This window comes from Pipra filicauda, unplaced genomic scaffold (assembly GCF_003945595.2).
Source record: "Pipra filicauda isolate LSUMZ 115617 unplaced genomic scaffold, ASM394559v2 scaffold558_size305803_pilon, whole genome shotgun sequence".
Lineage (NCBI taxonomy): Eukaryota > Metazoa > Chordata > Aves > Passeriformes > Pipridae > Pipra > Pipra filicauda.
The window spans coordinates 11,381-299,738 of record NW_024104707.1 but is presented as its reverse complement, the minus strand read 5'-3'; the positions used below and the strand labels follow the sequence as shown (position 1 = coordinate 299,738).

At 38.7% G+C, this 288,358-nt stretch overlaps 3 protein-coding genes and 2 long non-coding RNA genes across 11 annotated transcripts; 3 read left to right on the top strand and 2 right to left on the bottom strand.

Moving 5' to 3' along the window:
* The first annotated feature begins 24,328 nt into the window (after positions 1–24,328).
* On the top strand, positions 24,329–25,720 carry LOC114001972. The gene is made up of 2 exons (XR_003545717.2): positions 24,329–24,861; positions 25,310–25,720. It is a non-coding gene; the product is annotated as an uncharacterized LOC114001972 (long non-coding RNA).
* Positions 25,721–26,886: 1,166 nt separating this feature from the next.
* Positions 26,887–29,094, top strand: ID2 (inhibitor of DNA binding 2). The gene is made up of 3 exons (XM_027747572.2): positions 26,887–27,331; positions 27,556–27,620; positions 28,290–29,094. Exons 1-2 carry the CDS (start codon positions 26,984–26,986, stop codon positions 27,610–27,612), a joined length of 405 nt encoding a protein of 134 aa, XP_027603373.1. The 5' UTR covers positions 26,887–26,983; the 3' UTR covers positions 27,613–27,620; positions 28,290–29,094.
* A 19,768-nt stretch (positions 29,095–48,862) lies between these two features.
* Positions 48,863–126,924, bottom strand: KIDINS220 (kinase D interacting substrate 220). 7 transcript variants are annotated; one of them, XM_027747578.2, is made up of 31 exons: positions 126,790–126,924; positions 119,023–119,172; positions 113,255–113,353; positions 111,720–111,818; positions 110,185–110,283; positions 109,181–109,282; positions 108,657–108,755; positions 107,553–107,750; positions 105,256–105,354; positions 102,851–102,949; positions 102,112–102,210; positions 100,953–101,130; positions 100,275–100,439; positions 98,222–98,401; positions 97,688–97,853; positions 96,632–96,783; positions 93,991–94,280; positions 91,650–91,790; positions 90,783–91,026; positions 90,526–90,614; positions 89,402–89,546; positions 87,647–87,809; positions 71,770–71,948; positions 67,904–68,130; positions 63,810–63,920; positions 62,890–62,946; positions 59,421–59,453; positions 56,413–56,553; positions 54,549–54,647; positions 53,208–53,456; positions 48,863–51,280 (listed from the first exon to the last, which is right to left on the bottom strand). In XM_027747578.2, exons 2-31 carry the CDS (start codon positions 119,128–119,130, stop codon positions 50,009–50,011), a joined length of 5,382 nt encoding a protein of 1,793 aa, XP_027603379.1. In that variant the 5' UTR covers positions 119,131–119,172; positions 126,790–126,924; the 3' UTR covers positions 48,863–50,008. The 7 variants fall into 7 exon arrangements, with proteins under 7 accessions (XP_027603379.1, XP_027603375.1, XP_039243305.1 ...); XM_027747574.2 differs by lacking the exon at positions 59,421–59,453; XM_039387371.1 differs by lacking the exon at positions 62,890–62,946 and having other exon boundaries at positions 50,009–51,280.
* A 3,977-nt stretch (positions 126,925–130,901) lies between these two features.
* MBOAT2 (membrane bound O-acyltransferase domain containing 2) lies at positions 130,902–229,453 on the bottom strand. The gene is made up of 13 exons (XM_027747579.2): positions 229,304–229,453; positions 214,088–214,233; positions 210,646–210,723; positions 170,366–170,461; positions 166,394–166,449; positions 156,217–156,271; positions 155,242–155,425; positions 149,191–149,383; positions 146,102–146,205; positions 145,691–145,755; positions 140,689–140,821; positions 138,096–138,247; positions 130,902–137,537 (listed from the first exon to the last, which is right to left on the bottom strand). Exons 1-13 carry the CDS (start codon positions 229,373–229,375, stop codon positions 137,315–137,317), a joined length of 1,557 nt encoding a protein of 518 aa, XP_027603380.1. The 5' UTR covers positions 229,376–229,453; the 3' UTR covers positions 130,902–137,314.
* On the top strand, positions 147,038–148,487 carry LOC120324489. The gene is made up of 2 exons (XR_005565844.1): positions 147,038–147,222; positions 148,365–148,487. It is a non-coding gene; the product is annotated as an uncharacterized LOC120324489 (long non-coding RNA).
* Positions 229,454–288,358: the final 58,905 nt, after the last annotated feature.

Below are 288,358 nucleotides of genomic sequence, written 5' to 3'. Positions count from 1 at the left end.
TTTAGAATAACTTCAAATGCAGTGAAGTTACTCAGGACCAGAGGAAGTGAGAACAAAATTTGGTAAGGACTGTACAGGGAAGTAGTCAGTTACCATTTAATCCTTGACGAAAATCTTCAAGGTGGAGAGTCCATACAAAGAATTTACACTGGTTTAAAAAACAGCTTATCTGAAAACCCTTTCATGGATATATTTCAGACTGCCATACAGCATCTTAGCTCATAATTTAGCAACAGAAACTGTAGATTTCCAGCCGAGTTGAAATCTATTCATTTGAACTTTTGCAAAGTCTTGAAACCATTTTAAGCATAATACTCCTGAAAAAAAAAAACAAAAACAAACCACACTGAAACTTTACAGGTAGATACAAGTCTTATATAAGATACATCTTAAGTATATTTCTGCTCAAATGGCTTTACTTTGTCAGTGCTCTTAAGACAAGGGGTTTGTAGGGTTTTTGTTTTGTTTTGTTGACACAGCTCAGCGCTCCTCATCAAAATTTTTCCCAAGGATAGTCTTCATCCTTACAGGACAGTGAGGTCAAAGTCATTAGTCCCTTACAAAAGCCTTTGCAGGTCCCACTAAACACTCTCAGTAGGATTTTTTGTTGTTGTTGTTGCTTGTTATTTTGAATGAACAGTCCCTCCTCCTTGAAAACTGGTATTTTCAGTTAATCTGGCCACACTCACAGGAGCAGCGAGGTCTTGTGTTCTGCAGCAGAGGTGGTGGAGACCCTTTGGGACAGGGCTGCAGGCACTTGGGACCCCTCTGAAATGCAGCTTTTATGAAATCAGAAGTTTAACTGTAAAGTTGAAAGGAAAATGGAAACTGGGAAAAACTCTATACATCAAAACGTAGAGAACAGATAAACCTTTTGTACAAGTAGCCAGAGATAGCCACGGTCATTTCATTTATAGACCATTTCCAATGCCACAGGCACTTTTGACTTCAAAGTTGTTCTCATAGGTTTGTTTTTACCTGCTTGTCCATTACAGAATTTCCTACTGCTGAAACAGCTCCTCAGTGATAGAATCAGTGATGTTTCATTTGGGTTTCTTTCACATAAGCTCCCCATCCCCTCTTATCCCACTTCCTTATTTCCTGTTGGCTTTACCAAATTTGTATCAGACAAAGCTATGAATAAATAAACATTCCCATTTTAAAATTTACTACATATATTATGTTATCCCATAACTACACAATGTTCACCTCAAACACCTTTCATGAATTATAAAAATGTATTTTTATTTATTTTTACTATCTACTTACTACCATAATTTAAAAAACTGCACAATAGAAATTAAAGTACAATAATCTATGGCAATGTAAAATGTTAAGTATCTGCTTTAGATATACAGAGGCAAAGAAATTAAAAGAGGCTTAAACTCTGAGCTAATGCTTCATCCCTAATTCATTCTCTTGTGCCCATATATTGAAGTCTCAGTACAATGAATCTGTGAAAGGACACATTAATGTGTTGTGGAACTGGTGTACAATAAATTGATAGGGAATTTAATGTAACTCTGATCAGAGATTGGGTCAGAGATTTCAGTGATGAGTAATGCCAGGCAAAGAATTTACATTTTAGTTCAGGCTTCCCTTAATTTTTTTGTTTTAATTTAACCCTAACCGTAACCCCAAATACTTTTGGGGAAGAAAGCTTCTGTTGAGGCATCCTATACAAGGCAATGAACGTCTGACAGCAGTCAGTACTTTGTGATTTAACTGCATTGGTATTCCTTAAAAGTAAGAAGTCATATGTCACAAACCAATGCCAGGGTCTGGACCTCTTCTCTGGGAGATTACTAAAAATTATTAAGTCCCGTTTGCAACAGAAGGAGCTTACTAGTCCTACTATTGCAGAATATGTTTGTAATTACAACAGGTTCACAATATCTCATGATCCTATATTCTAACAAAGTAAAAATATCTTACATGGTATTAACACCAAATGGAATAGAAACTTGTGCTCCGTAATAGATTTTTCATGAAGAAAAGCTTGATTTTCAAAGTTCTTTCTGCCCCAAGCTTGCTTTTTGGATTTGCTATGAAATGAAACAAGATTTTTAATGAGTGGAGGTTTGGAAAAAATACAGAAACGGTGTAATCTTTCCACTGTAAATACCCATGCTGAAACGACAAAGGAAAGTAGAAGGTGTATGCAAAATCACTGCAAATAAATTGCTACATGTGCCGTATCTCATAGAGCTGCTGAACAGTTTTTATTACATTTTTGTTCATTGGAGATTGCTATAGAGATCTCTGCATTGCAAGTAGCCACACCATTTTAGTGCTTTGCTGTTTCAGAAGAGCAGATTTTCTTGATTAATAACAAAAGGTTTTGTTGGGATCAGAGCTGTTTCCCACCATCTCTATGCAAACCCGGCAACACAAACTGTGTACATTAGCATTTCAAGGAGCCTCCTATTAATGATGGCAAGAAAAGCTCCTCTCGGTGGGTAAAATCCATTTTGTCCTCTCTTGTGACATCTGTTCTAACTTTTAAAGCCAGAAAGGAAACTAGATAATGCCAGAGAGTCTTTTGATTTACTGTATTGGCACTTGTGATGATGCTTCAGACTATAAAAGCATGTAACCCTAGTGGACATACATGACTGTGTAAATGTGAACATCTGCATATTCCCACAACACAGGGTGAATTGAACAAGTAATTCCGAAGTTCTTTGTTAAACTTTTAACTAGTTTTTTTTTTCTCAAGATTTCATAATTATGCTTTCAATTACTTCTATACCATACACAATTCAACATTTTAAATTGTATTTTTATGTAAATGTTTACTGCTACATATGTTTTTTGAATTAATTTCATTTCCCGAAAGCTTTTCTTTTTCCTACATTTTTTGAGTAAAGACAATTAAGCAAATAGAGTTGGAGAAACTGAAACATGGTTAAAAAAATAAAACGCCAAACAGTGTAGAATAAGAAAACGTAAACTAAACCTTGCAGATTTCTTACCTCTTTACACCATCTGTGCAGTATTGCTCTTAGGCCTTTTACATTGGTCATCCTGGGAACAAAGCTGAAGGCAGATTCCAGCAGTTTTTCCATTCACTATTCATTCAGAGGTTCATCAGCTCCATATGGATCCAGCCAACTGCTGTGTTAAATCAGAGCCTTTTCCCAGAATTGACATGGTAATGAAGTCATGGTATTGCTCACAGAAAAGGCCTCCATAGGTATTTTCCTCTCTAACAAATCCAGCCTTTTCACCCCATTCACTCCCTAAAATTATCTCATAACATTACAACATCTGTGAACTGGGTTTTTGCCTTTTAATGTCTAGCATGTTTTATTACATGACTATGCATTACATACTGGTTAACAAGACTCCTACACAACCAAGGAAATAAAATAAACTTGCGCTCTTCTCTTTCCAGCTCAGATTGTTTCGTTCCCTTTTAATTTATATCTACTATATTTATTTTTCTCCAGATACAGCTGTCCAAAGTAGTGATGTACAAGATGAACTTCTTTTTTTCTTATTTCTATCAGAAAGTGGTTATAGAATTATTCCAGAATGAAAAATTGTTTAACCACAAAATGGTAAATCTATCAATACAAAAAATTGCTCAAGACAGTCCGTGTTAATGGCAATTAGGTTCTAACACTTTCATTCAGTTCATCATATGTATGAGCTTTGCTTTAACAGCAATGGTTCAAGATTTGTTAAAGAATAAATATGAGAAAGTTTATTTCTGCAATATGCCATCTGCAATAAATATGTAGATACTGTCTTGATATGAGAACACAAAGTATCTTTATTGGAAACCTATGTCTTTCTTGTAGTAATAACGTACTTGAACAAATCTGATCTACGAAAATAGGTATCATTGCAGATGTGTATGTATGTCCAAGTTTAGCCATATGCTGACTGGGATAGTTTGTTACTTACAGTTAGTGCAGATTTTTCAGATGGTCTGTCCATGTATGTTCCATTTCTGGTCTGTATGTATCCTGATACTTTTTTTTGTATGAGTTAACACTGTGTCCTGGTAGAATCTGTCATTTTGGACTAGAAAGCAGAAAGATATATCACACACAGTCTCCCTTCTTCACCACAGCATAACATCCACCCAACGCCACCACCGAGAGGGAAGCAGTATGGCTTACAAATGGACAACAGCTCAGGATCAGAGTTACAGTGGGTTCATGGGGCAAGTGACTAAAGATTCTGCTTAGAGAAACTGCCTGTGGTATCCCTCTCAAATCCTGACTATGCTTCACAGTGCTGGTCTCAGCACCTCAAGGCAGGTGCAGTAGAGTCGCTGTATGTACAGACAAGGGCAACTAAAACAGAGTTGTTTTAATAGAACAGTTGCTCAAAGAAGTAACAAGTGACTAAAAAAGATTGGGAAGTCCAATTTGAAGAGGAGATACCTGAGAGAGGAAATAAAAGTAAGGTTTCTAGAATCATAAAGGTGGTAGAAAAGCTGGTAGCAGAACTCTTCCAGAACTTTTGTAATTCTAGGGTCACTTGATGAAATCAGTAAGAGGTCAATTTAAAAGAGTACTTCCTCACAAAGCACCTAGTGAACTTGTGGAACCTGCTGATGCAGAAGGCTGAGGAGGGAAACTGCAGCTGTAGGATCATAAAAAAATGAGATAATTTGATGGACCAAGAGTCCATAAGCAGATGCTAAAAGGGCTAAGCAGGGCTACACTAACGTCCCTAATGCAACTGCTCCAGGTGAGGGAGGGAAGTCAAAGGGAATGAATTGCAGAAAGTGGCCAGGCTAGTATGGTCTCCCTAAATAACATCTGTTTCTGTTTTTGGAGACAGAACACCTGGGCAGCTGAACATTGGTCTCACCCAAATAGCATAATTACCAAGTTCTTTTTTACATCCTGAGAATGTCACTCCACCACCACCCAGATCCTAGAGCTCAGCGTTCATTCTACTTTACCAATGACTGCAAGACTCTGCCAAAACCAGCATCAACCATAGATCTGCTATTCAAAGTAAAGCCATCTAAAGGCACATGGAGCACAAGACCAAGTCATAGAGAATCAAGAACTGCTTTGAAGCAGAAATTGAGAGATTTCTTATTCTCATCTGACACAAATATTTCATAGTGTCTCCAGTATCAGAAGACACAGTTTTTATTACTGTGTGACAATTAACGGTTGTCTTATGGGGGAGCTCCAACTGGATAAGACTGGAACCACTATAGTCACTGACAGTATGTGTGCTGGATTATTTCCTGGGCTAAAGTATTATTGTCTGTGCTTAGTGCAGTAAGGTGTGCTGCCATGATTTTTGAGATATATGTTTCTCCTTTGGAAAAGGAGCAACAAAAAATACTGGTAGGACACTTATGCTGCTCATGGGTGAATTAACTCATAATTAGTGAGACCTGCCAAAAATATATGTCTTTAATCCTGAGATCTTTAAATCTATCATGTTTAAGGATACAAAGGTCCACATGTGAGGATATTCCTTTTAGACTTATCATTCCGGAGGGACAGACAGCTGTAAGGTACAGTGAGAGCTCTACTAGCACAGTGACTCAGAAACACTACCCAGGGATGCCCTGGGATAAATGACAACAGCCCCATGAAGAGTAAAGTAGCACTTGATGAACATGAACAACATCTCCTTAAAATACTCACAGAAATACAGGAAAAAAAACTTTTTGCTTGTATAAAAATAGAAAGAAATGCAAGAATAAAAAACATCTGCAAAGAAACACTGCAAAGAAAAAACATATGGAACTTTTATAGTAGATTATGCAAAAGAATACCCTTCACACAATAAATTTGTTTTACCTACCCATGAAAACCAGCTGCTGAGTCAGAGTCAGCCCACTCCATTTGTCCACACTTTGGCTTTCAAGTTAACTAAAGTTTCTATCACCAGCACAACATTAACTGCTCGAGCAGGACATACAGAGCAAAGACAAATACCATGCTACCTCTCTGGTCCCTCCAAATTCAGACAGGACCCCATCTTGTGAAGTGATACTGGGCCCTGATGCAACAACTGTGGCAAAAATGTGGAACCGAGAGCAAAGCCCAGGAGAGTTTCAAGTCCTGGTTAGTAAATCCCCCTGCGGCAACCTTGCACACCAAAAGGATGGTTTCTACCACAGGTTTCTGGGGCCCTTTGGCATCAGGCAGTTATGAAGAGGAAATGTTATCAAGAAATCACACATACTTTCTCCACGGCACAGTCTCCTCCTTTCCAGGCAGCAGTTTCCAAGTTGGTTAAAGACAAGTTGTCCTGCATAGCAGAGAGCTGAGATGTTGACTGGCCCCTTGGAGAGCAGTGTAGGGTAGGGGGGGAGGGACATAAATCCTCAGTGAGAGATAGGAAGATGCAGTTGCTCAGAATCTCTGAGGGCAAATGTTAAAGAAGTTGGCCATTCTCTGTGTATGGGACACTTACTGACAACTGATCTCATCCATTCCTGGAAAGAGCTTTTTAACTATTCAATGCACTTTAGACCTCTTTATTCAGGAATAGCTGTTTAAATGCAGCCTGGGGTGTGGATGTATGGCATTGTGTTGCAACTGCCTCCCCAATATTTGCAAAGGGATTGCTTACCTATTATCTCCCCTGCTTGCTTCTTCCTAGAGGCTACTATGAAGAACAATGCAATTGTGCTTGAAAGTCTTTTAACCCAGTATACAAACATTCAGATTTCTGAACAGCTCCCACAATGTATTTACAAAATGACTACACCTAATATTCTGAGATTGCGATGTAGTATCTTCCTGTCTGCCCTCACCTACAAACTCATGGAGATGTATGCCAAAGGTAATGCTGATGGTTTGAAATGGGACGCTAGCACCTCCTCATAATGGTGTTCATGCCTTGGTCAGAGCTGCTCAGTCCTGCTCTCTATTACTCTAATAGCCAGAAGATAAGGAGGAACTAAAGAGGTAAGTAAATCTGCCTCCTTAGACAAGAAGACCTATACTTGCAGGTGTAAAAACCTGTATTCCAGCTCCTTCTTGCACTCCTGTAAGTAACAATGCTTTCCACTGCAATTTCTCTATGGCTATGGGCTGTTTGATTTAGTGACACTATGTGAGACAGGAAAAAATTTCCCTTCCTCCTCTCCCAGGAGTTAGACACACTTTGCTCCTCAATTACACTTATTAGAGTTGTAATGAATGAAAGCAAATAAAAACACAATTTTGATTGGAATAAGAACCACAGAGTAAAGGAAGGCAGAATCCTTTACAGCCTTGCTCAATGCATCCCACCTTGGGTGAAATGGCATCTACTTCACATCCACTTGGGGATTTGATGCAGCAAGATAATCATTTCATTCCAGTTTTACTAATGAGCTGGAAAAAAATCTCCAACACGAAGAACAGCTTAGCCCCTCAGAAGAGGGGCTGCCTTAACCTAGAGGTTTGCTGCCAACCCAGGGGCCCATGTTTGGGATGTCACAGAGGCCACCAAGCCTGGCAAAAGTTGAGGACTGGCATCTGCTCCTACACTTTTCATGTAGGATCGACTGCAGCTGCGACAAAGAGATTCCGAAATATCAGAAGGGACTTCATGTCCCTCAGAAAGATGTTGAAAGGACCTGGAGCACAGGGGACTGGGACCCAGGCAGAGTGAAAGAAGTGGATAGAGTGAATGACTGGCTACGAGACTGGTGCCATGGTCAGGGTTTCGGGTTCTATGATTTGGGATGTGCCTTCAACAGAGTGATGTCAATGGCAGATGGGGCACATCTGACCAAGTGCGGTATGAGTGTTTTGGGGAGAAAACTGGTGGGACTTATCAGCAGGGCTTTAAACCAGATTTGGCAGGGGAAGGGGATACTCTACCGAGTGGCAGTAAGGAATCAGAAAACAACAGCACTTTAGAGAACAGAAGGGAAACACCTGCAAATCATCCCAAAAGAATGAGAGAGGGCTCCTCCCAAGAGATGAAGAGGTCAACTACCCAGCTGAAGTGCATCTACACCTATGTACACAGCCTGGGTAACAAGCAGGAGTTGGAAACCGTGGTGCAACTAGAAAGATACAACCTAATTGCTATCACAGAAACATGGTGGGACGAGTTACATGGCTGAAGCACTGCAATTGAGGGGTACAAGCCCTTCAGAAGAGACAGGCTTGGCGGGAGGGGCAGGGGTATTGTGGTCCATGTTAGAGAAGGGATAGATTGTGAAGAACTGCTTATGAATAACAGCCATGTACAGGTTGAGAGCCTGTGGGTAAAAATTAAAGACAGGACTAACAAAGGACACCTGTACACAACACCCTTATCTGCAAACTGGAGAGACACGGATTTGATGGATGGACTATTTAGTGGTTAAGGAATTAGCTGGATGGACGCAGCCAGAAAGTTGTGGTCAGTGGCTCTATGTCAAGGTGGAGGCTGGTGACAAGTGGTGTCTCAGGGCTATGTCTTGGGACCAGTGTTCTTCAATATCTTCATCAATTACATAGACAGTGGGATCGAGTGCACCCTCAGCAAAGTTGCAGATGACACAAAGCTGAGCAGTGCAGTTGACACACCTGAAGAATAGGAAGTCATCCAGAGGAACCTGGACAAACTTGAGAAGTGGGCCCACAAGAAACTCATGAAGTTCAACAAGTCCAAGTGCAAGGTGCTTCACCTGGGTCAGGGCAATCACAGATACAAGTGAAGCCTCAGAGAAGAAGTCTGTGAGAGTGGCAAAGCACTGCAACAGGTTGCCAGAGAAGTTGTGGATGCCCCATCTCTAGAAGTGTTCAAGGCGAGGCTGGGTAGGGCTCTGGGCAATCTGATCTAGTGAAAGGTGTCCCTGCCCACAATAGGGGGGCTTGAACTAGGTGATCTTTAAGATCCATTCCAATCCACACCATTCTATGATTCTAGGAGGGCATGAGGTAGCAGACATAGAGGCTAGAAGATTTTTCCAGATAGAAGTAGCTGGGGGTTGAGGCACAAAAGCACAGAGCATGGAGAAGACTATGCTGCTGTTTCCAGTGAAGGAATGAGGAAAGACATTGCAGGGTCTTCAGTCCTCAAAATTTTCCTAAGTATAAACACTCAATCACATGTGTAAATCTAGGACCACAACATGATAAAAGCACTGACTCTTTTTTCCCCCCATAGATCACAGAGTTCAACTCTGTTCTGATGAACCCAGCAGAAATTTTTGCTGTTTTCTTTCAAAGGGCAAACATGTTCTTTTACTCTCCCCTTAAAGGGACCTTTGACTTTTCATCTCCCTTGCTTTTAGTTCAGCTTCCAACAACAATCGCTTAGGGATTCTTGGAAATTAGCAGTAAGTGTACAGTATTTCTAATTTTTATCTCACTTTTTTCAATCCTTCCAGCCTACTGCTGGTGGGGTTTGTTTTTTTTTCATTTCTAAGGCAAGTGTTTTTAGCTTCCGCTCATCTGTGTCATTCTAGAATTGTTGCTGTCCTTGCCACTTCTTTACAGTCTTGTTTTCCACTTGACGTTTGTGTTTAGGTACACTTCATCTACATCATTGTTTCCAATCGACCTGCCACTTTGGTTTGCATGACCAACAGCTCCCTAATAACTGCTGCCTCTACATTTAATCCATCACAAGCCACAGGAGATGCGTGAAATGAAGATTGCAGATAATTTGTAGAATTATAAACAAGAGATACCTAAATCAATACAGAAATTCTGTTCAATTAATGAGTACCCCCACCTTCCAAACTAAAAAAAAAAAAAACAAAATAGTAAAATATTTCACTAGTTACTTCAGCACTTATCTTCTAGGTGTCTTTTTTGGCCCTCCATAAGAGCACAAACAGTTCAGATAAGCATTAGCGCACAGAAAAAGAACACATCCATAAAATAAGGTACTCATTAACAGTAAATTTCAGCGTCCAGATTCCTTACCAACATGCCAAGACAATCAAGATGAAGGACTGGCAGGAATTTCAGGCCTGCTGCATATATTCTTTTGTAATTTCTTTAAAGATGAGGTGGGAGCAAAAGTGCTTAGTTGTTTGCAAGACTCTTCAGAAAGAAGCGAAGTTTGCTTTGAAGTTCACACAAACTTGCGAATATTTTAGCTCATGGCTGTTATATTGAACTGCTTGTTAAGTGCAGCAGGAACAATCTGGTGCACTATTAATTTAAGAGATGTATATACCCGCACTACTAATGATGCTGTCATTAAAAGAAGAGGGAGTGCAACCTTCATAAAGACTCGATCCTGCAGTGAACTTCACATTGGCAGGTTATGCATCAGTCTGTAACTCACAGCTGGACCAGGTACCAAGTTCCTACTTCCTCTTCTCTACAGTTTGTTTACAGCTTTTGCAGCTTGCTTAATTTCACATCAACTTACAAACTTTAGTTAGTCACCAACTGATCGTGCAGCTCAGTCAGAGGTGTGTTAACAACAAGACACTTGAGTTCACTTGCATTTAGCTGATTTAGCCACATTAACTGCAGCCAAAGCAGAGCCAGGGTACCCGTGCCAGGGTTGCTTACTAATGGCAGCAACACCAGAAGCAAATAAACAGACAAAAAGTTTCAAATAAGCAAAGCATCTGAGAACCAGCAGGGTGTCACAAGGCACTGGAGTGGGTGAACAGTTGGGTATGCATTGGCCTGTCTCCCTGTGCTGCGTGCGCAGGCCATTCCAAAAAGGCATAATATAGCAAAAAAATTACATATAGGGTGGAAATTAGGTCCTGGGATAAGAGAAACATTTTTAGCATCTATCTGTAGGTGTCAATTTGTAAGTTAGTGGCCAAAGACTACAGAGCCGTGCAGCTGACTCAAATGCAGACATGCACATTTGGGCAACTGGTTAGACACTCCCTGGAGACTGATGAGATGTTCACTGACTACAGTTGGTGTCATTTGAGGTGCAATTGGATGTCCACAAAATCCATGTGGGCCTGGCAAGGATGGCACACCACCTATTGGACTTCTTTCCAATACAGAGCAGCAGCTGGAGTTCAGATGGAAGACTTCAGCAGTTCAAATAGACTCCTACATGTGGACAACTAAACCAAGAACCAGAGCTTTGCTGTCTTAATCTGTGAGATTAATCCCACACTTACTTACAATAAAGTTGCACAAAAATATACAAGAAGATTTTAGGGCACATCTCTTTAAAGTCTCATGGGACCAGCAGACCTCTGAGAGACAACAAAAGGGTAACCATAGTTTTTGTGGATTTGAGGGGGGTGAATTCCCAATGCACAACCAACTTTCATAATTGTTTTATATTTTCAAGGGTTATCTTATTAGAAAAATGGACTGGAAATACATATTTAAAATAATCTGGAGAGCCTAAACACTTCAAGAACCACACAAACACAAGGAGTCAACACATCTGAAGTGTCAGCCTCGAGAGATGACTGAGAGGGTATCTCATTAATGTGTATAAATATCTAAAGGGGGGATGCCAATAGGATGGAGCCAGGCTCTTCTTGGTGATGCCAACCACTAGGACACAAGGCAATGGGCAGAAACTGATGCACAGGAAGTTCCACCTGAACATGAGGAAGAACTTTACTGTGCAGGTGACTGTGCACTGGAACAGACTGTCCAGAGAGGTTGCGGAGTCTCCCTCATCTGGACGCAATCCTATGCAATGTACTCTAGGACAACTCTGCTTAAGCAGGGGGGTTGGACCAGATGATCCACTGTGGTCCCCTCCAACCTGACCCATTCTGTGATTCTGTGAAGTGTCTCGTCTGAATTCCAAAAATACTGCTTCTGAACAAGTAACTCTGGAGGACTCCATTATAGTCATTTGGACTTTGTGAGACTGAAATATAAAAACATACTTGCTACCACTGACAAGAGATGCCCTGTGTGATTGTATTGCAAGGGGTATTGCTACAGAAGGTCTTATGGATATTTACAGAGAACAGAAAGGTGCATTCTGGAAAAGCAGACAAAAACTGCAAAACGAATTTGCTGGGCTGTAAAGCCTACAACCCTGTCAGAGATATTCAGAAGCATAGGCAGCCTTTGAACTGTGTTATATGCAGCAGGTCATTGCTGGTGAGCCTCAAATGGGAAAGCAGTGACAGATCAGGCAGCTTCTCTTCTAGTTAGAAAGGTACCTCAACTGTTTTTAGACAAAAGAGCTCCCCAGTTCTGTTTCTCATTGGAATTGATTCCTCACAATTAAGGCTAATCCTTAATTTGATGTTTACTCAGTTTACTGCCTTTCTGCATTCTGCATTGTCCACATCTGGCATTACACTTTGTATTTATTCTAGTCAATATACATTTATTCATCAGTTGTGTTTGTTCTAGTCATGGTTGAGATAGCAATTTCATTCTAAGTCTTTGCATACACTGATGGATACATTACCTTTCCAGCTGAACTTTCTCATGCTTGTTCTCAGGCCTGAACTTGCAATTTTTTCTGAAAGTTAGAAGTAAAGATATGCTCCTCCTCAAACCTCTCATATTTAGATGTAAGAATACAACATTTTAACAAAAATGCTTTTGATACAAAGTGCTTTTTATTTCTCTTTTCGAGTCCTTCAATTTTAACGTAACTCTGAAATTATAGGAACATTCTTCAAATGTTATCATAAATGTGAGGCATAAGACTGTTTAGGAAAAGTAAGGTTTGTAAGGAGAAGGAACACTACCACTCCCTTTTGTGCACGAACTCCAATGGGAGGGTGAAGCATGTGAGTGTGAGAATGTTTGAGTCACATTTGCATACAAATAGTTACAGAGCACTCAAATGAGTCATGAAAATTCACAGCTTCTAAAAATGAGTGGAAATGTTAATGCAATGGTAAGGCTGAGATTTCAATTGACGATAAGCAAAAATATTTACTGTTCTGATTTCAAAAGGGACTTTAACTTCTGCCCATTATTCCTACCTACTACAACAGTTTATGCAACACTTGTTAAATTCAGATCTTGCCAGTATTTATCTATATAGATTTTTTAATTATTTGGTGTCTTTATTAAGGGAGGGTGGATTTTTTTTGTGCAGTACAATATTGTTTTTCTTACATTAATGGTGAACTGCATTACACCACAAGGGGTAATAGCGATATCTTATCAACAAATCATAAATAAACTTAAATTCTGTGTCCTGGTAAAAACAGGCACTGGGGTTAACACGGTCTAAAGTGCTGCTCAGGAAAGTAAGGAAGGTGTCAGAGCTGGGCTTTGTGCAAAGAGAAAGATGGGAAGAAAAAAGAGCTACCATTTCTCAGAACAAGGCTTGGGTGCTCACTTGCAGAACTGTATGAGGAAATATTAGAGGATGGAAAGTCAGTTAGGATGAGTACAGTCTTCCGTTGCTATAATGACAACAAAATTAAAAAAATCAAAAAAACTTGAGTGCTGTTCACATCCAGGACCCAGGAGACAAAGCAGCAAGCTTAGCACAGCTTGAAGAGCTCATTCTCCGTTACCAGCGTTTACAATAGCCTAGGTAATGTAACAAACAGCAGAAAGTACAAAGAATTTTTCTTTCTCTGGTACTAAGTGAAGCAACAGAACAATTTAGACAGATGACTCTCACTGATAACTCTGCTCCCATACCAGCTATCATAAGCACCTATCCACACCACGAGTAACACTTCTATTGCTCTAGGAGAACACATCACGTGAGGATTACAGGAACAAAGTACTGCCTGACTTTTGCATCTGTCATCCTCGCAAGCTGCCTGGTTTTAAAACATTAGCAAAAATGGCAAGGTAACAGCTTGTGTTTGTTCTGTCATCCCCCCACTTCAAGACCCCTTATGCACTGAGAGACAGACTGCGGGTCAGGTTCTGTTCTGCCCCATTCTTTCTGTCGTTATTTACACCTGAAAAAACTGAGTGGAAAACATGCAAAATGGTACCATTTTGTTTTGATAGTGTTTTACCCTCACTTCACAGGGGTGAGAATGAATAGACAGGGTGCAAGGCAGTGGAGAATCAGGGATTCTGTATATTAAAAAACAGTGCAGACAGCCACAGAAAGTGTCAAACACCATACAAAAGGACTGTTCATGCATTCACGCTCAGCATCTGTGATCTGGACAGTATAAACAGAAGTAACTGTCTTTGAGCTATGCGGATTTTACAGGGTTTTGTTTATATAATTTAAAAATCAGCAGACCTGCAAGGCTGAATGTTGCAGGATGCTTTGCAAGCTGCAATCTCACCCATTTCAGAAGGCTTCGGAGCATACGCTGAGGAATTCCCTTATTGTTGATGGATGGTGAAGGCTATTGTCAGATGACTGATACTGGCTCTCTGCCATACGATGCTGGAGCTTACAGTATTAATTAAAAACCCTAAAACAATTTGAAGAATTGCCTGTCTGAAGCTCTGATTAGCTAGGATGCCTGCCCCTTCCATATGAAGTTGGGCAAGTAATAACAACTGGGAGGGAAGCCTTTCTGCCATGCTGAAAGGTTAAGATCTGTGGCTCCATATGTAAGAAAGCCACTCCCCCAAACCGACCTTTGATGCTTGAAGCCAAAATGCGCTCACATAGTCTGAAAGGGTGGACTCTGCGTCAGTCCCTCAGCCAGGCATGGGAGCTGAATTCACAGATATGCAAGAGTCAGGAAGGATGAAAGCAGCATGGTGGCTAAAAGCAAACTGGTAGAGTTGTGAGTGAAGGAGAGGGAAGGTAACAACCAGCAGAGCCAAAAGCTGCTCCTGTCTATGTCAGCTTCCAATGACAGCTGGTGATTACTAAAACAGCATCATGGCCTTGTCCTCCCCAGCAGGAAAGGGGTTGACAGCAGATCTGCAGCAGAAATAACACGAGCATGTTTTCACACAGGCTGCCTAGAAAACAATTTAACTTTTACTCTGCCCAGCTATTATCAGCAATGCCCCACAGGCATCAAGGGTGAAGTGCATCTTAAGGAGTGATTTGAAGGAGAATGACTGGAAAGAATTTTCCAGACCTTTGTTCCACACATACAGGACAGGATACAGGAAAACATGAAGGTATCTGTGTGGTAAAAGGACTAACGCACAGTACAGGCCAGCATTGCTAGCAGAGCAAAGGTCATATTCAACTATGCACTAAGTTAATAGAGCTGGAAAGAATGGATAAAGAGTCCAAAAAAAGAGCAAGGGTTTTTTTGCCTGGAGCACAGGGGATGTTATGTGAGTTTAGTGGTTTTAGGTGCAGGTTTTCTTCTTTAACTATCTGGTTTGTGAATTGATGGTGTTTTTTGTTGTCTAGAAGAAAATCTCACATATCCTGGGATTTTGTTTTGGTCTCCCTCATACTGTAAGTATACTTCAGAGCTATTAAGTTCAACAGCCACTAGTTAAGCAGTTAAAGATAAGCTCTGACAAGTTTCCCAAGCTGCTTCTAAAATGTATTTGGCAAATAAATTCCTCCTCATCTGCTAATTTCAGACTTTTAAAATAATTTATCTCTCAAGTACATAACATAATGTTATTATCTTGTTCTTTACAGTCTGAGGGCAGAATCTATTTAGAACGTGAGCAGGCTGGCTATGTGCAAGTGTAAAGCTTTAGATAAAATTCACTTGCCAACCCAGAGCAGTGAAACAAATTCCCTCTCTGCTCTCACAGGCACCTGTTATACTAGCCAAAAAACAGCCACATCCTTCACACACATTCACAAAAACACCTGAAGCTGGATCCAAAGCTGTGAACTGACAGGGAGAGTCTTCCTGGGTTTCACCGGATTTGCATCAGGCCCCATATGTGTAAAGCATCAAGACTACTGAGTCTCCATCAAAGGAGTTTCCACAGCCTGTTTCATGTCTTACCCACAGCCACCCCCATAACAGCTGATCCACACAGACAGCCTGCTTATTCTATACAGGAATGTACATTTGCAGCTTATATACATGTGCTTAACTCCACAAAACACTACCAAAATAGCAGAAAAGAGAGAAATTGGCACACTCCAGATTGCTTCTTAAAACAATTCTTCAAGGTATGTTGCTGCTCTCAGCACAGAGCAGAGAGTAGCACGTCCCCAGATGGCGATGCCTCTACCAGGTTTAAAAAAGAAGCATCTGCATTACAACAAAAAACACCCAGTCAATAAAAAATTACTTAAAACTTTCCCATGACATTTTTTTCCCTTGATAGAATCTATAAAAACACTACTGAAAACAAAGCAGAAGCTCACATTAAAAAAAAAAAAAAAAAAAAAAAAAAAAAAAAAAAAAATAATACAATCATGCTTCAGAAGAAAACCAAGGTTATTCTCCTGAACATTTTCTCAGGAAATTCTCAAAGAAATGGTCTGATGCTTACAAGGTCTGTCAAAAAACAAGGCTTCATATCTCATTCTTCCCAGGTCAGACTGCAACTTAGAATTTCCATTGCACCAGATGAATGTCCCAAATGACCACTTCTAGAGTGTCTCTTCTGTGAGGGTTATAAGGATTTCACTGGATCAACTGTGAACCTATGTCTTTCATAAGCTAGGAAATTTACTTAGCTAGGGTTAAAATCACCACAGTTAACCTCACAAGTGGCCCTAACAGGAGACAGAAATACAGGAAACTTCTTCAGAAGCATTCACTTTCTGGATAGTGTTGCTTATTTTAGCTTGTCATTTCAAACGAAAGAAACCCAAACTGATGAACAGAGATCTGAAACTTGAATTCTCCCTCTCTCCTGTTCCCCCCTTTAATCCTTAGACTTCCTCGTTGCTGTTCCAAATCTTCATCCAGCTGTGACTGGTACTTTTTGAGACTGATCCTTGGTGGTCACGTTACTGGCACTGCACCACTTTGGGAGTTCCCAAATGGAGAGCAGGAGCTGGAATCACTCTATGGGCCATGAAAAGCTTACTGGAAAGGACACCAGAATGCTCCTTGTTACAATTATTGCTTCTGCCATCCCAGAATCTCTTCCCACACTTACTAGACTATACTCTGTCCTACCATCAAAAGGTTCTCTTTTCAGGAAAAAAAAAGAAATAATTATAAGCTGTTATCTTTAAACCAATGGTCATTTGTGAAGCATCTGTCCAGAAAATGTACTGGTTCTGACTGCCAAATTTGTGATTGATGGGACCCTGTTACTTCAGAGTGGCATTTTCATCACATTTTACGTATTTAAGAAAAATTCGCATTGACTTCTCATGTGGTAAACAGTCTCCTGACAAATGTCTGCTTTAAATGACTTGTCCATCATCCCTTGCTACACATCACCTCACAAAAAAAAACTTCGTTGCAGAGGCATGGATTCAGTTAAGCCCTCCACAGCAGAATTCAGCTGTTTTAAGAGAGCGTCTTGCTTCTTTCAGAACCCTTTGTGTACCTTCTACAACAACTGAGGTACAACTTCCAGAGAAAGTACCTCCCTCACTATTTAACTCACATCTCATGGCTAGGCTTCGCGAAGGAAGATTTGGGAACTCACATCTATGCCCCAAAGAATACCCAGTCCTGCTAGCAAAGATTACCACAGTTAACGACAGGCTGAACGATGGTGCAGAAATGCACAAAGCGTACGGCTATGAGCATCTAGCCTAGAGGTTACACACTGTGGATTGTAAATCCCCAGTACTTCACAAGACCACAGCCAGAAAGACTTACTGGTGAAAGTATATTAGTCACTGCTCATTTTTCTCACTGCTGCCAGATGTGTCAAGTCACAAAAAAAAAAAGGTGTAAAATTACCAAGAAAGTCTGAGAACCAGCCCTGACATAGGCCATCCATATCAAGACCTGGATGTCTAGTTAAACCATAAGCTGGCTGGGCTAAGGACAGCTGGACTCAGAAATCAAGAGAGTATCGAGTAGAGTTAGGCTTTAAGACTTCTGCATTAGGTAGAAATAAGTCATCACAGAAGCAACGATTTTCTAAATTATCTGTAAACTGCGTCTTGAAAGACAGGCTTAGATGTAGACATCAATCAGACACACGCTGTAAGTCAAGTGAGGTGAATCCCATCTCCAGAGCCAAGAGACCTGTAGAGCTGTGAAAGGGAATAAGGAACACAAAACTATTGCTAATGAAGTGAAAACAAGCCGAGTGATAAGGCAGGAAACTAAGAAGCCGCTAAAAGTCTAAATTCTGATTGTTCAATAGAGAACTGAGATCCTCAGCTAGGTATCAACTGTTTTGTTTTGGCTCAAAATATTCTAACAAGTTTGTCCATCCTTTTAATGTTTTCAGACCTCTGGTCTCAGCTGTAAACAATAGCTCGAAGCCTTAAGTAATTTAATTCCCAATTGCTTTCCCAATGCCAAATTTAAACATATATCCTCAGTATTTTGATAGAAGAGGTAGAAGGGTTTCTCAACCAAGAGTTTTGGAATAGTTTAAGGCATTCAGCCTTACGGAGTGATTGACATGAACAATGTGGTGGCATCATCTTCAACTGTATTTGTAGCTAGAAACACATCAGGAGAACATATTACTGTAATTTTGCCAAACTGGACACTGATTTTCCACCATTGCTTCTACAATCTAAAATTGTAGAAGCAGTCATTTTGCATGACTGTACATAAGCCTTTGGTGATCTTTAACAAATATTAAATTATAAAAACACATAGCTTGTCTTTTTCTGAAATTATCCATTTGCAAAGAATATATGTGCACCAAACTTAGACCAGCACAAAAAACACTTGCACTCCAGTAATCTGATAAGAAGGCTGAGTGACCTTTTGCTGATCTCTGATGAAACAATGAGGTACATAGTTGGGATTTATCCTGTAGTACACCACAGCACTACTCCATATTATCAAAAATGAAAAACTATAGCTTTTTGAAACTGAAAATTACAGGCTCATCTCTTCAGGGCTAGGATTAAACATGGTATTTTTAAAGGCATCCAACCTCCAGGTTTAGAAGTTAGAGACAAATTTTTCTGGGTATTCAAGTGCATAAAATGCAGTATGCACTTAGTCCATTTTCCATAGTGCTTCAGTTTCTTTGATTTAAATAAGAAGCCTTTCAGTTTTTTGAAATTCCCAACTGTAACTTTGTAGCATCTTCAGATATTTTTATGCATATTTTATGTAACTAACTCCTCTCTTAAAAGCAGTATATAGTGCCTCTAGTCACTTAGACTATCCACAAAAGTAGTTCGCACAATTACATTTAATAGTTCCACACTTAAATTTGAGACATCCAGCACCAGGATTCACAAGTGCAAACTAGGGGCATACATGGCTTTTAGGATCTACAGGTTCAGCAAAATATACTTCATCCCAAGACATTTCACCACAGCCACCCATGTCCAGCCTCCCGCTAGAAGGAATGAGCATGGTACAGAGACAGAACTCAAACAACTAACTTTGATTACATACCCAAATTTTAAAGGCTAAATTCAGGTATGATGAATCAGAAAAATTAGTCATCCACAGTGGAATCCACCTCACTTGTCATCTATAAGGCAGGCTTCAGGTTGAAATTGATTGTCTATCTTCTGCCGAGAACTGATGGAGAGCAACAACCCCCAGTGAGGAGATTTGTTCCATCCTGAGAGAGGTGTTGGATGGGCACAGAATGAATCACTCTCTGCAGGTGTCTCTTGTTCTCTCATCCCACTGACTGTAGAGAGATTAGACACAAAACCTCTAAATAGCTAAGATAAGGTGAGATGAACCTCACCCTCAATAATGGGTGAGTTTGCCAGGCCAGGCCCAGCATTCAGGCTTCTTGCCATCCAGGAGATGCCTCTACCCCTGAGCTACAGTGTCAGGCTCCCTCTTGTTTATAATCCCTCTGGCCCTTTGAAATTTGCATCTGTTTCTTTACTGTGGCAAGCTTGAACAGGATGGGTGGGTGTCCTCCACCTTAGCCTTATCTCTGGTCGTTAGGGTTGCTTTGCAAGCAGGAGGGAGCTTATATCACCTCCGATGAGGAGAACATTGAATCTGAATCTCTCACTTCCAGGACAAGTGCTCTCATGAGAAAAACTGCTTATGAGAAAGTAGCAGTTCTTTTCCTTCTTTGCCCCTGAACTTTCCGGCAGCTCCAGCTGCTGTGCTTTGTGCTAAGCTCCATGCTGTCATTGTGCATTTAACCATGATCTTGAGCACACCTCCTGGACCAGGCCTCTCCAGAGATCTAGACACATACGTATTTTGTGATTCCCAAGTGGGTTTATGCAGGAGACAGTCACTGAGAAAGCTTAACCTAGATAATGCTCAGTCTGGGCCTATAAAGAAGCAAAGTTATAACAGCCTGGGAAACTGGAACTCACAATGCTTCAGCAGGACTCGTGAGGGTGCACATGCATTTGGGATGCAGTGCACACATTTTGCTAAGCTGCACTTCCACTACCCAAACCCTGAGTGGAGTTGGGCTTTCCTGATCATAGAAAATTTTGGTCTATACATTAGTTTAAAAGGACTGAGAATGCTATGGGTCTTGTCTTGACACAACCTGTAACGATAGCTTTGGTAAAGCACAAAATTAGTACCACCTGCTTAATACTACAAAGCTTTCCACCATGGAACTGAGGTTTTCTTCCTGAAGCCAACAGGAAGGCAAGATTATAGACTGACCAACAACTAGTCACTAGTCACTACTACCAGTCGCAGTACAGACTCAATTTCTTCTCTGTGCTGATGAAACATTATTACTTAGCAAAACCAAAACACACAGAACACACTACACAAACACATCTGTATTTGAAATTACCATAACTTTATATTTTGGGGGGGGTGGCCTTAAAAACATACCTGGAACAGATTTTCAAAATCTTCTCCCACCAATTCAATTCCCAATCCCTCCATTTTTTTCAGTGAAATTATGCCAAGGATTTTGTCATCTTATTGCCATAGGCCTATACCTAAAAATCACAATCGGGCCACAATGGGAGACTGAGGGAAGCTGGACCAGCCAGCCAGATAATTAACAAATGAAAGAACTTTTAAATAAAGGCCATTAGGCCATTTTTATTCCTTGGTTTATTCCTTACTGTATGTGAGGTACTGTCAGTAAACTCTTGCCTGGCCCCTCTCTCTTTTCTATCCTGAATAGATTTTCCAGAGAATTGGTGGGGAGTGCAAAATCTGCAGCATTTTAGACTTACATTAATTTAAAGGTATCACTAGAAAAGCTACGCTAGATGAAAACCATCTGCTACATAAGGCATGTGCTAATAAGTGAACTTGCTTGATCCCAGATTTTAGCACAACTGTGTTAAGTTAGAGAGCCACCTAACTGGTTCACTATAAACACTTCTAGAGGACAATGTGTAACTTAATTAAAATATAGATATTGCATTAATAAAGATTTTTAAAAATACAGGAAATGTATTTGGCTTTGATTACAAACATAATAGTTAATGCACAGATCTAATACACCTTGTACCAATAATACTTACTCTGATAGACAGATGCAGGTCTCAGAAAAATTTCATGGCACTGTTCTTCAGGTAGGATCAGGTAAGCAACAGCCCCCTTACAGGTGACAGTTCATGTAGAAATGCCTTCAGGGCACCAGTCCTACTTGCAGAAATGAGAAATCCTAGAAAACAGAAGAAAACATTAGAATTGAAGTGTCTGAATTTGGATTAGATATAAATGCAGCAAACCCATGCAATTCACATTGAAACACCTCTCTTTCCAAGATGGTGATAGAAAGTAGTTTAAGGCATTTTACTCCAAAACAGTACTTTAGAAATCTGATCATAAAATGATACCAATGTCAAAACAGGATCTGAACAAAAGCCTGCCCATCCTATAGTCCAACACCTCTAGTGAAAATGGAAATGTCTCAAAAGAATGAAAACACATTTATGTTTTGCTACAATATATCCCAAGCCTCCAACAACATGCGGTTTGGGATTAACAGCAGCAGATTGGGGACGCTTAAAAGTGGGGATGAAGGGAATGATACCGTACAAAAGCAACATTATTCAAAAGCATAGTGGGGGGAGAGGAAAAGAGATCTTAAAGTTGGCAGATCCGTGGCATTTGCAAATACGGCCCAGAAAAGAATGGAGTTTGGAAATGGGATTCAGAGAAGGTGCATCCATCTGTTACTTGAAGCAGAACACAGAGGGGCTCAGAGTGGGGTGGAAGCAGTGGGTATTCTCTTGGCCAGTGAAGGTACCTGAAGTGAGAGACAGCAGTGATGCCCAGCCCTACCGCCCTGAGAGCCGGTGTCGGGAAGCAGGACTCAATGCTCCCATGTTTGTTATTCACAAACAGCCCCGGGAGCAGGGGGATGTCACCCAGGGGTCCCGCTCCCCAGCCGGTGGTGCACGGCAGCAGCGGTGTCCCGGGGCTGAGGGACACCGGCTGCGGTCGCACACGGCAGCACACGCGGGACACGCGCGTGGCGGAGGGACAGTGGCCGCGGCCGCGCCCCTGCCAGCCGGGTCTGCAGCGCCGGGGACGGGGGCAGGGGGAGGGCTGCTGCCGGCGTGGCAAGGAGCGAGCAATGAGGTAGGGAAAAGTAGAAATAAAATTTAAAAAAAAAAAAGTCCCTTCCCCCAAGGCAGCTGTGGAGTGCGCTGAAACCCCCTTTTAGGCACAATCAGCCCCGAGCATCTGGGCAAGGATGAGGTGGGTGCAAAGTGCACGGGGAGGAAATGTGTCAGCTGCAGCATCCGAGAGCAGCGGAGCAAGCTCAGACGGGAAATGAGCTTGCGAAGTGCACCCGACAAGATGATCGCGGGGATAAGTTGCTTCTATGGAAACTGCAGCCCGATGAACCAAAAAACAGTTTGATGGCAAAGTTTTAGCAGGAGCCGGCTCATGCCTGGTTTCAGCTACATTCCCCACCCCCTGAAGAAAAAAAGAATAAAAAGCTGCACAATGTGTTTCTTGTTATGAAAAAAAAAAAAAAGAAAAAGAAAAAAAAAGGAAAAAAAAAAGGAAAAAATGGGGACACAGGTTTTTTCCTGTATGGGCTACATCATATTAAGCTGTAAGTTTAGTTCTGGACAAACAATCTCTTGTTGCATCTCTGCGATGGAGGTTAATGAATTCCCACAGATGATGTTGGCCAAACAGTGGTCGGCTTGTGACTTGATTTCCAGCATCATGATGTGAGGGGATCAGTATAGAAAAGCACTTTGAAGGGAAGAGGCTGCCTACAGCAGGATTGTTTCTACAAGCTAATTGTACTGAGTGCAGCTGCACAAAGCTGGATCAACAGTAATAGAAGGCGGCGCAGACTTCCTGACGCCAGCCCCGCAGAGCTCCCACCAACAGCCTGGCAATTCCAGATTGTTTTCCAGACCTTATCTCTCCCCCAAGTTTTTTTTTTTTTTCTTTAGTCCTTTTTTTTTTTTTTAATTTTGTGACCGGAACAAAAGTAACAGGAAAATCCTTTGTGAAAGTAGAAAATGCTGTTACAGATCGGTGCCTTTTGCAGAAGTTGTAACTAAATATTTTGCATGCATTACTCTCCCTCCCGCTCAAAAGAAAGAAAGAAAAAAGCCAACCCCCAAACTTCTAAAACTTTTCTTTGAATGAATTGGAAATGTGAGGCAAACAAAAGGGAGAGGGTAGTTAAAAACGGCCGGATTTAGCGAGATATTTTACCTGGTACACTGAAAACTCCTGTATCAAAACTTATTTGGACACCCCACTTGGACAGGTTGGATGGTGTCAATGACTTGGAAATGGGCCAATTTTAACAGATTTTTTTTTTTTTTTTTTTAGTCTGGTTTGATGGCTTAAGTACTCGGCAATTAAAGCCATTTACATTATTACTGAATGTTTTAGATAGATTTCATTAGAGGCGAGGGACACTGCCGCGGAGGAACTCGCAGCTCGCCCAGCCCCGCGGGCTCTGCCCGCAGCCCCTCGCCCCGCACACGTCCCAGAGGGGGACCTCGGGCTGAGAAGACCTTAAAAGGCGAAAGGACAGGCAGCCTTCAAAAAACCCCGGGACTTTTCCTCGTAGAAAATACTTTTTTTTGAGGGGGGGGGGGGTGTTAGGGAGTGAGGGGATGGTGCTGGTGTGGCAGGACCGAACCGCACCGCAGCCCGGGAAGCTCAACCCGCTCTTTCCCTCCCGGGTCGCCCCTGCCCGAGGGACTTTTCCCGCGGACGCGCCCCCCTCGTCCCTCCGCGATTTTTTCCCGGTTTATTCTTTCCTTTCTGCAGGCTCCCCCCCTTCCCACATTCCCTCTTCCCCCCCCCGCAGCATGGCGGGGCGTCCGGCGGCGGCCCCCGCTGCAGGTGCGCCCGGGAGGGGGAAGCGGGGCCGGGCGGCCGCCGCGGGCGCAGCCCCGGTCGCCATGGCAGCCGCCTGAGCGGCGCCGCCGGGCCCGGGCGGCGCGGGCGGGGGGGGCGGCGGCGAGGGGCTGATGTCACGGGGCTGGCGCCGCGCAGTCCGGGCCGGCCCCGGGCGCGGGGCGGGGCGCGGGGGTTGCGGGAGGGGACACGGCGCCCCCGGGGCGGCCGCGCTCCCGCCGCCGCTGCCGCGCACCCGGAGCCGCCCCGGGCTTGGCGCCGGGCGGGCCGGGGCCCCCCGAGCCCGCGGCGCGCAGCCCCGCGCTTGTGATTTTGAGGAGAAAGCGGCGCTTTGTGCGCGGCTCTGGGCGGCCGCGGGTCCTGCCAGATGTTTGCAGCGGCGGCGTTTCGGAGGTTGGGAGCCGGCTATGAAAATCCCGGCTGAAAACTATTAAGAGGCGAACGCGCGGCTCCCGAGGCACCCGGAGCTGCCTGGGACGGGCCGTGGGGAAAAGCCCCCGAGGAGCAGCTCGCAGCCCCGATGGTTTCGGGGGCCCCCCCGGGGTTCCCCCCGCGGGCAGCGGCAGAGACGCGGCTGCCGGGACCGCGCGTGGAACCTGCGTCGGAGCGCAGGAGCTTCCAGAGCTTGCGAGCCCCTGCCAAAGCTGTCAGGGCTAAAAGATCAGAATTGTGGGAATTAAATGTTAGCAAAAAAGCCAGTTCAGCCGCTCGCTTGGGGGAAGCGCAGCCTGCTCGCGGACTACTTTGCGTGCAGAAAGCGCACATGACAATCATTAGATGACAGAGAAAATTGCCAGGTTAGCCTCTCCACAAAACTTCCCGGTGTTCTAAAAGCCCTCGGTGTAGAAAACCGAAAGCATTAGCACAGGGTCCTCTGCAGCCCTGGCCGGCCGGTCCTGCCGCGCTGCTGCGCTGTCCAAGCACGACAGTGATCGGAGAAGCATGAACATATTTACGTTGGCTATTATTACACTAAAAACATGGTCAAAATTTCTTCCACTGGTGCCTTCATTAGACAGAAAGGCAAGCATGTTGCAAGACTAAAACCTGTGGCCTCAGGTCAAGTACTACCACCAATTGATAGTTTAGCAATGTAAAGGATTGAAGTCGCTCTAAGTGGAGATTTTAATCGAGTCGTTAATTGGTAGCATTACTGTAACTAATAATAATAACAGTAACAATAACAAGTTATTACTATTTACTTTCTGTAACTGCACTTGAACAGTGTATTTGTCTTCCTATCAGATTGAACGTCGAGATTCACTTTCACCCTTCGCTTCTCAAAACGCGTTGAATTGTGTTCCTGTCAGCCTCGGCACCGCCTCCAGTCCACCCCCGGAAAACATCCCCGGGGCAAACACCCTGGTGTGACAGTCACCAAAGTGTCCTGCTAGAGAATAGCCAACCACCAGCTCAGGAATGCCACGTTAATTGGAAAAAACACTGATGCGGCTCTTCTCAGCTTTGTCTCCAAATGTCCGTAATGTTCCACCCCCGCAGCTCCGACTGCCTTCGTGTAGCTACGCAACAACTGTGCAGATATATCCAATATTTGCCTGCTTTTAATAGTTATGATTGACAGCACAATCCTCACTGATTTTATGGATGTGTGCCGTTACTACGGTTTTGTTTGCAATGAACACTAATGTACTTTAAGTATCCGTGTGGTTATTAGAGAATTGCTGCAATTTATGCAGAATTTAATTTGTATTAATTGTATATATATGTTCACACTTTCGTGAGTTGAACTTTCCTCAGGTAGAATGTGAAATGGGGGGGTGGAGGCTGTGTCAGTTTGTTACACAGCCGGTAGTATAAGCAAAATACAGGAAAATACAGTGGAGCTAAACTTAAAAATAAAATCAAAGTCACTTCAGCTAAACAACAACAACAAAATAAATTAACTTTTTCCTCTGGAATGTTTCTGGAAGATGTTTCAGTGGCTGCAGCCAAAAGCTGCTAAAAGTACAGCGTGTAGTAAGTATTTGCATTTGTCACCAGAAACAATCTATGCATAATTAATGGCAGTACTGTGTCACGAGCACTGATAGGGCGCAGATGAGCAGCCTTTCAAGGGTAATACATGTAAATGCACTTCCAATATGCACATTTGCTTAATGATCTCCAATTAATAGTATCATCTGAAGTAGTCCCGTTCTCGGGAAGCAGGGCGCTGGAAGCGGCGCCTGCCTGCCTGCCTGTTGGGGTGCTTAGTGTCCCGTTCTCATCACGGCAGAAAGCTGCAGTGGGCTCTATAGGTTTATTTAATCTTGATTTATCTCATTCCCGCTTACACCTGCAGCCTACAGTGCTGGGCTGCTGACCCGGCCGGTGATTTACGGCACCGTGTGCTGAGTGGGTTCATAGAAACACCGACGGGATGCTCCAATTCACGACGACTTGGAGAAAGCTTAGCCTGCACCACCGCTCACTGCAGCGGGGTCTGCGCGTCCCGCACCGCCAGCCCCGCACACTGCAGCGTGTCTGTGCGGAGGGCAGCGTGGGATGCGGACCAGTGCGGGACTATGTGGGGGGGGGGGGGGGGGGGGGGGGGGGGGGGGGGGGGGGGCAGTGTAGGGTACAGGACAGACAAGGACAAGAACACCCCACCGCTGCCCCGCGCTGCCCGCACTATTTACTGCCTCAGCTGTGCGGCACGACCACGCCCCCCGCCGCGATTGGCTGCGCGGGCGGAAGGCCCCACCAGTGAGGGCGCCGCGGGGTGATGGACGTGCCGGCGGCGGCCAATGGCAGCGAGCGCGGGCCGGGCCCGGCCGTGGCCGCTATATAAGAGCGGGCGCGCAGCCCCGCATCTCAGAGCGAGCTCCGGCAGCGCCCCAGTGGGACGGCAGCGCCCGCGCCCCGCAGGCTTCAGTTCGCCCGCTGGAATCGCGCTCGCCCGCCCGCCCGCCTGCCAACATGAAAGCCTTCAGCCCGGTGCGGTCCGTCAGGAAAACCGGCCTCTCGGAGCACAACCTGGGTATCTCCCGGAGCAAGACCCCCGTGGATGACCCCATGAGCCTGCTGTACAACATGAACGACTGCTACTCCAAGCTGAAGGAGCTTGTCCCCAGCATCCCGCAGAACAAGAAGGTGAGCAAGATGGAAATCCTGCAGCACGTCATCGACTACATCCTCGACCTGCAGATCGCCTTGGACTCGCACCCCAGCATCGTCAGCCTCCACCACCAGAGACCCGGGCAGAACCCTTCCTCCAGAACTCCTCTGACCACCCTTAACACAGACATCAGCATCCTCTCGCTACAGGTACGTGGCTCCCCCGCGCTCCGGCTCGCCGCTGACCTGGATCGGGGAGCTCGGGTAGCATTAACGATGTCCCCAACGCGGGTGGCGCGGGCCGTGTCCCCGCGGCGCGGATGTATCCAGACGTGCCATGGGGGAAGCGCTGCGGCACCCGGGACACTCCCGCTCCCGGCTCCCTGAGTGCTCGGCCACCTCGCCCTTACCCTGCTCTTCTTTTCTCGTCGCAGGCGTCCGAGTTCCCCTCAGAGCTCATGTCAGGCGACAGCAAAGCACTTTGTGGCTGAACCGAACGGTGAGTACAGTGGATCTTATTTCTAAACTTCGCGTAAAAAGTGCCTCCCCGGGGAACGGGAGCGGTGATGGCTAGTGCTAAAAGTCTGTCTTAAAAGTTTGTTACGAGATGCCTTTGTAATTACTAAGAAATAAGGCTAATAACTGGGTCGTAAGGTCCTAAGTGTGTGTGTCACTGAGGTTCACCCAGCAGCACAAGCTGCTCTGATCTTGCTCGCTGCTTAATGCAAGTTCTTATCTGTTCTTGGAGTCTTAACTTCCCGGGCAAAAGTGACTGATTAAGTTGGGAATCTTGGCACAATTCCTTAAATTCTGTGATGTGGGATTGTCTGCGCTATCAGTTAAATAAATGACTGCTTTTAATCAAATAATTGCTCTAAGAGGCAGACTGGCGCCTCTGAGCATTGCGTTTACAGAGATCTAAATAAAGATTGGACTGAGAATCCTCTTTCTACCCTCTCCCTGGAGTGTATGTTATTTTAATGTTCAATCTGTGTTTCTGAGAGAGAGTGTGTGAGCGTGTATGTGTTGCATCTGGACGCCAGGGTTTGCCCAATCTCTGAGTGTTTGGTTAAATGTTCAAACTGTGGCTTCCTCTCTGGCGCCAGTCTGTCCGGATCTCTGCCCTGTTAGCATTCTCCTAAATATGCCTCTCTTCAATCTCTTGCAGGTGTTCCACTGATGACTTTTTTTTTTTTTTTGCACAAGAAAATGTCTACAGAATTTTTTTCTGAGGTGCTGAATTTATTTTTCAGCTGTATCTGGAGGGGAAGATCCACGTTCAACTAAAAGGACCTTTTAAAATTAATAAAGAAGAAAAAAATCAAGATTGATCTTTATCCCCACCCCACTTTTCAACTTGGACTGAACCTAGTTATTTATGAAGAGACTCTTAAATACCCTTTCCCTAGTTGGAAGGCTTCCTTTATATACTATTCCCAACGTGGGGAGCGAAACAAAAATCTCACAAGGAGTTGCCCATTTTAAAGCAGACTTTGCCTTTTTTTCCAAAGGTGGAGCGTGAGTACCAGAAGGATCCAGTTTTCAGTTTTTTAGGAAAGTCTGTGGTCAGAAATTACCTTTCTGACACAAACCTAGGACTGAATGCTGTGTATATATTTATATATAAATATATATATATGAGTGAAACCTTGTGAACTCTTTAATTAGAGTTTTCTTGTATAGTGGCAGAAATAATACATTTCTGCAAAAAGTGTAATGATGTACTTAATCATGCTAAACTTTTTATAAAAGTTTAGTTGTAATCTTAACCCTTTTTATACAAAATAAATCAAGTGTGTTTATTGAACTGATTGCTTGCTTTATTCTTTGGGGACCAACTGTTTGCTGGCTTTGATTTGTGTTGTGTTTTTGTTGTTTTTTTTTTTTAATACTTATACATTCTGTTATGACTTTTATCAAGTAAAAATTAAAATATGTAGAGATTATAAAAGAATAAAATTACCTGAAGTGAATAATTCTTGTAACTTGGAAAATCTTATTTGAGTGTATATTGTAAACTTCTAAGTGATCTGCCTGTAAGCAGTGTGAAAGGAACTAGGTGAGGAATTTATTACACAGGGGATGCTATTGACAAAGTGTTTGGAAATGTACAAAAGCAGTTAATCCTGAGACATTCCCATGGAGTATTGCCTTTTTTCTTCCCTCCCACCCCTATGAATGATTCAGTTTGGGGTAGTAATGGCCCAGATCTGTTAATTTGTGTTTAGAATAATCACTCAGAATTCAGGGTTGTGGGTGGTTATTAGTCCCCCAATGATTAAATTTCTCTAAAAAGGCTTTGAATGTGAGAGTTGGTGATGCGTTAACATGGGATCTAGAATGATGAAGTGACTGTTGCCTTTCCACACTGGAATTTTCAAGCTTCCATGCAATATTTCAATGAAATGGGGTTTCTAATCAGTTGCAGCAGCTTCTCCATATGACTAAGATACTGGGAATTGAGCTAAATCGCTGTTGTGTTACTGATTAAACTTTGGCTGCTCCTACAGGGACTCTCTCCATAAGAATTAAATTAAGTTTGAAATAGGAGTCTAAATTCCTGAAAGCCAGCAACGGTTTGTTTCTTCTTTTCTCTTTTGCCCTCGGAAGATATGCTATAATATCCCTTATTCAAGGGACACTTACTGTACCCTATGGAACTACTGTCCATTAGATATGTTTAGTTGTCATAAGACAGTGCCTTATCAGATGACATTCTAATTTAAGATCACTCATAAACTTCACTGAAATGGGAAGTTAAGCTGGGTCCTGCTTAGGAATGGAAGAATCACTTGTAATTGGAACAAAAGAAACTTCACTGCTGGTTCAGGTAAGTACAGCTCTCTGGCAGGCACTACCCTTTGGGCCTGAGGGAGCATGTTCAGCGTTCCTGTGCTCTGAGGACTCTTAGCGTGAAAGGCAGGAGCCTCACCTGGGGCCAGTAACACTTTCACCAGCGAACAGGTGGGTGGGTGGTGCTCTGGGGCAGCAGCAGCTGCCTTCCTTGCCCTTGACACCAAATCCATTCACGTAGGCTGGGAGAAAGCCAGCTCTGATCTCTTAATACTGACGCTGCCCTGCCCAAGCAGAAGCGTGCCCTCTCAGAGGATCAATGCAATCAGAAGACAAGAAGGGTTAGCAAAAGCTGGGACGGGGCGGGGGGTGGAGAAGGACACGGCCCAGAGCTGATCTGCATCTCACCATGCCCAGCCCCGCAGGGATTAGGGAAATCTCTCCCTGTAGCATACACCGGCTGTGCCTCCTGTGGCCAGCCCTCGCTACTGTCTCAGCGCCCGGAGAGCACGGCTTGTTCCAGCTTCGTGCAATCAACATTTAACCCTGACAGCCCAATAGTGAAATACTTCAGTGCCGCAACTCAGCATGCCTCAGTCCCTTTTATATACTCCTTTTCCTGTGTATTTTACTTAACCCTGAACAGTATCACATTCGGGATTGTAATCACAGTATTGAGATCTCTGTCATTCCAAACTACTAACAATCTAATGCAATTGCCACCAACCTCACTGTAAAAACTAATTTTTCACCCTACTGCTCATTTTAGGGTGAGACCACAGTAAGTGTCACTTTAAACTTACAGTTCAGTTTATTAAATGAAAGAGCTGCAATGGTCAGATCACTGTAATTATTTTAAGATCAACCCCTTTAGAAACTAAGGCATTTACACTTTGATATTTTTAAACTATGAGATGATTAACACACTTGTAGAATGAAACCGATTTCCTTGTCATGCATAGCCAAAAGAGAAATTCACAATTTACAAGGCGTGGGGAGCTGAGCAGGAAAACAAACAAACATGTTTTAAAAAATGTAAATTAAGAAAGGAAAAAAATTTTCCTCTTTCAGGATTAACTAATTCCTCATCTTGACAATGCATTCCTACTCCTACGAACAGAACTAGGGGCTTAAGCTAGGTGTTCATTTAGAGATTCAGTCTTTTGTTTTGTTCTGAAGAAAGATTTTATCATTCAAAGATCAATGGCAAGGTCAAAACTGAGTACCCAAAAGCCTTAACATTTATTCTTAAAGTTTCCTTAGAGATGTGGGATTTCTTTATTCTGTAGCATTATCATTGTCCCTCTAGAATGCATTAGAAAAATCTGTGATATTTTCACCACTTTCCCTGGCCCATTTACTGTCTCTGGACATGGCTGTTGCCAACAGCCCTGTTAACTGAGTAGCTGAACATAGTAGATCAGGACCTGCAGTCAACGATGTTATAGCAAAATATTTTGGGCAACAATCATATTTAAATTCTGCAAAATCTTTTTGAGTAGGCCATGTATGAAAATTGCAAATGCACCTATAGGCAATTTTTTCCCATGGGGGAAAAAAAACAGAAATGCAACAAGAGGACTCTTCATCTAGAAGAGAGGTTTCCTAACCTGGCTTTTCTCGTGTATTGCCCTTAACAACATATGGCTTAGCTCCCAATGTCATCCCAGACAGAAATCGAAGGGCTCACTCACACCCACGGGTGTCCCTCCAGCCCATCTCCGGGTAAGGGAACGCAGAGAGCAGGCTGAGGTTTGTTTACTCACTCTCGGGAAAACAGCACTGCGCCTATTCACCAAAACCATTCAGAAGCCACTTTGCAAAAATAGTGCCAATATTTTGACAAAAAGCACGACCGAGAGCGCTGACTCCGAGCAAAGGCAGCACCTTTGAGCTGTCTGCGCTCCGCGCCGGCTCGGTCCCGCCGCGCGGGGCGGGCGGTGCGTGGAGGTCCAGTGCCACCCTCCGGGCCGGCCGAGCACCGCAGCGACACCGGCCCGCACAGCGACACCGGCCCGCACAGCGACACCCGCCCCGCACAGGGACACCCGCCCCGCACAGCGACACCGCCCCGCACAGGGACACCGCCCCGCACAGGGACACTCGCCCCACACAGCGACACCCGCCCCGCACAGCGACACCGCCCGCACAGGGACACTCGCCCCGCACAGGGACACTCGCCCCACACAGGGACACCCGCCCGCACAGCGACAACCGCCCCGCACAGGGACACCCGCCCCGCACAGCGACACCCGCCCCGCACAGGGACACTCGCCCCGCACAGGGACACTCGCCCCACACAGGGACACTCGCCCCACACAGCGACACCGGCCCGCACAGTGACACCCGCCCCGCACAGGGACACCGGCCCGCACAGTGACACCCGCCCCGCACAGTGACACCCAGCCCGCACAGCGCACACCGGCCCGCACAGCGACACCGGCCCGCACAGGGACACCCGCCCCGCACAGTGACACCCGCCCTGCACGGGCTGCCATTAGCGCCCAGGTCTCCCGTCATTATTTAAAACCCCGTTTTGTACTTGCTTCTGCGAAACGATGCTTTAACAAATTCAGCTCTGTTGGCCGGGAAGTTCGTTCCTAAGAAGTGACAACGGTTCGTAAAAGCGTGAAGAAAAAGCTGCTTTGAAATAATAAATGCTTTGCTTGTACCATCATGGGGAAAAGCACTAATTTGATTAGCACTAATTTGTATTTGATTCTGGAAAGTAAAACACATTCTCTAAACAATCTGGTATGTGTAAATGATTCTTCCATACAACAGTTTGCAGTCTGGATCAATTCACACAGTGTGGGAAAGAGATAAAATTATAATTTACTAATGAGAATTATCATACTTGTGATTAAGCATCTCTTCCTGTTTACCACTGCCCTTGCTTACTTACAACAAAAAATGATTTACACAGCTTTTACTGGAAGCTGTAAGGAAGAGGGGTAGCAGAATGCAACTGTCGCATGACAAAAGATTCAGTAAACTACACAAATGCTGGTATTCAATTTTGTTCAGAAAAAGATTTTTAAAAATGTACTCTTTAAAACTACAGTTTTGTAAAAGGATCAGTATTTCCTGATTCTACAGATAAATGAAAATGTTGATCTTTGAAATCAAATTTGTTTTATCCACATTACCACAATTCCTCTCTAGAACAGTCATATAAGTTATCATAATTTGAAAATGTAGGAGCCAAATGCAAACACTATCTCAATAAAAAAAAACTGATATTGCACAGCAACAGTCACTGATTGTATGAGCCATTCGCTAAAGTAAATTGAAGGAAAAAAACAAAGGACAAAACTAACAAATGCAATTTTGGAGTCAATCCTAGTAACTGAGAGGAATTAATATTTCAGATGGTTACTTGATTTGAAAAAAAAATTCAAAAAGGGGGACCCTAGGCAAAAACTATAAATAGGGCCAAACTGAGAAAAAATAATTGCACAGGAAGTGCTGCAGTGGACTCTGCTGCTAGCTGCCCTAGAAGACAGTCCTTTAGTTGCTATTTCACAAGAGCATGATGAATGGATAGATAAAATGACATTATATGAAGCTACAAGACCTATCCAGATTTGAAACAATTAAAGTAACTACATTCGTTTCCAAAAAGAATAAGTTTTTATAATTTCTTGTAAATATCACCACAAATTACACAATGTCTGTGGTGAACAGTTTTATGAATACATTAGGTATTTCTACTTAAAACTAACAGCCTGAAACAGCTCTTAATTTTACTACTGATGGCAGAACTTCAAAAGCTCATACAGAGTTGGGTTTTTTTTCTTTTTTTTTAATAACTGGATTGTATTTTTGATGAATTTCTCTTTCATTTGGAAGAGAACAAATTATTTGGGTACTTACCATCTTGCATTTGAGCAGACACAGGACCAGCAGTATTGCCTCACTGAAGCCCATCTCGTGCAGCCCTCTTGCTAACAGCTGCAGTAACTGATGCTTGCGGATGAGCACAAGATCAGCTTTGGGTGGTACTTCCTCCATGTATTCTCAGCATCTCATGTTCTCCTAGAACGGCTTTCCTCATATTTTTGGCATGTAGATTCACTTTGATGTAGTTTGTCAATACAGAACTTGAATATCCTACTGGATTTATACCTGTCATCTTATTTTTTCCTCACCCTGAGAAGAGATGTAGAGCTCTAAAAGGGGAGAGAGAGGCAGGAAGAAAAAGGGAGGACAGAGATAATGTAAGACTAAACATTTACTGCATATTAGACTGGAAAAGATCAAAGCAGCATGTCTGGCCTTGAAAAGGCAATGAAGTTGGAGTTGTGTTTTCAGTCTTGTGCAAGTTTCTTTCACCTGGAGCAGAGAGCCCAGCTTCCAAACCAGACAGACCATGTCACTCAAGGACACATACAGAACTGAGCTGGGTTGGCTATGTCTGATACCAACACCCCAGGGAAATGCAATGTCTTAAAAAAACTCCAGCAGTGTCCTTCTGTTATATTTTCTGCAAACCTCATTGCTTATCCACAAGCTCTATGTGGATAGAAATCTGTGCAGTACTTGAAGAGAAGGAATGTGATTACGGTCTACTGTAAACCAATGTAGAGATCAGAGAACACAGGAGAGCTTGTGCTCACAACAGATGCTGCTGCTGAGATATCTCCCATGCTCAGACCCAGCAGTAACATATTAGTGCCCTCTAGAAAAGACATACTCTCATACAGCATCAGAAAGACACAGACTTACCTCAGTGGAAATGAGAGAAAACGTTTCTCATGAACATCATTATGCAGGAGGTTAACTACAAGAGATGTGGCAGTCATAAGATACTCATCTTCCATTGATTAAGGGTAGGAAAGATTTGCCCCCAGAGCAAGAGTATGCAAAAAAAAAAAAAAAAAAAAAAAAGGCTATTTCAGAAAAACTGGTTAAGCCATGTTTCATAACCTCTTGGGAAAGTATCTCCTTTCTGCTTTTATATTTCTCCTCATAAGTATATGAGAACACAGTGCCACTGGTAGGGGTTTGCCTTTTTTAATTAAAAAGTTTGTGTAAAACGCATCAAGTAAACCTCCCATTAGTACTTTTCAAAAGATATAACAGTTAGAAAGCTGAGTAAATCACATGCCGAGTCTATAAACTCAGTCTAGCTATTCTTAAAAAGCTGTTTTACAGCAGATATATATTTCCACCCAATAGATATGAAGGTGTTATAAATGTGGACACATTCTCTTTACTAATCCTTACTGATTCCCATTTTGTTCAGATTATCCCACTGTCGCTCTTACCACTCTTACAGGAAAAGCTGGAAGTGGTGGTTGGGCCTCATCCTGTAACTATCAAGACATCACAGTACCTATGAAACTAAATTCTAAATTCCACCGTAAATCTGCTTCTTCAGTCATTCAGAAATGTTAAAAGTTCTTGGAGGTTGAATTTTTTGATTGAATTATTTTAATTCATGCACCTACCTAAGTCTGAAAGTCTAATATAGAAAAAAGAGCTATGCTTAGAGGAAAAAGGATTACTTACTTAGAAGTCTGGACCTTTGTAGTAAACATATACATAAAAACTGTATGTTATGTACACACAACATCCAACAAGCAACTAGTAGTTTATTGACAGCATGAAAAAAATTCTCATAATCTGAAAATCTGAAACAGAGTGTCACTAATATTGAATGGTATGTTATTTTTTGGCAGCTTTGAATACTTACTATTATTTTATTACTACTTTAGAAAGGGATTTTGAGGTCAGCAGTATTTTTGAAAAATATAAAAGAAAGATGGATGAACAGTACTTCCTAGGGGAACGAAGCACTTATGGAGAGATATCCAAAGGCAGAAACATACCGGGACTATGGCAGTTCTGGAGGGGAGCAGATTTGTTAGTTATGAGCTCAAAAATAACCACAACTTTTCAAATGGAAAAAGAAACTCAGAAGCCAGGCATCAAAGTGAGAAAATGAAGCAAGTACTTCCAGTAAATACTACAGGATTTATTGGACTTCCACTGAAAAATGTGAAGTGACAGCACCCTGTCACAAAACAATGGAAATGTGACTACACGTAGAAGAATGAGACAAGAGGGATACACAGGACAGAAAGAATAAGTGGTATCATGTACACACAGACACACACACACATAGAAGTAAAGCCTGAAGGAAATTATTCTGCCAGGGAAGGGAAGAAAAGCAGGTTTTATGCAAAGAATTACAGGTAATGAAAACATGGAAAATACAATGAATGAGGTAAAGAAGAACTGTCCGGGTAAGAAAGAGGCAGAACACAAAAAAGTATATTTACAATGTAGAAAGTAAGTGCAGTCACAAATTCTATGAGAAAAAAAGCAAAGCTATTAGACCAGAAGCCTGTAAAATTTAACGTGTTCTGTTAACTCAGGAAAGGGATGGACAGATTTATCCTTCAGCATCACTGAAGAGTTTTAACAGTGTCAAAAAACCCTCTTGTAATTCCACAGTATTTACAAACATAAAATGCTAGTTTCAGCTGGCCTTGCACCTCAATCAGAATATAAATGATTTCTTTTTTTCCATTTTGTAAATTATTCACAAATAAACTAGGGTTTTAGCTCTTGATTCCTATACCTGCCACAATAGATCAAATTTAACATTTTCTAAGGAAAATAAGAGAATTACCTGTAAAAGTATTTCATAAAAACTTCCTTTTGCAGGTTCATTTGCTAGGAAAATTATGAATGAATCATCTTCAGTAACACAATTCCTGCCAAGCATGCAGTAATAACAAAATATTATCATAAGAAGCATGTAATTCACTTAAAGCAAGGAGAAGAAAAAAAATAGGCCAACTTTGGCAACTTATTTTTTTGAGATTTCATACTAAAGTTTTTTAGTGTTATTTCTGATTAAATCTTTTGTATTTATAACATCATGACCTCACATACAATTTCAGAGGGTTACCAATAAATGTGTAAATAAATAAGTAATCAGGAGGATTTTTTTTTGTTGGTTACATAAGGAATAAAAAGTGGGGTTTTCTCCTTCAGAACTATATGCAGCAAAGGATAAAAAGGACTATGATTATGTCAGAAATAACAGAAATGATGAGCAGAGTTCAGTAAATGACAGAGGAAAGGAGGACTAATGCTAAAACCAAGAGTTCTGTGATCTAAATTTCTCTATCAATCAGATTTGCCGATGAAAGTCATTCACTAAGAAACAATAACAGCAGGTTCTTTTGATATAAAAATTTCAGACTTACAATGGAAAACCAGCTCTATAAGTGCTGTTTTGGGGGCATTAATTCATACGGTAACCCAAAGGTTAGAGGGAGTGGATGTGAAAATCCAGCATTTTTCCAATCCTGAAAAAGGATACCTCTGCATACAAGTACAAGGGAAGCATGACTGCAGTATGTAAAGACGAGCCTGGAAAGATGAGCCTAAGCAAACTGTCATTCTGCTAGGCTAGGTACCAACATCAAAGAAGATTGTCCAGTACAGACCTTAATGTAGGAGACAGCCATGGAAAATACACAAGGCTGTACTGACAGCCTTGTACTGACAATCTTTGCAACCTGACTGCTCTTGATGCTTCAGACAACTTTTTCAGTCCTACTCATCCGCATGAGCTGATCTAATGCCACCAGACTGCAGCATAGACATGCCCAAAAGCAAATGCCTAAGGCCTGCAGTGGAGGAATACTTGGAACTAATACTTGACACAACTAGTTACTGATTATCTGTCCTTATCTTTCAGACAGTGTCACATTGAAACATAGGACCTAAAGGTAAGTATAAGGTAACTGTGTGGCAATTTGATGTGAATCATTACAGAAAAAGTTCTCAAAAGAAGCACACTTCCAAGAAGACCTTCAGATAGAGATGCCTCTTTGAGTAACTGAATGTTTCACTGAGGACACGTTCATAGACATTATTCTGATTCCTGGAGAGGAAAAAAAAAGTGCTTTATAAATGTAATCAATTTCAAGTTTTAGAAGTACTAGTTTACTATCTCTTAGTCTCTGAACTATTGCTGAAATACATATTTTAATTTTATTTTATGAACTAATGGCTTCCACAGATTTCTTAAGTACATAATTACATGTCAGGAAAGAAAGTTAATTTAATTCAATTTCTATAGAGTTGGTGAATGATTTAAGGTGTCTATGAAAACACTTAAAAGCCACAAAAACTTCTTACCTTTCCCTTCAAAGTTCTGGAATTTAAGCAGCTCAAACCAGTAATTTATCAGCTGTTGAAGGTGATGAAACAGGGCTTCACTGATGTGGGGGGAAATAACGATCTTGTGGTTAAGACTTTGAACTGGGAGCTACAAGACGTAGCTCTTAGCCCAAATTTCCTACAGATTTTGTATGTGACCTCTGCAAGTCATTTCACTCCTTCATGTTTCTGTGCATCTGTAAAAATGAGAAATTTTGTTCTCTCTCTCTCTCAGGAATTCTTATGAACCAGCATGTCTGATATGGCATGGTACTGGGCTACCTTTGTAATACTATAAACGGGAACACCTTAGGCACTAAAATTCGTCATTTATCATGTGAAATTGTACTTGCCACACATACAAACAGTTGCCAGTTGTGACCTGGGAGTTACACGGCCTACAAGCCCTTCCAGGATAGCATTATGTTTTACAGAGAGAATATCAATAACAATAGGAGAGATTCCATTGTAATGGGCCAAAGAATGGTCCTTATCCTGTTGGAAGCATTAATGTTCAATCTGTGGTTTTCCTTATGTCACCAAGTAAAAAAAGATCAGGTAACATGATTTTATGTTGATTGCATTTTGCTTAAATAAGCACATTAGATACTCTCTCTCTCCTTTCTTACCATACTATAATAACAATGATTTAAATTTAGCAGAATTTTGAGGAATTAAAACAGCATCATGTAAACAGTGAGGAGACAATTAAAATGAGCCTGGATGATACTGTGACTAAGGAGAGACAGGGCACTGAAGTGCACAATTTCTTAAGAAGTTAAAAGTAAACAGCAAACCATTTTAATTTAATTCTTCCAAGATAGATACATTTAATTATCAGTGTTAATAACATTGTAACATGAAAGCAAACACTCAACATGACGATAGGCAGGGTGTAAGGTCACTGTGCAAAATACAGAAATCACACTTGTGACTGGAAGCCTGGCCATCAAGGGCATGAACAAGAAGCTATTAATGCAAAATACACTGGTTTGCCCCTCTGTTTCAATTGACAGCCACTGTATCCCATACAACTGGAACAGTCTGGGGTTATTGTTGCCACTGCCTCTTTGTCACCTGGCACTTTCTATTTCATAGTATAAAGTGGGACATTTTGCATTTGAACTTCTGCTTCTGCTGCTCTGAGGGGGAATTTTGCAACGTTTCCTCTTTTGTGGGTATTTACACCCAGGCCTACTCCATCGGTGAATTTTCCAGGAACATAAATGGTTTGGCACAGGTTGTTTTTCCTTTGGGAATCCCATCCAAGGTGAATGAAGTGACAGCAGATGTTTGAAACAAATTTCTGTGCATCTTGCCATGTAAAACCAAAAAGTGCAAACCAGGGTGGCAGAAGGTCATGTTATGATTTGTTCACTTATAGTACTCTCAGGCACTCCCAGTGAATGAAATTCCACAACCTGGCTAAGTATCACTGATACTGCTTTATTAGAAAGCTTTTATTTTCAGACTACCAGGGTTTTTTTCCACTCCAAATTAGAAGCTGATTATTTTATGCTCCACTGGTAGAGCTTCTCATCTTTCTGTAACAATATTTTACATAGGAAGAAATTATGTCCATTCAGCCTTCCTCCAAATCCAACTCTTACAATATTACATACCTGTAAGTCATGTTTTCTGTATGTTTTTGCTGTTCTCCTCCAGTTGCTTTAAAGTTGCTCAGGTTTGGACACACCTTCAGTAGCAGGACATACCTCTCCTGGATTGGATGATACTCTATTAATTCACCCATCAGAGATTTCCTTTTTGCCCCTCTATCTTTCACAGTATCACTTGTTAGCTTAGTACTGGTTTACTAGTCACACTAAAATCCCTTTGTCTTCTGCAGTATTTCAGTGGGCTATAATCCATTTTATATTTGTGCATTTGATTTCACTTCTGTAAGTGCAATACTTTATACTTGCCTTTAGTGAATGACATCATGTTTATTTACAGTCCTCTATGTATCAAGCAATTCTGTCCTTTGAGATAAGGCAGGTTCAGACAATAGTAAACTGAAATTCCACCAACAGGGTTGCAATTAAAGTACTGAACAAGAATGGACCCAACAGACCCCCATGTGACCCTACTTTGACATGAGATAACTGATAATCACTCCAAGTTTACCTTTTGAAGCAGTCTGCTTTTACTCCATTGCATGATTTGCTTAAGCTTTAATGATAAAAGTCTTAGTGCAATCAAACATCTCATCTGCTGTATCCATCTTCTGCAGGCTGGTTACTCAGTCAAAGGAGGAAATTGGAGCAATTTCATAAGGATCATTCCTGAAAACTTAAAATTTACTTTCATACTTGAAGTTTAAATACTTGATGAAGTTCTTGCAGATGTCAAAGTAAAGATAATTCCCCAGGGCCTCCCTTTTTGCCTTGAATGTGGTTCCAGGTGATCCCCTCCTATCTTCTGATAGCTATATCTCCACGACATAGCTGTCTCTCCCTTTCTCCAAGACAACTGATCATGGTTCATAGATTCTTTTGACTGGATCCTTAACTTCAGTAGCTTAACAGATTTGCCATATTGACTTGAGGCAGTCACTGAAAGAAAAATAAGTATGCTTAAATAACTATCTGGACAAAAACGTGTTGGTATGCTGGACAGGTCTAAGTGTTCAGAACCTCCCATTTCTGATCTCAGAGGTTTTCTTTTTTAAATAATTATTAATTTTTTAGGATTACAGAATTGTCCTGCTAATTTAGCTTTGTAAGATAAACAGAGGAAAGAAAAAAATATAAGCCAAACAGTTATGTGGAATCAACTTATCTTGAATTATTTTTCTGTTTCTGCCCGGTTTTCTTCAGAAAGTGTTAAAAAGAAATACGATACAATACAATAGCTAAGCATGAATGAATTTTGATGATGTTTTCTTAAGATTTTTCAAATCCAAATAATTCTAAGATATCTGAATAAAATTTCAGTGCTACATAGCATCAACTTGGAAGACTTTAATAACTACCTTCAGTAATTTTGTTTCTGAAATGTCTTTTCTTTAGCAATGATTTACTTTCTTATGTGTTGTTCATTTACATATTTATATTGTAATTGCACATGTTCCCAGGCAGTTAAGAATTTTCAACCTTTGCACTACCCACAGCATGTGTTCACACCACATCTTCACACATACTTCAGATACAGGTGCTGTGTCATCTCAGTCCTGGCTCCACTACAGAATTCCAGAGTTCTCAGAAAGACTTACCCTTCAGTGCAACTTATGAATATTTTTTTTTTCTCCATTTTTAAATGTGTGTTTAAACATCTCCATGCATCACTCTCAGTGACCTGGAAAGGGGTGTCACAGTCCTCATACTAAGACTTACAGATAATCTTACAAGTTTAGCAACAACTCCTTGATGTGTGTGTGATGCCATAAGTCTTGCTGAATGTCGGCTCCAAGTCTCTTGGCTCTGCTCTGAGCAGAGAAGAGCTTCACAATTATCTACAGTGGGCACTCTCCTCAAGGGTTGCCAGAGTTCTGACAAAGTGTGACACTGAGCAGGTTCTTCCATAGACATGTCATACGTATATCATTATCCTGTTTAGCAGCCTTTTCAGCTACAGTTGCTTTGCTATTAACATGATCCTGACTTGATCTTCTGAAGACAAAAACACTCCCTCCTAGCATCCTGGTAATGAAAGAATGGCCTAGGTATGGAAGGCTACATAAAATTACACTCCCTAGTTAAAACAGAATTGCTTTGGAAGAGGGGAAGCTCTAGGACTTCATGGATGCTTATCCAAAGAAGACCATCCTAAGTGTGGATTTCACCTGCTCTCCTGAACAATGCTACAATCTGAAAAGAGACATAATCATGAATGGCAATGCTGTAAACTCCACCAAGGTTCTGTCCTGCAGTCCTAATCCTGATCATTACCTGGTTTGTTCCCATTGGTCTTCCACACTGCAAACAATTTAATTAAACCTAAAGAGCCTTTGAGAATACTGAATGAACATGTGTGGCTGGTGCACCAAGATAATGCTGCAAATTGAATGTGGAGCAGACTATGGGATGGTTGAGCTCCTTTAGCTCAAACAGAAAGTCTGGACCTTCAGCCAAGAGAGAATAAGCAGAAGGTTATTTGGAGAACTCTCTCATAGAGCCCTTCATGGGCTCTATCTTGATAAGGATTTCTCCCATAGCATAGGAACATCAGTACTCTAACGCTGACAGATGTCCAGTACTCACATTGAAATAGGAAGGTTGAGTGGACTAGAATATGTAAAGAATTTTTAATCAGCTCAGAGATCAGATAGAGATGTTAGTTCAAGATTTGTTATTGACAGATGTAGATAAATATAAAAACACGAACCAAATCAAACCTAAGATTATTTTTCCAGAAAGACTAGAAAGGGGCTCATCATAGTAGGAGGATGAATATCTAAGTATCCAACTTTTCACAGCCTGAAAAGATTCCTGAAGAGAAAAAGCTCTGATTGATAGATTTCTGCCCTCCCTTGAATTTTAGGGACTATTTAATGCAGATGATTTTGTTTTGTTTTGTGGGTTTTTTGTGGGGTTCGTTTGTTTGTTTGTTTACTGGCCCTGAAATTAAAACAAATAAAATTGAAGAACCATAAGGTGGTTGATAGAATCTGAGCAAAGTGATCTTATGTTTTAGAAGCTAGTTATTCAGGCAAAAAAGCTGTGGTCCATCTCAGATGAGCTATCAGCACTGTCAGGCCTCTGCTAAAAGACGACAAGTCCAAACAAAAGTAATTTGCATTTTTTTCTGAAAGTCCAAATATTTTCAAGGATGTGATTAAAATAACAGTCCCTTCCTGTACTGGAAAATTACAGAAGTGGGACTATTTTCCTGAATTTGAATTTTAAGCATAAATGCTTTCTCTTGCAAATCTAGGATGAATCACCATTGTACTTTCTGCTTGGGAGTAAAGTGTGTACTGTAAACGCAGATAAATTAGTTCTATGAATCTCAGTTTTCCAAAGTACCACCAAGTGCTTAAAGAAATTATTATACAGAGAGACTGAAAGTTGATGTGAAGACAAAAAATAAAAAATAAAAATTACTGAACACCGTAGTCATGGACAACAAAATTAAAGACTCCAGTTCATATTAGCATATAAAAAGGTCTGATGAAGCTGAGCTAGTCTCTCATCAGATGGAGGAGAGGCAGAAGGTAGCACAGATGGTGAAAACAGAGGAAATTATTCATGGTTCCTCGTCACACCTTGAAAGAAGCTACTGAGAAGATGATGTTGAAAATTAAGACCAGAAGGCATCCCGGAACAACAAAACCTCTAAACCCTCCTTTATATTCCAAAGGTGTAAATATGTCCTGAGGTTAAATAGGCTTATGGTTTGAGGATTTGTCTTTTATAGAAAATAAAAAAATCAAGATTTCTTTTTATCTTTCAGAGTAAAAATACCTGAACACCAAAAGTTGACTCTTGAGTCTTTAAACAAATGTAGAATCTTGTTTTCTTCAGATTACTTGAAAGCAACAGCTAAAATGTCCTGTACATTACATTACTTGCAATGTCACTCAGACCTGCAGCATCAAACATAACTTAGAGAGCCATGGGGAAAATTAACTTTTCCTTAATGCAACCTCAAAATTCTTTTAGGATCTTAACAGACTACTTACAACACAGATGAGCTGACAACTGTGCTTATCCTACAATCAAGCATTGTCTGATTATTTACCAGGAATAGCTGCAAGGAAAGCAAGAAGCAGATTTTCCCAACAGAATAAAGTTTGAAGGTTCCTTCCACCAGCAAATATCAATTAGTGCACTTTTTTTAGATGTGTCCACAATACTGTCCACGACAAAGATAACAGATAAAATGTATTTTAAAACCAGCTTTATGGACTGTGGATGTGTATATTCTGTGAATTTTCCAGAGGAAGGGGATGGAGAGAAGTGAGGAAAAAGTGTATTGTAGAACCTAGAGCCTACCTAAGTTGTAAAACCTTCCTAAGGTAAACCCCCTCACCAAATAAATATCCCCATCCAGGCAAAAACACCCACCATCACTGCAGCACAACACCATTTTCTGCCATCGCTGAAGTGGGAAAAAATTGCAGAGTACAGCAGTTCTTAGGTTATCATGAAAAAGTCGAAGAGAAGGCAAGTCACACTGCCAGGAACCAGAGCCCCAACCACCAGTCAGGTGGTGAGGCAGAACTGAAACAGCTCCAAGTACACGAAGTACTTATGCACCAAACATGGTGAGTGGGGGCAAGACAGGACATAAGCATGTACAGTAAGAACAAGGGAAAGCAAATACACTTAGTCCAAAACGACTGGCAGGCCAAAGACATTCAAAGTTAGAATCTTTAACTTTTTGCAAAACGGGGAAGACCACAAACACGCTGCAAGGTTTATAGTCAAATAGGAAACATAAAGAGGATGGAAAACAAAAAATGCTGAGTAATGAGAGAAAGTTAATAGGACTCTTCAGTTTAGATTTTAGGACTTCTTGTGGTTTAAATGAACATAAAATAAAGTGGGTCTTTGATATCAACAAAAGTCCAATTTGACCAGCAGGTGAAAGCTCAGGACTCAATTCCTGACTCTCCTAAAAAATACACAAAATTCTATATTCTACCCCTGCTGAGGTGGAAAAGGATTTTTTCTGGGGTTCAAAATGAAGTTAGTAAAATTTTGCCACCTCTCCAAAGTACTATAACAAATTAAGAAGATTTGATGGTGCCGTAATATGTAAACATATTCAAGAATATGTATTGCTTTTAGCCAAGCACAAACCATCACATTATTTCAGAACAGAGAAATACTCAAAACCAAAAATGTTAAATCTCTGCTGATTGCTTCCCTGTGGTTTAATTAGTGAGGAAAGGCAGAAAGGCATCACAAAATTTCCATTTTAGTTTTACTGTTCCCCACAGCCAATATTTTATGCCTTTGTTTTTATTTCTAGGTTCCAGGGACACATACAAAACATTCAAACTTTTCCTTTTGTTTTCTACCATTAGAAATTCTGGACACAAATAAAATCTTATAAGGGACCACTAGCATTCCTTTCTTCCCCTTCTCTTTCATAAACAATAAACTTATTGTATGCCAGTAACAATATACAGACACTCTGGTTTACTTATAAAGATAATTCTGCAATCCAGGGTACTTCTGTAAGAAGCAATAAGGATATGAAATGTCAGTACTCAGAAAGGAGATCTCAAACATGAAAGAACCTTGAACACTGTGCTGTGTCGTGGCAACACTAATTCACATAACAAAAAGAATGGTCTGTTGCTAGAATCTCATCTTAAAAAGAAATATACCTTAACTCTCAATTATAAGCTTTTGTTATATAAAACCTCTCACAGCTTTTCATCAGTTTTAAATTGCATTCTGACTTCTATAACCTGCTTCCATTTGTTAACCAAAGGGCAGAACATGCTGCATGCTCAGCTTGCACGACAGACATCTTTAATGAAAAAGTTAGCTGGATGTTATATAGCTAAAATCATATTTTTAACAGCTTGATTGGTCTCCATGTGTCAATTAGTCTTTAGAAAACTCTTGTTCTGTTGGAAACATGATTTGATATTATTTATACTTTATATTATTAATTTTTTTGAGCATCCATTTTCCCATTTTTCATTCATTTTTGTTAAAATTCAGAAACCTGTGAGAATATGTCTTACTCACAAAACTGTTCCATATTCCCATAGAGAAAAACTGTAAGTAAAATTTTCCCCACCCTGCCCTTATACCGATGAAATGGGCCTTAATAAAGATAACAGAAATCTAGAAAATACAATGCACAAGGCTGACAGAAAACAGCGTGTAAGGTTAGCACAGTCCTTCCAGTCTCCTCTGCTTAACTGGAATTGGAATTTTGCTCTAAGTTCTCCCCACTGCAGCTACTATGTGGCACAGAAATGACCAAAATCCCAACAGCAAATTCACGACCTGGTATGAACACTACTGTGGCTTTCATGTAAGAGACCTCAAATATCCAGGTATTATTTTCTTTGGCAATTTCTTACAAATGTGTTTAGAAACTTAAATGAACTTGTAACAGATGATAAAGCTGATCAAAATTATCAGGGCCACAGAGTGCAACATGCTGGACTATGGATAAAAGATGCTATTGGGATCCTTTGCTTGTGTGTCTTGTGGCCATACATAGAACTTCCCATATGGTTAATGTGAGGTCCAGAAAGCTTCCTGCTATAGTTGAAAATGTGAAAAAGACTTTGAGGATTCGGTTGACAGAAGTGAACAGTTGAACCCCGGACAAGAGAAACCACTTATTTTCAGCATGCTGTATAAATCCATCATAAGTGTGTCTCAGGAAAGTTTCCCAAAGATTATATAAAGAAAAAAATTAGGGAAGAAACAAAAAAATTAACAGTATTTAAAAAGAAAACTGAAGACAGCTAAAGACTGAAAACTTACCAACGTCACATATATATTCTACTGCATGGGCTAAATCACACAGGGTGATCAGACACCCCAGAGTGACCAGGACAGGCACAAAATGGAAACTTTTTTCCAGAATCTCCAAGAATTTTACCAGATCGTTATTTTGTTGCAAGTTTTATGAGTGGGATGTAAAAACTACCCTCTGCCCCTTCTTCTTAAACTGCCACCCTGGAAAAGGCTGGAAAATAGCCATAAGACTTTCATATAAAACCTGAAATGTTACTTGCATCCAATTTTTCCTTCCAAAACTGATTTATTTTCACCCTACCATGCAAACATGTCCAGGCACCACAACAAGAGGACAAGCCAAACTGTTCTTGTAAGATTCAGTTCGGCAAAGCAGTCATGGTTTCAAGTTCCCCTATTCAGCCATCCGAACTTAGAGTGGATACATAAACTATCATTATAAGAGTTTTGGAAAGTGGTGAATACCAGAAATAGTTTGCAGTTGTCTTATTGTTTTATACTCTTCATTCATTTCCATTTTCTATGGAACTCTTGGTTCCATGATTCCCACAAGTCACACAGTTAACATTTAATATTTCAACACTGGAAATTGTTTATGGTTTTTTAACTCCAAGAATTGTGCAACAAACTAAGCAAGCAAGTAACCATAGAAACTGTGGTAGAGAAAGAACTAATTTCAGCTAGGAAACTGCAGGGTATTTTTAATTCTTGCAAATGTTATTCTGTCATATTCTACATGTGAAAAAATCATTTAACATTTGCAGTAACTCACATATACTTGTTATGTACTAAAAGACACTTCTTACTACTGTGCTGTAGTAAGTATTCCATTTCTCTCTTCTTTCTTTTCTCCTCTCTCCCTCTATCACAGTACAACATTTTCTTCTGATAGCTTACGAACACCTGTATAAAAGAAATTTTACAAGGGTCTTCAGTGGAGAAGAAAAATGCACCCTGTGTAGTTATTTTTAAGCAAGTAGACTCTAAGAGTCAGTTAGATTTACTGTCCTGTTAAAAACCAGCTTTCGTGGCATATTATCTTTAAATTGGCTAGGAAGGATTCATATTTTCCTTATTCTAGGAACTTTGCTAGGCAGGCATTAAATAACAAGTCCATGAACACATCTAATGATATAAACTACAGCCTGCATGATATATGATGCAACTGAAGCAGTTCAATGAAACAGGATCAAACTGCTGTTTGGAATCAAAATGATTTTAGGTACCCACATCCCATACGTGACATGGATCTTCATACCCAAAAGGAGTATTACATTATGTCCTGTGCCATCTTACAGACACTTTGCTTATAACTATTGTTTCTTAATGATGGTAAAGAACTACACTGGTATTAGTGAACATAAGATAAAACGTTGAGGTTTTCTACTCAACTGCCTATTTTATCCCAATGTTGGTTTTTTATGAAGAGTCGAAAACTTCCAGGAAGAAAAAGACCTCAAAACTATCTGGAAATTTGTAATTCATCCATTTGGATTACTTGAGGACTTAAACAAAAATATTTGAAATAGTTAGTATCTTTCATAAAAACTGAATATGTCTAAACGAAGAAGGCTACACTTGTCTTCTCTTGCAAAACAATGCTTATAAGTATCTTTCCGTAAAAAGCATCCCAAAAATTTCTGAAAGCAGAGTAATGTACTTTTATTTTTAATAGCAAGAACCCAACCCAAAAAAATGTTCCCAAAGATTCAGCAAAATACCATGAAGCTATGCAGGCTTTGTGGACTTTGTTTTGGGAGGCATTTCGGTTGAATTGTCAATCTAATAGATAGAGATATGTGCATATAAATTTCCAGTACTTCTGTAGCACTCTGATGAGTAAATTTTAATTCAATCAAACAACACACCAATTCAACAGAATGCAAAACCGTACAGATCACATCTCCAGTCCTGTAAGTACAAGTACGTGGAATGAAAAAACAGAGAGCCTGGATAAAAAGCCAGTTCTTCTGTTGACTCTGGCATGGAAATGCATCCTCTTGATTTGGATAACAAAGGCCAAGACCACATGGTCCCTCGGGAAGCAACTGGTTGGAGATACAGTGGGACATAAACAAAGCTTCACACAGCTACTAGCACATGTTAACTGCCACAAACAGCAGGGTTACTGCTTTGGACTAGTGGGAGGTGGCCACTTCTCTGCAGCTCACAGCACTTCATTTAGAAACATCTGCTCTGCCAATTTCATTAATCAAATGTATTTTTATACCTAATGATTATATGTATTATTAATGATATTGTTTTAATGCATTTTTAAAAATTAAATCTGTAAAGTACTTTAACCAAAACACTATGGATTTAACATTTTTATCAAGTAAAGAAACAAAATACCGCAAATAAGAAGAAATTTGGACACAAGCCCAATGTGCCAATTTATTTTTTATTCTCTTTCTACTAGCAGACTCTAGTTTGAACAATTCTTCCTCAAAACCATGCAGATTTCACTGGACAGTACAAGCATTTGCTACAACATCATTCAGGTACATTACTTAAGATGATAAAAAAATCTTCAAACACTGTACTTCAGAAGTAAAGAAGCTGGCGTACAGCTTTGACAAGATTCCAAAAAGTATGTATTAGTTTTAGAACGGCAAACACTGCTTATTTTTCTTTCCATGACCAAATGATAAACACCGTACCAAGGAAAAACCACACACAGCTACAAATGCTTCCTAAATTCAGACATCATATTCATACCTTATCCTTACAATATTTTAACGTAGCTCAGCTGGTTGCATCTATTGAGACCATCTATTTAGTGACTGCAAAATTACGTACGTACAATAAATAACAGATCCACTAAGTCAGTGATAACGTATTACCTTATAAATAACTGCCAATTCCAGTGACACATCAAGACAATGTTCCTTTCAAACCTTACCACCACTTTACCCAACGATCACAAAGTCAACTGCAATTACTGAACATACAAAGAGTAAAAGCACACATATAGCCAAAGAAGTATCTTAACACTCAAATTTCAACATATGCAATATATGTTGCACACATCAATCCATAAATCAACGCAAAATTTGATAAGGGTGTCACGGGTTGTGATATTAATATTCTGGCATCTCATACATCAAATGGCAAGGATGGACAGTATTAACTTTACTTGCAAGTATGCAGAACTAACTGGAATGTTTAGGTGGGATAAGTAATACACATCCCAACAGAAATCACATCATAATTTTCATAATTAAACCATACTTACTCTGTAACATCTGCCCCTGACCAAACCTTTGCACAGTGTCTTAAAAAAGAACTGGTTTTCCATGCTGACAAGTACGGCTTTTATAAGTGGGGAAGGTCTGAAGTAGTTTGCTTTTTGTAAAAACTACTCCTTCTCTCCAAGAAAATGACTGAAAATAATCTAGACCATCTATTACAATACTGAAAGCTTGAACTAAAAAGCTTAATGTAACCACAGACTGACACAGAATTCCAAGTAAGCTACAATTCACGGGCAAACTCTTTTTAACCTGGCTGCTTTTTACAGGATGCTCTCTCTCTCTTCTCCAAAACCAGCCCCCTCTGAGCCTGCAACGGTGTGAAGCTCTGATGAATCTTTTGAAAGCCTGCTGTAACTTGAACGCTGGCTCCGCTTGTGAGCAACCGTCTTCAGGTTCTCATTCTGAACCGCAGTTGGATTGGAACCTGAGCCAGGGTGCAGGATGATTTGAGATGGATCTCTGATACCTTGTATTTCTTCAAAATTTTGATTAGCTCGATTGCTTGGAGCACTGTTGTTATTTAAGGTGACTGTACTAGGGGTTCTGTTTAAATTATAGACTTTCTGGCAAGCTGGCCAGTTCTCTTCAGGGCTACTTGCTATCAGGCTGCTTTCAGAAGGGCTTTTCTTATCTTCTGAGCAAATAGACATGCGAACCACAGCTGGATCTTGAAGGCCACTAAGGCTGTGTGGAATTCCTCTCTTTGCACTGTGAGTGTCATCTTCAAGCTCAATGAGATTTGCCTTTTCAAGCTGAGAATCATCTGCTCCTTCATTATGGAGGGAATGATTTGGAGAACTTTCATTGGATCTTACACCAGAGTCAGATGAATCTTTCTTATCCAAAAGGGCATCTGTCAAGTACTCCTTTGCTTTGATGAAGGTTCTAATAGGTTCAGAACCATGTTCTGGAGATTTGGGCTGCTTCTCTATTTTGATATCTGTTTTCTTATCTTTACCTTCCTTAAGGAGAGGAGTATTATCTGATTCCTCAGTTCCGGACTCATCTTCATCACTGGGAAGTTTCTGATACCGGAGAGTAACTCCCTTAAGCTTTAAATCTGCAGCCTGGAATATACTTGTTCTTTCTGAAGACTTCTTTCCTGGGAGAAGCTTGGAACCAGACTGATCAGATTTTTCATCTTCTTCAGTAATAGGATCCAAAGGAGATGCATCACTAGTAGAAACACCTGAAGTACTGTAGTCAACAACATCATTTCTCTTCAGCAAGAAGGACTTCCTTCCATCATCTTGTTTCTGTTCACCATCTTTTCCTTTTTCCTGCTCTGCACTGGAGTGCAAGGAACCCCCTGATGTGCTCTGCCCCATATAGAAAGCACTTGAGCTATGAGGGGAGGACCTCCCACTCACTGTAGTAGAATTGGCACCTCCTTCTAACTGTGACATCTGAGCAATATACTCTCTATATGCATCTCTGTACTCTGCCTGCACCTTGTCAGTAAGCTTTGATATTTCAATACTAGAATCTTGAGAGTTAAGACTTGAAAGACTTGGAGTTCTTCGAGTTTGTGACTGAAAACAAAAGAAAGAAGAGAGAGAGAGAGATAACAGTTAAATGAACTATTTTTACTTTTACTGATCTTAAATAAACTAACTCAGACCGTTAAGTATGTGCTTAAATTATTCTTTTTGTTGCTGCAAATTGTCAATGCTATAATTAAAATATGTTTACTATAATCATACATATGCAATCACACACACATTCACTAAACTTACAAAGTATTCTTATTGTTGGTCCCCATAACAGAAAATTTCCACAAAACAAGTATTTTATCCAGTGCATTTGAGGCTAACTTCTGAGTATATAATTATAAGAATTGAATTTGTATGTCAAGATGGGCTTTTCTAATACATTTTTGTACATCTACAAAATTAGCATTTTATATTAGACAGGAAGAATTCATCTAAATGTTGAACATCTCTCAAAAACGTTTTTAAAAGACCCCCACTCTACCCCCACCCTACCTCCACCTGTTTTAAAAGACCCCACCCCGTACTTCAATACACCCTGGCAAAATGCCATTGCATGTAGCTGATTTCAGAAAAGTTGGTTTTCTGGCAAACATATTTCTCTTTGCCCCCTCCTCTGCTTTTAGAATTGTCGTTATTTTTCTATACCCTACTCTGATTTGATTGGTAATTAATTAAACTAACTTTCCCAAGTGGAGTCTCTTTTGCTCATGACAGTCACTGGTGAGTGATCTCTCCCTGCCCTTATCTCGACCCAGGAGCCTCTCATTGTATTTTCTCTCCCTGAGCCGGCTGAGGGCAGTGACAGTGCAGCTTTGGTGGGCATCTGGTGTCCAGGCAGGGTCAACCCACCGCAGCAGAGAAGCAGCAATATTATTTTTTAATCAGTATTGATTTAAAAAATTCCAACAGGTCAATTCTAATGTTTTCTTAAGGACAAACTACCTTTCTCATTCCTTTGATTCAACTTCAGATAACTGGGCATCAGAAGTACTATTTATTTAAATATAACAACTTTGAGTAATGCCAGTTTTGGTTTGGAAAAACATACACTAATAGTCTGTTGCTGGAAATGGGCAGTAAGGGTAATCAGGACCCTACAAATACACACAAACATGCATGCACACATTCAGAGGTATCTGGGATAGACATCTATCTCTGGGATATATATCCCAAACCTATTTTCATGGACAGTTTTCATTATTAAAAATATCATCTATAGTTAGTAACTTGTGGTGTCTTTTTATTTTCATGAACCTTCAAGATTTTTTAATTTACTTCCAGAGATGAAAAAACTGCTAAAATGTTTGGGTTTGGTGGGTTTTTTTGTTTGCTTTTTTTTTTAATTCTAACCACTATTTAGTTACCAACTGATTTGTCTTATTTCATAAAGACAAATGAAAATCCCACACTTCAGGTGATTTCATAAGTTACAGAAAAGAAATGACCACAACCTATAGCAGAAATTAGAGATAGAGAAGGATGTCAGCTCTGGAGTCTATGAATAGGTTATGCATTGTCAGGACAAGGTTCTGATGTCATGGAGAACTGTAGCTGTCTGTTTTAAAAAACCTAACAAATATATCTGTAATCCTTTGAACAGCATAGCACCTAGCTAGCACTTAGCTGAAATATTTCATACACAAAACCTGAATACTATGATAAACAGAAGTCTTGCATGACACTACCCTAAGCTAGATGAGAAAAGCAAGACAGCTTTCGTTTTTTTTTCATGAAGAGTGATTATGGAACAGATGAAAAGTTTTCAGATAGTAAAGACTAAAGACCTTGATTCACAGAGTATGGTTAGAGTTTACATCTCTGCAGAACTAGTCTTTATCAAAATGGAGAACTGAAAGTATCTGAACCATCCCAGCAGACATATTTCTTGACCTGTCTTTATGAAAGAATGGAAAAAACCTTTTTTCCATACGGATAAGCAAGCAGAATACATTTCTCTACTAAATACCTGCCAACTTAAGTTACTATGGCGGGGAGGAGCTTCATCAAGACCAATTGTGTTGAGTTCTTCAAAGCTGAAGTTAAGTGTGTAGGGAGCTTGACCGGCAAGACCTGTCAGCTCAGTGTGAGGCAACTCAGTGTTATGCCCAGGACGGCGAGTAAGTTCACTGTGAGGAATCGCAGTTGTAACGTGCTCAGTTGCTCCACGAGGATCTTCCTGAACAGCCTGATTTTCAGAATTTCTCATTTCAAGTATCTTAACGCACAAAAAGAAACAGAAATAGTTCCCAAAATTGACAAACAAGAATTCTATTAAAAAGAGGAATGAGGAATTCACAACTGTAAAAATATACCTGCGTATGTGGTTGTGACCATGGAAAAGTGCAAAGAAAAATCTGTTCACAGACCTAGTGCATTCATTGTCTTTACTGCAAATCACAGTTTAATATTTAATAATTCTTTGTATTTAAAAATTATTATTACTGCTCAGACCCTTGAAAGAATTCATATCACAAAAACACTTAAAGTCTTGTTAAACTAGTGAAAAACTATAAATTTAAAAGCAAAACCAAACACTACTTATCTAACAATAAATCTCATTGTGTAATTCTCAGTGTTTTCAAGACTGACTTAGCAGTTGAGAGATAAACTGTTATTTTCAGAAAGAAAACTGGCAATAGTCTAAAAATACTTAAGAGAAAACACAGTTCTCTGTGATGTGTAACTCTTCCTGTAACACTGTCATTTACTTTCAAACTGGGAGGAAGGAAATGGGGGATATTAAAAATCTATACATATGCTTCAGTAACAGCATGCAGCATTCTTATATTATACAAGTATGTGTCAATTGAATACTGTACATTTATCTTATTGGCTTGATTTTCAGCTTAAGTTCCTTTAAAAATCAGGCTTATTCAACTGTGGGCCACACACCTCTAACAGCCTGGCTGTCTAAGTCCTTGCACATATTATTACACATACTTCGAATTCTCTGAGTAGTTTTTAACAGAAGGACAGAGGCTTCAAAAAGAGTTAAGTTCTGACCATTTCATTAAAAAAGATAAATTTGAAAGGGGAACCCATAAAGGAAAAAAACAGATCCTACAAAAAGAGGAGGCAAAACTTCAGAGTTTACAATCAATTAAGACGCAAATCCATAGGGAAGCAGTTATTCATTAGTGCTCAAGACAAAAAGACAAAGTAACAAAATAAGAGATGTATGCATGTTTTAAGACAATACTTAGAAACTTAAAGGTGATGACAAAAAGAAAACAACCAGGGAGAAAAAAATATTCATATTGAAAAAGACTAATTTATGATGACCTGAATACTGAACAGAAAGTCTTACCATGCTCCTGAAGAGGTGCCAGTCACCAAAATTCATATTCATTTCTTTTTTCAGTTCGTCAATATTGCACTGAGCCAAGACACGACCATTTATATTTGCCTGAAACAATAAAACTAAACAATGTAAATTACAGATACGAGATTTATGGCATGGCAGTAACAGACTAAAAAGGTAATTAAAATTGGATGCGGACTACTAGTGAAACTCCCCAACACCACTCTTTAAGTCCAATTTTATAAAACCACATTATATAGAAGTACATTTATTGATGATTGCTGATGGATAAGAGCCACCTATGTGTCATGGGAAAAAAAGGAAATATTAAATAATAATATAAATATACATTAAAAATGTGTATATGAAAGGCAATATGATTGCATTCTATAAACCGACATAAGGAAACAACACATTATTGGTAGAAAATTCCAGGGACAATAAACCACATTAATCTGCCTAAATTTCTCTGACTCAGAACAATTGGACTGTAGATGCCCGAGCATCTGAAGACAATCAGACAATGAAGTCCCAGGCATCATCCGACCCCTGGCTTAAGGCATCTAAGATCAAGTACTACCTCCATCAAGTTTCCTGTCTGCATAATACAGGCTTACATTCCTCCCATCATCAGAAATACCCAGGGATAGAAGACTAGATTTCTTTCTAAAGAAAGTGCCTAAACAACATATATATTCCAGAAAGGTGACTCCTTACATTAGGCATGTTTATATAGTGCTTAACTTTCAAAGGCACCAAATTCAATACAAAACCATTTCAACTGCATAACAATGAGAGGTATTTCTCTTTATACCACATATCAGTGGATGGACAGAATGTAAAAGAGGAACCATGTCTTAGGAGAGCAGTCAGAAAATGGAAGACCCAAGCTGAGAGCTATGCTTATGCTGAGGGATCTCAATGGTTTTGTTCCCATATCCCAGCAGATGGTCTTAAATCAAACCAGGAAAGAGACCAGGCTGAGCCATTTTCATCCCTCTTTTTTACAGTAAGAAATGCAAGAATATAAATAAGAGGAATCTCGTTAGAGATAACTGATGAGCACATTCTTTTCACACTCTAGGGCAACGGAAGCAACTGAAATTTTTTGCAGCTACGCTTAATGACCTGCAATCTAACATTCTATTTCTTGCTTTAAGCAACTTAAACCTGTCTCTTAATCTTTGAATCAACATCCTTCCTGTATTTGTTAAGATATGATAGGTTCCAGGACAAAGCGAGCTCAGCAAAAACACTCACTAATGACAACCTTTGTATTTTTCCCTTCTTTCTTTGTAAAAGGTGAAAAAAAAACGTTCACACAGAACGGTGAAAAAAAAATTAATAAAGGAGAAAATTATTCTGTTCGAATGTATCTATCAGAGAAAAGAACAGTAGCAGAAAAATGTACAGTGGCCTTTTTCTGAAGCAAATAGATATGGACTGTGATAAAGAAATGGAACCATCTTCACCACTCATTTACAACAGAAGAGATGTGCCAATTTTTCACAGTGAAAAAAAGGGATGTTGCTACCTGGAGATAGAACACATTTGCAACCTTTTTTATCTATTTATTATACATGGCAATTTTGAAAACGTTTTTCTCGCTTCTATTCTCAAAATAACCAGTCTCATCAGCATTTATATTTCTGACTGTTTTTCCCTTTTGCCAGAGCACATTTTCTTGCAAAAATAAATGCTTGTATTAAAAATGTCCTCCAAACTTGGCATGCACAAAAGTTAGGATGTTGTTTTGACATTTGATGTGTTTCAGTAAACATTTTCAAGAAGAGAGGCAACTAAGTATTTCCTTTTCCTTGTGTAGCTCCACATTTAGGTACTAAATACATTAATGAAATTCCACTGATACCTTTTTTATTGTTGCAGAGTACTGAGGTAACATGCTCTGGTCCAGACCATCTATCTGCTTTAGCTTCTCACACACAGCTTCCACGCTCATTGTGCTCAGAGACACATGTGATCCTCCTGTGGTTGATCCTGGTCCTGTTCCCTGTAAGGTGAGAAAACGTGCACGTAAGACTTGTTCGAGTACTCAGTACACCTAGAATTTCACAATACACACTAACACAAATCAAGCTGTGTTCAACTACATTTTAAAATTAAGAGATGAGAATAAGAATGCACAGGCATTTTTAATTGCTATCAGAATATCTATATATTGGGAAACCTTTATTATAGGTATTTATACAAGAAAAAATCCCAGTATCTTGTGTCTTGCCTCTATGACAAAATAACTCTCCTAAATTATGTTAAGAAAAGAAATATAAAAATCAGAAATATTAAGTAAGGGTTAATCAATTTAAAATGCACTTTCACTCACAAGTTTCCCCCTGATTTTAGTGGTTAGTTTAGTTCTGGGATGTTTGGTTTTTTCAAATAATGCAGATACAACTCAGATCTTCCTGTTTTAAAAACTCCTGGTTTAGTATGAGACAAAGGTAACCTAAAACATAACTCCTCAATGACTTGGATTCTTTGGGTAATTTTAGCAACATCTGTCCATTTTCCAGATGTTCCTTCAGCTCCATTTATGCAAGATCAGCCCAGGGGCTGTGTACCACAGTACAGAAACACTCATCAGCACTGCAACTGCCCTCCAAGATACTATGAGCATGCTTCATACATCTCAAACTTTGGCAAGATTTAGGTAGAAAATATTTATCATTCAGCTTTGAAAACACAGGAGTTGTCCTGTTAATGTTGCCAACTTCTGGGAATTTCAAAGAAAGGGTGGAAAACCAAACCAAATGCATCTGCATGTAGTCAGTACACTAAGACAGTATGTTCTCAAAAAACCCCCACATATTCCTTGGATGGGGACCTGTGCAGTTACACCAGTGATTCCAAACATCTAAAAGCAAAATCAGAACCCGTTCTATCAGCTATAAAATACTCCCTATGTAGGTACAGAGTACACTCTCCTCCTGGGAGGGAGGCTGCACCATTGCTTTTTCCTGAAGTTTTGGTTTCAGCACTGTAGACCATGCACCAAACAGCTCATTTCAGGAGGATGCAAAAGAGCTTCTAAAGCTTCAGAGCTCATCATCACATGCATAAACACTGGGATGTAAACATGCACTTTGACTATCCACAGTTCAGTTAATCAAATCACCAATGAAGACTGGTTGTATAATTGCAATACTTTCCCCCCATTTTTATTTAATTACTTCAAAGTTGTTTAATCTTTTAGAATTAATATAAATTAATAGATCTAAATATATTGCTTATGAAAACCAAGGATCGTCATAGAGAATGCCATTAACAATATCTGAATTATCTAAACTAGGATATTTACAATTAATTTATTCAAATAGTAATTCCAAGGCAGCAATCCAAACCTCCATTATCTACTGTCATTTAACCTCAGAGTAATTTCTGACATACTGTTGTTAAAGATGTCCTGATCTGGGGAGGTAGGCATTCTCCCCAGCTAAGCTTCTCACAGTTTCAAAGTTTAGATGATATTACATGTAATTCCCACAAGTTCTCTGCCAGATGTGCTTGAAATGGACTTAAAAATAGCTGTTAACTCCTTTTGGGAACACTACAGGAGGTTGTTGGGAATTTAAGTCTGGTAGTTCACACACTTGCCTAGAAACAGCTGGGGCACTAATCTTTGTTCCTGTGACCATTTATAATTTTTTTTTAGTGTGATGTCCACCGGATACTACACAAACAAAAGATATACCCCATTTTCTGGGAAGGCAGTCTACCTAAATTATTGCATTAATTAGACATCATAATTCCAGTCCAGTCTAGGCTCTTAGGCAAGGGCTTGGTATTCCTTCTGAGGACAAGACAGCTACTTTTCAGATTCTGCAATGTATCCCTAATTAGGTGCCTACAATACCTAATTAGTTATCATACAGGCATCTAAAGGACAAATTTTATGTCTTAATTTAGTCTGACTTTTAGCACATCTAAAATCTACATCACGTTAAGGATACAAGCCAACCATCAAACTGATGAAGATGACAGAACCCATAAACTATTTATCATATACTTTTATGAACATCTTTATTTTTCCCTTTTAAAAAATCATTTTTTTTTTATTTTCAGCTTTTCTTCAGAATATTGGTTTTGTCCATTATTTCCCCACAAACACACTATTTACTATTGGCACGAGTTAGATAAAACATCAATGAAGACAAGATAATTTAAATCTTAATTATTTTTTGAAAAAAAGCTTATCAATTAAAACAAAGGAAACCATTGTAGCCAAAATTACATTGCAGCACTACTAAAATAAATGATCCCTAAGCAATGTATGCAAGCAATTGCCTTTGTTCTTGGAATCTATTGAATACATTTATGATATATCTAGAAATAAATGAAGTTTTAAACACTTCTAATTTAACAGTTCTCCTTCAGATCAAAATGTTTTTTTTAGCAATCAAGAACAAGCTATTCTTTCTGCATGCATGAAGACTTAGTTTAGAAACTTTGCTTTCTGTGTATAAAAAGAAATACATAAAAGAGCTAAAATATTTAGACTATTTTTGTTAAAGTGTGAACTGTTTGAAATAGATGCACATTAATCCAAATCATTCTTTATGAAAAGAACTCTCTGAAGAATAAGTAATGTAATAGCTTTAGGGATATTGTCATCATGTAAGTGAATTAAAACTGTACTTAAACTGACACATTTTTCAGCCTTAGTGGTTTTGTGAGAGATGCTTAGAGAACATTAGTCTGAAAAGTATTTGCCATGCAAAAGCTAAAAGCAGCTTGTCAAAACAAACCTCAAGGCTAGTAATGAGCATTAGTTTACAGACAGCCCAGCAAGAAGCGCCAGTATGAGAGCTTCTGAAATGACTCCGAAACAAGTGAATGATAATTCACAGAAAGTGGCTGTACCTGTCTGTTTTTGTTTAACCCAGATTCACACAGCTTTCAGAAAAGGACAAAACAGAATTAAAAGAAACAACAGCTTAAAGCGACATCACAAAGGTTGAACATACAGACGACATGCTTTAAAGTAAACAGAGGGAATCAGTGTTAGGACACAAATGGGATATTTTCATACTGTGATGAAACTTCTAAGACAGATCTTCACAATATACATTGAGGATATGCTATACAAGTACTATTTTCCTATGAGCAGACTACTGTGGTTTGCACTCATAAAAAACCCAACACTTGCTATATTTTCTTTTGCATAAAAGTTTTATATAATGTTTCTGATGGAAAATCCTGCTTTTAATAAAACATCCTCTGGTCATTTCAAGATCACATTATACCACTGATGTATCTCGAATAGCTTTTAAAACTTCTGTATAACTGAACCTGCCCACTACCCTTGCCACCAGCCAAAAAAAAAGCAAACCAGCACCACCCACAGAACTGAAAAGTTATTTGTTATGAAAACAAATATTCAAAGCACAAAAATGCTACATAAAAGCACTGGAAAATCTGTAAGAAAACTCCCATGCCATACATTTTCATTCCTGCTCAAAACTTTGCAAATTACTTCCAGTTTCTCAGAGTGCTGGATATTTATCTATCTATACTATATGCTCTGGGCCACATTAGTTCTCATTCAAAGCACACATATTAACTACATCTTAAGGGATTATATATTCAGTGCACTATGAAAAAATGTATTTAAACAAACAAAGTAATTATATCACAACAAGCTGCACCCTAACTAGTCACAATTAACAATGCAAACTAAAGCATAAAATCGAGTTTATTACAGATTAGCACTGCTAATGCTGGTTTGATTTCTAACATAATAGAGGATTCTGTGAGCCATTCTGTGTTACCATTCCATGTCTGGTAACACTGCATTCCACCTACAAACTCCTCAAAAGAGCACTCAAAAGTTATTCAGAAATAAGCATTTGTACAGTAAAACCAGCAGAAAAGCATGTTTGCCTCCATCCCAGATGTCAAAGGCTGTCAAAGATATCTTAAGACTATTTCCATTAGTGATTTAAGCCAATAGCCTAAAATTTGCAATGCAGTTTCATGCCAATACAACTAAATAGATGGTATTTGGTAAACTTACCAGTTTGACACCTATGTTTTGATCCATTCAGCAAAGAACAGTTAACTACAGTCTGAGATAGATAAGTTTTATCATCAACAACAGAATCCAAATATAGACGAATAGAAATATAGAAACATAGAAAGTGGTAGAAGGTGTATCAAATTCTCGATACGGGATGACTGTTCCCAAAATATTCCTCATTTCTACTAAGCTAATGTAGACTTACGCTGATATTATGGGACTAATGATTAGGATCTGAAATTTCAGAACTTGGCCAACCAACTCCAATGTCAGACTGACAACAACACTGAAGCCTTAACTAGATCACATAATAGCCTCAACACAACTCTGTCAACTCAGGCAATAAGCAGCAATGATGATCTGTATATAGAAAAAATTATACTCCTGACTAATCCTTTTTTTTTGCCCTGTTACGACTCAAACATCCAAAATAATGGTTATTTTCTATTTTACACAGAAGTAAAATTGCAACATTTCTGGCTCCTTGCCAGTTGTGCATGAAAGACAATTTCGATTCTACATGCTCCTCTTGTTTTCAATCACCAAATCAATTACACATCTTGGTTTTCATTAACTACTTTGTGCAGTTTTTTTAGTTTATTTAATTACTTTGCATGCACCAATCCATTTAATAAGTAAAGTTGTATCACTTATACAGCAGCAACGACCCATCAATTAAGAGCTACCTAAATAGGTGGATGAAATTATTGTACCCATCATCTACAGGTAATTGTAGTAAATAACACAAGTATAATACTGTTTCTTTTCACAGAAAATTCAATAAAGTTGACAAAAGAAGTTGTTTTAGAATAGGTGAAACCCTGACAAGGCATCACACAAAATATCATATCCTGACTAACAAATATTCCTGTCAAGTACCTAGAGACTTCAAAAAAAATTCAAAGTTTTAGATTTACACCATAGGTTAAATATTACTAAGTCTTAGAAAAGTACATGATCTGATGTGCTGCACTACACAGATTCACAGTAGTATAAGTTAAACTCAAAATTAGATCTAATAAAATCCTGCATTATCATAATTTCACAGAGTTTCTTTTTAATGTTTTAACTCCTGTATTTTCTTCCTTACTTACAGGTAATAGATTCCATAACTTACAGGAATCTTTTAAATTGCTGTTTGAAGCTGCAGCCTGGGCGTGCTTTAAGATACACACTCAGCAGCAAGCTGAAGAGCAACCAGGTCCAGCCCTGCTGCTGGAACTCATTCACTACTTTACCCTGAGACTAAATCCCACTTTTCCAGGCTTGTGTCCCTTTTCACACTCATGGATACACACACACTTCAGGCATCACTCTAATACTTTTGAGAAAGTTCTTTTTTGAGAAATTTCAATGGTCTGGGAAAAGAATGGGATACTGAGATAAGGAATCAAACACAGGGAAGACTTCAGCATCTTCAAAAATATACTACAAGGAAAATTACTCCCTTCACAGAAGGTAGCTAATAATGTGGGAGAGAGAACTTCAGGGTACATTTTCCATTGCATCACCCATACATGGTTGCTCAGTGAAAGTTACATGTAGTTAAATACAGTTTGGAGTTTGTGGTTTTTTTTTTTTTCATTGCATAACAACAGAAAGACATTTTTGCAATGATCTACTAAAAGAAAAAATAACTGAGATTAAACTATATCTATTGCCAAGAACCATCGGCAGCAAACATTAAGAGAATCATGACAGTCATGTGAACCTCTTTGTTTCAGTAACAAATCATGATCACAATTAATTAGAGTTAAAACTTATATCATAAAGATGACTTCTTTGTGTGAATACTCAGGATAAAACAAACAGAAATCATGGAGAAGGTAGTTGTTAGTATTCTGACTCAAGAATAAGCTTATGGCCAGCAATTTCTTTTTTTCCCATTTCTATCCAAAGTTGCTTTATACAGTGTTACCTTCAATAGCTTTATGTCACCAAATAAAGAAGTAGGGTTCGGGCAAGAGAGTTGACTGAAGCAGAAAAACACAGTTACTTCTAAAATTTAAGCACTGAATGACCAGCTGTCATTCTTCACTCTGTTTAGCTACCACAACACTCTTTACTGAAAGCTCACCACAGCTACTGAGAAAGGCAAGGGGAAAACTACAGGGGAAAATAGAATACATCTTAAAAGTGACATATTAGCTCTTAAATTCATTCACGAACTACATTAGTTTTCAACTACTCTATTTGCCCACCAAAGCCACTGATGCAGTGTTAGTGAACTGCAGTTATGATTAATGCAGACTCATTACTGCTGAAAAAGCAATGAGATGCTAAAATTTCCACACCACAAGACTACTCATTTACCATTGAGGGGTCTGTGGGTGAAGGAAGCCCCTCATCAGCATCCTCCTTGATAACATCCTAACAACAACAAAATATTATGGTTTGGGTAAAATGATCAAGGGCTCAACAAAAATTATGAAGTAAACAGTGAATGAGAATGATCTCATAATAATACATAATTCAACAGAAACACATTTGTTTTCTTTAAGTGATTAAAGCTTTTACAACCTTTTAACAACTTTGCTCATTGTATCAATATCCTAGAATTAAAGTGATGGACAAGTGAGGCTTTTACGTTTTTATCTTTCCTTAGTTCATAATTCCATTTGAACAGCCATCTGTCAGTAAAATAAATACTGTTAAAAAGGAAATTAATTATTCTATAGGAAGGTAGAAACGTCTGCTCATTTCTCCTTTTCAATGGGTAAAGTTGAATTATATGTTCTTGCAAAAACATTTAGGATAAAATGTATTTTGTTTTACATTTCTTTTAACATTTTAATTTGACCTTCCAGTTTCTAGTATTTGTTACAACATTAAAGGATGCAATTTTATCTTCTACAGATACGTCAAAGAATTCATGACATATTATTAAAAAAAATGGAACAAGTTTACAAGTAGCACTCATTTTCTTACAATATTACACTACATCAATTTCAGTATTATAGTACAATTGGCATTTTCATTAAAATATTTTTTGCCAGTATTACTCCTTAAATCTTGATATATGGATGTTAGAATTTGTTTTCCTCTGTACTGAATTTCTAAAGTTAAAACAAAATACATTTTACATTACATGTTAATAATACCTTTGCTTAAAATATTTATAATATAAAGCTTATACTTGTCTAATAGAGAATCATCATTAATAACCTTCATTTTCATTACTCACTATATTTATTGTCTAGGTTAGTATTTGAATTACCCTTCAAAATACTTACTAGGCCATTGTTCTGATCTCTGGACAAACTCGTTTTTAGTGGTGGACGTGAGATGAGATGAGAACTGCCAGGGTAATACCTTGGCATGTAAAGATATGGGGCAAAGAATGGCTATGGAAAAAAAAAAATGTAACAAAAAAGGGACAAACAATTACACAAATCAAAATGTAATAATAAAATAAAAATCATTTCAACAAAACACATCCTCTAGTTGAATTTAATAAAGTGAAAAGAGAAATAACTAATAGCTTTCTTTACTTTTTGCATTGAACAGAATTCAGTCAAAAGCTCTGTAGTGAGTTATTCAAAATCCCTCAGCAATTGACACCCTTTCATTCTCCTCAGAGCCAACAGGTGCTCTGGCATGGTTTTCTGGAGGAACAGAGCTGGAATGGTTTTTCTGGTAGCTACACTCTAACATGTGTTTTGAGTATGGCAAAAGGATAATTTAAGGATAATTCTGACAATTTCACTCTCTGACCTTCTAAACTCAAAATCAGATGCTCAGTAAAACCTGCAATCATTAATAATAGCCAAGACAATTGTATCAAACAAACAAAAACTGTGACACATAATAGTATCACTAGAACTTCCCATATCTGTGGTACCCAATCTGAGGGTTTCCACAAATGCTAGATTTTATAAATTTATAAATAGATTCTTATAGCTGACAGTATTTGAGCTTTGTTTTGTTGGAAATATATTAATGCATGTTGTTCAATACAAATATCATTTTAAAGGACAATGTTAATTTAGACTTTAGAAAAAGCAGAATTATAGCACTCATTGCTTTCAACTCATTACCTAGTTCTTAATAAAACCCCCAAAACAAACAAATAAACAAACAAACAAAAATCACAAAAACCTAAAAAAGTCTCAAAACAATGGCTGTATTACAGATTTCTGTAGATTTCTATATATAGCATTTCCAAAATTGTATTATCCAGCTATTTAACAAGAGACTATATTATTTGGTTTGTGTTTCTGCACATGACAAGATTCTAATTAATCTACTGCAGCAAATTCAGTAAAAAGTAAATAATTGTATAACTCAAGGGCCAATCTATGAGGGCAGAGTAAAATTTGTTGAAATATTTCACTTTAGATTTGTCAATAAGGACAAAAAACCTTCTGTATTCAGAAGGAGCCCTATATGAATTAAGAAATTTAAGTTTAATGTCTGAAGGTATCACTTATGTAGATGGCATATGCTAAAACTTCAAGCTCTTTATGGAAAATAAAAATGGTCCCATATTCTTAGCTGCTAGAGGGAGACTCTGAACACTTTCACGCAATAACTACAGAAATTTCATATGCTCTTCCAACGTACGAAGTTACACGATATGCACTGTAACCAACAGTCTAAAAGGGGAAGTTTGGTTTGGTTTAAATATGTAGAACCAATACCTAGCCTTTGCCTTACATTAACTGGTTAGTATAGAAAGAATCTAATGCATCAGTTTTCCACTAAAAGTTTTAAACCACATGGAAAACCCCCAAGCATGAAATGCTCAATGATCATACTGCAATGCAAGTGCCCAGCTCTCACTGCAGTGCCTGGTCTCTGAAATACACACCAAGCACCCACTTGCTGGTTGCAAGACATCAAACTACAAAGCAATGGAAAAAAATTTGTCCACTAAAGCAATTATCTCACAGTTCTTCCATAATTTCTAATCAAGTCTTGAACCCACTTCAGCTACTCCACTGCTTCCCAACTGTGGGATTAATTTTCAATTATAGGTTTGAACACTACAGACTCAATCTTCATTTGAAGTATAATACAGGTATCATAAAAACATGATATCAATATAAGTACATATTGGGTATAAATCAGTGTAGAGTTGCTCTTCAAGTCTGCACATAGCCTACAAAACACAGGAGTGGTTATTATTTTTTCAAGACATCAGAGAATTTTCTCCTTTTTTTAAAAAAAAAAGTACTCACATACCATTAATTCTAGCTCCCACCCAGGAAATCCCAATTAGACTTGCTTACTGCTATGACCTTCCATATAAGAAAAATGATCTTCACAATGATCGATGAGAGCTGCAGTTCTTAGAACATGAACTTGAATTCAGCTTGCAGCCAGGCCATTAGACAGTGGTCAACTGTACATTTTAGACAGTCCTATACTGATAGCCAGAGTGCTAAGTTTGAAGACCTGATAAATAGGACTGTTATTTTTCCTTTCCAGCTACTCAGAGGGAGAATGGGATTTTAAACCAAAAATTAATAGATTATGTCACTGCAAGTTCAAGGTCTATAACGCAGAAGAATCTAAAGAACAAAGATGAAACATACATAATAAAAAAGTGTATTTCCTAAAAATAAACAGAGTGTTTTCCCCAACAGCTCAAAGGTTTCTTTGTTAAGCACAAATGAATGCTTAAAGACAACAGGGCAGGAACCATTCACTGGTCAGAATGTGGCACATATCCCCAGAACTCAGAGTGGTTTTGAATAAAATTCAGTCATTTCCACAGAAGCATTTGAATCCATTGTGTTGTGTCATACCAGTATTCAAGACTTCTCTTGGAAACTTCCACTGGGGAGAGCCTATTCTTCCATTGCTATCCTTTTTTTTAAACACCATTCTTACAAATACCTGAGAAGTGAAATATGATTGAAAATGCTGAAGGAAACAGTCTTTCAGGATGAATTTCCTACTCTTAAAAGGTTCTCATCACTTATCTCAGTATGTGGTGTTCATGACAGTACTTTCATGAGTCTAAAGTAATGAATTCAGCTCTCTTGACAATATGTGTAAGTGAAACACCAAAAACAATTATACTTTAGAAGGGTAGTATAAAATTCCAGAGAGAAAGGCCAAAACTGAAGCATTTTAGTCTTCAGCAGGCAAAAAAGTAAGCATACCTCTAAGCCTGTGTATGTACTTCACTTGTAAGAACAGCTGATGACTCACGAATAATTGTTTCTGTAATGCTTATTAGAGCCAAAAAAACCCATACAGGTTTCAACGGTATATCACCCCGACTTTAAACCTTGTCATGTACAGCAACACAAAACAGGGCAAAACAGACACAAAAACAGGGCTTCCAATGAAACACCTATTTTAACGAAGCTGAGTTAGTATCAGCACAAATACTCATGTGACAAGTGTTTATCAGTGTTGGACCACTTCAAAGTATACGTCATTTTACATTATTTTCAGCGAAACAGTATGTCACTGTATTGAAGGTATATAAGGATAATTTTAGAATAGATAACTTAAAAACTTCTATGCTACATGTACTCTTTTTTTTTTTTGCTTTGGTTAGTAAACACTGATTTAGGAATAAGTCAATATACTTTTCAGCTTACTAGTTTATACATTTACCTACAATCAAATCTACTTAAAATTGAGGCTATTTCCTGTAGATAGAAGTAAGCTATGACTTATATCAGCTCTCTATGTTTTTTTTTTTACGATAGTACTAAAAAAAAAATTTAAAAATAAAGTTTAAAAATACTGAATACATCCTACAAAATCAGAAAGTTTAGACTCGATTTGACTATATAGTAAAGCACTTCATTTCATTTTCAGGTGAGCCATTCCCAGGATTACGTTTTCTGAGGCCCACAAATAGCTCAAAAATATATTTTTTATGCAATTTATGTTAATTCCTTTAAATTAGTGCAACACCGGATTAGGAAAAAGATCACAGAATAACTTTAAAAAGAGACAAAAGGGAAGACAGACATACATTCTTGTAATGTAGCTCCCCACTTGAGTTTCTGTATGTTTTAACAAAAGTCACCAAGAAAAAGCTGGGATCCCTTTCAATATCTGTGAGTACGCGAACAATTGAGTAAAGTTTACCCTCCCACCCCTCCCCCAAAAAAAGCCCTGCAATATCCTACAACTGAGCAGTGTCAAAATGATTTGACCTTTTTTCCCTTTGTTAATTTGTTTTTTACCACATTTCTCTCCCAGACAACAGTGACTGAACGTTACTGTTGGATTTGTCAACTCTTGGACTTTTCTGAACTCCTAAATAAAACTTGCATGGGTATTTCACTATTTTATAGATGACATCTGCAGTACTACCAGATTAAATCAGAAGAATGTTAATTGGATCTGGATTATTTACCCGATTGTAAAAGGGATGCTGAGGTCCTGTCATACCACTATAGTAACTGCTATGAGGTTGTGGGGATAAAACTCCGCTGTTGAAAGGTCCATTGAAGGAGGTTGTAGAAGAGCAAGCTGATGAGGGCTGACTGAACAGAGATGTTGCTCTTGCAGGTGCCTCATGTAAAGGCAACGTGGGATAAGGAAGTCCTCCAATATTCATCTGGTCTCTTGCAGCACGAACATCTGAAAAATAAATAGGTAAGATTTTGCCTGAGGTATCTGGAAAAGTTTTCATTTGTTTGCCAATTCATTACAGTACATTTTTGTGTATTTAACTCCCATCACAATTCACCAAGCAGAATGTCAAATTTCAGCTGCATTCAGTTGATTTCTCCTGATGATCACATCTACATAGGAGTCTTTTAAGAAAGTCAGGACAATTCATTGCATAAATTTAAGTAGCATACTAAATGCCTCTAAACATTCAGAGTTTTTTTTTAAACATGGCATAAAGGAACCTGTCACTCTCCAAGAGAAGCTGCTCCAAGGCTGGTCTGTTCCATGGCAGAGCAACAGATCCCTCCACAAAGTGGCTTTTTCTGACCTGCCAGGAGCTGTCAATATTCTCACAGGAGGTGCTAATGAAACTGAGGTTCCCAACATGCCTCAGCCCAGGCAGCGGGAGCGACCAGGAGCGCAACAACGCAGTTTGCACAGCCAGGTGCACAGGAAGGGTGTAGTCACCCCACCAACTCAAGAGGTGAGCTTCACTGGTGGTCATCACCCTCTGGGAAGGAGCTCAGATATGGTATCCACAAGGCAGAAAGTTATGTCCTCTGCACTTGCCAGGAAGGGTGTGACAACCCAGACAGAGCTCCCATCCAGGTCTCAGGCTGCAGGGAGGGCCAGAGCCAGTCACCAGTATTGGACAGCAGTAGAGACAACAGCTGTGTGGGGTGTGACCAGGCAGACGATCCTGGTCCAGCCTGGTGGCACAGCTAAGTGAGGAAGCAGAAAGGTTAAGGAGCATGACAGAGTCCAAGCAGAGAAACTATTGCAATCATGCTCTGGCCTCTCTGAGACAGAACAGTCACCAGAAAAAAAACAGGATCCAGGGGGTCCTGTATCCTCCCCCCAGCAGGCAGAAGGCAGCTGCGCCAGGGGAGGTTCAGGTTGGACATCAGGACGAATTTCTTTGCTGAAGAGGTGGTTAAGCATTAGAAGGGCTGCCCAGGGAGGTGGTTGAGTCACTATCCCTGGAAGCATTCAAGAAACAACTGGATGTGGCATTTAGTGCTGTAGTTAAGTTGATGTGATGGTGTTTGGTCAAAGGTTGAACTCGATAATCTTGGAGGTTTTTCCCAGCCTTAATGATTCTAAGATTCTAAGACAGTATCTCAAAAAGGAGTGAATGGAGGGAAGTCCTCACTCAGGGCAGCAGACACCCCACCCCCCCACCCCCAATCTCACAGGTGCCTCTGTACGATAGGTATGAGGCTCTGGATGTGAAAGGCCAGTCAATGGATGATGACAAAGACAGTCCATTACACCAGAGGTATTCCAAGGGTCTGAAAGGCCTACACCTCATATCAAGACCAGTTTCACAAGGAAGAGAAGACGGATTGCAGTTGTAGGTGATTCCCTTCTAAGGGAAACCGAGGGTCCAATATGCTGTCCCCTTCAGAAGCCTGCTGCATCCCTGGAGCCTGGGTTAAGGACACCACCAGGAAAGGCCCTACCCTGATATGGTCCTTGGACTACTATCCATTACTGGTCTTCCATGTGGGAGGCAATGAAGTTGAAAGGCATAGTCCAAGTGCAACCAAAGAGACTTGAGGACCATGGGACAATTGGTGAGGGAATCTGGAGCACAACTTATTTTCCCTCTATCCTTGCAGGCAGTGCAAGAAGAAATATATAGACCCACTATACAGACCATGGTTGGTGTCGCCACCAACATTTTGTCAGTTTTGATAACAGGAAGGCCTACAGGGCACCAGGCATCAGACAGGATTCACCTTTCTCAAAATGGGAGAGCCTTTGCCTGAGAGCCAGCATGGCTAATTCACAGAGCTTTAAACTAGACATGACAGGGGAGGGGCATAATATTAGGCTTGCCTATGACAAGCTGTGCGATGACATATCAAGGTTAGAGGGACGCACTGCTAGTGAGGGCCCTCAGCCAGCGGCTCTGTGCTGGAGCACTCTTGAACTCTTATGGAGATCAACCAGGGGCTCCTGAGGTAACGGAAGCCAACAGGGAAACACCAGTGAAAGGGACATTCCTCTAAGAAGGTGACATGGCCAACAACCCAGCTGAGGTGCCTCTACATCAGTGCACACAGCATAGGCAACAAACAGGAGGAGCTGGAAGACACCATGCTGTTAGAAAAACATGACCTAGTTGCCATTCTGGAAACCTGGTGGGAATGAATCCCAAGACTGGAATGTGACTATTGATGGCTACAGGCTGTTAAGAAGGGACAGGGGAGGAAGGAGGGGAGGAGAGGTTGCCCTCTGCATCAGGAGATGGATAAATTGCAAATTTTTAAAAATAGTAGAAAGGAGAACCCCAGGAACTACTGGCCCATCAGACTCACCTCTGTGCCTGAGAAGATCATGGAACAGATCATCCAAGACACATGGAGGATGGGGAGGTGATCCAAGACAGTCAGCACAGCTTCACCAAGGGTAAGTCCTGCCTGACCAACCCAGTGGCCTCCTATGGTGGGGTGACCATGCCAGTTGACAAGAGAAGGGCTATAGATGTCATTTATCTGGACTTCTGTAAAGTCTTAGACATGGTCCCCCATGACATGCTTCTCTTTAAACTGGAGAGAAATGGACTGGATGGTTGGACTTTTAGATGGATAAGAAATCAGGTGGACACTCACATCCAGAGGGTAGTGGTCAATGGCTCAGAGTCACAAAGGACATCAGTGATGAGTCGTGTCCCTCAGGGGTCCATATTGGGACCAGTGTTATTTAATATCTTCATTAATGGACAAAGGGATTGAGTGCACCCACAGCAAGTTTGCAGATGACACCAAGCTGAGTGGTGCTGTTAACACACCTGAGGGATGGGATGTCATCCAGAGGGACCTGGACAAACTCAAGAAGTAGATCTATGGGAATCCCATGAAGTTTAATAAGACCTCATGCAAGGCGCTGCACTTGAGTCAGGGTAACCCCCAATATCAATACAGGCTGGAGGATGAACAGATCAAGAGTAGCCCTGTCAAGAAAGACTTGGGGGTGCTGGTGGATGAGAGGCTGGACATGAGCTGGCAATATGAGCTTGCAGCCCAGAAAGCCAAACATATCCTGGTAAAACCCCCCCTGGAGTTCTGCATCCAGCTCTGGGGTCTCCAGCACAGGAAGAACATCGACCTGTTGGAGTGAGTCCAGAATAGGCCACCAAGATGATCAGAGGGCTAGAGCACCTCTCCTGTGAGGAAAGGCTGAGAGAATTTGGTTTGTTCAGCCTGGAAAAGAGAAGGTTTTGGGTGGATGTAACTGCAGCCTTCCAGCACCTGATAGGAGCCCACAAGAAAGATGGAGACTATTTATAAGGACATGTAGTGACAGGACAAGAGGGAATGGCTTTCCTCCATCTGCTAAAGCAGTCTCCAAAGCAAGAACAGAAGATTCTCCCCTCCAAAACAGAGGCTTTAATCTAGTATGATCTGGCCATTACAGCAAAGCTACTAAGTGAAACAGAATGCCGTCAAATCAGTGATGCTAAATCAGTGAAGTCAAATCAGACAATCTGAAGGTCCGATTTGATGAACAAATCAGTATTCTGGGTAACGTGCAAAGTAGCTGTACTTAAAATGAAAATAAATAATAGAATTGTCATTTTCCATTTCTTTGAAAACATACCTGCAATGATTTCGCGCAGTTTGGGATCCAAGTTCACAGTACAAGGCAAAAAGGTTCGTACATCACGTGCAACAAGAACAGGTGTTCGTGAGGATAAAAATACTTCAAAGTTCCGTATGTCTGCATCAATTTCAAGTAGAGGTTCAACATCTTTAGTTGTAGGAATATTCTTTGAAATTCTGGGAGGGTGAAATTAGATACATCATAAGCCATATTTATTAGAGTATGACTTCTGTTTACATAGTGATATTCTAGGGTGAAATACTAGTACACTTGCATCCATTCTCCCTGTTCTCTGTAAAATAAGAGAACCCATAAAGAACTGCACTGTCTGCAGAAGGTTTAATGTAACATTTTCTGATATGCAAAAAACCTCAAACTGCTAAACAATCTGATCTAATTGTATTCTTCAGAGAAATGTCAAAGAAGCCATACAGAAGATAAAAATCAGATCCAGAATTTACAGATCAGTAAAAACAAATCCAAAGTCAGGGGAAGTTAACATTAGTCAATGTTAACCTCAAACATCCATTCAAATTCCTATACCCAAATCAGAAAGTCCATTGTTAAAAAAATCTCATGTTTAAACTAACACCTTTTGTCACAGAACACTCAGGCATCTTTAATGTTGATCAAAATCCAGCTGTGCATCCATGGTAAAAAGTGGGAAAACAACCACCTGCTTTCAAGTAATTCACCTTCTAAGAAAGGAAGCCACAAAGGATAACAACAAAACCGTGAGACATGATCAAAGTAAGGGACTGTTCATGCATTATGACTATTGTCAAGCAACAGTGGGGGTTTTGTAAGCACTTGTGTAAAGGGGAGTTTCTGTAAAGGAAGGAACAAGGAGAAGGATTAAATGTTAGTCTTGTGGAAGTTTATCAGAAGCTCCTACCAAATGCAATCAGGTGACAGTGGGTCAGATGGACCTATCTTATTTGGTATCTTATCTCATAGTACCAAGATCTCATCTAATATCAAATGAGAAATGATAATCTAAAGATTACTAAGATGCAAAAATGTTTCTCACCCCCAGTATAATAAAAATGGAAACAGTGAAAGAATGCACTGAGAATGGTGAACACAGTTACAGTAATGGCTATAAAGTGACTGTGACAGCACTCTACGTGGATACTAGTGAAGTAACCACATTGTAGGTAAAGGAAAAACAGAAAAAGTTGTGAGAAAAAACACATAAAGATAAAAAACCTTATACAAATACAAAACGAATTATGCATCTCAGTAGTTAGTGGCTTCTTCCAAAGACATATTATGACTACAGTGCCGTGAAAAAGGGTGACAGCATAGATATGTTGACTGTTCTATGAGCTGCTGTAACTTGTCGAAAAGAAGTTGGCATAGCACAAAGAAAGTGTAAGAGTTTTCTCTGATTACAGGACAGTTAAAGCAGCTAAGGCAACTACCAGTGCTGTCATGGGGGAGTGCACTGATGCATGGATGGGAAGGGAGGAGCCCTCGTGCATACCCAGTAACCTATCAGTACAACCAGAAATCTCTTACATTAAATAAATTCACATTTATGTCTATGAAGAGAAAAAAATGCAACACTTAAAAGAACTGCCCAACTAGTTGTAATTGAATTGTATTTTTAATAGACCTAATGAACTAAGTCTATAATTAGCTGAACAATCTTACCTTATTTCACAATTTAATTGCTTTTTAAAAGCAACAATCTTTTTATCTTTATTTTTAGAACCTCCATAAAAGGTAAATTTTATGTACCATGGGATTTTTCCAGAGACAACAGTGGCTGATTTACACAGAACACTTAGCACTTAATGTTAAGAGAAATAAAAGAATTGAGGATCAATGCTAGATGCTTGAAGTGCAACCTCTTTCACATTAAAAAATGTATTTCAACTGTGTGTTAATTTTTCAGTCTGATCTTTCAGGATAGTCTTGCTATATACTAAAAGTAGAATTAACAAATTCCTATAAATTTTACCAGAAAACAACTGAATGGACCACATACCTAACAGATGGAGGATACTGCCATACCATGCTGTCATAAACAGTGTCTGTGAATAACTTCATTCATAGTGAGAAGTTACTTCTACAGCACAGGAAAAATGTAACAAATATAAAGCATAAAAGCAAGTGTAGCCTATTCTAACAAAGGTTCTGATCCTTTAAATCATTATGAGATGTTGTCCGGATGGCAGTGGGATTATCCACTTTGGGGAATTTCAATGCATGTAAGGCTTCACAGGCTCCAGCCTTCAGAGGATAAAAGGTGGTTTTATAAGAAGCCAAACGTGACATCCAGAAGTAGGTTACAGTTTCAAATAATGGGAACAGTTCATTCTGTGGCAGTGTTTAAAGAAATCTAGTAGAAGCTAAAAGTAGTCCTAACCTCAAGGAGTGAATGGTTAAAAGGAAAAAATAAGAACATTGGCAGTATCAAAGTAAAACTTGTACACTCCACAGAATCTGAGAAGTGAATATTTTACACTAATTTTTAGCTACTACCTTAGGTTTTTCTATTTTGCCTTACATAAAACTATAACTACACTGACTGAACACGTGTATGTTTTCAATCTCAGAAACGTAAAAAAAGCAAAATCACTAATGTATGCTTTATTTATATACATTAGTTACATAGATTTACTGTGAGTATTCTAGATAAGAGTTCAGCACTGGCAAAGTAAAAATTAAGTCACTTTTTAAGTCAGGGACTGAAGAGTTAAAGAGTGGCCTACTTCAACACTTAAATCTACAAAATAAAAAGCCAAAAGAGAATGTGACATAGATTTAAATAAAACACACAGCTGATGAATCACATGAAACAAATTAGCTGAATTTTAATGCCAGCTCTACTTAAGTCTGAATGCGAACAGTGTTCCGAATACGATGAACAAAGCTACTGTTCAGAAGGCAATAGCCCACTGCTGGTGTGCAGATTGAAGTCTCTATTCTAACCTCCTGAGCTCCATGTCTTAAACTACGCCTTTGAAAGAAATATTTATGTAAATGATAATCTTTTGGCAAAGAGCCACAAAAACCATACGTGCCTGTACTTCTCAGATAAAAAATAAAAGGTTAGCATGTAAAGCACTTTAGGAGTTACTTTTTCTAAAACACAAGCATGCAGATCTAAAAATAAAGCACTGTGAACACCCTATTCTCATTTTTGGGCTAGATTCCGGAGGCAAAAGAATTACTTTTTAAATCAGAAACATCAAAAACTGTCAGTGTTACAGAGTGTCTGTTTCCAAAGAAACTACTTGAACTTAAAAGGAATTAGGCCAAAACAGAGCATTACATTGACAGAAGTGAACCTTAAAAATTCATTCCCCTATTCTGCATTTCTTAAATTAAAAACTGCTTTCATTGTGGATTAAGTTATATTCCAACAATGATGGATTATTTCTGGCTTTTTCCTCATATACAGATAATTTACTATAAGTACACAGAGGTACATAACCCTATCTTCTGTTCAAGAGACTGTAAATTTGAATCAAATTTTTTCTAGTTATATTCATCTTGCACTTCCATGACTGACTTGGAGAATAACCACCATGGTCCAACAGTGTGTCCAGCACTGAATGTTGCCAGCATAGCATGGGCTACACATGACATTGCCCATCTATTCACCAGCTACTTCACGACCCAACCAGGTAGTTGGTAAAATGGCAACAGCATCAACTACCTCCATCTGCCCACACTGCCTGTGCCATCGGTCATTCCAGGCCCTGGCATGTGCCAACAGGCTCTACCATCTCTTCCCCCCAGCCAGGGGTTCTGGGGCCTGTGCTCAAGGCGGGCTCTGACACAGTGCAGCCGAGTGACCTGGGATCTGGCTGTGGTAACACGAGCTGCGAGAAACTTCACTGGAGGGCTCCCTTGCCTGAGTTAAGAACAGCTTTAAAGCTCAGGCCTTTGCCCTTGGTCCTCGCCTGAGCTAATCTATGTACCTTCGGTCTCAGCCTTGACCCACTGACCTAAATTCCTGCCTTGGCCTAAAATGTGCCTTGTGGCTAACAGACCAGCTGGGCTGTTTGCTGTCTCTGGTTACTGTCACTGAACTTGCTCTGATTTTCCTGTTTGGCTACTGTGGGACTGCACTCCTTGATCATGAGGACAATGCCCTGCCTGCCCTGCTGTTCTCCTCAGCTCCCAGCTCGCCTTCTCTCATGGAGAAGCCTGCCCTCCTGTTCCCAGACAGGTAGAAGGTTGACTTCACTGCAAGTGAGAAGAGTCATTTAACTTTTTAACTCCATAAAAAGCAACAGACTTAATTAATTGCTATTAAATAATAGATAGAGGAACAGAACACATATGCATGAAGGTATAGCATGTTTTATCTATCATGTGTTTTTAAAATTTTTCTCTCAATACAGTGTAAAACGTTGCTTAAAATAATGAAATAATTTCTCATTAAAAATTACAAAACCCCACTTTTTCTAGAGGTTTGATACAGAGAAATACAATAAATAAACAAATGCTACTAATATAATGCTTTGCTCTGAAGTTATTTATCCTATTCTTCTCATATTTGGTCAGTACAGTGACAGTGTTAAAAGCTCTCACACAAAACACTCCAGGAACTTTGCAGTACTATCAACATATCAAGAGCAGTGCTGTAAACATTCCTTCAAACTGAAATTTGCAACAGGTCATTTGGACACCAAAGAAGAACATTCACTTATAAGCACACTTGTATAAAGACAGGAATAAAAAGTCACAACACACTCAATACTAAAACAAAAGGGAATAAATGCTTTATCTTAATAAAGATCAAAAAAAGAGAAAGCTATAGTTTGATATATCTATCTAGACAAAAATTCAAACCCCCTCAGAGCATATTAAGCAGAAGAGACTTCAGTGAACAGATGCAATAGCTATTTAAAAACTCCTATTACCATAGGTATTCAGGAAAGCTTGCTTTGCAAAAGTGACTCTATCCAATTCAAATACCAGCAGATAAAGCACCCCTCCTCAGTGTTGCTTTTAATCATTTCAGAGAGAAAAAAACAATTTCATCCTTAAAAGATTGATATTTACTAAACTAATCTCCCACACTCAGAATCATGCACTGTCACTGAGCCACATTAAAAAGCTCTATTTTTAATGCAACTTTCCAGAACACACCCTACACTGGCATTCTATAATTAAAAAAAGTGTTCACGAAGTTACAAATGCCCAGATTCATTCACAGCTTTGCAGTGCTATTTGAATTACAAAAGGCAAAATAATTAAAAAAAAATTATTATACTTATTACAGAGATGGAAAAGCAGTGAAACACGGTAGCACAGAAGAATCTAAGATTGCTCAAAGCTGGTCTGTAACCAAAGAAGTAATTTTGTATCACTAACTGACAAGTCCAACAAGATCACTCACACAGGTGAATTACAAGAATATTGTTTTAATCTGGTTTTGGTATTTTCATCACTGAACGTCAGCTACAAAGCTACCATATGGCTTTATGCAGGGATTCTTTTAGTCAGTACCCTCACCTGTAGGAATTCAGAAATCCAGCAAATGTTTGCAGGTCCTCTAGCATCAGAAATGGCCATGATTTACCCCAGTCTCTTTTCTGGGGCTACACCATGGGATACGGTTAAACCTCAGGCAAAAGAACACTCCTCCTCCAAAAGTCCACAGCAAAAACTTCACTCACAGAAGCATGAGTTCCACTTCTCAAAGTCAAAGACTGATTTATCAGTCTGTTACAAATGCTATTCGGAAATGAAAGGCAAAAAAGTACAACTGCTAAACTACATTAACTTTAAGGTTAATAACCAAGATCTAAGTCAAACAGAACCACAGGCACACTACATCCTTTATACAGCATTTGGATTACCTGATCTACTCCTTATCTTGCCCTTGCATTTCCAGCTAATCATCTTACCTCACAATGTTTTCCCAAGTCATCAGGTTTTGAATAAACCTTCTGCTTGATAAAAATGTTTGGCAGGCACAAAAGGCCATCATCTCCAATTTTATTTCCCAATGTGATCGATTCCCCCAAAAGTAAAGAAGTCTCAGGAACTGACTTCATGGCTTGACTTCGCGAACGAAGATTTGGGAAGGGCTCTACCCACGTTTGTTGCAAGCACGTTGGGAACTGACTTACACGGGTTTAAAATAAAAGTTTTCTTCCCTGACATAATGTTGTTAAAATTAAACCTTCTGTATTCTACCGTAAACAAGGATCAACCAGTGGTGCTTGGAGGGATTCAAAATATAGAGAGGAACATTTCTGACAGATGCCATTAATGCACATTAACTATTCTGGCAGCATCTAAACTTATCTGGAAAGTATTTTTAAAATAAGACTTATTATTTTATATTACACAGGTAAATAAAAAAAGGTAAAAATATTCCCCTTTCTTGTTTTTATCAGCTTTTGTTCCAATCCTTTTTCTCCCCCTACTACCTTCTCATCTGAACTTCCATGTCCTTCTTCCACAACTACTTGTCATGTCCTCTAGTACTTTCTTTACTTCTTTTAGCCCTGCCTCATATAAGCCTATTTAGGAGACAGTTTGGGCATCAACCACCTACTACTCAACTGGTACATTGACTTTTAACAGAGTCTACACTATTAGCACAGTAAGAAACATAATAACTTCCATGTGCCCTGCTTTTTAAGTAGGAGGCAATAAAAGGAAACAGAAGAACAAAAAGCAGGTTAAATATTTTACAAGTAATGCCTCACTGTGAGGTCCACAAGAATACTAAATTGTCTGCTTAAAGGAAGTGATTTATTTAAACCTGGCCTGGGCAAAGATGATTGCAGAGAATATTATAATCAGAGTGATGAATGTGGCACCTTTCATAGTTTTTTTCATTTTTAATTTCTATAATCACTAAATAGCTACACTTCTTAAATTAATACATCAATAGGCATTAAGCAACTCACAAATCCCTCAAAAGTTCATTTCACCCTTTTTATTAAAAGGCATTTAAACAGTGTCAAAACTGGAATTAACATAATAACCTTCCAGAAAAGTTACATTTCAAATGATCTTGCTCAATTTTAACATTGCTAGAGATGTGCTGAAAACATGTAACACACTTTTCTAAAAGAATAATTCAATAGATACTTGTCTAAGGCACTGTAATGAAAAAGTAGACAGATAATGCTTATCTTTGGTTTTTATTTTACTTCTTTTCTTACTTATGTATATTAACAAAAAAACCCTCAAATGATTTAAACAAAAGCTTTTAGCTCAACACATAATTGCAACAAAATTACAATAATTGTACCAATTAAAATAATCCTGAATGAACAGTTTGTCATCTTAATGTTCCAATGGTTTATAGAAGGATCTACTTAATTAGCTGAAATTGCTTTCCAATGTTAGTATCAAATGTCATTTGTTAAAAGTTGAGCGATTTCGAAAATAATTTAACAAAGCAATTTTACAAAACACCAAGAACCAACATTTTCTTTTCAGCTAAATAAAGCAAGCAGATGTGTCATCAAATTGCTATAAAAATAAATGAGCCTTTATATGGAGAAAAATAAATTTTACTACTAGTGCTACAGAATACTACTTTTTTTATGAAATCAATTTCTTTAATAAAATAATTTTATATCATTTATATCTTGGTGGTATTTCTAGTACACTGTAAATATATTTTCTTAAATTGAAGCAGTAAACAATGAAGTAGGAATATCCCACTGTATGTGAAACAGTTTTAACCTAAGTGATTTCTTAATTTGATTCACACAGGTGTATCACACAAGAGATCTGAACCTGTAACACCAATGAAACTCCGCTATAGAACTCCCAATCTCCACAGTAATCAAGTGCTGTTTCACCTATACCTAAGTTAGTTTTTACCAGTTTAAGAAAGAAGGAAAAAAGAAAAATGGGGAAAAAAAAAAAAGAAAAGAAAAACAGAGGATGAGTTATCTAGTAACCTGAAATTAAGTATTTCTCTGGTTACCATTACTAGAGAGAACTTTTTCTGTGATTGATTTCAAAAAGGGGTAACTTAAGTAAAGACTGGAAAAAAACCCCAAGAAAAATCATATACCAGTGCTGAAACTGGACTAGAACTTAAGAAACTAAAATACAATACTTTCCACTACTGATAAAGGAGACAGAGCAGATGTCTTCCACAAATTATCCCTTGCAATGGTGTAAGAGTTGCAAAAGCATTAAAAAAACTAAGATATGAGCTATGGCTGACTTAGATCCCTTAGTTCTCCCACCCCACCCTCCTCCACCCCCCCCTCCAAAAAAAAAAAACCAACAAGAATCCTGAATAAAAAAAAGCTGCTATGCTATTCTTCTAAATTTGGTATGTTCTGCCTTGGCACATCGTATTGCCATCCAATTTGCCATCCATCATAGGTAGGCATGCATACATATGTGCACAAAGACTTTATCTCAGAGGTTAATTTAAGCCCAAGTGATGGATGAATTATATGTTGCTAAATTTTAAATAATGGTTAGTTACAATTCTGAGAAAAGTATAACCATTTTCTCATCCTGGAAAATCTCTTTTTTTCAAAATCAAAAAGTTAAGATTCTTGATTTTCATAGTTTGCTTCAGCTTCCCAAAAGGCATATTTTCAAGGAGATTAAGTAAGGGTGGAGATCCTAATCTGAACAGATGGCTCTTGAGAGTTTCTTCTATCCTGAGCCAAGCTCTTCTGTTCTAATATTTTTAATAAATATGTAAGAATAGTCACAGAAATTCAGGGACCAGCAGCTATTTGCAATATCCTCACAAAGAATTGATAAGCCCTGTCTTAATATCCCAGTTTCGTCAAAGCGTGGGCAAAGAATGACAGGTAGGACTGTCGCTCGTGACATCAAGCCCAACAAGTAGACTAACATCAAAAGCAGCCAGTAGGAAGTACCTGAATAGAGGTTGTGTGAATACCTGAATTATGTATCATTAAACAAATTATAAATTCAGTTCTGGGGATAAGCATCCACTCCTCCCCAGCAACTTTAAAGAGTGAGACAGTGCATCATGGTCTCTCTTAGGACTATTTCCTTAGCTATACCAGCCTTACATTTCATCACCAGTTTCAGCAGGTGATAGCTAGAATTATATTCAGAAAGATACAGAATCTAGATCCTAACCCCACGAGAGAGAGGACAATAATTACCATAGATCCACCTAATTCCTGGGTGACTGTTCTACCTACGTCTCATACCCACATATGACCATGAGAAAATTCTCATGGATTATTATCAACTTCATACTGACTTTTTTCTTTCCAAGGGGCCCTCCATAACAGGTAGGTCATTTAATTGCTCTGGTAACCTCCAGTGTGTTCCTTGCCATTTTCTTTTCAAAGCTCAACTGGAACTTTCCTACAGTGCCCTTGTCTGTCTGGACAACACATTACGTTCACCAGGACCAGAAGGTTCCTGCAATTTGCCAAACAACCTGCCTCAGCACTTGGTTTAACTAATTTAAACACGTTTCTCTTCCAATTAAAGTAGCCTTTGCTGCTGTGCTTTATGCTGAATCTGATTTTTATCTCCTGCTGCAAACGTGCTCAAACCACATTTATTTGCCCAGGCTTTTTAAGGGTGTCAGCTACTGACTCTCATGTGCCTGAATAGGCTCTAGATGCAAGATAACCTATAGCAATTCTGGGCATTCACACAAGCAGAACTGCTGATGTTGCAGGAACTTCAGGGGTAAAAACTCAGCCCATCCATAGTCTTTCAAGTGCTTACGAATTTAGCCAGTCACATTCTGAAATGCATTCCTGAACTCAAGAGGCACACAAGGTTTCACTTTCAGCTGTATAAACCTTACAGTTCAGCTACTAACAGCCCTAAGAAGTGACCAACTGGTAAATCTGTCATATTTAAAGAGCACTGGTTAGCTCATAGATGCAGAAACTCTCCCTAATATCTCCAGATTTCAGAAGTAAAAAAAGACTACAGGTAACAGGGTTACAGAATCAGTTTAGTGATTTCTAGGAACATCTTTCAATTGACAAAGTACTGCAGAATTTGATTTCTGCTATGCTAAGAGGGATACAAAGAGATAAAATGTGTTCAGCAGATTATCTTACTTAGTGAGTCAACTTAATATGGAAAGGGACTGAGAAGACATTCCTTCCCATAAAATCAGCTTTAATAGCATGGTTTTTAATCAACAAGGTGGCAATATCAAATCCCTGACATCTTCAGCCTTAAGCAGTAGAAAATATCAAGAAACAAAGATGACCAAAACTCAGAGTCTCAAACTGAAGTGAAAAACTAAGGCTTTTGGGGAAAAGAAATGAATTAGTCAAATGTCGTAGACTGAGGGAGACTTGAGAAGAAAGGAGAAAGTATTCAAGCAAAACTAGGACTTGTCACTGCATAGGAAATAGGACAGTGATGATATTCACAGCAAAATCTGATGTGAGACTAGAGCTTTCCTCAGTCTCTTAAATATCTTTTCTACTTTGGTACAACCTTTTTAAAATGTGATGACTAGAAACTCTGGTGCTTGAAATTTAGAAAAATCACAGACTTGTATAATACAACACATTCCTTCTTTCCACTGCTTTGCTAGGAACTCCTAAAGACTGTGTCATTTTCTGAGTGTTGAGAGGTACTGAACATTTTTCAGAGAAATCAGTAACAATTCATGAATTCCTTTCCTCAGTGCAGATTTACAGCCCCTTACTGCGTTAGCAGATTATAGATGAGAATATTTTCTCCAGTATGTTATGATACCTAAATCAACAATGACTTTGATCTGCAACTTACTGATAACTACTTCCACAACTCTATGTGAAACAGTCATCCTGGTTATATCCCCCCACTGTATCTCCCTCCTGTCAGATCATTTACAGGTATGTCCAAGAACACAAGACTTATCTTTGGAAACTTTACCTGTAAGTTTCTCACAAGACACATACTCCTATCTTTTGCTTCCTTCTTTTGTTTTCCTGAGGCAATCTTACCAAGTACTGTCTTAAATCTTAATACATTTAGATGTTCTTAGATCAAGATCTTGCTTAAAATTTCTTAAATTTCAAAATATTTCATTGCTTTCTTCATATGTTCATTGACTGTTGAGAATTCAGTTTCTTGAAACATATCTTCCTTCTACAAAAGCCACAGGGATTTTTCCCAGGATATAATTTATTTATATCGGGCACTGTCATTTATTCTGGTGTTATGGATGTTTCATTTGTCTTCACAAGAGAGCACATTCCCATGGCTGGCTAATATACAAGTCTGAGAAATCTCAGTTGCACACATTCAACAGAAACTTGCTTTAATCTGACAACTTAATTCTCTTATAAAGTCATTTGCAGAAAGCCCATTATTTTATTCCACTTCAGAGCTCTAAAAATTTGCCTTTTGCAACTTCTGCAGACCACTTTGGTTTAACTGACATTAGGAAGACTCTGTACAGCAACATGGAGGAGCACAACATAAACATAGAGGAATATTAATTATATGTCACAACTATAAATAAAATGGTAAAGATAATTAAACCAGACCAGGATGGAGAGGTTGGTAATGACAGTAGTGGGCTCAACCACAAGGGAACCTAAACACAAAAGGGGAAGGAGAACACAACAGACAAACTCAGAATTTAGAGCTTAACCTGGTAAGGAAGAGACTATATGAAAATCCTAATGACGAGAGATGACCAGAGGAATAAATACTGGTACTAATAAGTGTACCAGCTGGAAAACTAGACCAAGGAAAGATCCAGACCAGCAGAGAGAGGGAAAGGCTGGAGGTGGGAGGACAGAAGTGAGATGACATGGCAAGTCTGCTTAAGGAAGTAAAAAGAGTAAAGGCATTCTTTTTGAGAATACAGACTGAAAGCCAACAATGCAGCTTCAATATTGTTTTAATTTCAAAATTTGTCACAGATACAAAGCATGGGATTGTTCCCCTCTATGAAAGAATTACAGCATAGCAACATTCTACTTTTTAGTATAAGAGAAGTTAAGTGACTCCAATTCATAAAGATTCATAAAGGTATGCCTGTGCCAAAAATCCAAGTCTAATTTTCTTTGGGGTATTGTTTTGGTAGTCTTTTTTATATTTTTTAAAAACCCAGGGGAAAAGTTGCCAGTGTAACATTCAGTAGGTTTTTCCACATCTGCATAGTATGATACAGTGAAGATACACTTCTCCTGACAGAACTGTTTTCATACTCATCAATATTCACATTCTTCACAGCATCTCCAGAAAACCATAAATTTATTTTCCCCAACAATTTTTCATAATAAGAATATAATAGTTAGCTTTTCCCTTAAAGACAAATTGAAGCACTGAGATATAGTTGTATGTGGTTAGTTACCAAACTGAGATATCCATTTTTTTCAGAGTACTCCACCAACTGAAAACAGAGCTCCCAGTAGCTCCAAAAATAGCTCTGAACCCTGAGCGCTTAATATCAGCCTACAGAACCATACGCTGTATGCCATCTCCCCACAGAGGCACAAGTACTGTCCAAGCGAAATGTACTATACAGGTGACTAGTCCAGCATCGCACAAACTCTGACAAACAGTTGTAGAGCAGCTTTCAGTTGTCTTAGTTTAGTTTTCCTATTGCATTCTTTGCAACTACAACAGCTAGCACTGAGATGTGACAGCAAATGGCCCTCCCCTTTATTACGGTTTGCAAATACAGTCTGCAGAATTCAATTCTGGAGCTGAAGGGGAGCGCGGGATGCGCGGGGCGGGCCGGGAGCGGCGGGGCCGGGGCTCGGCGGGCGCTCCGCCAGCGCCACCTGCCGGCACCGCCCCGCGCCGCAGGCGGGGAACGCGCCCCGCTCAGCCGCAGCTCCGACGGCGCCAGCGGCGCTGGGAGGGGAGCCGGGCACAACCTGGGACACAGCAGGGACACAACGCGGGGTTCATTACCTGCCAGTCATACCCTCAGTGCACACATGAATTATCTACTGTAACTCTTCAGCCCAAGGGAGCTGTAACAGACCAGCCCGCTGTGCCAACCCTCTGCCCCACACAGTCAGCAGCAGAGAGTTCTCACTGCAAGGTAACACTGGTGATTCAAAAGCTTAACACAGGATATTTTAAAAGTTGGAAAAGCAACTATAATATCAAAGCATTTTCCGTATACAGAGAATGTGATCAAGTGTGAAACTCCTACACTTAACACAGAACCTACAAGATTCCTTTCATCCAAGGGAGACGCTGAAGTGGCAAAACCAAAGACTTTGCTCTGTCACAATAAAAAGTAGTTTAATACAAACTATTCAGTTTTAGGAAAATTACACTCTTGCTCCTGCCCTAAAGTATCAAAATATTAAAAAAACCAAAAACCTTGCAGATGAAAAGGCATGAAAGAAGTAACACAAACTCAGCACAGGAACAAGCTGCAAAATTATCAAAATCTGGTATCTAATCATGAGACTCCAAATGGGAAAACTGCTCTATAAACTAGTAAAAGTTAGAAAACAGACACTGAAGTTTTAAAAGAGGAACTAACTTTAAAATTATATGGAAACAGATATTTTAGCCAAGGCATTTCAAACAGTTGTAGATAAAAACAATAACAATGACACAGAAAGGATTATTTTGGATAAAATAATTTTTAGAGCTCTAGATAATTCCAGAGTTCACAGACCTTTTCATATTCAGTATACGGTAAAGATGATCACCCAAATCACCAGACAGATGAGATCTCAGCTTTGTTAATACTTTAGTAGAGTTATATCTTTAGTTCCTTACAAAGGTTAAATAGAAGTGGCTGAGACATCAATTCTCCTCCTGAGCACACAGCAACATTATTATTAGGAAACTTTTTTTTAACTGTTAAGTAGTCCAAGAAAGTAGGTCTTGTAGCTTTATCATTTTAATATCAAATAATCCTGCTGGTATTTTTTGCTAAAGAGAGAATCCAGAATATTGGTCCTATTTTCTTTTTCCTTGTTTTCCTGGCATTCTAGGTAGAATACAAACAGCTTTACTTAGAAGATCACCACCTTCCCTTTTCCAACATATGGTACAGGGTTCTTCACTGTTTCTTCACATTATGTATTCTAGTTTTATATACTAAAAATTATCTATACACTTATAACTGTCAGTTATGACCTGTCAGTCTACTCAAGTGGCTGTATTACTTCCAAACACAACCTGCACAGCAAGAGGCACAACAACATAGCCGGAGTGTTGAACATCCTCCACACCTGAACTAATAAACCATGATATGCCCCAGCTGGCACCCAGTATCAACAGCTCAAGGGCCTGTACTAACAACAAACAATAGAGAACCCAAAGAAGTCACTCACATTCAGTTGTGACTGTCCTTTCTTTTTTCATGTTCGTTTACTACAGATTTAACATCAGTTAATATTGGATTTATTAGTACTCGTTTATGGCTACAAAGCAGGTCTCTAATATCTCCTTTGGTTTATCAGAAAATATAAACATTGTTATGTCTTGAAGACAGCTTTGGACTTTTATCATTCCAAAGTGATTTACTACTGTAGATGCTAATAATCAAAAAGCTGTAATAAGTTTGTTGGATATAAAAATATAAAATTGTGAAACATGCCACACAGCAAATCTAAATAAAGAAAAGAATGAAAAGCATGACAGGAGAGGGGATCCCTGATGATTCTGAATTATTGTACTTGGTTGATCAAGTAAATGTTTGCAACACTAGTCGTGTGAACCCACAATGCAAAGATGGGTTCCCATTACTTCATATTTGGTTTCACAGGTACATTACACTCACAGAGGAAATGCAAAATCCAGAAACTGGATCCATTCTCTAGAGGAAAGTGTTTTCTAATCATGCACTTATTTGCCTCTGAAATGTGGTATTTCAGAAACAATCTCCCAGCTAGAAGATACTCCAGTCTACTACCTGCCCTCTTAGTCTGTCTTCAATCTTTAGCCTCATCACATCCAGTCCACTCTTGTCTTACCTTCTGGGCTGTCTGTGTCCAGATCTTAACCTCGCTTCAACTTTCCTTTCCTAATACAACTCATTCAGTCATTTTTGCCATCCAATCCTAATTCCGTTCTCGACACTTCAACCATTTCCAGCCCACCCCAGACCCTCATCCAGTTCATCTTCTCCTATTCCTTGACTTCCAGTGCAGGGCACGCTTCCAAAATTTTCTCTCCAAGTTCATTCCCCTGGACCCTGCAAAGTCTCTAGATTTTCTGGTAACTTGTTCAATCAGTCACAGTCTTCCCTCTTTACCTCAGCTGTTCTTTTCCTCTGATCTCAATTATTTCTTACCCTTCTTTCTTCTCACTGACTTTCATTCTCAGATTCTGTTTTTCTCCTATAGGCCCAACTCTCAGTCACATTCTTTTTTTCCATTCCTCCCACTGTCATCAGGTCACAAACCCACAAGTACCTTCATACAAGCACACACGTGTCCTGTACTCACTGGCAACACAGGGACCATTTGTTCTCAGTTGCAATACCTAGACAGCTCTGTTGGATAGCAACTTGTACCAGAAATGGAGAAAGTCATGCTTCATTTTTCCACTCCTTAACTGCAGCATATGGCACTGCCATAGCTCCAGGCACACTTGCACGAAACCTTCAGAGATTTTGATCAGTAAGGGCAGTTTCTGCAGAACTTACTTCAGACTAACAACGGGAAAAAAACCCCAACTTCTAGCTTGGCCAAGGTAAAGATGAAAATTTTGATATCAAGAGACAGAAGCGCAGTTAGCTACCTGTGAAAGAATTCCAGTATAGTTCTCTTTGTTTTAAATACAAAGCATTCATTTATATATGGTTCATTCAACAGCAATGAAAGCCACCTAGAAGATTTCAGAAGTTAGCAGAAGAGAGTAAGACTGTGGAAATTTTAGATTACAACGTGATAGCTGTTTGAAAGCCGTGTTATTCTAATCATCATTAATAATGATCACTATTTTAATCCCTGAAAGTGCATACTATTACCAGAATAATGCCTACCTCTCATAGATAGTTTTTAAAGTCAGCTGATCTGGAACACCTTCAGTCTCTTCAAGATGCAGGATGAGCCATGATGTTCTGTATGGCCACTGCTCTGTGAGATTGATCCAACTAGCCAGTCTATCCCAATTGAATGTGATCTGATTAGCTCTCAATAAACGACCTAATAAAACAGGAAAGGAGGGAAGAAAACACAGAGGATTTTTTTCCCTTTTGAAAGATACCTCTTTTTTCCTCAAAGTAACAGCTATGTAAGTACTTTAATCTGATCTGTGAACTTTCTGCTATTATATTTTTAGCTCAGTAAATTCAAAATCATCTCAAGTCACATCTAAAAATATCATTTTACAACCCAATAAAAATTCCTGCAATACTGGTCAGAATATGAGACTCTCCAAAACCATCAGCTTAAACACTAATTATCATCATCCTGTTACAGGTGAAGTTTAACTTACTTCAACAAAACTCAATAAGGAATTTCACACAGCATTAATTTCTCAATCTAAACACAGAAATTCATGTGAATACTCTGACAGATTTTCTACACACTCACATATGAAATGTGGTCAAAACAAGTTAAGCATACAACTGCCAACTTCAATAGCCAATACAGTAAAATTCAGAGCTATAAAGAAAGGACTGTTTTATATTAATAAGGTAAGGTATAAATTACAAAAAAGGTTATTTAAAAAAACTCAGAAAAAGTTAAGGCTACAGTTTATGCATTTGAAGTTTAGCAAATTTTCTAGAACTGCTTTATCAATACTGGTAATGACACGTAACTTGCAGCCTGAAGGCTCTGCTCATGAAGCTGTTCATGAAATCATCCTGTGTAACCACAGATTATACTGCATTAAAAGTGTTCTTGCAAGGTTTCTTTTTCATTTAATTTTACAATTAACAGTTTGTGATTTTGTTATAGTTTTATATCTGTACTACAATTTGTCAAAACAAGACATTTCGTACTACAAATTGCAATGACAAAGCCAGGACAGCGCACACTTATTTAAAAGATTATCTCAGAATTTTAGATCTGTTGCAGATTTATGCTCTTAACTATAAACAATGCAAAAAGTAACTCAATTTGTTTTTTTCTGAACCAGTTAGCTGTAGGGTTACTCAATGCCTTTTAGTGTCTGTAATAGAAAAGACAGTAAATAATCATTCCCTATTCACTTACTACATAAAACATGATTTTATTAAACCTCCATAAATCCTTTTCCAGTTATTTCCAGTTTCTAAACCTCAGAGAGGTTTAGAAAATACAAGTCCTGATTGTATTTTGTTGAAGAAAAACAGGTCCGAAAATGCTTTCATCAGCCCCACACAATCATTTAGAGAAAAATTACTCCAAATATCCATAGCAAAAATGAACAGGATACATACCTGGTTTTCCCTCAGAGCTTACTTTTTCAGATATCATCACTACAAGCTTTGTTCACACCAAAGTGTTATGAAAATGAAAAATGTATTTTTCTTACCCCACTTCAAAATTTAAAAATACAAAACTTTCTAAAAATGTAGACTAGAATCATTTTCCTCCCAACTGAAGTCAATATTCTGTAAGTTCTTCACAGACATAGAATGGTCTACAAGCTTTCCTCACACTCTAGAAGAGTTTGCTTCAGGAAGACTTTCAAAATCAACACGTGGACTGACTTGTTAGATTTAGTTTACACACTAAAAAGTCTGAGTGTAACTACAAGCAGCCAAAACACAACACTGGTTCACTGTACACAACCATGTCACACTTACCTGTCACTGAAACAATATTTAGCAATCTTCTCATGGTCTGGGGGCTGATATCACTGAACCAATCCTCTGTAACCAACAGCTTGGTCAAATCAAAAGACATCTGGCGGGTAATGGTACGCTGCATCTGGCGTCTTCGGTAAGTATCCTGATAATGACACAAAAAAGCAAAGAATATTGATTGGTATCAAAATGTTTTGTGTATTTGAAATACTTCAGTTTTACCTGATTATAAAGTTAGAGCTTTTGTGTCCGTGAGGCTGACATGAAATATCAAATGTATTTATCAGAACTTAATTCTGATTCAGCTGTGTAACAGCTGAACGTGATCTCCACAGAAGCCAAGAAGTGGTAAGAGTTACACGTTTTACTTCCACATCAATTCTGAGAGGGTAAAATAGATTGACACAGAACTATTTTGTAAAAAGTTTACTAATTTCAGTATTGCCATCATCTTTTCCTACTGTGCCTCTAAACTAACTGCATTTTAAAATTAAAGTGACTATCAGGTTTCTCTGCTACATAACTCCACAAGTCTCTACCTATGGAAGCTCAAAAACCTCAGAATCCTCAGACTCTGATTTTTTTTGGTTTTTTGTTTGTTTGTTTGTTTTTTCCCCACAATTTTTGAGATCCCTTTTATTCAACCACCTTCTGATTTTATGCAAAGATGTGAAAACAGAGCAGAAAGCAGGAAAAAAGCATGGTGGACATGTTGCAGTACAAATCTAGTACTTATTATTTGAAATTCCACAATTACTGCCCCTTGTTGCAACATCCTGCAATAAAGTGATACCAGGCTTACACAAAAAATATCCAAAATATACATACATACATAGATCATAGCTACTACCAGATGTGCCATATCATCTCAGCATTCACAGAGAGCTGAATTTAATTTTTGTGGAAATGAACACTTTGGTGAGCAAGCAGGCTTCTTCCTCTTTGACAAAACATCAGTCTACTACTTTATGAATGTCCTTTTCCTATATGGATCATTTACAGAAGTTTCATAAGAACCATTTGGTAAGTCTTTCATGTTGGTATCATTGAAAATGTGAAAGGAAAAAAAAGAAAAGAAAAAGGGTTTTACCAATATCTCTATGTAGTCTAAAAATCTTTCTCACCCGCCTATTGAGAGCAGTTTTGCTACCAAGCTTGGTCATGTCTCCAAGACTGTTCTGAGAAACTCTCCTGTCAACCTCTTCATGCAATCCTATGGAAGGGAAAGAACAGGTGGGCATTTTCTCCATTCGTATACATTTGACTGATCTATCAAAATAACACTAATGACCTGTCAATTATTTAAACAGTTTGTTCCAAACCCTAGATTCTTGGATCATTGGTTTTGTAACTCTTATATCATCCTCTTGCATAACCTTACCTGCATTATCTGTATAAGGAATGTCCCCATTGGTTGTTGAAGCCACCATCAGTTTTTTTGCATTACTAAGCCCTCGGCTATTCAGAAAAACAGGTAAATGGACAATGTTTCGCATGTAATCATGTCCATTTATGTTTGAATCACGGAGAACACTGTTGAGATTCTGGTTAATAGCCTTTATAATAATGTGTGGGTCACTTGCAAAAATAGCAATAAATGGGCCTTTTGAAAACAAGACTCGCACCTGTAAAAAAGTAGATATTACAGCTTGTTAACAATAATTAACTGTAACTGTGGATCTTTTGAACATCTGATTCAATATTTTATATTCATTCTGTTCAAGTTATAAACCTGAGAGGCCAAGAGATGTATAGAGATGTCACCTTCTTCAATACGAGATACCTAATGTTAGGAACTTATCCACAATTTGAAATAAGCATATTTGACAATTTAGCCATAGTAGTTATGGTGGAAGTCATCACCAAAGAGATATCATGCAGAGGTCTCATGTCCCAGCCCTCACAAATATTGAGTATCTAAGCAGTTTTCATCTAATGGATAACTACGAAAAACCCTCCAAACATTGTAAGTTTGTTTCAACAGGATAAATACTTTCAATAGTTTACAACCGATTATTTCAAAACTTTTCAAAAGTACTAACGTGATTTAATTGTCAACTTTTCAAACTCACCACTCTTAGCATTATATTTATGCCAGTGTGCACAAAGTGGCACAATGCACACATAAACCTACAACATAGCCTTCTTTTTACAGAAAACACACAATAACTGCACGTATCCCAGCTCATCTATGGAAGAGATCATTCATACGATCCAGAGATTATCCTTAAAAAATGACCCAACTCACAGTATCAAGCATCTGTAAAACTTTGTCCTGTTCACAAGCATCCAATCCATCAATAATTACAACAAGCCTCGTCTGGTTCTGAGTGAAGCTGTCAATGGTTTTTGCCATTTTGGCCATCAGTTCCACTTCACATTTCAAAACCTATAAAAAGGAAAAGCAAAGAAGAAAAATACATCTCTATAATACTTTAACTCATAAAAATATATAATTCTTTTTGCAGATTGCTACTTCTCCCAAAAATGCTTCAATAAGATTACAAGAATAAATTTACAAATACTCAAAGTGAAAGGTCCTAAGATATCACTTCCAACATTTTAATTTCTTATTTGAACAAAAATGTACAGCTTAAACACATATTTCACTTTGAAGTAACAAACTATCCTTATTTAAATTCCATTACAATGTTATTTAAGAAACTAATATTCACACATTGTAAAACAGTATTTCAAAAGTAAATAAAAGAGTATTTGTAGCTTCAGCGAGTCCTCAAAAATTGCTTGGCATAAAATGTACACTAAAATTTTCCATCTGCCTTCCAGCCAAGCACATTATGCTATTACTCTAATGCTCAGTCATTCCAATTCAAGATATGCAATGCAATTTGTTAAGCTTTTCAACATTGTTGCACATTTAACACCCACCCTTAAGAGAGAAACAAAGATGGAATTCGCCTGCCCTAATTTCACCAATTAACAGGTAGACATTAGAATCTGACTTATTCATCACTAGATTCATCTTGAATGTGCACATTAAGATGACATAAAACAGATGAACAACTCTCTGGAAATACCCATTTTTCTTCTTTGACATCAAAGGGTGAACTTAATTCCTAAAAGGCTGAAGTTACGTCAGATAAATACCACTCAAAAAACAACTGTCAAGAAACACAGTACCAATACTGTTTTCTGTGCTGCAAAAACACGGCACCAGGCATGCTGGCATCAGGCAGGGTTCACCCTTCTCAAAACGGGAGAGTCTTTGCCCAGGAGCGAGCAGGACTAAGTCACAGAGCCTTAAACTAGACATGACAGGGCAGGGGCATAATATTGGGCTTGCCCATGTCAAGCTGTGCGATGACACGCCAAGGTTAGTGGGACACACTGCTAGTGAGGGCCCTCTCTGCTGGAGCACTGGAGCACTCTTGAAGTCTTATGGCAGCATGGCCAGTAGGTCCAGGGAGGTGATTCTGCCACTCCACTCTGGTGAGACCCCACCTGGAGCGCTACAACCAGCTCTGGGGGCCTCAGCACAAGAAGGACATCAATGTATTGGAAAGAGTTCAGAGGAGGCCACAAAAATGATTACGGGGCTTGAGCACCTCACCTATGAGGAAAGGCTGAGAGAATTGGCACTGTTCAGTCTGGAAAAGACTCTGTGGAAACCTTTATTGTGGCCTTCCAGTACCTAAAGAGGGCCTATAAGAAAGATGAGGACAAACATTTTGGCAGGGCCTGTTGCGAGAGGACAATGGGAAATGGTTTTGAAAACTGAAGGAAGGTCGATTTAGATCAGATATAAGGAAGTTTTTTTATTATGAGGGCGGTAAAACTCTGGCACAGGTCCCAGAGAAGTTGTGGATGCCCCATCCTTGGAAACATTCAAGGTCCAAGCAACCTGATCTCATTGAAGATGTCCCTGCTTGTTGAAGGGAAATTGGACTACTTGACCTTTAAAAGGCCCCTTTCAACTCAAATTGCTTTATCATCAATGAAAAATATTTGCACATATATTTACAATATATTAGCTGTAATCTACAGAGGTAACCACCATGATGCTAAATTTTACTTTCAAATAGGAGCATATAGGAGATTTGATGACAGCCTGATGGGTATAGTTTTTATCAGTTTATAGATATAATCCAGCAAAACAATAGTATTTTCTAAAATTTTTCATTTAATATGTGGACTGTCTTGGAATGTTCTTTCAGTGCTAAAATTCCTTTCTTAATAAAGAGGTCTTGCAGACAGACAAAGTTGGGCTTCTTCACCTGCAGAAGATTCACAAAGTTATTCTTTCTAGTCTTATGATCTAGAGTAAACTCTTACTAAATACTAATAGTTTAGAACAATTGTTTTCCTAGTACCTTCCTCCCAGCAAAAAGAAAATCAGAAAACTGAAAACTTAATCCAAATTGAACACTCCTGATTGAGCAGACAGGTCTCATACACTAAGCACAATTACCACTGGCACAGAAGTGTTCCCATCAGTAAAAACTCACCAAGTCTCATTCTCCAGTTGTGAGACTTGGCCTGATTAAATAAATGGTATCCCATCTTAAGAATGCTCCATGTTTGGGGGTTTGTTTCAATTATTTTACTGGTCAATTCACATAAATGCTTACCTTCATGAACCCCTCACTTTTCAACTTGTGAAGCTTGGAGGCAGCATTGTGAAGGCGCTTTCTCTGAGAATTCAAAACTGAATCCATCACTTGCCACCACGTGCGGCAATTCAAGAAAAAGGCCAAACCAACAATGCAGGTCACTGTTATAAGAATAACATTCACTGTCATGTTGGCTGACTCCACATTAAAAATCGCCAGCAGGGCAATCGCAGAAACAACGCAAGACAAGATAAACAGGAAAATCACAAAGGATGGGAGGCAGCACGTTTTCTTCCATTTCTTTTTACCTAGGAAGCAAGTATTTGCTGTTAGAATGAATATACAGCACAGTGACAGTTGAGTACAAAATTAACTTGCATACTTCTCATAAAACACTAACTTGTAAAAGCTTACTGCAGTATTACCACCCAGCCACAAACCTATGGAAAAAAATTATCTACTATTTGCCACAATTCTTGGAAATTATGAAGCGGAGATATTCCTTGAATCTTCAGTTTATTTCCATTGTTTCAGGAAACCCAGAATGGATGGAAATGACAATCATTAAATAGATTTCATATCAGTGTTATCGCTCCTTTTGTGGCATCTCTCTGTAAAGTCTATTTACATAAATAAATCCTGGGAAAACAGTACAGTAACTACTCAGTTTTAAACTGGAACCTGGTACTTACATAATCTAATAGTAATGGTGCCATTGGAGAACTAAAACAAAATTGCAAGCTGCAGCCTGAGACCATCCCTTCTTGCACACCAAAACATACACAAATGGGAGGACAAATGGTTTGGACAGGGCCTCAGAAGAGAACACAGACCTCCTGACTTCAAGTGGATTGATAAGGAAGAGACAAAGAAATACTGCAGTTGGAGCCTAGCACAGCTAAATCAGTGATCAAAGAAACAGCATTTTCCAAAGCAGCAGCCTCTGCCTTTAGGGCCTGTACACATCCAGTGGTGTACACACCTAGAAGATTGCTACCTTCTGTACACAGTTGTTGACAACAAAGAACAGATCACAGAATGACCTGAAGCAAAATGCTGACAGCTAAAAACCAGCATTTGAACTGGAATGGAAAAATCAAATTCCAAATATGCTACATTGAAAGAGTATCCAAGGTTTATACATGGCCTATGTATGATACTCTACTGGGGCATGAGCTGGAAAGGTCTTTCACATCCCTCACATACGTGACACATAGGATTGTGCTGCAGGATAAAGAAACAGAAATGCATAATGACAGGAGTGAGGGGCAAGAAATAAAGAATAACAGCTCAGTTATAATTACATTCAGTTCTAGACATACTGAAGCAGGAATGAAACCTTCCTCTTGCTAGAAAGAGACACACTTGGATTAGAGAGACACATAAGAATCAACAATGAAATGACAATTGAACAGGTTTGCCTGCGAGTTTACAGATGTAACAAAAATTTAAGATATAGAAGACTAAAAATAAGCCTACATGGAATTTCTATGAACATTTAGAGACAATAAACTATGACCCTGCACCTGAAAACGAGAAAAAAGGAGATGATGTGCAAAATCACCAAATAGATAAAATAAATTTTAAAAATCAATTAAATAATTAGAAATAACATGGAAAGGCAACAGAGTCAAGGAATGCAAGAGAAACATAAGATTAAAAATGAAAGGGAAGACATGATTACTGCACTTAATCACAAGAAGCCAGCACTACGGTGCCATTCCCAAGACAACTTTGGCAGAAATCACAGCATCATGAAAGCCATTTCACTGAGGTTAAGGAGAAGAACTGCAGAATGCCTAACATGGAAAAAAAGGGTGAAAAATTGCACACGTCCCTTTCATAAAGAATATGCAGTTAATTTCAGAAAGAACAATGAAGAGTAAGTTGTGTTCAGCACATAGCTGAGCATAGCAAACACAGCATGTTTTTCCCACCCTCTGCAAGACAGAAGAGTCTAAACATTTCACTTTGTGAGAGGAGACAGCATCTAACAGAGTCCTAAATTTGTGGACAAGGGAAAAATTAAACAAGAAATAACTGACTGAAACTGAACTCAAAGTACAAGTAAGTCCTCAATTAATTGAAAGTTACCATCTAGAAACTCTTTCTTCATCACTCTGCCTATTTTTTTTTCCAGAAATCTACATATGGGACAGAAGAAAGCTTGTTCCATTTGGATCAAGCAGGAATATTTCTTCCCATCTTACCACAACTGATAATAGCAATTCATATCTTTGGACCAACATAGTCTACACATTCATTATTTCCTAGAATAAGTAGTGGTCACTCATAAAAGCTCTAAATTAAAATCTAATAAACTAAACCAACTTCTCTTAGCAATACACAAAAGCATACTTTTCCCTTTACCTGACTCAGACACAATGAGTTAATTGCTATGGAAATATGCTGCATCTACAAGGATGTAATGTGAATATACATTTCCATAGGCACTTCTAAAAACAATACTTCATAGAAGATATTCCTTTATTATATCAATAAAATCAAGATTAGCAGAGAAAATGGGGTATTTTTCTCTCCAAAAATTTCTGCATGGCTACAACAATTTCTAAAAAGAGATTATATAGCAAAAAACAGAACCCCTGGTAACAGTGCACTGAAATGGAATAATCGGAAATGTCATTCAGGTAAAAAAAACCTTGTGTATCTTCTGTCTTGAAAACTCGAAATAGCCTTGTTGCTAAGAAACCAAATTCCCTTTCACATGCATCAGAGAGGGTAGCAATCATCTCAGCCAATGAAGTTTCTCCACCTACACTGGACAGTCTATTGTAGTCGGTAAACAAAAATCTGAAAGAGAAAACACATGTATTTTGTATACTTTAGAAAGCTTAAAGTATTTTCTGGCAACCAAAAAAAAATCTTGTTGCATCTCTGCAGCCAGAAGTTTTTTTCAAGTGGTACAAAATGTAAAATACTTGAATATTTAATTTTTTAGAACTCTACATGGAATTTAAGTGTTTCTTCTCCATTTATCAACTTCTTCTTTGCCCCCCTTCCTATTCTAAAACTTGATTTCTTAAGAAGATAAAAACGATCACATCACTAATGGCACCTCAGATGACAATAAAAACATAAAAATATCTTTTTGATGCCAAAATATAATATTGACAAGTATTTTTAAAATTGCATTCTCATCTATTTTTAAATATTTATAGAAGATTAAAAAAAATGTCAGAAGCACAAGATCACATAGAAGCACCAGGAGGCTAAAACAGAAGTCTCTAAACAAGAAGTAAATGAAATGATAAAACACATGGCATAAATTTTCTTGCTTTCAGGTAAACTAGAAGCTTTGAGCAGTCTGATGCTCTACTTACAGAAAAAAAAAAGGACAAAAAAAAAAGACAACAGAAGCAATCAGTAAAACAAGCATTAAACATAATATGCAATAAGCTATATCAGAAAATTCTTATTTTGTCTGGTACAAATTTTTATTAGTCCGATAGTCAAAACCCCTAATTCCAAAAAGCAGTAACTTTCAACAACATAAGCAGATTGTTTTTCTTGAAAACACTATCTTCTTCACATTGAAAAGTTTAACTTCATGATCTTCTAGGGCTACTATTTTTCAAACATGAATCTCAACAGCTTCTCATATGAAGATAAACATGCACATTACAATACACAGTTTGAGGAGTATCAGAGTGAATCTGAATGAGTCATTCATGAGTAAAGAAATGAAATAACTAACCTGACAGGTAAAGCTTTAGTGGTTTGCTCTGGTAATTCTGGTGGGTTCACAAACATGAGTTTGAGAAGCAACTCTAAATATCCAACATGTCTTGCCAACCTTGTACTTAACACCCAGGCCCAGTTCCATCTCTCTCCTTCTCTTCGGCCACCAAAGTAAATTACAGCTAAAATATTAAAAATTAAGATGTTATAGCTTCACTTCAGTCAACATTCACAGCTGAAAGAACCATGAAGTTTGAACACATGAAGCATGGAGTTCTGTAAAAAAGGTTAATGACTTTTAGCAGTTATGGCTAAAAATGAGAATGGTAAAATTAACCCAATGAAATTAACATTCAAAATTCTTCTTTGTTTTCCAGAATGCCTTCTCACAAATTATATGCAAAACACAAGGAAAGGGTCCAAAGGGGTCTTATTTTCTACAAAACCATTTAGTAATTTTTTTCTGAATCACAAAGCAGATCTATGAAACAATATTTAATTCAAAAAATAGTTAAAAACCTTCACAAACTTCATATAAAATAGGACTTACTAAAGAAAATGTAAAGAACTGCTAATAAGCTGAGTGACACTGCTATTCCAAGCTTTGCATCCACTGTGAAAGCAAGCAATAAACCCAGACCTCCACACAGCAGAAGTGTGAGGAATACAATAAGCCAGGAGAACTGAAACAGAGGTTCAATCTGCTGTCCTGCAAAAGTCTTCATTTCATCTAAAACAAAAAGACAAAGACCAGTTAACATGTGAAATAACTCTAGAACGGATCATATTTGAAAAGAAATACTTTTTCAGTAGATTGTATAACTTATCCCTATTACTGATCCAAAGAAATACAATGGATGCTTAAATTCTTCTTCACACATTAGTGCAAAACCCAAAATTTTTATCCATGCAACAAATGAAAACCTTTAAATACACACTACTCACACTCTTTGCTGCAGATTTTCTACTTTAAAAAGCATATTGAAAGTCATGTCATTTCCTATCCTACTTCAAAAGTGTAAAACACGTTTTCTGACATCAAGAAAAATAAATCCACCACATCTGTTGAAAAAAACCCACTCAACCTCCAAAATCTCCACCATTGAAACATGCACTACATTCCTCAAATAGTCAGATATAACAGTACAGTTGAAGGCTTCAGCATTTATTTCTGTTTGGCGATTCCTATTTAGTAACACAAAAATTCATGAAGAAACTTATTTAGGTTCTATTGAATAAGAAACATCAGATACACAATCCAGAATAAAAAACATGAATGAGGAAGAAAACACTGAAAAAGTGTTTTAAACATGTAAGAGCTCACCTGCAATAAACATCACAGTCAAAATCAACATGTTTTCTGTTTATAACATGGGGCATGAGGCAAACAGAATGAATGCAGAGCTCCCATTTTGGCTAATATAGAAGTTTTTAAAAACAGAGAAATCACAGAAAATAAGAAACAACAAGACAGGTAAAGGTATTCTCAATTACTGTGTCCAGTTCTGGGCCCCTCAGTTCAGGAAGGATATTGAGGTACTGGAGGAGGTCCAGAGAAGAACAAGGCTGGTGAAGGGACTCAAACACAAATGCTATGAGGAGAGGCTGAGGGAACTGGGGTTGTTCAGCCTGGAGAAGAGGAGGCTCAGGGGAGACCTCATCTCTCTCTACAACTCCCTGAAAGGAGGTTGTAGCCGGGGGAGGTTGGTCTTTTCTCCCAGCCAGCTATCAGTAAGACAAGAGGGCATGGTCTTTAACTCTGCCAGGGGAGGTTTAGGTTGGATATTTGGAAGAAATTCTTTACAGAGAGGGTAATCAGGCATTGGAATGGGCTGCCCAGGGAAGTGGTGGATTCTCCATCCCTGGAGGTTTTTAAGATGAGACTGGATGTGGCACTTAGTGCCATGGTCTAGTAACCACAGTGGTGTTGGATCAAGGGTTGGACTTCATGATCTCAGAGGTCTCTTCCAACTCAGCTGATTCTATGATTCTACATTGAAATATCTCAGAAAAGCATCCTTTGTTAGAAAAAGCTAAAACTGTAAATAAGTTGCCTATTTCCACTGGGGAAAATATTGACTCACTTCATATACTGTATTTGCTTCCCTCTGTCATTTCAGATCAAAAAGCTTCAAGCAAATAAGGGGAAGAAAACTAGATGCAAAGCAATTATGCTACAGAGAATAAAATATGAATAGCCTGAAATTGTTTAAACTTAAAAAAAAAAAAAAAGGCACATAGGTTGCACAACAAATAAATACTGCAGCAGAAGAGGCCTGAATCTGATTTGACACTCAAAGAGGCCCTGCAAGGCATATTTTGGCAGCCAGACTTTCAGTTATACTTAAAGGATAGATTCACTGCTGCAGGAAACTCACAGGGTAATAGACAGCAACACTTAAAAGACTGTCTTGACATTGTATAAATGAACAAAGTAGTCTATGGAAGAACTAACCACAGCAGAATTTAAATCCTTTCATCACAGAAACAGAGACCAGATACAACATTACACAGACCAACAATTCTCGCAAAAACTAATTACTCCCATGTAATGCTTTCTATAGACAGACTGGAACCTACAAAAAGGCTAAATCAAGTTTTACCTTCCAGTTTCTTGAGCAGGAATGATTTTCCACTTCCCCACTGTGCATATAAGCCTACACAGATAGGTGGCTGCATGGTTGGTTCACTAAGAATATCAGCCAGAGCACTGCTGTACAGATCATAACCCAGCATGTCACCATCAGATTCCGTGGGAGACAAGTGTCCTGCAATACAAACACTATATTACACAACTCTGCTTTAAGAAAGCTCTTTCAATATGACAATTTTCAAACAGAAAGTCACAACAGGTTCACCCATATTTGTATACATACTTCTCCCATATAACAGCTGTTATTATTGGTACATTCCTGTTCACAGGAATTTTAAATCATTCACATAAGTTACATAATTATCACGACTATTAAAGCTTACAAGACTCAAAATCCAAAATTACAGAAAGACAAAGAAAGTAATTCCTACACAAGCAAGGTCCAAATAAAAACAAAGTGATCAACAGAAGTTGTAAAGTATCTCGTGTCAAAAATCAAAAATAAAAGGCATGTTTGACCTTTGTTAGGCTTTCAGAATGTAGAATTTTTTTTGCCAACTGATTATTTTTAAAGCTTTCCCATTAGTTGCAACGTTAAAAAGATCTGTTACCACTTTTCAATAGAGAATTGAATAAACTGTATTCTCAATATATGAGTGATTAAAAAAAACCAAACGCTTACACTTACTGGCACCAAATATCTGTGTTAAAATACTCTTCTGGTGGCTACAGTCAATATTGTAAGGTGTTTCTCCTGTTTTGTTGGGTCTATACAGCAACCGACCATCTTTCGGATTTCTTAAGAGTAATTCAGCAAGTTTACGGCTTCTTCCACGAATAGCAATATGAAGTGGAGTATCTCCTTTCTGCAATTAAGTGAAAAACTAGTAATATCTAACATGATTATTGACAAGATTATTGACAGACCATATGGTCCATATAATTTCAGATGTATTATTTCCTTGAAATACATCTTAAAGCACTCAAAAAAGCATCAATGTCTTACAGCAAACATTTTCCCCCTCAAAAAAGCATTACAAATGTTTCAGAAAAGACACATGAAAAAGCAGTTCTTAGAATGCTAAATCTAAGATACTGTCTACTTTTTTAAATGTTTATATTAATGTATCTTAAGGTTCACAAAAATATCTTAAGGTTCATAAAAACTAGTCTCTATTTAGAAACCAGTGTCTACTAGGAAATTCAGAGACTTGTTCAGAACAAGAAATAATGCTTGTTAGAGTTGTTTCAATGTCTGCTCAGAATTCTCAAAAAAACTTTCCAGTAAAAGCTTTTTTATTACATCAACATTAATACTTATATGCCTTAAACATAACACTAGGAGATTAAAAAAACTATCAAATAAATGTTTCTGTAACTAAAAGGCTAACAGTCAGAGTAGGTGATGCATAAGGAGACAGCAACAACCACTTGTATTTGTCCTTGGCATTGCTAAGTTTAATGTCTATTAATCAAAAACTAACATTAGTGACAAATAACATCTCTTTATGATCTTTTTCAAGTGCATTAAGAATTAATTTATCTGTGAAATTTTTATTCCTGGCCTGCATTTTTTTCTTTTCAACTTATTAAGAGCACTCTAATACCAAAGAACCTCCAAACAATAGAACAATAATATATTAATAGTGGAAACGGATTTACATTTAAGTATTCTGATTTATTTAATTATTAAACACATGGGAGACTAAGCATTTAAGTATTATGGTCTATTTAATTATTAACATATGGGAAGCTCTCTTTCTGTAGCCTCAACAGCTCTCTACAAAATCTTGCTGCAAATCTAGAATGATTAAATATACTAAAGTAAACAAATTAATATTCTTTACCTTGTCTACAGCTGAGACCTTAGCTCCTTTGTCCAGAAGAAGCTCTACTATTTCAATATTCCTCATCTTGGTTGCCTTTATAAGCGGTGTTTCTCCGTCCTAAAATGGAAAAGTAGGCCTAATACAAAAATCCCTATATACTCAAAACCAAGACAAAAATAGTGATTGGGTAAGAAATTAAATCCAAAACTTTTAAGACAATTTTTATTTAAATATGTTACTCTGCAAGTAACAACACTTCAGCACTTATGTTTGTGAAAAAGTACCCCAGACCTAGTATTTGATTAGAATCAAAGAACAAAATACTAATAGAGAAAGACAAAATCCAGATATAATACAAGGTATTTGAATAGACCTCGATGCTGTGCATACTACTTCCTCTTTTTTTTTTTATTGCTGCACATGCAATAGACAGTGGCCCAAGGTCATGTTTAGTAATATTAGAAGCCTTTTTCCCCAGTTTCTAGTAGCACCTGCTCTCTAGTTCTTATTGCTGGTTATGTGAATGATGCTGAGGTAAAGAATCCACATGTTCCCTGCTATCACAGATTTAATAGGAATTCATATTTATGGGGATATCACTAGTGCTAAAAATCCGTATTTTAGAAAAAGATTTTTTTTTTTTTTACAGCGTGCAAGGTACCAACACTTCCCAAAAACTGAATTTAATATAATCTTAACATCACACAGGAGCTGAGAAAATATGTTAAACAAAGCAATTCAATTAAAATTCTGTTACCTTGGTACATGTTTCAGTATCAGGATTGCATTGCAAGATATCCCTCACCATTGTAGCATTTCCTTTCTCAACTGCCCAATATAAGGCAGTTTTATTATCCTGAAAAAAAAAAAAAGATTATTAAATGCTAACAGTATTTTCATTCAGTTGGATAAATTTCATAAAATGCAAATAAGGTACAGCCATAATATATTGAAAATAGCATATAATACAGCAAATTTTAGCACAGCTCAGGGCAAAGGGAAAGGCCACCAAATCCAATTGGCACAACAGTATAATTTGCAGGGAGGATGAAAATCTAGCAAGAGAATACAAATCTATTTTAAAAACCCTTGTGCAATGTATTAAGAGGCTTTAACAATCCTAGCAGATTTAACCTGTCTTGAAACAGTTTCAAAAACTACATATAAGTATTCAGTTTTAACTCAAATATAAAAGTTTTTTAATAAAATAAAATAACTTTTTTTCATAGGCCATGCAAGTTGGAAGGCTGTAAAAGTAGAGGGACATGAAAGTCAACACAAAGTACCAGAATGCTGATCAGCCAGACATTGTATCACCAAACCAGGGAGAATGGTTCAGAGCTGCAAACCTGCTTGTGTCATTAATTTTTTCCTCCAGTCATGTGTGTTGTCCCAGAAAGTCTCTGTGCCTGCAATTTTTAGCCTAGCAACTGCACATGACTCTTTCTGTTTGAGGCATACTTGTGTAGAGACATTTAAGAAAAGCCTCTGAACACACACGTGCTTCTAAGCAGGAATGTCAAAGTACCCCTTGCAGCCTTCTACTTGCTTGCTTCTTTCATTTGCAGCTCTTCCTCTTTCACTCATGGGCTTCACAGCAAACTGAGTTTAAAGCCTTTCTCAGCAGTTTAATAAGCCTGGTCACTAAGATTTCTTTCCTCTCTGATCACTTGTGTTTCATCTTCTCTATTCTTCTGTCAGCTGGTTTCCAACAAGACACAACCCTGAGGTACTCAACTTCTCAATAGCAACATCAGCTACACAGCCAGGCATGGGTTTGCCAGATGCTCCCAGCTGGGCCCTTCCCCTTACCAGACAGGCTGAGGAGAACATCACCTGAGCCCTCCACTGCCCCAACACTCACTCTTGAGCCCTATGTTTTATTTGCTGAAGGTACCCACCAGCTAGTGACCATATGAATGAATCATCAGCAAGGAACACAGTTGCTGGAAGGCTGGACAAGACTCAGCAACTTTTCTGGACCATCACAAATGTGGGCAGTTAACACTTCTCCCCAGAACAAGTCTGGCTGGCAGGCAGCTGCCGCAATGCCAAACAGCAGAGGAGTTGCTAAACACTAGTGCTCATCTCTGATTCTGAAACTGCTGGTCCTAAACGAAGATCTGAAATGCACACCCAGAACCTTCCTCTGATGGCACTGACTCCTGCTGTGCCAATAAGGCCACAAAAGTATTCTCTAGATCAACCACTGTAAATGGCTATTCAGGCAATTTTACACTGCCAGAAGCCACAAGCTTCCCTGCCACCAAAGAAGCTGGGTGCTCTTGCTATTTCTGTATTTCCTCAGTCCTATCAAGATGTTGAAAAGCTTCAGATTTTCGGACCCATGTCAGCCAGAAGCTGAGATACACAGGTTTCCAATGGCAGGTTAGAGGAAGACATCCAAACACTACTTTTTCTCCAAAAAGCTTCCTGGCTTCTCACAGATGCTCTGCATCAAGAGCAGGCACTGAACCTTTGCAGCTCTCAGTGACCAGCTAGTTTTGTGTTCAAACTTGGCAGAACATGTGTGCCTAAAAGTAGAGCGATTTGAATAGCTTCAAGCAAACGAAAGCAAGTTGAATGTAACAACTACCATGCCGAACAAGGGAGCTTCCAACAGAAGAATAAAGATAATACCTTAATGAAAGGACAAAAAAAGAAAGAAGGGGTAGGTAGAAAACATGGAAATCACCGACAACAGTGTTTAACGTAATAGAGACAGTTGGTGGAGACAAAAACCAACCAAGCACAGGGACAGAACTGAACTGACAACAGATATAATCTAAGGTGCATCACATTTTATTGATATTAAATTTAAAATATTATCAAAATAATGATGCTAAGGGGTTTTTTAAGTATGCCACTATTTTAAATCTGTTCAGTAGTGCAGATGAAACAAGTTGAATTTGTCTTTTTCTTTTCAACCATTATATAAATTAAGTGAAGAAAATGCTGCTTAACGAGTCATTACAACTACATATATCTTAAAAATTGCATAGCAACATGATGCATTTTTCCTGTTTGATGGAACCTGAGTTTCCTACAGAGTAGACAGAGCAAGTTTTAAAGCCCTGTTTTCAGAAACACAGTATAACTGTTTGGTATTTCAATTCACATCCTATTTTAGAACTACTATAACACTTACTTTGCGGTACTTACCTGACCTCTGATATCTATATCAGCATATTTATGGAGCAGGGCCCTCACAATTTCAACATGACCACCTCTAACAGCCCCAATCAACACTGTATCTCCGCTCTAGAAAAATTGTGAAAGAACACTGAACATTAATTAATACTATTTAGGAAAAAGAAATGTAACAGAATAAATTATAGCCTCAAAACATGCATTATTCCTATTTACATTAAGAAATCTCCACTTGTTTTTAAAAAAGATACAAAAATAGTTCTATCTCTAAAAAAATGGGTATACAAAATAAAAAATTCTGGAGTTTTTTATTTTTCAAAGAAATTAAATTGCTATGGAAAAATAAGCACTCCAAAAATAGGTCTAGCTTAAACTGCTATCCTAAAAAATAACATCATAAACTATAATGAATATGAAAAAAAATTTGTACTCTAGTTTATAGGAAGACCAACCACTCACAGTAATAACCTCCTTAAAATCGGACAATAATGTTGACTGTCTCCTTTAGATGTTTCAAAGCTGAAAGAAGATCTTCAAGAATTTTAAACAATTTTATACCTTTTTTTGGTGCAGATTTGCCTGTTATCTTGCTTACACACACTATGCTATTATAAAGAAAAAAGCAAAAGGCTGATTTTATACCCAACTGATCAAAAGGAAGAATATTTTGGCGTGGTAAATGGAGCTGTCTACTCATAAAACAAAGTTACAATTGTGCCTAAGGCTTCTGATTTTAACATACTTAAGCATATATCAGAATTTCAGAATATGAAACCCTGAAACTACCTAATACTCTTTTTACTACGACACAGGAAAAATAAATAAAAGTATAGCAAAATCACAGGTGTGGAACTCAAGAGAGCTCAGTAGTAGTAAATCCCCCATCAATCACAGTCATTACCCACCTGGCTGCAAACCAAGAAATTTTCTTTATCAAAATCTACTCTAGCATCTGAAACTAAGAGTACTCATTGTTTTGTGTATTTTTGGAATACAGTCAGCTGTACTGATAGCTGTAATTTATCCTTCCTAAAAGCACAGGAATGCAGACCTTGTAGAACATTGTGGAAGAAGAGGTGGGGAGATTGCAATGCATTTTCTTAAATATTTAAAATTTTGCTTTGATATGTGCCCAAGATCAAATTTGTTGTCACATGCAACACTGCAGCTCAGTACATAACAATCTAACAAATGCACTGACATTTGAAATATAGGAAATGCATCCAAAAATCCTTTTAAATTTATGAGGCAAATAATTAGGAAGTTTTCCTCTATTCTCTGCAACTCCAAGCAATCCAACTTAGAAACTGGCAATGCAGCCTCAAAAACATATAACTGCTCTGAACTAAATCACTGACCTCAACAGAGGCATCTAAGTTTAGGTATTTAACCACCTATAGCCCCAAGGCTGCAGTGCTTGGCCTGACACTTCAGAAAAACCTGACTATGAAGAGGACAATGCAGTCCAAAGCCCCTGTATAAGCACCCAAACAAAACCCTGAGCAAGCAGATTCACACTCAGGGCACTGTCCGTGCTGCACACCTCTACTGAGCAATGCACTTACAGCTCAGGCACACAGAACAGCTCAGGTAAACAGTGTTCCATTTACATGTCTTAACCCAGAGATGAAGTCTTCCTCTAATATATGCAAGTGTTCTAGTAAAAAGTTTCATCATAGAAGATAAAGGTCCATGCTGAATTAAATGCATACTTTTTTATAAAATGCATTGGTTTGCAATTTTAACAACACTACCACGTGCATTAATACACAAACTCCCCACCCCAAAACCTACAGGTTAGTTCAGTATTAGTCTTAATTCTCATTTAAAGAAACACGATTTGACTTAAATGAAAACCTAAGAGCTGATGAATAGGAGTTCTACCAAAGCAACAAGGTAGTTATCTCTTCACGTTTCACTTGAATTCACTTTTTTACCCTTTTTTTAAAAAAAAGAAACAAACCAAAAAAGATCAGCAGCGAATATTACCCTGAGGAAGGGAGCAACTGCCTGCACTTTAATTTTTGGTTTTTAATATGTTACAGATATGACAAATGATCTAAGGAAACTCTCAATTCAAGAATCTCAAAGAAAAAGAGTAGTTTCTATAGTTTATCCTTTACCTTCACACAGCAATATTTACCACTTAACACACTTGTAAAATAGCAATACATAAAAATACCCCTAGGTGGCAGAAAAATCAGAAAGCCAGAAAAATCACATATTTACAAATCTGCATACACTGGTATTTAAACATACGTTATTATGGCATATATATAAAACAATAATTATGATGAAAATTTACTCACTCGATCAGGAATGTTCACATAAGTTCCAGCATCAAGAAGATCCTGCACAATTTCAGTATGTCCCTCCTTTGATGCAATCATCAAAGCTGTATTTCCATCTTTATCTGTCAGGTTTACATTTGGGTTCCTTTTCAGTATTTCTTTTACCGAGTCAGTATAGCCGCCCTTCACTGCTACAATAAGTGCAGTCATAGAATTCTTTAAACAAAACCAACAGATTTTATTGTACAGTGGATCATCATTATATCAGCAGTTTAAGTAACAAAAGATTAGTCAGACGTTACTCTCTTCACCATCCAAATGCTACTTCAGTTTTGTGTTTTAAAGTGCACCTGTAATGCTTTTTTTAAAAAAAGAAACAAACTAAGTACAATAGTAGAGTACACTTCAAATGCAAACAGTAAAGCTCAGACCAGTTTATTCTAACTCCTGAATGTCACACACATGATAAAATAATTTTCTTGTCGCATGGGAACATAGTATTATCAGAGCACCCAGGTTTACCAATACTGTTCACAAAGAGGTTTTTTGAAGAACTTCAGAAATAATAATATGAAGACCAGAAGTTTTTCCAATTTTCCACCTTTAACTGATTTTTTTTATTTTGATAAGCAACTTAAATGTAATCTGTTTTATTTAAAAACAATATGCAGCTGAAAAGTCCTGATAAAATTTCAGCTTCTGAAAAGGCCCAGTCACCATTACTATTTCCAAAAGATACTTTGTGTTTGATTTACTTTTCAAATAGCACTGAGGAAAAAGATATTTGACATAGGGGGCTTGGATACAGATTGAATTTTGATAGTGTTAACCTTCAGATTACAATTACCTAAATTCATTATGGTCACTAAAACTTACACTTAACATACTAGTGTGCCCACTGTCATTACAACTCCCTAGTTACATTATATTTTTATTAAAAGGCACAAAGAAGTTTCAATAATTTGTACATGAAGTCTTCAAATAGCTGGAAAGTAACACACTCAAAGTAACACTAACATTTCATCATTTCATGTATTTCTTGATATTTGGATTATAAAATAAAACAGGCCACATGGAGGTATATACCCACATCTCATCACTGGAAAATTAACAGTTACTTACAGCTCCTTCTTGATCAACATCAGCTCCCATCTGCAGCAAGTATTTCACACACTCCAAATGACCTTTCCTCGCTGCCCAAACCAGGGGGGTGGTTCCATACTGAAAAAACATTTACAACATTATATCATGTTACTCTCTGAATTTTGTATCCTCTACAATCTAGTATTTATCCTATACTTTACAAAGATAATCCTATACTTTACAAAGATAGAATTTGGTCTTGTGACTTAACACAAACATTTGAAAAGTCATTTCAACTTTTCTTTTGTAGATGATAGTTGTAAGAATTACTTTTCTCTACAACCTAGGATAGCAAGGTTTCCAATAGCTCAAAAAATAGAAGTGTGCTCCACTGAAATAAACATTAACAACCATACTATGGCAAAACCTCTTTCAAGCATAACAACTAATTCTCATTTCATGGCCAAAATATAACAGCAAATGTTTTTCCAATCAAAACCTCGTATTTTACAAGAAATTTATCAAGCACTACAGAAATTAAATGTTATTTAGATATAACTTACTTTGTCAGAGCAGTTCACTTTAGCTCCATGTTGCAGTAAGAGATGTACTATATCTGCGTGGCCCCGTCCTGCTGCCCAAATAATTGGATAAACACTGTATTGCTTAGAATTAAAAAAACAAATAAATAATTATAGTCTGAATTATTTATTTTCCACAAACAAAACAATGCTCCAAGAGAAGTTAAACCCATAGAAGAATGAATATACAGAAAAAAATGTAGCTACATATCAATAATTGTTACCGAGTACATTGTCTAGATGGTATCTAGAAAAATGTACACTTGAATCTATTTTGTTTTAAAACTCCTTAAGCAAGGTTTATAAATTCACATCCTCATCTTAATACGAACATTTGTACTGCAGGAAGGAAGCAAGAGACAGCTATGCAATATCCCTAAGCAATCAGGACTGCAGTGGAGTCACACCATGCAAACCAGAAATCAACCATCAGAAAGGTTGTTCTGGCCACTGATGCTCTTCCTTGATTGCTCACTGTTGCCTCAAACACCAGAGAACTGAGAGTATAAACAAATTGTTCAGTCAAGCTTCAACATGCCTATGCTTTTATAGAATGTGCTTATAAAATTAACTAAATCTCAAAGTATTTGGATTTTTTAATTCTTTAGCAAGTATAGTACACATTTATATAATCTAAGCATCTAAATTGCACACATTAGTTATTCAATTAACTTCTAGAGACGCAGAAAAATGACAGTTGTTATACAAGTAGTATTAGATACACTACATATCTTTTCTATTATTTCCTGTCCTGATAATCTGAATTTTATTATGAGCTATACACTCATTTGCTTCAACTAATAAAATTCAAAATTAATAGAAAACCAAGTGGCTATCACATAGATTATTAAAACAACTTTATGAAGTACAGTGATTAATGTCATATTGCAAAAAAATGCAAAATGTTTAATCAAGATAATAAGACGAGCGTACAATTCAGGACTTTAAACATTTGGGAGGAGGGATCATTTAAGACTAAAACTTACCATTCCTGTGATGTTTGGATTTGCTCCTTTCTCAAGCAGCAGTTTAGCTACTTCAGTGCGGCCCTTGTATGATGCCCACATCAGGGCAGTCCATCCTCCCTGGCAAGCACAAATCAAAGAAATGTAAAAACTGGAAAATAATGTAAGTAATTACTTTTATTTCATTTTCTATTTGTCCTAAGACTGTTTTGCAAATCTAAACCATAGTAAGGATTGACTACACAATATTGGAATCCTCCTATTTATGTACAATAAGCAATAAGTACATCTGTGAAAGGACTAATTTCCTGCTGCATGCAAAACTCCAGAAAACATCATGTTCTCCATGATGTTTAACACTGAATTCAGATTTCAAATGCACATAAATCCCACCACTGTATTAAAAAACAAACAAACAAACAAACAAGAAACACACCACTAAGTTAAAACAAAAGTATAGAATCCAAATCAATTAACATGAAAAGTTTATTTTTGATTGCTGTAACAGGCAATAATAAAAGCAATTAATTAATTTCAAAGTGCATCGATGTGTTTATTTACCTTTGTAAACTAGCAGACAATGAGGTTTCACTGCCTAAGGCATTTGACAGGTCAGGTAATCAAAATTAATTTTAAAATAACAGTACGCCTCTGATAACTGTAACCACAATTTTTATTTATTTCTTTAGAATAAACTTCTGGGGAGGTTAAAAGATCCCTCTGACTGATACAGGCCTAAAAATCAAGCACTGGCCATGTGAATGTGCTTAACGTTAAATGAAAAAGCTGGATTAGTGAAGATGCCTCAGCCTTCAGACAGAGTGGAACTTCAATTAAAGGAAGCACTTGAACTCTCCTCTAGTGGTTTTCCACACTCTAACTTAAGCAGAGCAAAATTAGTCCTTGCAGGTACTAATTCCATATTCTGTCAGTGGAGACAGTTTTAGCTCTTCAGAGGCATCTAACCTGAGAATCACATAAGCAGCTTTTGCAATTCTTTAGGTGGACTGGACTGTAGCACCCACTTTCCTATACAAAAATTTGGCGAGATGAATGAACAGAAACGTCAAGATATTGAAAACAAGGACTGTTGTATGAACAATCACAGCTGTCCAGAGAAAAAGTAATTACTTTTCCCAGGCATCCTCTGGGAAAGATGACATTTATCTTACCAGAATACTTTTTAAAAAAAGCCACTATGACCAAAAAAACAGACAAAAAAACCCCAACAAAATGCCACAATCCTGCAAAAATCTTGCCCACACAAAACACACCCAAAAATCAAACTGTTCTTCAGTTTAGCTTTTTTCCAAAGCAAATTAAGAGGAAAAAAGCAGACCTAGAAAACCAGTTGACTTTATTGACACTAAAGCAACTACTTTACAATGGTAAAAAACAATATTTAACTATAGATTCTTTTTCACTTCAGCAGCACTGAGTACATAATTTAAGAATGAAAGAACATTCCTTTGTTTTCCGGAACTGAAAATCTCCAACTCACGAAATTGTTCTTCTTACTAAAAACTATTTTATTTTTACCATAGGACAACACATACCAAATCCCGATGCTCCAAACTGACATTATAATTGAGTAGCTCTGCTACAATAGCTGTATGCCCTTCTTTAGCTGCTGAAATAAGAGCTGTCCAGTTATCCTACAAAAAATAAAAAAACCATTTTGAAGTAATATTCAGTATTTCAATACAATTAAACTTGTTTTTCAAATGTTTAATCCACAACAGGAAATACACAAGACCTTAAAATAACTGGTTTGTTAAAAAAAAAAGTACTAATAAACTCATGGTGTACCAGTGTATGTACCATATACATATGGAAATACAGAACAACTACTCCAAACCTCCCCCCCAGTTATCTGCTCTCCTACCCAATATCCACCCCTTTCCATTCCTCAGTTCACTGTAGGTTATCTTAATAATTTTGTAGAGGAAGCAACACCTAAAAAATATTAGAGAATGAGGTCAAGACTTTGAAAACTGCTGAGAGGGGATGAGATGGTAACCAAGACCACAGAAAACGTTGGCGGTCTGTCTGTGATGCGACAGCACCCAAGGGACTAACATGAAGGAGAATCTGGACCACAGCTTTTTAGATTTATGACCACTTAAGGAGATACATTTCCTCTTGCATTACACTAATTTTCCACCTAATACTCCAACCACATACAGGGGTGGACTACTGTTTTATATGCTTATAATTATAGCAACAGTTTATAAGGTAGATGTTCTTCTTAGAACTATAGAAACTGTGACATTTATAGCAATTGTAATAAAATGTCTCAAAAAAGAGAGACTGGTTTTTTTGGTTTATTTTTGTTGTTTCCTTTTTATTTTATTTTAAATGACAGATTTCATACCAGACCCTTCCTGGATGGTCACACTGCTATAAGTAAACTAAGTGCAGAACTGAAAAAACACAAACAATATCCTTTTTGTGTTTATCAGTCTTCATTGGAATATACAGACCTTCCAAAACTTTTTAACATCTTTGTCCTATTCACCCCTTTTGGGCATCTTTCATCTACAGTCAACCTCTTTCTCAAAGGCATGAAGACAATTCATAAATTTGAAACCCTTCTGTGCCACCATTCTGGCTTTCACCTGAAATAATCCTTTAACCTAAATTCTCCTTCAGTATTTACTGAAAAAACCACCAAAACCAAGAAAAAAAATTCCAAACAAACAGAAAACCCCCAAACCCACTGACACACCTCAACATCACTGAGATGAGCAAAATCACTTGGACCTCATCTTTGATGCTATATTTTTCTACTCTGCCTAACCTATTATATTATAGCTTCCCAGTACTAATTTCCCAGAAGAAACAGCAGCAGCATTCAGCAGAGATCCTCAGACATTTACAACAACTTGAATATCCCTACTCTTTATGAGGACCCAGAGGAATACAAAAGCCAAGGAATTTTGGATAAAATTTCTCTTATATGTCATCCTTTTCCACCTGTTACCCTTCTTCCTGCCCCCAACACTAACCCAAATTCCCTTTCTTTGCCTGCCTCTTGAAATTTCTTGTTCCTCCACTGTTACATTCCACCATAGAAAGCACTAATACTTACTGCATCTTCCAAGTTGCAATTAGCTCCTTTCTTGAGAAGCTCCTGGACAATTTCTAAATTGCCTTGCTCAGCAGCCAACATGAGTGGAGTCTGGCCATTCTGAAATCAAAGTGACAGGAAAAATGATGCACTGGAAAGTGATACAAATGACACACATACACACACAATAAAAAAAACCAGAAACTACAGAGGAATGTTGTTTCCAGTTTTTAATTGCCAGTGAGACGTAGTAAGAAAGGCTGGTTTTCAAATCATGCAGTAAACTCACAATAAAGATGGAAAACATGGTATTAAACCCTGTCACATAGGCAACTTAAAAAAAAAAAACAAAAAACCCCAAATCCAAAAAATCAACCAACCAAAAAAAACACAGACAAAAACAAAGCCCCTCACATATTTCAGACAGTAAAAATGGCTACCAAAAGAAAAAAGTTACGTTACTGAACATCTGCCTTTCTGAATTATTTGCTCACTGAAGACATCTCTAATACAGTCTGTTATATCTTTACAACTTGAAGTAACTCAGTCAAATTGTTAAGAAATTAATAAATAAACCCACCATAGGAACCACAATGGCCATTAAAACATGCACACTGATTCAGAGGAACAGCTGCTGAAGCATTGGAAAAAGTAGCCAAGTTATATACCCCACTCCTGTCTGACTATACAAAATACAGACATCATTTCTGTCCTGTGCAACACAGGTTCTTAACAGTCTCATCTCAGGGAAGATGAAAGACAGAAAATCCTATTTATTTGCCTTCAGAGGTGTTTTAAAAGTCAGTTACAATCTGTCATCCTTCCATCAGCCTACTTCTGTGTCAGCAAACTTCTGAGATACTTTTCATCATGCAGAGCAACTGTAAAACTTGCTAAATTTTACAGTAAATTTGTTAATTTCAACAAGTTTAATAAATGAAGATAATTTTTCCTGGCCTGTCTTCTGTTTTCTCCCTCTAACATAGAGAAAACTCCAATTATCTGGTCTCTAAATAATGTAAAACCTACATGTTAGGAGTTATATACCAGCAATTTCCCTGAAAAGAATAAAAATCAATGGAGAATCAGAATATAGTAATATCACTAATCTTCACTATTGAAACAGTTAACAGTATGATTAATAAAGATATTTGATGACTCTTTCTACTCTTTACACACACAAAATCACAGAAACACATGGCATCTTTGAAAAAAGCTTTCTGGTCCATCAGCTATTCCCTAGTCTTCACAGAATCTTCCCTGTGACATTACAGATAACCAACAGTATTAATCATGACAGGATATAATGCAGTATCTAACACAGCAATTTTTCACAGAGAAAAATTAAGCTCTCATGTAAGTTTATGCTGTTATAACTATTTTGCATATATCATTGCTTCTAGATCCTAAAGTACATGTATCAAACAAGCAGTGGGTTTTAGGTCTGACCATAAAAAAAATAAAATCCTAAAAAAAAAAAAATCAAGAGGAAGGCAAATACTACTTTTTAGAAAAGAACAGCTCTCTCTGGAGGAGAGAACAGTCATAACTTTTGTTCTTTAAGATGAGTTCTTATTATGAAGTTAATATTTTGGGAATACACATTCCAAGTGATTTCAGAAATCATGCCTGACCACTCTGAATGCCTTCTGTGATGACATCACTGGTCAGTGAATGAAGAGCTGAGGCACTGCTTATGACACATCTAGCAAGGATTTAGACACTGTCTCCCATAACATCCACCCAGGGTAATGAAATACGGCCTAGATAAATGGACAGTGAGGTGGACTGAAACTGGCTGAACTGCTGAGCTCAGAGCATTGGAATCAGAGGTACAAAGTCCAGCTGCAGGCCAGGCACTAGTGAGGGGATCAATACTGGAATCCTGTTTAGCCCCTTCATTAAGGACCTGGGCAGTGGGACAGAATGCACCTGCACCTTCACAGCCTATACAAAGTTGGGAAGAGTGGCTGATGCTTGTGCTGCCATCCAGAGGGACCTTGACATGCTGGGCAGACAGGAACCTTACTGTACTGAGTAGGTGTCAGGTTTTGGTATCCACAGAGGAATACCAGGTTTTGATACCCAGAGGGAGCTCAGAATCTCTGTAAAGAGAGCCTGGGATTGCCCTGTACCAAACAGCCAATTCCAGCTGGCTCCAACCAACCCACCTCAGGACACAGGACTAGACAATCTCCAGGGATCCCTTCCAAGCAGTGCTTTAGCACACAAAAATCCCTATTGTAGCATGACCATTCTTCTCACCTCCTTCTGAATTGTTACTGTTGTTATCACTCTGATTGTCTTCTACGGGTGGATAAAACAAAAGAATAATATAAACTGAAGAAAAGTATGTCTGGGCAAGAGGAGGCTGTGGATGGGAAAATTATTCTCTCCTGTAAGAAGTGTCACACAGCTGCAGACTGGCTTTGGTTTTCTAAGATAGATGTAAAACTTTTCTGAAGGGTTCTGAAAACATCCTTCCCTTTTCGTTAGAAGACTCTCAAATAAAAGTATAATGTTTTAGCAACCATCATGAAGATTTTATCAACAGAGAAACAAAACATAATTACTACACCTGTGACATCCAGATTAATTCCCAAAAGTTGCCCAAGAGTTTAGACATTCCACAAAAACTAAATACCCATATTTCTCACAAGCACACCAAGTACTATTTGTATATCACAGCTCAGTCTAAGTATTGGAATAACCAAATTATAAAGGGACACACCTGTATCTTTTTAGGGAAATCAATTAGTGGTGTTACCTTACAGATTAGTGCTCTCTCACAGTTTGTGAGAGAACAGAAGACTCAGAATTGAACATGCAGAAGGTACTTCATTATCAAGAGCAGAAAGAAAGGCACATCAAAGGAAAGTGGAGGCTGTTAGGATCAAAGTGTATCACACCAGGCAAGCATCTATCATTAGCTGTTAAGTAATCCATGTATCTGGTATGAAAGGAAAGAAATCACACGAGGGAAAAGGATGTGCAGGGAAAAGGCAGAGAGACAGACTTGCTCCACTTAACTGAAACTGCTGGTGTTAATACAAACAAACTCATCCACACACAAACTGACTGGGACATCCTAGTTTTTCTGGCAACCGACCACATCAAGATAAAAAGGGTTGGCAAGAATGTGAGTGATCCTACCATTGGACAAGTCACTGCAGCCTGGGAGGTCCTGGCACTAGCAAAACTTGTCTCACCAGCAACCTTTTTAGACCTCCAATGGCACTCCCGTTTCGGTATTTTCTTTTTACCCAAGAAGAAAAGATGCCTTGGCAGATCCAAAACTGGAAAGAGAATTGCACTCAAAGCCACTGAATTCCAAGGAAGAGCTAACGCTTAAACAAAACTCCTGTCATTGATACATAGGAACAGTCCTCTCCAGTGGGTTTAAAACTGATGCAAACCACCAATGCCTGTCTCCAGAAATCACCTTCTCCAATGCAACATACTAGAAGACTGAAAACATTAGGTATCAGGGGAAATGACCTCTGCAAAAAAGGCAGTTATTGAAAGCCAGGACAAATTTAGTCCCCCTAAGAAGAGAAAAAAATTTAGAAAAGAAGGTGAAGGCAGTGACACTTGATAAAATCAACACAATCTGTCTAATTTCAGCCATGTTGTTGAAAAGAATTACCAGCAGAGGGAACAGACTACTCCCCTTCTCAGACACACTGCATGCCAGGTGGTGAGGTTCATGTGTATGCTCTGAAACTTAAAAATTCTCCCATCTCAAATACCTCAGCATATGTGCATCCACAACATGGAATGAATGTGCCAATAATGAAAGAAAACCCTCTTAATTGAAACCAGATCTAATAACTACAGTAAGGTTAAATTCTGTACACTGTTTTCACATTTGCATGATGCTTTTTAGTTTGACTAATATATGCTATTAGACTTCTTTTCAAAAAATATTCTTTCCACCTTATGCAGATTTGACAAAATAATGCAAGAGAAGATGCATTTTACAAGACTTATTTATTAAAAACATTAAAAAGTTGGAAAGCCAGTTTTCCGTACAGTACTAGGTGAGAAAAAAGTACCTGGCCTGTCAGACCCAATGTCAGAGCCAACTGCTCACAGTAACTGGTGCTCTTTTGAGAGGGCTTGATTAAGGGCTAACGTTGTCAGATCTTCTTCAACCCCCAGCACCATGAAACAGAAAACAACTCTATGCACTGCTCCAAGCTATAGAGAACAGCTGATATGCCAGAGGGTGGGGATGTTGCTCAGAGGAAGTTCAACAGGCTGGAAAAATGGGCTGATGACCTCCCTGCAGTGCAACAAAGGCAAATTCAGAGATTGGAACAGACTGACCCCATGGAACAGCACTGGCTGGGGACTGCCTGCCTGGGGAGCTGCCTGCAGAACCAGGCATGGGGTCCCGATGGACAAGAGGACCATGACCCTGCTCTGCACCCTGTCAGCAACACGGGCAAATCAAACACTGGGCTATATTACCAACAGCACAGTTGGCCCTCCACTCAACACTGGTGAGGCTGAATCCAGAATACAGTGCTCTCTCCCAACAGACAGTCTCCCAAAAACAGAGAGACTGACAAACTGCCAAGTCCAGCAATGGGGTCACCCAGTTATGAGACTGGAGCACAAGACATGCAAGCGGGAACTGAGAGCTAGATTTGTTCAGTCTGGAAAAACAGAAAAGAAAGGGGGCATCAACATCAGTCTTACACCACCTAGACAGAAGGGAAATCTTTGAAAACAAAGGCAGATTCTCCTAAGAGACTCACAACAAGGAGAAAAGAAGTAACAGTCTCAAGATGCAGCAAAGGAGAGTCAATAAAACATAAGGAAAATGTTTTCAAACAGAGTGGTTAAGCACTGGAGCATTGCTCAGAGATGCTACAGGTTCTCCATCCTTTCGAGAACTTTCAAATTTTGCTTGTAAAGTCCCTGAGGAAGCTAACCCAATGTAACAATGAAGTTAGTCCTGCAATTAAGAGACTGAGCCCAAGGATCTCCAAAGACCACATCTATCCTGAATTTTTCTATGAATCCAATTCTCTGAATACAGTACATAAGTCAACCATGTTCCAGTTCTACAACACTACTTAGGAAATCAGAACTAAAATAAAAATTGATAATACAAGCTATACATCCAGATGAAAGTCCAGATGCTTAGAAACCAAAAATTCTACTACGGAAGATGAAATAACATGCAGAAAACTTAATAGCATGTCAAGATAACAGATTATGAGTAATCCACATATAAACTCCCTCCTGTGCATCAAGACTTCCTGTGTCCTCCTGGTAAAGTCATTTAATCCTACTGGTTACCTCTAGACTTATGTTTCGGATACATATAATTTCATCTAGATGAGCATCTGCTCAGATTAAGTTGCAATATATGATCCCATTTAGACTGTATAACAAAGTATCTCTTGGCTGAAAATCAGGATGTAGGGGAAGGTTTATCATCATCCCAGATTTCACCCCAAAATGAACAGGGCAAGAATGCATATGCAGTTGGATCTGTGAACTAAGAAACAATTCCTAGCTGCAGAAATACAGGTATAAACTTGGCTGACAAAGGAGGGAGCCGTGTTTTCCAGCTGAGAAGAACACTCAGAAAACATAAAGATGCTGAGGTGCTGACAAAGACTGAACACACAGCACTTAGGCTATGTAAAGGTAAGCAATCACTTGAAAAAACCCTGAAATGTATATGTTAAATAACCACTGTGATCTCACTAATTATTCATTCTTTAACTAATAAGCTGCCATATGAAACTAATGTTTTAAAAAAATCATCTTACCTCATTTCTCTCATCAACATCCCTGCATTTCTCAAGAAGCGCTTTCAGAGCAGGAACATTTCCTTCTTCTACATAGGTCAATAGACTCTGACTCATCAGACTTGCCATCTTCACAGGGTATTTAAAATGCTTCTATGTAGCAAAGCTTATCTGTATTTCAAGAAAGGAAAAAAACCAGAAAAGAATAAATAACATCTCTGACATTTGACATGAAAAAGCACAAACTCTATATGCCAGTAAGTTACTGGCTGGGCACAAATACCTGCCATTCTCCTCAACAAAACGCTGTGGAGACACGGGCATTAAAATGCACTACGTTACCATGAAAAGTCTTAATCTTTGTAGTTCTTAGAAAATTACAGAAATTATTCTAACTTCAAAGAATCACAGAATATGCCAACTTGTAAGGAATCCATCAGGATCATCGAATCCAACACTTACTCCTGCACAGAACCATCCCCAAGAGCCACACCATGTGCCTCAGAGTATCATCCAAATGCTTCTTGAGCTCTGTCAGGCTTGGTGCTGTGACCACTGCCCTGGGGAGCCTGTTCGGTGCATAACAACCCACTGGGGGAAGAACCTTTCTCTAATATCAAACCTAAACCTCCCCTGACACTGTACTGTCTAAATATTTTGAAGGTAATGCATAGTAGTCTTTCATTTGCACAAATGTTTCTGCATTATAGGAATACCTGAATATATTACATACTTTATATATACTAGTTATTTACAATATAACCCTTATCCTTTATGTACATAAGCAAAAACATTGAGACTAATCAGCATTATAAAATACAGTGATTCTATCTAAATTGTAGCCATATGGAACTCTGAGAAACACCATTTACTAAATCAGTGATCATCAACTTTATCCAGACATGCCTGCATGTGATGGCATGTTGTTAACTTGCTAGTGAAACTTAACATGGCTTCTGTTGGCTGATTGTGTTTTTAACCTCTAATATTCAAAACAGGAGAGGTTTTTCTTGGTTAAGGCAGACCATTAAGAACCATTTCAGACTTTCTAAAAACCTGTGTGCTAATGAGTTCAGAGCACCAGTAGTATTACTGTGCCAAATTTATACACATACGGCTGCAGAAGCTGAATCACGCACTGCACCTAAATTAAGTTTCGTTGGATGCAGAACAGGCTGTGGGGCTGAACACAAGACCACCGCCCCCCACACCTTTCTCCTCACCAGTCGCTGACATGATCGCTCTCTCTGGCTTTTTCTTGTATGACAGCAGTGTAACAGGAGAGGAAAAACTCCACTTCAGTGTTAGCTAAAGCCTACTGCTTAGGCTATTCTCTACCAGGCAGAAGCCAAAGTGGCTTTCTCGGACAAATGTTCTTACTTTTACTCTCACATCAAAGCAGCCAATGAGTTTGTCTGCACTTCCAACTGCAGTGGAACAAAAAGAGACACGAGGAAGCCAGCAGGAACTTCACCATCCTTAGCACCATGAGTTCAGATTTAGAGATTTAAAACACATAATCTAGCTCCTCTTTAAACTGCTTACATAGTCTGTAACAGTATCACACCATCCTTTCTGCTTTACCAAGTAAGTATGTATAGTCAAACACAATGTTGTCAGGGATATGTTAGATACAACCTGAGCTCCCTACAGCACTGCAGCCATCAGATGACCTATATACAGAAATGCCTTGTTCATAAAAATGCCAGTTAACACCTCAGCTGAGATGACAGCAGCTCTGGATACGTGCAAATGAAATTCAGGCACATATGAATGTCTAGTGACAAAAGAAAGTACAAACTATATGAAACTATAATTCAGACATTATTTAAAACAGACACCTAAAACCAGTAAAAAAAATAAACCTAGATCTAAATCTAGATGTGAAGCCCAGCAGCAGTTTTCCCAGGCACTGACCAAACAGCCAGTCTCTCCCACAAGAAAGCTATAAATAAACTAAGACCACAAAAGGTCTGTCACATTTACCATACAGTTAAACTACCATCAAAGGGTAGGCAGCACAACAGTGGTGTCATATACTTGTCTTCATTCTTTTTCAGCAGAAGGAAGAGCCAATTGAGAGGTTGGAAACTTACAACAAAAAAACCACTAAAGTACACCAAAAATGAAAGCTTTGAAAAGAAACACTACTTTTAGTGACTCATTGCAGGCACACTGGCTCCTACTGCCATTTCAGACAAAAATAGCAGGAAAGTCAGCATCTTGCCTGGCATCCAGCTGCCATCCAGAACAGCCCACCTCCCTTGTGGCCTGCAGCAGCATCATACAGCCCTATGCAGGTGTCTCAGATCTTCTCAAGCACCTAAAATGACATTAGATATTGACATACAGCTGTATTCCTCCCATCATTTTTTACATTTGACAACAGAAATTCAGGAAATTTGACTTGCCATAGCTCCACTGCCATCACAGCCATTTTCTGATTTTCCTGTGCAGTGTCACAGCTTCTTTCCTGTAGCTGTACCTTAAATTCCTATGCTAGTTTCCACATCAAATACTCAACTGAAAACTGTACTAAAAAACATCCACAAAACATGACTACAAATGTCTCAGCAAGTGAATTATACTCTGCAGTTGCTATCAAAATGTCACCAATTACTTTTTAGCTAGTGTGAAAAGTAAAAGAGTATTCAGCATTGCTTCTTCCTCAAAGTAAGATTCGTCCCTTGATGTTCCCTTTGGACATATTTCCAAAAGGCAAAGGCAGCCCTGCTGCACTGCAGATAAGCATCCTGCTCCAGAAATCCCAGTTAGCAACAGTGCAGCTTCTGCCTTTATGCAGAGCTCAATCCCTAGAGGCAACTTAAATCTTTGACTAACAGCAAAACACCTGATGCCAATAAATACATCTAGAGATGTGTTTACAAGCTCCACGTCAATATTACTTCTATAAAATGAAAACAGATTTGCAGGGGTGAACTCTCTCTGACAATATTAGTATTCCTTATCCCCTATGCTTCGCTGTCATATAATATCCCCTTCTTAGAATTAATAAGTCTATTTTATAAAAACAAGAATCACAAAATCAAATACTATAATTGTGAATTTTATATCATATATTTGCTTTTTATTTGCCCCTTTTCAGGTAAGCTTCTTAGAGCACCCAAAAGATCAACATCACTGGAGAGCTTTATGAAAGAATGGTTTAGGGACAACCACCATCATCCAAAACCACAAACCCCCCCCCCCCCCAATCCAGAAACAAAGATAAGTAAAAGAGGGTGGTGTTATGATTTTTGGAAACTTTGCTTTATTTCTTCCCCTCAAGAACACAGAATACACCTGAAATTAGGCTGAAGTTTGTTCACGATACTTTCACTCGTGACAGCAAGTCAACGTAAATTGAGCACAGCTGCAATACACCTTTTTATTAAATAAAATTTATGTTATCATATTATGCAAATTAAGCACTGTACTCAAAGTCCATATATGTGGTGGTCACCAATGTGTGATTTCTTCCAATGCTTCAGATTTCTTTTAAATGATCATAAGGACTTTGAACCAAGACTCTGAGGTACAGTCTCTAGCAAGAGAAGTAACTCTATTCTGGCCCCTCCCATGGAAAAAGCTCCTGAAATATATATTCATACAGTTTTCAAACAGCCCTAGAACAAAACAAAAACTCTCAATGGCTTATCCTTGAAGAAAATAAAGGATAAGAACTTAATCCCAGCCAAATTTTGTAAATACAGTGCAAAACCAGTACCATTCAAGAGCATCCTATATATAAACGTTGCTTAATTGCTCAGTTAACACATTTACTTTGTTCTTTGACACAGCAGTATTTTCACAATCTACACCAAAAATTTCAATTACAACCAGGAACCCATTTGGAAACCAATCCCCTTTCCAGTAAGGATTAATGTTGTTATTTTTCTCTCCCACCAAAGCAAGCCAATTCCCAGTCCACAAACCAGTTTTTCATTCACAATCCTAAATTCCAAGCTTGGAAATCTCACAACATTCTCAGGCAGCAAATGCTAGTATTTTATAAAACTAAGAACACACCAAAAACTATGAAAAGACATAAAGAGCACAAACGGTCAGGTGAAGGCAATGTTTGCAGAGAGATTTACCTGTTTTTGTAAGGCTCTTGCATCCTGAGCTGAAGCAGATGCACCTTATCACAAACCTTATCACACTGTTTTGGAAAGACTGCAAAAATTTGTTAATCTACAAAAACTTCTCTCAACAGCACCAACACTGACTGCAGAGGTCCTGATAACTCAAATCTGCAGATATTTTATGTACTCTCAGAATCTCGTATCAGTTTTTAACTACATACAAAAAACATTATTACACACTAAATTTTCAACCCATCATAATCTTTTCCATAGCTCTTCCCCATGTTTTTTTTATTGTGTGAGCAGTGATTTTTCTATGAATAGATATAAAAACTAGTCAACAAATACTAGCATAACTGAGAAGACCTTCTTTTCTTGTTTTATTTTCAATAAGTAAAGACAGTAATGACTTACATAAGATTCATACTTTTCATCATACAACGAAAAAGATTGTTGCTTTTTTTTTAATGCTTTCTTCTATTTCCAGACACAAAAGCCACCTTCCCAACATGCAACACTGACAGATTTTCCAGCTAACTGTAAAAGGAAATAATTACTGTGCTGCTGGAATCCAAGCACATACAAATCAAATGTGTAAATACACAGTATTTCACCCTTTAAACACTGGAAATGACAGCTTTTCAAATGAGATTTAAAAAATGAGAAACACGGAAGAATTGTGTGTATGAAATTTATTATAAAAGACTAACATAAGTCAGTTTCAAATCCTTACACGTTTTTGTGCTCTTTGATGGCATAAAGAAATGAAAAACAGGCTGAAACATCACCTTTACTCAGGCTGCAGGGAATCTTGTTAACACAAGCATTACCCTTCCTTTAGGACACCTTATTGTAATCCCTTCCTAAATGGACATACTTCCCAAACGCTAAGAGATCACAAGTCAGGCATCACTTGAAGTGGTAAATATTTTAAAATATTTTTTCCATGGAGACTGAGTCAACCAGGATTCTGTTTACAGAATAAATTTTCAGAATAGCTGAAATGAGTCTCTAAAAATATTAATTTCTGGTATTCAGAGTTGGAGAGAAATAACAAATCTAAGTTTCCATAAGTAGTCTACACCCACACCTCTTCTCCAGTGTCTGAAATTCCGGTGTGACTAATGACCTTATGCTACTTTTCAGTTTTTCCTTATTTATCTAGGAACAATTATTCTACTTCTCTTAGCCACATTCCTATCATCCAAATGCGAAACCATTTAACAGATTACCTTTTTTTTTGTTACTTTCTATCAATGAACAAAATAATGTAACTCAAAAATAGTCAATATACAAAAAGTGAACTAAAGCTAGAGACACAGACATTCTTATTTTGAAACCCAAAGCCAATATGACTAAAAAATGTCTGCACAAAAGGAGGTCTCTGTGGCTGTAACCATTATTACTGTACACAGTAAGAAATACAGGAAATCAGTGATAAACAAGCCCTTCTTTTCTACCTTATGCACTGAAGGCAACAGCCATTTTGAAATATTGTAGTGATGGATTATTTTTTTACTTTTTTAATAAATCCATGGGGACTGGGGATTACATACAAAAGACTGGAAAGATGTAAATACATATTCAAAATAAAGTGCTATTGTCAGCTGATAGGAACTATCAGATATGTCTATGTTCTACCCTTGTTAAAAATCAGTTAAAGTGTTTGTGAAGTATCTGATAAAAGGATCTATACTTTATTAGAGAAACTAGTTTGAGACAAAATTTAAATATAGTCAATGAACATTAATGTACTGCTAAAAACATGTGAATTCTAAGAGATAATTCAATTTTTGTACAAAATGCAAAATGCTCAGTCCTACAAATCCCTATTTTGGGTTTTAAATGATCAAATAAAAGAAAGCAAATAGAAACAGGTAGCATTATTAAGGGGTTTTTTAAATTATACCAACTAACACAAATTAATTGTCAAAACCTGTATAAAACACATGCAAGCACAACAAAAAAGTCTGCAACATCACCTTACATGGCCTCATATGGCCAACACGTTTCTCTGTACCACAAAATCAAGGGTTTATTAGCCACAGACACAAGATGTAAGACAAAAATCTAACTTTTACAGTATTTACACTTTAAGGAGAAAGTCAATCGTGTGATACAGATCTTTAACATGGAACATTTCATATGCTGTGGTCACACAGGATTTCAAGCAGATTTGACTTCCTTCATAACCAATTCATTTTAAATAAACAGTGCTGCAGAACAATGAATAGATGCCTATCCAGTACACAAAGAGGTAGATTTTCTTACATGTTCTGATCTCAGAAAAAGACCTCCTTTTTCCGTTCCATTTCTTTACTATTTGATGGGGGGAAGGGGTGTCAGGCAATTAATCTCATGATTCAAACACTTTTTCAGGAAAAGACATATTATTCTTCCCTCCATCAATCCTTTACCAAAAGTTATAGAGAGAAAATCACTTTTTCAACCAATTTTTAAGCATATACGAGAAGTGGCAAAGCCCTATTACTTTTCAGAGATTTTACTATTCCTTCAGTGGTGCCCTGTGGCAGGACCTGAGGCAATGGGCACAAACTGATACACAGCATCATGGAATCAATCATAGAATCAATTAAGCTGGGAAAAGAGATCAAGTACGGCTGAACACCAAGGTGTCAACCAGATTATGGCACTAAGTGCCACATCCAATCTTTACTTAAGCACCTCCAGGGACAATGACTTGACCACCTCCCTGGGCAGCGTCTAATCACTCTTTCTGTGAAGAAATTCCTCCTAATGCCCAAACTAAACTTTCCCTGGCACAGCTTGAGGGTATGTTCTCTCGTCCTATTGCTTGTTGCCTGGGAGAAGAGGCCGATCTCCACCTGCCTGTAACCTCCTTTCAGGTAATTGTACAGAGCAGTAAGATCACCCCTGAGCCTCTTTTTCTCCAGGCTAAACAACCCCAGAACTCCCTCAGCCATTCCTTACAGGAGCCTTCACCAGCTTCGCTGCCCTTCTCTGGACTCAAAGGAGTCTCTGTCTGAACATCAGGAAACACTTTGTTACTGTGAGGGTGACCCAGCACTAGCACAGGCTGCCCAGAGAGATTGTGGAGTCTCCGTTCTCGGAGATACACAAAAGCCGTCTGGGCACTGTCCTGGGTGATCCACTCTTGCTGTCCCTGCTTGAGGAGAGGGGTTAGACCAGATGACCTGCGGAAGTCCCCCCCCAACCTCAACCATTCTGTCATTCTTCATCTTGGAAATCACATGCTAGAAACTTTCCTTATCTACCCTTATCTACCTTTCCGACTCAACAGGAGAGGAACTCGGAACAAGAGGCTCCCCCGCCGCCAGGGCGGGGCTGACAGCGAACCCCGGCCGTGCTCGCGGCACCCTCGGGACGCTCGCGGTGCCCCCGACATCCCCACACCGAGCCCGGTCCGCCCCGCACACGGCGCCGCCGGAGCCCCGGGATGCCCCGGCCGGAGCGGACACACCGCCGCTCCAGGCCCGCGGCCCTCCAGTGAGGGCATCGAGGCTTGTGGTACCAGGCCCCAGAGCCCACCGCGGACACGCATCGCTCTCGCCCCGCGCTCCCCCGGGGCCCCTCCGGGAGCGGCCCCGCGGTGCCCTTTGTCTGGCAGCGGCAGCGCCGCCTCCCCACCCCCCCGCCACCGTGTCCTTCCTCTGCCCTTCCGCGCCCGGCCCGCGCTGCCCGCCTTCCCCCTGCCACTCACCCCACGGCCAGGGGGACTCGGCCCCTGCGGCGGCTCCCCGAGCCCGGCCGGACAGTGACACGGAGAGAGGCGGCGGCCCCGAGCGCTGCTCAGCTCGCCCCGGCGGCGGCGTCCGCCATCTTCCCTGGCTGCGCCTCCGCCCGCCCGGGCCGTGACGCGCGGGGGCGGCTCCGCCCGGGCCCGGGCGCGCCCGTGGCCGCGGGCGGCGGGGACGGGCACGGCAAACCCGGCCCGGGAGCACCGGCGGGGCAGCGCCGAGGGCGGCACCGCCCTGGAGAGCCTACGGCAGTCCTCCGGCTGCTGTCTGAAAGAAAAGAGGGGGAAAAAGGTTTGTGGAAAATTGCTGCTGCCTGACGGATAACCCAGAGACAGGTGGTGTTCGGACCGAAGGTGAGGGCTGCCGCTGGGAAGCAGGAAAAAAAAAAAAAGTCTCACCTCACCTCGCTGTTGTCCGTGAAACTCGGATTCGTTACCCGGTGTGCAACAAGCCAATAATCACAAACTCGACAGAGACTTCGGTTATTTATTTATTCTCGAGGGCACAAGCCTGCGTGCTCGGTGGGATTCCACAAATCAAGCAAGCCCCGCCGGAGTTTATGCACCATTATTAATAATGTTGATGTTAGTAATGATTTGAAAATTAATAACGCTGAGGGAACAGCATGAAGCCGAGTCGGGAGTTTAAGCTGGATATCAGGAAAAGGTTTTTTACCCAGAGGGTGGTTGGGCACTGCAACAGGCTCCCCAGGGAAGTGGTCACAGCACCAAGCCTGACAGCGTTCAAGAAGTGTTTGGACAACACTCTCCAAAGTTGTTTGGACAATCCTCCAACACGGTGGGATTCTTGGGGCATCCTGCGCTGGACCAGGAATTGGACTCGGTGATCCTGCTGGGTTCCTTCCAACCTGGCACGTTCTATGATTCTACAATTCTAAGATTTATACACGGAAACTCAGTGTCAGTAACCTCCCAAGTGCAACCCCTTGGTTATGGTTGGTTTGTAATTTCCGTAACAGTTACATAACCCCAGCTAACTTCTACGCATGTTCAGGGGAAGGGTCTCTACTTCTTTTTGACCTGTAGGAGTGATTTTTAGTATTACAATGATTGTCCAACTATAGGGTACATGGACCTTGGTCTTTTGCCAAGCGGGCAATAAATACAGACATACATCAAAATCTTGTTAGCTCCAGGATGTCCTTGAGTAAGGGATGCTGGCTGCTCTCTGTTCCACTGATTAGGTCACCTTTCTTGCTGATTAGGCCTGGAAGTACACCAAGATCAGAGTACATCCTGACTTAAGATAATTTTAACATATTCCACATTTTGCAATAACACCACATACTTTGAGATTTACCAGTTTCTCCCAGACTCCTCCAAAGCTCAGGTGACCAAGCAGCTTCACAGGTATCTTGAAAATTCCCCTCACAGCCCAGGCTGGGGTGTGTGTGGCTACAGTCACCTGATGCCATTCCCTACATGTTATCAGTGCTTTCAGTGATCCTAAAAATGCATCTAGTGACTGTAAAATGCCACTTCAATCTTCAGCACAGTCCAAATTCATGATAACAGATGCATCTAATTCATTTGGACAACTGGATGAGAGATGATCTCTAATGACTATAGCAATAACATCTCCCCAGGAGATCATGGAACCTAGCTGAAACCTGGGATGGCAGCAAACCAGCCAGGCAAAGGAGCAGAGCCCCCATTTCTAAGGTTACTGAGTCCCAAGTGTTGATATAAATCTTTACAACACTGAGATATTTCACCTCTGTAAAGAGCTATGACTGTTTGCTTCCAACAGGGCTTCCTATATATCCCAAATACTTATAATCCAGAAAGCATGCAGCAAGTGCTTTGCTGACTTTTTTAAGCATGAATTCTCATATGACCTTAAGAAAGTCTTCACACCCTGATAAAATATACAGCTGTCTTTCATGCACAAAAGTTGTTAATACAAAGCAAAGATGCAAGTTGTGAAATTCAAAAGCTAAATCCACTTAGATATTGCCCTAAAACACTGGTTCAGCAGAAAAACTGGGAGAAATTAAGTACTTAAAGCATATTCTTCTTCTTTACACAATAGAAATACAATACGAACAAATGGAGGATGAATCCCTGCAGTTAATGCTGAGCTGAAAAGTGCCCACTGTGCTACCTGAACATATGTGTAAGGACCACTATTCAAGAAAGAGTGGTCCTGATGCTTCAAGCATCTGTGTAATCTTATTTACATAAGAGAAACCACAGCCTGACAAGACTGCCTCTTAGTATTTATAGATTTTGAAACATTTTCAAAATATTACCCTTTTTTTACAGAATTGATACGGAAACATATATTAGTATCTCACTTCATGATCTCCTCATAGCCCAAATCCTTATTCCAGTATCAGTGTTTCCACCCATCAGGTGCTAGCTGTGTTTTCACCCTGCAATTACAAAGTTATTAGGCAGAAACAGTAGCTCCTTCCCTCCTGCACAAAAAGGAACTGTACAAACACTGGGAATACGGAGGCAGAGAAAGCACAGTTGTCTGTATGGTTCTTCACTTTCATCCACTTGTGCTACAGATGTATCCAGCTCCTTGTGCTCTTCCAGTTGTACCCTACACTAAGAAGAACGACGCTTTCTCACCAGGGATTACTTCACATAGGCAGTGAAATGTGGTCCCACTGTGGTTTATTTGGTTTGGAAAGATAAACTTTAGCCTACACAGAGTAATAACTCTTTTTCTATTATACATGACCATCCTAGGAAGAGCTGTAAGATATACTGCTAAACTCTGCTGAGGGTACAAGTCTCCAACTCTGATCTAGAAAGTAGGGTGAACACATCTCCCCCTAGAACGACTTCTGTATTCTATACTGAAACATCCTGCATGTTATCAGGAAGTTACTCAGATGGAATTAAGTTAATTATAGACACAGGAAAACATCTGCTGGCTTCAGGATGTTCTTAATCATGACACTTTCTGTGCGGTACCTTAAAAGAACAGAGTTAAAAATTTCCATCACCAACAAGTCTTAGCATTCTGAAGTAGTACCAGAAAGCTGTGTTTTATCATAATCTGTTCAAATTAATTTTTCAATAAATGCAGGAATGTTTGGTTCATGAAGACACTTCATACTCCTGACCGACTCTGTTGTGAATGTTTATTTGTGAACGCAAATTCTATTGCAGCCTAACTTCTGGTTAGAATGACACAAATCACCAGAGCTTCTAAAATTGCATATAGCTTGTCCAAGAATTCTGAACACACAAGGCTTAAAAATACCATTGCTTCAGTAGGGCCTTTCAAGAGAACAACACAAACATTCCAGTATTCCTCTAGGGTAGGACCCCTTGCAGAAACAGATCTGTGTAAAGATGTCTTCAAAAACATTGGCTTTACAAGGTTTGTACAGAAGCAGAATTAATACCAGATCAAGAAAAGAGAAAAAATTATTTAATAGCGTTATAGTGATATATAGTCATATAGTTCAATAGTGATATATATTATCCCTTCTTTTCTCTAACAATCTAAGCACACATGGTAAAAACCTGCAGGTCAAGAAGTCTCAGTCAGCTTTAACATCCTGTCACCAGCCAACAGAAACTGCCTTAGCAGAGTCCTGGTAGTCAAGTTTCAAAAAGAAAAAAAAAAAAAAAGTGCATGTATGGTACCCATTTAGCCCTGCTTCTTTGGAACCATCAATCAAAGCAGCAGCTTCTTCAAAACACTGAATTTGATTTCTCAGTTATGAGGTTTCCATTTCTGAAGCTAAAAATACACCAGTTGGTCATTTCTGGAACTAGTGCTTGTCAGGCAGCAATATGCTCCGAGAAGGAGGGTTGAAAGTTGCTTAAGTATCTTTCCCAAGTAACAAGAGGCTAGACTTGAAATTTTATTTACCAGCTCTACTGGAAAATAATTATATACATATACTTGTATATGAGCTCTAGAAAACAAATTAAATAAAACCAATTTTGAAGTAGAACATTCCAAATAACAGTGTAAATCCATGCAGTGTATGTTTAGTAATTAAAAGGAGAAACCGCATTAAGATAATTTTGTTCTTTACTACTCATTAAAGACAGACACCAAAGAATTTAGACAAAAACAAGTTTGCTTTTCTTTTAAACTACAGTTTAATCAGATTTAAAGACACAAATTAGAAAAAAACATTTATAGGCAAGTTAAAAACACCTTTAAAACATAACAGCATGCTGCTTCTGCAGCACTGCTGAGACAAATTAGAAATAAGTAATTATTAAAATATCACAATCACAGTGTAACTAACAGTGGTATTTTAATTTTACCATACACCAACACTTAGTTTATGGATCTGTTGAAAAATAACACTTTTTAAAAAATATATATTTTGGAATAATAAAAATGAAATTCACTGACAATGTATTATAATCTGAACCAGGAAAGGCAAATTTAGGAACACTGTAGCTATCCACTTTTTAGGGGTGTTCTCTCACCTTAACATACGGGTGGTTGGAGGCATAACTACTTCTGCATTGAGGTAAAACTATTCCCTTGAATGCGTAACCAAGGCAGGAAAGAACAAAGTTCCGTATTTTAAATTCTTAAATTGAATAACTTATTACAACATGTTTGAATAATGCTATGTTTACCCATCTTACACTATTTTTCACCCAATACATTTTGAATGTTCTCTTCTAACTGATCTAGAACACATCTGAGGTCTGGGATTTAAGAATAACTACCTAATTACTATTGTAGCATTTTGACACCTTTGTCACAGTAAGACACATCAGCAGATTCTTCATAGAAATAGTCAATACCACTGGACAAAAGAAGATACAAAGAAAAGATGTAAAGAGAACTGATAAACACATCAAAAGGCAAAAGATGCATAGGCAAATACTCCTTAACTTATTGTGACAATTGTTGCACCATTAATACGTAGTGTTGCACTATTCCAATTACCGGTCTCTAGGCACCCTGTTTCTCTGCTTTTTATTTCAGATTATATTGTCCCAGTCTTGAATCTGACTAGAGCATGGACCACAGCTACCTATTCATATGACATATTGCAGTGAAACCTGAAGAAATCTAGCTTGGGGTATTTATCCCTTAGAGAATGAAAGGAAGGAAGAAGATTGTGAAGAGGTCTGTTTTGCCAGGAGGTGTTTGGAGTAAGGTGCTGGACTGAGTCACTACTACTATAAAAAATTTCCTCTGAACGTGGCCCTATCTCAGATCTCAGTCTGAAGTCAAGATTTCTATTCATAGCCTGAAGGAGAATATCCTGTAAAGGTTGGTTTTGCAACAGAATGAAAGAAGCCTTTTCCTTGCCACTTAAAGTGTAACCAACAGATTCTATTTTCACCTTAGGAAGCAGAAAGCTTAGTAGTCTGAGAACAGAGCCCCACAGCCTTCAGATGTAATGTACAACTGGAGGGCTCAACACCAGCCTCATCTGAATATTGATATAGCTTATTTTAAGTGTATTTATGCACGCTATATGTAACTACAGTTTGTCAACTCAAAGTTTACACAAATTATATGGATATGTACATGGGTTTAGAAAATCTAAAACCATCTAAAACCAAAACGGGGGCTAAGTCACTGGACACACAACTAATGCACAGACAATGATGAAGCGGCAAAATTTGCTTTTGCAAATTTGTACACCTAAACTGAGCAAAATTATGTTTTAAATATTTAATGCGATGAAAATTGATACAGTTGATGGCTACATTTTGTAAAAAACCTACAAAAAGCTCATCTCAAAACAAGTTTTTAAGAAATTTTGTTTTCATTTCGTTTTAACCATAACAACCAAGCGTTGCGATATTTGCAGTTGTAACCTTGCAGGGTGACTTTGTGGATGCCTGGATTTCATGGTGTTTGCTAAATGTCTAGGTTAAGATGGCAAACACATCAAAAATCCAGACAGATGTAGCATTGAGCAGTGGCAGGCTAGGTCACAAGCAAGTAGAATCTCTGCCAAGCTCTGCACAGAGGGTTAGCTCCTCACAGGAATTGTGTAGCAAACCCTTCCAGCCACAGACGGGACATGTTCTGACTAGAAACTTCTCCACTGCCAGCTTTTCCACCATGACTGTGAAGAAAGTGAAGACCGACAGTGCAAGCTAGGTGAGATCCAGACAGATCCAGTAATCTTATGAGAGTAGGCTCAATTCACTAGAGTATCTGCTTACATACTTATTCAGAACAGCATATAATACTTGTTTAAGTACTTATTGCCAATTGATTTTTTAAACAGGAAAATTTAAAAATACTCCCAAGTGCTGCTCAAAGTATTATTGGATCTAAATAAATATATAAACGCTAATAATGTAGTGAAATGCTGTGATGAATCAGTACAGAAATAATGTGTATTTTTTAATACATAGAGTCTGCATCATATTAAAATCCTTAAATTAATTTCCATCTGTTTTTCTAACACTGATCACTTTTCAACACAGATGGCAATATTTCAAAATTTTCACTGAAACTGAAAAATTTTCAAGCCTGATTTCAGAAGTCAATGAGAATAACAAATGAAAGACTTAAGGATAAGGGAAATGAAAGCCTAAATTATTGTCCCTTGTGCTTTTAAATTTCTTTATCATTCAAGGCCAACTTATAAAGTTGAACATGTGAAAGTTTACATATAAGCAACGGTGATACATTTGCAGGCAAATGTGAAGACACATTTGACCATGTATTTAAACAAATTGTCAACAATTTGTTTGCAAAGCTTCTGAGAGAAAAATCTAGACTCTGTTAAAATTACTTTTGATGTGAATTTGACGGGAGGTGAGGATCTCAAACATCTCCTCTGCATCAGAGGACATTTTACCACTAATCAAATAAATGCCATCAAAAGAGGCAAAACTACTTAGTGTGCATCCTGTCATACAAGCCTAGCATTTATATTCACATTACTTATTTCCCTGGGGGAAACAGGACAAGTTCTTTAAGTGTAAAATTCTTCTAATAAATAATATACTCTATTGGTAAAATTGATACCATATGACAGTGTAGAGCAGGGAATATACAAAGATCTCTTCATAGTCTTCTCACTAAAGTATGATTTGTTATCAAGAGCGTATTTTTAAATGTCACCAATTATTGAAATCCTGTCTACATGTCAACTTAAGGAATGGCCACAGAAGAATAAGTTTCCTGAATAAGAAGGGCATACCTATAACTGCAAAGCTAACAAAGCTTCTGATTAAAACAGTAGTGGGCACCACCAAAGGTATTATTTAAATATGTAATATATATCTCTTTCATTAATACAGAATCATAAAGGTTAAAAAAGGTTAAGCAAGCAAATAGTTACTCTCAGGGTGACTACATTTACTAACTAACATTAACTCATTAAGTGCCTGAACGAACTGTTCGCAATAGGCAAATATCTGCAAAGCACCATAAAATTATGAATGATATGTTGTATTTACTTTTCATAGTGTGCTGATCTGCAATACAGAAAACACTTTTACCTTTTGAATATAAATTAGTTAATAAGTGAAAGAATACTAAGCCATGTTTCCTTCATGCCCAAAACATACATAGGAAATTTACTTTCTACAATTTTTCTCAGGAAGAACAATAGTAAACTACCACCATCCTTTTGAATTCAGTATTATCAAATGATGTGTGTAAAACCTAAAAATTATCTAAAGCATCGAGGCTGGCTGCTCTTGACTTTCTGACTGAGTGGGTAAAAAGGGTCCAGTGCGACAGCAAGGCAGAAAATGAGTAAAGCAGCAGGAAAGCAAAAACAACAAAACCCCAGTTTGACTAAAATCAGAGTGCTGCCATTAAAACAAAACACCTCTTTCCATAGTCCCCAAGAGAATTCATTTACATGAAGAGCAGATTTTGGTTCAAAGTACTTTTATGCTCAGAAATTACATTTAAAGGGTAAATTCTAAGACAGTACACTCAAATTCTGTGCAGAATTAATTGCCATAATTTTCTTGCACTGCAATTATTTAATGGGTTCGAATAATGAAGGAAAAAAGTCATGTCCAATTTTAAAACATGTATCTTGCCACCTGAGCCCAACAAAAGCATGAACATATTTTCTTGATTGTTTTAACTTCCCTAAATACAAAAGTTCTGAACGAAACTGTACCTGTGAATTGACTCACACTGAAGTCACACACAAGCCTGCACTATCCTAAACCTGCTTATTTTCTGGGAGTGTTTACAACTGTTTTCATATTTCATTAAGAAGAATTAGTAAGCCTCCATTGCACACATACCAAAAGAAGAAAACAAGAGTACCAGAACATTAACAGAAAAACGGCACACTGGATGTTGTACTGGCATCCAAAAGTGTTTGTTTGGGTAGATATGGAGACTGAACCAACAAGATGAATTTAAGTTCAACAGTAACAAATGCTGAAAGAATCAACCCCAATTTTACTTACCCACCCAGAAATTTGCAATTCTAATTTGTTCTCTTATGTAAATATCCCTTCAAGTACAGAAAGCAAAAAAATGTCTTTCCTGATTCTGTATCTAATAAGGATGACCAAAAAATAAACTAGTGTTCCCTTATTATTAACAAGAAAAGCATAATGTGGTTTCAAAGAGGCATATGATAACCATGACCCCATGTAAGGGGAAGTCTACTTGGGCAATCAAAGTAAGGATTTAGAAATCAGATTATTTTATCTTAAAGATAATACAGCTGTCACTGAAACAATGAACATCCCTGCTCATCTAAACAGACTCATTTGCTCTCATTTAATATTCAGTTTCCCCTTCCTAACTGTGTAGACTAATTAGTGCTAACCTATATATATGGAAAAGTATGTTATCCTCCTCCTGGAGTTTTAGGCAAGGAGCCAAAGGCCAGATACACAACTATGGCAGCACAGAAACAACTCTGACCAAACTCAGGATCTGGTTCTTTGAGAGTACACCAGAAGTACTGTGACAATTTTTGCATGGTTGTATCCCAAAGCTGAGGACCATCATTGCACTTCTAGTATTAACAATATTTATCAGACTGGTCCTAAATGTTCAATGAAAAATTTAAGGTTCAAAATATTACAACATTTTTCTCACTCATTGCTAGTTATTAATCAACAAGCTGCATTATTTTTCTCCGGTAGTATTTTGTGTCTGGTTTAAAACTAAAAATAAACCCCATGTGGATAAACAGTTTGAGTTTACTTAAAAAAATTATAAGAAAATATAGAATATAAGCAATTAAAATGTAGCCCTTTAACAGCAGTACTCTAGCAGTGACCATCATCACAATAAATGGTCTGGAATAGACATAACCACTGCATTGTTTCCTTGACACACTTCCATGATTCAGTAGGTCAGATATTCTGAAGGATTTCTTTCTTCTATTAGGTTACCCACAAATATGATATGAACTTTGCATCTAAAATTTAAAGAAAAAACTTTTCCTCAAATTCATACACTTCTTTGGATAAAGGACCATCAATTATCAAGCATATAGAAATTGGTTATGATAGTCATTTCATATTTGACTACCTACATGCTGGAGCTTCAAGGTAATTTTGCTATTTTATACTGAAAGCATCATCAACTAACTGATGCCTGAAAATTCAAAATAACTTTAAGTATTAAAAATCACGTTTTGTAAAACAGTTCTATTCTAGAACAAGTATTTCTGGTATTTAAGGGCAAAACTGCACTTTCACTGAAATCCCAGTGCTTGCACATTGTCTTCTGTGCCTTACGGCCACTTTTTCTCCTCTAGCTGCAAAGTCCACTTGGCAGTGTTTATTGGGTTTAGGTACTTTAAAATAAAAGGAAACTACATTAGAGCCATCAAGCCCTGGAAAAGGTGAACCTTGAGTTGTTTTTAATCTGTTCAGAAAGGTCATTTTAATCCATTCAGAGTAATCGTACTCTTTATGAAAGAAACCTAACTATAATTTGGCATCAATGTTTACAGTTCTGTAATGTACTGTAATAGTTTGAGATACTTTAAGAAAACCCTCCAAATACTGAGATGCTTATTGCAATTCCCTTTTAAAGATTCAAAAGCCTTCTAGTGACTTTGCATTTCCTATTTTTATCTTTGTTATAGCATATAGTGTTATATATTTGAAATGCGCTTTCCATGTAAAATCAAACTTGAAAACACCCACTTAGAAACAATATTTCAGTAAATAGAGGGTTTAAGGCAAGTCATTCATTTGGAAAAATCATTTTCCATTTGTTAATCCTAGACTGACACAATTTTATTCCACCCCATCAGTGCCTTGGGATACACAACGTACATTCAGCAAAGGGCACACATATGACCCTATGGACATACGTTGCAAGTCCTGAGTGCCCATTGAAATAATGGTAACATCTTCATATAAGGCGTGACCCACAGGGACATGGCATGGGAGGGGTTAATTTGTTTTGTTTCCAGTCTTGCTATTGTATGTGATTTTCCTAGGTAATGCATTCTTTTCTTACTAAACATCTTTGCAAACAAATACAAACCCCTTTAAAAGGTGCTAAAAATGGGTTTCTGAAAACATACAAAATATATTCATCATAGTATTTCCTCAATCACTGTTTTAATGTTTGATATCTGCAGGTTATTTCTTGTTTCTGACTGAAACTATTATTTGTTGTGGAGTAACTGTTCTTTTGCAAAAGATTTTCTTCTTCTAGTGTTTTGGACCACACAGGCTGGATGGTTTCATGCTTTTTACTTCCTTTTTGAGTTCTTTTCAATGGAAATACCAACAACACCAGAATGCTGGCAATATGAAGACAGAAATAGCAGGAGCTAAAAAACAAAGAGAAATAATAATTCAGTAAAACTTTCACCACTCATACAGGATACTTGAGGAATAAACTGTCAAAACCTACTTGCATACTTCGAATGTAAGATAAGAAAACATTAGTATTTCCTTTAAGAAAAGTAAAATAAGGGGGAAACCAGAAATTAAGTCCTCCCTTACAGTATTTAGTGCTGTAGCAAGATGTGAACAGAAATTTGCTTTCAACTTTTTTTCACAAGGTACTTCTGGGAAGTCAATATCTAGTCTTGCTGCAAAATAATTCAAGGGCATATAGTAATCTCTAAGGTACCCTCTGTTTTGTTTTTGGTTGGGTTTTTTTCCCTGCCCCAGGAAAAATAAGTCTAATACGACAGCAAAATGAAAGCACTCTAAGGTTTTTCATACACAACACACACCACATTCGAGCACTGGAACAGAAATACAGTCCACTCAGATAACAAATCAATTTTATAATTATGATTACAAGAGCTTCAAAAATCTTACACTGCAGAAAACACTTCTATTTCAAGTTAGGGAAAAGGAAACAGATAGAATGTGCTTACCTGTAAAAGGTGAAGGAGGGTTTTACAGAGAGCAGTACAAATGGCACGACTGTGTAACTTATTGCTATTTGAGTTGCCATCCATGTTATAATATCATAACACACTTTAACAGCAGGAGATTCAACAAAATAGTGTCTGATATTGTTTCTTATCTGAAAAAGCAGGTAATAGAAAATTAGCTTAGGAATAAACCTTGGGAGCTCAGAGTTTGTTGCATTGACACAAAATTCATAGGATGAATTGAAATGCTACAGTTTGGTCAAATATCTTTGAACTACCCAAAATGCCCATCAACTTCAACAGGAGTCAGTTCAAATTCCCTGCTCTTCATCCAACACAGGAATTTAAGCATTTATCAATTTAAGCAGAATTTAAGTAAATGAATCCTCCATAAAACCCAATGCAACTTTGCACTGGTTGTCTGAATCAGGACAACTCTATTCTATTAAGGCATTCTATAAACATAGAGGGTTGCAATAAATGAAAGCCAGAATCCTGATGAAAGCTTCTATATGGTAAGTCATTTTCATATACTTGTTATAAGATATATTTTAGGACAAGCAGAGTATAAATCAGAATATACAAAATATCAGTTCTAATTATATATTTCAGGAGTCTTAATAACAACTACTATCTAGTGGGATTGATATAAACTGACTCAATTTTCTATGTTGTCTTCTTTTGTTTGTAAAATTCTGTTCAAACAGCAGAACAACAAAGGTATTTGAAAAAAATCCAAATCCAAAACCCACACAGATTTGGGTTCAGTTTTATTTAAGTCTATAGTTAAAAGACACCAGTAAATCTTTGTCCTTCCTTCCTTTGACTGAACTATCATCCTTGCTTTAAATCTTATTTGCTGAGAAGCCAAGATGGGCTCCATTCAGCCTCTGTGAGCTTGGTATCACAGTTTCCATCTCCCAGTCACTTGCACTGAAGCAAAAATGCAGCACCAAAGTGCACAGTTTAGTTTCTTCAAATCTCTGTTTCTTTAGAACTCCTGTTTCCAAAGAACATACCCAAGGCTAGCTCCTGCTGATTTAATTCTTTACATTAAAACCTTTCTTTACCCTTCTTGTTCTTACCCAAATTGCCTTGTAGATACAGCATTGCCACTCAGCCTTTGCTAAGTAAAACAAGTCATTCTGGCCACATACCCTTCATCCTAATCTCCGCCCAGTTTCCTCCTATGGTCACATGCAATGACTTGTTCCTGAGTTCTGTAGAATTCAGATGAAGCTTCACAGAATTTCTTGTAGAGAAATCTTGTATTTTAGGACTTGAAGGACAACTTTAAACACAAATCTACAATTGCCCCTAGTAAATACCTGATTTTGAAATGTGTAATGATTAAAGGAGGTAAAACAAATTGAATACATGCTTAGGCATGACAGAACAAAGTGTGGACCAAAGCTACCACACTTTGCAGTTAAAGGCTAATAGAGTTAAATAATGACTATGCTGAAGTACTTCTAATATATCTTCGCAGTTAATATTAAGTACCTGTTAATACAGAAACTCAAACTATTTTTTTTACTAGCCTATTGATTGATACATATGAAATGTGAATACAACACACCTTACTAGAGAAGCTCAGGATGAAGTGCAGTGAACACTCCAATTTACTGGACTCATCTCACTGAGTAAACGACTTTTACCTGAGAACTGTCCCAGAACCTTGGCTTTTGCACCAGCCCCTGGCTGATAAATGTCAAAAGTTCCCTGTGATAGTCTGGAAGAAGAAGAAAGCTACATCTATTGTAAAGAAAGGAGTCAGTTCTGTCAAACAAGGACTGTCCCCTCAGCTTGTGAAGAAAGAAGCATCTGTTTTATTGCTGTAGAAACAACCGAAGTCTGAAATACCACCTTCCCTAGCTCTTAGAGCAACAAAGAGCAGTCTGCTTCATTTCTTATTTTCCTGGTTCTTTCAACAAAAAATGTGGTCAGTTATGCTGCTCTGACATGTAATTTGTTCCTCTTTTCCACTGAGTAACTGATAAGTCTGTCTCTGTTCTTACACAGCTTTCTCAAGCAGAACTGTGAGAGATTTCTTGGCAGATTTGCTGGTTCCATATGGTTCTGAGTAGCAGCCGCAAAAGCTTGTTAATGTGACTGCACTGCTGGCTGGCCAACTTGAAATGGTAGCTGCACTAGAGATTTTTATCTGCTGCTTGACAGGGAGCATTCTTTAGTTACTTTACACTAGTACTGGACAGAAATTAGGGAGGAGGAAGACTCTATAATATATAGCATTAACATCCACGTTTCAAGCTACTCCTCATCAGTGATTTCTTCAAAATTATCTTAGATAACATCAACCTATTCATTATGCCAGTAACACAGGATCAGTTAATACAGAGGAAGAGCATCCACAAAAGATATGCTACAAAGATGTTATAGGCTGTGTACAGTCTTCTTTGTTTCCACCAATCCTTACATCTAATCATTCCCATTGCTCTCTTAACTGAAAAAAGTAAACACCCCTATCAGACAGATTGTGTATAAACTGTAAAGGGCATCTTTGGCCTACAAAATATGATCAATTTTCTTTTACAAAACATATTATTTAAGAAGATACTTGGTTGGTACTTACAGCTCGTGCTGCTAGTGTCATTAGTACTCCTGTTAAAAATGTTAAATAATATCCTGGGTAAACCCCGTGCCAGATGGCAGAAAGGATGAAGGTTTGGATCGTTGGGCTGAAGGTGGCTCGCTCATAGCACACTCTAGCAAGTCAAAAACAATTCAAGATAAATAACACAAGTCACTCACAATCTTCTCAGTCATCCTTTTTACTTTTACCAGTTGCATCTCCAACACAGAAGTTTGAATGCAATTGCAATTTCCTGTTATTTAATAATATTGCCACTGTATTATGATTTACAGAAAATGTTTAGAGCTATTCACAGCTCCCAGTTAAGCCCTCAGCGCAAACCTGTGCTCAGTGCCATCACACATGCTACTTATTCATAATGAAGGGATACACAATCATCCAAAGATGGGTGTTGGTGTTAATGAGGGATCTTGAGCCATCCAAGAATGTGTTTGAAAAGCTACACTGGAAGGTGCAGACAACCCTGGAGACTCTTGCAATGAGTCAGATACACGTTTTTCACAAAATGAAAGCAGCCTATAGGAGAATGGAAAAAATAACTACTCCCTTCAATTTTGAATAATAAAGAGATTAGAGTTGAAAATATGTCTATGTGACACAATTAGGTGAGCATGATGATGAAATTGTAATAAATACTCTAGTGTTGCAAGAGTATCAAATAAGGACAATGCTGAACTCTATTAATTAAAAATTGAGACTCTGAACTATTAGGCAAGGTCCTACAGTAAAGAATTCTAGAAGAAAGAAAGGAAAAAGGAATCCAAGAAAGGTATTTTCTAGAAGACAACATTATATGACACAATGACAAACCATTATGATGTGGAAGAATGATAGGAAACATGGTAAGGTCCTGATATGGCTTCACCAAGATTTCTTTAATGTCTTTAATGATCTGAAAACCAAAAAGCAATAGGAAATATGGAAACAGATACAAACTAACATGAAGCAAAAATAAACACCACAACCATGCATGAACACAAATCTATAGCTAACACACAAAATGAGTTTTAACTAAAAAGGCCATAGACACCAATATGTAAAAGGTTTTGTAATCACATAGCAAGTAACAGAAAAAAAGAAGAGAATTCACGTCTATTATTTAAAGAAGATGACAAGCTAATGATACAGAGGGCTGAAACAGTCACTACTAATCTAACTACTTTACTACAACTTCCATGTATACAAAAGATTACTGAGACCTACTGATGCGGTCAATGTTGAAGAGCAGAAGGCAAAAAGACAGCATCTGAATAGGGAAAGATCAAAAGTGTATTTTGCTAATTTAGTTTATTCCGGTCAAATAGATGTGGTAACTTTTATCTTATGAGGTCTTCTGTGCAGGATATGAGCACAACCCTCTCCTCCTGCCAAAGGGCTTCACTCACAATGGCCAATAAGATGAGAACATGGGGCTAAGTGGAGGGCAGGTGCTTGCATGCTTAATACACAAAACTATCTGAGGACATTTGCCCCAGGTACATCACCTTAAAGACAAAAGCAGCACTGGGCCAGGCTAAATAGTAAACACAGAATTTCAAAGAAACATTTTTGACAAAGAATCTGTCAGCCTCAGAAGTACAAAAGCTTTAGGAAAATTTGTGATGAGTCAGGGAGACATCTTGGAGCAAAATACCAGTCACCAAAACCTCGTTTGACACTGCCAGACATCACCCCACCAGCACTATGACCTCTGTCTCAGCCAAGACAGAGCATCCCTGGTAGACATAGTAGCATCCCTGCACCCAGGTAGGGGACTGTCAGTGCAGTGTGCCATGCCAGGGAGCAGGATCTCATCCCTGTCAGCTGCAGGTACAGGAATTTGTGGCGTGCTTTTCTAATGGGCATGTGAATCAGCAGATTCACAGCGAGCTAGAGCACTCACGTCTCCCACAGGTAGTGCATACAAGCAGGGGGCCCAGACTCCCAGGAGGAGGGGTGGGTTTGCATCCCACATGTCCTTGGGAGAGGAGGTGCAGTTTGCATGTAACTGTGTGTGTACATGTGTGCTTTTTAAACTGCTCGGGATTAGTTACAGAAGAGGGTTTAGAAATGTTTATTAAACCAGAGCACTAAGCACACACAAAGTGTTATCTGTTCTAGTACTGCTGTTAATTCTGAACATATATTTTACTGAGCAGTGGTTAATTATGTCTCATTAATAAACTGATACATGGCTTCAATCTTTATTTGGTTTTAACTACTGAAATAGTTCCCTGAAAAGCATTCACAAGACCTAACAAAACAAACTAAATTAATTAACCAAATTAACTAACCAAATTTCAGCTGTATCAATGCAAGTCAGGTAAGATATACTACAAAAAATCATCATGTTTCAATTTCAAAGAGTAAAAAGTACACTTAAACTCTTCCATGGATTTGGTAATAATAAATCATGTTCAAATGCTTCATTTGACATTCCTAAAAACACACCAAGGAAATATGGTCATCACAACAGGTTGCAAAAATATATTCAAATACAGGTGGTTCAGGTTATCTTATCCATAATTTGCTCTAGAAGTGGGAGGATGCATCAACTGTTCAAGAAGAGTACTGCCTTTTGTCTGGTTCTATATTTTCATTACTAACTTGGGTGGTAGACTGAGAAGTACATTTTTCCACCTTGTCTTCCCTTCCTTTTTTGAGGTGGAAGGTGGGATGGACGAGATTGGCATTGTTTTCTTAGCCGATATAGCACTAGAATCCAAAATGATCTTGATAGACTTGAAGGATGTTCTGAAATCAACAAGATGAAGTCCAAAGCATAGAACATCTAGTAAGAAAAGTGGAAGATACAAAACAGTACCATTCCTGTAACATTCCTGAAAAAGCGTAGCTGGGTACGAATATGAATCAACAGTATGAAACGCTGAATATCAGCTGAGCATGAATCAACAGTAGATTGCTGCTGCAAAAAAAGACAGATATAACACTCTTCCTAATACATCACAGTATTACCTACAGAAAATAATGGCAATTAATCCAGTCAAATTATTCAACTCAGCCTGTAACAAGCCAGGGAAAGACCTTGAAGGTCTTAGCAGAAGTACTACATCCACTCTAAGAAGACAGGAAGTTTGGAAAGAGGTCAGAATCAAGTAACAAGAACCAGAAAAGTTTTGCAAACATGACCAAAGACAAATGGCATTAGATGGTTTCTTCGGAAAAGAGAGTGAACAGGCTGAGGGGGGAATGTAACAGCTTTCCCAGTCAGGAAACACTATCGTGGTATGTATTGTTGACATATGCTGCCATGTAAACATCTATTTTAACTTGCATCCTTGTAACAATAACAACTCTGAATTGCTATATCTTATGATCTACGTTAAATGTTTACTAAAATTCTTTGTGATCTGTAGCTCCATTAACTGTGTTTTTTACAAGGAGTTTGTTTTTACACACAATCAGGGTTTAAATCCTGTGATTCTGGTGGTTCAGTTTTGCTTTAGAGAGTATGAGAAAAAACCAGGACAAATGCTGATGTCTGCTATTTCATGTGAGATAAATGGCTAACAGTTTAGGTACTTGTATAAATGGTAAAAAGGTGAGGTATTAAAAGTGGATGTTTAAAGTAATACATGAGCTTGTCCTCCACTCTAATTGTTGTAGCATTGCAACCAACCAAATTATTAGTAATATAATATATATTCTCTAACACTATTTATGGACCTCATATACAATCAATTAAAACAATCTTACTTGCAACAAAACCTCCAGAAAACATCCACCCTTCTCCCGTTCACTGTGGCAGAATAAAATTAGATTATCCTCAAAGATTAAGACTATCCTCAAAGATTCTTCTACTATTGTTTTAGAAAATATTTATTAAAGGAGATGTTTTAATTTTTCTTCACGTCTTATTTTATTGTCACTCTGAGCAACTGATCTGAATTTTTTTTCTTTCAATTCTTAGCAGAAGTGTTATGCTTCTTCACTAATAGGAGTGTTTCTTTAGAATCACTCTATTTAGGAGATTTGAAAGTTTGCTGAAATACAACCTTTTCCTGTTAAGTTTTAATACTGATAAATTTCTGTTCTCTAACTAAATTAAAATAGCTAGATAACTTATTTTCTTTATTAAATGATACATTTCAATACCTGCAAACATGCAATTCTTCTTTGTTCATTGTCTTAGCAATAGATCCTGTTGACCATTGAGCTAACCAGAATAATCACATAAAACTCAATTTCTGTTTTTAATTGAGTCGGCAAAATATTTAGGGATGAAATTATGAAAGGAAGAGAAAACACTATGAAGAAATTTGATGGAAGAAACATCCTGTTGCCAGCTATCTTAGAATAAGGGGTTAAGTCCTCTGAGTGATCCCAAGATAAGGGTCTCAAACTTGCACCTATGGATAGAGATCCAACTCAACAGACTGGAAGAAGGGAAACAACACCCATATGCTACTCAGGAGCACTTTTACTTTCTAGGTACCACAAAGAAGTAGAAAGATGTAGTTCACAGGACACTATATCTGTTTCCCAGACAAGGAAAGAGTGCAGCTGAGGGATATCTGCAATTTCTGTTTGACAGCACATTGTAGGGTTTGATGGAAGGAGCTTAATGGAAGGAGCACAGAAAGATCTCTCACAAAACGTACGGAAGTTCCTATATCACTATGTGGCTAAAAATAATGCAGAGCTTTCACAGGCTGAGATGTAGGTTTTGCCTGCTGTTCTCAGCAACATGCACTGGTTTGAATGCTAAGAGGGGAAAAAAGACGCCTCCACAGATTAACAGTTTTATGTTCCCTTTGGCCAGTGAAGAAAAACTGTTTCTGTCATAACCTGACAGTCTACACTAAGAGTGAAGTCTTAAATTCAGAGGCTTTAATTCAAGTATTATAAGAAGAATGTCCTGTGGAGTTGCTAAACAACTGATGTTTTGTGGGGTTTTAGCTTTAAATGTTACATCATCTTCAAAGAAATATTTACCTAAGAAACTTCAGTGGAAAAAAGCTTTCCTTTAAGAAATAAATACCTTTTGAGCCAAAGAGCTGTTTGGATATTCCAGTTATCAAGAAACATCTTGAAACTTGTGGAAAACTGTAAAGTAAAACAAATTAATTATTTTTATAATCATAAAGTGTTATAAAGTGTTTCAGAATTCTCATGTATAAATTATAAACCCTCCCCCACCAATTTTGTGATGAGTTGAATAAGTTATTTGCTCAACTACTTATAACCACAAAATATTTTGGAAGTCAACTGACAAGTAGAACATGTTCAAAACAGACTATTTTCCATCCTTTCCTAAGGATGTGAACACATAATTTCTGACTTAAAACATATTCACTACCTTAAGGAACAAAATGCGTAGGGAAAGTTACTGAAATTACAAACAACTACCTACATGGGCATGTAGGTTTTTTTAAAAGAGCCAGAAACAAACCTCTATTTGCTGGATTCTCAGATTTGATATTAGATCCCAACGTGTAACTCCATTTTTATCATAGCCTCTAAAACCAAACCCTGCTGCATTATTAATTGCATCTGCTGCAAAGAAACAAAACGAAACAAATTAATTATAAACCGCCTGTATTACAAATTGTGCATCACACAGCATGTAGTTTGTTAAAAGTATTTATCACACCTTAAAGGCTACATTTATTTTTTCTTTTAAATACTGAGGATCACTTGAACAAACAGAAAACAATCCAAGCAACATATTGGATTTCAATTCAAAAACTTGTACAAAAGCATAAGAATGAAAGGTAGCACTATCTACTTCACAGTACAGGTGTTCCCTCTCTCTCATAGCACCTACTTAGACTTGCTTGAGCAATCTGACAGAAAAACAAACTTAATAAGATGCATCAAGACTATGAAACAGTATCTGGTTGTAATGATTTGAGACAGCAGCTCAACGCTCAGATGCGTGTCTTTGGTCTTCACTATGCAGCAACAGCAATGTTTAATGCATAAAGATAAAATTGCACAATTCCCTTCAAGCAGGTGCACATTCACAGCACCCCATGCAGAGCAGTGCAACCCTAAGAAAAGAAAACAGTAATTTTTTAAGTGGTGCAGAATTTGTCAAACTTCCACTAATGGAACAAGGCCACTGTTAACACCTCTGAATGTGAAGTGTCTACACTGCACGTCAAAGGTCAGGTAGTTCAAAGAAAACAATGTTTTTCCCTAGGAGAAAAAGCACTGCTGTCATCCAGACTACACAGGAAAATCCAAGGGATCTCTGCTGCCTACCCCTTTCAGTCATTACTTTTGCCTGAGTTTTGTTAGCTCAGACATTAAAATTTTCTCAGCTGTTCAAATTAGGATGGCCACGTGCAAGGAAATGAGATGGTTTTTTTTCCCAAGTAGGAAATGAGATGGTTTTTTTTCCCAAGTATTCCCTCTGTTGAACCAGGCGCTTGGTGGAATGCAGCCAAACATGGACACACATCCACGAGGCATGAACCCAACCACTTACATGGATCGCTAAGGGACCGTGGGCAGAAGAATGCCAGCCCTTCTACCATGTCAGAGGAGTCCTGAGGAACTGGAATTAAGGTAGGCAAAAGGCTCTGCAGAAGCCATACAGATCTAGTCCTCTAGTTACAGGGCCCTCTTTGTTAGCTCAGAATTCATCTAAAGCACTGTAATTAGATTGTGACCTTTTCAATTACAGCCAGGAATGTGGGAGATACTGCACAGGTTTTATTACCACATTGAAAAGAATTTACTTCATACAATAGTCACATGTTAAGAAAAATTTGTATCTTCTGTAATTTCCTTTCTTCTCCACAACTTTTTGAAGGTATTAATGTCGTGTATTTGGAAAGTATAAGAAACAATTGACTCAAACACACAAACGGTTTCTTTCCCGAAGTTCAGTTTTTCCTGTTATCCACCAGTTTGGAAAAGGGCTTTGTAATATTTCATTGAATATAGGGTAATTTATAATATTTTTATTTTCTTGTGAAAATTTTTAAAAAAAACATCTTTGAAAGCAACAAAATCTGCTGCCCTACATCTGATGTCACTGATGTCAACTTCAAATATTAGGCAATGGTTTTATGCTCAATTAGAAACAGCTGAAGACACAAATCCCATACTCTTTTGCTAGCTAAAGTACAAAGACTACAGCTAGAGTAACTACTCATTTTATTCACTACCATTTTAGTAAGTATTTCTTTAAAGTAATTTATTTTATTAACAAATTTTTTTCTGAAGTAGCGTACAACTCAACAGCATAACATCCAGTAAAACTGCTAAAGCCCCCTCATATTCTACTCCTACCAATATAAGTTTAGATGAGACAAAGTGGAAGGAAGAAGGTTTGAAAAAAGCTATTTAGCAAACTAAAAGCACAGAGTTGGCATCGTTTATTTTCGTTGGTATTTTATCAAAGGAATGCTAGCTCTATACTTTTAGCAAGTGCATAAGGACAAGTCTATTTGAAGTATTAAAGGAAAAATCCCACCAACTAAGATTATTCATTTTTCAGATGACTCCTACGATTTACAGATGATGATATGGGTGCATAAGACCACAATATTTGAAATTATTTCATTCCACAACAAGCCCCAGAATAACTATATCCAGACAAGCTGAAAGCGTTTCATTCATTGACCAGGAATGAAACCAGCAGCTGTAAATGAGTCATGCTGCTCTGCTACACTAAAGCTTTCTTTATTGCATTGTTCCCACAGATTCTCTCTCGAAAGAATTATGAAACAAATATGTAAAACTGGAGAGGAGGAGGAAGCTGATGAAATCTGTTGTGTGAGCCACTTCCAAGATGTCAACTTACATAAATTAAGTATTTTTCTGTTGTATGTGTGGTCTTTTTCAAATAACATGAAGTGAAACACAAAAGGTTCTTTAAACTATATAATTTATTCAAGTTTAAATCAATTACTAAGGATGTTTTCTCACCTATCATCCAAACTTTTAGTAAACAAAGACTAAAACTGAAGTGACACCCATCAGATTCTGAAAATAGTACTGCAGATGCCACCTACTATTAGCAAAAGTACAATACATCTGAATTTCAATATATTCATTTTCTTTCATGCTTGAGTAACATCAAGCAAATTACTAACCACAAAAAATTAACTTTGCAGATATGCCAAAAATCAAGGTATCAAAATAAATTTAAAAGAAAAAAAGAGGGATTGTACATTAACCTAGATTTATTTTTTATTATTATTATTTTTTAAAGTTGTTGCTCATTAAAACACTACCACCCCCCAAAACTCCTAAAGTTTCACTCAGACTTCTAAAGGAGACTAAGATCTCATTTGCAACACTGACGCAACACTGTGCTTACATTTCTGGTACCTTTTGTTTCTCAAAGAGAGAGACACTATGGAATATACTCTGCCAATACCTCAGAATACTTAAATGCAATCAGGTTTTCCTAAGGCCTCAAGAGGGCACTGCCACTTTTTAATATATGCTTAAGTGTGCAGCATCTTAAATGAAACTCAACACGTGCCCTTTTTGTTATTACTATATTTTTAAATATATACTTACCTAAAGTCCATGCAAAATAATACTTGGGTCTGGCAGCCATAAGAGACACATATAGGTAGAAAAACCTTACAGGCCATGATGCTGTAGCTCTGAAGTTATCATCAATGTTGTATTCCACTGGCAAAGTTTTTGTAATAGTCATGTGGAAGAATAGGGACAGTCCACAGATCAAGAGTTTCTGTGCCACAGCTATCTGAAAGTTTAAGATGGAAGAATTTGTAAGCTTCATTTTTTTTAATCTTCTGGAAACAAAGGAAAATTATAACCTTCCTTCCCTATACAGATATAAATGTATATCAATTTTTCTGTAATATATACTACCAACTTTAAAATAGTTGGTAACATTTTAGAGACTCAAGGAATATTGTTACATAGACCAAGTTGTGAGCACCCCTTCTCCTGGCAAACACAACAAATCCAGTCTGACTACAGTAAGCCCCTAAAAACCCTTCAATAATGGGAACACCTTTTGCAGCTCCATTTTTTTTTCTTGTTTCATTGCCAAAGTAATGAAGCCAGTAAATTTTTAAGACATCATAACACAAAACATAATCTAGGACAGAGTACAACTACTGTAGAGATGCCAAAACAATGGCAAAGCTTCAGTTTATTTTGAGTAATCTTTGGCATAATGCAGGTGTTCAATTGCTGCCCAACTTAATATAGCAATCATCTCTGCTAGATTATTACAGTATTTAAATGCTAAACCAACTAAAATATTGAAATAACTTATGAATTTTCAGCCAAAATACCTCAGTTCTATATAGATCTGTTTTCCCAACAAGAATGATCAAGCTATCAGGGGACAAATAATATGCTCACAGATGTGTTACAATTATGTTGTTCGGGTAGGACCTCCTCAGATTTTCTCAAAACTCAGCTTTGCTATCTATAACCAGCACAGTAAAGAATCAGTATTATTTTTAGGAAAACATTTCTACGGTTCTATTATAAAGCACACAGAGCAATAACGTCTAATACTGACTGCTCTAAATCACTAGTCTGATCCACACCCCAAGGACAGATACTTTAGGAACTTTCACAGAACATGGTAACACTTTAACCAAGTACCAACAAAAGAGAAGTTTGAGAGTTGGTTCATTAAAATGTAATTTTAAAGCTTTTATTTTAAGTAATCTCAATATTTAAACATTACAGTTTTAATTTACATTAAAATTCTCCAGAAACTAAACTTGACAAGAAAACAATCAATCTATTTTTCTTCGAAGTATCAGAACGAAAAGATAATCAGAATCCTTTTTCTGTCCATGCTGTTTCCAGTATACCTGCCCAAACTTTTAAAGATAACATTCTGCTTCACTGAGAGTTCAGCTTCATATATCTAGTTCCAAAATAAAGGATAATTCTGTTTCATGATACAGAATGGAGCATTAAACATCCAACTGAAAACACAGACTTCGGCAAGACACACAGTATCAAAGATTCACCCAGTCACACAGATGATACAGGTGATACGACCTGATAAAATATTTGACTTGGAAAAGCTGTAAAATGGTGAGGGTATTTTTGAATATTACATATATTTCATGTGGCTCATCTCAGAAGATATTTCAGAGAGGAACAGGAATCACAGCTATTTAAGAAAACACAGCTGGGAAATTCAGGAGGCAGCTACCAATTAATGGCTAAAACTGGTGTTTAATTACTTGTTTCTACTTGCTTTCTAATAAACCTCATTTGAATACTTTACAACAAGAGTTCAAAATGAAGGGCATTAACTTTCTAAAAGTGTTCCTTTCTTATTCTAAAACTATTATTCCACCTCTCTCTCTGTTAGAGCAGAAGCAAAGTTCAGTTTGCTTTAATTTCTATTTCAATTCCTGAAAAAGTTATGTTCTTAAAATCAGTGTTAATAATAACACTAATGAATCTTGAATTCTGGTATGCAGTACCTGATAAATGCAAAAGTTTGATGTTTGTAAATACCAAAAGGAATCACCCCAAAGTTCTGAAGACAGCTGCAACGATTTAACTTCAAAGTCTAAGCTACAATTAAAAGTCATGTTCAATTTCACATGAGAAACAATATTTATAATCTGGTAACACTAACAACCAAAATATGAGCATGAATATATAAAATAGGTGTTTTCCATCTGAAGGTCACCATAAAGTCTAAAAAACTGTTTTGGCAACTTATAAGTCATGTTATGTCTGTTTAAAGACCTGCTTTGTGCCTCTGCCATTGTTTACCAATTTTTCTATTAGTAAATAAAAATCATTAATCTGCCCATTCAACCCAAAATCTGTTTAGTACCTCTCTGAAGGTTCTTAACTAAATTGTGGAGGTGTGAACCCTCCTTTTAAGGTTTGGTTTCAACAAAATTTACCTTAAGAAAAAATAATGAACTCATACAGGACTCTGCCACAAATTCAACATTTTCTTTTTTTTTTTTTTTAATTATACTACTTCACTCAATAATTATACATCCCAGCCTGCTGATACCACTTACAGGAATCAGTATCAGGGATATTAGTGTCCTTAGAAAACTGTGCTGGAGATAAATATCTTGCCTCTACAAAGTTTGGGAGCTGCAGTTTCCAGACTGGTTTAAGCAGAGTTTCTGAAGGACAAACCAAACACAAGCTGCAATGCAAAGCATCAGTTCTGCCCTGCCTCCACTCCTTGGCTGCAGGATTGGCCCTTGTTCCTTATAGTGAGACACATTAGAGAAACAAATCAGATGAAAACCTCGATTTTTGGCATTTTATGTGGGGTTTTTTATTTGGTTGTTGTTGGGGGCTTCAGGGGGAGTGGAGGTGTTTTGTTCTTTGGTGTTTTTTGGTGAGTGGTTTTTTTGTTTGGTTCATTTTTAATGGCAAGTTAGAGTCAGGTTAGATCAAATTATCTGAACCAGGCTACAACACTGTGCACTGACACCAACATAACCCTACAGTTCAATTACCTATAGAAATGCATTTGGTAAAACATTAATTCACTTCCTATTACTTAATTAACCAGGTTATTAAAAAAAACTTCTTTGCCAAAGCACAAATGGGCAATCACTGGATTGCACATTCACGGGAGTGTTGGTCAGTTTTTACAAGGATGAAATAACTTGAAGTTTAATTTCATTTGCTCTTTAAAGTTTTCAACGTACCAAAATAACTGGTCTGTTAAGGAATTAAAAGACCATAAGATGCAGGATAACTTTGACCTGACGTGAATTAGCATATACAAATTATTTTACAACAAAAAAGTAGAAAGTCCTGGTTCATTTAGTTTTGATGAGCAACTGGGCATACCTGTATAAAAATATCAAATATGGTCAACACTGGGAAGGGGGAAAGGTACTTAAGCTAGAAGACAGTGCCAGGACAAAATTAAATGTGCATAAATTAGATGGGAATATAATTAGGTTGAAAGCTAGATACCTAATTTGAGAAAGGAGTTCAGAAACAGCTTTTTAATTGAAGAAATAAAGCTAAAACACTCACAGAGTTCAGGAATTTTAGAAATATATTACTGTATAAACATGTATAATATATAAAAACAGATACAAAAAAGTAGAGAGGAATCTTTAAAAATTTTATTTGAATGAACTTCTTGCCTGATAATCAACAAGAAGCTCAGTGTAATATTGAACTATATTAAAGCACATGATGTGGGGGAGGTTGGTACTTCAGATAAAAATTATAGGTATTAAGAAAGAACTTTAAAACCTGTACGAAGAGTCTGCATAATAAGCAAAAAAGCAGATATCTGCTGACAGGAATCTAAGGGTAGCCATAATAAAAAGAAACTTACAAAGACAGATATTAATTTCTGAGAGTTGACACCACTTTGAGCACCAACAACTGATAGCTTGCAAAAAGGCACAATAGGAGGGATATAAGAAGTAAGTTTTAATATGGTGACTTGATTCATTTAACATGCAATGAACACAGCAAAAATACTAAACCAAGTTAACATCATGCAGTCAACACACATTACAGAGGAGGAGGCTGGTATGAACTACTTTGGTTATGTAATTATATTTAACAAAAATTAAACTTACTCTAACTCAGCTCAAGGATCGTTCTTTTAATTTACTACATTAACATTTGTTGATCCCCATTACATTTAATTTCTTTTTTATAGTTACCTAACAATTTATTCTTCTTGAAATAATAACATGAGAATCAAGGAACAAATTTTAAGTATTTATACAAAGTTAATGGTATTTAAACATTCTTCTACAACAAGACAATGAATATTTTATTTGATGCAGCAAATGCAGTGAAATGCTATCATTCATATTTCTCCAAAGCACACAATACTCACTGGTGTTATAAAATGCAGCCAAATTTCTCTAACACCAGTTGGCAGATAGAGTATCAAGAGCATAAACAGCTTCTCTTTGTTTTTATGTCAAAAGCTAATGCAGCATAAATTGCAAAAAGTTTCAAGCATCTTAAGAGCAATTGTTTTAAGGAAAACCGCTTACCTGAAAGAAGAAGCCATCATAGGTTTACATTTATTCCTATTGACTTTGTCCAGATTGCTAGCAAGATTATGTGATAAAAAGCCAGGAAATCCTGTCAGGCAATTAGTAGATGCATGTCCAGAAAGTACTGATATGGGCAGATTTGGTTTAATTCCATATATTTGCAATAATTTTACTACATAACATTTTTCTGCAGAAATAGGATTTCAGTACACGGACTTTACTGAGCCAAAACAACATTTAGAAACAAAAGAAGTGTCTGCAATTTTGTCAATACAACACATCCATGCAGAGTATGGACCATGTGGTGCCACAATCTATGCAAGGAATTCTCTCCATCTTTCACCCTTCCTAACTACTCGCTCCACAGCACACCTGTGTGAGCTTCTGTGCTTTGCCAACTTGTGGAGCAGTTTGAAGTGTTATCATCCTCCAGCCACTCTTTTACATTCCTGTGGTGCAAGTTACTACAACCACATCAGATGGGTAGAATGGAACTGCAAAGAATCCTCATCCACTTTCAAAGGGTGGAAGTGGTTGGAGATGCCACAACTGATGGGGAAGCACTCCCTGTTGGCCCAGCTGTGGGACATAATCTCTAGATGGCAGGATGAGACAAGCAGCTACGTGTGGGAACGCCTTCATCTGCTCCAGCAACAGTTGGTGATCCACAAGATAAGAAGAACATGGGTAACTGGCACTGGAATTAGCAAAAGCCATCTATCTGAAGTGTTCCAGCTGACCCCATGATAATTCTGCTTCTTATGCGTGTTAATAACTATCTTAGGCACACACAAATGTACATGTCTGATACACTTCTACTTAAGAGAATATGAAAAGAGTGAAAAGATAATATCCAGTACTCTGATCATTAAACTAACGGGATTGAATTTTAAAAGTAACAAGCTTTGTGAGCTTTTGCTTTTAATTCAGGTCATACAATCTCTCTTGCTAGGCATGATCAACTGGACTATCTTATTTATCCATTTGGTCTCTTTTCCAGTAGAGGAACAAGGAGAAAAAAAGAATTATGTGGTTAAGAATCCTATTCATAGTGTTATGGCTAGTATACCTTTTACTACACCTTCAGTATCTCTTCTCTACATGATTCAAAGCCTAAAAAATGAAACTATTTCTCTTTGACTGTTTTTCAATTTGTTACATATGACTGTTTTCGACTTGTTGCAAATAAACATTAAAAACCAACATAATTTGAGAACATTCATGAAACCTTGCTGGAACTCTCATCAGCTTTCAAACAACAAATTGTGCACTTTCTCCTTACCAGGACTTTTTTTTTCAGCACAGTATATGCTTTGAAGGAAACGTGCATGAACTGTTTTAATTTAAAGATGGCTTTTTACCATATAAGCTTGTTAGGAAGCTCCAATTTAATCTGTTTTTATCCACAAGATCCAGTCTGGAAACCATGGAGAAAACCTGCCTTAAAAAAATAAGCATATAACTTTTTGAGCAGGAAAGTATTCTGTTGATGAATGAACTCCAGATAGAGCTCAGAAGTTATGCCTGTAAATGAAGAGTGCAAACCAAGCTTTTCATGCAATGATTACGTAAGCATCAGCACTGCAAGAGTCATACATCTTACATTTGGGGAAGGATCCGTTTGTTCATATTTTGTATCTTCCTTCCCATTTGCTTCAGACTGTTGCAGTTGGTATGATCTGCCTTCAATGAAAGTAATATAGTCTTTGTAAGAGCATAACGGGCCTGCCAGGATACCCATGAAATTACAGTTGTAACTTAAATACTCCAGTAGACTTGGCATGCGTCTGTAATTCAAAGACAAGCAACTGGTGAGATGGGATGTGTAGTTCTACAGAATTTCCACAGTAGGAAAAGTCATACTCCATGTTATCTCTTACTCTGATTGCAGTAAAAAACACATGTACGAAAGCAGTTTATGTGTCTTCTGTAATCACAGCTTGAAACATTCTACACACAGAATTTCTTTCCAATCCATACTGAGCATTTTCAGACAGACCTCCTGAACTCTAATGACCCTGTCCTTGCCCAGCAGAGGTGTTTGACTGAAGCTGAGCCTGGGGAAGGAAAGGGAAGGCTGTTTCTCTGTTTGTTCATCTGTATTAGGTTCTCTATTTTGAATCAATAAACAAAGCCTTGTGTTAACTGGCAATAATTTCAGTTAAAACAAATGTCTCAAATCAAGCCTCTCTTGCCCAAGACAACACACTATTTTCAAGTCTCCTGAATAAAGAAAGGAGAAAGGGTAAGTTAAATACTGAAAAACAGAATTAAACAAGCATGTTTCTTCACCAGCTACTTCATATGTGTATTGTTAACTAGTCTCCTGTCTGATATGACATTAATTTGCATACACTGCATAGAACTTATAATGCTTTTCCTAAATAAGTATAAAACCTACTTCTAGTGACATTTTTCGGAAGAACAGATGTACAAATTAAGCTACAAATATAAAAAGCATGGATCTGTTTTACATGAGCTTGTAAACTCTCTGTCTTGAATGCAAACTGTAGAAATTGCACAGAACATTAATAAAGCACACAAAACAGCCCCAAAGCAGAAATGTGAGAAAGCCTACCTTACAGCCAAACACCTCTGTGATGGAGTCAAGTCTTCATTTTTCCGAAACATTCCTAGGGAAGAGGACAGGAAAAAGAAAATATAAAGAAAAGCTAAACCCCCACACATTCATTAATTAGCTGTTTCTTTACTCAGTAGAGCAAGCCTCATGCTGCAATGTAATTTCTTAACCCCTCAAGCAATTTCAGAGGTATTATGTCACATAACATTTTTGCTGGAGTTGGATCAAACAATTCTTACTGTTGATAGAATTACAAACTTTTGTATCTTCAGTTATATCCTGCAGTGCCTAAACCTGAAATCACATGGATTTCAGGAAAGCATTAAGACAACTTGTGGTAAGTGTTGACAAAAACAATTCTCCTACACTGGTTAAGACTTCAGAGTCTGCAGGTTTTAAAACTATTTATTCCCAGTCCTGGAAACTGGAGAAGCCCCCAAACCCTTTCAACATTGCAGCAACCCAGGGACATTACATTAGTCATTACAATTTTGATGCGTAGAATGAACACAGCCCAAGACAGATTTCAGCAATTCTAAACTTAAGGCAAACCTCAAGAGCACCTTTTCCCTGCAAGTAAAGATTGTGACCAAGGTCCAGTGAGGCAGGCACGGCAGCAAAGGATGCTACAGTCTTTTTCACAAGCACTAACAAGAAGCCCTAACCACTGCTAGCAGAAGGGGGCAGGCCAAGTCTAAGTTCAGCAGCAAGACTGAATTTACCTTCTTGCCATATGTGGCTCTTCCTGAAATGCTAGTGACCTATCCCTGAAAATGAGTCTTCAAAATCTGTACTCCCATAAAAGAGAAAAGTAAAAAATATTATTTTTAACACTTTAAATTATTATGAAATAGTCTAATTCAGAGGCACAAAAAAGTAGAACTCCCGCCTTCAGACATCCCTGGTTTATACCAGACAGCACTGCCTGCCAAAATGACCCCTTCATCTCTTCCTGCTGCCTCTCCAGTGGCTCAGACATTCCCACATGCAGCCATTCCCTGCTGTTCACATTTACAATTTTTCTTTGCCACTAAAAACTTTATTTTTATGCACATAGCTTCCTAAAGGAAATGAAGCTTATGAAATCCAACTTGAATTATCTTCCTCCGTAGCAGTGCTCAAACCCAACAGCCAACTTCCAAACAAGTTTGATGAGAGTAGAGGTAATATAGATATGAAATCCCAATGTGCTTTATGAAAACAGGTGTTTCTAAAGAAGATCCTCCTACTCCTCCTCTCACCGAATGGTTGCCTTCGACCCCACTCCTCAATTCCAGTATATCCACAGAGAGGAGCCCTTATACTTGATCCAAGTATAAGAAAAGTTTCAACTGCAGCCAACTTCTTTTTTAGATATCAAACTCAGTCAGACTTATGACAAAAAAAGATTGAGGGGATGGGGGGAAGTAAAACCTAATTTAATTCTGTGACTCATGGAAACACTTGTTATCTAAAGACAAGATAACTCTGTTGCCTCAGTGTGACTCCAGTGTGACTGTGACCTATACACACAACTTCAAAACCACGCTTCTAGTCTTCAACAAAGCCAAGAATACAGAGGGGTTAGCAACTTGCCATCTCCTCTCTTTCAATATGACCTGGAAAAATGTCTTCCTTGCTCCTGACCCTTCACAGTGGAAAGTTACCCTCATCCATACTCACTCAAGAATAAGTTCAGTAACTAAAGAACAAAGTATTATGCCCTAACTTCATGCAGGCACCTTCTCATCTTCATTGTTACATTTTCACATCTTCTCCTCGGTGCTATAGCAAAGATTTCTATGCTGATAAAGGTACTGAATAAAAAATGTCAAGCATTTTGAAAGACTGTGTAACCTTTAAGGCCATAGAGATTACAGTTCTCAGGTAGTGAATCTCTGAATTTAACACAAACTTAAACAGAAATTTAACACAAAGATGCCTTGTAAGGTGATAGATAGATCTTTTCTGCCCCTTTTTGCGTGACATGCCCATGGAGAGATGCAGATTCCACAATATGGTTAGTGTAGAGAAGTGTCCCATGCAGAGCTTTCAGTTTCTCACAGTCTCCACAATGCAAACTGACTGGAGCAGGAGCCCCCTTTGCCATTATATTCCATATGAGTATTCTACCCTTAAGTCAGAAGGAGGAAGAGATCACCAAGTGTGTCCAAATTAACTCGCATAAAGCCAGACTAGCCACCAAGTAAAGGTAATTAGTCAAATGAAAGATTTCACACCATTGATGTGGTATAAAAAAGGAGGAAAAAATCCTCCAACCTTAAATAGAAGAATCTAACCACTGAAATATGATCTGTGGTTTTGGAGGGGTGAGGAGGAAAGAACTGGTCAATTTAAAATGGGTTCCAGTTATATATATGTACAGACATAAATAAGAACTCAGGTAAGGCTCAAATAACCTGGTGAGCAATGCTCCTGCTGTCTCAAACATACTGCATAAAAATAAGCCTCCATTAATTTTTCATTTCCCTATCTCATTAAGACTTCCCTTCAGCCAGTAGATTCTTTGAGGCCAGTTTAGTGGCTTTCCCCACTTTTTTTTTTAAATACCTTCTCAGTGCCTTGAAAGCCCATTTATCATCTTTGCACAGTACACAAGAACAAGGAAACCATTGATCTCTGTCATACTCTTGAAAGCTTTCAGGGGGCTATTGATAAAATTCTTTAAATCATAGAAAATGTATATCTAAAAGGTGCTCTTACATTCATGTTTATCCAATATGTGATGAATTAATATATATACACTCAATATTTCCCAGGCAGTGTAAGCCCATGGGAACAGAGACCTCATAAATCACAGCTGTTCCCTACCTACACATTGGAGATGAAGAACCCCCACTTGAGCAGCACACTGCTGCTAGGGAACTCATGTGGGTTTGTAACTTTTCTTTGGGGATTATAAGAATTGTTTTCTCCTATCCCAAAGCAGGATACTGCCACAATAGCTGCAGCTCTTAGTTGATACCAAATCACACAGTGGAGATTTGAGAAAATGGGTTTTATCGAACATCTGTTAGAGAGGTGAAACAATTTGGTCATTCAGCAACTATAACTATTTTCTCATCCATAAAGCAGGAAATACTCCTGTGTTCCTCGCTTGGTAAAAGAATTTTGTAAATCATCGGTAATGAAATTTATCCCTAGTGGTCTAGGTCATGAGGAAGTTTCATCTTTTCATTCCCTCTCAAGAGCTCATATCCTAATGGTAACAAAACCAACATCTTCAGGCACACACAGCTATCCTGCCATATAGGCTTTATTAAGGGATAATATGACTCCTACTGTGCTCTCACTATGACAATACAATGTTTACAATCATACCATGGCACCATCCCAGCTTTGTGGTTAAACTAACCCACTTTTGTATTTGTATGGAAAACTGGCTAATCAGTAACTAATAATGCTTAGACATAAGGTTATATTACATTAATAATAAACATGGAGATCCTATTGTAATAAATTTTGAGGTTCTGAAACGGATCACCAGCTAAGCCCAAATGGATGGTGTTATTAAAATATTTTAAGACCTGAAGAAATACAGACAGTAAGAGTTTTAACTGTTACTAGTACATTGGCAGCAACAAAAGCAAATAGGTATAGATACCCACTGAGCAAAATTGAAAAAAAAAACTACAAAAAGCAAGACAATTTAGAAGTCGTGATATCCAGAGAGCCATGCAAGCAAACGCAGGCCCAGAGCAATACTTGAAGACTTAGAAGGGGAGAAATACAATATCATTTCTTTAACTGCTAATGATACATACTGTAATAAAAATTATTTCATAACTGATACTGAAATAATAATGACCATAATGTCATGATCACAAAAGGGAGCACTTTAAAAATAAAAAAAAAAAAAAGAAATCAAGAGACTATTGGAAAGAGATCAGTAAAAGAAACTCCTAGGTATAAGAAAGCATCAAGTTACAAAAAAAAAAAAAAAACAAACCCAAAGCACCACCACACCATGGCAGTTTCACTTATACAATTAACAGAAATATCAGAAAACAACATTCTTGGTTAAACAGCTGCAAATTTTTTGCTCTAATACAAAGATTTATAAAGTGGAACTGGGTCATGATGACCTATCAAAAATCCTTATGAGTATTTATTTCTACATACATAAGCACACATTTCTCTGCCTCAAGAGTTGTGAAAGTATAGACAAAACTGAACAACAGCAATCATCCAAATGCACTTTTTAAAAGACATAATAATTCATAAATGTAACGTTCTTAACTGACCCCTGTCATTACAAAAAAGAACCAAAAAAACCCAATCTGAAAAGTAAGTTGACCAAAACATGGTATTTCCCTTTTTATCGTGGTGTCACATTGTGGCAATCAGCAATTCAGCCTGGTAATCCTGTTCTGGTTTTAAGGTATCTACTTAAAATAACTTTGAATTATTACATCTCACATACAGAAACACATAAGCTGTCCAGCACTTCAGGACACCCACATTTCTACCCTTTAAGCCAGAGCAGACCAATATTAAAGTTGTCTGTCAGCCTTTAGAAAGATATGGTGTCTTTCTGCTGAATATTAGAATTATTTGCCTTTGAAAGAAGTAAAAGTTAACTGAAAATAAAGAAGAAACATTTTCATCAACTAAATCAAGAAATTATCTTTGACACTTCTGACACTATTCCATTGTTCAAGAACAGCTAACAAAACCATTACTACTAACATAATAGCAGGTACTCAGCTTGGATGGGACTGCTCACTTGCTGCAAACCAACAAGAAACTTACTTTCTACTTAAAATAAAAAAGAAAGAAAAAAAAGCATTGGCTGAAAAACCTCCCAAGTGTATCATGAAGAACCATAACCTGATGAGGTGGGTAGCAATAAATAATTAAGACTGTGACAACCAGTACAGTGTTTATGAAAAAGTTTCTTCACTTTTTTTTTTCTCACCTTCTTCACCTTTTCTATATATTTCATCTATGCATTGAAATATCTCTCCTCTCAGGGGCCATACTGGACAAAGACTATATTTTCATTATTTCACAAGGAGAAATGGGCTCGAATAGCCTATTCAGAATAGTCTATTTGGAAATCTTACAACTTTGCAATATTACAATAGCAATATGAGGGAAAACAGCATAAAATAATTCAGCCATTGTCCTAATAGCATACTGTTGGAGCAAAGCAACTGTGACCTAAAACACTGGAGTAAGACTAGCCTTTAACTATATTTTGCTAAGGCAGGGGTAAAATTTAAAAAAAAAAGGCCTTCAAGTTGCACATTCACTGCACTCCTTATCTTCTTTTAGTTCTCACAGTAAGTAAAAGCAGTACCTCACCAGATCTGCATCAATGTTTAATCTATTGCTTTTAAAAATGGAGAGTGCCAGATACAAAGAAGAAACAATAATTACAGAAAAAAGCAAGCAATATTCCCAGAAAAGCACATTTAAGAATTAGCAACTACAGAGCTGAAACCCAAGGCACAAGGGATGGGAGAAGGTTAATGTAGTGGGTTTCTGTGGCTGGGTTTTGTTAGCAGGGGGCTACAGGGGTGGCTTCTGTTAGAAGTTGCTTGAAGCTTCTCCTGCCTGGTGGAGCCAATGCAAGCCAGATCCAGGACAGGCTTCCTGCTGCTGGCCAAGGCTGAGCCAATCAGGAGCAATAGTAATGCCTCTGTGATAACATAGTTAAGAACATATTTAAGGTTGTTGCACAGGTGAAAATTCCAGCCAGGGAAGTGAGAACATGGGAACAACAAAGTAGAGACCAAGGTCAGTGCAGAAGGAGGGGCAGGAGATGCTCCAGGCACCAGAGCTGAAGCCCCTGCAGCCCGTGGTGCAGACCATGGTGAGGCAGCTGTGCCCCTGCAGCCCACGGAGGACCATCAGGGTGCAGAGACCCACCTGCAGCCCATGGAGGAGCCCTTGCTGGAGCAGGTGGATGCCTGAAGGAGGCTGTGACCCTGTGGGAGGCCCAAGATGGAGCAGGGTCCTGCAGGAGACCTCCAGGCCATGGAGAGAGGATCCCATGCTGGAGCAAGTTTTTCCCTGGCAGGACTTGTGGCCCCGGTGGGGCCCATGTCAGTACAGTTCATTCATGAAGGACTGCACCCCATGGAGGAGTGACCCATGGGACAGCAGTTTGGGAAGAACTGTTGCCTGTGGGATGGACTTGGCTGGAGAGGTCCATGAAGGACTGTCTCCCGGGGGAGGGACCCCACAGGAGCAGGGGAAGGAAGGACTCCTCTCCCTGAGCAGCAGCAGAAACAACAACTGACCACAACCCCCATTCCCTGTCTCCCTGCACTGCTGGGGGGAAGGAGGTAGAATTTTGGAAGCAAGGAGGGGTGGGGGGAAGGTGTTTTTAAGATTATTTTACTTCTCAGTCTTTTGCTCTGACCCTGTTAGTAATAAATTCAATTAATATCCCCACTTAGAGTTTGTTTTGCCCATGATGGTGATCAGTAAGCGACCTCTCCCAGCTCTTAACTCATGAACCCTTTGCTGTTTTTTTTCTCTCCTCTGTCCAGTTGCAGAGGGGAGTGAGAGAGCGGCTTTAGTGGGTACCTGGCATCCAGCCCAGGGTCAACCCACTACAGCTACACACACAAGAATAAAGAGTTTTGTGGTTAAAAAGCATGTGAGAACAGCCCCTGGGAACCAAGAAGAAGCTGACAAAATAAAATGGATTACGATTCTGGTTTCTTACCTGTATCTAGCCACACATTTTTATGGATGAGTGTAACATAATAATATGAAGAAATAATTTGGAAAAAATTATATATCATGTTTATTTTGATTTAAAAAAAAAACCATTTATTTTCTTTAAAGTTTCCTGTATTATTTAAATTAGAGAAAAGAAATAACAACAGGGTTGGGTAAAAAACTTTGAGATATTTGTTTTTTCCTTTTAAATATCAAAATCAAATCTAATGTTCCCTAGTTCTGCTGACTGAATCTTCTGGAGATATAAAAGTAAGTATATTGTGACCTCCAGACCTTCGATGGGTTATGAATATAAACATTGGAGGAGAATCTTTGTTTAAGATTCCTTAAGGACTAGAATTAAAAACAAGCTGCCAAAGTGCATACAGATTAGTGAGGTTGGATTTGGATATGGGTATTTCTGGAAAAGATCCTTAATCTCACACAGAATTGCAATAAAATGAGTGAGGCTCATGAGTGGGGATGAGTGGGTTATAAGCAAAAAAAAGAGGGAGAATGCCATGTGAACTCATTGCAAGATACAAAGCTAAGAAGTGACAGTATCTCTCCATCTCCCCTGCTTAACTTTTAGTACCTTATAAGTACAATTGCTAAAGGCTTCTCTACTTTCCACCACCTCATAGCTAGAAACTTCTCATGCAAGTCAAATCCTCCATTTTATAGCCCTTCTAGACAAACCCCCTGCTTCTAAAACAACTGCAACGCAACTTTTCTTCTCCAAAATATGCTAGTTTTAAATTTGATTAAAAAGTGCTCCAGATTATAGGATCTAAAGTACAAAAAATGTCTGTTTCTCCCCTAACTCTGTCATTAGTGTTGCAGAAATAAATCTAAAGCTTGCCATAATGAATAAATATGGACACCAATAGTCTGGTGCTGCATGTACAATACAAATCATGTATTCTGCCTTTAGAATATACATGTGAGATGCCAAAGATAATCAGCAAAAAATACAAAGCAAGTGACTGACTACACTGACTACTCATTTTTGACAGTGCTTATCTGAGAAACTGTAAAGTGAGAACTATCAAAGACTGAAGTTCAAAATGTAAATCACAATACATGAAAGGCATACTCCAAATTTCTTCAGGTGTAAATTTATGATCCATGCAAACTTCTGAGAAGTCTGTATTATACAGTGAACTTACATTAATCCTATGCAATTTCCATAGAGTTTTCCTGCTTAAAAATCCCCCTCACAGTAACAGCACAGGGGTGTAACAGTTATAGGGGTAGTTGTTATTTATTTATGGGATTCCATACTAATTTTCAGCAAATCCACTTAGCTAGACAGACTCTTTCATATGCAGTGTGAGTGAGTGGCCTTCCTGATTACGTTCAGTTCACTCCAGGACCTTCCAATGCATCACTAAAACAGCTCAACACAAGGAACTGGCTGCCATGGCAAGATCAAGTCTTGCCTTTACCACAAAACAAACCTAATTACAACTAGAGTCTTGAAGTTTACCAAGAACTTTCACCAACACTTTTCAGCTGTTTATTTTCATTATCTCTCCTTGGATCTACTGGTAAAAAAAGAGGGAGGAAAATAAAGTGATTGGTGATTAATATAGCCAAGTTGATCTGACTAGAGGTTCAGAGTGCCATTAATCACTTAGAAGAATGTTTTCAACATTATCTCCTCTCTTGTCAGTCTATCTCTAAGTAACTTCACGTAGAAGCATGGACCTTTGTACAGTGAACAAAAGCCCACTGACAGCAGGCTTGTTTTCATTAATTTCTTGTGAAGGATCCCTTTTAAGTTGTCTATAGTTAAAAAACTTTGCTTCAATGCAATCCTAGTTTCCCCTGTACACCTTTTCTTAGTACCTCCTGACACCAGACTAGCAGTTGCTCCCGAATTCACATTGGTCACATCAACTTTTGAAAGTCATGTTCACACTGCAACTGTGATCATCCAACTCAAGTCAAGGATTCTGCTAAATTGCAGATACAACCAGAGAGAAAGTTTTTAATATACTACCAGTTACTCCTCATACGCTGACAAAGACTTTAGAGGTCAACAAGGAACAAAATTTCAAGATTGATACTCAGAATTCAATAGTATCTACAAGAAATCCAGACAGAAAACAAGCTTATGAGGAAAACACAAATTATTTGAACTAATTTAAATAGGAAAAAAATCTCTTCTAGTTCATTATGAAAGTTAATAATAGAGATGACTAAATGAAACATTTGTTTCAAGATTGCCAGGAAAACTCACATGCTTGTTCCATACCACCACTCCACTATTTGTACATGATGTCAGCAAATTCAGAATATTTCTTTCTACTAAGAAGCAGCATGTATCTTAGGTACTAGAACTATTACTTCCTTATAATAACCTGTTTCCTCTAACTTGTGTACTCTGTAGTCCAATTAATTATAGATTGCAAGACTAATACTTCTGAATATATTTTCTCTGGAAGTTAGATATCAACTTCTTTGACCGACTAGATATGCCTAGCATTACTCATTTTCATTCATACAAAAAATACTTACAAAAAGGTGTTTTCCTGCTTTTTCATATTCCTGAATGCTGCTGCCTACAGGCTTCTCTAGCCAGTGCAAATTAACAAGAATGGAAAAAAAATGAAACATCAACAGCACTAAAGGTAGGACACGTGAGACAAAAACATATTAAACTCAATTACATAATGTTACTAAAGGAATTTCAGGACAGCAGGTGGCTTGATCCAGGTGTCTGGGGCTACACTCCCAAATCTTCAACTGACAGCTGTAGCTCGAAGTGATTCAATCTAATTGGACACATTTATTAGATGGCATTTTAAACTGTAAAATGAAAATTACTCCTTTGAATTTAAAGGTAACTAAACATCTAGCTACCCTACCCACAAAAGCCAACATTAGGATTCATTGTCACAACTAAGGCCCACTTATCTGATGGATAAATCTAACAGGAGAAAAGACATAAGCATAATTAGATAATCTCCCTGTTCACAGCAATATGTTAGCAGTGAGTGTAATTATGATAGTAAACAAAATGAAACATATACAAAGGCTTTATAAAAATCTGTATATATGGCACAAACTAGGGAAGAGCTCAAAAGTTAGCATTTTAAAACAAAAGATGCTCAACAACAGAAATTACATGTGCTCCTTCTACCTATCTGTCAGCAGCAGAGATCTCTGAATTGGGAAATTCCTTAGCTAACTATCAGGATCAATAATCCAGCCCAAAAGAATGTCACTGGTCTTTGGTCACTGACTCCAGAAGTGTCACTGGTCTTCTGATAAGTCATGTCTTCTGCACAGTGTCAGCATTTTTAGAGCTTCTGTAGAGTCTGAGCAACACTTCTCAGCACTTTCATTAGTAAGCATCAAAAGAAATAATTGAGACAGAAAAATATGTTTTGACCTAAACCACAAAACTGGACTAAAGTAACTCACTGACTCATGACAAATATTCCTTAAATTTATTTTGTATGGAAAATTAAACACAGTAAAGAAATCTTACCGTCATGAATCTCAAATGCCAAACTAGTGATCTTCTGTGTAATTATCATCATTGGACTGTTTAAAAAAAGGAAGAAAGAATAATTTAGATAGAAGTTCAGGATTTTCTTTCACATGGAAATACCAGGGAAAGTTTATACTAGTAGTCCAGTCTAATTACTCTAAACTGGAAGATCTGCAATGCAAGAACAAAGTGAAGAATTTTTTTGAGCTCAAACCATTATAGAGTTTTCAATGCAATGAAAAGAATTTAAGCCTTAAATGCAGTATTTGATAATTCACACCTTTTATTGCTTCATTAGATTCCACAAACACAGCTAGTGTTTCACATGTATTTTCTACTAACATAGTTTCTTTTTTTTACCATAAGAAGAGTAAAGGAAAAAGGGTAGTAAAAGCAATTATATTCATTGCAAGTTACTGCAGCAGTAAAAAAACACAATAAAATTATACCAAAGTTGAACATTAAAATAAATTGTTTAGGTATGCTGACCACTTCCAGTGTTTCTACTAACGCCTGGTCCTATACTTAATTTTTCCATCTAGAATTATTATTTGCTTCAAGTAAACATATCTGGTAAAACAAAAACCCAGTATAATTATACTGGTTCCAACAGAGTTCCCTTTGTTCTGAATTTGGTATACTTGGGTGAATCATAAACTATCCAAGAAATATTCTTCCCTGGCTATCCAACTCAGCTTTGTACTGAGAAATTATACCATCTTCGTAGTATTTTTGAATGAGTAGAGTTTTTGAATGATGTAAATCTCAATATTGAAAACCCTCAATCTGGGGGAGGGAAAGAACAGAGGACTGCGCAAAGTAAGCTACTAAAATTTAGAAATTTAACTTTGAAATCGGATCTCAAAAAATGTATCAGAGTTATATTTACCTAGTAGTGAGCTGGAGGAAAAAAACCAAAACAACCAAACCACAAAACCGAAACTCAACAAAAAATCCCCAACAAACAAAAAAAAGCACAACAAAATAATCATACTGTAAATTGGGCATTAGTTTGTTCAAGTTTTGAGTGCACTTAGCATTTTTATAACACATTTAAGTTGGCCCAGGAAAACAAATCCAAAAGCCGTCAAGTTCTCCTTCATTGACAGGGCTACACCAGTATTTTGCCAGATTAATTTTTTCAAATTAATTTTTTTTTTAGGTAATGGTAATTTCAAAACACACAATTATTTCCAGTCCTCAAAATGCAATCGGGGAAAAAAAATTCTACTGTTATTATCAGTGCCCCAAAATCCTGATATGAAGACTAGAGTGACAAGCAAGGGTCATCAAGGAAGAGAACTAAGCAAGAACAGATAGTCTGGTAAATCCTTCATATGTCTTTCCAGCATTTCAGCTGAAGACCTGCCTGGTGCTGGCAGAAATCCCCAAGTGATTCTGAACATAATAGGTTTTCCCATTAAGCAGACGTGACAGCATGGATCCTGCCTGGTGGAAGGATGGAGTCCAGGAGGAGCCCAGTCGGCCCTTACACTAATTCCAGCTGATAGGTCTGTCATTGTTGTCACAGCAGGCACCAGTTTGGGGTTTTTTTGCCTTCTGAAGTGGTTATTCCAGTATCATCAAAGATTTGGCTGAGGAGCAACAATCTAGAGACTAGAAGAGGAAGAGTCCTTCCTGGCACAGTGAGGCTGTGAACCAGGATTTTAACAGCCCCTTTTAGGTGCTGGGAGAAAGAGAAAGGAGGCAGCAGAAGGCTCATTGGTAGTACTGCAGCCAGGCCCACACAGCTCTGCACAAGCAATTGCCTCTCCAGTACAAGGTCTCCTCAGCTTTGTCCATTGTCAGTGCATTGAGACTGTCCTTTAAACTTTTCCCAGATTTTCTCAGCTTGGACACCTTAGATGGGCATGGCATATTAGGAGAAATATCTAGGTAAACAGATATTCGGAGCTCCTTTGGGGCTAACCACCGTAGGAATCCTTGCCAACATGTTTAGAAGAACTTGCTGATGCTGGGGTTCAACAGCTGGCTGGGCAACTTTAGTTATTTTCTTGAGTTTACTCTCTTATCCTGGAACTAGGGAAAGTTTTCTTTCTCTGCCTGTTTTGGAAGTAACCTCTGTCTCGGGTGTCAAGGGAGCATAAGCAGTGTATGCCAGAGATTTAATGTGATGTGCATCCAACTCCCAAACTGGTGCATGAAAGGGTGGTTTAAATCTGACAGCTCAAACATACAATCAGATAGTTGGATCTAGGCTTCAGAACAGTTCTGTCCAGAGCACAGAGCTCATAAATCATAGTATTATAGAATGGTTTGGGTTGGAAGCGGACCTTGAAGATCATCTAGTTCCAACTCCCCTGCCATGGGCAGGGACATCTTTAACTAGACCATGTCACTCAGAGCTCCATCCAACTTGGCCTTGAACACCTCCAGGATGGGATGTGAGAATCTTTGGACATGTTTAGACCCAGCAGAAATCTCTGAGCTAACACAAAACCAGCAGAGCCACAAAGCCAGCTGCTATCTGAAAGCAGTTACAGTTGCGTTTGAGAAACGGTGCACTCAAGCTCTACTAATAGTTTAGAGAGAACAACAACAAAGTGCAATTACACCATTTCCAGAGTCAGCTCAGAGCTTTGATCACTGCCAATGTTGTACACTTTGGCCCTACAGTGAACTGGAAGGGATAGCATTTGGATTACAGTTCAACTTGTAACGGTGAAATAAATTCAACATCAGTAAATCTAGTTTCAGTGAATTTACACGTCTGTCTGTGTTGCAAGCTCTCATTACAGCCCATGGAGATCTAGTCAATAGTCAGGGGCATCTGACGAGTGACCCAGTTCATGCTCAGGTAGATACTTAGCAGTCGGTCAGCTGAAATGCCCTCCAGACTCTACTGTCCACATCGATCACATCTCTGCTGACTACAATTGGAACTCGGATATCTGGCTTGAAGGCAGGCACTTGGATGTAAGACAAATGTAGAAAGATGTTTCAGAAGGTAAGAAGATAAAGATGACAGAAAAGATGAACTTTAACATAAAGGCTTTTGGCTTCAGCCTACAAGTTAAGTTTCTGGACTATGTGCCTGTTACTTATGAAGACTGAGAAGCAACAAGGCTAACAAGTACAACTCTACTACAGGTAATACTAAACTACAAAGACCACTGCCATTCATAATATTCCTGAAAAGTATTTAATGCACTATTTTTAGCAGTAGCAAATACTCCCCACCTCTTTTTTCCCCCCAGAATACACACTCTCCTTTAAACCAACAAAAGCACAATCATAATAGCAAATTTGTTTAGAAGAAATGTTGTGCTTCACTTCTCTGTGTCTGCAGCACAAAGAAGAATCACCAATGTGGTTTATTTTTACTTTGCCCATTTGATTCTGTTTTGCTCCTACACAGTTTAAGTCAAATATAGGTAGAAGTTCATTATATAAAATGAGGGCATATAGAAACAAAACTTTCTGTTTCCAAGGGCTGTGTGAGTACCTTATCATCCAGGTGCCTGCCTCCTTAGCTTTCTCCTTCTTAAATATCTAACATAAAACCAGAACCAAAAGAAGCTAAAAGCTAAGTTCCATTAACCATTCAGATTTTCTTCAAAAAGTTGTATCAGACTGTGCCAGGCAAGCAAGTAAGCCAGACACAATTCAAGGTTCATCATGCTGTCATGGGTGGTAGCAGAGACTTTGGGGAAAAAAGAGAAGAGAAAAAATTCCCATAGCCATCAAATCCTTTATGCCATTCAGACAGGAACAGGAGGCAACAGGTAACACATGGGTGGTTCTAACAAGACACAAAAATTCTCAGGTTTTTATGATTAAAGCACTTATGTGTGTCAATATGGACATACATGCTCAGCTTTCTCCCCAAGTTTAAAAGGCTGACACACATGGGAGGGATGTGGGGGAGCAAACAACAAAAAAAACCCCACAACAACAGATACAGTATCACTTAGGAGGACAAGATGGAAAGATTATTTTTCTCCTTACCCAGAAAAATCCGCAGAATACTGTCCATAGTCAAAGATATAGACTCTAGTAATTTGGCACACAGTGAGGTATCCCAAAGCAAAAACAAAGCAATACCTGGAAGGAAAATGGGGAAAAAAAGCTTTTCAATTAAAAAACATAAATATTTCTCCATTGAATAAACTACCTTTTAAATAGACTTTAATCTCCAATTATTTCTAGTGAATGTTACATAATTGGAGTCTGTAATTACACCTTTATTGTGCCCGAGGATTTTTTGTAATGTTTATTCTATGCAAGCACAGAATTTTTTTTTATAAAGAAAGCAGTACAACCATACAAATCCTATTGTCATTCATTAAATAAAGCATAGGAATTATAATTTTAAGTGCCACTGTAAAAACTGGAAGTCCTATAAAGAGAAAATTAATCTGTTAAGCTTTTTTTTTTTTTTTAGTTCAGAGTTAATTAATGTCTGTATGAGTATAGAAGTTTGGCAAATTATACATAAAACATAATTTACATTGAATGTATTTCTATACATTCGAAATTCAGTACTACAAATCCCCTTGCTGCTGTTTTCAAAGGAAGTGGAAAAGGCAATTAATTTTCAAATACACGTTAAAACATATCTGAGTGAAAAAGGAACAGGATGCCTTTATGTCTTCTGTTAAGATGATCCTCAGGAAATGTAAGAAAAAACACAGATAAGTACCACCCTGTGTGTTTTATGTATTATAAAAAGAAATTTCACATATTGTTTTCTCAGTACAACAGTCCACCAGTGAGAACTGACTTGCCAATACACCTCACAAAATCTGCCAGATATTCTTTGAAGTCAAAAAGGGTGGTGAATGCCAACAGGAACTTAACTAATCCTCTAGGGCTTTACGTATGAACTGTACAGTCTCAGTTTCATGTTCACAAGACTAATGTGCAATCTGTACAGCAGGTCATATACTACATTAAAAACCCAGTTAGAATAAAAATATCCATACAACAAAAATCATAACCAGGGCTGGATTTAGGTGAAATGGTGAGGGACACCGCAGGAAGACCTTGGAACATGATTCTCCTTTCTTTTCCAAATAAATATTTTGAAAATAAAAGCTAACATAAGAAATTCTAAGGTCTTAGAAATTATTCTTCCATCTGAAAGTTGCTACTCAACACCTGTAGTTTAACCTTTAATTGAGAATTGTGCTAGATATAGACCATTTAATATTTTCAAACATCCAACTTTGAAATTTCAGATTACCTTAAATATCAGTAGCTACATTAAACCACACTTGTTATTTAATTTGGGGGGGGAAAGGTTTATAGTGTCTGTTTTAGAAATAGTTCATTTTCTGTTTTCATTAACATTAATAATCCAGAAACAGTATGGTATTGGGTGTTTGTAGTAAGAATTCAACACAATTACACAATGGTTGTCTCATAATTATACCAAATAATTTCATCAAGAAAAAAAATTAAGACAAGTAGTATGTAGTGGACTGTAGATATCAGGAGTATGATATAATGTAGAATTCTTAAAGTTTGGAATTAAAATTTTCCTGAGATATTTTAAGAAAAACAGTGCAATTGGTCTAGAATAAACAGAATTACAGAAGTACCTCTATCTGTAGCTTTCATAACTTCAAATGCTATCTACAGAAGTAATACATACTTTGTTAGGACAAGAAACGCACTTATTAGTGGATTAGGTACACACCTTCAGACAGAAGAAAACAGACACCAGTTTCTACTCCTAACAGTTTACATAAAATATTTATGTTGGTTTTAATCAAGGCATCACAAAGACTTCCTTTGGCAAGGAGAAAAGCTATGCTGATAAATACAAGTGAAGAAATACTAATAAATATCCTAAAATAAAAGCACTTGAGAAGTCAGGAAACTTGAGGGTTCTCTTTTGGAGTCCATATGATACAGTCCTGCTGGATTATGTAATCCTGCAACTGCAGATTCCTGTCTCATTGAAGAAACAGGTCATTATTCTTGATATCTTCTACAGGCTTTGTATTCAGGATTTTACTTACTGCATATGTTCCACATGCTGCACTCAAGAAGTCTGGTATTTCCCCATGAGCATTTCCTGTTACTCTCCATGCATTCAAGTGTTTCATAAAAACTGCATTCCTCTTTAAGATGAATTTTAGTGACAGTTAATGATACCCCAGTTCCACATATACAAGAAAACTGAGAAATAATGAGACTATGTGAGTCTGAATATCAAACCGGGGAGATGCAAGGTCAATTCTTGGACAAACTTATTTTTTCAAAGTTGACAGAAAGAAGATAACTTGTTCAGAAAAGCATCTGATGCTTGACATCCTCACAGAGAAGCTGATGACATATAGGCTGGAGGAGCAGACAAAGTGGACTGAAAAGAGGCTGAACAGCCAGGTTCAAAGGTGGTGATCAGTGGCACAAAGCTGAGTTGGATGCCAGTAACTGGCTGTGTACTCCAGGGATCAATATTGGATCTTATCCCCTTCAACATCTTAATTAATGATCTGGAAGATGGGTCAGAATTGAGCCCCATCAAGTTTGCTGATGACACCAAACCAGGAGGAGCAGCTGATACACCAGAAATTCTTGCTACCATCCAGAGAGACCTTGACAGATGGAGAAATGGACTGACAGGAACCTCACGATGGTCAGTAAGAAAAACCCCAAGCATCAGTACATTCTGGGGGCTACCCAGCTGGACAGCAGCTTGGCAGAGAGGTAGCTGGGATTCCTGGTGAATACCAAGTTGGACATGAGCCAGTAATGTGGCCTTGTAGCAAAGAAGGCAAGGGGGAGGGCCAGCAGTTCGAGGGAGGTGATTCTGCCTCTCTGCTCTGCCCTGGTGAGACCTCACCTGGAGTGCTGCATCCAGCCCTGGGTCCCCAGCACAGGAGGGACATAGAGCTGCTGCAGCAAGTCCAGAGGAGGGACACCAAGATGATTAGAGTACCTCTTCTATAAGGAAAGCTGGAGTAGCTCAGCCTGGAAAAGAGAAAGCTCCGTTGAGACCTTTATTGTGGCCTTACAGTACTTGAAGGCCTATAAGAAAAACAAACTTTTTAGCAGGGCCTGTTGTGATAGAACAAGGGGTAATGGTTTTGAAAACTGAAGGAGAGTCAATTTAGATTAGATATAAGAAAGTGGTTTTTTATGACAAGGGTGGTAAAACACTAGCACAGATTGCCCAGAGAAGTTGTGCATGTCCCATCCCTAGAAACATTCCTAGAAACATTCCTAGAAACATTCCTAGAAACATTCAAGTTGGGCCGGATGGGGCTCTGAGCAACCCGATCTAGTTGAAGATATCCCTGGAGGGGTGGACTAGATGACCTCCAATTCAAACTATTCTATGATTCTATGAAATAGATGTTAGCCCTCATAACCAACGTGGTAGGGCTTCTCACAACATTCAGTTAATATCCACACTGAAGTTATAGTGCAGAAATGGAAGAAAAAAAAAACCACCGTGAACTTCTTTATTAGATTCCAGATTTAATTTTTCTGTCTAAAACAGAAGCTGTCTTCCCACAGAGCAGTGAAATTTGCTCTTATGTTGCATTCACCAAACACAACTATGAATTTTAACTATCTTCCAACAATGTCAGACACAGCTCCAAGTTACACACAGCTTGGAAGACTGCAAATTTTTAACTGATTAGTAAACACATGCAATCCATTGTATACTTTTCACCTTACAACTGCATCTCTGCACGTTAGTCATGCCATATCACACCCCTTATCAATGAGAAATGTCATTTAATTAGGCAAAGTGCAGCAACATGCTCTCCCTAAAAGAAATGTAAAAGGTTTATGACAGCTTATATCACTCCTTTTGTTTCTCCTGCAGGTTTGTGGTGCAACTTGCTAATCATCTTAATTCCCATACAAATGCACCTTTACTTAAAAAAATTCAAAACAGATCTGAAAATTCTTTGAGAACTTTCTAAAGTACTCTTACTGCATGTTTCTTTGAGGATTCATTCATCAAAAAGACTTCTGAGATCAGAAAATTGAATAAGGTTTTGCAGAGTTCAACTGTATCAAGCTTTACCCAACTGCAATACTAATTACAGACTGCACACAAATGAAACAGTTTTACCCAAGGCTAAATTTTCTCCCCCAGCAGAAAAACTATTGGTCTTAAAAGTCAATGTTACTCTATACTTGCTACTGTCTGAATAATGTCTTGTGAGCAGAAAGAAGTAATTCACACTGGACATAAGCAGCTACAAGCAAGTCACAATATTGTTATTATTATAAGTAACTTCTAGACAAACTGACCTGCAGTGAACACTGTATTATATAACAGAAAGACACAAGGACATTCATTTAGAATATGATTGAGGCTAATTCACAGGATCTTTGTTAATACTTTACTTTATTTATCAGCAGATGTGACAAACTCAGACATATCTGGGAGACACTGTAGCAATGAATACCAGAAAGAACAACAGAGTGGTATCTATAACTTCTGATCTAAAGTTAAAAAAAAAAATAGGCAAACTATATTGAATAACCTGTTCTACAGAAAAGCTTTTCTTGTACAGGTATTCCATATTATATTTTAATTCCTCACAACTCTGAACTTCTGAGAGGACTAAAAATAATATTTATTATGTTCTACCTATCAAATTCTATCTTTCCTTTAAAAAGAAATATATAAAGTAAACTACCAGAAGGTTTTTTTTAAAGTATATTCTAACATATTATGAATTAAATACCTTATAAAAATATACATATAGATTACAATATAAAGAAAATACTAAGTAAGCAGCCTCTCAAAGTAGTACTTTACGGATGGTGTTCATCAAGAGAACATCTGTTTAATTCTATTAAAAAAAACCCAGCAAATTAATCTCTTATTAGCATAGAAAATACATAGTCCTATATCATTATTTCTTGTTCAGTCATTTTTTGCCAAGTAATATTAACCAGCATAGATATTAGGGGCTTTTATCTGCATATGTATATAAAGCCATAAAGCTTCCTTATATGTATATCTATATGTGTGTGTGTGTATATACACACAGACAGACACATGTACAGATACACACACTTCAGTTCCTTCACGTGACAGGAACTTCTTTTCGTCTCCAAACATCTTGATGGAATTTGATACACCTTTTGTATTACACTTGTTACTGCTAAATTGGAGTAGCAACACTAAATAGATTCTGAAGCAGCATTTCTGCTACTGCAGAAAACCTTAGTCTCATCCCTGTACTACCCTTCTTTTTTTTTGTCCTTGCAAGTTTAACATTCACACCAGCACTGCCCATCTACTCCAGTGCAAAGTGGTCTGATTTTGTTTGAACAGTTGATTTTTTTTTTTTCTCCTACAGGCAAAGCCTTTTTATCCAGTGTCAGCTTACAAATTCACTCCATGTGATACAGCATCATGGTTTAAACCCAGCTGGCAACAAAGCACAACAGAGCCGCTCACTCACTGCCCCCACCACCTACCCACACCCCACGGGGGAGAGGAGAATCAGAAAGAAAAGGTAAACTTCGTGGGTTGAGATAAGAACAATTTAATAATTAAAACTAGATATAATAATAATTGAAATTTTAAGGAGAGGAAGAAAGAGTAACAGAACCCAAGAGAAACAAGTGATGCACAGTACAATTCCTCCCCACCCACTGACTGAGAAGCAGGATCAGTTCCCTTCCAGGTAACTCCCCCCAGTTTATACACTGAGCATGATGCTCTACGGTGTGGAATATCCCTTCAGCCAGATCAGGTCAGCTGTCTTGGCCATGCTTTCTCCCAGCACCTCCTCACTGGCAGAGCATGGGAAACTGCCAAGTCCCTGACCTGAGAGTAAGCACTATTTAGCTATGGCCAAAATGTCAGTGTGTTACCAACACTATTCACATACTCAGTCTCAAACACAGCACTGTACCAGTTACCAGGAAGAAAACGAACCTTGTCCTTGTCAAAAGTAGGACACACACCAACAATCCTGCCCACCACATCAGGTATAATAGAGAAGGACATAAAAGCTCCACATCACTGGCAGTATTCTACACAGCAGCAGCTCAAACACAGATGCCCAGGAATGTAGATAAGCAGAAAAAACACAGAAACTTCCCAATGTTCTCCCAGACTCAAACAATCACCAGACACCTGGATTCAAATCTGCCATCCACATGTCTAACAACTCTCAGCATATTACTCCTCTATCAGCTTCTTGCTCCAAAGCACAGCCTCATCTTTACCACTCTATGTTGTTCCAAATACACTTGAGAAAGAGCTGTTAATTTCTACATTTTCTGCATAATTATAGACAAATTTGGTAGTGCTGAATGAGCCAACAGAACTTGTTTAAAGCTTCCACATCTTTAAGAATATAAAGATTATATATGCAGTTTAAAAGAAGAACCCCCATCTTTTACCTGTGTCCCTCAGAAATTTTGGGTTGCTAATTAAGAAAGAGCAAGAACATCCACAGATTAATTCTAGAGCTTTGTATCTGCTGATGGGCAAGCTGGGCTGCACCCAGACCTAGGCTAACAATCACCCAATATATGTTATGGTTTTTGCATAACAGCGGGTGGGAGCTCCATTTTTGTTTTATTTTATATTTTTGGGGGACTCAGCATCTTAGTTATAAAATATTTGTTCCTACGATACCTATCTCTGTTTGCACAAAATGCAGTTAAAATAGAACTGTGACCTTGACAAAGGCAGGCTTTGAGAGATGTCAGAACAGCTTCTGTTATTTTAGGCTCTTCTTATGCAGTGGAAAGACAACAGCACAATATGCTATTTTGCTGGAAGAAAGTTAAAGAAACCAATCAACACAGAGCACTTTTTTAACAGCTACTTGGCACATATTGCAGATTTAGCCTTGAAATAAAGGCTTCGTGTCCAGTCAGAATCCACTCCTTCCATTATGTTAGGAAAAAATAGTTTTTTTTCTTTAAATGTGTAATTATTCAGTTTCAAAAGGCAGACCTAGCCACCATGTAACATTACTGCACTGATTTTTAGAAAAGGTGACAGAATAGCCTCTGAGTTTTCCCAAGCACCATGCTGAAAGCTGCTGTTGGGTTTGCTTGTTTTTCTACTGATTGTACCAAATTAAAAAAAAAAACCACCTAAAAAAATTAAAATTCTTGTGCCCAGGGTCAGAATGCAGCTATATTAATTGTTTTAATTCTAATGAACAAAATCAGTTTTCATTGTTCATGCAGAGAAATTCAACTCAGAACATACAATAGTTCTTTACAAAAAAATCAAAGGAAAAATGTACATCAAACAAAAAGGTCCAAAGTGTCAAAGCTAAATATCTATCTAATTCTGCAATCATCAAGTACAAGCCAATAAAAATACTGATTACAGTTAACTTAGTTTTGACTGTTTGATTGTCACAAGGTAAGCTAGCCTGCTCCAACCTGCTGTTCTACACCAAAAAGAGATGCCTATTTACACAATCCCTGGTTTTGGACGCATTACTGACATACATAATTGGTATTACTTAGAAAATACATTAGTTTTCATCATCATGGCTAGGCTTCGCGAACGAAGATTTGGGAAGGCTCTATCCACATTTGCTGCAGGCACGCTGGTGGCTTATGAGGCCAATACGTGACAGACAAATCCGATTGCAAAAGGCACAGCAGAAAGACTCCTTAGATGGTGTATTCTGCAATACACGGTTCTTTCTGCATTGCCTTTTTTCCTCGAGAGTGAAACATTAGTTTTATGATGTAAACAATAACAGACTCTGAGTGTGTGGCCTTAACCAAGTCCCAATCCTCTATTTCAAGAAAGTACTCTCTAAAATACAAGCAATATTAATCCTTCTGAGCCACTCAGAAGCCTTCTGATCCATGCACTGGTCTATCCCTTTTGATTACTTGAAGAAGAGATCCAAAATGCATTGAAATAAACAACAACTAAAAAGACAAAAACCAGACTGTCTATGAGCCCATTTCCAGAGAAGGAAGCGTTCATACCATCATGCTTTGGTAACACACAGTCTGACTATCCCATTCCACCCATTTTCAATCCTCAGCTGGAAATTTTGGGGTCTGATAACCATTTTAAAGGAAATTTAACAAGTGGACAGAGTTCTCCAACATTTAGACCCAACAACAGTCCAACACAACATATGCACATGCCTCCAACCCCACTTGTTGGCCTGCCTGTCACTACGGCGCAGTGGTTTGCTGAGCTGGTCAGCACGTGCCGGCCACAGGTCAGGCCCACGCCTCTGGATTGGTAGGGTCCATGCTGGGTTTTGCTCAGCCAGTAGGGAAAAAGCTATCCAGGCCCATTGGTTTCCTGCATACAAACAGACATACAATGCAGGGGACATGAAGCTTCATTAGCTCAATTGCCCCAGAACCATTTGCCAAGGCTTGGCTTGTTTGTTTACTGCGGATCCGCTGCTGACATTATCACTTGCCTAATGTATTTTGATGTTTTGCTACATAATGGCAACATAATGACTTGGTAAAGTAAATCTTTACCAAGCTAAATTAAATGATCATTCCATTTACAGCTACAGGCCATATTCCAAATGCAACATTAATACATAACAAATGCAACACAGATATTCTTTTCAAAAATGCACAGAAAAAAACCTTTCTCTTTTCTACATACTCCCTGAATTTACATTCTCTCCCTTTCCAACCTCTCACCCCGCTCCCTCCAAATCTGACACATCTCAAGGACAAGGAGATCAGCTTCAGGCTCTCATACAAGAGAGAAACATCATCTACAACTGAAGACAGGGCAGGAGGGAGGGTGCTTTTGTTTCTTCCCTGGAATTGAAGAAACATGTGATTTATTCTTCCTATAATACTCCAAAAGGAACATGTGTCATAGGAACCCGGTAGGGTGGGAATACAAAAATTGATTTTATCCCCTAGAAAACTCTAAGCAGAGAGCTGAAGTTGCAATGTTAAACTGAGATGAGACACGAGGGGTCACCTAAGTTCTCTCTCACTTGAAAAACCATATTGTGTCACGTCAACCCCTATTTCTGCAATAGCTTGAAAGTATAACAGTAAACAACACAGATAAGAGCACCATGTCTGACCTTTGCATTTTAAAAAGTTGACAATAGTATATAACACTTAAAAACATGCACAAAGAAGAAAGCCTAACAGTTTCACAACACAAAATCTATAAAGACAGTATTCCCTGGTGCTGGAATCCGCCCTACGAAACCCAAATGAAGGAAGGAGAATCTTGAGATCTTCTGACAAAGATGAGTACTTGTAATTCAGAAACAAAATAGCTGCTAAGTTCTACAAACCCTTCTATGCTGCTGCTGTGAATTTTCATTTGTTCATCAATTTTTCTACATAATATTTGCCTAGCTATATGATGTTTCAGCATCACAGCATGAAAGTTATTTTATCCTTCCTCTTTCTCCCATGTGATACATAAGTAACCTTCCTTCAAATACCAGAACTGTGCCCAGTATCTTTACTTTTGCTAATAAACAGAAACACACAGATCACATGGTTGGAAAACAGTCTCCTAGTAGGAGTTTGGCAGCAATACAACTTCTGTAGAATATTTTCAAATAAATAAATATGTCCTTACAGAACACTGACAATAATGGAATATTGAAAGTGCTATTTTGAAGTACAGGCCTACTAGTCATAACGGCTTAGCAACTGTAAACCAGAACTGCTAAATACAAAATATTTTGCAAGACTAAATGATTTTTGTTTCAGTGCACCAGAAAGCTTCATGCAAGAACTTACAGACAGTTTAACAGAACTAGTTTTTTGATGGCAAAACAATAGCAAGGTCAATCATTAAACCCATCACTGCTGTTAACTTGGCACTTGGCAAGTATCATCGTGGATGAAGATAAGAGGGAGCTGTTATTTACATTCACCTACTCGTCACTCTAACCACACAGCTCCTTGCACCCCATGCGCATCCCCAGGTGCTGCAGCTGTTGCTCCTTCCTGGCTGCAGAGTGGAACAGACTCCCAGCTGCCTCAGGCCCCCAAGCTCTGCTGCAACCCCACATCCTCACCTTGAGACACAATGCCTGAAACAGTGAAAGAGAGCGGCTGCAACACTGATGGGAGAGAGGGGGAAGTTTGCTCAGTCATGAGGTGATGCCAGCTGGAATTTGTGTTCAGCCAGCCAGGAGACATTTTCTGCACGTGTTAAGGATGGTAGCAGCTGGGAAACATAAGGGATATGATTTGCTGACAAGGTGATTGCGCAGCCAGACTCAGTACACAGGGTAGCTAGCAGATTAATAAACAACCCAACTCCCTGCAAGGTGGAGTATGAAAAACAAAAAGCCACAGGAATCAAATTTAGTTAGAGAAACAAAGTATTTTAATGATTCCATATCAAAGGAAAGCCAGGAGTTTGTGTTAAAAACCTAGCACAGCTGCATTTTCTTTTAAATCATTTTTCAAAACAAAATGCCCTATTTACCAGAGGTATTTCATCAGAAGGGATGACAATATTTATATTTCCCACCCTATTTCTTGCTTTGCCTTCAGGAAGGAACCAAACAATTCTTTGTTTCCAGCTGGTCACAGAGTCAGCCATAAGCCCCACAGCTGGTTGGACCCTCACCAAAGCTGCAGCCCTAAACCTTGCTGAGCTATTTACACCATCTTGCAATCAGACACACATCTCAAACAGCATAATGTCTGGAATAAAACCTTTTCTGAAGCAAATAAAACCTTCTCTGAAAAATATTATTTGCTTCAAATATGGCTTAAATGAAATGCCTGCTTTGCTCCAATGCTTAATATTCTTTTAACCTGGAAAGACCTACCCCTTCAGATGACTTGTTTCATTCCTTTCCAGTCCCCACCCCCCAGCTAAGTTAAAGCACCACAACAACTTCCTGCCTTCTACATCCTTTAATCAATGCATGGCAATGTGTATAACATTCACATGATGCATCAGCTTCCCCACTGTCACAGTTATTTGTCATATGCTTCTGCAGAAACACATGTAGAGATCTAAGTCAGTTGTTTCCTGCTCTCAGCCAGGAGAAAACCTGTGGGTAGCTCCATTTTCTTTGCTCCATGGTGAAGCTCGACACAGGAATACTTCTATTTTCATGTAGATTTTTCTCCCGCATGTGAGAAACACTACTGACTATTTCCAGGGATGAATTTGAGATACTCCGTAAAAAGAGTGATATGCAAGAGAAAATAGCATGGCCAGAAACCAATCCCCAGCAAACATGAACTCTGTGCATAATGGTTATTTGTGGCATACAGTAGTCCTACTGTCCTACACTCATAAGGAAATCCTTCAGACTGATGGCTGGAGGAATCACTACCTGTAGGTTGTTGTATGCAGTAAACAAGGAACCCATTATGAAAAAGCTGTGCATTTATTTTTGGAACATCTTTCATTCTTCCAGTTAACAACGGGAAACCAAAAAAAGAAAATTTAACTACTCAGTCCAAGTTGTGGCACAATCACTTACGTGTCATACTTTAACCACAGGCAACCAATAATTACTCAAAGCTAGATTTATGATCTTTAAGTTAGGAAGTAACTGTGTTCTCAGAGTATATATGTATATATTACACATATTTGTACTTATATAACCCACACCTTTTTCTTAGCTTTGATTTATTGGGATACTGTCTTGATCCTATTTCATACACATTTGAACTTAGCTGCCCTTTCAGCCTACAGTAGGCACTGAACTGCTTGCATTCTTCTTTGTTGCCTCCCTGCTCTTAAATAAAGATGTACAAAACCACCCATGTTTGTGACCTTCTAATATCCTTCAAAGTTTTCCCTCTAAATGCCTAGAGCAATCAAATTATCTCACAATTTACTAAATATAAAATAAATTTTAAAAACTCAAACAGAATGGCTCAGTTTATTCCAGGCAAAAGAATCGTATGACCAGTCCCTAACAAAATATTGTATGAAGTGAACTAGCGGACACTTTTGGGTAGATTTAATCACAATATACACTAGTAGAAGAGGCTACATTTCTTTACAAATGCAGCCTCCATGCCAGTGCTAAAAAAAGAATAAGGAATATCAGGTTGTTCTCAATTACCCTTTGAAATCTGAAATCAAAATCATGAATTATTCACCTATATGGATACCCATATTACTACCATTTGTCTATCACTCCTTATCAAGGTGTTCCATTACCTTCCTGAGTTATTCTCTTTCTTAAATTTCCTAGAACTTATTATACACCTCAACTTTCAATTCATTGAATTTACATAATTGACAAAAGTCACTTAAAACTCTCTCAAGAGAATAAATAATAATCAACCTTACTTCAACAATTGCTTTCTCCCAGCATTCAAACACTTTTCACACTCACTATCTGGAAATTTCCTCATACTACTGGTTTATTCTGTTCTGTACAAGTAGAGATATGACCAAACACAATGAGCCATTCTTTATGAGAGCCAAGACCATTTTTTTTTCTCATCACAAACAGGGTGTCCAAACAAATGAACTTCTTGCTTCCAAATCTTTTTCAACACTGATTTATCAATGTACAAAATCTTTTGCCACTAGCAGTCTAGAGACTACACACAAAGAAGGTATCTGCAATCATTTTGCCAGCTCAAAGCTTCCTTTCTGAAAATTTTAATTACTTAAAGTCTTTTATCTACAGGTAACACAAAAGTCAAAAGAGAATTCTAAAGAGACATTTATGAATTTTAAACCTGAACTACAAAAAAAAGAGACTGAGAGCTTGTCTTGATTTGTGCTTTTCATGACTGGTACTATTCTGAATTAGGAAATATGCTCAAATTTCTTTTTCATCATCATTCTAGCCATTATACAGTGAAAAACTCTGTATTTATTAAAAGCCAAATATTATTATTTGGAAGTTTTTTAAACTTACAGCAACAGTCAAAAAAGTAGTTTACAAGGAATAGTTTATACCTGTTTATTCATCACAAGAAATACATATTACATACATAGAGAAGCAGATTACTGTGATTATGGTGGCAAAGGTCCCACTGCACATTAGACAGTTCACTGTAACACCACTGAATAGCCAGCACAGACAGGTCAAACAATCAAGGAAGAGAACTCCAGCAACTTGGAAAACCTATCACAGACTCATCATATGATTTCAAACAGGTGACTTAAACCAAGATCCACAAATGCAAGTGTTCCTACTTATACAGCTGTTCTTTAGACATTCGAATTCCCACTGTATAAATCCACAGAACCTTGATATTTAAGTGCTAATTTCACGGAGCTATTTCAAGCCCTCTGACTGCCCTAACTATATAACACACAGAGAAACACTTACTTAGCTCACAAGAGCTTTCCATGAGTGTGTTACAGATTACAATTCACTGAACTGAATCGTAGGATGATAGAATACCAGGTTGGAAGGGACCATGAGGATCATCTGATCCAAACTTTTTGGCAAAAGCACAGTCTAGACAAGATGGCACAGCACCCTGTCCAGCTGAATCTTAAAAATGTCCAATATTCGGGAACCCACCACTTCCCCAGGGAGATTATTCCAATGGCTTATTGTTCTCAGTGTGAAAAATTTTCTTCTTACATCTAATTGGAATCTCCCCAGGAGTAACTTGTACCCATTACACCTCATGTTTTCCATATGACTCCCTGGAAAAAAGGAGTCTCCAACTTCTTTGGAGCCACCCTTTAATATCAGAACACTGTGATAAGGTGTCCCCTAAACTTTCTTTTCTCAAGGCTGAACAAACCCAGAACTCAGCCTTTCCTCATATTTCAGGCTGCCCAGTCCCTTTATTATCTTTGTGCCCATTCTCTGGACCCTCTCCAGCCTGTCCACATCATTTTTGGGATAGCAGGGACCAAAACTGAACACAGTGTTCCAGGTGTGGCCTGACAAGTGCCAAGTAGAGTGGGATAATGACTTCTTTCTCTTTGCTGAAGTAAGACTTATGGGCCTATAATTTCCTGGATCTTTTAAGCCCTTCTTGTAGATGGGGATGACATCAGCCTTCCTCCAGTCTTCCAGGACTTCCCCAATCGTCCCAACTTCTCAAAGGTACCACAGAGCCTGGTTTCACAGTCAGCCAGCTCTCAACAGCCCCAGGTGGATATTGCTTTGTAGGAGTCAAGTTCCCGTAAGAGTTCACACACCAAGACTTCCTTCATCGACAGTGAACATGTGTACATCAACCTGGATTTTTGTTCCCAAGTACAACAGCCCAACAGTACTAGCAAAGACAGAAAGAAAGTGTTGAGAACCTCTGCCTTCCCAGAGTTGTTGGTGACTAGTTCGCCTCTCCTGTTTAACAACAGGCCACTATTTTCTCACTGTTTCTGCTTGTTGTTTACATAGCTGAAGAACCCTTTCTCATGGTTTTTGACATCCCTGACCAATTTCAATTCAAGGTGATCTTTTGCTTTTCTAAATGCCTCTCTGCACACCCTTGCAATGTCCTTACAGTTCTGAACAGGTATTCATCCACTTTTCCATCTCTGTTATGCTCCTCTTTTGGTTTTGAACATATTCAGAAGTTCACAGTTAAGCCAAGGGGTTCTTTTGCTCTGCTACTTCCCTTCCCTTTAAAGGGGATGAACTGCTTTTTGTGCTTCCAGGAGAATGCTCTTGAAAAACTCCCAGCACTCGCAAGCTCCTTTATCCTCCATGGAATCTCTCCCAGTTGAGCTCTGAGTGAGCTGAAGTTTGCTCTTCAAAACTCTAAAGGCTTTGTCCTAGCACTAGCCTTCAGCATTCTCAGCTACCTGCCAAATGCCACAATATTGTGATCACTGCTGACAAGGCTATCACTAACTGAGATATTACAAAACAGGTTTTCTCTGTGAGTAGCAAGTCCAGCAGTGCCTCCCTCCTTGGTGACACACCTAACATTTGTATGGGGAAGCAATTCCCTGTGCATTCCAGAAACTTGATGGATGACATGTCAGCTGCTGTATGGTTCTTCCAACAAATGTCTGGGTAGTTGAAGTCACCCATAAGAACCAGTTTCTGTTGACCTAAAGCTTGCTTAAGTGACCCAAATATTGCTCCGCTGGCCTTATTCTCTTGGTTTGGAGGTCAATAGCAGATGTCCACTCTAAGACGCCACCTTGGAGACAACCCCTCTGATCTTGACCCAGAGCATTCAAAAGGGCTTCCATGATCACCATAGCTGACTATTATACATTCAAGGTTCTCCTTAACATAGAGCGTGACTCCTCCTCCCCTTCTTCCCTGCTTGTCTTTACAAAACAGCTTATAGCCATGGCAATTCTCTAGTCACGTGAGCTGTCCCACTATGTTTCAGTTATTCTATGATATAATAACTTCCTGGCTGCACAAGGAGCTCCAGTTTCTTATGTTCCTCAGTTGGACGTGATGGGTCACATGGGACCCACCTCCTCGAGTCCTTCACTTTAAAACTAGCCTCACCAAGCTGGCCAGCCTGCTGTCAAAGATTCCCTTGCCTCTTCTAGACAGGTAGATCCTACCCCTCCCCAACAGGCTATAATCATCAAAGAATGTCCCATTGTCATAAAAGTCCAAACCCTCGTGACAGCACCAGCCACAAAGTCAGAAGCTGATTAACATTATGCATCTATTTTTTTCATTTGGACTCCCAGGGCTCTGTAGTCTTCCCTGATTTTGCTTTATGCTGAACTGCTTCATGGTCCCTATTATAAGAACATCTAAACACTAAACTTGTCTACTCTCCAAAACAAGTTTTTGTTAGAAAGGGTCCAACATATTTATAAATTGTGTTCAAGTTAATCAAAATCACTAATTTTCAGACAGAACTTTTAATTTTATTCTAAGCATGTGAAACTCTACACTGCAACCCTTCAAGCCTAAAAATAGCATGATTGCCAGTCAGCCAGAAATTCAACATGCATCCAGAAGCTCCTACGCTGCACTTGCCAGGAATGTCAAGACTTTGAAAAATCACATATATTATAACAGTCAAGACAAACTAATCTGTAACACAAGGACACAGAACACACTCTATGATTACTCTTCCTTCTGTATTTTCATTAAAAACCAAATTTGAAGAAGCATTTCAGCTAAATGGGCATGTCCTGTTCTACATGCCTTAAAATAAAAATACAGTTTCACACATTTAGGGATTATGATATTTATTAGCAACATGAGAACATGAGGGGAAATGGACAGTATCTTTTCAGGAAACAATTTCACACTATTTTGGTGATCAAAATCCAGAGGTATCCATATAGTCTCAGACCAAAATAATGAGAGCTCCTCCATGAGGGGTTTGAATCAGCTGTATTCTATTTATGTGAAACAAAACATACTGAGTTTATATGTGTAATTTTTGCTTTTAGTTATTTAATCATCTGTTATGATTAAACACAATGGTAGTAAATTTCATTGGTTGATCTTAAGACCACCAGGTACCCCTCCAGCCAGGGCTAAATTTAAATTGCTACTAGACATTAGGAGTCCTAGCTCTTCAACCATTTATAATGCTCTTGCTTTACTAGTAATCACTCTCCTCCCACTTTTAGTTGTTGGAAGAGTTGAGAAAACATTCAGTAAGGACATTACTAGTCTGAAAACATATTCTGTTAAGGCCTTTCTGTTACTTGGAAGAAAAAAATTTAAACCACAGAATCAATCAGGGTGGAATGGACCACAGTGGGGCACCTGGTACAACCTCCCTGCTCAAGCAGTGTCATTCTAGAGCACATTGCACAGAATTGAATCCAGACAGTTCCGGAATATCCCCAGTGAGAGAGACTCCACAATCTCTCTGGGAAACCTGTTCCAGCCCATGGTCACTGCACAGTAAAGAAATTCTTCCTCATGTTTAGGTGGAACTTCCTCTGCATCAGTTTCTGCCCGTTGTCTCTTGTTCTATTGGTTGGCAACACCAAAAAGAGCCTGGCTCCATCCTCTTGACAACCACCCTCTAGATATTTATACATATTAATGAGGTCTCCTCAGTTGCCTCTTCTAGAGGTTGAACAGGCCCAGCTCCCTCAGCTTTTTGTCGTACAAGAGATTCTCCAGACCTCTGGCCAACTTAGTAGCTCTTTGCTGGACAACGGGATTAGTTTGAAAAAAACGTCAAGATGTAATGCTTTTCAAATTTCTGCTGGTGTTAGGGACAAATTACTGTTTGCTGTAACACCATTTCACTACAGTCTTATGCCAGCACACACATTCAAATTAGAAAGAAGCAAGAGGAAGAAAAAAGTTGGTGGCAGCCTTGTGAGAAGAAGGCAGAATTAAAAACAAGCAAACAGATTGTAAGACTCATATTTTGCATCAGTGAGTTCAGCTTAATGCCAGAACCTTGTCATACTTCATGTCTGGAGATGCAAAGATAACAAGTGTAGACTTAAAAAGGATGGGAAAAAAAGAAACAACAGAAGCTCTCATGAGAAGAAGAATTCTACTTCAAGCAGCAGCAACTGTAAAGGACACCTACGAGAAGGAGCTGCAGTCTTGTCACAATTCATAATGAATTATACACTTAGTAGCTAAAGAGAGTACTCAATTTTTCAGTTATTGGTTTATTGAAGTATTTTCAGTCTATCTGAAAGCTATACCATAGGGATCAGATATTTCTATTATAACCAGAAGCAGTACATAGGTTAGCCGTCAGCCACTAGTAAATTAAAATCAGTGACATAGCCCAAAAATCAGAAGTGTACCTTCAAGTTATTTGTACCTTTGCCAGAGAACATACTTTTAGGAGACCATGAACATATTAGCCCACCTCTAGTCAGAAGTCATTACTTTCACAAGATACAGACATGTTACACCTCTGCAATGACAGAATCAGTTTTTCAAATTATTTCAACAGTGAAGAAATAAAGCCTGTGAATGCAATGACGTATAAAAAAGTGAAACCACATGTATCCTGTAAAATCTATGACTGCAAGAATAAAGGAACAAAGATTTTAATCCAAAAGAATAGTTATTCATCACTGCTCAAATCATACTCAACCATTGGACCACTGCAAAACCATGAGACCAGATTTACAAGGCAGAGAGAGAAATCTCAGACTGCTTCTGAGAAATCAGAACTGCTGTTAAGCAGCCCAGAGCTTTACACTTCATTTTGTTAGCCTAAAATACGTTTTATGAAGTTGTAATGCAGTCAATTTTAATTCAATGTGAATGGTGAAGCATGGGGTAGGGTTTTGTTCTCAAGGTCCACTTTGATCTTATATAGATCTACTCCTAGCTGACGATCAGCTTGAAGGAGAGAGCATAGGATGGCAATGGTTATCCAGACCCAACAGGATAAAGTCCTGAGTAACCCCATCTGACCCCACCGCTGTCCCTGCTTTGAGCAGGAGGTTGGATCAGAGTCCTTGATGTCCCTCATTCTATGGATTTAACCAGTTTATTTAACTGTCAATTTAACATTTTATTAATTGTTTATTTTCTAAGATAAAATGAGGTACAAATTATCAACTTTTTTTGCTAAAGCTTGCCATCAAATTATCATATAACTGCATTCCAAGCAATAAACAGTAGTGTTTAAGAGCTTTTTGTCCCAAAACAAGCTAATTTTCCTCAAATAATCAAAATCCTTCATAGCACTTGTGAGATGGAAGAGTTGCACAAGAAGAATATCACAGGATGCAGATTGAAGCAGACCCTACTGAAAGAAGTTACACTGCAGTGATCAATATTGGGGCTCAACTGAGATGTTTCCACATAGGATAAATGCAATAATTACACTCTTGCACATAGTTTCATCCGTGCAGTATCTATATATCTCCATATAGCAAGTTATAAAATATTGCTGCATTCATGGAATTGCACTAAAAACATCACACTCCAAAATCCCAATATTTTCATTTAATAATAGAAACATGTACCTCCTACACAAACTTGTAAATTCCTAAAAAGTGTATTTCTATAGAAGACTCAGTTGCACTGTAAGCATCATAGTTAAATCAGATTTCTCTTAATGCTCTAGATACAAAACTACTTACTCACAAACACACTAAGTTGCAGATATCTGTAACCATGAGAGCAAATGTGTCATCTCAACTTTTAGTACAGGTGGTAGAGATTGTAGGAAAATGCACATCTTTATTAAAGATGCCAAACATTCATAAAGATATTTTGAAATAAATAACTAGAAATGACAGGGAAGCATCTGAGAAGAAAGGTGTCAGAAAGATCATTTACTTGAACAACCATGTGCTCCAACACTCACTACAATTTGCTGTGGGAAACCATCATTAAAAAAGTTTCCACATGTGAATGCCACAAACCACTTAGTTAAAGGAGCACAGGAGTTATGCAAAGCACCCAGAGTTAGCCACAGTTTTAAAATTATGTGTCTGGACTCCCACATCCCTCTCCTCCTTATGCAAAGTTTTCAAGAATTGTTTTAAAGGCTTTTAAACTGGGGAGGTGGGGGGCGAAGGGACACACAGAAAAAAGGGGGGATGGCAACACAACACACAAGAAAACAAAATGAAAACAATACACAAACATTACTAGAACAAGAAGCTTAAATGCTAAACAGAAAAATCTGAGAGCAAGTAGGGCAGGCAGAACAAAAAGCACATCCCTCCCTTTGTTCATTGTGTCCTTGGCAGACAGGCCCGTGTTTCCAGCCAAGTCTAGTATTTTCCGAACAGTGGCAGATTCTGCTCAATTACCCCAGTCCCTTAGAAGCACTCCCTGTCCCTCTGAGGCCTGGCTGCCTGCTCCCAGCTCCTCACCACAGCCTTGCAGCCCCTCAGTGAGCTATGGGCACCAGCAGCTCCCTCTGCAACTCTCCTTTTGCCATCCTTCAGCAATTTCCCAGTCCCTTAACCACTAAGGAAGCTCTCACGGGAAGAAGCAATTTCTCCCTCCATACAGGAGATTCACCTATCCTTGTTTTAAAACAAAAAGATGAGTCATAATGCATTTTTTTCACTGCAATTTATTTTGGAACTTCTTAGGCAATTTTTGTTTTACATAAAGGATCAAACCAATGGCTTGCTTAACACAGTACCCTTGTCAGGAACAGGTACATCAGCAGTAGTTGTAAGAACCACATGGCACAGTAGCTCAGACTAGAAAATACCTGGTTGGAAGATAAATGTTACTTTCACACTGAAAGAATGAGAGGTCCATTAGGAGACCTAATAAAAAGGCAAAAACCAGGCAGGCATAACAAGAAATAATACCAAGAATACAGCTCAAAAACATTCAGATTAGAATCAAAGTGATTACCAGAATCAAGTTTAATGCAAAATATACTCTGACTCTCGGAATCTTCCACAAAAGCATCCAATCTTGATTTTGAAATGCATTTAATTAAACTTATTGGTTTAACCATGGGAAATACTATGTCTGTGCTACATCACAACTTAAAAATCTCCCTTTAAAAGTTTACCTCAAGAAGACTTTATCTTCATTCCTTATAGTTGGAAACCATCTTAGATCCTGGTGCCTAGCATTTACAAACTTCCCAGAATCCTTTCTCTTTAGTAAGGATACTGAAAACCCTTCTTGGCATTTTTCTACAGTCTTGGCCCCAGGAACATCCTAGAAAATTAAAACCTGTATTTCTACTATGAACTGGGACAGAAGCAAACCCCTGCTTCTCTTGAAAGTGGATTTTTAAAAGCAATTTGGACTTACATTCTTCATGAGAGAAAAATTAATAAGCTGACTTTCCTGTCCTGTTCATATGCATCTCCATTCACAGCCAGAACTAAAGTTCATTAAAAGTTAGGTACTTGCTTAGTGTAATAGATTGCCACAAACAAAAATACTTATATTTAGAAATCGGTATCCCTGTTGGACAGCACAGTCATAACTCCTGCTTCTCAGCATCAATAGGAATATTAAATCCAGGTTTCCACCTCAGATCCCTTCTCAGTCTCCTACCCACTGTCCTACAACTGAAATGTGATTTCTCCTATGCAGACAAACAGCTTCAGGCAGGTTATGATGATATGTCTCTTCTGATTAACTTCCTCGTCAAGATATCCAACTCAAATGTCTTTAATTTCTCATCTGAGTTTTTCACACCTCTTTTTTTATGTTGTAAATTAACCTTCTCCAAATCCTCAGTAAATGTGCAGTACTCCATGTGAAATAAAGTCTTTGACACCAGACTCTGTATGACACCACATTCCCCACCCATGTAAGAACACCATGTCTTCCCTATTACTCTCCACTTCGCACAGCTTCCTTTATAAAGCTTCTCTTGGAGGTCATCCATGACATACAGATCCCATTCCTAATTTCAAGCCAACTATGTTGCACGCACAACTGAATGGCCTCCATTCAAGTAAGCATCGTTTGCTTTTTCAATGTTGAACTAAGCCTGTATTTTTGGCCATTTATTGTCTCCTATTAGTTCTGACATTTCTCAAGACACTATTACCTGCCTCATTCAGCCAAACTTTGCAAAATGTTGCCACTTTGGGGAACTTCAAGGCAGGTGACACATACCCCTACACAGCTCTGTTTAGTAAGGCCACACCTGAAGTAGCATGTGCAGTTCTGGTCTCCTCAGCAAAAGGGAGACATGGACATACTGGAGAGAGTCCAAAAGACCACAAGGATAATGAAGGGACTGGAACTTCTCTCCTATAGCAAAAAGTTGAGAGAGCTGGGACTGTTCAGTCTGGACAAGAGAAGGCTCAGGGGGGACCTTCATAAATTCTTGGAGGGAGAGTGCAAAGAAGATGGAGCCAGGCTCTTTCCAGTGGTTCCCAGTGACAGGAACAGAGCCAGTGGGAACAGACTGAAACACATAAGGTGCTGTCTGAACAACAGGAAACATTTTGTTACTGAGAGTGACTGAGCACTGGCACAGTTTGCCCAGAGAGGTTGGGGAGTCTTCCCTCTTTTGAGATACTCACAAGCCATTTGAGCGTGGACCAGGGTAATATGCTCTGCACGGCCTGAGCAGTGGGGTTGGACCAGCTGACCTCCACAGGTGCCTTCCAACCTCAACCATTCTGTCATTCTGTGGTTATTAAAGTCTTTTTCAGATCATTAATAACTATAGTTGAGTTGTGGAATTGCTACACTTTTACCCAGAAAGAACCTATTTCTACTAGCTTCCTAATGGCAGATGATACTTAACCAACAGCAGTCCTTCACCTCTAACAAATGCTTAAGGCATAAGAGTAATTCACAAGAAGTTGCTTTTGAGCCATCTTTTTTTTTTTTTAACAGTCACAATGCATCCAAAAACATGCAAATCAAATAGTCTGTAATAAAGGCAGTATTGCCAATTTCAGAAAACAAATTCAAAGATAAGGTTCAGAGACAATCTGGAGAAATAAGAGTTCACAAATCAAAATACAAGTAAAATCTAAAAGATATTAAGTTAAAAGAAGATTAGTCATATTTAATAATTATCCACTGAGAAAAATTTAGCATGTGTAAGATTTCCTTGAAACTGGGGAAAAAAGTTTCTTTGTAACATTGTCTTTAAAATTAGAAAGGGGAATTCAGAAAATCATAGACCCTTGAAATCAAATAATATAAAGGATTTTGTTCTTTTGGGCTTTGTTTTTTTGCACAGTATATATTTATAAAAACCTAGAAGGTAAACAGTGCAACACAACTGAATCGAAAGTTGGTCCAGAACAAGTATGACTTGGTTAGATTACTGCAACTAACAGACGTGGCCTGCCACATGGGCAGCACCATGCACAGTCAAAGCCTAATGACTGCATTGATCAAACCTACCCTACCTACTAGCACAGCCAGTGTGAGGAACAGTGTCCTGGCTTCAGCTGGGACAAAGTTAATTTTCTTCCTAGTAGGTAGTACCATGCTGTGTTTGGGAATTAGCATGAGAATAATGTTGATAACACACTGATGTTTTGGCTTACCCTAAGTGCTTACCCTAAGTCAAAGACTTTTCAGTGTCTCATGCTCCACCTATGAGCAGGAGCACAAGAAGCTGGGAGGAAGCATGGCCAGGACAGGTGACTTGAACTAGTCCAAGGGATATGCCATACCATCATGCTCAGGATATGCCTGCAGACATGCTCAGGATATAAACTGGGGGCAGCTGGCTCAGGGACAGGCTGTGCATTGCTCAGTGGATGATGTGCAACTGTACATGCATCAATTGTTTCCCTGTGATTGTATTTCTCCCTTTTTGTTGTCTCCCCTTTCATTAATACTTCATGGTACTTAGTTGCTGGCTATGGTTAAACCACAACACACAGGTATGCAGACAGACAGTCCGTCTTAATCCTAGCATTTGAGTTGCTGGACAGTACCTCCTGATATCCAAAATGTACAAAAAAAGAAAGGTTTTGATGAAACACCATCAAGTCATATAGATGTATCAGATATTGTTCTACTAACTCAAGCATATCAAAACAACAGGAAACATTTAAGTATTTTGGTAACAGTAAGTACACTAATTAAATATGCAGGTGGACATTAAATTACAAAAACTGCAAACAGTTGATCAGAAAGCCAAGTTACCTTGGAAAAAAAAATAAAAAATTAAGTAAGGTTTAAAAGCCTCAGATGGAACTGAATTAAGTTGTGTGCAAAGCACAGTTTTGCCTGTAAATAATCAACCATACAAATCTGTAATGGAAACCAACTATTAGGTAGCATCATAGCAGAAAAGGATCTGTGGAAAGTCACAGCATTGCTAAGCAGACAGAATAAGCCTTTTACTCTGCTTAGCATTACAAATACCTTAACCTGTTTTGAAAAGCACATCTCCAAATCACATAGAACTGGAAGAATTCCAAAAACACTACACAAAAAAAAAGAAAGAGGCCTTGAAAACACCACCCGAGAAGAGATTTAAATAGACTTGTTCAGGCTTTACTGGACTGAAAGAATATAATATAAATGGAAGACTCCTGCAAGTGGTAAGGGAATACACTTCTCTATATGGATGAAAGGGACTCAAACTACAGAAGATTTAGGCTAAACTTGGGCTAATTTCTAGGAAAACCTAACCACAAGCATAGTTAAGCACCTGTACAGATTGCTTAATGAGACCAGAAACTTTGTAGATTTTTTTTAATTATTTTTAAAAGGTTTTAAACTGCCTTTGATTAGAGTCCAGATAAACTCTCAAATCTCTTTCAGCCTTCTTTTCCAGAATTCTATATTGGGCTTCATTTACCAAAGAGCACTTCTTAAAATGAGAGAAAAGAAGTCTGCCTAAAAAATTGTCCAGTATGTAGATGAACAGTATTTAAAGTATTTATAACTTAGAGTCTGTTAAGAGCTCAGATGCAATTGGGAAGAAAAACAGCTGTGGGAGCCAGCCAAGATACTGATGATCTGGCAAGACAAACTCAAGTACAGGAATGAGAGACACACCCATGGGAGCTGTTTTCATGTTGTACCATTTTTGTGCTACTCAGATTTCTTTTAAATGCTTCCAATCTTGTCAAACCAAGGTTCTGTTTGTTGAAACGATTTCACATTTTGCATTATACAGTCAAATAGTTGGTTTTGAACACATTCCATATGTTAAACGTCATTTGATTAGGAGTTCAACTATGCTGTGAGGGCAGGCAGTCTACACCTCCCTTATCTCCTGATCAATGCAAACAAATATTTTCAAGTGAGAATGAACCTTTAGAACCAGTAAATTCAGAAATATTTGTTTGGTAAGAGGGAGATAACCCAAAACATTTTTTCTATCTTCTAATTTACAGACTGTAAAAATATTTTGTGTATCAAACTTCTTTGCAATGTCACAGAACACATAGTTAAATGCAAAAAAAAAAAAAGGCAAGTAGTGTAAAAAAAATTGAACTGAGCTTAAGTTCTCACCCACACTTTTTTCCTTCTACATACAGTGCTTTTCTCCTTGAAAAGCCAAATGTAACATTTCTTATTAATTCCTTTGGGAGAGCACGGAGTGCAAGAAAGCAGACAATCCCTGAAGAAAAGGAGAAATACAAATTGTATGCTTAGAATACCAGATTTCTTAACTTCCATAAAAAGGGAAAAAAATATTGGGCAAGATGCAAATCTAGTAATAGAACTACCACTTGATTCAGCACCATCCCAAAAGAGGATACAAAGTTTGTGGTCAAAGCAACATTGACATCAGCCCTCAGTAAGGCAAGTTATTTTAAAAATTTTCATTAAAAAAACCCCCAAACAAACGAATAGGCATATTTACCTTGTGAACAGGTGTAAAGAAGTTGTGGATTAAAAATCTGAGAGCTAAATTCTATCAAAAGCTTCGCCCCTTCTCCTCAGGCAGAGATCTTGGACTCTGCAGCAGAACTGCACCCACACATTGATTCTCACAAGTCATGCCCTGATGAGCACGAGAAAGAAAGATGCAGGCAGACAAGCATGAAAATAGAAGAAGGCTTCTTCCTTCAGAAAGGCACTTCCAGAAGCGTTAATCTGTTGACACAAGTCACATTGTTTTCTGCTTTTCAGCAATTCGGAGGAGACAGCGTAGGAAGAAATGGAATATTGTTTCTAGTCTACTCCTCCTTACTTCTGCTTGTCTCTTCATAGTCTACCTAGTCTACCAAAGGGTGTAAAAATCAAAAACAAAAACCCACACATACAGAAGCTTTCTTTGCTTTTAAGAAAAAAAAAAACAAACAACAAAACCCACAAATGCAAACAAAGTCACACAAACAAACAAAAAACACCCATTAACTTGAAAGTATTTGTAATATTGTTCAGTTCAGAAAAAAACCTTCCAGTTTCAATGAATATTTTCATACCAACAATTTCCAAAGAATCAATCCATTTCTACAAATCTAAGCTCATCTAAAAGGAAGGTGTATACTTGCTTCCTTTAAATGGTGACCACACTAGTAGGAGACTTTCTGCACCATGTATTTTAGACAGCTTTGTGTTCCAGTGGAATACAAATTCTCTCTTACTACCTAGAAATATTTCCTGTAGATTTGGAGCTCTATTTACGCAATCTCTGGAAATCACATTTCCTTGTATTTATCTAGTTCAAACAGCAGGGAGATCTGAAATTTCATGAATAATACAGCATCTTTCATTACTGCAGCCAAATAATCTCCAAAACAGCCTATGACGTTTAAAGGCTAAAGGTCTTAGTCCCTTTTAGAAATTAAATCACCTCTTCCCTAAGATTTAGTCAGAAAGCATGACGCAAAGACTTTTAAAAATTCACAAGCTACATTGGTAGAAAAAAGCAACAGCTACTAAAGTCCCTACGTACACTAATTAGGTCAGAGGTCCTGCTCCCAGCTTGCCTTTCACACTGTACTTACCTCTCCATAGATTCCGCAATGCTGAGCTATAAAACGACAGCAAACGCCCAATGATTTGTGTTTTGTTGTTGTTTGTTTTGTGAGTTTTGAGTTTAGGTTTGGGGTGCGGTTTTTGGTTGGGGTGTTTTGGGTTTGTTTTGACTACTTGTTTGTCTGCCTGGGTTTTTTACAACTAAGACACCTAGCAAGGAAGATTATCTCAAAATGATCTTTTAAAAGATTCCTGAAGGAAATGACATTTTGATACATGCTGTGAAAGCATCATGTTTTTGGGAGAGTAGTTAATCCCTTCAAAAAGAAGAGTTGGAGTATTAAAATAATTTGGAAGTAGCGGCCTCTCTAACTATACCATCCAACAGAAACGCCTGGAAAAGACCTACAATAACTTTTCCGTCTGAAGCTGAAAGAGCCTTCCCCTGCCCAGACTAGAGAATATACAGAGAAACACAAGAGCACGAAGTACATAACATTCGGATAAGTATCACCAGTTCAAATTCAAGAAAAATGAACACACCCTTTGAACTGAAAAGCATGGAGAAGTATGGTAGCTTACACACAAAAGGTCAAGGCACCACACTGTTCTACAGACAGGAGAGGCAGGCAGTAGGCAGAAGGAAAACAGCAAGGAGTTGCATCAATTCACAGGAATGCAACCATTAGAAGGTTCTTGGAATGGAAACAGAAGGTCCAGCTGCTGAAGGGGAACACAAGTGCACAAAAGGATGACAAAGTACGGCCTGCAGTACAAATCAAGTCCCAAGATGGGTGAAGGTTTTGAAAGCATCACAGATTTAGGACAGTCAGTACTCTCTTGTTCACTCAGCCTCCAGTTTTCATGACATACAAAGGAAATTATCCTTAAAAAAGTCAAATTCATGCCCAAGCTGATGGAAACAATTGGCCAATTTCAAAAGCGCAAGCATAGCGTTAGCTTCCTTTCACTAAGAAGCTAACAAAACCAAAAACAAACCAAAAAAAATTAAACCAACCACAGAGAGCCCATCATACACTTTCATTTCTAAGACTCAAAGGGGACAAGAAATGGACTGAACCGTGGAGGAACAACTCATAGGATCACAGAATGGCTTGGATTGGAAGGAACCATAAGGAACATCTGGTTCCAACCCCCTTGCCATGGGCAGGGACACCTTCCACTAGACTGGTTGCTCAGGGCCCCATCCAGCCTGGTCTTGAACACTTCCAGGGATGGAGCATCCACATCTTCTCTGGGCAAACTGTTCCAGTACCTCACCATTCTCACAGGAAAGTATTTCTTTCTTATACCTAATCTAAACTTACTTTCTTCCAGCTTAAAGCCATTCCTCCTTGTCCTATCACTACATGCCCTTGTAAACAGTCCTTCTCCATTTCTCTTGCAAGCCCCTTTTAGGTACTGGAAGGTGCTCTAAACATCTCCCTGAAGCCTTCTCTGTTCCAGACTGAACAGCTCCAACTCTTTAAGGTTGTCTTCAGGGGACAGGTGTTCCAGCCTTCTAATCACATTCCTGGTCCTCCTCTGGACTCAGTCCAACAGTTCAATGTCCTTCTGATGTTGGGGACCCGGGATCTGGACACAGCACTCCAGGTGGGGTCTCACAGGAGCAGAGTAGAGGGACAGAATCATCTCCTTGATCTGCTGGCCAAGCTTCTTGTGATGGAGTCCAGGATATGACTGGCTTTCTGGGCTGCAAGTGCATGTTGCCAGCTCATGTTGAGCACCTCATCAACCAACAGCCAAGTCCTCCTCAAGGCTACTCTCAATCCACTCTCAGCCCAGTCTGTAGGTGTGCCTGGGATTGCCCCGACCCAGGTGCAGGACTTGTTGAGGCTTGTTGAGCCTCACAGGGTTTGCACAGGCCCACCTCTCAAGCCTGGCCAGATCTGTCTGAATGGCATCCCTTCCCTCCAGCGTATCAACCACACCACAGTTTCACGTCATTGGCAAACCTGCTGAGGGTGCACTCAATGCCTTTCCCTTCGTCACTGATGAACACATCAAATAGAACTGGTCCCGGTACAGACCCCTGAGGGACACCACTCATCACCGGTCTCCACTTGGACATCAACTGCAACTCTTTAACCCCATTAATACTAAAATGAGGACCTGATCTTTAGAAATCTGCAAATGTCTTAAGGTATTGCTTTAGAATTAAAAAGATACAAGCAAAATCAAACCTAATAAAATAAGCCAGTATTACCTCAGATACAGGAAACAGGCAAATAAATACTGTGGCTAGAAATATTTGTACAAAAGCAAGTTGGGATTGTTTTCAAGCTGGTAGACTTAAACATCTTAATATGTTTTCTTAAGGGAAAACACTCCAGTGTTTGCTTTCCAGAAGAAAAGTTCCTTGTACTTAAGTAACAGCCTACTTAAGACATAAGCCAGCTGTGTGCCCTTACCACAAAGAAGGTATCCTAGGATGCATTAGGCAAAGTATTGCCAGCAGGTTGAGGGAGGTGATCTGTCTCCTCTACTGGGCACTGGTGAGGTCACATGTAGAATGTTGGGTCCAGTGCTGTGTTTTCCAATACAAGGGAGACATGGACATAGTGGAGCAAATCCAACAAATGGCCAGAAAGATAAGGGACTGGAGCACCCTTATATGGAAAGGTTGAGAGAGCTGGGCATGTTCAGTCCAGAGAAGAAAAGGCTCAGGGGAATCTCATCAATGTACGTAAATACCTGAAGGGAGGCTACAGAGAGGATGGAGCCAGGCTCTTTTCAGTGGTGCCCAGAGGCAACAGACACAAGCTAAAACACAGAAGGTGCTCTCCAAACAGCAGGAAACATGACAAGTTTCCCACAGTTGTTGTGTACTCTCCCTCCTTAAGAGATATTCAAAAGCCATCTGGACATAGTCTTGGATAACTGGCTCTGGGTGGCCCTGCTTGAGCAATAAGGTGATCTCTGGAGGTTCCTTCCAACCTCAACCGATCTCAAATTCTGTGAAGATCTTTCAGGCTGTTACAATTAGTAAAACTGATTATTTCAGTTACACACCAGAAAACAAGGACTTGCTCCTGTATGAGTTAATCGTGGAACCTTAAGCCCAAAATTTTGCCATTAGAAAATAAGATGCTGCCAAAGCAGTTAAAGTAACCAGTTGCTGCAGGGGAAGGCTCACTGCTGAGCCTTTAACGAGAACTGTCTGGCTGAACTGAGACCACCATCCATTTTCTCCCTCTGCCTCCTCAGAGCTCTTGGCATCTAAAGCATCCAGCAACCAGCATCCATCTGGCAGGAGTCCTATTCTGGAATCCTTCAGGCCCACAAAGATAGAGCACTCTGAACTTCTCTCGCAAAATGAATCAATATTTCCATTTGCAAAAGATTTGCTTTGACAGAGAATCCTTAACTGAGCACACTGATAGTTCAAGGATTGTCTGCTGAAGTTACCCAATGACAAAGCCTGATTACTCAAATCTAAGAGAACAACAGGTCAGACCACAATAAATACACAAAGTCCATAATTCAAGTACCACTTATTCTGTTTGGGTTGTGTGGTCTCCTCTTTCCCATCCCATCTTTTTTCAACTGCATAACAAACCACAATTTCCATGAGTTACCTGTTAACCACTACCTACTACAATTCTTAAGAACACCTGCACACAGAGATAGAAACAGAGCAAGAATTCTCACTTCCAAGAAGGGTAAAGGAAAGTGACTCAGTACAGGCTGGCCAGGTATCTGCTCAGTGACTTGATCAAATGCCATTTCAAACATATGTCATCATTGTTTATGTGACATGTGACATGAAAACCGAAGCAGTACATCCAGAACACACTGGACAGTGTCACAGTGTCCCTGTGTGTTTGCAGATAATGGAGAAAAAGAACAATTAAGAAATAGAAACTATTTTCTGATTGCTCACATATTTTCACTCTTACTATGAGAAATTAAGGAAAGAAAACCCAATATGTGATTATGAAACACTGGATAAATACACTACAAATAGATAGAGGCTTCATTTCACAACAATGACAAGCACACAGCAGGTCATTATCATTCTGATAACATATACTTCAAACAAATGTTTTCAGTGCTGACCTGAAGAATAAGTTTACAAGAAATATATTGAATAATGGATGTTCTTACATCTGTTAACACCTATAGCAGAATATTAAAATGATTAAGAATGATTTTATTTCTTTATTGATTTTGCTCATAAACACAAGATGGTGATGCTTGTAAGGAATGGATGTTTTAGCTAACACTGGCATTGCTTTTACCATTACCCATTTTACCAATTTCAGAAAGCATCACTTATCTTATAACCCACTGCACTATTATTACTAAAATATATGAGGTTTACTACTTCCAGCAAAAGGGTCTCGTCTACCATAAGAACTGGACAGGGACTGCAACTGATATTAATGTGTGTTTGAGTTTATTTATGTTGTAATTTGTATCTCAATCCTCATTCATAAGAGGATGGCGTTTAAGAAGAGAAATAGTTTTGTATTCCTGAGGCACTTCTACACTGCAGAGAGAATACTTTTGCAGGATCTTTGAAAAACACACCAAGTAGTTATATAAGCAGCAAAACATAGCTAGTACAACAAACTAAACTTATTCTGCTTCTAGACTCCCTAGGCTCTTTTATTTAGACCCTTCTACTATTTATACAGATTGTGTCACATATACTAATTGCTCAAACATGAAGTACAAAAAAAATGCCAGGGAAACTAACCAGCCTCCAAAGCCACATACTTTACATCAAACCAACATCAGAATAAATCTTAAACCCACTTTTCAGAAGCCACACATGAACCAAGTTTTGTTTTCCCATTAGAAAGCCTTAGCTTTTTCAATTTGGAAATATCCTACCTGGATGTGGATGTTGACACTTCAGATATTTATACAAAACACAGCAAGAGCTGTTATTCTGTTCTCCAGCAGCTGGGAACTATGAAGAAGCCATTGGCTTCTGACTGCAGCTCTGAAAGCAGACTGGTAGTAATGCCCTTGTGTTCTTCTGGAAAGGTCCCTCAGGCACAGTAATGGAACATACCACATCATGGTCACATAGACCAAATTGTAATTTTGTTACCTCATCAAATGGTAAGAACTTACTGTGGGGACAATTCTTAAGTAATAGCAATCATACTGCTTACATGAATTTCTAAAGCAAACCTTTCAGTGACCCTACTGCAGTCAAGCCAACTGAAAAACAACACCCTCAAGACTACACGTTTTCTATCTGCAGAAGAATGTGCCTACAGCATGTACTGGTCAGCTTTCCAGAGCACCATGGTCACACAGAGAAAGAGATCCAGAGGTGCCTGGACTTGTGTTTCATTAGAACTGGAGATAAGTGGATACTGCTGATCAGTGAGATCTCCTTCCATGTTGTAGGAAAAAAAAAAAAAGAACAAAAAGGATGCCTCTAGAGGTTTTCCTCTTGATTTATTTTAACACATTTACCAAGTTTTAGCTGACATCTGTATACCCTATGTAGGGAATGGCAAAAATCTTACTATTTCTCACTAGATACATATCACCTCCTTTATACCTCACGAGATGTCCTTAAAGCATTCAACAGATTATGAGCTGCTTTGAAGACAAAAAGCTCTCTACAAAAGCAATAATACCTATCACTAAAAATAGTACTAAGTATCAAAGACAGAAGGCAGTGATTAGGCACATGGATGATGACACAGCATATATTGAACATGGTATCACAAACGGATACCATGGTGGAGGGAAGCAGAAGAGGAATATCTGATGAGCTGAAAAGCCTGAGATTTACTGAAGAGTTTCCAAGATATGGGATTTAAAACATCAGACACTCCTAAAAAGAGAAGAATACCAAGAAAAAGAAAGCCACCCATGTGACTTGTTTAAAATTGTGCATTACTTGTATGCATTGTGCATTCCCATGTGGTACAATCTATTAATAAAACAGATTATTCAGTCTTTAGGTAATCGTACACCAAATTACCCAGAGCTTCCTTTTGCAAGCCTACTGACTTTATAGTTCCTGTTGTGCCTGTGATTAGTAATGACTGCAAGAACTGCTCAGCACTTGGCTATACTAAGTATTTTTTATTTCATCCAGTTTTGAAGATTAACATCATGCAGCATTGTCCAAGGTACTTGCATTTTCTTACCAGATGTAAACACACAGCAAACCTGTTTAAGCACCACATGGCTGAATTTTCACAGAAAATAGAACACCAAAAATTCCATTTAAGTCAGATTTAATACAGAAATCACAAAGCAATTTATGGCACCTTTTTTCTATTTACCCACTTCTCCTTCAACATAATCCAATGCAACTTTTAAACAGAAAGTTTGAAATTTACTGTTACAAAACAGTAAGCTTCCCAGCTAAAAACTATGCCAATGGATATATAAGGAAATAGGATTTCTTGCACATAGCCAATTCATAAGCAATTCATCCACACTGAAGAGAGTAAGTAAATCAGTTGTATATCTTCTCATTGTATAGAATAATGAAGTTATGTTTGAACATCAGAAAAACATTTGTCTTTGAAAAAACTGAAAAGTGAATTGAAAGTAAAGCCAAACTTGTAGTGTCAAATACTCCCTCCGATATTTCTTTATTACTCAGACTGGCTTCCACCTGTTTCTACTGATTTAGAGACACAAGACTTCTGTACTTTCTCTTGTCATAGTCTTTATTTTATGTGTTTTTCCCTCACTCCCCTTTTTATTACTGATACTACATTTTATAAATAAAGAATAGAAAGACTACTTGTTGCCTAACATGGTCTCCTCCTACCAAATTAACTGTCTCAATTATAGCTGGTTTATTTCACTTTAAATTGAAATGAACCTAATAAATTTAAGTTAATAATGCCAAATCTGTAGAGTTATTGGGTGGGGGAAATTAAAGAATAAAAAGGTTTTGTGCAGGTCCGGATCATATGAGAAGGCTAAGCTACATGAAGTCACCTCAAATCAATTTTAAGCTATAATAGACATTGAAGCAAGACACTAAAAAGAAATGGTTAGCATGCTTATGACAACTGGAACTATCCAGGATCATGTTACTTACTATTAAGGAAGACTTGGGTTTCATAGGGCAATCTGTTCTACTTGATCCTGCTTTGAACAGGCGGGGTTGGAGTGAGAAACACTTCCCTCCTCAACTATTCTGTGATTCTGTGGTCTCATCTTTAACTTCCATTAAAGACACTTGATCTACAAAACCAATCAGCTTGAAAAGCTACATGAAACTTGCTAATATTTTTAATTGAGACACTGGATTTTAAAATGAAGGCATTTGTATTTTTAAAACTATCAATGCTTTTTATTTACATCCACCTTCCCTTAAAAGAAACAAAACACCAACAGAATTTTTGTATTTTGTTGTGCATTGCCATCAAGGGTCATCATCTTTTAGATCCAACCCAGACACTTTGTACACCACCACTTGCAGTTCTGCAGGCAAAACTGACTTGCATAATTTACAACCAACAGTTCCATTAAGGACAATGAAATCATTGTTTGCTGAGCTTGTCATAATTATTCAAGTGAAATTTGCCTCAAATACAAGATTTTTCACCAAAGCATAAAAAAACATGCAGAAGCATGCTCCTAGTGAAGAAAATTGACTATAAGACACAGAATCCTTGCATGTAATCTCTCTATCCCAAATGCTACTGGTTAAATTCAGTCAATGCCATGCAACCAGAATTTTTAATCAACTCTTATTAGCAGCAGTCTTTGCCAAGAGCTGAAGAAGAACACAGCTTTCACTGAACTCTCCTAGGTACAATTTATTCTGCCACTTCATTTTGTAGGGAGCCTGATTTATTTGACATCAATAGTTTGTTGAGGTAATAAACCATGCAGCAATGATACCATGACTCAGAGCTCATTTGCTACCAGTCAAGTTGCTTGGCAGCGTGACAGGCAGAGTAATGTGCCTTGAAGAAGTATCTGTATGGATGGTACAGCTTTCAGAGATTACCAAATACAAAGCCCAGAAAACATGGCTTTACCCTACCAATTTTCTTTTGCTTGACTGATTGTGCTCAGCTTTACTTTGAGCAAAAAGATTAAAAAAAAGATTTATGCAAGCAATAGCTACTCTGTCCCAACAGATTTCTAACACATCCAGGCATTTTAAACTACTGCTTTCTTCCAAGAAAGGGTTGTCCTCTATATGCTTATAGAAACGAAACAGTGTGAAAAAAACTACCTATCAATTTAAAGTTTAGGGAAGTAAGAGAACCCTCTTTCAGGTAAAGATCATTACTCAATAAGGTATAGTTACTTCACAAAACAGAAGTCTATAAACTTTTTCACTGGAGTTTTTTTCAAGTGTGATTAAACCACGCCATTGGTATGTAAAATCTTTTAAGTCCCTGTTCTCCCGAGAACTCTGTTCTTTTGAGTAACATCAGCAATCAAGTAAAAATAAAATAAAATTGAAAAAAATAAATAAAAATTAAGAAAAGGGAGCAGGGGACAGGGATTTAAAAAACAAACTGATTTTGAATCTTCTCTCTGGAAATACCAAGTATATGATCAGATTTCTTTTCTAGTTGCATTTAGGCAGAATATGCTCCCCTTCTGTACCAAATCAACTGAAACAGCCACAACACTTCAAAAATGCCTTTGCATTGTTGTTTATCATCTTTATCAGGCTCTATACTTAAGCATCAACCTTTACAATGCTGCAGACACTACATCACTCCCGTCCTTCCTTCTTTCTCCCTATACATACATGGGAACACATACCCCAAAGATTAAATAAATGTATTTAATCTTTATTTAAAAGTGCAGCAAAAAGTGATAGGCACTAAAGGTAAGAAAATTCTGATTCTCTTTTCACTCCATTTCTGTAATTACAAAAAAATATGCTCAATAAAGGCTTCTCCATTGAAACATTCCAATTTTAAGAAGGATAATATATCAAGTTATTTTTCAACTTATACTTTTATTGCTTTAAGGCATGCATTGGGTTCTATTCAGGCACAGCCAGGAGAGCTACAGGAAGTTATCAAAGTGGATGAACTACTAGTGGGTAGCTACTTAAAACAAATACTTTCAGAAGAAATTCATAAGGATTACTAGGAAATTCCTTCACAGCTGCTTACTTCAACAAGTGCTCACTTTTAAAGTCATTGAAGACAGTCATCCATTTACGTAGCTATTTTTGTAATGATCAAATCTCCAGCATACAGGGAATCACTGCTTGGTGCTAGTCAGTGCTTCCATTCACAATCTTCAGAATACTAAAGTCTGATCTCTAGGTAAGCATCAGAAAAATCATGACATTCAGCATTATTAAAGACATGACTGACAAATTAAGTGTCACAATTAACATGCCAAGTGAATTAGCTCACTCAGATGATCAAGACTTTAATCTGAGATTTCTAAGACAAAAATCATCAAACCTCTTCCACACCTCCTTTGCCAAATCTCCCATTGTTTGTCAATGCAGCAATAAGGAATGAAGGCAAAGGGGAGCGAGGCATTGTTCAGTCCCGGGTCTGGCTAGGAGGCTAAGGGAACTTACTGAGGACTAACACTGCCAAATCCCAAGGAAAGTATCTCCACAGAGACCAGATCAGCTAAAACAAAAGTTTGGTTTGCTTATTCAAATTCAAATATCTATTTACATTACCATGTTCAAACAGCTCACATACATGGGTATAGGTACAGTAAAAAGAATTGTACATCTATCAAACCAAAATAGAACCACAGAACAGCTGAGGTTGGCAGGGACCTCTGGAGGTCATCAGGTCCAACCTCTCTGCTCAAGCAGGGCCACCCAGTGCCAGCTACCCAGGACTATGCCCAGGCAGCTTTTGAATATCTCTAAGCAGGGAGACTACAACCTCTCTTAGTAAACAAGTGTTTCCTGATGTTCAGACAGCATTGTGTTTCAGTGCCTGTTGCCTCTGGTCCTGTAACCGGGCACCACTGAGAGCCTGGCTTCCTCTCTCCAGGTATTCAAATATGTTGCTAAGATCCCCCCCTTTTCTGCAGGTTGAACAGTCTCAGCTCTCTCAGTCTTTCCTCACAGGAGAGATGCTCCACTCTCATCATCTTTGTGTCCCTTTGTGGTACACACATGTCAGCTCATTATGTATTTACTGCTATTCATTATCTTGGGTTTCTGGGTTCTTCATTAATTTGCTTTTCACAACTTGTATATACCACAAAACAGTAAAGGAGGTTATTTCTGGCATTAGAAAAAAAAAAATCACTTAAGTCTTAGCAGTTCAACTCTAGACTTCTGGAATAAGTATCATCCTGCAACTTTAAGCATAACACAAAAGGTATCAGACATGAATAGCAAGTAGAAAACTTAAAACCTTGTCATCAGATCACCTGGGCAAGCACTGCTCCCATAGGTCTTAGCTAACAGTAGCCAAAGGTTTAAGGAAAAAGAACCTTGTGGCATTTGTGGTTTTGTCTTTTAAGACAAACAGCAATTTCATAATCATAGAAGGAACAGAAGAATTTCTAAGAAAAAGATAAATATTAGTACTACATCAGTTACCAAGTGCAAATTCATTGGAATTGAGAACTTTTTTAAAATATATTTTTCAGTTTCACAATTAAGTGAGCCATGAGAGCACCAAACAAATATTAAGATAGCTTAGTCCCAAATTAAAAGACAAAAGCTTTTGAACCATTCAGGCAAACTAGTGTGATCACTCCACCTTTCAAAGTACTATGATTTAAATAAGACTTAAGTATAAAAATAATGGATCAATTTTAGTTACATCCAAGTCTCAGATAACTTACTTTTTGCTAATTAACTTAATTCTAAAAGTTGTTAAAATTTAAAATATAAAGTTTCCTTCCTTTTTAATATGTTCTTCACATCACACACCTCAGGTTTTACCTTTTATTTTTCCCCTCCCTATACTGTTGTTCAATTAAGGCTTTCATCTTCAACACGCCACGTATGTCAAGACCAACCTAGATGCAAGACCTGCACAAGAGCTGGTTCCCTCAGGAAAACCACAAAGGTAGGAACTTCATAGTAGAGACATTTTTAGAATCCAGTGGAAGTACATTAAGAAAGAAACAAAGGTTTAGAGGAGTAACAGTATCAAACATGAAAGTGCTTTGGAGAATGTGGAAGTTTATAAAAAAATCTCCTTGCTTTGGAGGGTAAGGAAAGCCAGCACACAGCAACTGAACTGATAGCAGTCTAAAATTTAGTCGTCCCTTATTTGTTTAAGCAATTTTTAGAGAGGCTGAAGAGACTGAGGAGCTATATTAGAGGGTAGGAAAAGCAGGAAAAAGGAGAGGAATAGTGACTTTCCCATTCATACCCTCATGAAATCTGCAGGACAGCAAGCAGGGCAGGGAAAAGAAGAAGGAAACTTAGTTCAGTGAATGAATTTAGATAATAAGACAATAATATTTTGTACAATACAAAAGTGCTCTTCCAGTACAAAAGTCACTTGAATTCATATTTACACCACATATAGGTACTTGATGTTCTATAGACTCTAAGGTTAAGTTGCTCTTGAACAAGACAGGTAACCTCTAACTAGGACTGCCAGCCAATGGGCCCCTCTACAGTACAGAAAGTAAGCCCCAAACCTTGGGTTATGCAGGTATATCCATGTGCTACAATTAGCTGTATGTATACACATATCTCCCACTAAAACATTGACAGGGTCCTTCTCCTGAGGCCAGGCGACAGCAGCTGCACTCTACTATACAGCACTTAACCTTCCTCCTCCTCTGGGCTCCATGAGACACATTCATAGCCTGAAGACAAACACTTAGGTGGGGACAGGAGTTATTCACATTAGTTTCTGTTCAGATTGCCAAACAGAAAGCTGTAAGGGGCATTTTCATAACAGAAAATTAAGAGTATGTAGTGCTTTCCTTTAGTAAAAGGTACAGGCATTATCCCTTCTGGGATACTCTGGCAATGGAAGGAGCAAACCTTGTAGTTTTGCCTGTATCACCTATTAGAAATGACTCCTGGAGCTTCCCATACAGTGTGCAAACACTGTCCACAACCTGAAGTAACAAATGACTTTGTTACATTTTTTTTCCTCCACTGAAAGAAGAGTTTTTTAGTTTTACACAATGGCACATTAATTCATACGGTGATACAGCAAAAAAAGCCGGGTAGTCAAATCTAGGTTTTCCCCTCTCAGCTGCAGAGTAACAGTTGTGTATAACACAGTAGACATTTCAGCAGATCAGGCCATGCAGTTAAATCAACTGGTGTGAATTAGGAGCATTGGGAATTAGAGTTCCCTTGCTCCAACGCAGCAGTGTTAAATACACACATGCCTACCTGCCTCTCACCATGAGGAATGTAAACTACTGGATTTATTTTTATGAGAAACCTATGTAACTTGTTATGATAAAAACCAAAGTGTTCCTGACTGGTACCTCCCTATTCTGCATTTAATCATATTAATAATGTCTTTTAAAATATTAAGTTATCTAAGTTATAGCTCACATTGCTGAATGTCTAAAGAGAAATTGACCTGAACAAGTTGCTTTATAAACACCCCTAATCAAATAAACAATTTGTATAGAAACCGGCTGTCCAACCAAGTGAGGTTCCCTCACATCTGCAGTAGTTCAAATATGTCCGGCTTTGAAAATCCTGAAGATAAGAACCTAATATGGGATATTTCAGAAGACAATATAATTATATTCAGAATCACAGTATAAAGCAGCAGAGTGCTCTAATAGGTAGGATCATGAACTAAGGCTACCCTGGCTTTGTGCTTTCTGTGTAAAGCAATTTTCCTCTTTATTTCTTTTACCAGAGTCTTTCCTAACTACCTCACATACTTCAGGAATCTATTCAAGCAAGACTTTGATATTTTACTAAACATTTATGCAGGAATTAACACAGTGGGAACCTAATTTAGTTCTGATCTCTAGGCTAGTGGAATAGTAAAACATACGCATACAGTAATAAAATAAATGTCTTCCCTTCTTTTAAGAATGATTTAAAAAGAGAAACAAGTGTGTCCTAGTTAGAACAGCTAGGACCAGTTCATCGCTGGATGGGCGTAACCCAAAACTGTGTATTCTATAGCCTTCCATGCCATTTCCCAGAAACTGTTGTCAATAGACTATTTTCACCCTCTGCCCAGAGCAGCCTGACTCCTCAGGCTATAAACTGGGTGTTAAGAGGCCTGGGAGATAGGAGGGTGGCCCCTGTCCTCACACCCATTGTGGAACTCCCCACCCTGCAGGAAGTACTGGGCATTCCTGCCTGAACTGGAGAATATATAATCTTGGAGTCTTGGAACTTTTTTAACCACTCGGGGGATCCAGAGGAAGACTGCAGACCACCACCCTCAACCAGACTGCAGACCACCACCCTCGACCAGACTGCAACCACTACTCTCAACCAGACTGCAACAGCATCCTCACCAACAGGTTTTCCCCTCTCCTTTTAATTTGGACTCAGGGGGCCCAATGAACACCACTCTGTTCATGCCCCAGGGTGCTGAGTTATACATTTGGGTTTTGTGGGTTAAAACCAATTGTTTGTCTGTATAATCGTACTTATTGTATTATTTTATTAAATTGTTATTCTGACTTATAATCTCTCTTTTGAGTTGGGTTCATTTCCCCTGCTGGTTTACCTTTAAACCAGCACAAAGTGTTATTCAGATTCTGCTAATCTAACCATGTGTTCAAGTAAACTTAAAATAATGCCCTATGTATTTTACAAGCATATTCTTTCCTTAAGACAGCATTCACAGTGTGTTATTAAAAAAAAAAGAAAAAAAGAAAAAAAAAAAAGACAAACAATTAGTACCAAAATTTCTCACATACATTCTCTTCTCTTCAGATATCTTCCTTCTACTATCATTGGCTGTTATCAAATTACATTTGTATAGTTAACTCGTTTGTGAGACACCTGAAAACATTTAGGTTTAAGTAATGACAAAAAAATTGGACTGTGTAGAACACAAAAGAAGTCTCAGTGGGTTATTAACATCTGTAACAAGCTTTAGATATTCCAAAAAGCTGGCAAAAATTCCCAAATAAGCCATCTTCTCCCCTGGAAATAAAACCATGGTTAGTAGAATTCAAATACTGTAATGTTATGATACAACTAGAAGTATGGTACATGTGCACCATTACCAAGGAACTCTTAAGCGGTAGCATTCTTGTAAAAGCAAAAAAAAAAAAAAAAATTTTAGAATGGAAACTTACTTGTGCATATTTTCCACTCCTATTACGATCATGATATAGTAGGAAATTCCACTTTGTATAACAAAATGTAAGGCATACCTAGGGGAAAAAAACAAGCACCCTTACAGTGTTTTCTTTAAAGGCAATAAACTGCATGCATTTATTTAATGTGAAATTAAAGAGGTTCAAAGTTTAATCTCCCTTTAGCATAGCACAGACAGCAGCAATGAACAAAAACTATAGACTTAGCTAGAATGCTTCAGCTCATAAACAAGCATATAGTTAACATTGATAATCCTTAAAATACAGAGAATATGTGTCATAATACTTCCACTTGGCATTATTTCCTGTGTAAATAACATGAAAGTTTTCTGGTTTAATTTCCATATGCATCTTTTTACCCATTAACAACAATAGGCTCAGATAAGACCAACAATGTCTTAGTGGCCACAATATCAGCATATGGTAAGATTTCCCAGTCAACAGAAATGTCCAGCCAGTCTCTTTGTCCTGGGTTGTCAATAACTAATAAAGGCATACCAGTGATGACAGTCTCAAAAACACAAAAACCCTACACGGTAACAACCCACAGATTTTTTCATGAAGGTGCTCTAATCTCTTCTTATTTCTTTTCCACAGCTATCACAACCCCATTGCTTTGGGGGTTTGTTTTGTTTTTCCAAGGAGTTATACTTCAGTAAGCTGTAGAGCACTGGTAGCAAAGCAGTGCCAGTGGTTGGGGAAAAGAACTGACTCTCGGTGAGTTGAGTCTTTTTCACTCTTGTACTAAAACTGCCTCGGTAGCACACTCACATGTGCTCAAGTGACGCATTCATCTAATTTTGGAATTTTTTCCCCATAAAAAGCTGTCATTATTTTGTTACAGTGATACTGTTTTCTTTCAGCTTATCACTAGCTATTTCCTAATTTAACTCCCCCTCTACTCACAATGAAATGACTTCAAAGACTTTCAACAAGAAACCCAGTTCTATCCAACTAAAATCCTACAGAGTGTACACATGATGAACTGAGGGAAAACCAGTCACTTGGACACAAATTGACCTTGAAAATCTTTACTTTTTATGGAAGGTCCAATCTGCACATGCTCCCATGCTTCACCAGTAGCTAGTCTCATCTAAGAAAGGACTACCCAAAATTCAACTACACATTTAGTATAGCAATTGCCAATTCAAAAAGTATTCACCTTCTTTTCTTATCAGCCACATATTAGCAATACTGTGTAGCAAAGAGAGGTATTAGTAAAATGACAAAAATATAAGTTTAAGAATTTGCTTCTTATACAGAGAAAGGAGAATAAGATATCAAAGCCTACAAGTGTGGATTGACATGGAGTATCATATCAGGATTGCAGCCGCTGAAAACATTTCTCTTTCAGAGTTGTTAACAATAGCAATATGATTGATCTTTGATTCAAACATTAAAGGGGATATATTGAAATACCACATGTAGTAGTAAATTTTAAACATATACAAAGGGTAGTCTGGTTCCTTTATGCTATTTGCTATTATGCCAAGGGAATTATTCCTTCTCTTCCTCTCCTACACCCCCATCACAAGTACTACAAAGGTAACTGAAAACTAACACACTCGAAACTGAAGATGACAATATAGTTACTAATAAATATCCTTAAAAGGGTGCAGATTCCAAACTATTTCCTACATTTAGGTTTGCATGATCTTATCTGCGAATCTACAGTTACTGTTTTCTTATATAGTGTTTCTAGTAACAGTTTCTTTTTTGTTATATATGTGTTATAACACACATTATGGCACAATCAAAGTGTCACTGAAGGTATAGCACAGGCTTGTAACCTGTCTGTAAACTTGATTCCTTGGTGAGGGGAACCAAACAAAACAAAACCCTCAAAAAACCTGCTCATACAATATGTACTTAAATAATAGGAAAAAGCACACAGCACAACACAGATACCAGTTTTTTAAAGAATGTATACTTTTAACATCTCGAATTATGTTCTTTCTTTTCAAGGTTTTTAAAAAGCTTTTAGCTTCATGATTGCAAAATAGAAATTCATTGCTAAAATAATACCTTTAAGTATGATCCAAACCAAACTAGAATAATCTGGATTTCTACTATGGTATAAAATGTATCTCTTATTTCTTTTCCAGGGCATATTGCCAATGAGAGGCTTCCACAAAAATTTATTTATGTCTGTTGGGAGTGGAGGTTGTTTCTTTCCAAAATCTCCCATACCCGAATTTCACATACGTATATATTGATAACACTTTCTAATTACAAGTTACGATTAATGATTTCTGCTTCTAAACCAATGGTTACATAAAGTGCTTCTAAAGTTTATACACCTCTCAAAAAAACCACATATGATAGCACCTATCTCCCATATCATCCTCCTCATTTGGTGCTAATACTGGAAGTCTTTGACATCAGATCTCTCTCTAAAAGCACAATACCGCGGCCAAATGTTTAAGAAATGGACGGCAGTTGTAAAATCTTATATAAAAGTAAATTGCACATGTAAATCTAAAGAATAAAGGTTACTGATTTCTTTTCCTGAAATTAAAAGTAATACATATCAACTAATGTTAAGAGGTCTCTGCAACATGCCAATATAGAGGCCAACACTGTATGTGCAGAGTATGTGCATCTTCCCACCTGCACAACAGCTTGATTAATTCCCCATAGTTCAGTAACACTCTATAATAAATGAGTCTTCTATACACTTAAAGCCAAGTAAGCACTTTGTTTACAATGCAATAAAAGGAAACTGGCACTTAATTAATCTTAAACTATCTTGGGAAAATGCAAGCCACTTAGTAAGCTATTTTTGAAGGAAAAAATATTCACAAAACTATATTGATACCCTTTTCTAGCTCTACTAACATTCTGGTTTATAATACTGAAAAGATCAAGATATGCAAACAGCAGACACACAAAACCTGTGTTTGAAAGAGAACCACATCTTTCTTCCAAAACATTAAAGAAAAAAAAAAGGCACAAAACACACAGAATTGAGGCCAGCTCATTTCCAGGTGTTTTATACTACTAGGAGTATCATCAGTACCATGGTTCTGGCCACTCTTCCTACAAAAAGTCTGATTATATTCAATATTCAGAAAAAGACACAGCAAGTTCTCATGTGCTGAGTATTTATGGGAAATTATCTTAGTCATCACACCAGTGCTATGCCTCAAGACAATACTTCTCCAGCAAGTTTACAGGAAAAAGCAGCACAAGTTAAACAAACTGCACCTGCTACCTGCTTCATCCACCCAAAGCCACAGGCAGACAGTATGGTAGTCACCAATTTGCAAATGAAGATCTTTCAAAATTTGTGCACCTCATCAGAAAATTTGAGTTAACTTCTGTACATTTGCAGCAGCTAAAAAACCACAGAATTATATAATAAGGTTCTTTGAAACACAGAAACAAAATTCTACAAGTTTTGAATTTAAGTGCAACTTACCATCCAAAACAAAAAAGTGCAAGATAAAGGCCCAAGAGGGTTGCAACAACATGTCTTATAAATGGGCTGGTTTTGCTTGAATGAAGGTATGTTCGAAACCAAATAGCCGCAAGCAAGGCAAACAGTTGGCACACTACAAAGTTGACCTGCATAAAAAAGAAAAGAAACAAGTTCTCACACAAATGTGTATTAAAAATTAACAGAAATATCCACACGTTTTTAGCAATCTGCAGAACATTTTGCTCTGCCATGGTTCTTCCCCCAGCATGTCGGCCTAAATGAGCTCCTCCCATGAGCCCTTCACCTGCTAAGGCACAATAAAAAAGTGTTCCCTGAGCAGCTCAGAGGAAAAGATGTATCAAATTGTAAGGCAATCTGTGCATAAATCAAGAAAAAAATTCTGTATTTTCCTGTAAATTTTCTAAATACCAAACCACTCTATTAACCATGAAATCATTTCTACTCTTCCAGTAATGTGAAGATCTGGGCTGGGTTTTTATTTGTTTTTTCAAAGTGAGCATGACTTGGAATTACATATCAGCTCCAGAAATCACTGTCAGATCACTACAGTGGCCTGTGCAGAAGCAGGGTTCAGCGGAGTGCACTTCAGTGGTATGTAATCAGATAAACACCTTGGTTGCACACTGGATTTTCTTCTTGTGGATTCAAGTAGGATAGTTTCAGAAATTCCTTTTCCCTTCAGGCCATTTATTCTAGAAGATAGAATATTTCTTGTATATTAAATATTTAAAGGTATTAGGGCACTGAAAGCAAAAGTGGGATTGAAAAAAAACTAAGCCACTAAGTAAGAAGAATCATTCTGAGTGTGGCCTGAAAAAAAATTAACAGTAAAGGCATGATAAAGAAATAAATTCCTCAAATACAGCAACCATTACCAAAAGTGGCTTAAGCTGCAAAAACCTGGATAAATCCCTTTATTTAGAAAATAACATTTCTCACTCTTAGATTTTTTTTCTTGCATAGAAAACTGCCTAACAATTTTCCCAAGCATCCCAAGTCATCACAAGCAACAGCTGAGGGACCACTGCTTCAGGTCATAAGCACTTCAATACAAGAAACTTGCACACACTGCATGCTTGACTGGTCCTCCACACAACAGTGTTTTAGGCTCTTTGATGTGACTTAACTGAAATATACATTTCATCTTAACACCACAGAGTAAAATGACAATACTGGTTTTATGGTCATGACAGCAGGCCTAATATTGGTGTTTGCAGCAATTGTAGCACACTTGTAGTACTATAATTCAGCTAGTCCATTTCTTTATCATTTTTCAACCACGTTTCAGGCTGTAACAGGTAAAGGTGAGAGTATACCAACAGGGTTATATTTAAAGTAGAAATTAAGTAACATCAATGACTACAGAACTCTCATCTTTGTAATAATTGCAGATTCCCCATTTCCAAATCCAAGGATAATTTTCCTTTTTCTGAGCCAATCCAAAACCTTCTGTAATAACAAGCTACAAAAGCATTAAGTGCTAGCAGGGAGAGAGACTCAAAAGCAGGGCTGCTCGTCTTAATAGGAGCAGTTCCCTAAACTAAACTGTCATGTACAGTTTGCCATCCATTCTCTTACTCCTACATTTCTATTATGCTTTTAACAGTATTTGAAAAATCCTAAATAAATGAGGAGATATTCTTTCAGGGCATAACTTGACCTGTTTTCTCTCCTTTATAAGCAATGATGCAAATGAAACAGAGTGATGTTTATAACTCAAGATGATTCTATGGACTTAGTGGAAAAGTTTCATACAAAACAGTCAAGTTAAATGAACCACTGAAAGGGAAACAAACTGATAATGTTTTAGAAAAGAGGGCAAGAAAGAAAAATTTAAAAAATTAATTATTATTTCAGTACCAACATTTCCATGAATATTTATTACAGAAATTACTCTATGTATACCACAAAGCACATTTCTGAGCCAGAGAACTCTCACCCTAGACATCCTAAAAGGGAAAAGGAGACAGAAAAGAAAACTGAATATTCACAGATATGCAGTGAAGCTGAGGTGAAGGGACAGAGGGAAGAAATGGGCCTGAGTACCTGCCCTTAAGTGGACAACTTTGCATTGCTGGTTTTTCTGAATTTCCAGACATCAGTGCTTTGGTTGCATTACAGATAATTTACCAGCTGGTATCACATGATGCCCTTCTTCAGATTACCACTAAAAGCAAGCTGGCAAGACCCAAGGGAGAAGAGAAGTCATCACCTGGCTCCTACTGTTACCATGACAAAGGGTAGAAGCGTTTGAACTTGTAGACCAGCCCCACAAGCAAACTTCCAGGGATGTCAATTCCTTAAAGGTAAGATTTCCGTGGGGAAAAAAAAGTCTGATGTAAATCCATGGAATGATAAGTTTCACCCTGAGCAGTTATAATTTAGCATATATACAAGAGAACAAAACCAGAATTTTTTACCTCTTCAGGTTCAAGACATCAACAGCTCAGCCTACAAAAGTAGCACCTCAAAGTCACATAGAGAGAGCAATGTGTAATGGAAAGTTATGTGCATGTAAGAATAAAAACCATGCAATTATAATGTAAGTTATCAGCACTAGTTATTCAGCAATGAATAATGTAAGTGCGTGTTAGACATACTAAGCTATTACAAAACCTGCTGTGTGTAGCCAAGCAATTTCAAAATTAAATCCACTATTTTTGTTCAAAACCAGTTGTACAGCCAGGGCAGTCAACAGGCACTGTTCATGCCAGATGTAACAGTAAAACATGAACAAAAATTCCCAGTTTCAGCATTTGGAGCAGCTACATAAAACACAAATCCATTATATCATTAACTGCATTAAGTATCTACACAAGAAATTTTCCATTTGCGTGATCACTGCAAAAGTCAATAGAAAGTTTAAAAGAAAACTTTTAAACACATTTACTTTAGTATTTAAAAAAATTAAATGTAAGTTATGACATGCTTTTGTAAAAACAAAGTTATTGCTTAGGAAAAAAGTGTTTAAGGGATCAATTCTTAACATAAACAAAGCAAAAAAAAAAAAGTCACCTACTGCCTCAAGGATTTTCACCATCAAGAGGAAGTTTTAACATAACATTTGATTTGAACAGCTAGAAATCTCCAACTTTAAAACACAGGCAGCATCTTTAATAAACCAACAAAGAAATTTAAGTCCACAATAAAAAGAAATATAGAAGAAAAGCTTATTTCTTCTGCAAAACTAATTTTAATATAGGCAAATTTTACCCACTAATTCAGATTTTAGAGTAAGCTTCCTCTTCATATCAGCTATATTTTAATATCAAAAGCTAACTGCTGCAGTCAAGCCCTCCAGAATCCTGCTACTTCACAGCACAGAAGGCATTTGCCTCATTCAGAAAAGTAGCCAGAGAGGGAATTTTACTGATACAGATAATTCCTAACTGGATGGCACAAGTTAATCATACAGGCCCATACAGCCTCCAATCCACTGAAAAGCAGCAACATGATGTCAAATGTTTGCTTCTTGGCTGTAGCAAGGTACCAAGAGGCACCCAAAGAACAATATGGACTATAAAGTACCTCACAAGTAACAGTGGTTTAGAGGGTGAAGTACCAAAGATGATTCAGGAATGTTGCATTTTACTCTTTCTTCTGTCAATGACCCACACAAACTCTTTGGAAGTTATCTTTGTGCTTCTCTATTTTCTCATTTTTAACAAATTTTCTCCTATCAGAAGAAAAATAAGTATTCAAACATTAAACTGCAATGAATGCCTGTGGCCTCAATAACACACTCTGGATGAATTAAAACTGATATGGAGGTTTTGTTTGGTTGTTTTGTTTGTGTTTTTCTGTGGATTTTTGTCTGTTGTTTTGTGGGGATTTTTTAAAGTTGTTCTTGAAAAAAAATAAGAAGGCAGTTTAGTTCTTACTGCTGATGAATTCCGCTTTGAAAAAAGATTACCCAAATATAAGCAGAAGCACTGAAGCCTACCTGATCATGTGCAGAGCCTAAAATAACAGGTTTAAGATGCAAGATGCTTCATATGCAAGAGTCAAGAACCCGTGGAGATGACAATTCTGCAGACAGAGATTTAGAAGTTCCCCCCCAACTGACCTCCCCTCACTTTGCCACACCACGGTACATTTCCTCCATGGAATTCCGCTTTTCTGAGCTGCAAGATGTCAGCATTACTTGTCTCCCTGTCTAGAGTAACTTTTGGCCCTCCATTCTACCACAGAAATAAAGTTATCACGAATGTTTCCTGCTTTATGTGACAGGACTAGTGAGCAAGGTGCACTGAGCAGCGCTCCTCTTCTACCTTTAGCTCTACTTTTCAAGAACTATAGTTATTAAAAAAAAAAAAAGGCATTTTAAGAAAAAAATAGAACATGAACTACAAAAACACTGTGAAAAGAGCTCTTTCAAGAGTTCAGAGATCAAGACATACTGTACATACACTTTAAGAAGCACTGATTATAAAGCTGAGGCTTTGATATTTTTTCTAAATCTACAGGACTACTTTAGTAATACCATTTTAAACACAACCCCCCCCAAACATCCTACTTGTTGACATATACTTGTAAAAATTGCCAAACCTTATCATAACTAATGAAGCATCAGTTTTGCCTTGTTCCTCAAATGTCATTATTTTCTTGTTCTTGCTCCAAGTTAAGTCAAAACCCTTTACCTTTTCCACCAAAATATGAATGAAAACAGGAACAAAAACAGGAATGAAAAACATCTACAAGTGTTCACAGAAAGCTGGTTATAATACGAGAGAGCTAATGCTTCTCCACTCAAATCAGTCCAGCAGTTTAATTACCTAGGCAGCCTCATCTCCTCGGATGGTAAGATTGACGGAGAGATAGACAACAGGTTAGCAAAGGCATAGAGTGCCTTCAGAAAGCTTCATAAAAGAGTTTGGCGAAATAAACACTTAAAGAAAAGTACAAAGACCAGTGTTTACAGAGCCATAGTGCTGTCTACTCTCTTATATGGATCTGAATCATGGGTCAGCTACCGCCACCACCTGTGACTCCTAGAACGCTTCCATCAACGCTGCCTCCGTACAATCCTAAACATCCACTGGTCAGATTATGTGACCAATACATCTGTTCTAGAACAAGCAGCTGTCACAAATATTGAGGCCATGTTGCTGAGAACTCAGCTGCACTGGGCAGGGCACATCTGAAGGATGAAGGACCACTGCCTCCCCAAGATCTTGCTTTATGGGGAACTTGCCTCCAGTTGCCGCAAGAGAGGAGCCCCAAAGAGGAGATACAAGGACTCCCTGAAACAACATCTCAGCCTTGGCCATATTGATCAACATAACTGGTCTACTCTGGCCTCCAATTGGGAGGCCTGGAGACACACCACCTATAACACTGCTGATGCTCTTGAGAACGCACACAGGATCACTCTGGAGGAGAAAAGACAACACAGAAAGAATCATGTCTTGCAGAATATTCCACCTAAGGAGTCTTTCTGCTGTGCCTTTTGCAACCAGACATGTCTATCTCGTATTGGCCTTTTTAGCCACCAGTGTGCTTGTAGCAAATGCGGGTAGAGCCCTTCCCAAATCTTTGTTTGCGAAGCCAAGCCATGATGATGATGATGCTTCTCCACAGCAATAAGATAGCACTATTGATGGATATTCTTCTGTCCAATTTCTAACCTTCATCCAGTATAAAAGGAACAACTTGTACAATTATCCAATAATTGCCTAATGCCAAACCACTCAGAGTGAGAATAACTATTATTTGAAGCCAGTGTCAATTTTCAAACTACTTCCCATAAATTGCTGCACTGGTATTAACGGGAGGGAGGGGGAAAGGGAGATAGCATTTTCCACAGTAAAGCTGAAAAAAGCAATTCCATGACAAGGATAAAAATCAAACTGTTTGCTAATTTTCTTCAGGGAAGAAATATCAGGAACAGGAGTTTAGAGACACTGGCATGGGTACTTAAGAGTAATTCATAGAATGTTTCAATTAATAGTGAGTGTCTTACATGATGAAAATGTAACTAATTAACACTCCTGCCCCGAAGTCTCAACTTCATGGGTGAAACATGAAGAAATGGAGGGGAAGCAGCAATGGTTACTTTGGAGTTGTATCAGGATGGGAGACACTTGTGTTAAGGCTGTATATTCTTTGTAGCAAAGACGGTAATACTAAGTGTTTATACAGTATCCAGAAAAGGGACACTGTTTTTCAGATTAAACTTCCAAGCACAGCCTTCTAATAGCAGCCACTTCCTAGAAGTGCATACTTTAACATTTGTGTTAGTTTAACATTACTGGTAAATGCTTTTTAATATTGTATAAATATACTTCATCTTCACATTAATTTACTGGCAGTGGAAAGGACTTACTCATCAGATTCTAAATGTTTTCTTTACAGGCTGGTTTCAGTCCAAAACATCAAATGCAGTCTTGACACAGGTTAATAATAGGATTTCTACTTTCAGTAGTAACTCCCAATTTCTAGTTTGCAATTCTTAAGTATGCTGCAGAGAGTGAAGCACACCATGAAGAACGTGATGCAGGCAATAGTAATCTGGTTTGTGCAATAAATGAGCATCAAATCCAATAAGCTTTTTCAAAGAGGGTTTACTAAATCATTACTCAGAATTACTCTAGGAAAAACTGTATGACCAGAGATGTACAATGAAACATCAATGTACACATTTTATAGTGAAAACAACCAAAACTAATTCATTAAGGATAGGAAGATGTCAGCTGAAGGGTGTTCTCTCTGACAGGCTCTTATGGTTTTGGCGTTACTGAGTTGTCACACATAAAAGCTATTTATTCACAGGAATAGCTAAAATCTGGGAAGCAAGTTTGGTTCAAATGTCAAATTGAACTAGGAATGCTTGGGGTTTTTTGCTTGTGTGTTTTGTTTTCTTCTCTCTTCAAAACACTGGCTTCTCTTAAACAAAAACTGGTTTGGCCAGTTAAGGATTGCAGATCTCAGGCTACCAGGGAAAAAGGGTTTACAAACTTCAAGACACCAAGCCTGGCATTATGTTGGCAAAACACAGTTCCAAAGACCAACTCAGCTACTGTGCTATTACAACCAGGGCTTTTTAATCACATACTCATGGTGCACATGCACGTAGTGAGATGAACTCAAAGTCTCTACTCTGTCGCTTATATCAGCAGTATACAGGATATTCAAATGATATTCTTATTTTAATGTTCACAGAGCCACTACAATATCTGAAATTTTGTAAAAACTTTACAAGCTGCTCACTTTCCCAGCCATTTTAAAATAAAGCAAAATAACATCTATGGAGGTACCTTCACTGAATGCAATCAGAAGCTGACACTTTCTCCATTAAGAACTACCTCAGGACAATTATATTCTGCTGATAGTGAGAAACTGAAATCCATCTGAAAACAAGCAACAGACATGGAAAGTAACACTCCCTTGTCCCTATAGCCTGCAGAAATCCAGTAATGGTAGTAGTCCTTTTAATTAGCAAGTAAAACAAATATCCCCTATCTTTAAAATGGTCAGCTTCTCAGTGCTCTCCCTGTGGCAGGTTGTGGGGGGAAGAAGAGGGTTCCACTATGCTCTCACTTGAATGCACTACTGTTCAACTCAGACTCTTCTCCTCCATGTCTATTATCCTCCAGCTCTTCCCAGTTCAGGAATCATCTGCATGAAATCAGCCAAGCATCTCCAAGCACCACAACAGCAGCCCTGTAAACATTTGTAGTATTCAGCAATCCGTACAGGTAATGAGCACTACTTTGAGCTGTTACAACTTTTCAAATTAATTCAATTTTAATAATATTTTAGTAACATTTAGATAAAACATTTTTATATAGAAGCATAATTCTTACTTCTTACATTCAATTCCATTACAGATAATCATTTTTCAACATATTCTAAGGCTAGACCATCTACAAGTCTTCTAGCCATCACTGGGCTTCTAAAATTCCTGCAGATTCATGGTGACCTCAAATTCTTTCTGGCCTTTCCATCATGAAGAATAAAACACCATTCATTATAGTTTGGACCTTCAGATCACTTTTTCAATGACATGCTTAATCTACCAAATTATTGGGTTTATATATGTCTATGTGTGTAAGATTTACAAGAAGCAGTAGAATCAAGAGCACTACTCAGCCAAAAGGCAGGTCAGAAAGATTAAGAATGATCTATACAGGTGGCATTACAGTATAGAATATACCACTGTAGTTATACAGCCAGTGTGCTCACAAACCATGTTTCAGAATAAGAGCACCACCTTCTTCAGCTTAGGTCACTTTAACTGGAAATAAAAGGAAACACCAAAATCCCAACTACAGGAAATCGCACCATTACAGCCAAACCAAAATAGCTTCTTCACCTTTGGATATATTATTCTAGAATAAAAAGCAGAGCTGTGGAAGTTTTCCTTTGCAAAAGATGACTTAGCTGCCAAAAACATCACTTAAAACAAGCAAGCATAACTAGCATTTATCTAAATTTGCAGACATATTGAAATTCTCAAACAGATCTGCTCACTTGAATGAGTGCTAAGAGGCTAATAATGTTGATTCAACTAATGTTGAATTTCAAGTACTTCCCAAAGGAAAGAAGGAAAATTAAATACCCACATGGAAGAGTTATATCAATATTCTTTGTAAACTAAATACTGTAAAGATGCATGCATCAAGCAAACAGATTTTCATCCAGATACATGTAGTTTTCCTCACCTTTCAGGAGAAAAATAAAACTCTACAGTCTAGTCTCCACTGTTCAAAAGCTTGGAAGACAAAAAAAAAACATAACACCCAACTTGGGCAACTGTCACTCAGGAAAAGTGCATGTTAGTCAAAATAATAAATGTGAAGAAAATATGCTGTAATCAAGGCTGCAAAGGATGTATCACAGTGTTTCATTAGGTTAACACAGGAACAGGTAAACAGGAGTTAAAAGTCAACAAATGTCAGGGCTACTAAGTGATAAAGATGACTCATCTTTTTCAGCTTTATCAGTTTCCAAAACTCTTGCTTTCAGCCAGCACAGTACCCAAGAAAAAGGCCACAGTGAGAAAAGATCTACATAGCTGTGGTACAACAGATTTACAGCAGTAACCCTTCAGAAGAAACAGAAAGCAACACAGTGGTAACCATGTACTCAGTAAGTTACTCGTCATCTTCCTTTATGCCTTACTGGTTTTTCTTTATTAGCCTGTTCTTTGAGCTCTTCAGTATTTCTTTTCAACATCCCAGAACTGCAGTATTTTCACAACAACTTCTGAACTCCATTTTGAATTCAGAAATGGCTTGTACTGTCATGATCACACGTGAGTAAATGTTCACACTTACACCACCTCAATGAATTGCCTAAGGATGGGAAAAACAATTTGACAGAAAAAAAAAAAAAAAGGCAGGTCATTAAAAGTTGTTCAGGTAAAAAGAGTGTTTAGTTTAAATGTTTACTGTAGAAACTTTAGGCTGTAATTACATGGGAGGTTTTCTGCTGCTTTGCAAAAACCTGGAGAAAACACACCTGGTATGGAAGTATGAGAGTATATCAGAATGAAAATTCACTGCTGCATCCCTAAAAAAAAAAAAAAAAAAAAAAAAAAAAAAAAATCAAAGTGGTTCTTTAGTTTACATCCTCACAACTATATTCATGAGCCTGTATTAAATAGAGACATTTCTTTCTCACACTTAATCTTTCTATCACTTAATAAATAGCTCATCTTTTCTAACACTATAACCAGTGCCTGTTTTCTTTCCTTTCCAACACTATTCATTACAGTTTCTACTTCTTCCTTCAACATGGTCACTTTATCTTGCCAATTTTTCCTCTTATCCCAACAATTTCCTCCTTCTCTACAATTTTTCACTGCAGAGTTACCTCGATAACTTGATAACAGGTAGAGAGTTAAGTCAATACCTAAACACTAATACTAAGACCTGGGAAAGGTATCACTGCCAGGAGACTACGACCCTTCTGGTGACATATTCTCTCCCTTCCAATAGTTCAAAGGGAACTTAAGAAACCAGTAAAAACTTGGCTAGCAAATCCAAACAATTCAAAACATCCAGTACTTACAGAATGAAGAACAGGACTTTATTTCCAGCTTCTTTTCACCCACTACAGTCTGCCCTCATGGGAGATCATGCCTTGCTATCCACCCTTTGCTACCCTCCTGTTGTTCTCCTGACTGCTGCTAGGAGCAGATAAGGAAAGTATGGCATAAAGTAGGGGCACAACTCACCCTACCACTCCCTTGCCTTCAGTGTTTGGATTTTACACACCCATGAATGCTACTTTTACTCACATCTATTATTTCAAGTTTCCTGGGTCACATCCAAAAAAAAAATCAGTAACAAGCTGCTCTGTATTCCACAACTGTACACAAGGGTCTAAGAATCAATGATGGAAGAAAATAAAACTCGGGACACTCTTCACTTTACTCTTTTTTTGTAATTTGATATTGCTTCAGACAAATGTTAGGCCATCTAAATTCTGGACAGCTATATAGGACAAACATTTTGATATCCACTCTATGTTTAGACAAAAAGGTTTTTATCAGGCTAAAACATTTCAGCCCTGAGGAGGCTACATTATGTAGCCTTGGCAGAAAACAAGGGCAGCTAAGGCATCACTAATGCCCAAAATTTTGTGAAGTAACAGAGATCTAATTAGGAGACATATCTAGATGTGCCCTGCAGGCAAATCAGGCACATACTGCTTCTCGGCAACGATTCCCTAAACCAGCTCCAAACCTGGCCTTATCCCCAAACTACAGCTGTGCTCACCTCCAAAGCATCAAAATAAAGGAGAAAAAAATTGCAGATACATCTTGCATGTAAGAAATAAACATTTCATAGATATATACAAGGAAAAAAATTCCTGCCCACTCTCCTTGAGGGCATCAAGGTGAAACACAAGGGCTCAACATAAGTCAGTGCTATTATGCAGAGCAGAGTGTGCTAAGGGCATGTTGAAAGCAACTTGGGTAACCCTCTGCACAAGGAAGCATATGCAGAAAATTATACAAAGGTGTAGCAAAATGGCCTGAGATCACTAAATTAAGGAAGTTCATATGGTTTATACAGTTCACATTTAGGAGGACCTGGATTTTTATGCCTATTCTTATTAAAAAAAGGTCAGTTTAGATTCTTTGAAGATTGATGGCACTCATGTAGAAAATCATATTTATTCTACACAAATGAGCAAATTTAACCAAATAAAAGCTAAAATTAGACTGGGGGGAAAAAAAAACAAAAACAAAAACCAAGACAAATGTGGAACTAACAAAAATTTTTTTCTTTCAGTTTTATTGAAAAAACACTGCTTGTCTTTACATGCTGGATTTTAAGTGAAGTGCATAATCATAAGCATGACATTTTAGTGGGTCCACATATCTTCATACAGCTATACTGTTAGCAGTTGGAGCCACCTTCTTTCTTTTCTTATCTAGAAGAGAAGCACTGAAATTATCTTAGTTCAGACCACATTTCAGGATCTCAAGTTCAATCTCTTAGACAACCCATGTAAAAAGTTGATGCTTACATATTGTCATAGTCAGTCTCGTATCTCCCCTGCTCAGCTATTCCTCTACTACAAGTTATCTGTTTCTACAGCAAATGAAGGGTAGTAATAACCTCTGCAATTTCTGCCCATTTTCGGTAAAAAATTTTGCTCCCTCTGGTGGAAGCAGTGAAAGCAAAGATTTTTCTCTGAACTCACCTTACCCTAGAGAGACCTAAAAGCCAAGATGAAAGCTTCTCTCTCCTAGAATCATTGTCACAGTAAATTTAAATCTTTCCAATTTAATGACAAGTAAGCTGACAAGTCATCAGGAAAAGTAATTTGGCAACAGAAATTCAGCAAGATAGTGACAGAACTAGAAATGGACCAAGGTCCAACACCCTATTTGTCAAGTTTCACCTTAGAGAAAGAAAAAAGCAGGAGAAACACAGATATGACATGAGAACAGATAGGAAAAACATAAGGCTAGGTGAGAGACATAACCACAGTGAAATAATTTAAGTTGCAACCTTGATCCATTACACAACATGTGATACTCTACCAGCCAAGTTTTTACAATGAATCTTCCAATACTTCTTGGAAAGCTGTCAGGGGTGGAAAGGACCTAACTACTTTTATTCCCTCTCTCTCCTAAGAAGACAGAAGGAATATTGCTGTACATTAATATTTATTCACTCATTCATTAACTTTAGGGACCCAAGGTGATAGTTGTCGACAGAATGCTTTCTTTGCTGAGTAGGCAACTTAGGTTCTCCAAGACATGAAAAGATACAGGTTTTATGACGCTTTTCACTCCCAAGCAGTGATTTTTTTCCTACTGCAAAATAAAAGGTATGTAAGGTTGCTGTAGGTTCTTGCTCACACCAAGCATCTTCCCTTGCATCAAATGACTAAAAATAACAGAAGAATTGGCACAAAAAGACTATTAAAAAAACACATTAGCTTTTCCAGATAGCCATTTCAGTTAACTTGGTGCAAGACAAAACAAGAGCCAATGGAAGGGTTAATACAGCAACAAATTACTGCATAATACCTTGTTGGGGGATACACACAAGGGGAAAACAAGCTTTCCACTCCCTTAGCTACCTAGTACTCCAATACCAAGAAGAAAGGTCTAGGAACAGCAAACTGTTAAAGCAACAAAGCTTCTCTTTTGCAACACAGATGAGCACATAGAGGAGACTGCTGTGTCAAATAGCTCTAGTGGAGCTCATCCTTCATCTTTTGCACTGATCTCCAATGTGCACATAACCAACACCATTCTCAAACAGATCTCTACCTCTAGTTCTGCCAAGCACTAAGTCAAAAAGCAACCAATTTCTCACACTTGATCCACACAGAGATGTGGATCTGATTGATTAATCTTAGAGACAGCAGCTTCACCTTTAACTTACATTTCTCCTTCCATTCACTGCCAAATAGGCAAGGTTCTTCTCTTCATTTGTTTGAACATCCAGAGAGTGGAATAATGTCAACACATGCTACCTGGATTTGTCTTCCAGGAGTTACATGCCTTAGCAGGATAGTTAAATAGCAATGACTTAAATCACAATTTAAGCAACATTTTTGATACAAAGATTAGTACCTGCTTGTGGTCCAAACTGAAATACAGAAGTGGAGAAACACCCTTTCAAGCAGCTGCTGTATTGGTATGACTGTAGTCATAGTACAGATTTGGATAAGTAGTAGAAATAACCTACTAACCAGAAAACTTTTATTCTTCTGTTATTTTTTCAAAGCACTGCTACATTTTCATACTGACTACGTGTATAGTATCACCAAATGTCACACACAATCTTCAGGCAAACACACTAAAGAGTATCAGTACTTTCTTCTCTGCCCTCATTCTCTCCTTCACTATCTTTGATTTGATTACACTGAACACATTTCACATTCTTTCTGTACTACAAACTTACTATCAAGATAGACTCTTGAGCTTAGAGGTTACAATAAACTAACTTTTCTTTTTTCTTTATCCATTATAGATGTATTCTCCTCAGTGTAGCATAATTTTATAACTCTTCAATTCATACTCCAGTCACAATCTGTGCTCTTCATATGCAGCTGGACCTGTATTATGTATAGTCCACTGATGTCCAAAAACAATGTATGTCTGACTTCTAACTGCTTATAACCATCTTCTAAACTACACGTTTAGTCATCCTCCATTGTGATTACTCCCAAAAGCTTCAACAGAGCTCAAAGTGTACTTCATAAAACCTTGGCTTTACAGGAGCATCTGTTGCAAAACATTCAATACAGGGAAGTTTTCCAGGCTTTGATAAAAAGTAACTTCATTGTCATCAAAATGCCATATCCACAATATTTAAAACAATTTTGGTAAAAGTCACACTATGTCATAAAACAATTAAATTTATAACTGCTATTACGAGTAGATAATTATACACCACCAGCATCATGCCATAAAAAGATGGTTAACTCTTATTTAGCTTGCAGCACCCTGTAGAAGCTGCATACTTTATGGAAATAAACACAAGAGCAGCTTACAGCTTGCAAGTATGAGGCACCCAGCCACGTGGTGCCATCGATCCCAGACACAGGTATCATTGCCAGGGGTGCACAGTATCCGTTCCATCACTGCAAGCTCAATTTCAACTTGCCCGCTTTCATCAGTTTTCTAGAAGGTACTTTTTCATGTGCATCCTTAACTCGGGTTCCATTCAAATAAACAGCTAGGGGAGTAGGGCAGGAAAAAAAAAAAAAGAATAACTGTGTAGCTCAGTCACTTCCTAAATGCTTTCACTAGACATGCTCCTTCTTTTGTATTTTATTTCCAGTTACTTTTCTCACTTATTAGGTATATTTCATAAAAGCAAACCATCAAAGTCACTCTCTACAGAAGCACAGACTGTTTTCCTTGATGTGTTTCACTCACACACACATTAATGGGGGCTTTAAAAAAAAAATGAAATTCCTAACATGGAATTTCTTGGTGCTGCAAAATGTATAGGAGGAGTTACTTCGGGTTACTTTTCTTATGTATTCCTAAACACATAAATATTATGTAGATTTAGGAGGTCTAGACCACTTCCCCCATAAACAAGCATTCTGGTCCAACTTCAGTGATTAAACTCCGCAAACCTCAGTTTCCCAATCTTATCTTGTAATCTTCTGATGCTTTGTGAAGACAACAGGAATAACAGCCTTCAGGAATTTTTATATCACTGGGACAATAGATACCACAGAAACGCTCTGCCTCCAAAGTACATACGGACGCCCAGTAGCATTGTGTGCGGCGCACATTTTTAACGCCGCGTGTAAAACCCCCTGGCAGGCGCATCCAGGCGCAGCGCGCTGCTTTGCATGGGCAATTATTACCCAATCTTCGCATCGCTGGAGCCGATACCGGCCCCGCTCCCAGCTGCGGAGGCACATCTGGCCGACGCGCGATGCCAACAAGTTGGGGCGCGGCAGGGCCGGGCGGGACGCGGGCGGGATGCGGTGGGATGCGGGCGGGATGCTGGACCGGGCGGGGCGGGCGCACCTGCCTGCGGAGAGCGGCCGCGCCCCGGCGCCCCCCGCCCGCGGAGGGGAACCGCGGCCGCCTCCCGCTGCGGGCGCTGCCCGCCCTGCCCCGACCCCACGGACGGACGGACAGACGGACGGATGAAGGGGCCGCGGGGATGGACGGCGTGGAGCGGGGGCGCGGGGCGGTCCCTCCCCGGCGAGCCCCCGGGAGCGGCGGCGGCGGGGCGGGCGCCTCCCCATCCTCACCTGGTCGACGGGTAGACGCACGGCGTTGCTGAGGGGCTGCAGCAGCGTGGAGCCCGTGGTGCTGGTGGCCATGGCGAGGCCGGGCAGCCGCTCCCCGCCCGGGCTCCCGCGGCGGCGGCGGCGGCGGCGGCAACAACGGCGGCGCGAGCGGCCCCAGCCCCGCACGGCGCCGTGACAACAAGGGGCGGGCGCGGCCCCGCCGCTGACTGACAGCGCCGCCGGCCAACCCGCGCGCGGCCCCGTCGCCGACTGACAGGCGGGCTCGCCCAATCCCCGCCCCCCGCCGGGATGGGCGGGACCAGGCGGCCCCGCCCGGCGGCCGCTCTGCGCTGAGGGCGGGCGGGGCTGCGCGCACCGCGCAGGTACCGCGCAGGGCTCCCGACGGCCGCGCCCGGCCCGAAACTGCACCTGAGGGGTGTTAGCTTGGACATTAGGAGGAATTTCTACGCAGAAAGAAGGATTACACGTTGGAAGGGGTTGCACAGGGAGGTGGTGGAGTCACCATCCCTGGAGGTGTTTAAGAAAAGACTGGACGAGGCACTCGGTGCCATGGTTTAGCTGACGTGGTGGTGTTCGGTCATAGGTTGGACTTGATGATCTCAGGGGTCTTTTCCAACCTAGTTGATTCTGTGATTCTGAGCACTGTTCTGTGCCCAGGTGTGCGGGACGAGCGCTGAGGGCGCGGGTGGTGATGGATGCAGGACCTGACGGGAAGCGGCACCTTCCTGAGCGGGGTGAGGAGGCAGGGACAGCCGGACAGAGACAGCGGGACAGGCGGTGCCGGCGCGGTCAGTGCCCAGAGGTACAGGTGGCAGCTGTGGATGCGTCTGTCACAGAAGGTAACACAAAACCGTGTGGATGCTGATAAATGTTGAGATAACAAAGAGCCCAGCCGCCCATCCAGCTCCAAAACATGGCCACTTCGCTAGGACGAGCACACGGGCACTCAGCAGCTGCGTACACAGAGGTGGGTGAGTGGTGGATACACGCAGGACGCGAGGGTGGCCTGGAACCCTGAAGTAGTTGCAAAAAAAAAGGGTAAAAATATCCCTATTCCTTCAGCCACCCATTGACTTAAGGAATTCTGCCTATGGCTGTAAGCCACAGTTTTTAGTTTATTAGTGGCCTGTTTCTTAAGTACAGAAACGTGACATGACATAAGCATGAGTACTTTTTCTGTGGATTCAGTCTAGCAGTGCCGTTTCCTTAAAGAAAGCAAGAAGTGACGCAGTATTGCCAAAAGTGCTGAATTGGTACACAGAACAACTCTTCCACCTGTCCAGTCAACACTATACAATGTGAAACAGAGTGAGGGCTTGAGTGAAGGCACCATGTTAGGGAAGTGCAACGAACTCTGTCAGATGAGCTGGTGCAGTAGGCTACTTATTAAATCATTCTGGTTTAGTGCCCTGCCTGCCTCTTTTAGATTAGAGCTTTCTCTAGACTTTTCCTTTCATATGAAAGAACTGAAATATTAGTTGTTCTAAAAGATGTGGTGAAGGAGGTTCTGAAGGAATATTCTGCTCTTATCCATAGAACTGCTCAAGAACCCTGTGTCTCTTGAGATAAAACTGCAGGTTATTCCATGCATTTTATCAAACATTTTTTATAATTATTGTGTGTTACACCTCTAAACCACACTGCAATCAGCAATTTTCCCTCAACACAAAAAGTGTGACAGACTTGAAAGTGTGTGAAAGATGAAATGCCTTGACCAATATCATGTTAACAGTCTAAATGTGTCTCGAGTAGTGGCTAGGTGTAGTGTTTTACATAACCATGTAAGTTCATGTTTAATGCTAATTGGTAGTAGCAGAAAGTGGAGGTAAGTGTAATTATCTGAAAACACACATTGTTTCTCTTACTGAATTGCAGACCTCACTCTGTACTTATGTTTTAGCTTGTGGTAAGGTCTTTTGTCTGCATTTAAAGAGACTGGTTAATAGGTGCAAATAAGTGGTTTTAATTAGATTTCTTCACTGCATGACAGGCAATTACAACTGTGGTAGCATATTCAGCTTCAGAAGCAATAGCATAATGTTCTTGTAATAAAGCAATGAGAGCTGCTTTCAGAAAGGAGAAAAAAACCCAAACTTTTCCCAATTAATTCTGAATTGGAAAAAAATATGTAAAATCATATATAAACCTGAAAATTATATATACATGTGAATAACTTCATAGGAATGCAGTGCCTTAGGCTCAGTACAGTCTTCATTACACTATACATATGTATATAAGTGTATGAAGATTAAGCTGTTCTTATCTAATTTTCTTTTATTAAGGAGACACATACTTTCACCAAGAAATCTTTGGGAATCTTAACCTAAACAGTCTCGAGTGAAACCACAAAAAACCTGCTTTAGGAAAGGCTGATAGCTAATTCTGAATCAGTCTAGTCACAAGAAATTAGTTTGGTGCATCTGTATAAATCCATGGAGGTGCCATTACCGACACTTTGATGAAGCACTTGCACCAAATAATTGACCCACTGAATGAACTCCTTACTTTTGATTAACAAAATGCCTGAGAACAAGCTCACGATATCACAGCATAAATGTCAGTTGGGTTTAAAACAGCCCTTTATTTTTCTGGTAATTTCTATTCTTTTGTCAGTGTATATGTTCTTGCAGTGCTCAGAAAATAACAAAAATGTACTTCCCTGCATGACTCCTAGAATCTTAGGGGTTTATATATGAAAGATACATCTGTACTCTATATCACAGTATCCATATAAATAGTTTGCAGCTGTGGCATTAAGTTACATAATTATGTCTTTCACAAGTTTCCACTGGAGAAATGCCGTGTTTTAAGAAGATTTACCTGTGCTCTTATTTAGGAAGGTGTGTATTGGGGAAGACGACACCACAGAAATATATCTTGAAAACAGTCACAAAATAATAGTCCTTTTGTAATGACAGGGGAGATTGGTTACATGGAAGAACAAAAGGGGTCCTGCCCCAGAGAGCTGAATCTATGTTTGCAATTAAAAGTGAAGAGTACAAATGTTGGTCAAGAAGAAAGTAACAGGAAAATTAGCAATTTCTGCCAGAGAAAATGAGCTTGTCTTTGATGTCTGCTGTATAATGTATGGTAAGGGCTGTCCTGGGCACTGCAGTAAAACTAGGTCTTCTGCTTTTCCTTTTTTTTTTTATTTCTTAATTTGAAAGAAGATTTTATTACAGATGCTTTCAGAGAACTTCCTGCCTGTGTGAGAATATTGTGTTGAGTGTGGGAAGGTGAAGCACTGTCTGACAACAGGTACCCTTCTGCATCACATTGGCACAGTAACAGTGTAGTTAGTCCTGAAAGTTAAATGATGCTGTGAAAAAAGAAGGCTGGTGAGTGATACACAGAAGCTGATGTACCAAGAGTAGTGAGCCTATAAAATTTCACATGAATCAGGTAGTTTTCAATACTTACTTTCCTCCTGTTTTAAATATTTTCATGTAAGTGAAAAAGAAATGGTTCTTCCACAAGGAAATTTTTTCCACCAAAAGCTGTCAGTTAAAATGCAGGAGAGCACGTAATCCCTGGAGAGTGGCTTGGCACGCCATGAAAAACTTTTGATGTTCTACAATTAAGTTTTTATGATCCCGTACATGCTTATATTTCTCGGGTACAAAAATAATCTCAAAGACATCTCTCAGACCTACCTCACATTCCTTAATCTGACAGAATGATGTAACAAACACTAGAGGCTTCTCATAAATTTTGTTTATTTGAATGACAATTTAAGATACTCAGGTGCTTACAATACCAGTCTTCCCATATAACATTTTACAATAAAATAACAAAAAGAGGAGCACTGTAGCAGAAGACAGGAAGGGATAAAGTTACTAGATGCACCATTGTGTACAATTCTTTTTCCTCTGTTTTTTTGATGGGGCCATTCTGGGAACACATTCACAGTCAGAAAATAGGAGCAATTATTGAAACTTCTTTTAGCAAAATAAATGAAAAGGAAGATGGGTTTCAGTGTTAACTGTAGAGAGTCAAACACTTTTCCACAGTAAAGTCTTGCTTACCCTGAAATATCTGAGACTTCATTCCAAAGAGAAGAATATTTCTGCAAAATCTGATGCCAATCAAGTGTAAATACTCTTCATTTAAAAATCTACTGTTGAAATTTTGGTATTTGTATTTTTACCTCACCCTTCCTCCAAAGCAGTCTTTTGCCCTCTCTTCAAATATTCTTTACAGCACAGTAAGCTTCACATGCATCAGCTGTTTTCTGAACTAATATAATCTTTAATTAACCATTCTGCTATTTTGATAATTTTGTACTCAGTGTGATTCCTTTTAATATAAGTAGAATGATACTATTGCTTGCCAGTTCAAGTAACATTTGTTTGTCTCTCCACTTATTAGGAAAAATATAAATACCTTTCTACAGTTTAGACACAAGATACACAAAATCTCCCTTTGGGTCTTTTAACAGAACACTTTGGCTTTAGATTTTTTACTTGTTTTGGTCTTACAGATGCTGGTTTTAAGGTACCAAACAGTTTCTATCATAAAACTGATTTGAATCAACTTTCCTCTAAGTGTTTACTTCTTGGAAATTCTCTTACGGGAACATGCATCCATGTGTCTCAAAAACACAGAGTCACATTCAGATGAGACCATATAGGTTTTTAATTATAACACAAAGTCTGTTAACAAAATCAGGCAGAGCTTCTAAAGAAGGTTGAGTGAAAGCTGACTAAAGCTTACTATTCAACTGTAAATATCAACTCTCAGGTGCAGTTCTGAGAAATTATTTCCTTGCTAAAGAAACTTCCTTCTGTCATGACAAGGACAAACCAACTGACTTCAACAAGAAGTTGCTCTGATAAATGAGTGAGTTGCCTTTTCAAAGCAAATTCTACTCAAAAATTCTTTATGGAGAAACAGGACAAACTGACAGTGTACAGCGTTTCAAAGCGTAATAAGTAATGCCACATGCAGTTGGAGTATTGTTGTCACTCTGATAATTGAAAAGTTTAGAGAACAGAAGCTCTTTCTTCAGAACTGAAATAAAAGCAATGAACTTCAAAGCTAAGTTATGAGCTTAAGAACAGTCATTTTGAGTTTAATTAGATACTAATTATAGACTGTGGGAGTGGCAGTGGATGGGAGAAGCTGGTGATACCCTTGCAAGGAACCTTCTACTATGAAACAGTAGTAAAGAACTGAGAAGTCTACCTTTTTTATTGATTTAACTATAAAAAACCCAATCATACTCAGATTAAATATATATGAATAAGGGTACATTGAATTTTAGTTTTATTTTCTGTCATACAGTAACAGCAGGGGTTAGAAATAACAGCTTTTAAAAGTTTCTCAGGTTTCTGGGCTGTCTTTGTATCATGTCTCCTTGGCTGAAAGGGGAGACCTGACTTTCCTTGATATCAGATATAACAGGTTCTCAAACTGATCCTTGCCACTTAGAGAGTTCAGTTCCTAATCACCCTAGGTGAGTGCAACAAGATAGGACTAGGACTCTTCTTTATTTGGATTAATTGTTTTTTAAATTATAATATGCCTTATTCATCCCAGAGTTGCTTTAGTGTTGCTTTTAATGCCAAGATAAGTTTCCAGAGTAAAGTGAGTTTATTCTAAGAGCAAGGGTTAAAATGTGGGAGGGGATGCAAATTAACAAAACAACAAAATTGCAATTAAAGCTTACCAAGTAAGTTTTCCTTTCAGTTGCTTCAAGTTCACAGTTAATTTAAAGGAGAGAAAGGAAGAACTATGGAATTTTCTTTTTCTGTCCCCCTGGACTGGCTCAGTCTAAATAACTTTCTCAGTCCATATGGTTGTTGCTACTTAGTTTGGGATAGTTCTCCTTGTTCTTATGCATTATCATGTTCAATCCTGATAGTATTTCTGTTCAGTAAGAAGTAGGAAATTTTCCCTTAGGAGGTTCTGGTGTTAGCCTAGTGTGTTCATTTGAGTTTAAATTATCCTATTTTTGGAACATTATTTAAGCTTCTGTCATAAGACATCTTCACTGTTCATGCATTTCATTAGTTTTGTTGTCTGCTATTCATTTAAAATTCTTTATAAAAATTGCTCATAACAGCACTAGAAAGGATAGGGTTGGACATGAAACACTTCATTCTCACCTCTCTCATCGTTCCTATTATTTTCTCTACACACTCTTGGGACTACTGCTCTTAAAATTCCTCCCTTGCTACTTTTGACTCCAAGAGTATCAGTCAGCACAGCTTAAAGGACCTCCTCTTTGCCAGCCAGTAGGTCATGATGGACTGTTTAGTGGCCAGAACTGGTGGTGTGTGGCAGAACCGGGTTGAGTGTGAACAGAAAGTAGGTACTTGGGATGTTCAACCTGTCAGCTGCATCCAGGAACATCCCAGTGCAATTGAACTTGTCACTTGATCAGAGCCTGAATGTTTCTGCAATTGTTTTAGGACTCTGCTGGATCATCAACGCCTTTCTCTTGCTTTGTGCGACAAGCAAGAAGCTGTTGCTACCTGTTCTAGTGGGTGAGACTTCACTGTTCAGAGCAGCAGGACAGGCTGCTCAGCTCAGAGATAGAGACCCTAGAGGAAATGGACCAAGAGCCTCACACCGTCACACACTGAGCATAAAAATACTTCACTGAGGTTTAATCTTGTTCATTGTATCTTAGCTTGATGTTCTGTCTGCTAAGTGTCCATCTGCAAGCATGTGAGCGTTCTCCAAATGCAAATTTGTGAGATAAGAGTCATAATAATGTAGTCCTCCTAACAACATGCCCTAAACTTTAATAAATAATGTTCTGAGAACGGTAGTCAAAGATGCTTACTAGCGTTCGGGTTTCTGAGAGTTACTTTAAGTCATATGCAAGCTCAGATATGTGTCCCATTTATGTAAGTGGTGTTACTTGCATAAGTGAAGCCATTTGCATAAAGTTCAACTATTCAGTCAAGCAGTACTGCCTCTAAAATTGCACTATGTGAACCTGAAACACTTTAGGATATAAATTTATCTTTCAGAAAACCTATCTGGGAAACTGAAGAAGCATTTTAGTAAATTGAATATACAATTGATATATATAAATTGACACATATATAAGTTCTCTTTTTTTCCTCAACGGTTCAGATAAATCATTATCGCATTAGATACATTTATTCCTGCTGTGCTTCATTCTTTTGACCCTCTATTCTATGTGTAAGAGCAGGATTTGGCTAGTATCCTCTCCACGATTTTTGAAATTGATATTTATAATGATAGTAAATGTAATGTTTCTAAACTGTACTGTAATTGGGGGGTGGATATTTAGGGTAATGAAAGATTGAATGAAAAGTCAGTATTCCTTCTCTTGGTTCGAGTCAGTAGCAGCTTCATCACTTCTATTACGATTAGGATATATGTCTCCATATAACAAAATCTGTTCATAACATCAACTGTTATGGGAGTCAGAATAGTCCATTTCATGATGTTTTGTCCACGGATCCCTGTTGTAGAGTGGAAATCTATCTGGCATCACCACTTGTTTTGATCATCCTGCTCCTAGTTTTGACATTTTTATTGACAAATTATGATCACATTTACTTTTAATAAAGAATTGAGTAATAAAGATTTCATATGTCTCCTTGTCTAGACATTTTGTGAAAGAATGTACAACAGACAACAAATTTAAAAGTACATAGCTATACTGTGGAAATCACTACCAGAAAATAAAAGCCTTCTTAAAGGCATTTTAAAAATAGCAGCAACAGTAGAGATAATTTAAAATTGCAAAGGATATAAATCTTTAAGCCTCACACTTTTAGTTATTAAGCTAAGCAATTATTATCTGTTCTATGGAAGAAATTTATGTGTAGATTATTATATAATTGACCTCTCAAGGTTTTGCACTTTTCTGAAAGATGCTAAGGAGAGAGAGAATGCTAAACCACTGATCCGATCCCCTAGTGCTATAAAGTTGTTCCATCTCTTCCTAACTGTACTCATTTCTATTAGAGAGTTATTGTGTCACAGTGAAGAAATACTAACTTCAGGATCTTGCCATTTATAACCCTGCAGGGGCCACTTGAAGCTGACTGGAGCCCTGTTCCTGCAATGCTCCAGTCAAGTTAATACCATGAGCCATGTGATTGATGTTCTTAGGACTGCACTCCCTGCTGTTTTAAACAGGAAGCTCTTCCAGTGTTACTTTAGCTCAGCGAACAGGGCCACTTCCTTAGCAGTACAATAACAGGAATTCGATCAGAAACTTCAAAATTCAGTTCTCGAAGGCATGAAAATGATTGCTTTCATTCTTGCATTATCTGCAGTATTTAGGTATAAAAGTTATGGATTTTATTTGGAAAAAAAATGCTTTCCCCTTATTCTTTTCACAAAGAGGAATATGACTTTTTTATGATTGTTAAAATATTGTTCCAGTTTTGTGAGAGATTTATCATTCTTCTTTCTTTCCCTAGTCTAGATTTATGTTGCAAATATCCCAATATGACTCTGCAGGGAAATGTCCTCAGCTACTTCTAACAGTTTTCCATCTTCTAATGTCCATGTGTGGTTCACCACTAAGAACCGTAGTTTTAGACAGATATTGTTTGAGTGCAGATTGCTCAAGAGGCATCGCTCAGTCATTTGCCTGCATTGATTTGCTACTTCTAATTCAGATACAAGAAATATTACAGCTAAATTAAACTGAATTATTTATACCGCAAAACTAAATAATTTGCCTCGGTTTTTACTGGTAAGATTTGCTTTCAGGGATCCTAGGCCATGGAGATCAGTGGAAAAGTCTGGAGCTCTGAAGTCAGCCTCAGTGGAGGAGGATTGAGTTAGGAAACATTTAAACAAATAGAGTGTACACAAGTCCGTAGGATTTGGTGGGATTCAACCATGTATGCAGGGCTGCTCTCAATTGTATCTGTAAGGTTGTGAAAAAATCAGAGGAGGTTCCTGGGGACTGTAAGAAAGCAAATATCCCACCTGTATTCCAGAAAGTCAAGAAGGAGAATCCTCATGGAAATTATTTTCAAATCTTTCATGGACAGGATGAATAAGAGTCAACATATATATAAATGGAGGAAACCTCACCTGGCCAATCTGACATCCTTCTGCGATGAAACCACTGGCGTTGCAGATGAGAGGAGAGTGGTGCACGTTGTTTGTTTTGGCTTTACCAAGGCTTTCAAGGTTGTGTCCTGTAACATCCACACAGGGAAACTAATGAAGTGCAGACTAGATAAATGAACAGTCAGGTGGACTGAAAACTGAATGAATGTCTGGGCTCGAAGGGCTGGGCTGGACACAAAGTGCTGCTGGAGGCCAGTCACTCATGTAGTACCATGGGGGTACTGTTTATTCTCCTCATTAAGGACCTCGATGATGAGGATAGAGTGTACTCACAGCAAGTTTCCAGATAATCCAAGGTTGAGAGGAGTGGCTGAGATCAGACGGATGTGTTGACATTCAGAGGGACACTGACAGGCTGAAGAAATGGGCTGACTCTTGTTCATGAACCTCATAAAATTCAACAAAGGGAAATGCCAAGTCCTGCAGCACATGAGGATTAACCCCATGCACTAGTACACATTGAAGCCTGGGAAGCAGCTTTGCAGAAAAGGACCCAGGGTTTTTGGTGGACAAAATGTTGACCATGAAGCAGCAATGTGCAATTGCATGAAAGGCAGCCAACAACATCCAGGCATTGCCAGTAGGTCACCTCTAGTGAGAGGTGAGACCACACCTTTAGACCTGTTCTGAGCCCCCCAGCACAAGAGATACATGCATATAGTGAAGAAAGTTCAGCGAAGGGTCACAAAGATAATTAAGAGAATGGAGGATGTGTCATACAAGGAGAGGCTGAGAGAGCTGGACTTGTTTAATCTGGAGGAAAGAAGACTTGGTAGATCTTATCAATGCGTGTAAATACCAGAAGGAATTAAGGTAGTAAAAGACCATGGAAACAGCATGTTTTCAGTGCTGCCCAGGAAAATCAAGTGGCAATGGGCACAAACTGAAAGACAAGAAATTCCATTTAAATATAAGAAATAACTTCTTTACAGTGACATTGGTCAGACACTGAAACAGGTGTCCCAGATGGGTTGTGGAGTCTTCAGCCTTGGAGACCCTTGAAATCCAGCTGGATAAGGTCCTGCACAACCTGCTGTAGTTGACTGATCTTTCAGCAGGGTAGGGCCTGATCTAGACATTCTGATAAGATCCTTTCATGATTCAACTATTACTCTTCTGTGATCCTATCAAATTAGAGTAGTGAGAAAAGTTTGAGATAAATTCCATCATCTACAAATGGGCAAAGCCTTCAAGCCTGCGCAATGGATTTTTTAGGTGAGATGCAGTATGCGTGGAACTGAACCCACCCTTTAATCCTAAGGTTCATCTGCCAGGGCCGAGCAAGCTTGGACGGTGGCAGCGAGGTCCTCAGGACGTAGGTTTAATTAGAGTAACCTTCTCTTAGATGGATGGCCTTACAGGGCTAAGCGAGCTCCATCTGCCTGGGTTTGGGATTAGAGTTGTCATTCTCCTAGGATGACTGCCAGAAGGCTAACGAGCTCATCCTGCCCAAGAATGTATTGTATCTGGACCTATGGTTTTGACCTGTCTGGCATGGGCGACCCTACCAAAGGCATGTACCATCGCCAGCATAGCTCACAACCACATAGGGGTACAGAGGAATCTACAAATGGAAGATAAGAGCATAAGGAGCCAAGTAAAACCTCAAGATACATTGTTGGCTGGGAGTTTCTATTCAAGAATACAGGATTTGTACATATCAGGAGTGCAATACATATAAACAAACAAATGCTTGCAGAACAGACTTAGGCAGTTCCTTTTGGCACTCTATACTCTACACTAATTTGCTGACAGACTTCCTCCAGATTGGGATTTCCAATTGTGGAGAGACCTTTGAATGGAAAAGTAATTTAAAATCCTTCTCAATTTCTGTTGAAATCTGTTAATTGAAGGAGCCTGCTGGGAAATCCTATTATCCACCATGGTCAGACTTCTATTTTTAATGTGTGTTTGAAGAACTCCGTTCAGCTGCCAAATCCAAGAAATTGCAAATTGTGGCTTTTACGTATATGTGCAACAATGTCACTGAGTAAAAAGGAAATAGCATAAAGATGCTTCTCTCCACCATTTTACTGAATCTTTTTTTAGTAGCCCACATGTAGTTTCTGGATTTTGGAATTGTCTTGGCTGGTGGCATGTTTTGGACAGTGCTAGGCATGGTGCTCAGGTAAACTACTCCTTTTCCAGCAGTTTATTCTTAGCTGTGGTTATACCTACTCTGGATTAAGCTCTCTTCCCTTTTTTCCTTTTTTTTTTTTCTAGGTGTCCTTTATTTCCTCTCCCATCTCCTTGAGGGGCATGGCATGTCACATACCTGGAGACACAGGTTCAGGCTCTCTCTTGGGTGAGAGATTCTACAGTCATTCTTCAACCATTCAGACATTTCTCTTGGATCTGCACTGTTAGCTGTTTAGGCCTTAGCAAAGATTCAACAACTTTCTTTTCTTTCATGATAGGCTCCAATAGTCTGGTTTTGGCCAACATGAAATTAGTTCTGTCCAGAACAACTGCAAAGACTTTTCCTCTTTTTTTCAGTAACAGATGGATGCATGCGTGTTTGGCAAAGAAGAGGAAGACTGGACATACATTTCTTAGCCATCTGCTTCCTTGATGATCTCTTTCTTAAAACTGTGTTATGGAAGAGGAGTAGCAGGGTCTCCAGCATGATGTTTCTACATAAATAAGTAAAAAGGCATGATTCCTGCTCAAAACTTTTACAGTAAAAAAAGAGAAATGCCATGAAAATCAGTTAAACAATTCAGGCTTCACAGAGATATGTATGCTGAACAGGGATAAAGCTGCATTACGTAACATAGAAAATATTAATTAATTCAATCTTTGCAATATATATCTCATGTATACAATTCTACCCATAGAGCCTAAAAAAAAAGGCAAAATTTCATGTATAAAATTTTGCAGCACTATAGAAGAATATGAATGTGGTGTGGTTTATACCTAACACAAAAAAGCCTGTTGACAGATGTGCTTGTGTTGAAGGCACTGAAAAGTCTATGCTGCTTAATTGCATCATTCTCTCCCTTGCTCATGTAGATACTTGGGATTGTTCTTCAAGTTGGAAAGTGCAAACCTTTTTTTTTTTTTTATCCCACTCTACTTTTTGAAACTTATGTTAAGTCATAATAACCATGTGCATACAGTGCTGCTTGGAACTTTTGGCTGTATTTTCCTGGGAGGAGCATTCCTGGTTTCCTACAGGACCCAGTAAAACAACTTTTTCCCTTTGGGAAAGTGATTTGTGCTTTTTATTAGCCTGAAGCTAGAGGCTGTTTTAATCCTCCGAAGTCTGCACTTTACTGAGTTAGACTCTGACTTTCCTGCTTACTGCTGTAAATTTGAAAAAAAAAAAAAAAATCAAAAAAACCAACAAACAAAGAAAACCCAACAAAACAAAACAACAAAAACAAAGCAGCAACAAAAACATGGATCTTCTTTATGTCTGCAAGTTGTGTTTTCTTTTTGGAGAACAACGCGCAGACTTATTGCACACAGGCATTACAGCACCAAGGAGGACATAAAGCAGTAAGGAAGGAAGCAGTGCAGATATTGAAGATCTGACACCTTGTGGGCTTTTCAGAGGAGGATAACCTGCCTCAAATCTGTGTCTCAGTCAAGAAATGGTAGAGATTGGCTACTCTGGACTGGTGTTTGCAAGTCAACTATTAGACTCAATAGCTAAATCATGTCATCATGAACACATCTGAAATATTACCTATTTTTTACAATGTTCTAGTTATAGGATACAAACATCCCCTTGATTGTGCTGCTTGAAAGAGCCAAGTTAGCCTCAAACAGTAGTATTGCCTTGTCCTGCAGGAGTAGGACACTATTGGGGTACATGCACCCATTTGGATGAAGGCTCTGCTTCAACATGTTCTGAAACAAGTGAGCGCTCATCTTGCACAGCCAAAACCTACTGCCACACATACAGTTCTCTGTCACGGTGTAGGGGGAACTGAGTGTGTCATCTGACATGGCAAACTGACACAATATGGGATGTGCAGAACACTTTGTTCTTAGTTGTTCAAAGGTAACAGAGTTCCACAGTCATAAAACAGTCACCCAAGCAATGTTGACCTAAGCCAAGAGGTACTAGTGAAATTAATGTTGAACCTATTTAATTCCCTGTTCTTTATGGATACTGTAATAAGTAGTTGCCTGCAACCATGTACAGTGTTAAGTTGCAAAATACCTTGCAACATATTGTCCTCATTTCTTGCTGGCTGTGTGGTCTACGTTTGCTTAAGCTTCTAGTGTCTGTAGCTGTTCTTCTACCTGGGGTAGTTTGTCACAGATTAATTTTTTGATTTCTTTAGGCAAACATTTAATTATTGTGGGGAAGAGTATGACATGTTTAAACAAAGAACCATGTGAAATTCACAAAATGTCCAAGGAAATGTTTAAGGACCCCCATCAGATTGCTAAGAAAAAGTAGATGTACTTTAAAACTGGTAATGTATGAAAACAAGCCAAAATTCAACTTCTGAAATGTTAGGACTGGGGCGTGAGTTGTAAATTTCTTCTTCATTTGAGGGTTTTCTTTTCCTATAGATCTCCTCTTCATTTGGAATGGACTAATGAGGCCACTCTATAAGGTCACACAAGCATCTCATAAAATGCTTATTTTTGGTTTCTTTGTCCTCTGAGAAGCAACAGACCAAAGATTCAGAGGCGTTTGTGATGCCTGCCTGTGATCCTGGAGGGAAACTTGCTAGATGAGGATCATGTGTCCTTGTGTCTGTTGGAAAATGTGTCAGTGTTGGGGCTTGTATACATTGTTGTTTCTGCGTGAGTGTTTATGGATCATCAGCACTGAGCCAATGCTCAGAGTGTTTCTGGTCTGTGTCCACCAAAGGATTTCTCATTCAAGAACCCTGTCAGGGTTTGCAATTCCCACATGCCTGCAATAATTTTTATGGGTTTTTGCCTCTTAATGTGGGTATAGAGGTACATTTTCTCCTGGCCTTACACTGTGGTGACCGTGTGCTCATGCTCCTCTGTTTTTACAGTGTTTGCAATGGGAAAAAACAGTCCCTTCAGTATTGCTTTTCAGATAGCAAGACCTGGATTTTCAGTATGAGAGTTACTTACACATTACAGGATCTCAGTTTGCAGATTTAATTTACTTTGTATCATTTCCCCTTTGAGCTCAGCAGACCTCAGAGGCTTCTGGTAAAATGTATCAAGGTGACAACAGATCATGTTGTGAGAAAGTGGTTTTTGTTATTTGTTACTTTGTTGAAATAACCTTTAGGAGCTTACTGACTTCTGATGGAAGTGATTTGCCTCTTGACATTAGTGTGACTGAACAGCTAATTGACACCTTAGCCTTGGGCCTGTTGGACTTTCTTAGAGCCTGGGCAACTCACTGGTGATATGAATATCTTAGAGATCCCTGAATGGAGAGGGAATCTCCAAGGCCAGTGTGGCCTGAACGTTTTCTTCAGGCTGGGCAAAATTTTAAAATAGCCTTATGAACACATAAGATGTAAGTATAATGAGGAATTTTTTGAACTACAGAAAGTCAAACACAAACTGCGCTATTAATTGACCATATCCATTGCCTAAATTGCTTTCTCCCTTAAATATTATCACTTTACATATGGATTTGGAAGAGTGCTAATCTGAAGTAACTACTTTTTGAATTATATCTGCAAGCCAGCATTCCCTCAAGGACAGCTTATCTGCCACATCAGAGGGGGCAGAAGTGAGTGGTATACAGTTTATTACCAGGATATCCCATGATACAGTTCTGCAACTGTTAATGCTTCCAGGAACCCTTGCCCAAAAGCATTGACTGCTGCACTACCTGGAACAGCTTCCACCTAAAACACACTAGCAGTGTAGACCTCTGTTGACTTTTAATGTTAACAAATGTCACCCACTAAAGCAGCCTCACAACTGAAAAGCTAAATCACAATTTAACTGTGCTAAAACTTCTCCTTAGACTAGTTCACAAACACTATCCTTATGCAGATGCTGATGACGATGACTGTTATCAGTGAAGTAAAGGTTAAAGCATTTACCATACATCACAAACCATCATAGGGGACAAATCTCTATGAAAACAGATATTATCATATTGGAGAAAGAGATTTAAGGAGATGGTTGACTTAACAGTTCTGCAGCAGTCACTGAGACTGTTGGAGAAGCTGCTGTGCCATTGTTGTGATTCTGAAACAGCAGATCCATCAATGATGTCTCACTGTGAAGAAGTTGGTCAACAAGTATCTAAGGCAGTTTCTTTTAAGGGAAGAATACTGGATGAGATTGTTTCCTTTGTAAATCACTATTCCACACCTGACTGGGGGCAGCATTCAAACCAAGTAATGAAGCACAAGCTGTCAGCTGCTTCTGGAAGTTATTTCCCATATGAGTTGGCCATAGTTGTCTGCGTGTGCTGCAACCGTGACAAAACCAGCCTTTATTTGAATTTTTATTCACATAATTGCATATTTTAAAATATTTTAACCCTTTGTGGCAATTGCTGGGACATGTTTTATTACATCATTTTAAAAACCCAACCCTATGGGAATTCAAAGTGATACAATTGTTCCATTTATGTATATAAAAAGCCCTTCTGTTGGCAGTCATCCATGCAATCAGAAGCCCTAAGCCTCTTACTTGGTTTCTTCCATTTCTAACTGTAGACTGTAACCATTTACCAAGAAATCTTCTCCCTGTTGTACAGAAACATTCCTAAAACAGTAACAATGTCAGTGCTTGATGTTTTGAGGGTCTCATTCAGAGCATGGAAGGATTTCTCCCAGTGCACCTGGTCTCCCAGTAATTCTTTTAGTATCTGGGGGAACTGTTTGTTAAGGAAGTTGCTTCAGACTCTGTGTTAGGACAACTGGCCACATTCGTATTGTAGTAACATTCCATGGCATGCCTTTCTACTCTCCAATTTTTTTCTCCTTTGAAAAAGTGACTTGTGAAAACAAAGAGCATTGCAGAAAGTTCTATACTGAAGGCAGTATAAGCATGTTACTGGGCTCTATTTAGCAAAGACTGAAAGTCAGGGCATGTCCAGGCATGGTTCAGACCCACTGCCTTTCAGGAAGTTAGTATCATGTGCCTGATGCTCCCATCGAATTGCTATGTGCACCCTCCCTCAAAATGGCATTGCTGCAATGTGCTTAATATATCAGCTGAAGTCATGAGGGCCATTGTGTTCCTGCTGGGATCTGACCAGGATTTGACCGCACTTTTCCTACTGATCGACTGTATGTCAGGAACGTGTATGACTTGGGCTGGCAGCCTGGGGCAGCCCATGGTGATGAGAGGCTGTAGGACAAACACAGAGTTGTACAACACTGCCTCGGTGAAGCAGCGTAGTGGGAAAGTTTGTCCAAAAGACAAAAGAGCAGGAGATTTGGGGATGGTGAGTGAAGGATGTACTGACTTAAATCTCAGCAGCCTGTGGTTCTGCTGCAGCCACGGTGCAAATGAGCAGGATGAAGTAGGAACAGCAGCTGAAGCAGGTGTGGGAGTGATATCTGAGCACCCCAAGCCAGGCTGCCCTTACACCACAGAGCAAATATAGGAGCACAGAGGGCTGTGCTTCCCAGGACGTCTGGACAGAGGAGTGAGCAGAAGCTCACACCCCAGCCCAGCTTGGCGTGTGCTTGAAGAGGCCTCGCCACGGCAGCGCTTGCGGAGCTGCTGGAGCACTGTCAGGCAGATTTGTGACTGTGCAGCCCTGCAACACAGCACTGCCATGGCCAGTAGCAGGTCACCAGCTTTGTCCTGAGTCTGCAAGGCCTCAGGCTCTGCCTGAGCTTTTCTTGACCTGCCGCTTGCATTAGCTGTGGCAGCAATTTCTGTCACTGTCCAGGTATCTGTATCCGATGTGTTTCACTTCTGTGGTAGACCAATAGTTCTGTAGAGAGAGCAGTAACAAGCAGTTGTTCTGGGTAGAAAGAGATGTTTACAATCCTGACACCATGATGTCCTGTAGAGCAATACAGGGCTGATATGGTGGTGGAGGCAAAGAGCAGGGAGACACGGAATGCAGCATAGAGGTGTGCAGGTGGGGTGGTGCTAAGACGTGGGGCACGGCCTGGCACCGGAGACCCCACAGCCATAAACCAGCTCCATAATGGTCAGCTAAAAGACCTTGCAGACCTGGAGCTGGGCAAAGCTGGGTTTAGGAGTGACAGAGAAAGCAAAGGAATAGTATGTAATACACATACGTAGGACCATATATATTAAGTCTGGATGTTATTTGGACCTACAGACCAACAAATATGTAAATGTGTGTAGTTAGACTCTAACTATAAGATTATTATGCTATTACTGTAACTTTGTCCATATATAAATATCCTACCCACATCTTATTCTTAGTTTTTCTGTAATAATTAGATCTAGACTAATGTAGATTCCTGAATCAAGTTGTGAAGATTTGGATTATACTACTAATAAATCCTTACCTTTACTTATAAGGAACATTTCTTTTTTGCCTGTAAGCAAGATTTTAAACACAACAAAATTGAACACACGTTCTCTTTATTTGTATAGCTGTTACCATGTCCCAGGAAGGGAGGCACTGTCCTGAGTGGGCTCTATGTGGAGCAACCGAGTCCTTCCCAAGATATGGCTGAGGGAGCAACTAGCAAATGCACGGCAGAGGGGAACTAAGTACATAATCATCTGCATTCATCCAGCACATATTTTCACTATGGGACTACATCCTTGTTTCTCAGCAGTTATAAGCTTGAGATTTCTTAATTTAACATAGGGCCTAATGATGTACTTTTGACACTACCATAAAACCATTGTCCTTAGTATTACTTTTTTTCTCTTCTTTTCAGTGTTCTGAAAAATCTCTAGATTGAACGCAAGATTACTCAGGAATTCAGAATTAAATGCTAATTTTTGTTTACAGATAAACAATACTAACTACTACTAATTGCATGTGCACAGTTCTTCTTATACAGCAAGTGCATAGCACTTTACAAATATTGATAGAATTAGTCTGATAATGCAAAGAAAATGTAAGTCAGCATGAATTTGGGTATTCAGCATGAAACAAATCTGATAACGCATGTATGTAATAAAAGTGTGTAATGGTTTACGCTGGTTTACTAAGCCTGTTGACTCACTATGTAACCAAAACCCAGTTCAAGGAACTAGGGAGTGGTTTTGTAGGATGAGGGGCAAGGACTGTACAATCTGGAAAGGTTTACTAGGATAGGACACTGTAAGCACAAGGCACAAAGCTTTTTATTTCCTCATTTTATTTCTTTATTTATGGTTGTTAAATTCCAGAAAGGGACAAGTTACACTGATTGGGTCATTTAGGAGTCTGGGCTCAACATCTCTTCATATTAGAGCTTCATCTGCTTTGAGATGGGAAATTTGAAGAAGAGAGTATAAGAGGAATGCTGGAGCAGCAAGTATCACCTCTGCTAAGGCAGTCTCTGGCTTGATTTGACAACCACCTCACATATTTCCTTTTATAAATGAATCAAATCAGTTTAAAAGCTCTGTTACATTGTTTGACCTTGTAACTCCCATCAGAAGGTTTTTTTGGAAACTCACTAGTTTGTTCTAGTGTCAGTAAAAATCAACTGGGGTACCTTGACACCTACTCTGTGCTCTAATTTGAAAAGCACACTTCCTTACCTCTGCTTCTTTAACACAAAATTGACTTTAAAGTCCAGTTCCCACTGCTGGCCCTTACAGGGCACCTGGCATTGTTGCTGTTTCCAGTATTTTAAATCATTTGTATGTTATTTTTTTCACTTGTTGCCAGTGCCCTAAAGTAATCAGTACAAGTCACTTACTCTAAGTGCAGCAATTTGACTACAGTGAATTGCATTTTCTATCACTTTTCTATGTGTGTTTTAGATGTTTTCTTTAATTACTCCATTCGTACATTTCTGCATTATTTTGAATGACCACTCAGTATTCTGGATTGGATTGACAGCCCAGAATTCAGTATTCACTTGTCCTGCCTGGCATTACAGGATTTTTTTTTTCTTTTCCACTGGCAATGTTCATGGATTCTTAGCAGAAAGAATGGAGATCAAGTTAACAAAGCTGTACACTTCCTTTGCTGGCATCAAATAAATGCTGTGCATTTGGAGTAATTTCAGCCCTTCAATACACTTTAAGTCATTTTCAAACCACTGTCAGACAGCCAGGGGAATCTACTGATCTCTCCTACTGTAAAAAAAAATTTGCTTTTGCATTAGTATAGCTGATTAATTTTGCTTTCTAAGTCCACCTAAAAATCAGATATAAAATGTGATTGAAAAACAAACCATGAGTTTTCAATACTACCTGACATAACTCACAATCTCTCACCAGCCAGTGACTGACTCCATCCCATGAGGCGGGTAAGTCCTAACTGTACCAGACTCCAGTGCCTGCTTCCCACAATTCAGATGGTTTTTAACATCTTTCACCATTAACATCTTCCAATATAACTGCAATGCTTGCTTTTATTCTAGTATTAAACAACAGTGTATGTTGTGTTGTAGATAGTTGTTGCCACACACCTGCAATACATCTAAGAAGGGTGGCCCCTTCTTTGTCTGTTGATATAGTTGTGACAAATTGTTCTGAACAAAATGCACCATGGGTGCAATTAATCTAGCAACAAATTGCTTTTTAGGTGCAGTCCCTAAACTTTGTGGTGGAAAAATAAGAAAAACTGAAAGAAAGAATTGGCCAAATATTAAAGAATTTTTACTTGGAAAACACTGAAAATAAAGAATTGTGAGTCAATTGGGCTTTTATCAAAATTTTCTTCATGAATGCAATTAAAGACAAACCATATCAAGCAAAAGAGGTTTGTTATATCAAATAATATATTTGGTTTATAGATTTGTTATAGCAGTGGAAAACAGTCTGTCTTTGGCCACATTTCTCCCCAGAATGGCGAGACACCAGCCACCACTTTGGCCACTTTATTTTCAGCCCACCACTGCAGGACAGTTTAATAATCTTCTGTGTGACGTATTGGCCAAAATCTCTAAAGCTCTTTTCTATAGAATAAAAATTCACACCATCATGTCCTTCTGTTTGTATTCTTTCCCTGACCAGCTGCTGAATCTCATCTTTGAACATATGGAGGATGAAGATGTAAAACTTTTTTTTTGGTTATGTTTGTGGAGTAGGTCCAACAGAATGGCTTTAATGAGTATATAAAGTTGTTGGCTTGTAGCATTCAAACCATGACAAAGTCAAAAGTGGTTCTGTAGATAAATTTATTTTGTTCTTACATACTGCTGGGATATTATTGTCTTTCATGGTCATATGTCTAGTGAGAAGCCCTATTGAGATAGACTTCGAATGATGTTGTTGCAACTTCAGTTGACAAATGTTCGCTGATAGTTTGGACCAGTTTAAGCACAGACATCGAGCTTTCCTGAGCTGCCAGTGTGCTCATTTCATGTCTGGTTTGGGGCCTTCTGTGTTCCCAAAGTACTGTGAGCTATCCCACTTCCAATGTCCATTCAGTGTCTTACAAAACATTGCTCATCCTTGCTTTCAGTGCTGCCTTGGGCCATGATGTGTCAGCCATCTTGTCACCTTCTGTCGAGAAAAGCTGAACTCCAGTTTGGGGAGCACCACAAAACAGGAGAAAGCCTCAGCTGCAAAACCTCATATTGGCAATGTTTTCTCCCATGACTGGTAGAGCCTTGCAGCATCTGGAAGCATTGAAGCATTGAAGCTCTGAAGATTCATTTTGAGGTTCTGAAGGAATTCTGACTTTCTGAAGGAACATGTCTTTTTGGCCAGTTTTACCACCATTCCATTGTTTACTGGAAATGCTCTGACATGAACAGCTGTGCTGATGTTTGACCCAGAAAGCTGAGCTCTTCATGCAGGTAAATTAGTGCTACACTGTTTTTTCCTGCCTTAGTAAAATACCCAAGGGCATCTAGCAGGAGTTTTTCTTGATCAGTGTAACAAGTTCCTCCTGGTATCAGACAGATAAACCATGAACTGAACAAGGAAGCCTTCAACTGCAAGTTAAGACTATGGCTAGTGAGTTATCCTATGTTTGAATGTAACTTCTTTGTATTGCTTTTGAGCTTGGTTCAATTCTTCAGCAGAACTAGTGTGAATCTCCATTATGATTTCAAAACGTCTGTTTTCTACATTCAGAAACTAACAAATTTCAGTGAAAAATAGCAGTTGTATAACTTCAAGTCCTAGCATGGCACACAGGTGCTAGGCAATCACTATCATTTTCATGAGCAGAAAAGTACCTATTCTTTTTTAAACTTGTTTGACTTATTAGCTTTTAAAGTAATTAGCCTTTGTTAATGATTGGTTATGGAAGAAGGGCCTTCGTTTTGTCCCTCAGATGCGAACATATTTGCCCTGGCAGCTTCTACAAGAAACAGAAGGAGGTGACGAAGAAGTCACTTCTGGAAAGAGTACACATAGAGCATCTTTATCTTGTTGATTATTCATCCTTGATGCTAGCCAGCCTGCAGTGATCAGTGGGCAAAGGCAATGAATGAGGCAGTAAAGAGACAACCAGAAATTTGGGGTGATAAAAGGCCTTTCTCCAGAAATTATTAGAGAAATGCAGTGACAGACCAGCCCCAAGGAAAGGCATACTGACAGCACGACCTGAGCGCTCACATCCATCACTGTTGACTGCTTCTATTAGCACTTCAGTTTGATCGTGGTAAATCAACTGCCAGGGTGGTACAGTAGGGGTTTGCTGCACAGTTTGCCTGTCACTGAACTGGGAAATCCAGGGCAGCAAGCTCATGATTGGCGGTGTTGGAAGACAGACCCAATACTCAGGTGGGAATGGTACATAAAGATCTCCAGTAACAAGTTATATGGAAACATGGGCCCATTTGTCTACATGAGCAAGGGAGGAAATATCTGCTTCTTAGGCTATTGGGTATGCAAGTGGAATATTCTCTTATTTGGGGAGATTTTGCTTCCACAGTTCATGAGAGTTGTTAGCTCATGAGAAAAGAGTTTAGCCATAACCTAGGGGGCTACTGAGTATCTGTGGGATGTTCTTCTAAAAAGTTGAAAGAGAAATTATGTCTCTTAGGGCGAGGCTAGAGATTGGCCTTTGCCTTTGGTCATTAGGTACTCCAGAGAGAAACATCTGCTATTGTATAACACTGGAGAGAGCAAAGGATTACTTCTGGGAGGGGAATAAAAGCCAGATACAGCCTGAACAACTCAAAAGGATGCAGGTGAAGTGTATGAACTAGTCAAGGAAACAAATCCTCCCATTTGCTGCCAAAAGAAAAGCATGGTTAAGGACTACGCTGTAAGCAAGGAAGCCCATTTGCATCTGGTTTTGTTAGGGAAGATTGTATGGAGTCAATATTCAGATATGCATAGATTAAACTGTATTTGCATAACATTTTCCAGAAAAAAAATATCAACAAGTTTAAATATGATAATGAATCTTTCATAGAAATAAAGTTATCAAAGATTGTGATAAAAGACCAATAGTCATGAGGAACAATCAAAATAAATTTCTCCTGATCCATCGATCCTATAATTAGACAAAGAGAAATTGTGGTTCCATTAACCATGGAGTTTTTTACGATTTGTGAGGATAGAAGACAGAAGGACAACAGTTCAGTCACCTGAACCACCAGTTCCATTTGTTGTTTTGGCAGTTCACTTCCTCCCCAGCTAAAGCTGCTCAGAGACCTGAGCACCACCTCTCTGCTTCAGGTGCTGTGGTTAAAATGAATTCTGCCTTCACAAACCTCTCTAGCCTTCAGAAATTTGTCAGGTTCTCTGAGAGTAGTAAAGTTCTTTCCCTTATGATTTTAAGTGCTATGGAAAAGCAAAAAGTGAGGTTTCAGAAGATAAATAGCCAGGAATATATGAATTCATCAAGATCTCAGTGGCCCAATTAAACCATTTTCTTTATGAAGACTCAGCTCACGAAAAGCTGAGTATACTAATAAAACTGTGAGTCATCATTCCTATTTTATTGATTCTTCTTATCTTTCTGTATCTGAGGCAACAATAAACATGATTTATATGCACTGTGTTTAATTTCCCATGGTGTTCTAATCTCATAGTGGTGTGGGGGAAAAGTCAATGAAGATGGATGGTGAGCAGACTGCAAACTGGGAGGCAGGCAGTAAATGTGGCCAGAAACTGGGGGTGAGGGGGTCATGTTGCAGAGATAAGTAACTTTTACATCTCTAAAGCTGATGCTATTTAGAATATACTGAAAGAAAAAGAATTATGTGACTGGTAAGGCAGGAAGATGGTTCTGTCTGTACGCACAAAAAAGGCCCATTTAAATCCCCTTGTGTGGATGAATCATAACATGATACTTTATAGTTATGAGCCTTGCTTCCCTCTGCACACTGCTGAGCAGGTACAAGTTTCTATGAAGATGTCTTCTGTAAGGTCCAGATAATCTGATCTGTATTGGTGGTACCTGCTACAGCAGCTGTCCCCACTGAGCCGCATGGACAACATAACACCCAAGGCATCACAGGGGCTTCCAGTGCCTTCATATTGCATTTTCCATGTTAAATGGGTGTTTGATGGATAGCTGCCTGGAAATAGACTGTAGGCTCCCTGGAAGTGTCATTCACAAAAAATTAATTCAATCTTTTAAAATATAGGCAGACTAGAGGAAAATTACTACAGGTTATTTTCTAGTTCCTTCTCTCTGGATACATTGTTGGGGCTTTTTTTTTTTTTTAAACAACATTAAATTAGTCTGTGAAATCCCCCCCTTTCATTTATTGTCTCTGATAATATCCTCTGTATGACTGTGTTCCAGTTACTGTTGAACTGGTGCCATTTCACTAAATGCTGTTTATCTTTGCGAAAGGGATGGTTAAGCCTGCAGCTTCTGGCAGTCATGACCCTTGTGCCTCCATGGGGACCTCTGCACATGATACAAAAGAAGCACCACTGGCTGCCTGAGAGAATTTGAATGAAGAAAGATGCCAGAGCGCTTGGCTGAAATGGGAATTGGTGCTGAGGACAGCTACCAGGAAAGTGCTTAAGAGTGCGAGTGCAAATACTTACTGACTCCATTCCTTGTAAAATTACTTACCGTGGCTCAAGAAATCAAGAGCATGGATGTACAAACAGGTCAGTTGTGGGCACAGAAAATGTAGACTTCTAGAAATGCCATATACCTCAATAGAGAACATCTCAGAGAGAAAGAAAAATGCCTTTCCAAGGAGCAGCTTTTTGTAGGATCATTGCAGTCATTGGAGAGGGATATCCCAGGAAGCCCAGCTTTGTCTCTGGTTGTTACTGGAACAAGAAAAAAGTCACATTCTGAGGCAACAATAGTTTAAGCCTTTGTGAGCAGCTCCTTCTTTATGGTTCATTTTGTGGTCTAACCAATAAATTATATTACAGTTTCTTCCAGAGAAAGGCAGCTCTACAGTTAGAGAAAAGCCCTTTGGGTTCTGTTCCTCAGCTCCGCTATCCCTCCCTTCTCCGGTGAACACAGAGATCCTTAACCTACTTTTACATTATTATGAGGCTTGGAGCCTGTGCCTGCTCCCTTTGAGGACAACTGGAAAGCTGCCATTGACTTCAAAAAGAGCATGGGCAGGCTTCTCGTTAGTTAACATTCGGAAAGTGCTTGGAGGTACTTAGACAAGAGATGTTACATAAACGCGATTAATATTGTACCTTCGCTATCAATACTGCAGTGCTCTGCTTCATCTTGGTCAGCAGGATCTTCATTCACTCTGCAGCACCCTGTGGCTGCAGGATTAGGGGTGAGTTAAATGCAGATAAATAATCTTCCCAAAATCAATGCTAAGACTTATCTACATAAATAGAGCTTCTCCCTTTGTCTAAATAAGAAAATCTCTGTTTGTGGGAAAACTCTTTTAGAAGTATATATTAACACAAGCTCTTATTTCTGGTACAGTTATAAAACGTGGCTGCTTGTTTAGGTTTCATATACTTGAATCCTCACAGATCCCCAGAGGGTAGCAATATAATAATAGATACAGAAGGTAAATGCTATTTAGTACTGACCATTCAACCGTTCACGTTAGATTTTCCCAGTTAATTGTCAAAATTTAGCTTCCAGTGATACAGAGAAGTCCACTAACACTGATGAGTTATATAGGTTATATTAGTATTTTGATATAGTTTTTTCCTTGCACATTCCATGAGAAAGAAGCTCTTTATCATTTTATAGAATTCACATCAATGTTTCAAGTTCTGTGGGCATTTCCTTAGTGATTTCATACTGGAATCAAGTCAACTTTGGGTAGTATTGCTTGACTGTCATCTTGAGGCCACTACAGCCAGAAATTTGAAAAAGATATTAGAAGCTTGGAAAGACAGTGTGATACATAATGACAACTAGTGCTGACAGCAAAAGGTGGATGTGATACGTTCACCTGAGAAGGATCAAAGGCAGGGAGCTGGTAGAAGGAGAGGGATTTCGTATGAGTCATGGCTCCTTGCAGCAGTCATGGCAATGGGCTTGACAGTGAAATCCAACGGCAGGAAGGCAACAACAAGCACAAATCCCTGTCCTGTGTAGACAACTCACTCACATGACATAGGCTTTATGTTGTATGAGCAGAGTTATCATCCATTATGAGAACTATAATATGCATTAACTGATTGATTTAGTTATGCTCCATGAACCACTGACTTTTTTTTCCTAAAAATTCAATCTACAAGATAAAATCCGGCATCAAGTCTTTTGATAGGTTTTCCAATATGGTGTAAAATTCCCCTTTTGTATCACACCACTGCAATTCTTCATCAGCATTGTTTGTGCATTTTTGTTCCTGAGAGCCTAAAATTAATATTTTATTGTAGTTCCTTTTGTGTATTGTAAGCACTTTGTTGTCGTGTGCTGCAAAGATTAATCAGTTTGGTTATTCTTAATAAAAACAATGGCATGTAAATGATTAACATGGCTATGTAGCTATTGTTTCAGATACTAGCTTGCTTGGTTGAGGACGGAATCTGCAGATCATCCATGGATAATATACTTGAAGAACAAAGCATTCTTGTAAAAATGAACATCAGCTCAATGAAAAAAATGAAAGTATAATGAATAGAGGGGAAACCTACTGTGTATTTGAAGGGGGAAATATAATGCACCTTATCAAATTGAATAGTCAGCATTTGTATTCCCACATTTCTTTCATGTTCTGCACATAAAGACAGCAATTCTTGATGTAGACATCTGGTTTATCAGTCTTTAACTGATAGAGAACCTGAGGTACATGGATAGTTCAGGCAAATATTTGCAAGCAGTGCAACTGATCTGAGCTTTTTGTTTCTTAGACACATAATGTGAGATACTTGGAGTGTGATGAGATGAAGTATTTATCCCATTATTCCAGTCGTGGCCTGGCAATTGTTTTGCCAGCTCATGCATCATTGATATATTTGGTATGGGAACACTTTGAGTCACAGCATTTCTACAGAAGAGGATGTTGTTCGCTATCATTGTTATTCACTCTAACTGCTGCTTTGCAGGTACTTTCAAGGTTAGCGTTTTCAAGGCTGCTGTTCCCTTCTGTACAAACATGACCTTCATTCTCTTACATTATTTGTTAATATTAAAATGCAGGATACTTCTTAGCACTCTGTCCAGTAAGTGATGCAGATATTTTGCTATAGAAGTTAGGTTTGCATTCTTAATTTCCATTGCATCAGCCTTTGTGCTGCACAGGGATATTAAAGCCAGCTCAGGAAGAGCTCACTACGGCTTCATGTTGCTGAACAAACCCATGCTCCCGGCTATCTCCAGGCTTCACTTGTTCTCTTCAGCCAGGTACCAGCTCCGAAGTGCTCAGCCAGTTCAATAATTAGTGAGAAGCAGATCTGGATAGAGGTGTGGAATTTGTGTGCAATTTGCCAGTAATAACCCAGAAGAGACATGTTAATGCTGCTCTCTGGGTTAGTCAGAGAGAGGCTGGGCAGATTCTTACAAAACTTCATTGCACTGTGAGGGCAAAATCTTTCTGCTCCCTCTAAAGCCTATGAGCAGTTATTTTATGCAGTCTTCAGGGTGACTGACTAAAAAATTAATGTATAGCTGCTTAAATAATTTAAATTCTGAAGTGGTGTAAAATCATCAAACCAAGTAATAGGGATGGGTATATCCTCTACCCTAATTCTATTCAAATTCAGCCAACTCAGTATTTTATGCCTGTAAATTGAGTAATGCCTGTAATTGAGTCCATCATCAGCAAATTTGCTGATGACACCAAATTGGGAGGGAGTGTCGACCTGCTGGAAGGCAGGAGGGCTCTGCAGAGGGATCTGGATAGACTTGAGAGATGGGCTGATTCCAATGGGATGAAGTTCAATAAAGCCAAGTGCCGGGTCCTGCACTTTGGCCACAACAACCCCCTGCAGCGCTACAGGCTGGGCACAGAGTGGCTGGAAAGCAGCCAGGCAGAAAGGGACCTGGGGGTACTAATTGACAGGAAGCTCAACATGAGCCAACAGTGTGCCCAGGTGGCCAAGAAGGCCAATGGGATCTTGTCCTGTATCAAAAATAGTGTGGCCAGCAGGAGCAGGGAAGTGATCCTTCCCCTGTACTCTGCGTTGGTGAGGCCACACCTTGAGTATTGTGTTCAGCTCTGGGCCCCTCAGTTCAGAAAGGATATTGAGGTGCTGGAGCGGGTCCAGAGAAGAGCAAGGAGGCTGGTGAAGGGACTCGAGCATAAGTCCTATGGGGAGAGGCTGAGGGAGCTGGGGTTGTTTAGCCTGGAGAAGAGGAGGCTCAGAGGTGACCTCATCACCGTCTATAACTACCTGAAGGGAAGTTCTAGCCAGGTGGGGGTTGGTCTCTTCTCTCAGGCACTCAGCAATAGGACAAGGGGGCACGGGCTTAAGCTCCGCCAGGGGAAATTTAAGTTGGATATCAGGAGAAAATTCTTTACAGGGAGAGTAATCAGGCATTGGAATGGGCTGCCCAGAGAGGTGGTGGATTCACCATCCCTGGAGATTTTTAAACGCAGATTGGACGTGGCACTGAGTGCCATGATCTAGTAAATGGACTGGATTTGGACCAAGGGTTGGACTCGATGATCTCGGAGGTCTTTTCCAACCCAATCGATTCTATGATTCTATGATTCTATGATTCTATGATTCTATGATTCTATGAAAAGCTTTACACTGAAGTTTGGAGAGAAATGATAAATGTATGTCCTTTGTTAAAAAATGTATTCACAGAATCATTAGAGTATGCGAAGTTGGAAGGGGCTCACCAGGATCATGAGTCCAACTCCTGGCCCTGCACAGGACAAGACCAAGAGTCACACCATGTGCCTGAGAGCATTGTCCAAAGTTTCCTTGAACTCCGTCAGGCTCAGTGCTGTGACCACTTCCCTGTGGAGCCTGTTCCAGTGCTCGACCACCCTCATCCCAAAAGGATGAAGAATCTTTTGCTAATATTCGGCCTAAACCTCACCTGAGTGAGTATTGATTAAGTGATAAAGTCAGGGATTGGCAGTGCCTGATATATAATGCATTGAACCTGAAGATCCTTCAGACTGGGCTTCCGTTTTGCAGGGACAAGACAAAAAACCATCTCCCTCAGGTCTGGATGTGTAGGGATATCAGGCTTCATTGTTCCTATTCACCTCCAGTATCTGTCATTTATAGAGGTATATATTCTTTGTTCCCAAGAAGGCTGGAGAGAGTCATGTTGTCATTGCAGTATCACCTCCTGCATAAAGTCTGACAGGGTTGCCCAGCACTACACTAGCTGTTGTCCAAACTAGAGCACAGATATCCTATTTTTATGTTAAAATTGACAGAAATGAACAAGGAACTGGAATCTTTAAATGTTCTCAGTGTTAAAACTGTTTCTTGTTTATAGTCAGAATATATCTAGCACCAGTATGATTACACATAATGCAGAGGGATATTTCTCCTGGACATTTATTAAGGCAGACCTAGTCCCGCCTAGAAGCTACCAGTCGCAGTCATCCCTTGTGCAGCTTCACTGAAACAGATGAAGTTTGCCTCAGAGATTCTGCTAAATGTAATCTAGCCTTTAAAATACTTCTGCTATCATAGAATCATAGAGGCATAGAATCAGCCAGGTTGGAAAAGACCTCTGAGATCATCAAGTCCAACCCTTAATCCACTACCACCACGGTTACCAGACCATGGCACTAAGTGCCACATCCAGTCTCATCTTAAAAACCTCCAGGGATGGAGAATCCACCACTTCCCTGGGCAGCCCATTCCAATGCCTGATTACCCTCTCTGTAAGAATTTCTTCCTAATATCCAACCTAAACCTCCCCTGGCAGAGCTTAACACCATGCCCTCTTGTCTTACTAATAGTTGCCTGGAAGAAGAGACCAACCCCCACCTGGCTACAACCTCCTTTCAGGGAGCTGCAGAGAGAGATGAGGTCTCCCCTGAGCTTCCTCTTCTCCAAGCTAAACAACCCCAGCTCCCTCAGCTTCTCCTCACAGGACTTGTGCTCCAGTCCCTTCACCAGCCTTGTTGCTCTTCTCTGGACCTGCTCCAGCCCCTCAATATCCTTCCTGAACTGAGGGGCCCAGAACTGGACACAGTACTCCAGGTGTGGCCTCACCAGCGCTGAGTACAGGGGAAGAATCACTTCCCTGGTCCTGTTGGCCACACTGTTCCTGATACAGGCCAGGATGCCATTGGCCTTCTTGGCCACTTGGGCACACTGCTGGCTCATGTTCAGCCTCCTGTCAATCCAAACTCCCAGGTCCTTTTCTGTCTGGCTGCTCTCCAGCCATTCTGTGCCCAGCCTGTAGCTCTGCAGGGGGTTGTTGTGACCAAAATATGTCTATATTGTCATAATTTATTTTTTCTTCAATTTTTTTAAAAAAGACTTATTCCCAACTACATAGCCTCATTGCCTTGTTTCAGAAGAGTGGACAGCTGTTGACTCGGAAGGGGTTGCACCATAGAACAAGGCCACTGACTTCATGCTTGAAAAAAATACATGGACTTGTCATTTCCAACAACTTTGTTTTTTCTTTGAATAATTATACTGATGAACTGAAGCAAGAAAAGTAGAATATAGACCAGCACAGAGACCAAAGCAGCAGCTTATTGCACAATATGGATAGCTGTAGGTCTGTTTTAAGCTTTCAGAGACCATTCAGGAAATATTTTGTTACGCTTGGTACTCACACCCTCTTAATTCAGAGACTCTAATTTACATCAACTAAACATCGTAGCAGAGAAAATCCTTATACCAAGCAGAAGAAGTTTGTGGTAAAACAAGAAGAGCACAAAAAGCTGTCTGAAATGTTGTATGTCACCAAACTAGTTAGAGCTGATTTATTAATGATAATGGCTGCCTACACAGACTGTTATTTGTCTTAACTTTAGTAAGGATCCTAAATGTATGTAAAGTCCACCCAAAAGCTGAATATTCTCTTTTTGACCCCAAAGCCCCTCTTGCTACCAAACAACAGCTTCAGCTTGTTAAGATAATCCCCTGTGCTGCAACTGCAGTGGGCAGAGAATCAGATGTGACCACTATGGAAAACCCTAAATCCTGGTTTTTTTTCTGGATTTGGACACATCTCCCACAGGTGAATGGAAGTATTAGTTTGAATGCTCAGGTTTTGCTTCCTTGTACTCTTAAGAGAATTATTAAAACCCGCATTATTCTTGTTTTAGTATCTGGTTAATGATATGCCGACCAAGACTTTTTATATGAACCTTTTTCATTCTTTCTTTACTCATTTCAAACTTAGCTGCAGTCCTGAAAAAAAAGCCATATAGCAATAAACAAGCTTGGAAGAATATTTAGCAAATGTTGTGGTTTGTGTGGATATCTATATCCCTTTCAAATCATGCCTAGTTCAGCAATCATATGGGTACACTGTTTGTAATTCATCAGCATTCTGTTATTCACCACATTATGAAGTTTGCTAAATAGTTTCTGACTTCTTAGTTTATTTTTCATCTGTTAAAGTTATGCAAGGACATACATACATGAGCACTGAGAGGAGACTGACTCTGGGCCATAGAAGGGAGCCAACATTTTCAATTATATGGTCAGTTTATTATTTCTGCCCTCCAGCAGAAAGGTAGCATCCAGACTCCAAAATAAGATACTAACATTTTATTGCTAATGGTGTGCTGGCTATGGATAATTGATATAAACTGTTATAGTTTTAATGAGTTCACCATAGTAATTTTAAGCAAATGAACCTGACAGGCAGTGCATTGTAGAGGTATTACTGCATGCCTTTAATAAAACATAAAATAAAAAGCAAGGAATTTCAGCTACCAAGAAACCTCTGAAAACAAGTCTCCTGTCCACCTTGTTGAAAAAAAGAAACTAATGGAATTTTTAAAAAGCAGAAAAGAAAATAGGTCAGCCTTGCTTTTAGCAGTCTGAGGATATTTATCACCACTCAGAAGAATCTGCCCAGAATACTGTTTCTATTTCCTATAACCCATTGCAGGATGACTTTTACCCTGGAACCAAAAAAAAGATTCAAACAATGGTTTAATGTTAGGACCCTTTTCTGTGTATTATGACAAAAAGCATGACTCGTTAGGGAACTGATTTCAAGGTGTTCTTTTGAGGAGTGAGCAGAGATGGAGACAATCTCCTCTCATTAGTTTTATCTCATTCTGGACACAACTGCAAAGGCTGTGCAAAGAAATAGCATTAGCAGTTAGGAGCTGGTGGGGTGGGGCTCAGCTTACTTGAGCCAAGCCCTATATTACTGTCAGAACTTTGCCAGCTGACAATATAAATTGCAGCAGATGAATTGCTATTGACTTGGTTTATATCCAGTCATATAATACAGAAATGCCTAAATCACTTATTTCAATAAAACTGTGAGGAGAGCTGAAATTCTGCCATGTTAATAAAATGCCAGATACTTACCACAACCACTCTACTGACAGGGCCTACCAGCCTACGGTTGTACTGTAATGCTTTCCAAAACTTTACCTTCAGTATTTCATATCTAAATGTAATATGTCAGAAAAGAAAATAGAAGATGGACCTGTCAGAGCCAAACCGGGAGCTACTCTCACTTTTTGAGCTTCTGAGGTTAGCATGCTGCTTACTATATGAAGAAATAAGAAAGATGTTGTTTAAACCTCTTGCAGTCTGGAGCAGTGAAACCAAGAGTAACATGGAGGGTATTGCAGAAAGGTTTGATCCTTGGTTTTCCATTTGAGCTCTCCTGTGAGGCGTCCCTGGGCTATATTCAGTGTTCAGTATCTGAAGGGCTAATTGTCCCTGCTGAATGCCTGGTCAATGTCAAGTATAGACAGTAGTTAGGTACCAATATATTCATTTAGCACAGACTTCTCACTGTATCAATACTGTATTTTGAAGGCTATTAAAAAAACAAACCATGGACTTCAACTTTCTTCCCACATCATCCTTGGACTTACCACTGGTATGAAATATGTCAAATATCCCCCTCCCAGCTTATATCTGATATCAGTGACAGACTGTCTTCACAGAAGCACATTGAAGAACAGAAGATGAAATGATGAAGTTGTTTGACCTATCCTGGAGTTAGCAAGTGGTCAAATGAAGAAGATGCCGTTTCTATTTGGTTTGCTGACACCTGATCAACCACTGGTACACAAATCTATGCCAATGAAGGAGGAAAGAGGAAGGAGGAAGAGAGCTGTGAAGGTGCCTGATGCATGGATTTCCTTATCTAAATGCCACAGAGGCATTTCTGCCATTGTGGCACCAGACCCAGGGCTGACATCTCCTTTGTTTCCCTTTCCAGTTATCTCTCTGATATGCGTTCTTCCTTGAGCTGAGGATAATCACATTAGGAACATACTGTGCTTCTAGGTTTAGATCTCTAATTAGTTTACTCAATAGGGTAAGTAAAATTACCCTCATTTTGAACCATCAAAATAAGATGAAACACTTTACTCAACATCTCACCCCAAAGAATTTATACAAATATACTTTTATATCTATGAAAATCCCCCCATTGTATTGCTTTTAGTAATAGATTGTTGCAGTTAGTTCCACACCCTGTGTCCCATATCTCACTTCCAAGCATTCATTTCCAAGTAAACTTCATACTAGACTTCTGTTCACATTGCACTGTGATGTGAGGGAGAGGCACAACCACACAGCAGCAGCAGTGAGGCAATCTGCCCCACAGGGCACCTCATCCTCTCCATGAAAACTTTGAAGTTTTCTCTGTTTACTCTGGAAAAAACGGAACAGATGTATGTTGACATCTAATTTCTCCTAGTCAGCTATTTGTGAGTACACCACTTCTTAGAACAAATATGAAGTTATGCCCATAGAGGTTAAGTAATTTTAAAAAAGGACAGTCTGTGGCCGATGATTCCCAATACAGCTTCTGTCCAGTTGCCACCCTTTGCTACAAGGGACTGAAAACTTGGACTCGTCTCATTCATTCAGAAAGTTAACTTTTTTTTTAACCTCTATTTTACGTGGGTTTTTTTAAGAAGAAAAAATTTAAAGGAATCTTGTAAAAGGTTTTTGGCTGTTTCCTCCTTGGCAGCACATGTATTCTGTTCAGCACAGTCATTACATTGGAGCACACAAAACCCCAGCTTTCATTTGTCGGGACTGACTTTTAAGAAGCTTTTTCACCAGTGCATACAATTTGGTCTGTGTGTCCTCTTTTGTAGCCATTATTAACTCACAGTGTGGGCTATAAACCCAGGCTTCCTCATCTGGTGCCAACTGGCATCTGTCACCACTCTCTCCTTATCTGCTACCTCTGCCAGTTCCCAGTGTGAAATGAGGCCACGCCACGCTATCGTCGGGATTAGACCTAATGCACTGAGTTCTGTCTGCCCTGTTTATTTTTACCAACTTATTCAGATTTCCAGTCTGGGCATCTGAGGTCCAGAAATGCTGGTGTTTTAATAAGCAGTAAATCCACACAGATGCAAAGCCTGACTATTTTCTCTTGCATTTGTCTGTGTGTTCTTAGAGAGCATGGAGGAGACGCAAAATACTACAGCAAGGGAAACTCTGCAAAAGTTACTTCCATACCACTGCTGTGTGTGTCCAGGGGCTAGAAGAACCAGGAGACACAAGGAAGGACAATTTCCCACCTGTGACAAGAGGTGCCTGGAGCAGATTGAGCTAATGCTCTGCAGCTATTGACCAGAGAATTGTTTTGCTACTATTTCCTAAACTAGCTGTATCTCTTCCAGATATTGAGAGATAAAATGGATGAGCAACAAATGTATTGATAACTTCCTCCTCTAATATATAATGAAGATTAGGTAAAAACATTGTATGATCTGAACCCTGATCTGAAGCTGATGGAGCAAAACACAGACTAGATCAGATGCCAAAGCACAAAGACAGGGACACAAACATGAGATATGCACTTTGGTTCCGAAGTATGGAAGAACATATAGGAGCTCACTGCAGAGAGAAAAAGCATCTAGTAGTTATTTAACGCCAGTGCAGAAATATCCTTAGCCACTCTTCCCCAAGAGTTCCAGTCCAGTCCATTTTTAGACACAACCAATCTCTTACTAGATATTTCAGACAGGAATAGATTATACTGTTGGGAAGCATTTTCCTTCACAGGCAAAACAGTTTCTTCTCGGTGTTTTTTTTCTTATTACTGCACAAAATTTTTCAGCATCATGGGTGTTTACACCTTTTTAATACTTATTTGCCTACTAAATCCCTCGGTGCTGCCTTTTTAGCTTTCTTAAATTCCCCACTACAACTCTTTGATTCACCAACTCATTATTCAGAAAGTAATAAAAACATCAGGCTTGCAATTAATAAAATAGGGCTAGTAAGGTTAAGAAAAAATGGAAATTAAGCAAGCCTTCAAAGCAAAAAGCTGCAGAACAATTCCAGAGGATGTCATAGATAGTAAAATTTTATACATGTCCATAAAGCAATGAGATTAACGGAAGAAAAACCCTTCAAGTGCCATGAAAGACAAAAATGTCACCTCTCAGCAAGTCAGTTAGTTGCAGATCACTGAAGAATGGGTGGTGAACAGGGGAAGAGTCATCACATGCTTCCCAAGCACCTTGTGTCAGCCACTTCCAAGGAAAGACTAATGAACTGGATGGACCTCTGGCCTGGTTCAATACATCAGTTCTTACAGTTTTTTATTATCCATTTGGGATGGCTGGATTGCTTGTTTGATTGATGTAATTTATCTACTGTATCACAGAGAACCTGTGCCAAGAAAACAAATTGCTATATTCATCATAACGTTGCTGGGACAGAGGTCAGCAGTGCAGAGCAGCACTGCTCGACTGATAAAGGTACAGCCTGGTAGCCTCAGAAATGGGTTTCAAGAAGAGGTGCTCAAGGTGTGTGCTTGTGCAGATAAGAGAGCGGGTAAGTGCACAACAGCAAAGTGCCACTCCAATTTTGCTCTTCAATCCCTTCTCTGGGCAGCTTCAGTGAGAAGCTGGTGAACAACGAGATCAAGTAGAACTGCACTCATGGCAGCCCAGGGGAGGTCTGGTGGCAACAAGGCGCTGCCCACAGAGCTGTAAGTTGGGGCTGGCCAGGAGCTGGAAGTAGAAGTGTAACTCAGCTCCACCAGCATCTGTGCTGGCAGGGTGCCCCACTCACCAAAGCCCAGGGCAGTGCTCCTCACAAGCAAAACATCAGCACCCTGCAGTGCAACAGTGCTTTAAGCTGCAAAGCAGCAGTGTTGCCCTGCGGGAACTTCATCAGGATGAGCTCCAGGACATTGGCTGAGCTTTCACTAACTGAAACTTGCACTTTCAGGCCATTATAACCCCAGGATTGTAATTCCATATCCACGGATTCCCCTTTTCCTCACTTCTCTTTCTGGCTCACTCATGTTTGGCTTCTAACATTCTAAGCACAAGGTAGTTGAGGGCAAGTGCCCTGAGCTTAGTGATGGTACTTGGGTCAGAAGAAGGTGAAACAGTTAATGGAGACTCATGGACACAAACCATGATTGTGGATTTCAGATCTCTATTTTCTTATCACTTCACAGAAAACTACATTCACTGAGCTCAAGGAAATGAATTTCAATATTGGAATTAATATTTTTTATTTTTCTCAGTAATTAAAAAAATCAGACTACTGAAGTTTCAAAAATAAAACAATTGTTCCTACAGGCTTAAATACAGTGATTTATTTGGAAATATTAATCCTAAAAACTTGATATATACCACTTGCTGCCAGGAAAAAAATTGTCCAAACCAGTCAACTTTCAGCTTGATTCATTATCACCCAGCAAAATAGACCTCTGCCACAAGTAAGGCATTGCAATCCACAGTTCTTATCAGTCTGATGTAGCCTCTGACTATATTTGTTCATAAACAGATCTAGAAATTACAGCCCAAACAATTATTAAATTATTTATTCGTTTCATTATTTGAGTTAATTTTCATTACCTTAAATTAACTATAATTATAATTAAATATTATTTTATTTGTCTAGCTGTTTACCAACATAAAGAAAGCAGGATTCATAGACCAATCACTGTTTTCTTCATCATTTCATGTATTCTGTGATTGTCTAACCTGGGATGGTGGCAAACACCTGTGTTTTTCCATTCAGTTCAGGATGCTTTTTGTATTTGTGGAAGGAAGAAAACTATTGCCTCTGTTCCTATTAGTTTCAGTGCTCCAGTGCATTTCACTCCTGTTTTTCTGTAATTCATTTCCCTTTCCAAGTTATAAGATGCTTTGGACAGGCACTCCACTCTAAACTGACTAAAATGTGCTGAGGGCAGGTTTCAAGAGCTTGTGAGTAAAAGAATCTTGTTCATCTATTTGTTTTCACACTATTACACCAAAGCCAGATTGTATTAAGTTATGTATTCAATTCTATTATAATCATCTTAATACATGTGCCTGCAGTAGTCAGCAACTTGCAAAAATATCCTTATATAGGTAGCTTTATGCTTGGGATACTTCCAGTGGTTTTGGGGGTTATTCAAGAATCAACAGCCTTGTGTGTGTTTGTATATGCAGGATCAGGGTTGCAGCTTTCAGGGAAGTAATTTCTAGACAGGAACATGACATGCTATGTTTCACACTCTGACAAGTCTTACAGTAATACTCACATCTTCAAGAAAAACTCTCACAAGAGTGTGACTCAAACCAGCCTCGACTGTCAGCACAAGTAAGGGATGAAATGCTCAGATAAAGGAAGTATCAAAGCAAGAAGCCAAAGCAGGGTGACTATTCTTTGGTATGGAAAGCTACTGCTGGGCAAAACCCAACTGCCACCTGGCTGACATAAACATGGTGATTACCAATTAAAAGTCAAAATGAAGATGATAAAGAATGCTGGATGGAGGACTAATTAAGGAGTTTATAGACCCTGTCTTTGCCTTAAACCAGCCTCATTTTGAGGTTTGGTGTTTCTACTACAAGAGCGTAACTGTGATTTGTGGGGTATTATTCATATCATATATTTTTCATGGTAAAACTATTGAAAAATAAATATTGTCACAAAGCAGAAGTTTCTTAAAACACTTAAAAGTTTTTAACCAATACTTTTAATTTTCTACTGTCAATCCCTATTTTAGAATTATTTACCAAACTTCACATTCTATTTTTTTTGTGAATGTAGCAGGTTTTCTCCATTATTTTTATTTGATAATCGAAAATTCTTTTTCTCTCTGAAGTGTCATATGCTGCCTTATGTGTTGTTGTATTAGACAGCTAGAAAATGTTTTTAATTGAATCGATGTAGCCGTATGAAGTCACAAGCTCCTTATGACTAAGCAATACATTATCAATGTACATGTGTAGTTCTGTGTGTATTAGACACATAGGTTTCTACAGAGCTATCAAACAGAAGTTGGTCTGAAATCGGACAAAAGTTGGTCTCTGTGTATGCTGTAACCTCTGGGAAGTTCTGATCTTCCTGTTTAAGCGTGTTGCATCTGGCCATCACGTGCACGGCTGTGTTGATACGAGCTTGGTGACGTTGTTGTGCACTTACTGACTCCTTTCAGTGACCACAGTGGATTTATTTCACAGGCTCCTCTTAGCTGCGTGCCTATGCTCTATGGATATGCCTGGGATTTCACATGATGTTAATTTGGTCTCTTTCACACTGAATTTACCCTTTATCCATCACTCCCTAGGTCTCTCCTCATCCTCCTCTCACCAGGTGAAACAAGTACAAATCCTTTAACCCTTACTTGTAGATGTAGGCTCTTAATAATCCTGGCACCCTACCCTCCATTTTCTCTGCATCCACCCTAACTGGACCAAAAAACCCTCCTGAAAGCTGTTTTTCAGATGGAGTCTCACCAACTCTGAGTAGAGAGAGATAAGGCAGCGGGACAAGGAGTGTTGAAGCCATACATATAAACTTGCAAGACATTTTTATTTAGGAATGAAGTGTCTTCAGAAATCTCTAACAAAAATGCAGCAGGCTAAGATCACCCTTACCCTGGACAGGAGCACAGGATCAGGGCAGAGCTCTTTGAGGCACATGTAGCAGGGCTTCGCACATTCTCCATCATATTAATTTTCTTCAATGTTTTTAGCTGATAAACAGCAGTCAGGGCAGACAATTCAGGCAATGCTTCTCACCAGCTCACCCACCAGCTGATCCTGGTGGCAAGAGTGGGAAAGGGATCCTTAGTAAGAACCAGTAATTATCCCAGATCAAAAGGACAAATACAGTGATACAAACACCTTACTGGTGACAATAGTGAACAACTACCAGGTAGATTAAATTAACTCTTTACCTACTACAGCTCCTTTTAAGTGCGATTAGATCAGCTCCCCTCATCCCTGAGATTCTTCAGTTCTAGTACTGCACTTTGACATAGAACAGTAGTTGGCCATGTTTATCACCCTTGAGGATGTTTGGTCAGGACCGTCTTTTCTGATGTTTTCTGATCACCATCACTGCTGAGGTGTTATGCAGAACTGTCATTCTGCCCAGTCAGGGGCTCCATCACAGCTGCCACAGGCAGCCAACCCTCCTCAGCATCCCTTCGCACTTGTGGTCTTCAAATTGCTGTAATTTATGCCATTGCTAAGCCAGTTCGGTACAAGTAACATTCTGGAAAAGATGTGGTTGTTTACCGGTGTTCATCCCAGGAGAATGGCGTCTCAAAAACCCTCTTACGAAATATTTTCATTTAAATAGGTATAACCACACTCTGATTAATTTAACTCCCTGAATTCAAAACACATCCATTTCTGGGTTTGCCAGGAATTTGCTTCTTGTTTGAGCCAACTTTTAGTGACCACAGCTGTTCTTCCATGTCACTGTACATTTCTTTGAGCTATGTAAAGAATTGCTAACACTCAGTATAGTCTGCATATGCAGACTGATAATTCAATATTGCTTTCTCATGTGATGAATGATTAAGGATCTAATGGAAGGTTCTCCAGATAACTAGGGGTATGAGGTCTGTGAACTCTGGTTACAGTTTTTCCCACGAGTGGAGGGATTGGGATGTTTTTTCCAGGTGAGATTCTCTCTCACCACCAGTTACAAATGAACTCGTGTTGCAGCTGGTCCTTCAACCATGCTGTTTATAGCTTCCCCCTCCACGCCCTGATCATCTCCTTTCATGAAACTTTCAGGAATTCCTGTGAAATTAAGGAGCTGTAGACAGGCACTCAGGTTCAGATAGGCAGGATCTCCCTCTGGAGGCCTCCAACAGCAACTGCTGCTCTCCCTTGGTTTCAGAGACCTGGGGGAGAAGCGCTTTGGCAGAGCCAAAATGCTGCTGCAAATCAGATCTCATCCCGGACAGAATGTCCTTGCTTTCTGATCTGCCTTACAATCCCAATCCTTCCTCCAAATGTGGCTGCAATTTGCCAGCAGCTTCAAAAGTTCGTGGACTGCCGCCTCTGCCCACTTCATCCCAAATGGAAAAGCAGGGAGAAGGGCTGAGCCGTTTCCTGCGCTGGCCATAGGGCCGGGGCTCCCGAGCCAGCAGTGCCCACACGGCGGGGGCTCCCTCGGAGCTGCTCCGAAGGACCCGACCCGGCTTATCTGACCGTAGCACCACTGCGGGAGGGGAAATAAAGAAGTCTGGTAGAAATGAGTCTCGCGAAGACTAGATAAGGGACCAGAGGATGCACTGCACCAACTCATAATGAAGCCTCTGATGCAAACGTTTGAAAATCATAAAAGAAAGCCAGAATTAACTCCTTAGGGCTTTAAGCATGTTCAAGGGTTACTGCCACGTGTCTTACAGAGCTACACTTACTTCACTTAGTCCCCCACCTAACTTGTTGAATCACTTTTTTTTTTTTCCCCCACATACACTTGGCATAAAATAAAGCATTTCTGGGCACAGGAAGAAAGATACACAGGCTACCAGTTTTCCCTGAAAAAATATTCTGGATGTTATAGAAGGTTTACAGTTGTGATTTTAAAAATAATAAATGTGCCTTTTTTGTAACTGCAGTAATCTGTATGGAGAACTTAGAATCAACTTCTATAGAGATCATGTTGAATTAAATGAGTTTCACTTAGTACCTTCCACTCTTCTTGTACCTTTTTTTTTTTTACTTGCATGAATCTTTTGAACTCATGTTGATCAGTTCTCCCACTAATAAGCTGGCTTCCATCACACTTGTAAAAGTTGCCATCAAACTGAAACCCAGAGAGCTGCAAAAGTTTTTTGAAAAGGTGTACTGTAATATCAATACCTCTGTATAAATAAAACACTTCCATTGAATTTCAGCCTGTTTAGCTGGTATAAAGTTCCTGATTAAAGAAGAGCTCAGACTGCAATCTCTTTTGAAATTGTAGCAGTTAGCAAATTGAACGTCTTGTAATAAAAAAGCATCTTTAGTATATTTAATATAAGATTTTGTTTTAGGAAGAGTTCACAGATTTTTTTTCAGATTTTGAAAGTATATCTAAGCTAAAAAAAAAAGAGAGAAATGTCAACCCATGATCTGAAGGGGAGATTGCAGTGCAAGTCTATGCATAACCATAAATGCAACAAGAACTGTGGCTTGAATACTCAGAATAATTCTCAGATATAAGTTATTGGAAGTTAAAATGTTTGTCTGCTGTGTTAGTGACTTGGAAATCAAGTAAAAGGAAAGGTAAACAAAACTATTCCTGCTCCCACAGTAACTAAATGCAGAATTGTCTTTTATCACTAAGAGGCGCTGCTGCATCAGGCCCTTGGGCGACTCTTGCTCGCCACGCGGTGAGGTGGAGCCGAGAGTAAAATACTCCTACAATACAAGGGTTTGGAGGGAGTTTTGTTTATTCTTGCAAGTTTATGTATTATCTATCTATCTATTTATCTACCTCTGAATTAATACTGTTCTTTCAACTGAAAAAAATCTTTCAGCTTAAAAAATACATTTTACTGAGTGTCTGCTGTATCTTCTGTCAGAAGCATCCTTTCTTTTCGTTCACTTATGGAAGGTTTTGTGCTGGATTTGCAATCTCAGGAACCGGTCTGAAAATTATGATGATACAGACAGCAAATTCTTGGTGTCTGAGGTTGTGCAAGTCCTCAAGCTGGTAATGTACAAAAAAAGAAATTTTAGATCTATAGTACCAACTCCATTCTCATGAGAGAATCTAAGAACAGGCTCACAATGCTTCTCACTATGATACACAGAGCATGTTAAGCAATATTTTACTCCTTCCTTTGTAAAGATGGAGTTCCAGGAGGGGGCATAGCTAAGCCAGAAAAACACACAAGTATTGTTAAAATGGTTCATACAGGTAAGGTGACTGTTACCAGCTTGTATAACTTGTTCTAATTTGACAAGGAGGTTTCTCACCAGAGTTCATAGCAAGCTGGATGTGGACTGGAGCAGGGTAGGAATCTTAGAAAGGATTTGCAGGTGATGACAGCAAATACATTTGTAAAACAAAACCTGTACTGATTAAAACAATCACAGCTCCAGCGTGCAGCTGGCCTAGAAAGTACAGGTTGGGCTTAGTACGTTTGTTTTGGGTTTTTTCTTTACATCCTTGCCGTGGACACTCTGGAAATCCCAGAGATAAAAATATTAGATTTTAAGATGATAAGTGGTCCTTACGGCTCTTCCAAGATGGTTTTACTAAAAGGAAGGCAAACAAAAAACTATATTTCCCTCCTTGAAGGATTGCAGAGAAGAACTTATAACTATCAGTACTGATTAAGCAAGAAACTATCCATTGCTTCAAAACAGCGTTTGACATCTAAAAATACAACAATTTGAATTAAATCCATTTACATTTGTCACAATTGCTATATATACCATTCTTCTCTTAAAGGCGAACTTAAAAGCTTTATTCAAAAAAACCCTCAAACCATAAAGTAGAAAAGGGAGATAAAATGCCTTTGTAAAGTCTCTTGCAGCTATAGGCTCTTATATTATTTGCATTAGGAAGAAATTAACAAATTAACACAGGGAAAGCAGCAGTTACACCCACAGAAATGTTTACTGCTTCCCACCCCTTGCAGATTATTTAACAATTAAATTAGAGGAAGAATGTTCTTCTTTTGTGATTGGTGATGTTGGAACTATAAAACAAAACACTTTCCAAAGGAGGGAATATAAGGGTATGGTTTTAAACACAGCAAAGCTGACAAAATGCAGTCCACATCCCCTTATCCACCCTTGGCTTTAGCCCTTTTGGGATTAAGTGGTGGTGTCCCTTTAGGCAGCAGTTGTTGCCTCAGCTTACGTGGATCATCAAATTGAAACCTACCTCTTTTGGCCTTCTTTTTCCCATTTGTGACTGATTTTTACATAGCCTTCCTCTTGGGGCTGAAGAGTCTTTTAAGTTTTGTCTCTAAGATTAATCATAGAATAGCATCATAGAATCATAAAATCATTAAGATTGGAAAAGACCTCCAAGATCTTTGAGTCCAGCCTTTGACTGAACACCACCATATCAACTAAACCATATCATTAAGTGTCATGTCCAGTCATTTCATGAACACTTCTAGGGATGGTGATTCCATCACCTCCCTGGGCAGCCCCTTCCAAAGCTTAACCACCCTCTTCATGAAGAAATTCTACCTGATGTCCAACATGAACCTCCCCGGTACAGCTGGAGCCTATGTCCTCTTGTCCTGTCACTAGTTACCTGGGAGAAGAGGCCAACCCCCACCCAGCTACAACATTTCAGGCAGTTGTAGAAAACCTCCTCTTCTTCAGGCTAAACAACCCAAGATCCTCTTCAGACATTAACTATTATGATATCTGGTTACACTTTTTGTCTTCAGTCGGAAGGTTAGTGTTGTTTCCAATGCAATTTTTGCTATTCAACTTTTAAGAAAAAATCAATTGCAGTCAAAGAACTTTGAGAAATTTTTTTATGTATCTTCTTCCTATTTCTTTTGCTACTTTAGCATACCACAAGTGATGCAGGGACTTTTTGGACTTCTGAGTTACTCTCTCCAGCTGCTCCTCAGATCTTTAAAGCAGATTAGAGAGATGTGCTGCTAAGATACCTGTTCTGTCTCCCACTGCCACTGCTGGAGATGGTGTTGCACAGAGGGGCCTGTCCTGACAGGCCAGGCTCAGGTCCTCACCAAAGGCTCACAGTCCTCTGGCAAACTCTCTGCTTTTCTAAATGAGAAGTTATGAAAGAGGCAAAGGGCATTGTGACCAGAAGTCAAGAAGACACAAGAATCAAGTCTAACATGGTAGGGATACAGCAGCATGTGACAACAAGGAGTTGAAAAGCTCTTCAGCATGTTGCATGATCTGTAGGTGGTCAGGACAGGAAGGTAGAAGGAAGTGTGTTTTGTATCCTCAGCATTCACATCCCATTCCTCTGAAAGTTTCAATTACCCCTGTGAGAATAGAGATTAGTTTTCTTTTTTTAAATTATGCTGTTCTTCTGACATCAGGTGGCTGAAAGTTCCTGACGTTATTTAACGTTGTGCAAAAGAAAAAAACCTTTTGTGTGTTTAAGAGTGATTGTTCAATTGTGACAGTTTGTAAGTAGGAGGCAGTGGCAGAATTAGGATGCAAAATTCATTTCATATAGACAACAGCTGAACAGGAAAATGAGTCAGCCTCCTCAAGTAGAGGAGGATTTATAATTGTCAACATATAGAGCAGGAACATAATAAAAAATTTTCACTGGAAGGTAACCTTTTTTAAATTTCAACCACAGTTTAGTTATAAAAATACTAAAGGCATATGATGGAAATTCTACATAATTTCCAATATATCCTTGTGTAAATGTCCCTAGCAAATTATCAAGACATCATCAAAGCAGACCAAATGTAAGACTTGTGTCTCTGTCTTCAGCAGTTGTCAAAAAGCTGCATATCCCTTCAGAAGGGTAAGAGTATACCAGCAGGGATGGCATCAGAATTTGTTTTAATTTATCAGCATTAAGATTTTGTTGGAAAACATTCTTATTAATAATTAATTGATGATGTGGTGATTGTATTTTTGCAAGTACTTTGCTTTCCCATGAACTCTGTCTTTACCACATCCCAGTATAGAATTAGCAGTGTCTGTCTTTTGCTTTATTGTTCAAGTTCAATAATTTTTTCCATCTCCAGAGCCACTGCAGACTTCATAATTGAACAACTCTATGTAAAGAAAAAGTGCGTCTGCCATAATTGAACACTCTCTCTGTGCTACAAACATCATAATAAATGAATCAACATGCTGAGATTGTTCAAATTACTATAATTCTTGTATCTTAATTAGTCCCTTAATTTCAAAGCCCATAAACAATGGTTAAATAAGAAATAATCTAAAGGAATGGTAAAGGGAGGAAAAATACACTTTATCTGGAAACACAGTGACCATATTGTATTCCATCCAAAATGTCTAGCAACAGCAAGGCAGTGACTGTATGTTAAACATTTAGCAAACCCCGTAGCATTTCTCCTTCACCTTTCCATGGTATAAAATTTAGAATAATCATCTTGCTGCATGTTGCAACTCCTACTAAACTGTTGTTTTTTATTGTGTAAGGATCTAAAACACATAAGCTATTCTGCTAGTCCTAACATTAAAAATACTTGTCAGGAGATGGGTAGCACAGAAATATTGCGCAAACTCTCAGCTGATGTTCAGGGTGATCAGAAATTAACCTTTAACCAAAATGATATTCAAGATTCCTCCTCTATCACCTGGCAAAGATAAGCAATGGCTCTAAGACTTGTGATAAAATCAGAAAAATTAGCACAGCATGGAAATGTAGCATATTAGGAATATTTTACGCATGAAGATGGAAAACTACAGAGCAAGAGGTAAAAGTATTTCCATGCACAGTATGGCAGTCACTTCGAGATTAAACACTTTTTGTGGACCAGGAATTCTTGTCTGTACTGATTCATCCACACGTCACATTATGTCCGAATCTTTTTTTCCAGTTAAACAGAATGCAGCCTTATTATCTGATTGTTTTTCTGGCAAAGGCACCGTGTTTTCTTCTTGTGCTTCTTGAACAGAGATGCAGATTCTTAAACAGCTGGGCATTCAGCAGAAATGATCTCATTCTTTAAATCTGTAATGTCAAAACAAGACAGAAATAACCTTTGAGTGCAATGAGTATTTTTGACAAGATTGAGGTCCCACGCAGGAAATGGGACATGGAATTGTTTTTAAGATCTTTAATATGTGTCTGCCAGAAGAAATCTAAACTGATTTTTGGAAAGGAAGGATGAAGTGCACTGAGAATTTTCTTGTGGCTGTTCCATAATTAATGTTATTGTTGCCAGGCTAATTTATAATCACCAAAAGCCTCTGCTTTCCCCTTTGACTGCATGAGGAATTTGACTGCAGGATGGAGTAAGTTTTTCCAGTAGCCTGGGTAATCCCTGCTCTCCTCACCCATCACTAAAACCATTCTTTACATTAGTGTGCTTTTCAGCTGCACTTGAGTTCTGAAAGCAGAACTCTTATCAGTTATTGAAATAAATTCCAAAATATTGTGACTAATGCTACTGACAGAGCTATAAATCACCATGTCAATAAAGGGTAAGGTCTAAAAAAATTATCTTTGTATTCCTAGGAAACTAGAATTTCTATACAAGCCCTGAATCATCAGAGTTTTTCAGGGCTCGTTGTGGCTCTGTGAGTGCTGGAGTCCTCAGGCAGCAACAGAAGCAGAGACCAGGTATGAGTGCAGCTTCCTGAAAGGTCCTCTGCTCCTGCTTCCTGCACACCACTGCTTAGTGCCAAAGCACCAGGCAATTTCCAGAAGTGAGATGAATCACCTAGTTTGCTTCCCTCTGGAGTTTTGGGGAGTTTGGCCTTTGTTTTTGTTTTGTTTTGTGGTTTGTTTCTTTTTCTGGGTCAAGAGATTGAGTAAATTTTCAGGGTAAGCTGGAACAGACTGAACCTCCAAGGCAAGGAACAGCTGTGAATGGAAGAAGTGTTCCTGCTCAGAAAAGCCTGTCTTTCTCACATTTATTTGAAAAGTAGTTCTGCTTTTATACATGTGCTTCTGTGCTCTAGGATATAATTTACTGTAATAGCAAACAGGATACTATGGTCTCTGGGAATAGCTGCAAGGGGCTGTGGAGCAGTGGTGTGGAAAGAGCTACATCCTTCCTGCAGCAGCCAGCAAGAGCAGCAGCCAGCCCAGCATAAAGCCAGGCTGCACTCAGCAGTCTTGGTTAATCTCAATCTAAATCCTGCCGGAAGCCCTGCAGCAAACAGTGTTGTACAAACTCCGTGATGGACCCGCCACAGAGATCACTTACTACCCGACCTTCTGCCTCAAGTTCCATTTCTTCCCAGCATCCTGGCAGTTGCCCAGGCTGTCAAACAGGGACTAAGTGCACTTTCTTTTTGGGGGGAAGAGGGAGTTTAGGAGAAAGCAGGAATTTCAAGGCCAGTATCTGTGTGAAGAGTAGGTCATGGGGAACCATCTCCATCAAATTGTGTTTTCCATGTCCCATGATCTCAAGTGTCAGAATACGGTGATCCAGATGAACAGCAAACCAGCTGTCCTGCATTGCAGGACCAGGCTGTCCTGTGTGCTGCTGTCCCAGGCTCCAGACCACTTGAAACTGAGCTCTACAAATATGCATCTCTTATGCCTGCCTCGCTCATTTTGCAGTTTCCTCAAAGACACGACAAAATTGCTTGAAAATAAAGCAGTTTTTTCCATATGTAGGTGTGAGTAATGTCCTAAATAATTAGAGCTGGTCAGAAACAAAACCACTGAGACCTTTTAATATTTTGCTCTAAATCAGGACATTTCTAAAATCATAGAATCATAGAGTGGCTTGGGTTTGAAGGGACCTTAAAGATCATCTAGTTCCAATCCCTCTGCCATGGGCAGGGTCACCTTTCACTAGACTTGGCTGATCAGAGCCCCATCCAACCTGGCCTTGAACACTTCCAGGCATGGGGCATCCAAAACTTCTCTGGGCAACTTGTTCCAGTGCCTCACCACCCTCACAGCAAAGAACTTCCTCCTAATACCTAATCTAAGCCTACTTGCTTTTAGTTTGAAGCCATTCCCCCCTGTCCTGTCACTACGTGCTCTTGTGAAAATGAGAAATTCTAAAGCATTTCAATTATAATTATAAATATAAAAATTATAAAAGGGAGAAGTGAAACACTTCCTTAACACATTAACCTTTTAAAGAGGCAGACCAAAACACTATTCACTTAAATTTTATGTTTTTCAATTTTCCACTTAAAAATACTTTTTTAATCTGACATTACACCATTCTAGAGAGAGGGTATTGAAACAGAGCAACCTGTTTCAAACACCATCACTATGCAGCCACCACACTGAGGTCTGATCAGACACCTTGTATTGCTGTGTTCTACACCTGCACAAATAGGTGTGTCCTGGCCTGGGCTTCCATGACAGGAAATAACACCATTTTAGTCAATCTAGAATGGGTCACACAGGTATGAAATGAGCAAAGCTATGGCCAAAAGCTGAAAGGGCCTTGCCAGACCAGATTAAGCAGCATCACACTCTCACACAAAATGCTCTGTGAATGGGAATCTACCGAACCTTTTGTCACGGGAAAAGCTATGCATATAATTTGCATATTCCAGTGCTTTTCTATGAACTAAGGCCTTGAAAACATATGGTTTTTCATGTAACCTCTTCTGTCAGGAATTCCCTGAAGAATGAAATCTAAATGTGAAGCAACATCAAGTGCTGTAGGATGCTGCCTCAGGTCCATCAATTATTCCATCTTTTTTACATATTTTCCAGGATTGTTCTGCCTCAGCATGGGACCCTGAGCCACTACTTCATAACATAGTCCATGTGTCATGGAAATTGGTGACTGGTTTCATAAGCAGCTTCTCACTGACCCAAATACACCACAGGAACATCTTTGGTAGACTACAAATACCACTTGAACACAAAACTACCATGAACTCAGAGTAGATTTCTGCTACAACAGAGAAAAGTGTTTTTGGAAGCCAGCACTTGAATATATTCTTAGATTTTAGAGATAAAAAGACCTTATGTCTACTCTTCTCACTACTCATTCATCACAAACCTTTAAAGGGAAGTTTACATAGTTTGTGAGAGCCAGTTTTGCACAAGTTTTTGGAATTCAAGCCTCTTCTGCACCTTCAGCCTGGTTCCTGTTTCAACCTCCCTTTTTAAATTTCAAGATGCATCTGAATACATTTGAAATGAACTCCCAACTGCTGTCTTTGGCTCAGGAGAAGATGAAGAAGGAAGGAGAAATTTCTTGCCCAAACAATTATGAAAAGGGACATTTTGGCTGTTGTTCACTGCTGTGTTTCCAAAGTAAATCTTCTCATCTCTTAATTGTCTGTTCATATACAACCTGGCAGGTCTACCTGACTGACACCATCTGTTGTTCCTGTGCTGGGGGAGTGAAATTAGTCTCTTTGGTCTCTGTAGGGAACCAGATAAAAACAAATGCTGAAAACCTAGTTGCTAAGTCTAATATACTGCAAAGGCTAAATCAGTGATATTTATATCTTGAGTCGCATCAAATTCAAGCTGTGGGCAAATGCCCAAATATTTTTGCAAGTTGTTGCAAACATTTATTGACAATAAATATGTGACATAAGTATCCAGGATGTCTATGAAGAATCGGTGTTAAAACAACATTTCTGCAGACAACTGTTTATAATACATCCTTGAAAACTTGCAGCTGAAGTATGTTTGCTGCCTTGACTTCATTTGTAGATTTAATATCTTAAAGCCTGAAATTTAGGGAAAAAGAAGTATTTAAGAAAAACAAGAATGCCTTCAGTGTTTAAACAAATAGAATAAGTATTGGCTGGGGGGGAGGAACTATGACTGTGAAAATTAACCTTATAAGAGTCCTTCTCTACACTTTGTCTTGTCATCTGGGATGCATCATTGCTTAATTTGATGCTTTGGGTCTGTTTTGGGTCAGATTTCTATCTGAACTGATAAAGAAATGTAAATCCTTAAGGCAACCCCCCCCAGTATTAGTTAATTGTATCAGAATTAACTAGCTGGATTCCATGAGGAAACTTGCTGAAAAGCTTCAAAGGGTTTTTAATAAAATGGGTACTGTAGTTACTGGAAGCTAAAAAAAATTAATGAATGCTTAAATCTTGAAATGTTAAATCTTATTCATAAAAAATCTGGAGGGTGGCAATCTACAATAGCAGTTACTAATATTTCTACTTCCTTTGCTTTAAGGAGAAATATCTCCATAACTGTGAAATAAGCAGCTCAGAAAACTCTTAAATTACATCCTATGTAGCCTTTTTGGCTGCTTCATTCAAGCAAGAGTAGGCTGACATTGCCACAGTAGTGTCAGATGTTGTTTGCTTAATAAAATATCTTTCTGATTAGACTGTGGGCAGATATGTTGGCATTACAGCTATTAGACTGTGGTGGATTTCACTGAGTTTAGGAATACATTTCTCTTAAGCATTTTATTTCTTCTTTCAGGCATTAAAATTAGAATTAAAGACATACTCCTCTTTCTATAATCAAGGCATATTGCGAAGGATCTCCCACACAGCCCTTACTGTGACTGTGATCTTTCTCTTGCTTGCGGGTGTTTTTTCAGGAGACATCCCCTTGAAAGAGACCTTGAACCTTTTCCTGAAAGACCTGTTCCTATTTGGGGCTGTCAGATTAAGTTTCTCTGTTTCAAAACAGCAGTCTTTTGTGGATAGCTGGGGCTTTCCTGTTATTTTTTTTCCTACTACTTCCAAATAGTGGGATAGGATCAACATCTTTCTGGAAGTTCTGTGGCAATTTCCAAAAGTGCTAAGTCACAATTAGACATGCAGTGCCACACCCCATGCATTTTCTGCGTAGGGGAAGATGGAGACTTAATGCCTTTCTGCCTGAAGATGTTTTCATTACTGCCTGGTGAGGTACTAATTTATATCCCAGAAGTTGACTATAAAATAGGAAATATCAGGGTGTTATCATATTTACCTTGAATTTATAGTAATATGTATTACCTAGCAAGGTGCAAGGCAAGGGGGATTCATGTCCCTTATACCATACATATCAGGGCCCTAAGTGATTACCAGATACAACATCTAAATGTAACACAATGTTGAGGGTCATTATCATGGTCTGCTACAATGGTAGTAGATACCACAGAGTCTTAAAAAACATAGAAGGTACCAAGAGACACTATTTTATCATTAGTAAGTAGTTTGGCTAAGAGATTTCTGCGAAGACTAAAAGTGGTAAGTACTCTCCAGTCATAATTAACTCCAGTACTGTGGACAGTAAAGGTCAAAACTGAAATGTCTGGCAGATTCAGGGTCTGACTGCATGTTGCTGTGACCTAATTCTATCCAACTTACTACAGAGACTTCTTTATCAAAACCAGCAAAATAATTCAGTTAGAATGGGAAAAAATCTGGTAATTTCTACAATTTCTCTCTTGTATAAGAAGAGAGAAAATAACATCTCTGAGCTGACTAGCACTACCACAGTGAATGTATATGCTATCCAGTGACAGAAAACATTCCCTCACTTACCTTAAAGTGATTGTGATAAGCTAATTAAGTATTTTATACTCTGTTAGATGATTGTCTCCTTATGTGTAAAGGAGATTTTGTGTCTTCAAGGTTGGCAGCATACATGTGCACACTCCAAATCATACACTCTCAGTAAGCAAACCCAGCACTGCCCCTAGACACAGCCTATTGCAGCCACGCTACAAGCACTGGCCCCTGGGCAAAAGCAGAGATGGCAACTGGTTTATGTAAGAATTGAATTGGTCTTAGGCCTGCACTTAAGATTTCCTCTGAATACTGTGGAAGGAAAGAGTGAGTGGCCTTTTTTCTTCCTTTAGCTATCAATAATTGACATTTACTTCTATAGTTCCAGTGCCATGCACCTTTTTCCTTGGCTTTCAGTTTACCAATGAAAGTAATGGCTAAACAGAGAGTATCCACAAGGCAGGGCTTACCTGCCATCTCCTTCCCTTTAGTGACAGTCACCCAGAGCAAGTAGGAAACTGTAAAACAGCGAGATAAAAGAATAAACATAGTATTTTAAAGAACAACACTGAAGATGCTATATCATAGCATGTAGATATAAAGACTTATTTCAGGAGCAGTAGGGTTTGCAATCCCAACTGGTTATTGAAATGTGCAAGGACCTATTGTTTAAACAACACACACACTCTACTGTCATGGGGATGCCACATACGTGTCCCACTTCCACAAAGAAAAGCATACACAGCTTTGCTGGTTGCAAATCTGTGGAGAACGGTCACCACTAATGAGGCTTTGTTTTTTTTTGCTTTCCTGTGAAAAAAATCAGCAGCTCTTTTTCATTCACAGGCACGAAAAAAGGGACAGGGAAGATGCTGACTTCCAGACTCTGCAAATCCTAAAAGAAAATGCAGTCCAGTGACAGGTAATTTATTTATTGTCACTCTGTTGTGAAAGCACCGTATTAATTTCCCACCACTGTGGGTAGATTAGATACTATGCATTCAGGAAGAATAGATACTATGCATTCAGGTGGCTTTAAGTGTAGAAATAAGCTGCTTTCAGAGGTCAAATAAACTGTCCCTGAAAGTGCCCATCATCTCGGTATATGAGAACCCACTAATACAGTGAGGGTGGGATGCAGTTGGGAAGGATAAATTTTAAAAGACATTTAGTTGAAACTAATTGAAGGTAGGTAGAAAATCTAACTGGGCACCAATATGCAAAGGGTAATTATTAATGGACCACTGTTTAAACTGAGGGATCGATCAAGCAGCACTTTTCTACCAAGCTTGGGGCTATAGGATTCTGGGCCAGGTCCAGCTTCATTCAAAGTTTCATTTGCAACCTGGATGATGGACTAGGGATCATTTCTATTAAATTTGCAGACAACATGAAACTGCAGAAGACTGAAAGGATATTGACTGACAGGATTAGAAGTCAAAGTGAATTTGACATATGGGAAAAAATTTCAGAAGACATAAGAGGGGAATTCAGAGGAAGTGATGCAAAGCTGTGTACTTAAGCCACATTTCCACAATCATGTGAGATCTGTGCGTTGCTCAATCACCCACCTTTACTACCCAGCTCAGTAGCAGATATAATGTTTAATGTCACCATTTGTAACCTTTTATTGCATGAGCAACACACCACATTCACCTCTACCTTGAGCAGCAGCAGTAGGCTGTATATCTACCTGGAAGTGGTCAGAAAGCTGCGTGAAGAGGTATGGACCCGTTCAACGGACATGACACACATTAGAAAGGGCCACGCAATTGTACAGCAGTCAGTGGTACTAAATCTGGGCTGCTGTAGTCCTGCCATCTGCAGGACTTCCCAGCTACATTCCCATCCTTTTAATTTTGCTAACTTTGCTTCTAATGTAACCACATGCTGAGACAGTTCAGGGGGCTGACAGCTGGCTCCACTAAGAAAGTGATTATTTCTCAGCCAAAGTAGCTCTCAGAGTTAGCTCACCACATAATTATATGAGCCTGTGCAATGACAGGGATAGGAATATGCACCTGGGGTTGAGTGGGGCAGCAGGACCACAGCAGCTGGGATGTGATCAGCTTCAGGTACCATAGGACTGTAGAGAGAGGACTCAACTAAGACTTGAAGAAGTCACAGTAGCCATGTAGATAAAGGTACTCCCCCTCCAAAATTGTCTTGTCCTATGAGAAAAGAGATGTTTCGTAGCTATGAGATGGGCTCCAAATATGGGGGATTGGCTGTAGAAAATATGCTTGATCACTTGAAGGCCAGAGGAATAGCCTGTAAAGGAAAGAGAGACCTCAGACTAACCTTAACAAGATTCTACTTCTCTGCTGTCTCCTGCATGGTATTTGCAGGAGCAAAGAGCAGCAGATGGCACAAGACAGAGCAAGACGCTCAAATGGAGACACGGTCACCACCTGTGCCTGCCACAGCTTGTTCACTCACCCAGGATAAACGGGGGGGCAAATTGGGGAGAACGCTCTGACCGACTGCACTGTGCACAAGCCCTGACTGCTGTTTGTTGTGCTGTGAAATTATGCATATGCTCAAGCAAAAGCAGTAAACAATTGTTTCCTGCAAATCTTGCTCCCAGGTTTTTTTCAATGGTGTTTTTCCTGCTTTGCATCCTAGACCTCCAGCCTCTGCCAGACTTGGCACAGGGCTGGCACAACCTAGATCCCTTAGGCTGCCATTTCATTGATTATTCCCAACACTTCCCAAATACTCTTGCAACTTTTCTGCTTGGCTAAAAAGGAAAGACAACCCAAAGTTGTTAAAGTGTAACAGGACTTGTTAAAATGTAACAAGGGCTGAGTTACACAAAGAAAATGTCAGTTCTGAAAAACAGAGGGACCATTGGGGAATGCAAAGATTTGAATCCCACAATGTTTCCTGCTGCATCCATCCCATCTAGTGATCCTTACAATCCTCTGTTCCTCAGTAAGAAGGATTTTTCAGAAAGAATCTTATTGTTCTGGGGAAATATAACAACTGCCATACTTAGGGCACAAGTGTCGAGGGTGGTGTGGGGGTGGAAATGCAGTAGAGCAGAATGTGGCAAAAAGTGTAATGGTCCTTTGGCTGCTGGCACTAACTCTCCATCACCTGCTCTCACTTCAACAAATGTGCAGAAGGCATGATCACCTAGACAGAATCCATAAGGGAGCAATAAGAGCAATTGGTCTAGAAACATAGGGAAAGTTCAGAAGAATAAGTGATATTTCTCCCATGGAGGAAAGACAAAGGGAAGCCTCATAATAGTCTTCAGAACTTTCTAATGGTGAGGAGCAGAGCACTGGAATTAAACTGTTTGCAGTGATTACAATCACTCTAAGCCTTTAGGAGCTGCTCAGACAAGGCCCTGTGAGGAATATGGTTGTACAGTCTTGGGATGAACTGATAAGCTGTGCCACCTCTGCCTAAATTTTTATGATTTTATAATTAATACATATCATTGCATTTCCATCCTAGAGCAGACAAGGCAATAAAGAGATTCATTTGATATGGAAGAGGATTATAGGGATTTGATTAAGAATATTGCTGTAATCAGAGTCCCCTCTTAGCACACTGAAAGGATTCTGCTCAGAACTCAGAGGCCCAGAGAACTCTGCAAACCATACTACCAATGCCATTCCTCTTCAGTCATCAAGTTACTACTCAATTACTCTTTTAATTACCTTTATTATAATTTGTTTTAATTAATTTCACTCAAGTAAGAAACAATTACTCATCTTTACTAAAACTAGAAGCAATTTATAACTTGTACTTCTGTAAATATTATATATTGCCACCCACTTGGGCCGTATTCTCCAGATTTAGGACTGCTAGAGAACATTAAGATCTTTATCCAGCTCTTCTTGAGTCCTTCATAATGTTGCACTAACAAGTACGGTCTGGGAAAATGCTTCTGGAATCACCTCCTGTCTTTTAAGATAGCATCAGAATGGTTCCAGCAATTATTTTGTCAAGCAAAGCAATTTTACTGAACTACCTGCATAATCTGTTTTGAAAGTAATAATAACAATGAAACAGAAGATCAGCACAGGAACTGCTTCAACAGTTCCTGACTCCTCAGTTAAATTACTCTACGGAAATATTAATTTTACTGAGCTTTTCCTCTTTCTGCTGATCCCTTAGCAGATAGCTGGTCCTTTTACTGGTGCACTTGTGTACCTGAACCTCATTGCTTGTGTCATTTCAACTGCCTGTGTGTGCTCACACAGTGCTACAAGGAGGAGGAAGCCCCAAAGTGGTCCCAGTTGCAACCAAAAGGACAGGTTGAAATGTCATTGTTATTCCTTTGTTATTCCTTACAATCCAGTGCTGAATGACAATGTAGAATACAAGTTACAATCATCCAATTCCAGATTTTCTGGTGGTAAAATGAATCCTGGGAGAACAGACATCCTGGTACGCTGCAGGTTTATTCTGGATCCTATTTCCTATCCCCTGCTTCCAAACACACACTCTTACTGCCTTTTGATTCAAAACGTCGGCCAGTTTTCTGGGTTCAAGTTGAGTTGTGCCAGGGAGTAGGGGGAGCTGACTGTGGGGCAATCACTGTGTTTCTTTCCTTTATTTCCAGACAGGTTCTCTTTTTCTAAATACGAGAAAAATCAAAACAATAGCATATAATTCTACAGATCCCATCCTCAAATCTCTCCTATGCAAAACCTGATTAAAAATCTTTTTCTTTCTCAGCTTTTTCTCCGGTCACAGTACCAGACTTCTGTGGGTGTGCCCTGTCCCATATTTATTTATTTATCTATGTGATGTTTCTGCCTCCTTTTGTAAGGATAAGCCAAAAAGAACAAAACACACCCAACAAATTCCTCTGTTGACATATGCTTTCTTTTGGATGGAGCCAGCTGGTGTTTCAGCAGCTTTTTTTCCATTAAAGTGTTTAGTAACTTCTTACTCTTAAATGAGGAATCTTACACATAACAATATGCTCATCCTTGATGAGTGTCCTGATAAATCCTGATTTTTTACTGCAATATAGAAATTCGGGCCAAATGGGAAAGAATATAATAAAACAATCCTTTTATTTTTCATCTGAATTTTGCAGAGGTTTCATATGTGCCTAAATTAGCTTTGTAGACTGTACTTCCTTCGGTCTTTGTCTTCTCTTCTGTTTATTTATACTATTTTAGCCCATTCAGCAATATTCAATAAATAATCATTTCCTTTCTGTTAAAAACTGCCATTGTACAGTGTTTATTCCAGTGCATGTTTACTACTGTTTTAGCTAAAAATCACCATCACCACCAGCCTGGGGAAGCTTAATTCAATAAGTTGTTAGTGCAGCCTGGTGATTAAGAATTTAACTCAAAGAAATCAAGAAAATGGAAGTAAACACATCTACAGTTTGGCTATGTAATATATGTAATCCTGCATGAAATGAAAGTCAAGTAATTTATTATTTCTATTACACCTTGCATACAGAATCAAAATACTCTTAATTTATTACCATTTTTATAAGCATATGACAGAAGGAGCCAACAGGAGTGTATTTTCCATTGATACCGAGTCAATAAGCCTGATTCAGCTTGAGGCTGATTTCCAGTTTGCAGACTCAATAGATGTCCAGTGCGGAAGAAGGGCTAACACATACTTTTCCAACAGAAAACTCCTCAGAAAAGACAGAAAACATCTTGGGATTTTTGAGATATAAAAAGTTAATGTGTCCTGCCCATTCAAAAGACAGAAGATTTCTCAGTATTCACCAAACAGAATTGTTCTTTCCTTTTCTGAAAATAATAGTGCTTTACGAGATTTTATCCTAGAATGACTGTGGCATGCAATGTCTTGGCTAGCCTGTGACGAGAGCAGCTTACAAGATGAGCTCACTGCCAGATATTCAGTCTTGCTCTGGTCCACCTTTAATATGCTACTCATGCAGGCATCCCTCTGCCACTGCAATTTTCCTGCTGCCTCCCCTACATTCATACCAGTAAGATGTTCTTCCTTTGAAATAACTTTGCTGTACGTACTCGTCTCATCTGAAAAGCTTTAAATCATCCTGGGACCTCCTTAACAAGACAGACTCTAACACACAGTCTTTGTTTAAACTTTTGTTGGCAAGTTCCTCATGAGACATACAGTAAATTCAGTCAAATGAAAAAGCAGGTCACTCCACTGTACCTTGCCACTGAATCATTGCATACCTCCCATTCCTGTGCTTCAGATGCAAGTACACTTTGCCACTCCATTACATTTTAACTATTTTCCTTTCATAAAGGGAGTCCAAAACATGACCAAATCAAAGTTTTACACTTCTTCTGTCAGTAAGTTTTATAAATTCTTGGCATAAATGAAAGCTTTGTTACAAAATGAGGTCAACGGAGGACTCCTGTATTAGATCACTGAAGAGCTCATGCAGCAGGTGTTATACCATGTCAGCTAGTCAAAGTGAGCTGCCAGTAGCAAACCATGACAATGACAACAGAAATGATAGTACTAGGTAGCTGCCTCACAGTTGTTTGGAGTTTTCCACAAAACCCAGCACTTTTCATGCAAATATGAAGTCAGAACCTGCTAACAATAATGCATGAAAATAACATACTGTTTTGCAACAAACAAGCATTATGCTAATGCACAAAGCCTAAACATTCTTTTGGACTAGATAATTATCCCCTCTGTATTTCTGGAAAGGCAGAATCGCACAAGGGAGAACTGCACTAGCTCAGACATGTGGTCAAATAGTGGCCCAACTGAGACCTCAGTGCTTGTGGGTACATTTTATTATTGCTGTAACATAAGAATAATTTGTGGTAGCAAGAGACAGAACCTTTATTCTGCAAACTCCTATAATACTGCTTTAATTTTCATTCCCAGAGTTTTCCAGACAGTGATTGTAGTCTATAGCAGAGCTGAGCCAGCATCACACAGCACCAGGGAAAAACAGAGCATTAAAACAAATAATGGACACAGGCTGTCACAGGGAACTCAGAATGAGGATAGAGAGAGGTCAAGCACCAGGAAGAGGTCATTTTATGTAAACAGAAGTGGAGAGCACTAAATTTAGTCAGCTGATTATTTATCTCATATTACATTTTGCCTGAACACTTGGCTGTGGGACACAAAAATGCTAATGTGCCTCTGTGGATATTCTTGAAAGCATAATAAATTTGAAGAGTAGATAGATAATCTCATAGAAATAAATACTTTGGACCATGCTGAAAATGGCACTCAGGACAATACCACTTAGACATTAGAGATATTACAATAATTGGTTTCATGTAAAACAGATCGCTAAAGACATTGGATTAGTTCCCAGGAGTGTCCTAGAATACATCGTTGAAGATGAGTTCTTTAATTGAATGTGTATAGGAACAGATATAACAGCTTGAGCCATACACAGTATGTCACAAACCTTTACAATTATGGCTATGTTTCATTTTGCACACCATCCCATCCCCATAAAATATCTTGCTTCAAATTTAAAGGTACAGAATCCAATGTATTTGCTTAAGTGGATTTTTATATTCTTTGAGGAAGGAAATACATCCTCCTGCCTTTTACTGAAAAGAACCAAGTACAGTCCTGGAGCAACATAAATAATAAATCTCTCTCTTACGCATTTATAAAGAGTCCATCAGTATGATACATATTTAACATACATGCACTTTAAATTTCATTATATATGTATGTGAAAATTAACGACACTTTCTGGGTTTCCATAAATTGTTCTGTGTAACTGGTTTAAAAATATGGGCTACATGTTTTATTTTTCCATTTTTAATTTTTTTCTCATTTTTTCAGTTTATTTATAGAAGCTGAAAAACTGCTTGTTTTTATCCTTTTTCTGCTTCAGGAAAGTGGTATGCCTCAATTTTGTTTAAAAGGAGCTGTGAATATCTAGACTGATTTTTTGTTTTAGTACAGGAAATTAAGAATTTTAGTTGGTAGAGTGTACCTACCCTTTTCTGGTTTTGCACTCGTACATGTGGAAAAGTAAATACAGAGTAACTCAAGCCATAAAGACCATGGATCAATCTGATCAAATAATCAGACATCCTGCATTAGAGAATTTCCTCAATTTTTTTTTTTCAAAAGATAAGTATCATAAAACAAATAATCTCTACTGTGAACAACTGAGCACTGTAATGGCTCTCTTATCAGTGCTATCATAAGACAATACCTTTGGAAATAAAGTGTTGTGTTGTCTGTAAGTGTAAAGATAATGAAAATATGTGAATGGAAATCAAGTGATTTCCTTTGAATGTTATATTAAATCTCTTGATTGACTCTCATA

Bases quoted from the DNA above. Each gene is read 5' to 3' on its own strand.
- ID2 (XM_027747572.2), top strand. From the start codon at position 26,984: ATGAAAGCCTTCAGCCCGGTGCGGTCCGTCAGGAAAACCGGCCTCTCG. The intron at 27,332-27,555 runs GTACGTGGCTCC...TTCTCGTCGCAG, and splicing joins TCAGCATCCTCTCGCTACAG to GCGTCCGAGTTCCCCTCAGA.
- KIDINS220 (XM_027747578.2), bottom strand. From the start codon at position 119,130: ATGGCAAGTCTGATGAGTCAGAGTCTATTGACCTATGTAGAAGAAGGA. The intron at 94,281-96,631 runs GTTTTTTTTACC...CTTGCTTCCTAG, and splicing joins CAAGACAGAAGATACACAAG to GTAAAAAGAAATGGAAGAAA. The intron at 54,648-56,412 runs GTATCAGTGGAA...TTATTGTTTCAG, and splicing joins ACTCTGCAACAATAAAAAAG to GCAAATATAAATGGTCGTGT.
- MBOAT2 (XM_027747579.2), bottom strand. From the start codon at position 229,375: ATGGCCACCAGCACCACGGGCTCCACGCTGCTGCAGCCCCTCAGCAAC. The intron at 214,234-229,303 runs GTGAGGATGGGG...TTTTTTATGCAG, and splicing joins TGCGTCTACCCGTCGACCAG to GTCAACTTTGTAGTGTGCCA. The intron at 210,724-214,087 runs GTAAGTTGCACT...TTTTTCCCCTAG, and splicing joins GCACTTTTTTGTTTTGGATG to GTATGCCTTACATTTTGTTA.